Below are 288,358 nucleotides of genomic sequence, written 5' to 3' on the forward strand. Positions count from 1 at the left end.
ACATTGGCTTACTGGAACACCCTTATAATTCCCTAGTATATGGTACTGAGGTACCCAGGGTATTGGGGTTCCAGGAGATCCCTATGGGCTGCAGCATTTCTTTTGCCACCCATAGGGAGCTCTGACAATTCTTACACAGGCCTGCCACTGCAGCCTGAGTGAAATAACGTCCACGTTATTTCACAGCCATTTTACACTGCACTTAAGTAACTTATAAGTCACCTATATGTCTAACCTTTACCTGGTAAAGGTTAGGTGCAAAGTTACTTAGTGTGAGGGCACCCTGGCACTAGCCAAGGTGCCCCCACATTGTTCAGAGCCAATTCCCTGAACTTTGTGAGTGCGGGGACACCATTACACGCGTGCACTACATATAGGTCACTACCTATATAAAGCTTCACAATGGTAACTCCGAATATGACCATGTAACATGTCTATGATCATGGAATTGCCCCCTCTATGCCATCCTGGCATTGTTGGCACAATTCCATGATCCCAGTGGTCTGTAGCACAGACCCTGGTACTGCCAAACTGCCCTTCCTGGGGTTTCACTGCAGCTGCTGCTGCTGCCAACCCCTCAGACAGGCATCTGCCCTCCTGGGGTCCAGCCAGGCCTGGCCCAGGATGGCAGAACAAAGAACTTCCTCTGAGAGAGGGTGTGACACCCTCTCCATTTGGAAAATGGTGTGAAGGCAGGGGAGGAGTAGCCTCCCCCAGCCTCTGGAAATGCTTTGTTGGGCACAGATGTGCCCAATTCTGCATAAGCCAGTCTACACCGGTTCAGGGACCCCTTAGCCCCTGCTCTGGCGCGAAACTGGACAAAGGAAAGGGGAGTGACCACTCCCCTAACCTGCACCTCCCCTGGGAGGTGTCCAGAGCTCCTCCAGTGTGCTCCAGACCTCCGCCATCTTGGAAACAGAGGTGCTGCTGGCACACTGGACTGCTCTGAGTGGCCAGTGCCACCAGGTGACGTCAGAGACTCCTGCTGATAGGCTCCTTCAGGTGTTAGTAGCCTATCCTCTCTCCTAGGTAGCCAAACCCTCTTTTCTGGCTATTTAGGGTCTCTGTCTCTGGGGAAACGGCAGATAACGAATGCAAGAGCTCATCCGAGTTCCTCTGCATCTCTCTCTTCACCTTCTGATAAGGAATCGACTGCTGACCGCGCTGGAAGCCTGCAAACCTGCAATATAGTAGCAAAGACGACTACTGCAACTCTGTAACGCTGATCCTGCCACCTTCTCGACTGTTTTCCTGCTTGTGCATGCTGTGGGGGTAGCCTGCCTCCTCTCTGCACCAGAAGCTCCGAAGAAATCTCCCGTGGGTCGACGGAATCTTCCCCCTGCAACCGCAGGCACCAAAAAGCTGCATTACCGGTCCCTTGGGTCTCCTCTCAGCACGACGAGCGAGGTCCCTCGAATCCAGCGACTCTGTCCAAGTGACCCCCACAGTCCAGTGACTCTTCAGTCCAAGTTTGGTGGAGGTAAGTCCTTGCCTCATCTCGCTGGGCTGCATTGCTGGGAACCGCGACTTTGCAGCTACTCCGGCCCCTGTGCACTTCCGGCGGAAATCCTTTGTGCACAGCCAAGCCTGGGTCCACGGCACTCTAACCTGCATTGCACGACTTTCTAAGTTGGTCTCCGGCGACGTGGGACTCCTTTGTGCAACTTCGGCGAGCACCGTTTCACACATCCTCGTAGTGCCTGTTTCTGGCACTTCTCCGGGTGCTACCTGCTTCAGTGAGGGCTCTTTGTCTTGCTCGACGTCCCCTCTCTCTTCAGGTCCAATTTGCGACCTCCTGGTCCCTCCTGGGCCCCAGCAGTGTCCAAAAACGCCAAACGCACGATTTGCGACTAGCAAGGCTTGTTGGCGTCCTTTCGGCGGGAAAACACTTCTGCACGACTCTCCAAGGCGAGAGGGATCCGTCCACCAAAGAGGAAGTCTCTAGCCCTTTTCGTTCCTGCAGAAACTTCAGCTTCTTCTGTCCAGTAGAAGCTTCTTTGCACCCGCAGCTGGCATTTCCTGGGCATCTGCCCATCTCCGACTTGCTTGTGACTTTTGGACTTGGTCCCCTTGTTCCACAGGTACCCTAGATTGGAAATCCACAGTTGTTGCATTGCTGGTTTGTGTCTTTCCTGCATTATTCCTCTAACACGACTTCTTTGTCCTTAGGGGAACTTTAGTGCACTTTGCACTCACTTTTCTGGGTCTTGGGGAGGGTTATTTTTCTAACTCTCACTATTTTCTAATAGTCCCAGCGACCCTCTACAAGGTCACATAGGTTTGGGGTCCATTCGTGGTTCGCATTCCACTTTTGGAGTATATGGTTTGTGTTGCCCCTATCCCTATGTTTCCCCATTGCATCCTATTGTAACTATACATTGTTTGCACTGTTTTCTAAGACTATACTGCATATTTTTGCTATTGTGTATATATATCTTGTGTATATTTCCTATCCTCTCACTGAGGGTACACTCTAAGATACTTTGGCATATTGTCATAAAAATAAAGTACCTTTATTTTTAGTATAACTGTGTATTGTGTTTTCTTATGATATTGTGCATATGACACTAAGTGGTACTGTAGTAGCTTCACACGTCTCCTAGTTCAGCCTAAGCTGCTCTGCTAAGCTACCATTATCTATCAGCCTAAGCTGCTAGACACCCTATACACTAATAAGGGATAACTGGGCCTGGTGCAAGGTGCAAGTACCCCTTGGTACTCACTACAAGCCAGTCCAGCCTCCTACACCCCTCCAGAACGAGTGGGTAAGACGCCCACATGCCCAACACTCCCCAGGATCAAGAGCACAAGGCACAATGCCCCCTCCAGAAACAGTGGGTAAGACACCCCCATGCCCAACACTCCCCAGGATCAAGAGCACAGGGCACAATGCCCTCTCCAGAACCAGTGGGCAAGAAACCCACTCGACAGACTGTGGCCCATCACTCCAGAGGACCAAGAGCACAGGCATGTTGCCCCCTCCAGAACTAGTGGTCTTGTAACATCTCCAAGCTGAGGTGCCCCGCCATTCCCCGTCCCCCTGAGGTGCCTGCCTATTTACCAACTGATGCCCCTGCAGTGTTCTCTCCGTGTTGAAGCAGGTGACATGTGTGGCCTTGGACTTTGGCCTGTGGCCATGTGGACTACGCAAATAGTGGACTGGGCTGTGTCCCTTTTTCTGTACATATGTATATATCTATTGTCTTGACTAACATATTTTTCATGCTGTGTTGATCTCATTACATTCACTTTTTGGAAATAGTTTTGTCATTGCATTATTCATCCGAGTAAAAGGGTAAAATTATTTTTGTAATGCAGCTGATTGTGTGTATGGTGTTGAGGGGGGTATTGTGCGTGTGTGTGTCACTTTTGTTTTCCTCCCTCCCTCCCTTGTGTGCTAGGCGGCTGTTCTCACCGTTGTCGTCTTCGCTGGCGTTGGTGTTCGTGGTGGAGCAGAATGTAGAAGATCATGGGGAAGACATCCAGTTCAGGCTCCATGGCGGCATGGTTGTTCCCTGTGGTGAGTCCTTTCTCTTCTGAGCTCAGTTTCTGCCAGGCTTTTGATGTCATTGGGACCGCCCAGGAAAAGGTGGCAATTTCCTGGGTCATAATATGGTGGGCAGAACATTGACTTCCGCCTGGCTGTAGGCAGCTACCGCCATGGTGACTGTTGTTTCCGCCTTGTCGGTCGGTGTGGTACATTGGCTGTCTTTCGGAAATCTTTCCGCTATGGTTATAATTTGGTGGTAGTTACCACTGGCCTGTTGGCAGTATGATCACCACTTTAACACCAACCGCCAAGTCGTAATGAGGGCCTATATCTTTTCTGTGGGGTCTCCACATGCAGAGATTCTCCCCTTTCTTTTTTAGGTTTTGTTGTTTTTATCCCAGCATTTCGTAGTACCCTCAGGAACTTGCTTTCTAGAATCTTTATTAGATTTACCTTGGAACTGTGGTTTGTTGGTCTGGGCCCCAGACTATCTTGTCTAATACTAGAGTAGGTCTCCGCAATAATCTTTGGCAGCTCACGTTCTTGATCCTGTGGAGGAACATCCCGGAGCCGCATGCACACTGCTAGTGTGACCGCTTCCCCTTTAAGGTTACTTAATATAATTGAGGATACTGTGGCAAAGTTGCCCATTAGTTGCATCCCCAAGTCCAGGGCATCCCCGTATTCATCTTGAATTTGTTTCAACACTTCCGGTAAATTGGCAAGTGTCGGCGTACCATGTGCGGTAGTATAGAGTGTGGCAAATACCGTGCCCCATGTATTACAGTTATCTATAGTGGGAACCATCCCAAATGGCAAGCACATAGCTAATATCCTGTGTTTATCCTGAGGTCCCGTATGGGGAAATACTGCTTCCAGGGCATTTATTTTTTGAGCTAACCAAAACTTAACTTCTTCTTGTTTGGTGGGTACTTTACCCATGATCGAATGTACAGTCGCAGGATTAATACCTGGCGTTACTGCATGTGGTTGCGCTGTTGCAGCACGTGCTGGGTTTGTGTTTAATGTTTGCATTACAAACTGTACTAATTGTCTGTATATTTCCATCAGATCAGCATATAAGTGGCGGACTTCAGCTACCGTTAGGTTCGCTGCAGCAGGGTGAGGTGTATAAGTGGCCAATAAAGGCCAGGTAGGACCATCATTACTTAGAGGACCTAACCTAACGTGTAAAATTGTGTGGGTTAGTGCGCCAATTATTATGTTCTTGATAAGACAGAGGTATTTCTAGATATGCATATGCTCTTTATTGTGCAGGTATGTTTGCTGGTGTATAGTGATGAAATGTATCGGTGTTCCCATCAACTGATGGAAATATGACCCAAGGGTAAAAAGGTTCTGTTCTATATGCTGGGTGAGCTTCAACAACAAATGTGACTGGACCCTCCAGGGCTGATAGGCCATGTGCCAGTAAATGTTCAGTAAGGGGTAGTCGCATATTGACTGCAATTGCTACCTGTTGTGGATTCACCGTAATGAATGGTAAATTTTGTTTAGAGATAAGCACACCAAATGGGGATTATGCTTTTAATGGTTCAAGCTTGAACAACCTACAGCATTAGTTAGGTCCTCCCTGCTTAGCTGAGGAGGAAGTCCTCAATACCACATATCTCTCTGTATATAGTACTGAGGTATCTTTGTCTGTAGTGAGACAGAGATACTCAGGAGGACCCGAAAATTAGAACCTGACCAAACTTTGGCGGCGCCATGTCGCATAGGCTCTCATTATTCTAATGATACTATTGGATTTGAGCGGCAGAATCACCTGAGGTGTGGGAGACTGAGTCTAACTAATTCCAGGTGACACCTGTGGGCCTAATCCGGGTTTTGCTCCAGCTAACTAGCAGTGCCTCATCTCCACCCAAGAGCAGGGATGATTGGGCAGCCGAGTGCATGACACAATTGACTCCTCAGGAAAATCGTGGTCACTCAGATCGCATCCGTTTCTCTCAGTTACATTAGTCTCACATGTACAAGGACAAGCAGAGGTAGTATATGTTTCAATAAGGTTTTAATGAAGCAACTGCATCTTGGATAATAAAGCATGCACTGCAATAACCAGGACGATAAAGCATGACAGGATTAAAATTGTGACATGGAGAGTAATGCATAAAAATAACGCTACCATGTTGTCACTGGAGTCAATAGATTCATTCCTACCTAGGCTATATTAGAGCACAGCGTGTTAAGCTCTAGTTCTGCCCTTCAGGCCTGAAATCTACATAAGCAGCTGTAGTGAAGCGTTAAGAAATCAGATTACAGTTGTGGTCATCTGGCTGGAATCTCCCTCTAACGTGTAAGGGAAAGGAAAGTGTTTTTATACTAAAACAGCTGATGTTCTAAGAAAATGTCCCTATGTAAGGATGTGTATGTTTCTATGAATACCAGAGACAAAGAGTTACCATATTTACCGGCAACCTATCTTACTGCTGCCTTGAGAGAAGCACAGAGTGAACGAAATGCCTTGTTTAAGAATGCAGTGCTAGCCTAGGCAAAGAACAGCTAGATAGAGAGAAATAAAAGAAGACAGCAAATGTGATTATTGTTAAAAAAATAAGTGAAGCTGAATAAAATATATCTAGGGTAAAGGCAGGCCTAGTGTGCTAAAATAACGTGCATGGAGCTATAACTGAAATGGCTACACAACAGGGGCAGGGCCCAACTTCTGTTTCTCACCGCAGTTGTGGCCTGTATTTTTAGGGCTCCGCCACCAACTCCACTGTTGACATAGCAGGTGTCGCCCCAACTGTGCCGCCAGGGCGCAGTCCCCTCCAGCCATCAGGATCCTTTTTTATTGCCCCTGCTCTGGATCCCCTTCCTCTCTCTCTGGTAGCAGCTCTATCTAATTCGCACCGCTCAGGAGGCTCCACCAGTCTCTGTCAGGGGAATCCCCCAATTGATATTGCTTCGTCTCAGGATTGCACCACTGGCCTCAGGGCATTCGCCAGCCGAGCAGGCTCCTCCGTCTCCTCCACTGCTGTGTGGATTTATGTACACTACTCTGTAATTTTGTGGTCACTTAGTAGCAGTTATTTCACATACCTGGGATCCAATTTGGGTGGTATGAAGTCGTCTCCTCACGCACGCCAGCCGGGTTCAGCCTCGTGTGTTATGTTATTTTGCTGGCGATCCGGAGATGAAGCACGCCTTTCATGCAGGCCGCACTGCTGAGCAGCACCAATCGCTCTGTCTTAGCCGCCGGTTTCCAGGCTTCATCCTCGGCTCGGGGTCACTTATTGCCACTCACATATCAGGTGATTAGCCACAGGGTGGCCCGGTGTCTCAAGGCGGCCGGACACAATTCGCTTTATTCTGCCAGCAGTGCAGGCCCTTCCGTCTCCTCTACCCTATTGCGGGTTGGCGTATACCGCAGTGCAATTTTTTGGTCCCTCATGCATCTAAGTAGTTATTTAGCCAAACCAGGAACCAATTTTGGGTGGCATAAAGTTCCCTTGGGGCACGATTATATTGGATTTAGTGTCCAGGCTGCGAGAGCCTTGCGAGTGTGCGGCCATCTTTCTCGCCGGCTCTTTAGCGCCCCCCTGATTTCTGTTTTTTGATGATAAAACCTAGTTTCTGGAGGAGAACAATTGTCATGTTCAAGTTGTATTTAAGATGTTGAGAGGATTGGTCCATCAGATGAATGTGGTCTAAATAGATGATCATCCGAACCACCCCTTGAACGGAGGATCTCCACCACTGGCTTTAGGAGCTTGGTAAAGCACCATGGCACTGAGGATGGACTGAGGGGAGAGCTCAAAATGTATACATCTGATCCTTCCATAAAAACTGGAGAAATCTCCGGTGAGGAAGGAAGATAGGAATGGTGCAGTAAGCATCTTTGAGATCCAAGCTCACCATCCAATCTCCTGTCAGAAGAATGTCTCTCAAGAGATGTAAACCTTCCATTTTAAAGTGGCGATAGACTAACCACTTGTTGAATTCTTTTAAGTTTATCTCCAGTCTGAAGCCTTTGTCCTTCTTTTGCACAAGAAAAGAATCGCTTAAAAACCCATGCAGGTGAAGTACCGACCTGTAAATGGTTCCTTTCTGTAATAGATCTTGCACCTCTGAATTGATGGGGATTAATTCGTCATTGGAGAGAATTTGAGGTCTTGGATGAATTTTTTGGATTGGGGATCCATGAAATTTGATGTGAAAACCCTGAACAGTTGAAAGATCCAAGGATCCACTGTAATTTTCCCCCAGTTGTGAGCAAATTTCTGAATTCTCCCTCCCAGTTTTTGAGGGGAAAAAGGGTATTGCTTAATGGAAATTCCTCCAGGTGCGTTAGATCCTGCTGTGGTAGCACAGTTGCTTCTTCCTTTTCCTGAACCTCTGCTGGGGTAGAAAATTCCCTGTCTTCCATCATTCCAACCATTGTTCATCTTAAAGTGGGCTCTAGATGGACCTTGTTGGGAGAAACGGCTGGAGGTGTGGCACCTGCAAAAACCTTTCCAGGGAAGATTCTCTTAAAAGAAGACTGGCGGAAAATGTTGCCACAAACCTCCCTAATTTTTTAAACAAAGGGTTCTCCAAATAGGTTACCCTATGCAACCTGTCCTGCATCAGAAGATGCCAATTCACCCAGTTTAAGGTCAATTTTTTTGAGGAGGGATCTCCTTAGTTCATTTGCCAGTCCACAATTTATCTTACCTAGTAAGCAGGTAGCTCTTTCTTTCCAACTGGTAATAATCTCAACAGATAAAGGAGTGCCTGTTTGTTTGGATTGCTCCGCCAAAGGAATTATCCGGGTAGGAGAGACAACAACATCAAGTAACTTATCTTGGCAACTCCTACAGGAACAATCTATCCCTTTTTGGGGGTCCCTCATATATTTATTTAAAAAAGAATATAACATTGGATCTATCTCAGGTGTGACTGCAACTTTCTCTTGTAAAGATGGCCTGGAGCACTTTGCTCTGTCCCTCACCTCTTTTTCTAAAGGTTGTCATAATTTGCTGGAAACATAATCTGCTACTTTTTGATCAGGAATCCACTCAGAAGAACGTGGGTGATATATAGTGGATGGATTAAACATGTCCTATTGGATTATGTCTCTTCAGGGGAGCCTGAAGAAGTGGAGCCAGGATGCCATGGTCTCTTAGGATCCTTATTGTCATCAGAGGAAACATCTCCATCTGAATCACCCTCTCACCTAAAGGGAGCCCTATACTCGATGTCAGAATTTAGAGCGACAGCATTGTTATTTTCTCTGGGATGGACATCCTCCATGCATGGTGTGTGTTTAAGCATGCGTGCACTCTTGCACAAGGTTTCTGTTAACTTATGGAAGACCTCCAGGTGCCCTGTGTTATGCTTATAGGCCTCCTTTCCCCCTTTACTAGAAGTGCTAGGGCCTGGTTCAGAAAAATTAGGTTGAGGAAAAAACCCAGGAATGTTTTTGGCAAGTTTATCCACCAGGTCCTTAAGGGGGGGCTAATGACTTGGAAATTGCCAGAGAGAGTGCCTGATCTACACTTGGCTGTAATTTTGGGGGGTGGGGGGAGGGCATTCTTCCTCCGCATCCTGAAAGGTTGAATACCCATGATCAGTAGAGTGATCCATGGCTAAGAGGGTGGTAGCTCCATTAAACAAGCATTTGCAATGCAATGGGTCTTGTGTTTGCTCGAGTTAGAGCTATTAGCGTTGTAAATCCCTAACTGGACTTTTCATGTCACATAAATTGAAAATGGAAAGTAAAACAGTTGACATAAGCAAGTCAATTCAAAGCGCCACGGCCGCCATGAGCGTGAGTGTGAAGGAGAGACACAAAAGGAAAAAGAAGTTTGCAATCAGTCAAATATATTGGCAGACGTGCAACTATCCATGTAACAGGGCTGGTCCTCAAGGCGGTAACAAAACCGCCCCAAGGTGGGACAAACGTAAAGCATTTACCAATGTCATACAAGGAATTTTGAAAGGCAAGCCTAAGAACGAGTGAAAGTGATGGGCGTGAGGTGGCGTTGTTAAAAGCCCACATAAATACCAACAAGTCAGAAAAGCAGCGCTTGCACTGTACTATGCTTGACTTAAAAATACGCCCAAGACCTAATAAGGGCAGCCCCCTCGCAGATGCTCACAACCAAGTACAAATATATTTGTACTTAAAAATAATATTTTGGCCACTAGATGGTGCTAACAGTAAAGAAAAAATATACGTAGCGCGGAAAAAGCAGAAATATCTACTGCCTAGCGCTGTAAATGAGAGGGTCGGCAGGGAAAAACTGTGAAGGAAAACCCCAAAGGGAAATCCTCACAGTAATTCCCCAAAGCGCGCGAGTGAAGCAAGCAAAGTGCAGTAGTCCTGCTGAACAAGCTGCGATGCGCCTGACAGGACTGTGTCGGCACGTGCGAGTGCTTCCTCAGGACCTGCAGTGAATAGTAGAAATACGTGCTCAGGCAGCAAAAGCCTACTGCGTGATAGAAAAAAAACAACAATACAAGTCCAAGGAAGCAAATTCTTATTATAATCAGTGCTTTAAATGGGCCGGGACTGTCCGGTACAGAGTACAGCACTTTTTTATTTTGAGAGGGAGAGTCCCTGCACTTCTTGGGGAAAACGTAATACTTTTAAGTAGAGAGCAAAGGCACTTCTCAGAAACAAGCAGGTACTCTGGTGCAGAGTACCTGCACTTTTATTTTTCCATTTTAAACACAGATAATAACAGTTGTATTATTTCAATAAAGTTAATAAATTACAGGAGGAGAAGTTATTAAAGGAATGACAACTGACAAGCAGTGAAGAAAGAGGAACAGGAAGGGATGTCACATTACTTTTTTACAAGAGACTGTGTTATGACTGGACTATGGTTTATATGGACACATTCATCCCTAGGCTTCATGGGACTTGTAGTTTTCAGGTTATGTATTTTTTATTTAACTACTTTGAAAATGCTGTTTTATTAAAGTGAAGAAAGAAATGTGTCCATTACTTACCGGTAATGGCATTACTCCTAGTCCTACTCCCTCGCCTTTCTTTGAAGCCGAAAGAGGCTCCTTGTCTCCCCTAGACCCCTCCCTTTCCCTTTAAAAAGTCCCCCTGCCCCCCACACCTCCTGTATAGAAACAATCCCAAAACAGCAACTCAGGTGTCTCGTACCAGGAGTGGGGAGGGAACGGAAAGGAAGGCGAGGAAGTAGGACTAGGAGTAGTGCCATTACCGGTAAGTAATGAACACAATATCTCCCGTCCCTCCCTCGCCTTCCTTTAAAAACCAATGAAATGTAGCAAGAGAAAAACAGGAGCCGGTCACTGAATTGCAACATAAAACAAATGTAATCACACCAAAAAGGAACACCCCTATTACATCATAGAGGACAATACACGGTGACCCAACACCGACTCCAAACACCCCAATTCCGCAATTATGTAATGACAAACAAAGGTGGATGGAGAAGCCCAAGTAGCCGCCCTACAAATTTCCACAACAGATGCACCCTGCAACTCAGCCACCGTTGCAGCCATACACCGAGTAGAATGCCCCTAAATGCCTCGAGAAGGCACAGCCCCCTTCAAAGAATAGGCCAACAAAACCATAGAGAAGACCCAGAGACTCATAGAAGCAGTGGACGGTTTCTCCCTCTTCCAGGCCAGCCCAAAATTAATAAACAATGAATCACCCTTCCGGAAAGGAGCAATCACCTTCAGGTACTCCAACAAGGCCCGATGCACATCCAAGAAATGCAACTGGACTTCCTCATCTGAGGTAGGTTCAGGACAAAAAGCAGGGAGTATAACCTCCTGACGAGCATGGAAAACCAAATTCACCTTCGGAACAAAAGAGGGAACAGGCACAAGAACAACCCGATCCAGAAAAACCTTGCAAAAAGGAAAAGTGACGGCCAATGCCCCCAACTTCCCCAAAAGCCAGGCCAAAGTGATAGCAACCAGAAAAAAGTCTTCAACGTCTTCAGCGACAGATGACGCAAATCACAGGTCTCCAGAGGTTCAAAAGGAGGGCCCGAGAAGACCTCCAACACCAACGAAAGATTCCAGGCAGGAAAGGAACGCACCAGACGAGGAAACAAGTTCAGAAAGCCATGAAAAAATGTAGGCGTCAAATGTCCTTCATCAGACAGATTACGCCAAGGACCCCTAAAAGCCTGAATAGCCGCACACTGCACCCGCAGAGCAGCAACAGACAAGCCCAAGTGGGCCCCATCTTGCAAAAACTGCCTCACCACAAACAGAGAGGCCACCGTAGGATCCACCTGGTGACGCAAACACCAAGCAGAGAATACCTTCCACTGACGATCATAGGAAAGCAACATGGAACGACGTCTGGAGGCAACTTAAGTCGTAGTCAAAGGATCAGGAACTCCCAAGCCCGTCAACCCCCACCGTTCAACTTCCAAGCCGTCAAGTGCAACCTCCTGAAGGATCCCTGGGAGAGTTAAGGAAACATTAGAGGAGAGGGATGGAGAGGAAGAGTCCACTCCCTACCGGAGGCCATCAACCAAAGCAACGGAAACCAATTCGCCAGCGGCCAATGAGGAGCGATCAAGATAACCCTTGCCCCCAGCAGACGCACCCTCACCAGAAAGGCACGGATCAACTGAAAGGGGGGCAATGCATAAAGAGGACCCCATGGCCAAGGACACGACATCCCATCCACTGCCGAAGCCTGAGGGCACCGAAACCGGGAGAAGAAGCGCATCACCTTCGCATTCTCTGGGGAGGCAGACAAATCCAGCACAGGATGACCCCACAACCGTACCAGACGACGGAACAGAGACAACCGAAGGGAAAAAACCTGGGAGGAAGGAATGAGCCTGCTCTACTGATCTGCCCGAACATTGACCACCCCTTGAATGTACGTGGCTTGAAGAGACAGAATCCAGCCCTGAGCCCAAAATGTCTTTAGCAATCCGAAACAGAGACCGAGACGTGGTCCCACCCTGCCTGTTGATGTAAGACTTGGTGACCAAGTTGTCTGTCTGGCAAAGCACAGCTTTGTCCCAAAGGAGCACCTGAAAATGCTCCAGAGCAAGAAGAACCGCCTTCACTTCCCTCCTATACAAGGACCTGACCGACTCCTGAAGAGACCAAAACTCCTGAAGCTGCTCCGACCCCAGCCACACGCCCCATCCGGAGAGAGTGGCATCAGTCGTCACCACAACAGGCACCCCCAACCGAAGATGAGCAGGCACCAGCCACCAACCCTTAGAATTAACCCTGACACAGGAATCCTCGCCTGAAGATCACACGGAGCCGGAGACGAACAGGAGAGAAACCAGTTGACCAGGTAAAGATTAAACCGTGCCCAAAGCACCACAAAAATCACTGAAGCCAAGTGACCCTGCAGACGCAACCACAGAAGAACCCTGGGAGCCCTCTGTGACAAGATCGCAATCACCTATGCACGGAGGCCCAGCAGCCGCCTCTCTGACACAGTCATCAACCCCTGCAGATTCAGAAACCAGGCCCCGATGAACACCAGGTCCTGGGAAGGAACCAAATCTGACTTCCCCCAATTTACCAAAAACCTGTGACCCTGTAGGACCATCAAAACTCGACACATGGGGGGCGTGGCCGAGGCGTCAAGATGGCGGACGCACTTCTGTAGTGCTCCGGACCCCTCCATCATCCGCCTCTAACGGACACACCATCCAGCCCCATCGGATGACCCTCTTGGCCCTGTGGCCTCTTTGAAATACTGTCACCGCTCCCCCTGTGGGGGCGAGGTGTTTTTCGGGCCGATTTTGTGGGCCACGGGACCCGGGCCGGGGAGACCCCAAAATGGCGGAGGGCTGCTGAGGCCGTGTTCCTGGGCCTTCGGGGGAGAGACGAGCGGCGGTGACTACTCGCCGCGGATCGCGGCGGGGCCTGGAATTGGGGCCGGGGGCCCGCATCATCTGGGGCGACCCCTGTGGCTTGGGGGCGCGAGACCTCCCCCCCCCCTTCTACAGCCGGACCGGAGTTGAACCGGTGCTCCTCGGGGGCCTTCTCCCCCGCCTGGATGGGCACCGCGGACGCGCCACCCGATGCGCCCTGGGACCCGGTCAGGCGTGCAGCCCCTCCGGGGGTCTCCCCGGGGTAGCCCTCGCAACCTGGAGGAACATCGTGGGGACCGGAGCCCTCCTTCTCCCGCCCCCCCCTCCTGTGGGACGTGACATCGAGGGGGGGCACCCGTCGAGGGACAAACGGTGAGTCTCGGCCCCTGCCTGCCGCCCGGACCTGTGCCGAGGCCAGAGACTGTCACCCAGAGACCATTGAGCTCCCCCTTCCCGCTTTTGAGAAATGACATCGGTGGGAAAGGCCCGTTGAGGGGCAAACCGAGGGTCCCCCGCTGGCCCGACCGGCAGTACACGAGGCCGGAACAACGGGAGGCAGTGACACATAAAATGGGCACAGAGAGGAAGATCGGGGCCCGGCCTACTGCCTGGAACTACTTTGGGCCTGGTGGCTGCTGAAGGGGGACAGCTGAGACCGCCTCCTTCACTTTCTCTTTGGCACACCGCTAGAACCTGGGTCCGACATCCCGGGAACGCTCGGGACCAGGGCCGGGGCCAGAGACAACGGGTGGGCAAAAGCCGGAGCCCCCTTAGAGAGACAGCCTTAGAGCCTGCTAAAATTCACTGAGGAGCCCCATAAAAACACACCGCACTCCCAGATATTGAAACCTCAAACCGGGGCCACGCCGGACTCATCATGGGCAAAGACAGACCAGCGTGACAAACGACGGCCCAGACCCGCATGGACCAGTTCACCACGGATGCCGCCGGGCCCCGGTCGGAGGACCGGACCCCGGGTGGAGGCAACGAACATCAGGTGGCATCCGGGGACTTGGCAACAATACTCCAGGCAATCCAGGCTTCCCAAGCAGCCGTTGAATCTAAAATTGGGGAAGTTAGAGTGGACGTGGCCCTGGACAGACAAGACCTCTGCAATGCCACAGCTCGCATCACAGAGGCCGAATCTAGGATCTCCACGGTAGAAGACGATGTAGCAGCCCTCAAAGCCCAGGTTTCCGCGCTGACAGCTCGTTCCTCAGAGTTGCATAGGAGAGCCGAAGACGCTGAGAATAGGTCAAGACGAAACAACCTTCGCCTGGTGGGCCTTCCTGAAAACACAGCAGAAACATCTCTTGTCCAATACCTAGAGGACTGGCTCCACTCCTGGATCCCCACCGACCGTCTTACACCATGGTTCGCTGTTGAACGAGCCCACAGGGCCCTACAGGTTAAACCCCAGCCGGGTGCCTCACCCAGGTCAGTGATACTACGCCTCTTTAACTTCAAAGACAGGGATGTGATTTTACAAGAGGCACGTACAAAAGGAGACCTCACCTGCAACGGGGCTAAGGTCCTTCTGTTCCCGGACTACACGCAAGAAGTTCAACAACAACGCCGCTCATTCACGGAGGTGAAACAAAAATTGAAAGCCATGGATATCCAATATCGACTCCTGTTCCCAGCGCGACTCCGTGTGGTCTATCACAACCAAACCCAGTTCTTTGACCGTCCAACTGCTGTCTGGACTTGGCTGACAGAGGAGATCCCCCTGGGCCTCTCCAGTGCAGGCATGCGCCCCTCCGGAGATCCGGGGCCAGACCGGCCCAGGGGACGGCGGCTGGACCGACGCCGCCGCACAAGATCTCGGCGACGTGGGGCACCAACTGCACCCCTGCAGAATCACCACCAGGATCCCACCGGACAGAACAGCGAGATTCACACTCTGACCACAGCCCTGGGGGCTCCGGAAACAGCCCCGTTTCTGCGGGCGAGAGACAGGCCCGGTCTGGACCCCTGGAGGACTCAGACTTGTCGCACAGCCCGGTGCTGTGAAGCCGCTAGTGCCGAGAGACACTTGGAAGGGAGTCCCTAACGGACTAACAGGGCACAGAAGTGAAGACAATCTTATTATTAAGTATCACAATTTTAGAATTAATCCGAAAGTGGAGGGGTCCACCATCACTACAGTTACCGCTACCTCATCAGTTTAAAGTACACCTCACCAGTTCTAGATGAGAGGTGGTTATATGGGCGACAGATGCTTCTGGGGGGGAAGTATGGGGTGGGAAGGGAGTTGGGGGGCAAGGGAGTTCAGGCCGAGTTATACAGCCCACCGGTGCCACGTTTAGGTCACCAACACGTTTAATTTTTAGGTCCAGCAGACAGAGCAAAAATCATAAGGACTCAACTGAACATGGGATAACACACACTCCACAAAGCCAGAGAATAGGCGAGGGCTTTCCCACATTTCGGGGTCCACTGGAGATAGGCCCAAGTGAATATGATGATCACCCTTTAAACACTCACCCCCCATGAGCCAAACACAGGTTATCTCATGGAACGTCAACGGGCTCCTAGATAAAATAAAACGCACCGCCGTACTCACGTACGTACACAGACACAGGCCAGACGTGCTTCTGTTACAAGAAACTCATCTTCAGGGAGACAATTGTCCCTTCCTGGCTCGTAGGGGTTTTGACAGAATTTATCATGCTGGGTTCACCCGTGGCTCTAGGGGAGTGGCTATACGTCTTCATAGATCCTTCCCCATTACAAATATTCAAACACGAAGAGATCAACATGGGCGATTTATAGCTATGACAGGGAAAATTGAAGGGAACACGATCAATATGGTCAGTACTTATGTCCCCCCCACTTTGGTTCGGAAAACTTTAGATGATCTCACCCAGCTGCTTCTAAATCTACCACCGGGGCTCACAATGATAGGAGGCGACTTTAACTCCACCCCAGACCCAAAATGGACGTGACAGGCCCAATCTCCGCGCATAGACACACAATGGCAACGGGGCTCATGGGGTGGCTCTTGGCGACGGGGCTCTGTGACGCCTGGCGAATATGGCACCCAAGACGGCGTCAATTCACCCACACGTCAGCCGCTCATGGTTCACAATCCAGGATAGACCTGGTCCTTCTTCCGGGCACTGACTACGCAGCTCTCTCCCACATTGAACTGTTGCCGAGGGGAATCTCTGACCACGCCCCACTCCGATTCAGTATAGGTCACACCCAATCCCAGATTCGTCCAATGTGGCGATTAAATGCATGGTACCTCCAAGACCAAGGTTATGTGGAACAGTTGCGTGAGGAGATAAAAGAATATTTTGAGCTGAACGAAGGGTCGGTGTCATCCACAGGTACTTTGTGGGCGGCGGGTAAGGCGGTGCTAAGAGGAAGGGCCAAACACCTGATACGGATCCAAGAATGTACTCGAACCCAACACATTGAAAAGTTGGAACTAAGAGTCGTAGCCCTGGAAAGTAAGAATGATGTAAGCCCGACAGATAAAATGACAAGACAAATAAGCCTGCTCCGAGAGGAAATAAGAGACCAATCCTTAGAATCGGTTAAATACATATGGAGAGCTAGTACTGCAAAAATCTACGGCTGGGGAGACAAGACCGGTAAAATGCTACATTGGCTGGTATCCCACCACCAGGCCTCCAGGATAGTCCCCGAGGTTCGGGATGGCGAGGGAAACACTGTCGTTCAACATGCAGAAATCGCAAATGCCTTTGCCACATATTACCAAACTCTTTATCAAGCGTCGGGACGGGTCAATATGAATGTAGCCAGACAGTTACTAGACGAAACCCCCCTCCCGCGGTTGTCAGCGATAGAAGCAAAGGCCTTAGATGAACCTGTCGACACAGAAGAAATCCAGATGGCCATTTCGGCCCTGGGCGCGGGGAGAACACCTGGACCCGACTGACTCCCTGCAGAATACTACAAGGTCTTTAGAGAGGAGTTAATACCACACCTGTTGAACCTCTTCACGGAGGTAGATAACAGTGGTGTCTTCCCCAGAGAACTAGATACAGCTACCATTCTGGTGCTACCTAAGTCTCAACCCCCCTCAATACTCTGTGCCGATTACAGGCCAATTTCACTAATCAATACAGAGATAAAGATTTTTGCAACCATCCTTGCCATCCGACTTAAAAATATCCTTCCTCTACTTATAAACCCAGATCAATGCAGCTTTATGGCCACTCGCAGCACTCGGCATTGCATCCGCCGGTTGCACATAGCATTAGCTGAACGCGGCCGTTTGACTCGAGACCTCGCCCTTTTACTCATTGACTTTGAAAAAGCCTTTGATTCTGTTGATTGGGGTTTTCTCCGGCTGGTACTCCGACGCGCGGGCCTGGGCCCTAGATTCTGCTGCTTGGTTCAGGCACTATACACCAACCCCACTGCCCGGGTACAGGTCAACGGTTCTCTGTCGTCAACAATAGAGATTCACAGGGGCACACAACAGGGTTGTCCTCTATCCCCCCTTTTATTCACCTTAGCCATTGAGCCTCTGGCGCACGTGGTGAGATCCGACCCAATATATAGCGGCTGGAGATGGAAGCACTCCCAAGAAGACAGAATAGCGCTCTATGCGGACGATATCTTGCTATACATGGAGGAACCTAGTGTAACAGGCCCGAGATGCCTCAGACTACTGGAACGCTATGAAGTAGCTTCAGGTCTGAAAATGAACCCGGCTAAATCCATACTAATTCCGTTGGCACACTCACAGGATTGTTTCGACTGGCAGGAACATATACCATTGCGTCGACTAAGCTTTAAATATCTGGGCATCTGGGTATCACTGCTGCCAGAACTGACCTGGGCCAAAAATTTGACCCCCCTACTGTCACGCATAAAAACGGATCTCCAGAAATGGCAAACTCTACCACTAAACATAATGGGCCGAGTAGCTTTATACAAGATGATGATTTTGCCGAGGCTCCTCTACACCTTCCAAAACTTCCCCCTACCCATCCCCCGCTCATGGTTCAAGGCCCTTGAAAGAGCTACAGGGTTGTTCTTCTGGAGGGGTTCCAGACACCGCGTAGGGGCCCATCACTGCCAAAGAGGGATCTACGATGGAGGCCTGGGTGTCTCAGACCCCTACCTTTACTACTTAGCCTCCCAATTAATAGTGATACACGACTGGTTTAATGGGGGATGGGGAGATCCAGCCTACCGAGTAGAATTGGAGACCCTAGGGTTTCCCCGCCTTCTAGACATCATGTACGGGAACCCCCTGACCCGAGAGATGGGAGAAATTACCAAAGTGATTTTCCAGGCATGGCAAGCTGCCCTGAGATACACCCACTGGAATACCACTGTTACACACCAAACACCACTGTGGAGAGGGAAATGGCTAAGCGCAACTGCAGCTCTAGAGGGATTCCGGGAATGGGACCTGGTGGGCATCTCACTGGTTGGTGACGTGTGGGCAGGGGACTCCATGAAATCTTTTCAAGACTTAAGGAGGGATTTTCAACTAGCCCCAACACAATTCTTCCGATATCTCCAACTCAGGCATGCTTTAAAAACCCACATACCGACAGCAGGTTCTCTACCAGAATCTAACCCGCTAGAAACCAAACTACTCATGGGAAACCTGGGAGGGAAAGGGGTTTCCCAAATGTATAAAATGCTAGTTAACAATGCCCCTGGAGGCGTGAACCTCATTAGATCCAGATGGGAGGCATGGGTGGGAGCCCTAGAAGACACAGAATGGAGGGAAGCACTGATGGCACTCAGGCCCTTAGTAGTGTCGGCCAAACTCTGCACAGTGCAATTCTATTACTTGCACAGTGCGTACTTATCTCCTGCTAGACTATACCGCGCAGGTCTACGACCCTCGGCCCAATGCCCAAGATGCTTGCTCGAACCTGCAGATTTTTTTCACATGGTCTGGTCATGTCAAGTGATTCAGTCCTATTGGGAATCAGTGTTTCGAGTGCTGGAGAAAGTCTTAAATGGTGAAATACAAAGAACTGCCAAACTAGTCCTACTGGGCGTGTTGGAGGGCATGAGAGGAACACGGGCTCACCGAGCACTGGTAGCCACAGCCCTGTTAATAGCTAAAAGGGACATAGCAGCAACATGGATCTCCCCCGAGGGCCCAAAACTCCATAAATGGAAGAAAGGGGTAGACTTGGTAGTGTGCGGCCCAAGAAAAGGTGGTCTACGATTCTAGAGGGTGTCCCCGGAAATTTGAAAAGATATGGGGAAGATCGGTAGACTTGCTATTATAATAGAAGATGGGAACCTGGCCAAGACGGTAGCACTGGAAACAAGGCAATGGTCAAATCCCACAGTTCAAAACTCTGACTTCCCATATGGTATTTATCTGTTTGAAAATCACTAATGTCCTTAACCTCGTTTACAATGTTATATGGAACTGTAATTGTGCTCTGCTTGACCTATCACCGTTTTTGTTCCTTGTTGCTGGTTTATTATTTTCTCAAAAACAAACAATAAAACTTGTTTATCAACAAAAAAAAACTCGACACATGAACCCCCAACTATTCCCTGCTGGGACCCTGAATCAAAACATTGTCCAAATACAGATGGACAAACACCCCCTTGGAATGGAGAAGAGCCACCAAGGAAGCTAGCACCTTGGTGAAAATCCTGGGCGAGGACTTGAGGCCAAATGGAAGAACACAGAACTGAAAATGTTCCTGACCTATTGCAAAGCGGAGGAACCTCAGAGAGAACAGGGCGACAGGGACATGCAGGTAAGCATCCTGCAGATCCAGAGACCCCAGGAAATCCCCTGGACTGATCAGAGGAAAAATCACCTGAATGGACAACATCTGGAAATGCACAGTCTTGATCCAGGAATTCACCCACCGTAGATTCAGGACCGGACGAACCGCCCCCGACACCTTCTGAACAAGGAACAAGAGGGAATAAGCACCCCGTTCCCGTTCCCCTACAGGAACCCGGGAGATGGCCACTTTCAACAGTAAGTCTCGGACACCCTCCAGCAAAGCCACACTCCTGATACCTGCCGCAGGCAAGGGCGTTAGACGAACCCCCGTATCTGGAGGAACCAGGTCAAAGTCGATGGTGAAGCCATTCTCTACAATGTCCAGCACCCAGCGATCGGTGACATCCCCCTGCCAAACGGTAAGAAAGTGTCTCAGTTGACTTCCAACCGACCAAACTCCAGTCCCAAAGTGATTGTCAGGAACCCTTCTTGAGGCCACCCTGAACAGAAGGACCAGGGTTCTTAGGAGAAAACCGGGGGCTCAAAACAGCGTTTCCTGGAAGAAAAAGACTTGGAATCAAATTTGGGAGATCGAGAATGCTTCTGCCAACCTTTACCAGACGAGGAACCACCCTTATACGGCAAGCTTCCGCTCCTTAAAAGCTTTGGAAATCATGGAAGGCAATTGATCCCCAAATGGTGTCTGACCTTCAAAAGGAATCCGCAGGAGAGCAGCTTTCTCCCCCGGATCAGCTTTCCACAGCCGCAACCGGAGAGACCCTGTGCCCCCTTCAAGGCCCCAGATGCCAGAGCAGAAGTGCGGACCACATCAGAAGACATGTCAGCCAGTAACCTGGCCTGCTGCTCCATAACCGCCAGCAGTTCTGAACATTCAGAGCCCTCTTGCACAGCCACCGCAAGTTTCTCAAAGTCCTGAACCAAAGATTGTGCAGAATACGCAGAGAAAATCGCAGCTCTGAGAGCCAAATTTTAGCAGCAAAGGCCCTCTTCAGATCCGAATCCACTTTCCTGTCAGTGGCATCAGCAGGAACACAGTCCTCCGGATTGACCGCAGTTTTGCCAATCAAAATAGCCATAATGGAATCCAGCTTAATGGAAGAAGGCAACACCTCCTCCTCCTCCAGCAAGTACAACTTCCGAAGTAAACGAAGAACCTGGGCCTTGTCCACCTCCTTCCACTCACGGAAAACCAAATCCTTAACCGGACCCTGGAAAGGCATGGCAAATTGAGAAGGAGTAACATACTGCGGAAACAAGTGGGAGTCATCCCAAGGCGGGCGAAAAACAGGAAACCTCAAATTGTCATGAACATGAGCCAGAATATCCCACATCTCCTCCCTGGAGACATACTTCCCACCAGAAGATGCAGAAGGAGCGTCATCATCCGTTTAAGGGGACCCCTCCGCCTCCACTGAGGGCTGAGACGCAGAAGGACGTCCAGGGCAGGGTGCCCCAGCCTGAAGAGCCTTGGACACAGCCACCTCAATCATGTCCTGAACCTCCTCCCTCGACATAAGAGGGGCAGAAATCCCCAGCGTAACCTGGCGTCCACCACGCAGCTGAATGGGAACCGCAAAAGCCTCCCCCTCTGAGGAGGCAGAAGAAACAATCCTGCGTCTTTTTCCACGTCCCTGCACCTACATGACCAAATAACAAGAGGGCTCAACTGGCAAACTTGCCCAGCAACACGAGGCGAAGATCCGGAAGTGCAGACCCAGCCACCAGAGAGCTAACCGACTCCGTCAGCCGACCCGGAAGCAGCCTTCAACAAGGCGGCCCAGCACACCCCCAGGAAGACGCTCAGGCTGGGATCCCACCGCAAGGAGCACTGCACCTTCCGTGAGTCAACACGATGCTCCTCCAGGCCCTGTCGTGGAGAAAGAGAAGGTAAGTCTAGTGGGCTAGACAAAAAAGAACAGGTGGTGTTGGGGGGGAGCTTTTTAAAGGGGAAGTGAGGGGTCTAGGGGCAAGGAGCCTCATTGGTCTTTAAAGGAAGGCGAGGGAGGGATGGGAGGTAATGCATAATCCTCGCCTTCGGACCTAACACAGAATTATGTAAGGACATACACGAGGTGAGACAAATGGTTGTGTTGTAAAGACGTTTATTCCAACAATAAATCCCACCACAGAATAGGGAGATGGTATGGTAACCTCCACAGCTAATCTTCGGACACAATGATGCATACAGTAATAAACATAAAAGAAATATACCCACATCAACTTAAATAACTATACCATACTACAGTCATACAGTTTTACCATTAAAATGTTGCAAATTAACGCATAATTTTAAGAATGCAATTTCTTTACTGAGACTTTATGACGCAAATGTGTACATCCTAGGGTCCAGGCCCACGTTGTAAAATGAAACAAGAGATGCCAAAAGAAAAGGCGAATTACGACTACTCAGCGTGTGTACCCTTGACAACAAGAAACCCACGCGCAGACAGGGGCGTACTATTATAAACTTGGCGTCTGCGCAGTTTCAGTCATTATATCGCCGCATTGATCAATGACTAGAGGACGCTTGTACTAGCGGCATTCAGGCATACGTAACCGGGTCGGCCATTTCTACATTGTGAACGTTATGATGTATTTTAAAAGATAGCTGAAAATTAATCGTCATAACATTAGAGAACTAAAAACTGCAACTTTTTTTCTGCAAAGTTAAATGTGTAACCTATTTCTTGGATTTGAAAGTGTATACAATAATTTTCCTGTTCGTGCTCTTTTGTCAACAGTGCCTTTTGTCCACACATTTGTAGAAATTGCAAGTTTGCAGTATTGTAGTAAAAACCTTAAACGCGCCTAGAAGCATATGTAGTTTTTTTTTTTTACAAGTTTTAATATAGCAGTGAGGCACCTACGCCATATTGACATGGTGACACAGTTAACAAGCAAACGGGCAGTCCCAGTGTGGACGCCTAGTGGCGGGCCCGCTGGACTGTCTACGAATGTTCTCAAAGGATTGTTGCTCTAGATTTTTTTTACGATGCTGAGAAGACTGTGATTGGTTGGACAGAAGATTAACACTTTTAGCGACCAAAGGGAGAGACTCTAGCAGTCGTTGCTTGGATCCGCCTTGCTGCTTTCGCACGTAGTGTGGAGTTTAAGGGACACAGAACAGAGGTAAGCGGACAACGGTGGTGTTATTATGATCTCTACTAACACCCTCTAGTGGCTGGAGAGCACCGGCAAACCCAGTTTCCGTGAGAACCAGGGGGAGGGCAGTCGTGGGGGAGAGAGCGCTAAAGGAATGAGATTTGAACACTCTCTGACGGGCGACCTACCCCTTTTGTGTTTAGACATTGTGGATTGGAGGTCCTGAGGTAGATGAGATTGCTACGCAACTATAGTCCTAATGTGCTATGCACGGAACCGCAACTGTTTTATTGTCTCTCGGTGCTTGCTTTTTGTATTTGAACCACTATCGCCTTATGTAGAAAAGTCATTGTGGATCCCCCGGGCGCCTTCCCATGCATACAGTTTCGGGAACGGTGCTTCCCGTTTGTTAGGCCCTAGAAAAAACTGCCCAGCCCCCCCAGTCTTTGGTTTGCTGTACCTGATTTCTTTGTGACATTTCCTGAATCCTATCCGCGACACTTTCTGATGGCGGTTTGAATCGGGAATCTCGCCCGAATGCACCTTGAACTGGGGCTCATCACGAGGAGGGCTGCCCACTATCTCTTACATGGGAGATCTTCTACGGTCGTGTAGTGCTTGTGGATTCCCCACTCCTGCTTGTGAAAACACTACTGGGCTGGATGTTGACCTCCCAGCAGCCTCTTCTTTGTGGCATTTACTGTTGCCCGATTTAAAAAAAAAAAAAAAATCTGAACACCAGAGAGAGGTGGGAGTAGCCTAGTAGGATGCAAAACAAAGGGCACCGAACGTTTGACGTGTATGAACGGAGGAGGCAATAAACACCACATAATGGTATACATAATACGAATTTGCTATTTCTTTTTGTTTTGACTCGAATGTAACTCTAGCTAGTAGAGGAAGGGGTTAGGTCGGTGTTATTAAAGGGTCCAAATACCGTGACCGAACACACTAGTACAAAGCCGTCATAAGTTATCAAAATAACGTCCACACGTTTCTGCTGTCAGCTTCCAGAGCTTGGCCAGTGTGTTTTGTGAGAGTCTCGCTGGTGTCTGCGGATACATGTAACCATATCATTATGTGGAGCACCTGTTAATCGGTTGCTTGATAGAAGAGTACCGAGGAAGAATGCTGGATGAAGGTAGAGCGATTAGAGAGCGAAGTCATAGCAACGGGAAATGCTGCTTTTCCATCCCTTTGGGAGTGAGGCGCGCGTAACGCGGTTCCGAAAGTGGAACTGGAACTCACACTCCCGTGGCACCCTGCAGGTAATGTAGAGTAAAGAATACGTACCTCACGATGTTCAGCTGAGGCTGCAAAACCTTAACATACAAGTGAAAAAAATTCGCTGCACGAGGCACGCCCGCAGATTCATAAGACTAAAAGACTGCATGCATTATACTGTACAGCCCCAAGTGCACACTCCATGATATACAACACACAAGATCCAAAATGCACAGCAACAGAACTACGACGTGCATTACAAAGCAAGCGTCACCGTTTGTATAGAACGTCAGGTACTGTATGAGCAGGTTACATGAACCGAATATTACTGTGCCTTTTTAGGTCTGGGCTGCGCTCTCGAATTGAGACATGCTGTATCTACATCGTGGGCTTCAGCCCGCCCATAGACTTGCCTTTGGCTGGCTCCATCGTCGCGCTCTCATTGTTTCTAACCATTTGTGCATGGCATGCGTTTGGCAAGCCTCTTCCTCTGTTTACTCCTTCCAAAGCAGGGCAATCCACTATCCCTCATTTTATTACCATTAAAGGGATTTTTTTCTTGGTTTACAAGCCCTGCTCAGGAGAGCTGGTGTTTTCACTTGCCCATAATGCTGTTTTTATTTTTCCTTGGTTTACAAGCCCTTGCACTCTCCCTTCCAGGAAGGCTATATGTAACCGCTTTGTTTGTTCCTCTCTAGGCAATGTTATGAACATCTCCCTGCAGCCCAAGCGTCCCAAATCTGCTGGTAGTTCAGTTTACTGCAAAGCAGGTGCAGCAGCCCTGTCAACGACTGCTGGGCAAGTCATACAGTGCTGCCCATGCTCTTTATGCAGCGTTTTGCTCTCCGGTACTTGTGTGCTGGTCTTCCCTTCGATGTTGTTGACTAAGCTCGTTACTCTTACAACAGACTGTTGATTCTACTGTTACTCTTTGTTGGGGAGGCTGGTGAAGTGGGAACAAATAATGTGCAATGCTGCCTCTAACCACAACTAACTGCTGACCATGCTTGTATGAACAATCCTTGGATTCTGCCTATGTGCGTGGTTGCTCTTGTTGCATGTGCACTGCCCGGTGTCCTGATTCCCTCACTTTTTGAGGCAGCCGTTGGCAAGGTAAAAATCTGGGGAGAAATGCCTGGTGCCCTCCCTACTCTGGACACAGGAGCAGAATCCAGGGGCTCTTGCATGCTCCGAGTCAAAATCCTGACTCTTGCTGCTCTGTTCCTTCTGTGCTCTACTCTCAGCACTGCAGCAGCGAAGGACATGGCTGCTGGTTTCTCACACCCTCACCTGCCTGTTCACCACCCCATTGCCAAAAGCAATAGGCCATCCATTGCTGAGACCTATTGAGTTTGCCAATGCTTGTTTAATTTGAACTTTCTGTACATTCTTTTGAAATGTGAAAAACGCCTGGTTTTGCCAGTATTTGTTTTAATAGCAAGCACATTCCCAGTCTTGCCGTTTTGTATTTCTAGGAGAGTTTCATATCAAATTGCGTGTTATGTTTTCACAAGACTTACTTCTTCTTATAATAGTAAACTATGATTTTCCAGGATACTAACACATGCCATGTATCTATCCTATTAGTGTTTTTTTTTTTCTTCATTTAATGAGATTCATAATGCGTGGCTTCCTGAAAATATCTTGCACCCACGTTCAGCATAATAGATGGATGCAGTCCGACTATCCATGCTGAAACTTCCACAGCACTTGGCAGATGCTGGGCCTTGTGGTACCTTACAGTGCAGGTGGCAGTTGTCAACGATGAGGAAAAAAATGTAATTCTGTCGTTGTTTTTCAGAATGAAGTAGTATTTCTCTACATTGCCATCAGGTTCATGTATTCATTTCCACTCTTGCATAAACCTAAGATTTATTTCAGCTAAATTAGCAGTTTGCCTTGTTACCTAGGTTAAGGTATGTCTTTTAAATATATTGGTGGTTGTCTGGCTGAACCTTTCTTTTTTTATTTTTTTAAATTAATTTATTTATTATCATTTGTTTTTTAAAAAAGTGGATGGAAGTCTGCCACATCCTCGCTCTCCTGCGAGTGACTGCAGTGAAAAACATCACCTTCTTGTGAAGGTATTAATCTGAAGCCATACTATGAGTATAACGTAGTTTACTCTCCATTAACATAGCAAACATAGGAATGGAAATCTTAAATTCAAATATACAACATACAATATATTTCAATTTAGATATTTATTATAGCTAATTAAACATTCAGTTCGCATATAATATAAACAACATAGAATCAACCAAAAAAATATAATACAACCCCCTAACCTAAATGAAACATACATATATGAAAACATAAAAAACATACCAGTAAATACGCAAAAATAAACAAATAACACAGAACCAACAAAATCACAAAATAGTATACATACAAATTTACAACCGCCTCATACATGAGAGGATATTTAAACAGCACAATAAAGTTACTGCTTTGATGCTACAATTATGCGTTGTAGTTTGGATTGTATAAAATTCAACATAATAACAGCAAATTCTAGGTTATAATTTCCTGATTCAAATTCTCGTGTTACAGGCCTGATGGTAGCCAATCCTGGTCAGGGCTTCAAATTTGCCAATTTCAAACACTTCATGCCAATGTTCAAGACATGCCAATTTACAAGCCGACTCGCGTTTCGGTGAGTGAAGAAAAATATAAATACACCTTCATCAGGACTTTATGATTCAGTATAATTGGCATACGTACATCTTGTAATCTGCCATCAAAGAAACATCAAAATTATTCATTACAATTCTTTGCATAGGGGGAAGGCTCGAATCATGTCAGATTTGCAGCCAGACCAACTCAAGTGACTTAATTAAGAAAAAACACCGATAAAGTGCCCAAGATCAAAATCTATAAAACCAATGCTTAATAAAGGTAAATAAATCTAAAGATCCAAGGAAAGCACCATTAGTGTCCAGCAAAATGCTAGATAAAGTGCAGAAATAGAATCACCTATAGCATAAAAGTGTTGGATTACCACCGAGAGAATCTAGTCAAGAATAGTAAAAGACTAGTTTGTTTATATTAAAATAAGATAAAATACCTTAGATATGAAAGAACTTAGATATCCCTTACAGGCTGGATTAAACACTCTCCAACTTCAAATTTGTAGTCCAAAATGAAGGACTAACACATGGATATAGCTAAATGAAGCTATACTTTCTCACTCTAAAAGCAAACATAATGAAATCCAGGGGCTCTTGCATGCTCCGAGTCAAAATCCTGACTCTTGCCGCTCTGTTCCTTCTGTGCTCTACTCTCAGCACTGCAGCAGCGAAGGACATGGCTGCTGGTTTCTCACACCCTCACCTGCCCGTTCACCACCCCATTGCCAAAAGCAATAGGCCATCCATTGCTGAGACCTATTGAGTTTGCCAATGCAAGTTTGGAATGCGGAGTGGTCCTGGGTGGTCCTGAGGCTGGTGGGGAGGTTGTTCCAGGTCTTGGCTGCCAGGAAGGAGAAGGACCTCCCACCCGCCGTGGAGCGGCGGATGCGAGGGACGGCAGCGAGCGCGAGGCCAGAGGAACGGAGGAGACGGGTGGGGGCGTAGAAGCTGAGGCGACGGTTGAGGTATTCCGGTCCCTTGTTGTGGAGGGCTTTGTGTTCGTGGGTGAGAAGTCGGAAGGTGATCCTTTTGGCGACTGGGAGCCAATGCAGGTGTCTCAGGTGTGCGGAGATGTGGCTGTTGCTGGGTACGTCGAGGATGAGGCGGGCCGAGGCGTTTTGAATACGTTGCAGGCGTTTTTGGAGTTTAGCGGTGGTCCCAGCATAGAGGGTATTGCCGTAGTCCAGGCGGCTCGTGACGAGGGCGTGGGTCACGGTTTTTCTAGTGTTGGCGGGGATCCAGCTGAAGATCTTGCGGAGGGTGAGGAAGCAGGCGGAGGACACGGCGTTGACTTGCTTGGTCATGGTGAGAAGAGGGTCCAAGATGAAGCCGAGGTTGCGGGTGTGGTCTGAGGCGGTCGGTGCGGTGCCAAGGGCCGTGGGCCACCAGGAGTCGTCCCAAGCGGACGGGCTGTTGCCGAGGATGAGGACTTCCGTTTATTCAGAGTTCAGCTTTAGGCGGCTGAGCCTCATCCAATCTGCGACGTCCTTCATGCCCTCTTGTAGGTTGGTCTTGGCGCTAGCGGGGTCCTTAGTGAGGGAGAGTATAAGTTGGGTGTCGTCGGCGTAGGAGGTGATGATGATGTCGTGCTTGCATACGATGTCGGCGAGGGGGCTCATGTAGACATTGAAGAGTGTCGGGCTGAGCGATGAGCCTTGAGGTACGCCGCAGATGATCTCGGTGGGGTCTGAGCGAAACTGTGGGAGGTAAACTCTTTGAGAGCGGTTTGAGAGGAAGGAGGCAATCCAGTCCAGGGCCTGGCCTTGGATCCCGGTGGAGCGGAGGCAGGTTACTAGGGTGCGGTGACAGACGGTGTCGAAGGCAGCCGAGAGGTCGAGGACGATGAGGGCGACTGTTTCACCGTTGTCCATCAGGGTTCTGATGTCGTCTGTGACTGAGATGAGGGCGGTTTCAGTGCTGTGGTTGGTTCGGAATCCAGTTTGTGAAGGGTCGATTAGGTTGTTGTCTTCCAGGAAGGTGGTAAGCTGTTTGTTGACGGTCTTCTCTATTACCTTGGCAGGGAAGGGGAGGAGTGAGATGGGGCAGAAGTTTTTCAGGTCGCTAGGGTCAGCCGTAGGTTTCTTTAGTAGGGCGTTGACTTCGGCGTGTTTCCAGCTTTCGGGGAAGGTAGCAGAAGAAAATGAAGAGTTGATGATGGCCTGGAGGTGCGGGGCGATGATGTTGTCGGCTTTATTGAAGATGAAGTGAGGGCAGGGGTCCGATGGGGCGCCGGAGTGGATAGAGTTCATGGTGGTTTTGGTTTCTTCAGTGTCGATGTGGGTCCAGGCGTTGAGGGTGATGGCCGGGGGTGTGGGTTCGGTGATGCTTGGTAGGGTCTGGTGTCCGAAGCTGTCGTGGAGGTCGCTGATCTTGCGATGGAAGAAGGTGGCGAGGGGGTTGCACAAGTCTTGTGAGGGTGTGATGGCGTTGGGGTTGGAGAACTCTTTGACGATGCTGAAAAGTTCTCTGCTGTTGTGGCTGTTTTTGTCCAGTCTGTCGGTGAAAAAATTCCTTTTGGCTGCGCGGATCAGGTGGTGGTGTTCGCGGGTTGCGTTTTTGAGGGCGGTCATGTTGTCGGCGGTGTGGTCCTTGCGCCAGGCCTTCTCGAGGGCGGGCCATGTTTTCTTCGATTCTTTGAGGGTGTCAGAGAACCAGAGAGGTTTTTTGGTGATGGCCTGTTGATGCGTGCGTCTGAGGGGAGCAAGGTTGTCTGCGCAGTTGGAGATCCAGTTCGAGAGGCTGAGGGCTGCGTCGTTGGGGTCGGTGGTGAGGGTAGGTTGGTTGACGGCGAGTGCGGAGAAGAGTTGCTCTTCGGGGATTTTGTTCCACTGTCGACGAGGGATGGGTTGAGTGCGGAGGTGGCGGGTCTCGCGTGGGAATGTGAAATGGACACAGTTGTGGTCGGTCCAGTGAAGAGCGGAGGTGTGGGTGAAGGAGACGTGTTTGCTGGCGGAGAAGATAGGGTCAAGCGTGTGTCCGGCGATGTGGGTGGCGGTGTTCACCAGTTGCTTGAGGCCGAGGTTGTCGAGCAGGGCGGTGGTGTTGGGGTCGTTGTTTTGTTCCAGATGGAAGTTGAGGTCGCCTAGGAGGATGTAGTCCGGCGAGGCGAGGGCGTGCGGGGAGACGAAGTCGGCGATGGAGTCGCTGAAAGGGGCGCACGGTCCGGGGGGACGGTAGACGAGGGATCCTCTGAGGGTGGTCCTGGGGTCGGTGCGAATCTGAAAATGCAGATGTTCAGCGGCGAGAGGGGTGTCATCGGTGGAGGTGGTGATGCTGATGGAGTCTTTGAAGACGATGGCGATACCTCCTCCTACTTGGTTGGTGCGGTCTTTTCTGGAAATCTTGTAGCCTTCGGGGATGGCGGTGGCGATGTCTGGGGCCGAAGAGGCGTTCATCCAGGTCTCCGTGATGAAGGCGACGTCCGGTGCTGTGGAGTCCAGGAGGTCCCAGAGTTCAACGGCGTGTTTGTGGACAGATCGAGCGTTGACCAGGATGCACTTGAGGTGGTTGATGGCGCGTGGGTTGGTGGTCGTGGTAGTTGCGTGGTTGAAGATGCGTTTGCAGGAGTTGCAGGCGAAGGGTCCATGGGTGCGTTTGGGGTGAGCTGGGAAGCAGGTGTTGGAGCGCCCTGGGTTGAGGGCGTGGAGGGTGGTGGGGTCGTAGCGGAGCAGCGGGGTTTGGGAGAGCTGGGGACCAAGGGTCGTGGCGCTGGGCGCGGGCCAGGCGCGGACGGGTGCAGACGGGCTTGCCTCTGGCGCGCCTCCTGCGTGCCCGCTGCGCGGTTGCGCAGCGGCCGCCATAAGAGGGAGGAGGGGGGGAGGGGTCAGCTAGGGGCGAATGGGAGCTGGGGGGCGGGGGCGTGCAGGAGGTCGCGGCGGGAAAGCGGGAGGGGGGGACAGGTAGAGTGAGAAGAGCTGGAGGAGGGGGGTTTAAGGGTGGAGGGGGGTGAGTGTTAGGAAGTTTAGGAGATTAGGGAGAGAGATAGGAGTAGGGTTGGGAAGATAGGGGAGGGAGGGTTGTAGAGGTGGGTGAGAGGTAGAGTGAGAGGATAGGAAGATAGGTAACAGAGGGGGTGGCGGGAGGGGGGAGAGGTAGAGAAATAGGTGGAGAGATAGAGAAATAGGTAGATAGGAGGAGGTGGTGAGTGAGGGAGATAGATAGTGAGATTGAGAGTTTGGTAGATTGGTAGATAGGAAGAGTGAGGGAGGCAGATAGCGAACGGGGTAGATAGGGGTGATAGAGAGGGGGAGGCGAGTGAGGGAGAGAGGTGAGACAGGAGCAGGAGGGCAGGCGCGGGAAGAACAGAAGCCGGAGGACGAAGAAAACAGAAGAACAGAAGAAACAGAAGACAGAAGATGAAAGACAGAAGACAGAGGACGAGGAAGCAGAAGACCGAAGATCACAGCAGAAGATACAGAGGACGAAGAACAGAAGGCAGAAGACCACAGAAGAAGATGAAGAAGAAGAGAGGCGACAGGAGAGGCTGAGAAGCACACAGATGAAGAGAGAAGACGGGGAAACGAAGAGTACAGAAGAAGATTACAGAAGAGGAGCGAGGAGGAAGAAACAGAGAGGAAGAAAAGAAGCAGGAGAGAGAGTGAGTAGCGCGGGGCAGGGCGAGGGGCTGGGAGGTGGGGGGTACTTACTGCGAGGTAGCTGGGCGGTCTCAGGAACCTGGAGGAGCTGCAGCGGCAGGGGGAGCGACCTACCCTTGTGTCAAGGGTCGCTACCGCTGTCGTGCAGCGGCCGCCATAAGAGGGAGGAGGGGGGGGAAGGGGTCAGCTGGGGGCGAATGAGAGCTGGGGGGCGGGGGCATGCAGGAGGTCGCGGCGGAAAAGCAGGAGGAAGGGGGGGGACAGGTAGAGTGAGAAGAGCTGGGGGAGGGGGGTTTAAGGGTGGAGGGGGTTGAGTGTTAGGAAGCTTAGGAGATTAGGGAGAGAGATAGGAGTAGGTTTGGGAAGATGGGGATGGGGGGTTGTAGAGGTGGGTGAGGGTGAGAGGTAGAGTGAGAGGATAGGAAGATAGGTAACAGAGGGGGTGGCGGGAGGGGGGAGAGGTAGAGAAATAGGTGGAGAGATAGAGAAATAGGTAGATAGGAGGAGGTGGTGAGTGAGGGAGATAGATAGTGAGATTGAGAGTTTGGTAGATTGGTAGATAGGAAGAGTGAGGGAGGCAGATAGCGAACGGGGTAGATAGGGGTGATAAAGAGGGGGAGGTGAGACAGGAGCAGGAGGGCAGGTGCGGGAAGAACAGAAGACGGAGGACGAAGAAAACAGAAGACAGAAGAAACAGAAGACAGAAGATGAAGACAGAAGACAGAGGACGAGGAAGCAGAAGACTGAAGATCACAGCAGAAGATACAGAGGACGAAGAACAGAAGGCAGAAGACCACAGAAGAAGAAGAGAGGCGACAGGAGAGGCTGAGAAGCACACAGATGAAGAGAGAAGACGGGGGAAAAAAAGAGTACAGAAGAAGATTACAGAAGAGGAGCGAGGAGGAAGAAACAGAGAGGAAGAAAAGAAGCAGGAGCAGGAGAGAGGGTGAGTAGCGCGGGGCAGGGCAAGGGGCTGGGAGGTGGGGGGTACTTACTGCGAGGTAGCTGGGCGGTATCAGGAAACTAGAGGAGCTGCAGCGGCAGGGGGAGCGACCTACCCCTAATAATGACTTTCAATCATATAGACCCGCTAAAAAGTTGTCAGGAATGCTGGTGTAACAAAAGGAAGTAAGTGAGACCGCTTTTCTCTTTTCTGCCTTATAATGTACATCCTTAGCAGTTCTACTCTGAGAAACATTTTGTATTCGTCTGCACATTGTGAGCCACGGGGGATTTGGTGTGGTGTTTTATTGTGTAGGTTATTTGCAGCTTAATTCTGCCTTGCTCTGGCCCGTGCATGATTATCCGCAGTGAGATAAAAAGGCGTTGGTGGCACAAGGTGTAATCAGATTACAAACTGCACACCTTAAATTCCTAAGTGCTTATCACGGAATTGTTTACAAGATATGATACCATGAATCAGAACAAAGGGCGAGGTATAGATACAAGAAATAGTTCAGCAGTGGAGGTGATGGGTACACAAAGATGCATGATGTCATTCTGTCTGTGTGCTGTAGTTAGTGTTTACTGAGCATCTTTTGTGTGCGTGTGTTTTTTTTTTTTTAAATTAGACTCTATAGTAGTCTTTTATATTATGTACGCGAGTGTCTACTTTAAGCTGCACTTGGCTATTCCACTTTCATTTCTTCGGTATTCTTATTTTTCAGTTGGGAGACTTAAATCATACTTCTTCGGACCCAATTACATGTTGGATGGTGTGGAATTCTGCTCTGCCCAATCACAAATAGGTGTATTTTAGCACTCAGTTTTCCTGGGTGGGGGAAACCCCGCTGGTAAAATTGATTTATTCTTTGTCTACAACAATAGCTATGCTTTGTCCCGCCCGATATCGTTCTATGACAAACATGAGCATACAGTGCTCTGACACTTGAATTCAAAACAGCTCGCTCAGAGCTCAAGAACACAACAAATGATTGAGCATCAAAAAATGTTGAAAATTTATATTTTAGAATACGCCTTTGGTTGCTGATTGCATAGTGGTATATAACAATCAAGTAATGTCATATAGAAGATACACCTCAGAGCCTGTCAAGGACTCTGACCAACCATGACCAAGAGCAAATTGTTGTGTCTCCTTCCTTCATCAACTACCTCCTCACATTACCACAATATAGGGTTTGATTTTTGAATCGCCATACAGCTGGCCTCAACAGACCTCAACCTCGCATTCCTGAGCTATCACAAATGGCAAAGATCCTACTTTGTGCTTGCTGCCTCATAAATAGTTGCTGAAAACTCGATAGATTTACATGGACTCTAACAAAGTGCTGTTAAGTGGCTGCATGTTTTCATGCTTGGACCTAAGACCTATGTCAAACAAGATGCATCATATTGCATTTGGACCTCTTTCTCTCATTCTAAGTTGATCCTGTTGCAGCACATTCAATCATATCTTAATAATAACTGAGTAGCAAACTACTACTTTTACTAAAAAATAGAAACAGATTTTAAAAGGGAAAGTGTGTGCAAGTGACGAGTATCATTTTACATATTGATTATATCACGAGTTCCAAGGTACATCAGAATCTTTGCAATCTATACTTGTATATTTTTATGTTTTGTTTTGACAGTGCACCCGTCAAACAGATCTGTTGCTAACAATAAATGAAAAGTGTGTTCTGCAGGGGTGTAGAATTCCTATATCCCGATGCCCAGGTTTTCAAGTGTATTTTGTCTTTGGTACTGGAAGGCCAACCCCCTGGAGCACAAACCCCTTGGTTGCCAATTTACAGTACCACATTAAAGAGCAGGGAAAGACATTGTCTTCATTTGATATGTGTCCATATGTTAATGCTATTTGAAATTGTATTTAAGGTTCAATAATGCAAAGTCTTTATTATTAGGGCGAGTGTTGTAAATAAATGTTGTAAGCTCGGACTGCACTACTGACCGTGGTTCCAATAAATAAAATGTGGTCATGTTTGTGAAGTTTAAAATATGTGGCTGCCTATAATGCTCCCAGAATGCTTTCTGATTAAATGCACATTATTGCAGAAGCTTGAATGCAAGATTGATGATATTTTGCTTTCAAAATAAAATGTTCACCAAAAATGCAACTTGGGGGGGAAATGTTTTGCTAATAAATTACTGTGAAATTTAGGTACCATTTCTTTGAAGCATCATTTAGTAAAATGTGTTTATGCATGCAAAAATATTGAAAATGGAAATTTAGTATAGCCAGTTAAAACAAGACAATGGGAAACATGAATGTAAACAAGCATTGGCAAAGCCAATAGGCTCAACATTGGTGGTCAGCCTTTTGGTTTTGTCAATGCGTGTCTGTTTTTACATGGCTTTTGTAAAACTTTATTATTGTTGGAGCTGCTGGACACTCACCATTGTAACAAATATTAGCAAAAAGAAAACCTATTTTTGGTCACTATAAGGACACATTGCCACAGTAGTTCCTGGCACTGAACAAAACTACTTGTGTGCTGGTATGCTCCTTGTGAAAGTGCAGATTGCGATCATCGTAATGTAATATAACATGAATTTATAGAGCATTGAACTTGTCTTGTGTGAGTATATTCAGGCACTGAGTAGGAGCTGGTTCTACAAGTAGAATCAGTCACAGTGAAGGCAGCTGATAGAGAGAGAGAGAGAATTTTAATAAAGCAAAAGGTCTTGGTTAATACCTGACCTAATTAGGGGGCCAATTCTTAAAGAAAGTCACAAATAGTGCCCATGGTATATGTGTTTGCATTAGTGCAGATTTGTGTATTGCATGAATTCACAAGAATTTACAGAAGTAGACCAGGAAATCGTAGTCCTAGAAAATATTTGTGAACTGTATCCTAACACAAGCAAATATGCAGGTGTGGATTTGCTCATGCGAAAACCTATTGAGCGTTTACAAGTTCTCTTTCCCTTTAACCCTTTTTCCCCCAACCTTGGAAAATGTTTTATTCTGAACCTTGCCAGGAGTAAATTTCCAACCTTTCTCAGTATGGGAAATGATTAGAGAAGTGAAAACCCTTAAATCATGCAAGTTAATAGGTTTGAATAGACTTAAAAATGGCATTCCAACCTTGGAAATATTGGTTACCATTACCTCCTGCCCCATTATGTAGAGCTGCAGAAAGAAAACTAAATAAAGAAATTGCTAGTATTTAAGCCCTAATATAGTACGAGCCCTGGCAAAATCAGAGGCTGAGAATGTTGCCATAAGTTGTCGCCACACTACGTGGCACCAAAGGGACAAGTAGGTTTATTTTTTTTCAGGACAAGTAGTTTTATGAAGCAACCTGTCTCGTAGACAAGTAGATATTTTGTTAAATTCCACACCCCTGTGTTCTGGGCCTACTCTTTTTTTTTTTAACCATTAGCTTTTCTTAACCAGCTTCTTTCAGCTATTGACTTGAGACTTTGGTCAGTCACATCTTGACTCAAAACAGTAGAGTATTCACCTCTTAATGCAGTTGGGTGTATCCTTCCACCTCTACTCCAGTGCTTGCACCAAACTGGTACGAGATATTAGTTTACGACTACCGCTCTCTCTCGCTGCTCCTGCTGGCTACCCCATTTGTCTCCCTCTGACGTGCTAACGCTGCATGTCTTAGTACATAAAACCCAGACCTGTTGGCTTTGCCAGTACCTATTTTCATTCATCTCTGTTTTCTAAGCGGGCTTACGTCAAAGTGAATATCGTTTTGTTCTGAGAACACCACTGTGGTAGCATTTAAGGTATTGGTGAAAAAACCTCTAAAGATGACTAGAATAAGATGTTAGTTTTCCCAGTTGTCGCAACATAAACATTAGATGTGCAGGGAATATACATACATTAAGCATATTCGAAGCCATAGAGCCAAATACTGTGGTAGCGATTACAATACATCCACTCCTGGTAGTCACAACTCTCAGATAACATCCACATCCTTACCCCTCATCCCTGGATCCAACATTAGAATCTGGGTCATTATTTCCATTGAATCTGTCCTACAATAACCCCAAGCCATTATGTCTTTGGGAGCCCTGTCATCCATATGAGATAAACGCAAATGATGCTCCTCCCCACTTGAGCCCTGGTCCCCATCCATCCTGTCGCCATTTAGTCAGGAGAAGCATGAGCTGGGTCAGCCTATACAGGATCTTCCTCCCTCTGGGTCATATTATCATGCCCAACAAATAGGCCCGGGTGTAAGGGGAATGGTAAGCCCGCTCGCTACTTCAATCCTGGGAACAACTGCACTCCAGAATCTCTGCACAGCGTCGCACTCCCAGGAAAGATACAAAACGGTAGCCCCTAAAGGCCGCAGCGCACACACTACGCCGCCTTTGCGGGCCAGTTCTATTGAACTGAAAGGGAGTGACTTAAATGCGGTGTAAATAATTAAAAGGGAGTAGCTTAAACCTATTACAGGTCACCGTCCTTACCAATTCACAGGCAGAGTGAAATCTGTTTCTGCTATAGGTTGTCCCATGTCTGTCTCCCAAGCTTGCCTGGCCTTATAATGAGGCTTGTACCTTATAAAACAATGTAATTAGGTGTCTGCCTTCCTCACCCCACCTCAGCAGTCTCCCATCACCTGGGAGGGCAGAGGTGCAGCTGGGAAAGTACTCCAGACCTCCTGCATCATGTGTTCTAGTGCAGCATAATGTAGGAAGTAACCAGGAGATAAATACCTCATTTGGATATAAATCCCCAGCCACCTGACAGCTACCTGCCTGCCATTGAGCTATAGACATGTCAAACTCTGTTGCACGGAACAGCACCGGATCCCATGAACCCAGCTCCCTATCAAATGGAGCCCTGCCATTAATCACCCTCCGAACTACAGTCTCCCATAGCTCAGCAGTGTGCCTAACCAGATATGGGACAATCCCCTCTGCCTGGCTCCCTCACATTAATTAGGGTACTCTTCAAGGTATTGTCCACCAGCATCTCCCGGAAAAGTCACTTTTCCCAATTGTCGGGTACCATGATCCAATGTGCAGCATGCTGCAAGTGAACAGCAAAATTATACTACTGGATATCCAGAAGAGCTAAGCCACCATCCTCCATATCTCCTGAGAATGGAGAGAGCCACCCCATTCCTCTGCCCAGCCCAAATCAGTGATATCAGTAAGCTATTAAGCTGATGAACAAATTGTGGGCGGAGTGGGAATAAAGAGTTCTGTTCTAAATAAAGGCAGTGCCAAAGAAAAACATTTTAGCAATCGCCTCTCTGCCAATCACTGACAAGGGTAGCTTATTCCAGAAGGCAATCAAAGTAGCCAGGCCCACCGGCACCCTCCTTGTATTATGAAGTAGATGAGAGGCCTCTTTATGGGTGACCCTAGTGTTAAATATTGAAAAAACTCAATTTCCCAATGTATCCTCATGTCTGGGAGCTGCCCAGGCAGAGTCCCCACCAAGGGCCCCAGAGGAAACAACTTTGTTTTCTGGACATTGACCTTCAGGCCTGATACCTTGCTGAAGTCAGCTTGCAGCCTCATCAGGTTGGGAACTGCTTCCCTAGGAGAGTGAAAATAAATGAGTGCATCATCAACTTAAAGCGAAATAATGAAATTGGAACCGCCGATCCATATGCCCCAGGGCTCTAAATCTATAAGCAACAATATTGCCAGATGCTCAGTTGCCAGGGCAAAGAGGAGCGGCGACAGGGGCAGCCTTGTCGCAGCCCCCTCCCCATCTCTCGGGCCTCAGAGAGGGCCCCCCAACTTTTATATGCACTATGGGATCAGTGTGGAGCAGTTGCACCCAGCCCTGAAATATGGGGCCTGATCCCATCTCCTGTAACACAGTCATGAGGTAGTGCCATTCCACAGAATCAAAGGCTTTTTCCAAATCTGGGGAAACAAGGGTCAGATCCCGGTTATCCCCTGCCATTTCATGCAAAACATGGGTGAGTCAGCACAAGTTAAATGTGGTACTACAGACCGGCATAAACCTGCACTGATCCTCATACACCGTCATGCACCACACCCCTCAACCTCTTAGCCAGCATTTTACACAGAATTTCATCTTCTAAGTTTAGCATAGTAAGCTGCCTATATGAAGAGGGGTCCACCGGATCCTCACGGGTTTCAACATGAGGCATAAAATACCCTCACGCATAGTAGGGGGAAGAATTCATGCTCTTTGATATTCAAATAATACCACCTATAACTTTTCCTTGAGCTCAGTGGAGAAGGTCTGGAAAAACTCAATGGAACGTTGTCCCCCGCCCGGTGCCCTGGATTTATTAAGTTAGCCTAAGGCCACCCCCAACTCCTTCAAAGTAAATGGCTTACCCAGGTCCCACTCCCAGTCCGGTGTTAGGCAAGCCAACTCCACCCCACCCCACCAAGAAAGTCCTCCACCATACCTGGATGTTGCACCGTACCAGCGCGATACACAACGCTGAAATGCATCTCAGGGGTGCGTAGGATGTCCCACTTATTAGTCACTAGATGTTCATCCAATGTACAAAGATGCAGAATGGGAGGAGGTTCTCGCTCGTGCTGCAGTATCCAAGCCAAAAGCTTGCTAGACTTATCCCCTTCCATACGCAAATCTTGGTGGTAGACCTTAACCCCTTACCTGCTGTGCCTTTTCCCACACAGTGCGTAGTCCTTTTTTGGCAATTTGGGGTAGTTTGCACTTGGGCCCCCATAACATTTTGTCCACATAAGCTATCTAAGCCAAATTTGCGTCCTTTTTTCCAGAATCCTGGTGATTCTAACAGTATCCAGAGTTTGTGGGTTCCTCCAGAGGAGAACAAGAAATTAGCCAAAATCAAGTTAAAACTTGGGTTTTGGGGGGAAAAATTACTGCAGAAGAAAGCATCTGGTGTTTTCCTTGCAAATGGGATGAACAAAGGGTTTGCGGTGCTAAAATAATCCTCTTCCCTGCTTTCACGAACAGGCAGACTTGAGTCAGAAATCCAGAGTTTTCAACACAGTTTTGGCATTTTACCGGGACATGCCCCATTTTTACTAATTTTTATTTGTGCTTCCAGCCTCCTTCCAGTTAGTAACACAAATGGGTTTGAAACCAGTGGCGGATTCCGGACAGCTAAACATTTCTGAAAAGTAGATACAATTCTGAATTCAGCAAGGAGTCATTTTTGTAGATCCTTCAAAGTTTTCCTATAGAAAGTGACAGTTGAAATTAAAATATTGAAATTGAGTTGGAAAAGACAGCCATTTCTGTCTAAGTTTTCTTCTGTAACTTTTTCCAACTGTGGCATATTTTTTAAAGCAATATACAGTTCCGTCTTCTGGATCCTTCTGGTTGCGGGGATATATGGGCATCAAGAACCCATGGTACCCAGAGCTATTAAATGAGCTGCACTTTGCAGTTGGTTTTCATTCTATACCGGGTATACAGCAATTCATTTGGTAAAATATAAAGAGTATAAAATAGGTACCAAGAAAACCTATGTATTTCTGAAATGGGCACAAGCTATGGAGTTTAGAAGCAGTGGTTATTTGCATATCTCTGAATTCAGGGGTACCGATACCAGCATGTGAATTACAGGGCATTTCTCAAAATTACTTCTTTCTTACAGACTGCTTTACATTCGGAAGGCACAAATGTAGAGAAAGGCAATCAGCAATAACACTTGTTCTTCTGTTCTGTGTTCCACCAAGTCTCCTGATAAAAATGGTACCTCACTTGTGTGGGTAGGCGTATTGCCCGCGATGGGAAATGCCCCAAAACACAATGCGGACACATCACATTTTTTCAATGAAAACAGATGCGTTTTCTGCAAAGGGCCTAGCTGTGGACTTTGGCCTCTAGCTCAGCCGTCACCTAGAGAAACCTAGCAAACCTATACAATTTTGAAAACTAGACATCTAGGGGAATCCAGAATGGGATAACTTGTGAGGCTCTCTCCAGGTTCTGTCACCCCGAATCTTTTGCAAACCTCAATTTGGCTAAAATAACACATTTTCCTCACATTTCAGCGATGCAAAGTTCCAGAATCTGAGGAGAGCCACAAACATCATTCCACACAGCATTCCCCTAAGTCTCCTGATTAAAAATGATTCCTCACTTGTGTGAGTAGGCCTAGTTCCCACGACAAGAAATGCCCCAAAACGTATTGTGGCGATAATGATAACTAAGGTGAGTGTACTAATTAGTCCTGGTATTGGAAACCATTTAGGGAAACCTATCAAACCCAGACATTTCTGAAAAGTAGATATCAAGGGGGGTCCAGAGAGGTATCGCTTGTGAGGATTCCCCAAAGCCCCCCCCCCCCCAGCATGCCCTGCAAAGGTAAAAACTGAATATAAACACTATTTTTCTTTGCATTTCTATGACCTAAACTACAGGAATATGCAGGGATTCACAAACTGCTTACCACTCGGTGTTCCCCCAACTTATCCCGATAGAAACGCAACCCCACTGGTGTGCCTGGGCTTAGTGCCTGTGACAGGAATGAATCACACAAAGGTGAATGGTAGTCCTTACATGAGGGCTACTGTTGACCCTGGGGTGATCAATTCCCGACGCAGGCACTAGGCACTAGGCACAGGCACACAAGTGGGTAGCATTTTTATCAGGACAAGTTGGGAAACACTAGGTGATAGGAATTCTGTGGATCCCTGCATATTTCTGTAGTTTGCGTGACAGAAATTCGAGGAAAAATAGAGGTTTTTATTCACTGTTTCACATTTGCAGGGTATTCTGGGTGAGAAAACGTTGTGGAATCTGCACAAGCCACACCTCAGTGTACTCCCCTGGTTGTCTAGTTTTTAGAAATGTCTGGCTTTGGTAGGTTTCCCTATACGGCTGCCGAGCCCAGGACCAAAAATGCAGGTGCCCGCCTTACAAAACCAGGTTGTTTTGTGATAGATAATTTTGATGTCTCCATATGTCTCATATGATTTGAGCACTTCCCTGTTGCGGCCCTGTGCGAAGTTGGGGGTTACCCAAACTGTGCGAGTCGTCCAGTAGGACCGCAAGGTGGGTTTCTGCACTAACCCCGTTTTGAGCGCACGGCCCAAAAATATCTTCAGCTCTGCCAGTGAAGTGAGAGTCCACTTGCATGTCCTAGAATGGGCCCCCAGAGTGCCGTCATGCTCCCTCAGAAATTGTTCTGCACACAGATTTGTTTGCTGCACAATTTTCTGAATTCATTCAACATCCAAAAAGAGATGGACGTAGTCGACTGGCAGAAAGGTGGCCAAATCAACTTTACATCCAGCGTCACCAGTAAAATCTGGAATTTGGGGCTGAACTAAATTTGGGGGCTGCCAAGAGAGCACTCTGTCTGTGCTTGCCGCCGCATGCACCTGCTCTTTGGGTTGGGTTAACCCGCTGTTTCCTGCTGCACAGACTGTGCTTGCGAAGGGACAGCATGACTGTCCTCATCATCTGGAAAAGTTGTTGTCAGATGGGACTCTTCCGACTGAAAAATCACTTGCAGAGTCTTCTCGATTGTCCTCTCCCTCAGATACTGTAACAGTATCTGCTGTCTCAGTGTCTGATCCTGCCTCAGAGCTCTCCTCCATAACCAGAGTAAGGGCTTGAGCAGCAGTCATCCAACAAGACGCCATCTCTGCTACTCGCTAAACTCTCCCTCTAAAACACTAGTCTACGTAGAAGGTCACAAAAAATTGTGTGTGTGTTTGTGAGAGAGATGTGTGCAACAGTAAGTGTCACTCACCTTACTTTTGCTTCTTCCCTCAATCAGCAGGTTCTCTGAAGAAACTGGAAAAAAAAAAATAAGACACATTATTACTTCACTTTACCGCATACGCATCGTCACAGCCTCTAGCACTGGTGGCGCCCAGTCCGACAATCATTTTTGGTGCTCCCACTTCCACAACCTCCTCCTCAGCTTCCCTCACTACTACCCAGCAGAAGTGCCCTTCATCGCTCCATAGCCCCCTCGCATATACATTTAATTTGTTTTAAAGCGCAGGAAACAACTGGCTTTACTAATCCACTCAGCTATTCAATTAATATGCAGATCTGTTATTTGCAGCAGGTATATGAACCTTTTGTGCTACTTTATAGCATCAAAACTGCCACTAGACAAAAGTCTGACCTTTGTTTAGCAGGAACATAATCACAAGAGTTATCTTGATATTTTTATTGCTGCCTGATAGCTTTGATCGAAACGCGTTGATTGAAGTGTGTGTGTTGCTCTGAAGACATGTGCTGCATGACAACCGGTGGCGAATATATGTGTGTGTGTAAAACCCATAGATATATAGGGAGAGAGTATCTCTTTCCTTAAGTATATGTAAAGATATCACTATGTGTGTGTAGTTTCCCTGGGGGGGGGGGCAGTCGCAGCCCCCAGGGAACCACACTTGCATTGACAAGTGATCTTGCTATATACACACATGTATATAAAATATATACACATATGTATATAAAGCTCTCTCGCCTCTCTCCTCTCTCTCTCTCTCTCTCTCTCCTCTCTCTCATATATATTCTCACGAGTGCCGATGCACCCCCGCCCAGTAAATCCCTAGTATCTAGTGTTTGCAGAGGGAACAAACCGTGATGTCAGCGCGCCAGAGACGGGTGGGTAGGGGGGCGCTCAGGAGGTTTTCCGTGTCTCCCGAGTGGTTTCAAATTAAAGAAAAAAATATTCTGGTGCAAAGCACTGGAAGGTTTTTAAAACCCCTCCATGGTGTTGGCTGGTGGTCGTGACCCGCAGCAGGGAGGGTGGGCCATTGGCCGACGCACGCAGCAGTGGGGGTTAAGAGTGCACCTTATCAAGGAGTCCCACAGGTCTCAAATGGCTCGCTGAGTTCACATTGCCTCTGTGTGTTTTGTGACATTCAACTTTGGACATCTGAAGCGTCGCTAAACGGTGCTACTGCACCTTGAGATATGCCTCTAATTGCCGTCAAACACCACAGGTGGTCCCAACACATGCACCCCTCATACCTGCCATGTGGACTTCCCACTCAGTAGCCCCAGCATCCATAGTTCCCCAATTCACAGTTAAGTATTCTGAGAGCTTAGTCGCCAACAAGGACCTGCAGACTTTCAGTGAGTACCTCAGGGGGCATACGCCTTGTCCGAGCAATGTGAGGATCACCACCCCAGTGCAAGCAAAGCAAAACCAGTGCATGATCAGAGAGAGATCTCCCCAACTGAGTTACCGTCTGCTACCATGTAGGATCTGTCCTCGCCACCAGAAAACTTTCCAACCTACTGTAGGTATTAGGAATGGCAAGTAAACCCAAGGACCTCTGAATGCAAAACATGCCAGCCACCCAAGAAACCCACGTTCTGCATGACTGAGACAACGGAGTGGGTCATCAGCGGTTTTGAATCCTGTCGAGCGGATTCGGTTCTCTCTCCCCATCCATAGGACAGTTAAAGTCTCCTGCCATGATAACTGTGGACCCCAGACTACCCTCAAGTCCTGAACTACCTCATAAAAAATTCTGTCATCAACATTGGGGCATACATATTTAAAATAGTAACATCCTTCCCATCCAGTGTGCTCTAGAGCAGGAGAGAGGGTCCCCTCCACATCTGTCGCACTGTATTTGTGATGAAATCCAAATAGGGAGAGAGATTTCTCTAAGAAATTATATATACGTTTTATATACATATGTGTATATGTTTTATATACGAGTGTGTGTATAGCAAGATAACTTGTCAATGCATGTGTGGTTTCCCTGGGGGCTGCGATTGCCCCCCCCCCCCCAGGGAAACCACACACACATAGTGATCTCTTTACATATACATAAGGAAAGAGACATACACACTCTCTCCCTATATATATATATATATCTATGAGGTTTACACACACACATATATTCGCCACCGGTTGCAATCCAAATAGCCACCCCCCTGGCATATGATGAGTATGTTGCTAAGAAGAACTTGTCCCTCCATTTCTTCTCCAATTTCTGGGACCCAATGACCATAAGATGGGTGTCCTAAAAGCAGGAATTCTGCACCTTATTGCATCTGAGGTACGAGTGCACCCTGTACCGATTGGCATAGCCCTTCAATCCCCTGACATTCCAGGTGAGAGTTTTTGTTCAGTCAGTCATTAGTTTTAATGCCCCCCCCCCCCCCCCACACATTTTTCTGTCATGTCCAGAGAAGTCCCACCCAGGGGTAATGGGCAATCGAAGGCGCCCTGTAACAGAGACCGATTAAAGTAACTCTTCAGCTGCATTGCATGCGTAGCCAAACCCCCATGTAACATACAGGATAAACAAGACAAACCACCCCCAAAACCCCTCACCCTGTAGCCCTTTAATCCCTGACTTTCCATGTGAGAGTTTTCGTGCAGTCAGCCATCAGTTTTAATATCCCTCTCCCTGCTGTCATGCACATAGAAGTCCCACCCAGGGGCAATGGGCAATCCAAAGTGCCCTGTAACGGAGACCGACTAAAGTAGCACTTCAGTCTCATCGCATGTGCCATACCCCTATCTAACCTAGAGGATGAACAAAGCAAACCACCCCTCACCCCGAACAAGCAGTGTAACGGCAAAGACACACTTCTTATCCATTAGTGTCACTGCTGCCAGGATCCGCAGCCTACACCCACCACCCTCAACTGTCCTACCACTAATCGTGGACAGACTCCATACCACCCCACACATTTTACATTTTAGAGCCAACAACACCCTTACGAGCAACCCCCTGCATTGGTGAGAACCATCATGTGAGCTTGACTCTGTCCGCATCACAGCAGGATTCTTGCTACCACCCCCTCCTGGAAGGAAAAAGCCAAAAGAATAAAAGAGGGGAGGGGGATTAAAAAAAGCAAAGCAAAAACAGGAGTGCAAATCAAGAAACAGTAGAGGTCCCCCATCCTATAGAAAGATCTTCTAATGCTGCATCCGCCTCTGGGGCTGGGGTGACCCCCTCCAGACCTGTTGCGGCCCTCAAGGGGCCCAGAGCCATGGTGCCATCATACTGTAAAATAATGTGTGGGATCTCGTTTTCCTCCTGACTTCAAGACCCAACAGTCCACCTAGGTCGGACTGCATGATCCTCTTTCTGCATGGGTTCCAGATCCCAAATAGCCCACTTTGTCCCTAGGGACCTTATCCCACATCTCCAAGTATCTTTCGGTGATTCAAAGAAATGGGACTTGAATCCTTGAGATCACTCACAGCCTGACAGGGTAAAGCAGCATATAGCGAAGACAGATGAATCGCAGCTTTTCTGGTGATTTTTAAAACGGGCAGCATCAGTTTCTCATGCTGCGCGCAGGATAAGTCTATGTCCTTGTAATTAATTAAGTATATGTGCTGTGATCATCCGCGGTGGTGTCCCTGGCAGAGGGCGGGGCACCAGTTCCACCCTCAGATTGGAAAAGCAGGCAGTCGGTCCTCGACCCATGGGCTTGTGGCTGAGGGCCAATAAGTGGGCTGTTTTTTTGGTCTACTAAACAGTGTAACCTGCTTTGGCCACCTCTGACGCCACCAAGTGCACAACGTAAAAGGCTGTTAAATACATATACTGAGCCTGTCCCCATGCAAGTGAAGTCAGTCCAGCCAGCTAATTGTCCAAGGCAGAATGACAATGGGCTGCTCTAGCTGCCACAGCATGCCCCCTGACTCCCTTCAGGTGTGACAGAGCTGCTGATGGGAAGCAGTTACCACTTGCTTTACAGAGCACAAGAGCAGCAGGGAGGACTGGAGAGTTGGGTGGGGGGGTGTTGGTGAGAGGCAGAGAGGTAACTCTTCAGTTTACTTTTGTCCCTCTCCCCTCCAGGAAACAGGGCGGGATAAATAAGTCTCTTCTGTTCTTCTTTGCCTGCCCATGTCAGTTCCTGCAGTCAACAGGGAGTGGTTGTGGGCTTTGCAGACTTTAAGACTGTGAAACCACGTTTGAGTCCCAGCATCAGCTCAGCATCCTGTGATCCTGAGCAAATCACTTACTCCACCTGAGCTTAAAAAGAAATGAATCTGACCTTCTGTAATGTTATCTGGTGCTCGTGTGAATCATTCAAACACGCGTGTCAAGTTTGAGCTATATAAAACTACATGTATATGAGGAAAGTGCCACTGTATATATATTTTTGTGTTTACGCACAAGCATCATTCTGTTTTTTGGAACACACATGATGCTAGCAGCAAGTAAAACAAAAATAATGATGCGCCTTTCGCCAGTCTCTGAGCGCTGGTGGGCCTCTCGAGTACTGTAAAAATGCTGTGCATATCTAAAAAGCCCTAGGTCAGTGTAAAATGCCTAAGGATGAAGAGGGCTCTCAGAGGATTGTAGGGTGAAAAATATTCCAAGAGCACCTGAGAGAATGATGTGGAGTAATTTTGTTTCCAGTCTTGACATATATTTCTGGCTGTATAAGCTTTAAAGTACTTTTATTACCGCAAATGTTTACCAACATTAGCTCCATGATCCTAATGAAACAGTGTTTTGCGAAAGGTTGCGATCTGCAAATGTGAGCCACTTCTTTTTGGCTGCCTGGGCCTAATTGTGGCCCCAATCCCACCCTGACAGGTGCCCGTGCGCTTTTCAGTCACTAAGAAGGAGGATAGTCTGACAGGCCGCAGTGTGCCCTGGATCTAATGTTCCACTAAGGTCTCTCCCCCAAGCTCCTTCTACTCCGCTCACACATGCCACACCTTAGTATATTTCATTGCCCTATACACCACTATCTCTAAGCACATGCAGTGATCCATCCCCCTTCTCCACTCTGCCAAGGAAGGGGGATTTGTGGCTTTCCATTCCCTTGCTATGTCACCTTTGGCAAGGGCCAGTTCCAGAAAGATCAGCATTAGTTTGTGACAGTTGCCACCCAGTGTACTGTTTATATGTAGGAGGGTAAGATTGGGGATTGGGACAGTTCAACCCAGGCAGCAAGTCACCCAGTGCCAGAAAGAATCCAAGGCAGGGCAGCCCCTCATAGTATGTAGTAGTGACCCCTCTGCGTCATCACATCGGAGGGAAACTGGGGGGGCAATAACCCCGTTTTCCTCAGGTGGGCCACGGAAGGTATTTTCGGTGGAGTCACTTGGATCAGCAGGAGCCTGGCCGCTGTCCTAGGTTCCCCACCTTAGCCTCACCCCAATCCTCATCATCTCCCAAATCTGTCTGCCACACCCTTCAGAGGGCTGTGAATGTGTCTGGTTGGCCAGAGCTGAGTCTGGTATATCTTAGCGACCTCATGGTCTTCCAGGTCTCCTGAGATAAGCTTACCTTCTTAGGGATTACATTCAGGGAGGTCATCCAGGGGCGTTATAAATGATCAATGCAGGGTGGAACAGTAAGTGGCGATGGTACCTACTGTGGTGAAACTTGTATTCAGTTTGCAAAATCTGAAAGGACTTGAGGGTGGTCCCTCTCAGTACATCACCCATGGTAGAAATCCCTATCAGGTCCCATCTCTGAAATCTCTCCAGTCTGGGGACACGCAACAACAAACAGCACTGCCAGAGCGCCGTCATCTCTGTTAGCCTCCCTCACCATCCTATCTGTTGGAGGGGGCATTTCTATAGGTTGAAAACCACCCTGGTCACCAGAGAAAGGCCACCGAGGCTGCCACCATCGTATAAATTTGAGACCAGGGGGGTGTCCGTTTTTTATTTCTGATGGTGCAGATAGCTATAGTAAATGACCCATTTGAAATTGAGATTCATCAGAACATCATAGCTCTATTAGGTTTTCCCCGGAGATCTGGTGACATCATAGGAAGAAAGGAGGAGTTACTGGGGAATTTGGACCTGGAATTACTAATTCAGCTGATAATTCTATATTTCTAAGGGGACAGTCAGTGTTGCATTTGTAATCCCCAGTAGCTCTGCCCCTCAAAGTTACTGATACCCACCCCTCAGAGTTACTGATACACGGGGTTATGAGAGTTGACAGGGCCATTACAAGTCCACACTCAATGATGGCCTTAGTAATTCTCCCCAGGCAGCCAAAAGTTCTCGAACCCCTGGCAGTTGTGTTTACACTCTCTTGTTTTTGTGAGAAACTGGTTGCGTGCCGTTCTGCCAGGTGGAAGAATCCATTATACTGCTGTAATTGTGTGGACATTTGTATTGAGGTCATGTACTAAAGTGTTAAGCTGCTTCACAGGTTTAATCCATGCTATAATAAAGTATGCTTAACTTGTGTAACTTGAAACCAAAAGATTGATTCAGTACTTTAGATGTTATTTAGCCCCCTGTAAACAAAATCACAAGTTTGCACCAAACATGGCCTAATGGCTTTTCAGGAATTTATATATTTTCTATTGATGCAGACAATTATACATTAGAATCAAATGGTTAAAGTGTCAAAGATATCACTTAATTTTCGACAGTTGTGTAACCCAACTGTTACATTTATGTCCTTTTTTAAGTTGTGTCGTTATATAAGCTGGTAGTGGTTTGAAAAGGACTACTGTGATGTCAGCAGCCAGTGCTTTAGTGAATTTCGGTAATGTGTGTTTATGCCAGCGTTATTTATATATATATATATATATATATATATATATATATATATATATACTAGTAACACAGGAAACTGTTAGTTACAAATATCAGGCAGTGTAACAGGACATCAGACCTACTTTTTGAGTATCACTGCTTCTGGGAAAGCAAACTCCAAATTTTTGGAAACCTGTTCGAAAGCCCAGAGTCTTTATTTCAAGACCCTCTATCACCATGAAGACCCATTCATACTATTATAGCTCTACAACAACTCTCCCCAGCATAAAATAACAATGAGTTCAGAAGTCGTTTAGTTGCTGGATATGTAAGGTTTCCAGATGAACCTTTCATCAGGTGCACCTTTTCCCATTCCTGGAATTTCTTGTCCAACCTTATGCATTCTTGGAGAAAGTCTTGGTTCATTTTAACAAACATATTTAATTAACAACCGAAAATAATGAATTATGAAGGGAAAGCCTTATGGACTTGGGACCTGGCTTTTAATATTGTTTCAATTCTAATTTCAACAGCTTTCCCAAAATTGCATCATGGCAAGGAAACTTAATTTCTGCCTCAAATTATAAATACATGTAATGTAAGCTTAAACTAATTGTACCAACGTTGTCTTGGTACTGGTTCCCTCGAGTCTGTAGACGAGTAGGGTGTGGTGACTGGGAAATGGGATGCTTGGATTTTACAATTAGCTGTGTATTAAGGGATGAGGGAAAGGGTAATTAGGATGAAGCCTACAATTAGGAGTGAATATTATGTAAACTAACAATGTGCTCATTTATAATTAGTACATCTACCAGTATTGACAGAGTTCTGTAATAGACACAACTTTAACATATTAGTTATCTTTGAGCTACCCTATCCTATGAATCTGGATAGTTTCAGCTGAGGCCCGATTACAAAATATATCTGCACAGTCCTTGAGAGGAGCCATACAGCTGGATTCTGCATGCACCTGCCATGCCACAAATTCGACCCCGTTCCCATCCACCACACACACACACGCACACACACACCACACACCGGTCATTTAATATTAACATTGCAGTGGCCAGTTTAAACGCTACACAAGTATATAAAACAACCCTCATTGAATATAGTTTTTGATTAAGAAAAAATCTGTACCACACTGCACACTCTGCATGTTCACCCCCATATTTCGTAGGGATAAAACAAGGGCCACTTTTTTTTTTATCAGTTCATGAACTAGTACTTGTTACACGTCTCATGGTGTCTGAGATAGGAATGTACCCTGCATGGTAAACAGGCATTTTGTACTCCTGCACTAAGTGCCTGCCTGCATATGAAATTGTCATCCGGACTTTTCCTTTGGTCTTAGCATCATGCTTGTAGGAAGGTACCCTCTTTTTGGCATGGTTACCCCCATTTCTTGCCTGCTGTCCGTGTGCTTTGACTGGTTTCACTGGGATCCTGCTAACTAGGACCCTAGTGATTGTGCTCTCTCGTTCTCTATAAATTTGATTGCTTATGACTTTACACACCCCACAATTGGCATACTGGTGCCCCCATATAAGTCCCTAGTATATGGTACTTAAGTACCCAGGGCATTGGGGCACCAGGGGTTCCCCATGGGCTGCATCATGTATTGTGCCACCCATGGGAGCCCATGCAGAATGTGTCTGCAGGCCTGCCATTGCAGCTTGCATGAAAAGGTGCATGCACCCTTCCACTACAGGTCGCTACTCCAGGTCACTGTAATTGACCCCTATGGTAGACTCTTCTAGCCCGGAGGACAGGTGCAGGTACCTGTGTGTGGGGGCACCCCTGCATGACCAGAGGTGCATCTACGAACTCCAGCTCCATTACACTGGACTTCGTAAGTGCGGGGAAGCCATTGTACCCATGTATTGGACACTGTTCCTGTGTCCATCTACATAATGGTAACTCCGAACCTGGGCATGTTTGGTATCAAACATGTCAGAATCATACCCCAATACTATTGCCAGTATTGATTGTATGATTCAATTTACTGTGGGGGCTCGTTAGAGGACCCTCAGCACTGCTCCCATCGGTCTTTTGGGGTTTTTCAGGCAGCCCGCGCTGCTGCCACCCCTCAGACAGGTTTCTGCTCTCCTGCTGCTTGACCAGCTCAGGCAGAGGAAGGCAGAACAAAGGATTTCCTGTGGGAGAGGGAGATAACACTCTCTTCCTTGGAAATATATGTTACATGGCTTGGGAGGGGTAGACTCCCCAAGCCACCGGTATACTTTGAAGGGCACATTTGGTGCCCTCCTTGCATAAAGAGGTTTGCACCAGTCCAGGGACCCCCGGTCTCATCTTTGGCGCGAAACTGGCAATTGAAAGAGGAGTGCCCACTCCCCCGTCCATCACCACCCCGGGGGTGGTGCCCAGAGCTCCTCTAGGTGGCCACTTGATTCTGCCATCTTGAATCCAAGGTGGGCAGAGGCCCCTGGGAGCATCTGAGTGGCAAGTGGCATCTGAGTGGCAAGTGACGTCACAACCCCTCCTGATAGGTGGTCACTCTGGTAGGTGACCATTCCCCCTTCCTTGGCTACTTAGGGTCTCCCTCTTGGGTGGGTCCGCCGATTCGATGTGCAAGATTCCAGCAGGGCTCCTCTGCATAGTTTACTTCATCTTCTGGCCACTGGGACTGCAACTGGACCTTCCAGGAACCAACAATCTGCAACTTCAGCGATGACTCTGCTCTGCAGCATTGTTTCTCTGGCTCCTTCGAGCAACTGCAACATTTCCCTGGCTGTGCATCCCCTGAGGGTGACGAGTCTTCAGCCTGCACAAGAAGTAAGAAGGAAGAATCTTCAGAGTGAAGGAGTCACTCCCCTGCATCCGCAGGCACCAACTACAACGATGACCAGCTGTGTGGATCTTCTCTCCTCCTGAGCTGCGAGGATCCTGCATCACAGGCGGTGGTCTGGAGTGGTTCCCTTGGTCCTTTCCATCAGATGTCCAACTTGGGAGACGGTAAGCCCTTGCCTGTCCTTGCAGGACAGTACCCCTGTACCCTGTGACTCTTGCAGCTACAGAGGCTTGTTTGTTCATCCTCCAAGGGATCGTCGGGCTCCATGTATCCCCAGTCCCTAGCACTCTTTCCTGCAAAGCACAGTCTCCTGTCTGCTGCTTAGGCAACGTGGGACTCCTCTTCAGGTGTGCTGAGTGGGCCTCACTGCAACTCCTGTGCCTGCTGCCAGTGAGTTGCTTGTTGGGGATGCCTCCTCTTCTTGTGACTCTCCGAGCTGTTGAGGGTCACCCTGACTCCCCTCCTTGGTTTGAGTCCCCTGGACCTTGCTAGACCTCTTCAGCTTTGCAAACCTTCTTCTCCAACTCTTGCATTTGCCAAGGCTTGTTGGTGGTTTTCCGGCACCATTAACCGACTGCATCACGACCGCAGGCGTGGAGCATCACTTGTATCACTTCTGTAACTTCTCTTCTGCTCCTGTGCTGCACTGCTGACTTTCTTCGTACACCGTCGACCTGGTCCTGCATCCACAGAAGGATGGGTAGTAGCTCCTGCCACAACCGGACACTCCATCGTGAACTGGACTTGGTCCTCTTCCTTTGCAGGTCCTCTTCTGTCAGGATCCACCTTTGAGTTCTTCCAGTCTTGTTTGGGTCTTGCAAAATCTTTTTCCATAAGTCCTCCTGTTGGGTTTTGGGGAAAGCCAGACACTTACCTCTGCTCCCCTGGTCGCTGGGGGTCATTCTGGTACACCCCTTTTTGGGTTCCTAGTTCCTCCAGCTCCCTTCTTCTGATTCCACTTACTTGGGAGAAGGACTGCCTTTGACATTCAATTTTTTTTAGTTTTTTTTTAGGGTCGAGCACACAAGTGCTTCGTCCCTGTTGTAATCTCTCTTTGGGCTTTTAACCATGCCCATATCACGCCTGTCACTTTCATTGGTTCGTGGGCTTGCCTTTTAAAATCCGCTTGATTTCATTAGTGAAAGGCACGCATATGCCATGCCTTTTCCGGTGTTCAGCCCTCCTCGAGTGCACCGGCCAACTACTGAAAACAGAAGAGGCTCCATGTTTTCAGCATGGTTTCTGGGCTACTTTATCTTATTATTTTCCAAGCAGCGCAATTGCACTGGGTTTTACATAGCGTGATCACGCTTATTTTTTTTTGTTTTTAATTTCAGCGCGATTGCGCTGCGTTTTACATAGCGCGGTCCTGCTTTTTTTGTCTTTTAATTTGTGTGGCAAGAAAAGTCCGATTAGGCGTTTACAGTGCTAATAGCTCTAACTCAAGCAAACGCGAGACCCTTTGCATTGCAAATGCTTGTTAGTATATGGTTTGGCCCTCCCCTAGGGCCCCCTCTGTTTGCTATTGCTTTTACCAATGTCAGTTGCTTTGTATGCTATTTACTGATTGATAATGTGTATATAATAGTGTGTTTGCTTACCTCCAGTTGGGGTATTGCCTATACAGTATTTTTTGTTACTTTAATAAAATATCTTTATTTTTGAAGCACTGTGTGGTTCTTTCATGTGTGTAAGTGCTGTGTGACTATAGTGGTATTGCATAATCTCTGCATGTCTCCTACATAAGCCTTGGCTGCTCATCCACAGCTACCTCTAGAGAGCCCTGGCTTCCTAGACATTGTCTTCACTTCACTAATAGGGGATACCTGGTGTAAGGTGATAACACCGTAGGTGCTCACCACACACCAGGCCAGCTTCCTACAATGCTGATCTAGCATGTGTGGTAATGTAAGGTCCAGAAATCTGTTCTGTGACCTCCAGAAGTGGGCACATCAAGTGTACCCTTTCAGTGGGCGTACAATTACTGTCCATGCCTGGTTTTGAATCACATAATGTGGTGCTGGCAGTGTTCCGTGTTTTGTAACTCTTTATTGCGACCAAACCTTTTTCTCGTGTAAATTCTCACTATTATGTGAGTGTTGAGAGTCTTGCTCAGACACACTGTGCGCATATTGAGCATATGTGTGTGCAGTGAATGTGTAGCACATGTAACATGTATTGGGATAGGACTCTGTGTGTGGTATGAGTCTTAAGTACTGAAGCCAGGGGGATCCATTTTGGATGCCTCTGTTTTAGCACTGCTCAAGCTGGTGGATGAGACAGCTTAGTAAGACTGTGGAAGTGTATTGCCTGCATTCCTATGGCTGGAAAAACTGAAGTAAAAGAGTATGGCGATGTAGCTTCCTTTAATGAAGGCCTTTGTTAGCAAAAACCGTTGATTATTTATTCTTCAGAACTGCCATTTTGTTGATGGTAGGGCTCAGGAATGGGACTGCAGTCTTTGTTGAACAGGCTGAGGAAGTGTCTAGGCAAGATCTGCCCTTTTGTCTGTCTCCGATAGCTGATTCAGGTACACAGATCTCACACTTGTAGCCACGTTTGGATACTCCTGCTTGGAACCAGGTACCTTTCCCCACCCCCACTGCATCCTGCTGTTAAATCCATCACTTTGTACAAAGACTTTGACAAAAAGCCATAACCTTAAATTTGAAAGAAAACCAGCTCTGATGCTTTAGACAATGGATCCCCATCCCCTGTCTGGAAAATGTGTATGTAAGTGGGCTCCAAACCACTTCCTTCCAGATCCACGTTCTTCTTGACCAAAGAAGGGAGTATTCTACAAAATATTGGAAGAGCTGCTGTATGGCCATAGCTTGTATTTGCCTGACAGACAGTCTCCTAGAGGTGAGGGGACATCACTTGAGGTCAGCACTTCGTGTAGAAAGATTTGAGGGTCTGTCTAAAGTGTCTACCAGCCTGGTTGCCTGCTGAGAAAGGGAAGGAATGTACCTGGCTCTGCAGTAGGGGAACTATGCTGGAGTAGTAGCCCAGTGTGTTCCTGGTGTGGGGACACCCCGAGCAAACTGACAACCCCAAAGTGAAGCCAGGAGTGTTTTGTGAGGTGGTGACCCGGTCTCTGAGGGATTACTTTGTTAACTGTGTGAAGGCTTTTGCAAAAACAAGCATCACTGTGTGAACTGGGAATCCACTTTGACTGGTGCTTCTGACACTGGGTAGAGGAGCTGCCAAGTAGAAAAAACCTGGACTGGCAGCTTCCAAACTCACACCAACATGGATGAATCAGCCTAGAGGACGCAACTGCAGTTTATGAGCACCTTCACTGCGCCTGTCTGAGGAGGCGACCCTGCTGAATACTATTGCTGATACAGGGCCTACCATGCTGACTTCATCCACAATCCCTATTCCAATGTGAGGCTGTTACCATTGCTCCTGAGGAAGTGAAGCCCCTGCTGTAATGCCAGGTATCCTAACTGCACCCACCACTCTGCTAGAAACAGCAAAGTCAATCAGCAGTTAAAAACGGGGCTAGGTTGTTGCTACCAGAGCTAGAAACTAGAAAGAGCAGATGATTCTGCTGAAAGTACTTGAGACATTTTTCCAAGTAAACCTTAAGGGTAAAAAGATGTTGAACTGAGTTACGGATATGACCAAGGGCGTATTTGATATAATCTGCACCTATGCCTAATCAATACCTATGCCTGCAGCATACAGAGGACTGTAGTCACAATGTATCTCCTATGGTGTGCAGAGAATATACTGGAAAGTGGGTGTAGCACTTTACTGAAGGTCGTAACTGAGATAACCCTGTAATTGCTTTCCTACAGAACCGTGTAAAATGTAGTTGTTGCTGTGAGATTGAAATACTTGCTTTTAAATTAAAGGTATGAACTAGACTAGAAAATGTATGAGTTTTGGGTATAGGAGTTGGTTGACTGAGTTCTGCGCTCTTGTCCTCTGCACCAACTCCATGAGAAGCCCTGAAAGAGTTGTACTTGGCCTAGTTTGCAGAGCCTAGTAGGTTGGACACCAGAGGCAAGCGACCTCGACCATCATGATTGGGGCCCATCCCAGTAACGCCTGTCTGCCTTGTTCTCTCTCTTCCTGGCCCCCCAACCTCTCCGTGGGTGAAGTCTGACGACATCTGTGCTACATGGAGTGAGGTAAAGAGAAGTTAAGATGCCAGAGGGCTCAAAGCCTAAGAGGATGCATAATTGAGGAGAAAAATAGATACTTGAAAGTGCATAACCCTTTTCTTTAATGCACATTTAGTTAAGGCTGAACAAAGCACGCAATCTGATAGAGACTTCTAGCTGCAGCTTCCTTACCTTAGAATTCCCTGGCGTCAGCTTCGAATCCTGAGTTTTTTCTGAGCAGTACCCTGCGCGCGTGCCGTCGGGTGTTGTCGTTCGGATCCGTGTGCGTCGACCAGCTCTGCGTGCGTCGTCAGCGTCATTGGAGCAGTCTATGACGTCACGTTGTCTATATAGACGGCGTCTCAGCGCGCGTACGTCAGTTCTTTTCCTTCCGCACCGGTTAAGCGCAGTTTTGGAAAGAGCTACCCTGCTTCGACGGTTTGTTGATGCTTTTTTGACTGTTTGAAGTCATTTCTTCAAGAAAGACAGGGTTCAAGCCATGTGGTGCGTGTCATCGCACCATGTTGGTGACGGATCCGCGCCGAGTTTGTCTTTGGTGCCTGGAGAAGGACCACGATTCCACCTCGTGCTCCGACTGTCGGGCCATGGCGCCGAAGGCCTTTTGGGAGAGATCCCTTAAGCTTCTTGCGGCCCGACATTCGTCTTCGGTCGGCGCGACTCCGCGGAGGTCGCGGCACCGCTCCCGGAGCCCCAAGTCCTCTTCCTCGCATTCGAGGTCATTTGAAGGTAAGAGGCACAAGAAGAAGAAGTCAAGCGGACTTAGTCATCGCCATGCCCGTCGGCCGACGAGGCGTCTAGGGAACGCCAACGTTCCGAGCACGGTTCTGCGGAGCCGTCGCCAGGGTCGACTCCGCATCTTCCCCACTTTCCGGGGACCGGATCGACCCCCGCTCAAATAAAAGAATTTTACGAGGCCATGCGTCTTGTTTTTGAGTGGGCTGCACCCTCGGGTGGGTCTTTGGGCCCTGTGGGGTCAGCAGGGGCCCCTTCGGATTCGACGCCGGCGGCTTCGGCCTCTGCGCCATTGGGGACCTCAGGATCCGATACCGGATCCGGACCGGCGCCGGTCTCTCACAGTTGGCTTCCTTTGGCACCGGGTCCGACATTGACGATTCTGCCACCGGCGCACACCGGTGGCAGCCCCATCCTTATTCCGGATGATCCGGAGCCGGAGTGATGTCGTACGACGTCGACTTCGACGGAGCCAATCATTGTCTGAGCATTATTTAGAACAGCCAGACGCAGGAGAGGAATGGGAGGGGTCTGAGGACCCTTTAGAATCTGGATTGCAACAGGACTGGTATGAGGATCTAAGGGAGACCAGTGGACTGGACATGTCTCCAGACACTGGTATGCTCTCTTCTCCTAATGTGGCTACGGAGGAGGGTGCTTCTTTCGCTATGGTGGTGCGTAGGCCAGCTGAGGTCTTGGACCTAGATTTGCCTACGGTGCCAGTCAGGACGAATATCCTGACAGAAGTGCTTCAGCCGGGGGTGTCAACATCGGAGCCGTTGTTGCCCTTCAATGAGGCTCTTACAGACGTCCTTCTGGGTACGTGGTCCAAACCCAGCACAGGGGCTCCTGTGAATAGGACGGTCGGCCGCCGCCATAGACCCACTCCCAGCGACCCTAGTTTCGTGACACAACACCCCACTCCTGAGAGCTTGGTTGTCCAAGCCTCTACTTCCCGTGGTGCCTTCCCTTCCTCTCCCCCAGATAGGGAATTCAAGAGGCTGGATCAGCTTGGGAAGAAGATGTTTTCTTCCTCCAGCCTGGCATTGAGGTCCGTAAACACCTCTTGTCTATTGGGCCGTTATTCCCATACTTTATGGGATACGGTGGCACAGGTGCTGCCCCAGGTCCCGGAGGGCGTACGGGACACTCACCCAGGCTGTCAAGGATGGGAGAGATACAGCCAAGTTTACGATCCGGTGTGGTTTGGACACGACCGACTCGCAGGGCAGAGCGATTTCATCGTCAGTGGCTCTACGTCGCCACGCCTGGCTACGTTCTACTGGTTTTTTAGGGGATGTCCAGTCCAGCTTGATGGACATGCCCTTTGATGGCTCTCGCCTTTTTGGCGAAAAGCAGACTCTGTGCTTGAGAGCTTCAAGGATTCTCGAGCCACGGCCAGATCCTTGGGCCTTTGCTGTCGTGCTGGCGCTGAGTCTGTCTTTCGCCCCTTTCGAGGCTTCGGAAGGGGTGTGGTACCACGCCAGCCACAGTTCAGCCACCGTCCTCAGGCTTCACAGCATCCCAGAATAGGACGTGGTCGTGGTACCATCAGACCCAGAGGGTCTGGCCAGAGGTCGGCCGCCACACAGCCCCCCTCCACTGCATCCAAGCCCTCCTAGTGTGGTTCTGTGGGATCATGTCAGTCCAGTTGGAGGGAGGATTCGTTTTCATCTCCCTCACTGGCTTTCCATCACCACGGACAGGTGGGTCCTGCAGATCATACGGAAGGGCTACTCCCTTCCCTTCCAGTCTTTCCCTCCTTCTATCCCTCCGACAAAGGAATGGCTGATAGAGGACCATCTAGCTTTGCTCCGCGAGGACCATCTAGCTTTGCTCCGCGAGGAAGTTACAGCTCTCTTGGCCAAGGGAGCCATAGAAAGAGTCCCGATATCAGAAGTAGGCAGTGGTTGTTATTCACGCTACTTTCTGATTCCCAAAAAGAACAAAGGCCTTCGCCCCATCTTGGATTTAAGGGACGTCAGTCTGTTCCCCAAGAAGGAGAAATTCAAGATGCTCACTCTTGCTCAGGTTTTGTCTGCCCTAGACCAAGGAGACTGGATGGTAGCGTTGGATTTGCAGGATGCATATTTCCATATTCCTATCCTGCCAGCCCACAGGTGTTACCTGCGGTTCAAGGTGGGCCACAAGCACTTTCAGTTTGCCGTGCTTCCTTTCGGTCTCACCAGTGCCCCTCTGGTGTTCACAAAGGTGATGGCGGTGGTGACAGCTCATTTGCGCAGGTCAGGGATTTCAGTCTTCCCCTACCTAGAGGATTGGCTGTTGAAGGCTCCTACGCCCCAGGCTCTCGTCACCAACCTCCAGACGACGGCGGACCTCTTGCATTCGCTGGGGTTCACTATAAATGTGCCGAAGTCCCATCTGACTCCCTCTCAGAAGCTCACTTTCATCGGAGCTGTTCTGGACACAGTGCAGTATCGGGTGTATCCTCCCGATCAGCGGGTCCAGGATATTCAGGTTATGATTCCGATGTTTCGGCCTCTATCCTGGATCTCGGAGAGACAGACTCTCTGAGGCTGCTGGGACTCATGGCTTCCTGCATCCTGTTGGTCAAGCATGCCAGATGGCACATGAGGGCTCTGCAGTGGGACCTGAAGTTCCAATGGGCACAGCATCAGGGAAATCTTACAGATGTGGTTCAGATCTCGGAGGGGACTGCAAAAGATCTGCAGTGGTGGTTAGTGAACTGCGAGTGGGTCAAGGGCAGACCCCTCTCCCTTCCCCAACCAGATCTAATGGTAGTGACAGATGCGTCACTTCTGGGATGGGGCGGCCATCAGGGGGAGGTGGAGATCAGAGGTCACTGGTCTCCGGCTGAATCCGGGCTCCACATCAACTTGTTGGAGCTTCGTGCGATCCAGCTAGCATTAAAAGCATTTCTTACTGTTGTGAAAGGGAAGGTGGTGCAGGTGTTCACGGACAACACTACCGCAATGTGGTACTGCAACAAGCAGGGCGGTGTGGGGTTGTGGACCCTTTGTCAAGAGGCTTTACGTCTCTGGAGATGGCTGGAACAGCAGGGCATGACCCTGGTGGCTGAACACCTGGCAGGTTCTCTGAACGCCAGAGTAGACGAACTCAGACAAAAATGCTTAGAGGATCACAAATGGTGTCTCCATCCGGAGGTGGCGCAAGGACTCTTTCAGCAGTGGGGAGAGCCTTGGTTACATCTGTTCGCCTCCGCAGAGAACGCGCAATGTCAGCAGTTTTGCGCGTTGGAGTTTCCAAGGGGGCTATCGCTAGGCAACGCTTTTCGTCGCGAGTGGAGTTCAGGCCTCCTGTACGCCTTTCCGCCTATACCACTTCTGCCCAGAGTTCTCAAGAAAATCAAGAACGACCGGGCCCAAGTAATCCTAGTGGCTCCGGATTGGGCACGGAAAGTTTGGTATCCAGAGCTTCTCAAAATGAGCATCGGTCCTCCAATGAGGCTGCCTCTTCGGGAGGATCTTCTGTCGCAGCAGCAGGGGAAGGTTCTCCACCCGAACCTGTCAACTCTGCGCCTTCATGCGTGGAGATTAAGCGGCGACAGTTGATGGTTTATGACCTCCCTCCCGAGGTCTGTGATGTCATTCTGGCAGCCAGGCGTCCCTCTACTAATTCGATCTACACCTGCCTTTGGAAACGTTTTGTTTCATATTGTTCAGAGAGGTCTATTGATCCTCTTTCTTATTCTCTGTCTAACATCCTTTTGTTTATTTTGTCTCTTGCCCAGCAGGGTTCCTCCATGGGGACTCTCAAGGGCTATCTTGCAGCCTTATCAGCTTTTCTTCAGTTGCCTGATCAACCATCACTGTTTAAATCACCTATAGTACAGAGGTTTTTGAAAGGGCTTGTACATCTATTCCCACCTGTGCCTTTCGTTATGCCCCAGCGGGATCTTAATTTGGTTCTTACCTTCCTTATGTGTGCTCCCTTCGAGCCCTTGCATAATTGTCCTCTTCGACTGCTCACTATTAAGACAGCCTTTTTGGTGGCAATTACATCTGCCAGAAGAGTTAGTGAGCTACAGGCTTTGTCATCAAAACCGCCGTATCTCACAATCTTTCCTGAAAAAGTGGTTCTCAGAACTCGTGCCTCTTTCCTCCCCAAGGTGGTGACCCCTTTCCATCTGGGTCAAAATATCACCCTGCCCACCTTCTTTGCACCACCGCATCCCTCTAAGGAAGAGGAGCGTCTCCATCGGCTGGACCCAAAAAGAGCGTTATTGTTCTACCCTGACCGCACTAAAGAGTTCCGGGTGGATGACCAACTCTTTGTGGGGTACGTTGATGCAAAGAAGGGTCGGGCAGTGCAGAAACTATACAATTCACGCTGGGTCGTTCTCTGTATAAAAATATGCTAAGCTTTGGCGAAGAAGCAGCCTCCCGGGGGCTTGAGAGCTCATTCTACTAGGGGGAAAGCTGCTACCACTGCGTTTAGCACGTGGTGTACTGGTGGAGGCCATCTGCCAGACTGCAACGTGGGCTTCTTTGCACATGTTTGCAAAACACTACTGCCTGGATAGCCAGGTGAGAAGAGAGGGGCATTTTGCCTGTTCTGTCTTGCAGGACTTCCTAGTATTAAAAAAATACAATAAAAAAATAAAATCTCCTTCAGACCCACCGCCATGGGTTATAGCTTGGGTATCTATTCTATGGTAAGGAAGCTGCAGCTAGAAGAAGTCTCTATCAGATGAACAAGTTACTTACCTTTGGTAACAAGGTATCTGGTAGAGACTCTATCTAGCTGCAGATTACTTACACCCACCCAAGCCTCCCCGCTCTGTGGACATTTTTCTCATGTAGATATGTGTATATATATATATATATATATATATATATATATATATATATATATATATATATATATGTATTTATGTGTACATATGTATATTTTTGATCTTGGCATTTTTTTTGCCTTTCTTAAAGACATGAAAAATGTTTTACTTCAAACAGTCAAAGAGGTAAAATACATAATGGTTGGTTCTTCCATGACTGTGCTTCTGGCGTGGGAAGTTGTGGAAAAGAACTGATGTACGCGCGCCGAGACGGCGTCTATATAGACAACCGTGACGTCATAGACGGCTCCAACGACACTGACAACACACGCGGATCCGAATGACGCCGCCCGACGGCGCGCGCGCAGGGTACTGCTCAGAAAAAACTCCGGATTCGAAGCTGACGCCAGGGAATTCTAAGGTAAGGAATCTGCAGCTAGATAGTCTCTACCAGATACCTCGTTACCGAAGGTAAGTAACTTGTTCTTCTATTTAACAAATCGCATGACACGTCTTCCTGAAGCCATGCATTGTGAACTGCAAGCCATTCAATTTTGAACAGAGCTTGCAGATTGGTAGCAGATGCAGTCTTGTACTCTCCATTCCAGAAATGTTATTCTTTCTTCGAACAGAGTATGCTGTGTTTTGTTTTTTTCTTCCTTGAGGGATGCTCCTAGAGGCTGTGTAAGCACCTTGTTTGATGCAAAATAAGGAAAGGTTGCTGGGCAAGGCTAAAGCAACGTTTGTAAGGGTTTGAGAACCATAGCTCCGCAGTTCTTGATTATTAATGGATTAATGGATATTTTTGCAGCCGCATTTGTGCCAATAGAAGAAGTGTATTGTGTGTGTTTTTTTTTTTAACAGTTTTTGTTATTGCGTGGGTTGTACTTCTTCCAGGGTAACAGAGGATATAAGGTGGAAGTGGGTGCAGTTCATTTCCTGAAGAAATCACATAAGCATTAGCAGTCTCATTTCTGCAACCCGTAGATCAGACCAAGGGTGAGCTCAGATTGCAGTAGTGTAGGAGGCTGGCCTGGTTTGTAGTGGGTACCTTGGGCACTTATACCTTACACCAGGTCGATTCATCCCTTATTAGTGAAATGTAGTAGTGTTCTAGCAGCTTAGGCTATTAGAGGTAGCTATAGCAGAGCAGCTTAGGCTGAACTAGGAGACATGCAATACCACTTATAGTTACACAGTACGTATACACAAGTAAGGACAATACTCAGTGTTACCAAAAATAAAGGCAGTTTATTTGGTCGACACAGGGCCAAAAATATCTTAGAGGCAATACTCCTTCTGGAGGTACGGATTATACACAAGATATACACTCGACACCAAAATAAGGTAAGTAATTAGACATAGGATAGTGCAAACAATAGCAAATGCTATAGAATGCAGTGGGAGAAAATAGGTCTAGGGGCAACACAAACCATATACTAAGAAAGTGGAGTGCAGAATCGCTGGGAGAGTAAGAATACAGTAAAGGTAAGTAAATTACCCCACCCAAGAGCCCAGGTAAGCAGGAGAAAAGTACTGCAAGATTCCTTAGGACACACTACAAGTCGTGATTAGAGTTATTGCAAGAACCAAGCAAGACTGCAAACAACAAATGGTGGATTCCTGGACCTGAAGGCCTGCAAAGGAAGGAGACCAAGTCCAGAAGTCGAAAGAAGTTCCAGGAAGGACAGGAGCCCCTACCAAACTTAATGAGGGTGAAAATGAAGAGTCCCCGGTTGTACGAAGACTGCAGAAATGCACTCAAGGAAGATGTCAGCGGGTTTCTGCACGATGCACTGAATGTCCCTCAAAGAGAAGTTGGATGCAGGCGAGTTTTGGTGCTGGAATACTCCAACAAGCCCTGCTTCCAGCAAATTTGCGTTTTGTGTCAAGTTGGCGCTATCTGGACCCAGGAGGGACCTGAGGGCCTCAACTCTGTGTGAGGAGTAAGAGGGGACTCTTAAGCACTTCAGAGAGCCCTAAGAACACCAGATAGCACCCACGGGAGTCCCAGGACACGGGGACAAAGGAACATGAGGTTGGTGCAGCACTACAAAGGAAGGTCCCACGCTGCCGGAGAACATCTCAGCGAGTTGAGCGTCACAGCATAGAGTGCTGGGACCTGGGCCAGGCTGTGCACAAAGGAATTTTGCTAAGAGTGCACAGAGGCCACAGGAGGTGAAGAAGATGCGGTGCACAGGGGTACTGTTGTTCTCGGGGAAGGCAAGGTCTTACCTCCTCCAAATTGGGACAGCAGGACCGCAGGTCCAATGTCGATGGGGTCCACCCTCTGTGTTCAAGGAGCACACTCGTCACCAGGAGAGGAGTCCAAGAGAACCGGTTGTTGACTTAAAAGGTGCCTGCGTGAGCAGGGAAGTGACTGTCACTTCACAGGAGATTTCTTCGGTCCTCCTGGTGCAGGGTGAAGACAGGGAGTCCCCAGAGTGTGCACACCGTGGAAACTTTTGCAGTTGCTGTCTGGAGCTGAAGTTGCAAAGGAAAAGTAGCCCTTCTGGATACTTTGTTGCTGTTACAACGGTTTCTGGAGCAGTCTGCGGTTGATCCGAGGTCAGAGGATGACTTAGTAGTTGTAGAGGATTCCTGCTGGAAACTTGCAAGTAGAATCTGAAGAGAACCCACAGGAGAGACCCTAAATAACCCTGAGAGGGGGATTGGCTACCTTATCAGGTAAGGACCTATCAGGAGGGGTCTCTGACATCACCTGCTGGCACTGGCCACTCAGAGGCTGCCTCCAGAGTACCCCCACACCTTGCAAAGCAAGGTGGCTGAAGTCAGGGGCACACTGGAGGAGCTCTGGGCACCACCTCTAGGGTGGTGATGGACAGGGGAGCGATCACTCCCTTTTTCTTTGTCCAGTTTAGCGCCAGACCAGGGACTGGGGTCCCAGAATCTGGTTAAACTGGCTTATGCAAGGAGGGCACCATCTGTGCCCTTCAAAGCATTTCCAGAGGCTGGGGAAGGCTACACATATTTCCAAAGGGCGAGGGTGTAACACCCTCCTCCCAAAGGCAATGCTATTCTGCCTTCCTGGAACTGAGCTGCTCAGACCCCAGGAGGGCAGAACCCCGTTTGTGAGGTGGCAGCAGCTGTAGCTGCATTGCAAGCCTCAGAGAGCTGGTTTGGCAGTACTGAGGGCCCACGATGGAGCCCCTAGGATGCAAGGAGTTGCTCCCTAATACCAGATTTGGAGTGGGGGGACAATTCCATGATCCTAGACACCTTACATGACCATATTCGGAGGTACCATTGTGAAGCTACATATAGGTTTTGACCTATATGTAGTGCACGCGTGTAATGGCGTCCCCGCACTCACAAAGTCCTGGGAATTGGCCCTGAACTATGTGGGGGCACCTTTGCTAGTGCAAGGGTGCCCTCATACATAGTAACTTTGCACCTAACCTTCAGCAAGTGAAGGTTAGACATATAGGTGACTTATAAGTTACTTAAGTGCAGTGAAAATGGCTGTGAAATAGTCTGAGCTCCTTATGGGTGGCAAAAGAAATGCTGCAGCCCATAAGGATCCCCTGGAAACCCAATGTTCTGGTATCTAGGTACCATATACCAGGGACTTATAAGGGTGGGTCCAGTGTGCCAATTTAAATTGGTAAATTAAGTCATTAGCCTATAGTGACAAATTTAAAAGTAGAGAGAGCATAAGCACTGAGGTTCTGATTAGCAGAGCCTCAGTGACACAGTCAGACACTATCCACAACACACACATTAGGCCATAAAATATGAGCACTGGGGTCCTGACCAGCAGGATCCCAGTGAGACAGGCAAAAACATACTGACATACAGGTAAAAATGGGGGTAACATGCCAAGAAAGATGGCTCTTTCCTACAAGTAGTCAAACCATATGATAATGAATGTGTTTGTAATGTAAAGCCCATGTGAGATTGTGGCTTAAAAATTTGTGCTTACATTTGTGATAGTGCAGATGTAGTGCTTAATTTGTAGAACAATAAGTACCAGATCCAGAGTTTTGCTCGGAGGTCCTCAGCCAATCGAAGGTCGGGGTACAGGATACCAAGTCTTTATTCCACCTCATGCCTCTCTTAATCCACCACTTGACACTCCCTGCCTCTTTATTTCACTCTTGCAGGTGCCTTTTCATTCCCACTTACTCTGTTACCATTTCAGTCTTTCTCTGTCCCTTCCTTCCCTCTCCCCTTGCTTTCCCCCTTTTATGGTTTTTCGCTCTCTTGCTTGGCTCAAAGTCTGCTGAGGAAAAATACATGCCATCCCCCTTAAAATCAGTTCATGCGTGCCTCTTCCGCAACCACTGGCTCAAATCAGGCACTGTGTAGCTGTCTAATTAAAATAAATGATGTCCTGGACAAGTAAATACAGCCGTGCATATTTAGTTTCAGCCTTAATTATGCTTTGCAAAAACAAATTTGCTTTTTCTGTCTTACGTGCGAGTAAAAACATTAGACAAGGTAATTGGGTCTCATCTGCACAGTTTTAGCTGTCTGACAGCAGCTTTTTTGTCTCCACAGCGCACAACACAAATATACTTATTCAAACATATATAGAGAAAGTCCTTTTCTGCCATTGGCTACTGTACTTCAGCCAGCTTTAGGCATTGGCTTACAGGGCTGTCCATCAGCATTGGTATCAGCCTGCAGAATTTTGCAGATGTGATCTTCTGAAAAGTAATGCCTTTCTTATGCAAAGTCCCGATTCTCCACCTGCACTCCTGTTAGACCTGGCATCCTTAGGGTGGTCTTACCCCTGACGTTTTGTCTTTACCTCCTGTTTTTTTGCTGTATCTTTTAGTTGGCCTTAGGACCCTGAGCACTTTACCACTGCTAATCAGTGCCAAAGTGCATGTGCTTCTACCGTAAAACATGGTAACATTGGTGTATCCATGATTTGGCATATTTAAGTTACCTTTAAGTCCCTTGTAGAATGGTATACCACATGCCCATGGCATGTAAATTAAATGCTTCTAGTGGGCCTGAAGCACTGATTGTGCCACCCTCTTAAGTAACTCTCTGTACTTGCCTCGGGCATGTCACTGCACAGCCTGTGTGTCCAGTCTCACTACCACTTCTACTTGGCAATTAAAACCCCTTGCGGAGCCCAGCACTCCCCTTTTCTTACATATAAGCCACCCCTAAGGTAGGCCCCCAGTAGCCCATAGGGCAGGGTTCCATGAAATGCATACCTTTATGTTTTTCATGTCCTAGCGATGAAAAACGTCTAAAGTCATTTTTCATTACTGTGAGGCCTGCCCCTCTCATAGGCCAGCATTGGGAATTCCTTATAAAATCTTTAAGTTGTAATTCCTGATCTGAGAGGTGTAGCTGTGTGATGTTTAGTACCATTGGAATGGTAATAATAACCCTTCTTTACTGGTAAAGTCATATTTATTGTTACTATTTTAGAGATGCCACTTTTAGAAAGTGGGGATTTCTCTGCTGTCTCTGCACTGTGTGCCTACAGCCTACCCCCCTCACACTTCTGGTTTGGGCTAGACGACAGCTACAATTCAAACACCCACAACACAAGATACTCCGCTACATCTGCATTTATCTGCATATTGATGGGTCATCCTAGGGAGGAGGTTGAGAAGGGCTCACACCTGCATTTCAAAAGGTTGTGGCTAGAGTACACACAGAGGGGCATATTACCTCCCACTGGCAGTCTGGAGCTGAGGCTGACCTGAAGGAGGTACCTGTATACTTCACAAGAACTCATTTGTAGTCACCCTTACATCAAAGGCACTTGTACTGGGCCTCTTCGTCCACTCAAGACAGTACATTCCTGAACCAGGAAACTCTGCAGGAGTAAAGGCTGTTGCTTTAGAAGTACTACCACTTTGTTTTGTCTTCCTCTTCCGAGGAACTGCTGCCCTGCTTTATGAGCCAACCTGCTGACCTCTGCCCTGCACAAGGAACCCTCAATCTAACTCCAGAGTGACTCCAGGGACTTGACAACTAACGCCTGCCCATGTCTGAGGTCTTGGAACTGCTGCCGACCTCAGCACCAAGAGACATGCCTCTCTTGCAGCGCCTTAGACTGAGCTCTGTGTGAGCACAATAGAAGATATGCCTGAAGTTGCAGCCCATACCCTGGTTCAGCTGTGGCGGTGCTTGGGGACTTCATGCATCTGCTTAACAGAGCGTTGGGACAGCCGCACACTTCAGCAGATGGGCCGTGCCAGTCTGAGCTCTCAATCCAAGGCTCAGTGTGACGTTTGCTTCACCAGCCCCTCCTGCCGCTGTGTAGTATGGCTGCCCACCCCTTACTGCATACCCCGTGGGAGCAGCCACTGACGTTCCAGTGGCTGGAAATACCATTCTATTGGCAGTCAATTGTCCTGCTCATGGCTGTGGAAGGTAGGCGCACCTGTGCATTCCCAGCTGCTCATCGCATGCTCCCTCTCCAGCGAGGAGCATTACTGTATTCTGTCTTAGGTGCCCGCCCTGCAAGGCCCGACAGAACACCAGCCATGGCCTTGCTTGCATAACCACTAGCCTCTGTGCATCTGCTGACTTTACCGTAAAGGCCCTGATACTAGCCCCGGACACTCGAGGACTCTGGGTCACTTGTTTTGGTACCTCTACTTGGTAACCCTTGCATAGACTACTCAGTCTCGTATTCCTGGCACATACATGATACTGGTCCATTCAAATCTATCCCACAGTATAATTCCTAAATCTAAATTATTTATTGAATTCTTGTTGTTTTGCTCTTACGATTACTACATAAAGAATCACCATATTGTCTTTAATCTTGTGTGGAGTCTTTTTGGTGGTGTCCTTCTGTGTTGTTGTGAGTGTGTTGCAGAAATACTTTACACATTGCCTCTTAAGTTAAGCCTGACTGCTCTGTGCCAAGCTACCAGTGTGCACACAGGTTAGTTTAGGGTGTGTATCTGACTTACCCTGACTAGCGGGCTGGGTTCTTCCTGGCTTAGGTGTGTACCCAAGCCAGCCAGAAACCCCATTTCTTACAACTCCCCATTAGACCGCTTGGCTGTTGCTATCACAATCTAGCTTAACACCTCGCCTGCTTGTCTGGTGCTCTACAACCCGTCCCTGTCCCGCTCTAGCACTTCTCTCTTACCACTGTATGCGTTGCAGTGCAGGAGGGCCAATGTTTAATCTGATTGTAAACCACTGATGTACTCCATTTTTTGTCTTTAGTTTGAGTTTCAGTGGTGTGTTGTGAAAAGAGGAGAAATTTCTTAATGTGTGTCCTCTTTTGCCTCCATGTGTGAGGTGGGGTGGTGTGAGCGAGGTTGTGTGATGTCATGTCAGTGCATGGATCGCTCCTTTTCTGCTTGTTTCACTGTTGAATGTTGCCTGAACAGTTAACACCTGGAGACTTATGAAGATACACATGTTTCACCTGGAGCATCTATGTGTAATCTGATTGATTAAAAAGTCAGGTCAGCCAGTAGGACAGCTTCTACATGGCTTTTCTGTCCCATTAGATGATTTGCGTTAGGGCTACATTAAACTGCAGTCAACTAATTGTTGAGTTTTGTACCCGACTGCTACATTTCTTCATTTTACGGAGTCTGTTGCAATCACTCATCTGATGCATCAGTACAGTATGCCTTACACTCCATAGCTTAAGCAGCAAAACATGCTTCTAGGCAGTTTAAATTAGGGTTTATATGTTAAACTTAGTCAGTACATTCTGGAATGCATATCATGGTCAACAATGCCAAACAGCCTGTCAGAAAGATTGGGAAAACTGGTTAGTTTCTTGGCAAAGTAATGGAGCACACCTTTCACATAGCAGAACTTCACAAGAAAAAGCACGACTTGTCTTTGTGCAACATACACTATTATTTAATCTTTCAGAGGGTATTAAAGGCAAATTTTTATTTTGCAAAAATAAATGTGATGGTTAGTTGTTGATGAGAGCATTCAACCGTTAAGCTGACTACTTTGGTTGCACAACTTTCAGTTGTCTGACTCTAAATGCTTCTGCTGCACTGAAGCATCATTCTCTCTCATAAACGCTGACTTGTGGGCTTCTTTGCAGCGGCTGGTGACATATTCCAAATTGGATTTATTGACAGCAAGCACTCTAGCTGCACCTTAGTAGATCCTTATATAAGGTGTAACCACTGTAAGATCCTGGTATTCAAAACATTGTTGTGTGAACCTGCTTTTCACACAAGAAAGAGGCTAACAATCATAGAAAGCAAAACAAGGTTCCCCAAATGTCTACAAAGCTCTTGGAGAATTCTAGATTTTCAGATATTGGATTTAAGTTTATCAGGCACCCATCTTTCTAAATGACCAAGGTTCCTGCAGCGCAGAGCCTTTAATTTATCAACAAGTGCAAAGCAGATCTTTGCTTGCTGCCAGCTCCCCAGCGTTTCCAAATTTAGAGCAAATTCTAGGGCTGCAAAAGTGAGTGCTGACCCCACCAAGACCCAGAAATAAACATGAAACAAATTACAAAATCTGACTATTGAATGGAGTTCAGGGGTAGAGTGGGATGCAAAATTATTAATCGTGACTCTTTTATTTACACTGGTGTGCACTGTATGAGAGGTGGCTTACACTGCGGCTGAATGTTACCACACCTGTTCTGTTAATAAGATATCTTTTCTCCACAGTGGCATGCAGTCTTGTGGAGGTGGTGGAAGTAACAACTTTGTCAGCCCTCAAGAGGTGCCCATTTCCAACAGGACACACAAGATGTCCTCCAGCATCTTTGCCTCACCAGAAGAACGTCAGAATGTGCCCAAGAGATCAAACCCACCAGGTATGAACCTCTTACAGAATGTGGGAGATCTTTGGATTCCTGGTTCGCAGGAGCAGCATGTGCTTGATTTAAAGTCAATAAAAATAACTATGTACAATATCTAAATAATTGCCTTTACATTGTTCTGGATTTAGTTCTTGCCTGTGCTCCTCCATAGTTAATTGCTTACCATGCTATGCAAGGAGGGTGAGCAGAATGCAGTAGTGATCTATTCAATTCCATACATGGGATGCAGTAGGAACTGTTTTCAGATGTATTGGTAGACTTATAAGACAGCCATGAATATAACTGTGGTTTTAGAGAACCACCATTGTGATCGAACACCTCTCCCTGCTGGACACTGCCAGTCTCATGCTTTTAGTCAATGAATGTTTGCTTCCTTGTCTCTTCTCCATTCCTACCCATCATAAGTTTTTTTTCTTTGTGCAACTAGTCCCTGAAACTTTGTTTTTTATTCCTCTGTAAGGGAATCTTGGTCGTAAGGTTAATTAGGGTAAGGCATGAAATGGAATTTAATATGATACTAAGGGCCACCTCCCTATGTGTTATTAATTTTTAATTTCCAACCTACTCCAACTGTACAGTGACATTATGCACAGTACTGCAGGTGGGAAGTTGTCCATCAGTGGGCAGAACGTACTACGGAGGCTGACTACCCTCTGAAACAGCTATAAGATTAATTTAGACTTTATTGATGTCAACAAAAAAGGTGACGTACATTGTTTGTGGTGTAAAGCCTTTTCTTTTGGTCCTTGTGTTGCCGGAGGATATTGGCCAAGTATTCTGTATGGGTACTGTCTTTTACCATTGATTGACCACAGTACTTTAGTACTGAATTTGGTTAACCAAGTTAATCCCTTTTATCACCGTCTCTCACTGTAGCAAGGTTGAGTAGTCAACGGTTACTCAAGAAATAGAGGGGGTTAGAACCTTGGGCTCAGTATGACACAGAAGGTAACACTCTGTAATGTGAATGTCCTGCTTGTGTTTTCCTTCAGAACAATATTTTAGCATGTAAGTAAATAGTCCAGTTAAAAATAAAATGAACATAAAAGAAGTGCTAGAACCCTTTAGAACTGTGATACAACTCCAAATGTTAATATAGCATCTTAGCACGATGCTGCAGATTTCTGATAACATTATGGCCAGTGTTATTCTATGGGCCTTGGTTCACATCAATTCTTTGGAAGCTCCTTGATCTCTAATTCTTAGCAGGGGCTGCCTCTCTCAAAATGTCTCAAAGGCTTAAAGGGGGTGCAGATTAGTGGAGAGTAGATGCACCTATGGTCATCTGCCAACCTTGGCTACCATTCCAGTAAAAGGTGTCAATCCCCAAACATGCAACATCTGAACACCTGGGAACCCATACATTAAAAGTCCCTGGTGCTCCTGGTTGTCATGTCCTTGTAAGCTGATGTCTAGTTAATAGTTTCCAGTAAGGGACACCGTCTAATGTTTTAAGTCAGTAGAGTTCAGATATTAAGGACCCAGCTCGAAATACTCATTTTTGTAGGTATCAAATGGAATAGTGAGCCATTACACGATTGGTTTGTCTTAGGGTGCCTTCTCTGATTTTTCTGGTAGCAGAGGTGGTAGTTAAAAATGTATGGACATCACTTAGCCAAGCCAGTCGAACTAGGTCTGGATCTTGGTCTTTTCAGATATGTATAAGCTGCAACTGTAGCCAATTATATTTTTGGAAGCATGAGGGCTAGGGAGATGGTGCATGTGATTCTGGAACAGGCAACCTTTAGCCACTGGAACAGTACCCTACTCTAGATATGGGAAGGCAAATTATCGTCTGGTCTTTCTGTGGGGAATACTGTCACAGGCACAAGTGTGGAAAATGTAGGCTCAACATTCAGCATGACTGGAGATGATGCAGCAGCTCAGTGACCCAGATGATGCTCTGTTTTTTTCCTCCTGTCCTGCTGGTGTACTGCTGGGTTCCCATGGCTCCCGGGTACGCTCAGTGTGTGTTGGACATTCTTCTTATGGATCTTCTAGTCAGCTGGGCCTTTTACAGGTCTTCCTTTAGATCAGATGGACCCCTTGTGGCAGGTACAATCTGTGGCCTGGTGCTGGCATGCAAGTTATCCCTCTTTCCACAGATCAATTCAGAGCCTGAAGAGAGGACAGGCAATCCATCAGAGATTGTATCTCTGATTCAGTTTTGTCTTTTCTATTCTGGAGTGCATGCCTTCTCTGTGTACAGATAATGGAAACCCAGCACTGATTGGTAGGGTGAGCAAGTAATTTATTAGTGGTTAATAAAAATAAAAGTAGCAATCTTTAAAATTTTCATCTGATGAAACCATAACATTTAATTTCATTCATAGACATTTAGTAAACTAATACAACTATAAGACAGATGGAGCACAGTCCAAATTAAAGTTCAACCCCCAATTGTTTCTTTGTAACCGTGTTAATGAATTCAACTGTTTTGCATAATACTTGTGGAATGTTGCTATTGAAACAAATTGACTACCTCTGTACATAGTATACCATTTTATATGAACAAGTGACATAGCCAAAATTTCCTCTTTTGCTTAAGTGCTTTATAACAGAAAATATGCATGCATGATGGATTCACTCATGTAAGTACAGTCTGCATGCCCTTGATTTATTTTCAAAGGATTTCCAGCCGATTCAAACCTCACTCAGAGGAGATGGCAATAATCTCAAACAGATTGTTTTAGGCATGATGTTACTTTTGACAGCAACACACAAATATTCTTATGTTCTTCCCGATGCATATTCTACTGAGCCATGTTTAAGTGGTCAAATACCCTCTTCTTGATAGGCACTTGGCTGCCATACCCTGCCTTCAAACCTGAAAATGGTAGGTTACTGACCCATACGTTCACTCACCTGAGCATTGTTGCTGCTATTAAGCAGCATATTGGCCCATGGATTCGGACTGTTCTTTTCAGTTCAGAGAACTCATTACCATAAAACTGATTTCAATGTGTTGATCAACTCTTCTTATCTGATGGCAAGTCTTCAAGAAGGCATATTTGAGATCTCAGTTGCGCGTTTTGTGGAGAAGCATTCAGTCCCTATTGCTGGTCAGACTCTCAGATGTCTGAGCCCACAGTCCTCAGTAAAACTAGTTCTAGATGATTTGTGTCTACATCTACTCACTCACTGTAGATGAGACTACTGCCAAGACTCACTGTCTTGGCAGATGTCCATGGCACTGGAAATGGGAGAAGGGCTTTGAGTTACACTCACAACAGGATAATTCTCTGTACAAAGAGAATATACTGAAAACCTCTCCACCTCCTCTGCCCTCAAGGTACACAGTTTTCAGGGAGGGGAGCAATAAGAACGTACATGCATTCTGGGATGTCCAAGGTGGATCTTACCAGCTTGACACAAAGGAGACCACTCTAAGGTTCTAAATGCATCTCACCATTCACAAGCCCACCTGTAGAAAACACACACACACACACACACACTCCAGTGAACGTGCATGATTGTCAGGGTCACTAGATAAAAAATGCAGTCCTGTAAAAAGTTAACAGCAGTCTGTATAGCTTTGCAAAGTCATACAGAGAACTGTAAGTCTAATGGAGAAATATAATGAGGCGTAGGATTCCACAGGTCATTAAATGATTTAATCAGGCGTTTGATCTGTTCCACCTACTTGAACCTTCTTTTTATAAAGGGGTGGTGTGCATTTTCTGTATAGTTTTCCAGGTTATGATACAGTAGATTTTTTTTTTTTTTTACCTCGAGACAGTTATGTTAGTCTCTGCTTGCCAATAGCACATGCAGCTAGCCTTTTGTTGTTAGCACTGCAAGTTTAAATTTCCAAAATGATTCAAAGTCAGGTTATGGATAAGCTAATGCTCTTGTCCTTCATCTGGGAAAACATTGTTAAGATGCATGAAGGCCATAGAAGGAAAGAAGTATGTTCTTCTGCAAGCCAGAATATTAGGTTGTTTTTTGGCTTTCTTTCCTTAACGTTTCATTGGTTTCCATTGTGCCACTTCATTCCGGAAATGAGTGGCAAAGCAACCTCATCTCCTCCCCGGGCCAACATAATTTTACAGTTGGGCAGATACTGAAGACAAGTGCGAGTGCTTAGAAAGTGCACCCTATGCTAACGTGTTTTCAGTTTCTTGTGAAGTCGTAGAATTGTCCCCCCTCCAGAGCACTCTCACAATTCTGTAGCGGGTCTTGATGATCTATACCGCCTCCCCACCTCAAGGGCATAATTAGAAATGAAAGAAAAGCCCAAGCAGTGGAGCTACTCATGAGTTTGTCTTCAGTCCGCTCTGCACTCCACGTGTGTTGACTTGAACTACTGTAACCCTGAACACCAATCTTTGTCTTGCTAATTGGTGTAATTTCTCTCACTGATGACTTGATCCTCTATTGAAATTGGTCTCTTTGTTAAGTTGGGGGAGGCCAGTGATACCAACATTAAAAGAGAATATCCAGCCTTCCTTTAGCTTTGGATTTTTCTCAGCAAGGCTTCTTGAGAAAACTTCATTTAACATGTAATGTGTATTTATATAATCAACATACCGATTTAGCATCTCAAACAATTGAACTCAAAGCCTTAGGCTTTGATGTCAAATGGGATAGGAAAGTGATAACATACAGTGGCTGATTTGCACAGTGGGAAACCAGGAAACGTATTCTTTCACAGTGCCCCTTTTTCCTTCACCATGCTAAATCACCTTGAAATAGATCAGTTCTGGGTGTGCACTGTACAAAAACCTCCCTTGCATATGGTTTGATTATAATGTTGTTCCATGTATAATAACACACTGGGCCACTGTAGGAAAGCACCCTTTTTGATATGGTCCCTCCACTTTTTGCTCACTGGCACCGAAGATTTTCAACTGAGGTGCACTAGGGTCCCTGCTAAACAGGTCTCCAGTGCCAGTGATCTTTTCTCTAAAAACAGGTAATGATGTGTACAATTGGCACCCTCCTCTACCTGTGTAAGGCCCTAGTAAGTGGTACCCCTGGTACCTAGGGCATGGGTAGAGAAGAGGGTTCCTGAGGGCTGCAGCACATATTGTGCCACCCTTTGGGACCCCTCTAAAAACGAGTTGCACACAGCTGCCATTGCATTCTGCGTGTCCTGGTGCAAGCCAGGCAAAAAAACAGATTGGCACACCCTTCCTGTGCTGTGTCTCAGCACTCCATCTAAATATATGTAGGTCACCACACAGAAGGCCTTGGAGCCCTAAGGCAGAGTGCATTATATTTGATGTGTGATCCTATCTACGTGAGCAGATATGGCCCTGTGATGCCCAGCCCCATTGCTGAGCATTGCAGGTGAACAAGGAAGCCATCCTATGGTATGTGCTGGACACTTCTCATCGAAAGTGACCATGTCACATAAAGGCTTCACTGAACCCTATGGTGTTTGGTATCAAAACCTCATCTTAATAAATTCATGGTGATGCCAGCCTCTGATTTGTTATGACGTGCACACAAAGGGCACCTTAAAGGTACCCCCTGAACTCCACTGCTCCCTGAGTGTGTTGGCTGACTGGTATCAACCAGCCTGCCATCACAGACAAGTTTGTAACCCACTTGAGGTGAGAGCCCCGGCTGTGAGAGTTCAGAAACAAAGCTTGCTCTGGAGAGGGGTGTTGTCACCTACTCCAGAAGGATGGCTAGCAGATCTGCATACCAAGGCCAGGGGCTTCGAAGGCTCTGCTGCCTTTTTTATGCCCATCCTGCCCCCTGCCCTGAGGCCCATTTGGCACCAGGACAGGCAGGAAAATTAGTCAGTGGGGGTGTAACAACTTTGGGTCTGCTAAACCCCTATTGTGGGCGGCCTGAAGTGGACACCCGAGGAAGGGTTCCACTGTCTTGTTTTTGGTTGGAAACTAGGTCTTCTGGGATAGGGCTATGCCCACTCTCTTATAGGGGGTGTAGGCACCCCAAGGGCAAGTAGCCTATTACTATTACTCCCCACGCCCCTAAACACCACTAAATGGAGTATTTAGGTGGCCCCCTAACACCAGAACAATAGATTTGCTGGACTAAAATATAAGGACCCGAAGAGCCTCAAAAAGCAAGAACTGAGCAGCAGCAACTGATTTCGCCCCAACACCACTGGCCTGCCTGCTGTCCTCGACAATTGCGCCAAAGACGACAACTCCTGCAGTTGTTCTGCCTCCAAAACTCTGGGAGGACTGCCAGCACTTCGAGAAATAAACATGATCTCCCGTGGAGTAGCGGAGCTGCTTCCCTGTAGGCATCAAAGAAGACTCACAAGGACTCCAGACTGCCAAAACCCAACACCGGGCAGTACCACTGCATCCAGGCCCTCTAGCCTTAGTTGAAGTGGGCTAGTGGTGCCAGGGTGGTCCCCAGCCCCTCTAGAACCGAAGCCCACCTTTGGGTTTGCCAACAGTGGACTTCCTGCAGCCTCTTTGTGCAACTCCTTTTACCCCAACTGCCTCTGATGACGAAAACCCAAAGCCCTGACCTGAGGAGAGGGGGGACCATAGGTGTCCCTATATCCCTGAGCATTGTTGGTTCAGCCAGACTGGCCACCCAGTCTCCCTATGTGCAGCCTGTTTTTCCCAGGACTGTTTTCCATTTAAACCAACGGGGCATCCTATGCCAAAAAGCACCTCTGCACCCAGATGCCCCTGTGCCTCCTGAGGTGAACTGTTGGTGCTGCCTTAGACCTTGCCACATACTTACCTTAACTTCAGAAATGTGGTCCTGTAAGTTGCAGCTGAATACCCACATGCCATATATGTTTTTCTCCATAGGATTGCATGACCACATTAGAGACATACGAAATATATTGGCTTTGTTCTTCAAAAGTGCATTAGTATTTATTCTTGTAACAGTATTCTGGTATTGAAACATAATATAAACAAACTTAACTATTTTTCTAACAATTTGTCTTGAGTGTGTGTCTCATTTATTGCCTCTGTGAGTTCAACAAGTGCTTAGCACTACCCTCTGATAAGCCTACCTACTTGCACACAGTATCACAAAAGAGAGCTTTTGGGATTGTCACTTTTAAACCGATAAGCCCATAGAAGTCGCCTGTACTATCTACAAAGTGTAACCCTACATTTGGTGCACACATAGATAGCCAGCTTCCTACAGCCATGTATAGGGGACACAAGACAACTGATATGCCTCTTGGTTAACTATTGGAATCGTCAGCCAGGCAATCGGTTTGTGGGCATGAATGTTTCCAAATTCATGTTTAGAAACTATCACTTCCACTAGTGCCCAGTTAATCAATCAATCATTCTAAAATACTAAAGTCAAAGACTCCTGTGTTGAAAAGGAATGCACTCTTGAATTTTGAAGAAACTTTATCATATTTTTGCTAGATGTTTGTTGCACAATGTCTTTGCCCAATATATTGATGATTTGGCTTGTGTTTTGCCTCTTAAAGTCCAGCCATACCATTGGCTTGGCTCTCCCTAATCATTTGCTGGCTCGTCCACCTCTAGGATGCTTGTGACGCTAAGGATGAACTCAATTAAAGTTATCCTCTTGTTTTAGGCAAACCTCTTAAATTTTTCTGCTGTACAAAATGACTCATTCTATTGTCCAAATCAATGGATATAAAGGGGACATCTTTATTTTCTCAGCATAAGAGTATTGCAGCAAAGTAATCTTTTTTTGGCATGGTTAACCCCACTTTTTACCTGCTGTGAGTGTGTTTTGACTGTGTTCGCTTGAATCCTACTAACCCAGGACCCCAGTGATTGTGCTCGCTCCCTCTAAATTTGGTTGCATAGGACTTAGCACACCCCACAATTGGCATACTGGTGCCCCCATATAAGTCCCTAGTATAGGCTACTTAGGTAGCCAGGCAATTGTGGCACCAGGGGTTACCCATGGGCTGTAGCATGTATTTTGCCACCCATGGAAGCCAATGCAAAATGTGTCTGCAGGCCTGCATGAAAAGGCACTTTTTCACTACAGGTTATTGCACCAGGTTACCATAAGTCACACCTGTGGTAGGCCCTCCTAGCCCAGAGGGCAGGGTGCAGGTACCTGTGTGTAAGGGCACCCTTGCATGAGCAGTGGAGCCCCTAGGAACTCCAGCTCCATTGCACTAGACTTCGTAAATGGGGATAAGCCATTTTACCCTTGTACTGGACACAGGTCACTGTGTCCAGCTACATAATGGTAACTCCAAACCTGGGCATGTTTGGTATCAAACATGTCGGAATCATACCCCAATACTGTTGCCAGTATTGGTTGTATGATCCCATGCACTCTGGGGGCTCCCTAGAGGACCCCCAGTATTGCTTCTACCAGTCTTTTTCCTTCAGGCAGCACCCCTCTAACAGGTTTCTGCTTGACCAGCTCAAGCAGGGGAAGGCAGAACAAAGGAGTTCCTGTGGGAGAGGGAGGCAGCACCCTCTCCCTTTGAAATAGGTGTTACAAGGCTTTGCAGGTCCCTGCTCTGGTGCGAAACTGGACAAAGGAAAGGGGAGTGACCACTCCACTGTCCATCACCACCCCAGGGGTGCTGCTCAGAGCTCCTCCAGGTGGTCACTTCATTCTGCCATCTTGAATCCAAGGTGGGAAGAGGCCCCTGGGAGCATCTGAGTCACCAGTTCAAGCTGTTGACGTCACAGCCCCCTCCTGATAGGTAGTCACCCTGCTAGGTGACCAGTCCCCCTTCCTGGGCTATTTATGGTATCCCTCTTGGGTGGGTCCTCAGATCTGACATGCAAAATTCCAGCAGGACTCCTATACATCGTTTACTTCATCGTCTGGCCACCGGGACTGCCACTGGACTCTCCAGGAACCGGCAATCTGCAACTCCAGCGACGACTCCGCTCTGCAACATGGTTCCTCCTGCTCCTTTCACGAACTGCAACATTTTCCTTGCTGTCCATCCTCTGAGGGTGACGAGTCTTCAGCCTGCACAAGAAGTAAATAGAAATCTCCCTTGGCGTGAAGGAGTCACTCCCCTGCATCCGCAGGCACCAACTGCAACGACGACCGGCTGCATGGCTCCTCTATCCTCCGGAACTGCGTGGATCCTGCATCACAGGTGGAGGTCTGGAGTGGTCCCCTTGGTCCTCTCTACCAGCTGTCCAGCTTTGGAGATGGTAAGCCCTAGCCTTTCCTTGCAGAACAGTACCCCTGTGCACAGTGACTCTTGCAGCTGCAGAGGCTTGTTTGTTCCTCCTACTAGGGATCTTCAGCTCCTTGTAGCCCTGGCCCCCAGCACTCCTTCCTCCAAAGCACAGTCTCCTGCCTGCTGCTCCAGCGATGTTGGACTCCTTTTCAGGTGTGCTGAGTGGGCCTCACTGCAACTCCTGTGCCTGCTGCCAGTGGGTTGCCTATGAGGGCTGCTTCCTCTTCTTGTGATGCTCCCAGCTGCTGAAAGTCACCCCGGACTCCCCTCCTTGGTTCAAGTCCCCTGGACCTTGCTGGTCCTCTTCAGCCTTGCAAAACCTTCTTCTCCAACGCTTGCATTTGCAAAGACTTGTTGGTGGTTTTCCAGCACCACTTATTGACTGCATCACGACCGCGGACGTGGGACATTACTTGCATCACTTCTGAAACTCCTTCTGTTCCTGTGCTGCACTGCTGACCTTCTTCATCCACCGTCGACCTGGTCCTGCATCCACAGAAGGGTGGGTAGTAGCTCCTGCCACAACCGGACACTCCAGGTTGAACTGGACTTGGTCCCCTTTCTTTGCAGGTCACGTCTGTCAGGGTCCACCTTTAGGTTCTTCCAGACTTTTCTGGGTCTTACACAATCCTTTTCCAAAGTCCTCCTGTTGGTTTTTAGGAAAAAACAGGTACTTACCTCTGCTCTCCTGGTCGCTGGGGGTCACTCTGGTACTCACCTCTTTGGGTTCCTAGTTCCTCCAGCTCCCCTCTAGTGATTTCATTTCCTTGGGAGGGTGACTGCCCTTCATATTCCACTTTTTTAGTATACAGTTTGGCCCTCCCCTAGGGCCCTCCCTGTTTGCTATTGCTTTTACCAATGCCTGTTGCTTTCTATGCCAATTAATGATTGCTAATGTGTATTTAATAGTGGGTTTACTTACCTCCAGTAGAGGTATTGCCTATACAGTATTTTAGTAGTTGTGTCCTCTCATGTGTGTAAGTGCTGTATGACTACAGTGGTATTGCATAAGCTTTGCATGTCTCCTAGATAAGTCTTGGCTGCTCATCCACAGCTACCTCTAGAGAGCCTGGCATCTATACACTGCCTACACTTTACTAATAGGGGATACCTGGACCTGGTATAAGGTGATAAAACCATAGATGCTCACCACACACCAGGCCAGCTTCCTATAAGGATGACCATTCTGGAAACTTAGCACCCAATACAAGTCCCCTTAGGGGTGTCATTAGGCGTCTTTTGAAATATTTGTTACACTAGGTTTGCAAGATGGTGGAGGAAATTGCAGGACACTGCTGCTAAATGTAGTGATATTCAATCAATCAATCAATAAAAAAAAATGATTTTATTTGGCATAAGCCTTAAAAGTATAAAAACAATAAAATATACAAATTCATTAAAAAATTCTATTACATACTACATTCACAAAGTTCTTGAATCATTCTCATTCTTGTTAACCAGCTCTACTTACATTGTTCATTACATTATCCCAACCTTACACCAATTTAATTTCCCAACTAATTCTGCCGAACACATCACGTCAGCCAAATGATCCCGTATACAATTCTTAACGAGGTTCAAGTTAAGTGCAACGTTCCAAGCAAATTATCCCACCTACAGTTCTGATTAGACTCAGGTCCTTATACTCTCATAAAGTGCAATTTCCAATATAAAGTGTTCTGCATTTTATTTCACGCCTCGTTATAACGTGGCAAAATTTTCTAAAGTACCATCAACCAATGTAATTTTAGAATAGTCAATTATGGTATTTAAAACTCTTCATTCCTCTTTATTTCCTACCTTGTACCGGACCCTATAAGTCCAGTTAAAACCCCTCTTCAGCCATTTAAAAATAGGCCCGGTGAACAGGTTACATTAAAAAATATCATGTCAATAAGTAACCTAAGCGCTTGGTCCTGGTTAGTAATATTATATTCCTTAAAAATTGGTTTTAAAAACTTCTTACGCACTTCTAAAAACCAGTGACAATCCAAAAGTAGGTGCTGCATGGTATATTTCTGCTGCAAGCCGCATGTACATAGGCCCTCGGTATCCTTAAGAAATGCTTTTACTTTGGGATCCCTATAGCCTGGGTTCAACCCAATTCGAAACTGTAGTACTGAGTCTCTTAATCTTGGGTTGGGTAGATCCTCTATCTAGGGAAAGTTTTCCGGATTTCTCCATCCTACTAGCATAGCCTGAGTTGCTATTTTACTCTCGAAGTACTTTAGATCTATTTCTCTTGCTCTTTCCTTCACCATTATTTGTAGATTGAGTTTAGGACTTTGTGCACCACACCACTGATTGCCGGGTAAGCCTAAGAGGATACAGATCTTTTCTAACCGTCCTCTCATTTGTAACGCCCAATGTAACTCAGTTATTGTTGTTTCTTTGTTGCACAATCTTGCGATCTTACAAATCCCTTCATCTCTTATACTGAGCCAGAACTTCAGTGCGTCTTGTAGTCCCTGGTAAGTCCACGCTGTCATTTGACATTCTGCTCTTATAGCTTGTAGCATACTTGAGGGGGGCAGTGAGAGCATACGCTTTACGCAAATGCTTTCTTCTGTCTCCCAATTTAGTTTCCCAGAAAATATTAAAACTTCCACCCCATATTGGAACTGGAGACGTACCATGGCATTAAAGGCAGAAATAACCAGCTGGAGGAAAGGACCCCCATATTTACTACTGAATTGTTTCAACCCCCAAACTGATGATAAAGCTTTATTTTTTTTAGGGCTTCAGTGTGAGCTTTCCATCTCAAATGTGAGTCAAACCACATGCCTAGATATTTATATTTGTTTACCTTCTCTATTTTTTCTCCTCCTAGAAGGTAAGTGAATGCACTTTTCTCTTTCCCTATAGACATTATTTTTGTTTTCTCCATATTTACTACCATTATTTTCCTTTGATGGTAGGAGTAAAACACCTCCAATTTCCTTTGTAGCCCTAACTCCATCATACCCATTAGCACTGGATCATCTGCATATAATAAGCAGGAAACATGCACACCATTCATTTTTGGGCTTAGGGGCCTTTAACCTCCCGCAACAACCCTGGCAGGTCTGACAGAAATAATGTGAATAATATTGGGGCCAACACGCAACCTTGGTGAAGACCATTCTTTATGCGGATCCTTTTTGAAAGAGAGCCACTCTTGTCTAAAATTACTTGGGCCCAATTTTGTAGATGCACACCCTGAAGGGGAAATAATAAATCCAAATCAATCCCTAACTGTTTTAGCATATCCCATAGTAATTTCCCATCTACCAAATCGAATGCAGCACGAAAATCAACAAAATAGGCTTTCTCGCATTTCAACTGATTTTTTTTTTTTGCTAATGCCCACCAACTAAAGCAATGGTCAATTGTCGGCTGCCCTTCTTTAAAACCACCTTGTTCTACTGGTATCAAATCATTATCGTCTGCCCATTCTTTGATTAACCCCAGCACTAGCTTCGTAAATACCTTTTCACCTACGTCTAATAGGCTTTTCAGCCAGTAGTTTTTTTGGTTGGGTTGGGTCCTCCTTTTTGTGAATCGGTCTTATCATGGCACCCTTACAACTCTCTGGAAAATGGCCGTAATCAAGGATTTTACAAAACGTAGCATGAAAGAATTTAGTCCACCAATCGATATTCTTTATTATATTATTGCTGGGAGTTTGTCTGGACCTGCCGCTTTAGTTAATTTCAATGCTGCAATAGCTTCTTTTATTTTTTGTGGGGCAAAAGCTAATCTCGTATTCTCACCAAGATTCCTAGGAACACCATAACCTTCCTCATCATCGGTACCTTTATAAATGGAAGACAAATATTTATACCAGTTCTCTTCTCCAACCAAACACTGCAAAGTTCCTACCTTTTTCCCCTCCCTTATCAGCTTCCAGAAGCCCCTAATATTCTGTGTTCTTATCACCTCAATCATTGTATCCCAGTTTTTATTAACATATTCTCGTTTCCTCTGTCTTATCAATGTTTTATAACATTGTTTTGTTTGCTGGAGCTTCTCTTTTGTATCAACGGAGGGTCTTATCTTATATTCCCTTTCTAATCTTCGCTTCTTTTGTTTTTTACGCCTACATTCCCAATTAAACCATATTTTGCTATTATTCATCGTATATGGTTCTCCCTTAATCTTTCCCTTTTGCTGTATTTTTAATTTGGTTTTTAAGCAGTTAACCATTAATGCAATGCCCCTATTATAGCCCTTGAATATTTCTTTTGGATCATCTTCCATACTAAGGTTTGGATAGTTTACTATCAGATTCTTAAGTGCTTCTAGACTACTCTCTGTAAGTAGAGTCGTTATCCTATGGGGATACTCAACTAGCGCTATCAATGCCTTTTCTCTTTCTTTTTGAGTTTTATCGGCTGATCGTATGGTTAAACGGAGTGGCCAATGATCATTGCCCTCTGTATGCTCAACTTCAAAGTCTAGTACTTCTCCAAAGGACCAGGTATTTACAAACACATAATCAATAGGGCATACCTGATTGCCTATTCGAAAAGGCTGTTTTGCCGGGCGATCCATCTTCATACGCCCATTTAGACAGAACATACCTAGAGATCCTATGGTTCTTACTAAGGACAAATCACGGGCAGAACATTCTGCATTGGGAAAGATGCTGTTACGGATTTGTGCAGCTACCAATAGATCCTTATACAAATTATCACTACTGTTAGGGTCAAGTTTATGATTAAAATCTCCCAGCATTAGTCAAATATCCTGCTTTGCCAATAAATAGTAGTTCCAGATCTTCCTCAAACAGACCCGTCTGGATATTATAGTCCTACATGTTCCCCGGTTGTATATAAACATTAATTATAAAAAGCTGTTTAGCACCTCCAATTACATTGTAGAGATCTACCTGACCTTCCAATAACCAGCGACATTTGGTTTTTATTTCTCTGATCTTGTCACTATTCTTGTTGAGGCTAGGGTTATTAGGCCCGCTGATATAGTGATATTCAGATAATGAATTTGAATCCAGCCAAAGCTGACTATGCTTCCTAGCTCATTAAATTGAGCAGCATAAATTAGGCAATAGTAACATCTAATGTTTACAATGTTTAGAAACTGTATGTTATGCTATATACAGTCAAGTTGTTAGGTGGTTTGGACTGTTAGGTTAAAATATAACTACCTGATAAGAATTTTAAGATGGGAGAAATGCTCCTGGATTTCCTCGGTATGGGCCCCCCACAGCTCGTAATGGATCTCAGTTTCTTATATTTAAAAGAAGAAACATCTGGAATAGAAAAGATAACGGATAAAGCACAGAAGAGGCGAGAGTTGTGTTCAGGATGTACTCCACCCCACTTGATGCATAACACATAAGGAGTGAAAGAGTGTTGGAAGATGAAAAAACTTGGTCAGACGGGGTCCAAATTGCAGTCCTTTTAACTAGCTTTTACTATCTTACTAAACGTATACTCCCACCGCAAAGGGAGTAAAAGTGTGGGAGAGGTGCCATCATTACAGTGGGCAAGGACCGAGACAAACAAAGTGATAGGAGGACAAAGGATAAAACCGAGTGTGAGAAGGAATATGGGCTGAAAGAGGGAATGACAGGCAGATGGTGTAAAAGGTGGGGACGGAGTGGTTGAGAAAAAGAAAGTAAGTGAAAGGGTGATAGACGAAGGAAGGCGGGTATAGAGGAGAATATAAATTATGTATAAGAAACTGGAAATTAGCTAAAGGAAAGAAGATTAGAGATGGCTCAAGTAGAGCAGAGAACTATGAGGCATTCTAAGTACACTAATTGATGTGTAGGTATTATGTTACACAATAAACAATGGACAGTCATTTTCTGTCATCGTAACTGACGTCCTGCTGATGGATATAAACGTTCTACACAGCTCTCATGAAAAACAAATCTGGCAAGGAAAACAAAAGTACAAGGAAACGCATCAGACTGCACTTTTCCTGGCCTGTTGTAATAAAAACCCAAAAGAGTTTTGTATCATTATCAGCCACCTGTTCAGGGGTCTGAAATTGCTAATGCAAACCAGAAAAACGTTAACCCTGAAGATTAAATCACACACATCAGTTAACTGTATAGTGACTCAGCAAAATGCCATAATTCACAATTTAGCTATAGCAGGAAAAACTCTTGAGTGCAGAAGCTCAGAGGAGACAAAAGTCTAAACCTTTTAAGATGCGCTAACGTTCACGACTGCGAGAATTGCTAAATTGATCAATAAAAGTAGAGCGGACGGAGCCCCTGGTCCCAATGATATTCCTGCATCAGTTTACAAACCGTACGCAGAGTTTTGGTCCACATCAGTGGAAAAGCTGTTTAGAACCTGTATAGACACCAAATCCATCCCGTCACCCTGGCCTTATTTGGTTCTACATCCCATCTATAAGAAGGGCCCAGTGGCGGCCCCCGACAGCTACTGCCCCATTGCCCTTTTGGTCGTTGAGGCCAAATATCTTGCCTCGATCTGTCTGGAAGATTTTTATGCATGGGCAAATTCGAGGAACATGATACCTACACTTCAGCCAAACTGGCTTTAGACCTTTCTAGGGTACCTCTGGTGACCTAGTGGCCATCATGATGCTTATTGCAAAGCAAATAAGGAAAAGCAAGCTTCTCTACTTCTCTCTCATAGACTACAGCAAGGCTTTTGACCATATAAATCGCCAGGTGCTTTGGTTCCAACTCTCAGCCTGGCAAATGCCAGCACGTCTTTGACGTGGCATTCAATTGTTGTACTCTGACACGTGGACCACAGTAAAACTTTGAAATAAGACTTCAATCTCAAGTAAAATAAAAATTGAACAAGGTGTCAAACAAGGGTTTGTACTAGCCTTAGCTCTCGTTAATTTGTACATGTGTGATCTGGTACCAGCACTGGACTCTGTTGTCAGCCATGCACCAAAACTGGTGACTCAGCTTATAACTTCATTCCTCTATGCAGACTATGTAGTCCTTTTAAGTCAAAGGGTACCAGGACTACAAAGATTGATTGACATACTATACGAATATAGTTTAAATGCAATAACCATAAACCTCAAAATCAAATTGTTGGAAGTTGGCTCTGTATGTACTATTTCAAAGTAAGAAATAGCATGCACAGAGTCTAAGGGTTCCCCTTAGAGGTGAGCTAGTGGCAAAAAGAGATAATTCTAATGCTCTATTTTATGGTAGTGTGGTCGAGCTTTAGGCTTATCAGAGGGTAGTGTTAAGCATTTGTTGTACACACACAAGCAATAAATGAGGAACACACACTCAAAGACAATTCCAGGTCAATAGGTTTTTATATGGAAAAATATATTTTCTTAGTTTATTTTAAGAACCACAGGTTCAAGATTTATATACAATTCTTTAAATGAAAGGTATTTCACTTAGGAACTTTAGGAACTTTGAATTAGCAAAATAGCATATACAGTTTTCACACAAATGGCAATAAGCTATTTTAAAACTGGACACAGTGCAATTTTCAACAGTTCCTGGGGGAGGTAAGTGTTTGTTAGTTTTGCAGGTAAGTAAACCACTTACAGGGTTCAAAGTTGGGTCCAAGGTAGCCCACCGTTGGGGGTTCAGGACAACCCCAAAGTTACCACACCAGCAGCTCAGGGCCAGTCAGGTGCAGTAGTCAAAGTGGTGCCCAAAACACATAGGCTTCAGGGGTCTCTTCAGCAAAGCAGGCAGGCAGGGGGTGGGCTCCTCGGGGTAACCACCACCTGGGCAAAGGAGACGGCCACCTGGGGGTCGCTTCTGCACTGGAGGTCAGATCCTTCAGGTCCTGGGGGCTGCGGGTGAAGTGTCTTTACCAGGCGTCGGGTTCTTTGAAGCAGGCAGTCGCAGTCAAGGGGAGCCTCTGGATTCCCTCTGCAGGCATTGCTGTGGGGCTCAGGGGGGGGTCAACTCTGGCTACTCACGGGCTTGCAGTCGCCGGGGAGTCCTCCCTGTAGGGTTGTTTCTCCACAAGTCGAGTCGGGGGCATCGGGTGCAGAGTGCAAAGTCTCACGCTTCCGGCCGGAAACATGTGTTCTTTCAAAGTTGCTTCTTTGTTGCAAAGATGCTTCTTCCTTGGAGCAGAGCCGCTGTCCTCTGGAGTTCTTGGTCCTTTTAGATGCAGGGTAGTCCTCTGAGGCTTCAGAGGTTGCTGGACCCTGTGGAACGCGTCGCAGTGGCAGTTCTTTTGAAGTGGGGAGACAGGCCGGTAGAGCTCGGGCCAAAGCAGTTGGTGTCTCCGTCTTCTCTGCAGGTTTTTCAGCTCAGCAGTCCTTCTTCGTCTTAGGTTGCAGGAATCTAGTTACCTAGGTTCTGGGAGCCCCTAAATACTCGATTTAGGGGAGTGTTTAGGTCTGGGGGGTTAGTAGCCAATGGCTATTAGCCCTGAGGGTGGCTACACCCTCTTTGTGCCTCCTCCCTGAGGGGAGGGGGGCTCATCCCTAATCCTATTGGGGGAATCCTCCATCTGCAAGATGGAGTATTTCTAAAAGTCAGAGTCACCTCAGCTCAGGACACCTTAGGGGCTGTCCTGACTGGCCAGTGACTCCTTCTTGTTTTTCTCATTATCTCCTCTGGCCTTGCCGCCAAAAGTGGGGCCGTGGCCGGAGGGGCGGGCAACACCACTAGCTGGAGTGCCCTGGGGTGCTGTAACAAAGGGGGTGAGCCTTTGAGGCTCACCGCCAGGTGTTATAGTTCCTGCAGGGGGAGGTGAGAAGCACCTCCACCCAGTACAGGCTTTGTTACTAGCCACAGAGTGACAAAGGCACTCTCCCCATGTGGCCAGCGACATGTCTGGTGTGTGGCAGGCTGCTAAAACTAGTCAGCCCACACTGGTAGTCGGGTATGGTTTCAGGGGACATCTCTAAGATGCCCTCTGGGGTGTATTTCACAATAAAATGTACACTGGCATCAGTGTGCATTTATTGTGCTGAGAAGTTTGATACCAAACTTCCCAGTTTTCAGTGTAGCCATTATGGTGCTGTGGAGTGCGTGTATGACAGACTCCCAGACCATATACTCTTATGGCTACCCTGCACTTACAATGTCTAAGGTTTTGCTTAGACACTGTAGGGGCATAGTACTCATGCACCTATGCCCTCACCTATGGTATAGTGCACCCTGCCTTAGGGCTGTAAGGCCTGCTAGAGGGGTGACTTATCTATACCTATAGGCAGTGTGAGGTTGGCATGGCACCCTGAGGGGAGTGCCATGTCGACTTAGTCATTTTATCCCCACCAGCACACACAAGCTGGCAAGCAATGTGTCTGTGCTGAGTGAGGGGTCTCCATAAGACCTGCTGCAGCCCTTAGAGACCTTCCCTGGCACCAGGGCCCTTGGTACCAGGGGTACCAGTTACAAGGCACTTACCTGGATGCCAGGGTGTGCCAATTGTGGAAACAAAGGTTCAGGTTAGGGAAAGAAGACTGGTGCTGGGGCCTGGTTAGCAGGCCTCAGCACACTTTCAAATCATAACTTGGCATCAGCAAAGGCAAAAAGTCAGGGGGTAACCATGCCAATGAGGCATTTCCTTACACAAATATTGTAATATTTGGAAGAAAAAGGAAAAACCTAGGCGCCTGGTTTCTAAACAACCACTCTTTGGACAAATCAAACAAATCTAAATATCTTGAGTGCTGGCTGAACGATAAAGGAGGGCACCTAACACACCTCAATTTGTTGAAGCCAAAAACTGCATCTTTGCAATTTGCTTTCCAAACCATGTTTAAGATAACAAAATGGTCCGTTCTGGAACCTATGTTGAGGATAAATAGTGCCCAACTTATTCAGCCTGCTACTAAGTGCCGTTTATGCAGCTCAACCCAGGAAACTCTGTCACATCTTCTTTGTATGTGTCCTTTCTTAATCCATGATCGTAAACGGTTTCTTCAACGTCCCCTGATTAATCAAAGGACATGGCCAAATCAGACCGCCATTAAATTTCTCCTGAATGAAGCCCATCCACAAGCAATAGCCAGCTACAGGAATCACCCTCCCAGACATCTAGCTCTCCTCAGTGTGGACATTATCTTCAGAACACAGTACTATGTGTGAACAAAGTGGTCAGGCTGCCAATGGAAGGCAGTCATTTTCCTCTTGACTGTATTTAAAATCGTAATCGGATGACTCTTTGAAATGTGACAACCTTACCTTATCTTGCCAGCATCAGGGCCATAATGACCAGTAACTTTTTACTGTAAGACACCTAGGGCCTGATTACAACTTTAGCGGAGGGGGTTAATCCGTCCCAAATGTGACGGATATCCCGCCCATCGTATTACGAGTTCCATAGGATATAATGGACTCTCAATACGGCGGGCGGGATATCAGTCACATTTGGCACGCATTAACCCCCTCTGCCAAAGTTGTAATCAGGCCCCTAGTTTTCACCTCATGAGTATGCTAGACTTAGGGGGTTATTCTAACTTTGGAGGAGGTGTTAATCCGTCCCAAAAGTGACGGAAAAGTGACGGATTTACCACCAGCCGTATTACGAGTCCATTATATCCTATGGAACTCGTAATACGGCTGGTGGTATATCCGTCACTTTACCGTCACTTTTGGGACGGATTAACACTCCTCCAAAGTTAGAATAACCCCCTTAGTGTTAGAACTCAGTGGTCCTGTGCTTGTTTGCTCAAATCATTAACTCTCATAGCTCGGTAGTGCTAGGTCACTTGCACTTTATATCGCTATGCTCTTTGAGGCTATTTTGCTTTTAGCATTTGGCAAAATGTAATTTTTTTTTTTTCATTACCAGCCTGGCACTAGAATCAATAATCTGCTATAAGTTTTAGAGTATAGCATCTTACATACTATTGCAAATCTGGGTCCCACTTGTATCAGGCTTTTGTTTATTATGGAAATGAATATAATGAAATGTTTTATTCAGTCTCCGAATCCTTGGGCCAAAACGATTGAACTAGCAAATATATTATTCTGGCTTTCGTTTCACAAAATGTTTGACCATTGTGTAGGAAAATACCCTCTTTCTTGCCATGGTTACCCCCATTTTCTGCCTGTTGTCAGTATGTTTGACTGTGTCTACTGGGTTCCTGCTAACTAGTATCCCAGTAGTTTTGCTCTCTCCTCTAACTTGTACCTTTTTCTTCCCACAATTGGCATACTGGTCCTCCCCATGCAAGTCCCTAGTAAATGGTACCTAGGGAAGTGGGGTTCCAGGGGATCCCAATGGGCTGCAGCAGTTATTCTGCCACTCATAGGGAGTCCATGCAAAGGGTTCTGCAGGCCTGCCATTGTAGCCTGCGTGAAACGGGTGCATGCACCTGTTTTCACTACAGGTCACTACACACGTCAGTATAAGTCACCCCTATGGTAAGCCCTCTCAGCCCAGAGGGCAGGGTGCAGGTACCTTTGTGTGAGGGCACCCCTGCACTAGCAGAGGTGCCCCACAAACTCCAGATCAATTTTCCTGGATTTGTGAGTGTGGGGACGCCACTTTATGCGTGTACTGGACATAGGCCCCTTCCTATGTCCAGCTACATAATGGTAACTCCGAACCTGGGCATGTTTGGTATCAAACATGTCTGAATCATACCCCAATACCGTTGCAAGTATTGGAAGTATGATTCTATACACTCTGGGGGCTCTTTAGAGAGCACCCAGCATTGCTACCACCAGCCTTGCAGGGTTTTCCAGGCAGCCCAGCTGCTGCCACCCCTCAGACAGGTTTCTGCCCTCCTGTTGTTTGATCTGATCAAGCCCAGGAAGGCAGAACAAAGCATTTCCTTTGAGAGAGGGAGGTAACCCCATCTCCCTTTGAAAATGGGTTTGAGTCCCTTGGAAGGAGTAGCCTTCCCAAGCCACTGGTTTGCTTTGAAGGGCACATTTAGGGGGTCATTCCGACCCTGGCGGTCATGGACCGCCAGGGCCGGGGACGGAGGAAGCACTGCCAACAGGCTGGCGGTGCTTCTGGGGCAATTCTGACCGCGGCTTTAAAAAGGGGAACCGGCGGTTTCCCGCCGGTTTTCCCCTGCCCCAGGGAATCCTCCACGGCGGCTCTGCAAGCAGCGCCGCCATGGGGATTCCGACCCCCTTCCCGCCAGCGCCAGGAAGAGGCTGGCGGGAACGGGTGTCGTGGGGCCCCTGGGGGCCCCTGCAGTGCCCATGCCACTGGCATGGGCACTGCAGGGGCCCCCTAACAGGGCCCCATTCAGATTTTCAGTGTCTGCAAAGCAGACACTGAAAATCGCGACGGGTGCCACTGCACCCGTCGCACACCAGCAACTCCGCCGGCTCCATTCGGAGCCGGCTTCATCGTTGCTGGGGCTTTCCCGCTGGGCGGGCGGGCGGCCTTTTGGCGGTCGCCCGCCCGCCCGCCCAGCGGGAAAGTCAGAATGACTCTGTGCATAAACCAATCCACACTGGTTCAGGGACCCCAGTCCCTTCTCTGGCATGAAACTGGACCATGCCCCAGGGGTGGTCCCCAGAGTTCCTCCAGAGGGTCCCTGGGTTCTGTCATCTTGTTTCCAAGTTTGGCAGGGAACTCTGGGAGCATCTGAGTGGCCAGGCAGGTGACGTCGGAGCCCTCTCTTGATAGGTGCTTACCTGGTTAGGTGACCAATTCCCCTTTCAAGGCTATTTAGGGTCTCTCTCTTGGGTAGGTGCTCAGATTTGGCTTGCAAGAGTCCAGCAGGACTCCTCTGCAACCTCTACTTTGACTTCTGGCCTCCGGAACTGCAAGTGGATCCTCCAGGACCCGCTAAGCTGCTTCCAAGAAGGACTCTTCAGCAACACTGTTTCCAGGGCTCCTACTAGCTTTGCAATATTTTCCTTGCCGTGCATCTTCAGAAGACTGGAACTCTTCAGCCTGTACAAGAAGAAGGAGAAATCTCACTTGGAGGGAAGCAGTCACTTCCCTGCAACCTCAGGTACCTACAACAAGCGACGACCGGCTGCGTGGATCCCATCTCCTGCTGAGCTACGTGGATCTTGCATCACGGTAGTGGTCCAACTTTGGTTGAGGTAAGCCTTTGCCTTCCTACACAGGACAGTACCCCTGTGCACAGCATCTCTTGCAGCTGCAAAGGCTTGCTTGCATCTCCTCCAAGGAATGCTCAAGCGACGTGTAGCTCCAGCCCCCAGCACTCTATCCTGCAAACACAGCCTCATTCGTGGTTCTCTTCAGCATGGGATCCTCTTTTGTAGGGCTGCGTGGGCTTCTTCTGCGACTCCTGTGTTCCCGTCCTATGGTACTCCTTTGGGTGCTGCCTCTGCTCCTGTGGACTCTCTGCAACGCTGAGGGTCCCCTCTGACTCGTCCTCCTGGGCCTTGCTGGTCCCCAACAGCACCTCTTTTCCATTAACCGCAAGTTTGCCTTTGCTAAGGCTTGTTGGTGAAATTCCTGCACCGACACCTGTCTGCAATTTTCCGTACAGCGTGGGGCTTCATCTGCATCCATTGGGAACTCTTCTACAGCTCCAGGGCTGCAGTGCTGACCTGTTCTTCATCACCGTCGGCCAACTCCTGCCTCCACAGCTGGGTGGGTAATAGCTGCTACTCACCCTGGACTCCACTGGGACTCTTGGACTTGGTCCCCTCTCTCCGCAGGTCTTCTTTCTTCAGAAATCTACCACTGGTTTTCTTGCAGGCTTGTCTGGGTTTCTACTTTTTCTTATTTTCCTCCTTTTGGGTGGTTTGGGGAAAATCTAGTGTTTCACTCCTGCACACCTGGTTGCTGGGGGGTATTGCGTTACTTAACTCTGTGATTTTCTAGTACTTCCAGCACCCCTCTACACACTTTAATTACCTAGGTAGGGGTACCTTGTTCGCATCCCATTTTTTTATTATATGGTTGGTGCTTCCCCTAGGGCCACTATTGGTTATTGCTATTTGCACTGTTTTCTAACCTTTTCTATGCCTACTTCTGATCACTAGTGTATATATTTAGTGTATTACATACCTCCTAAGGGTGGCTTACCTGTCTGGTATTTTGTGGTAATTTGTTCCAAAAATAAATTACCGTTATTTTTGTACAACTGAGTGTTTTCTTTCGTGTGTGTAAGTGCTGTGTGACTACAGTCGTATTGCATGAGCTTTGCATGTCTCCTAGATAAGCCTTGGCTTCTCATCCACAGCTACATCTAGAGAGCCTGGTATCTAGACACTTGCTACACTTCACTAAGAGGGGATACCTGGAACTGGTATAAGGTGTAAGCACCATAGGTATCAACAACCCACTAGGCCAGCTTCCTACACATGTTAATAGTCACTTGTATTTTAAATTGATATGCATTTTGAGCCTAACCTTTTACCTGTTTTTTTAACTATGAAATGACTAGGAGCGTACAAAGAGACACTGTTTAGCACATTTTAATGTCTCATATCTGCATCTTTTTAAATTATTTTCTTGGTACTTTAAATGATCTTGATTGTCTAAATAAAGTATTTCACATCATTCAAATCTGTAAATGACATGCACATTAATAGATGGTCAGGCGCTGTCATCTGAGTCATTGATTGGTTTTCATGTTGTGACACAATAATTACTGGTCTTGCCTTCTGTGCACAATTACTGAGCAGGAGGCTTTCCGTGCACGGTAAGTGTGGACAGTTTTCTATGTAAAGTAAGTGATGTGTTGTCATTCAGTGGTCCAATATTGGATGGGCAAGTGTTTTTTTGAAGGGATTAGTAGGCACATCCTTGAGCAGAAAAATAAGAACACTCATATTTTTTCATTTGCTTTGAAAAATTATTAACAGTGAATATCTACCCTACAAAGACAGTATTTGCTGGTGTCTCTGTAGTGTAAACCTAGCTTAGTGCTCTATAGTCAGGACCACTAGATATGTGGCAGGAGAGGACCAGATATGCGGCACGGTTAACTAAATTCTCTTCCAGGGGATCCCCATCAGTAATCATACGCACTGAATATTCCCGCCCATGTGTGGGGATCCCGGAGCATTATTATATATATATGTATATATGTATATGTATATATGTATGTATATATATATATATATATATGTTCGATGGCATATGTAGCTGCGGATACACATGCTGTGCACATCCCGCCATCTGGTGTTGGGCTCGGAGTGTTACAAGTTGTTTTTCTTCGAAGAAGTCTTTGTGAGTCACGAGACCGAGGGACTCCTCCCATTTCGACTCCATTGCGCATGGGCGTCGACTCCATCTTAGATTGTTTTTTTTCCGCCATCGGGTTCGGACGTGTTCCTTTTCGCTCCGTGTTTCGGGTCGGAAAGTTAGTTAGAATCTCGGGAAAATCGTCGGTATTGTTTGCGTTCGGCATCGGGTTAGTTACAACAGATTGACACCTTCGGGGTTTTTTCGATCCCCGTCGGGGCCTGGTCGGCCCGGCCACGTGTCTCTTCAAGGCTGATGGAACGGACCCCATTCCGCTTCTGTCCAAAATGCCATAACAAGTATCCATATACAGATCAACATCTGGTCTGTAACTTGTGTTTGTCACCAGAACACAAGGAGGATACTTGTGAGGCCTGTCGAGCGTTTCGGTCCAGGAAGACACTCAGGGACCCAAGAGCAAGAAGACTGCAAATGGCGTCGGCGCCGACAGGGCGAGGGCGTTTCGAGGAGGAGGAAGAAACATTCTCCACCCAGGATTCGGACTCTGAGGAGATCGATCTCGAGGAAACGCCGAAAACCGTGAGTAAGACGTCGAAACTAAGAACTCACGAGAAGACCGCTAAAGCCCAGGGGACGCCACCGCCAACAGGCCATGGCTTAACCCGAAAAATAGGTGACCGTTCATCTGCACCGAAAAAGGGCGAGCTGGTGCCGAAGTCATCCGACTCCGGTCGAGATACCGAAACACAGCAATCTCGAGCCCGAGATAGTGGCTCAGAGAAGATTCGGCACCGAGACAGCGGCACCGAAACGGGTCGGCACCGAGAGAGCACGACGCCGAAAGTAAAGAAGGTTTCGTCGGAGCCGAAAAAAGCAGCCGAAAAGGTTTCGGTACCGAAACAGCCAGCCTCGGAACCGAAAACAAGTTCCTACACTGAGGAACAAGGACTGTCCACACAAATGAAGACACATAGATTTGGACAGGAATTAGAGACAATAGAGCCAGATCACACACAAAGACGGCTCTTTATTCAAAAAGATACAGGGAAGATCAGCACTCTTCCTCCAGTCAAAATGAAACGCAAGCTTACCTTCCAAGACAAGGACAAACAGCCACACGCAAAGGTGGCTAAACAAGTAACACCGCCACCATCCCCACATCACTCTCCGCAACCATCACCGGTAGCCACTCCACCAATGATGCAATCCCCACCTCATACAGGTATGAGTCAAGATGACCCTGACGCATGGGACCTTTATGACGCACCAGTGTCAGATAATAGTCCAGAATGCTATCCAGCTAGACCATCGCCACTAGAGGGTAGTACAGGCTACGCACAGGTGGTGTCAAGAGCAGCGGCATTTCATAATGTCAGCCTTCGTTCAGAGCCCATTGAAGACGACTTTCTTTTTAATACACTGTCGTCCACACACAGCCAATATCAGAGTCTTCCTATGCTACCCGGAATGCTAAAACACTCCAAACAAGTGTTTGAGGAGCCTGTTAAAGGGAGAGCCATTACTCCAAGAGTAGATAAAAAATATAAACCGCCACCAACAGACCCACTGTACATTACACAACAGCTAACACCAGACTCTGTTGTAGTGGGAGCAGCGCGCAAAAGAGCCAACTCTCATACTTCAGGAGATGCACCACCTCCAGATAAAGAAAGTCGAAAATTCGATGCTGCAGGCAAAAGGGTGGCGGCACAAGCAGCAAACCAGTGGCGTATTGCAAATTCGCAAGCTTTGTTAGCCAGATATGATAGGGCCCATTGGGATGAGATGCAACACTTTATTGAACATTTACCCAAGGAGTTCCAAAAAAGAGCGCAGCAAGTAGTAGAAGAAGGACAGAGTATCTCCAATAATCAGATACGGTCAGCAATGGATGCTGCAGACACAGCTGCTAGAACTGTCAACACAGCAGTAACAATAAGGAGACATGCATGGCTGCGTACATTAGGATTTAAACCAGAGATACAGCAAGCTGTGCTGAATATGCCATTCAACGGACAGCAGTTGTTTGGGCCGGAGGTGGACACTGCGATCGAAAAACTTAAGAAAGACACTGACACGGCCAAAGCCATGGGCGCACTCTACTCCCCACAGAGCAGAGGCACATTTCGAAAGACACAATTTTGAGGGGGGTTTCGAGGGCAAACCACAGAAGCCACAACCTCACAAACAAAGCCCACTTACCAGAGCCAGTATCAGCGGGGAGGTTTTCGGGGACAATATAGAGGGGGACAATTTCAAAGGAATAGAGGAAAGTTCCAAAGTCCCAAAACTCCTCCAAACAAGCAGTGACTTCAAGGTCACAAATCCCCAACACATAACACACGTGGGGGGGAGACTAACCAAGTTTTACAAACATTGGGAGGAAATAACAACAGACACTTGGGTCTTAGCAATTATCCAGCATGGTTATTGCATAGAATTTCTCACATTCCCTCCAAACGTCTCACCGAAAACACACAATATGTCAAAACAACATATAGATCTTCTAGGACTAGAAGTTCAGGTATTGCTACAGAAAGAAGCAATAGAATTAGTACCAAAACAACAAATAAACACAGGAGTTTACTCCCTGTACTTTCTTATACCCAAAAAAGACAAGACTCTGAGACCTATACTAGATCTCAGAACATTAAATACCTACATCAAATCAGATCACTTTCAAATGGTTACATTACAAGACGTAATCCCACTGCTCAAACAACAAGACTACATGACAACACTAGACCTAAAGGATGCATATTTCCATATACCAATACATCCTTCACACAGAAAGTACCTAAGGTTTGTATTCCAAGGGATACATTACCAATTCAAAGTGTTGCCATTCGGAATAACAACTGCACCAAGAGTTTTTACAAAATGCCTGGCAGTAGTAGCTGCACATATAAGAACGCAGCAAATACATGTGTTCCTGTACCTAGACGATTGGTTTATCAAAACCAACACGCTAAGACGGTGTTCACAACACACAAGATATGTCATACAAATCCTCCACAAACTAGGTTTCTCGATCAACTATACAAAGTCACACCTTCTGCCGTGTCAAACACAGCAATACTTAGGAGCGACAATCAACACAGCAAAAGGGATTGCCACTCCAAGTCCACAAAGAGTTCACACATTTCACAATGTGATACAGACCATGTATCCAAAACAAAAGATACAAGTCAAACTAGTGATGAAACTACTAGGCATGATGTCTTCATGCATAGCCATTGTCCCAAACGCAAGGTTGCACATGCAGCCCTTACAACAGTGCCTAGCATCACAATGGTCACAAGCACAGGGTCAGCTTCAAGATCTGGTGTTGATAGACCGCCAAACATACATCTCGCTTCAATGGTGGAACAGTATCAATTTAAACCAAGGGCGGCCTTTCCAAGACCCAGTGCCACAATACGTAATAACAACAGATGCTTCCATGATAGGGTGGGGAGCACACCTCAATCAACACAACATCCAAGGACAATGGGACATACAGCAAAGACAGTTTCACATAAATCACTTAGAACTGTTAGCGGTATTTCTAGCGCTCAAAGCATTTCAACCCATAATAAGCCACAAACACATTCTTGTCAAAACAGACAACATGACAACAATGTATTACCTAAACAAACAGGGAGGGACACACTCGACACAGTTGTGTCTCCTAACACAGAAAATATGGCATTGGGCGATTCACAACCACATTCGCCTAATAGCACAATTTATTCCAGAAATTCAGAACCAGTTAGCAGACAATCTCTCTCGGGATCACCAAAAGATCCATGAATGGGAGATTCACCCCCAAATACTAAACACTTACTTCCGAATTTGGGGAACACCACAAATAGATCTATTTGCAACAAAGGAAAACTCAAAATGCCAAAACTTCGCATCCAGGTACCCACAAGATCAGTCTCAGGGCAATGCGTTATGGATCAGCTGGTCAGGGATATTTGCTTACGCTTTTCCCCCTCTCCCACTCCTTCCATATCTAGTAAACAAATTGAGTCAAAACAAACTCAAACTCATACTAATAGCACCGACATGGGCAAGACAACCTTGGTACACAACACTACTAGACCTCTCAGTAGTACCTCATGTCAAACTACCAAACAGACCAAATCTGTTAACACAACACAAACAACAGATCAGACATCCAAATCCAGCATCGCTGAATCTAGCAATTTGGCTCCTGAAATCCTAGAATTCGGACACTTAGACCTCACACAAGAATGTATGGAGGTCATAAGACAAGCTAGGAAACCTACCACTAGACACTGCTATGCAAATAAGTTGAAAAGATTTGTTTATTACTGCCATAATAATTAAATTCAACCCTTACACGCATCTGCCAAAGATATAGTAGGATACTTACTACAATTGCAGAAGTCAAAGCTAGCTTTCTCTTCAATAAAGATACATCTTACCGCAATTTCAGCTTACCTGCAAATTACGCACTCAACTTCATTATTTAGGATACCAGTCATAAAAGCATTTATAGAAGGCCTAAAGAGAATTATACCACCAAGAACACCACCAATTCCCTCATGGAACCTCAACATTGTCTTAACACGACTCATGGGTCCACCTTTTGAGCCCATGCACTCTTGTGAAATGCAATACTTAACATGGAAAGTTGCATTTTTTATTGCCATCACATCTCTAAGAAGAGTAAGTGAAATTCAAGCATTTACCATACAAGAACCATTTATTCAAATACACAGGCATAAAATAGTTCTACGGACAAATCCAATTTTTTTACCAAAAGTGATCTCACCGTTCCACTTGAATCAAACGGTAGAATTACCAGTGTTCTTCCCACAGCCAGATTCTGTAGCTGAAAGAGCACTGCATACATTAGACATCAAAAGAGCGCTAATGTACTACATTGACAGAACAAAACTAATTCGAAAAACAAAACAACTATTTATTGCATTCCAAAAACCTCATACAGGGAATCCAATTTCTAAACAAGGCATTGCTAGATGGATAGTTACGTGTATTCAAACCTGCTATCTTAAAGCAAAGAGAGAGCTGCCTATTAAACCAGGGGCACACTCAACCAGAAAGAAAGGTGCTACCATGGCCTTTCTAGGAAATATTCCAATGAACGAAATATGTAAGGCAGCAACATGGTCTACGCCTCATACATTTACCAAACACTACTGTGTAGATGTGTTAACTGCACAACAGGCCACAGTAGGTCAAGCTGTACTACGAACATTATTTCAAACAACTTCAACTCCTACAGGCTGAACCACCGCTTTTGGGGAGATAACTGCTTAATGTCACTTACCCAGTGTACATCTGTTCGTGGCATTAGTCACTGCAGATTCACATGCGCCCACCCGCCTCCCCGGGAGCCTGTAGCCGTTTAGAAGTTGATCTTGAACATTTGTAAATTTGTAAATATATTACTTTAAACTTCATTATGTACATACGTATTCACTCCATGGCATGGGCACTATTACTAGCATACACAACTCCTACATTACCCTCTGCGGGGAAAACAATCTAAGATGGAGTCGACGCCCATGCGCAATGGAGTCGAAATGGGAGGAGTCCCTCGGTCTCGTGACTCGAAAAGACTTCTTCGAAGAAAAACAACTTGTAACACTCCGAGCCCAACACCAGATGGCGGGATGCGCACAGCATGTGAATCTGCAGCGACTAATGCCACGAACAGATGTACACTGGGTAAGTGTATATATATATATATATGTTCGATGGCATGTGTAGCTGCAGATACACATGCTGTGCACTGTTCCTGCCATCTAGTGTTGGGCTCGGAGTGTCACAAGTTGTTTTTCTTCGAAGAAGTCTTTTCGAGTCACAGGACCAAGTGACTCCTCCCTTTCGGCTTCATTGCGCATGGGCATCGACTCCATCTTAGATTGTTTTCTTTCAGTTATCGGGTTCGGACGTGTTCCTCTTCGCTCCAAGATTACAATCGGGAAAGTATAAAAATCCTCGAAAAAAGCGTCAGTATTGTTTGCGATCGGGAACAACACATCGACACCGATGAGACAACCGTTTCGGTGGCCCTTCGGGGCTTCCGCGCCCAGCTGCGGCCTAGTCGGCCCAACCACAGACGTCGTCGAAGCCTCATGGACCAGACCCCCTTCCGTTTCTGTCCGAAGTGCCACGCAAAGTATCCATATACAGACCAGCATCGGGTCTGTAATCTGTGCCTGTCACCGGAGCACAGAGAAGATACTTGCGAGGCCTGCAAGCCCTTTTGGTCAAAAAAGACTTTGAGGGACCGGAGGGCGAAGTGAGTGCAGATGGCGCCGAAATCTTCAGAACACCTCGACGTCGAAGAGGAGGAGATGGCTAACTCCATCCAGGAATCCGACTTGGACGACTCCGGAGACCGACCGCCTACAGCAGGCCCGACCCAACCCCAGTCAACCGAAAAAACATAAGGCCTCGCAGACGCCACTGCCTGAAGGCCATGGCTCGACCCACAAAAAATAAAGCGGTGACCAAGCAACACCTTCGGCACTGAAAAAGGCCAAAATTGTGCCGAAGATTTCTGACTCGAGTCGAGAGACCGGTGTCGAAAAATCTCGACCTCGCCTTGTCGAATCCACTAAGCCTCGAAAGAGCCTTTCGCAGTCGAGGCCATCCATCACTATGGGCATTTCGGTGCCGACGAAACTGGCTTCGGAGCCGAAAAAGACCTCTTACACAGAGGAACATGGGCTCTCCAAACAACTAAAGGAGAGGCACAGATTTGAAGAGGAGCTTCACGTTGAAGAGTTTGACCAAACGCAGACACACATACAGATCCATAAGGATACTGGAAAGATCCAAACTGCCCGCCTCTCAAATTCAAGAGAAAGTTGGCTTTTCAACCACAAACAGAGACTGAGACTGATCAGCCAAGGGCTAAAGTGGCTAGGAAGAAATCACCAACTCGGCATTTTTTGCCAGAACTTTCTCCCCTGCATTTGCCACAAAGGACAGGGTCACCAATTGGCACGCCCACTGCACAGTCAACCACACATACTGTGCAAAAGCAAGATGATGTAGACCCCTGGGACCTCTACGATCCCCCTGTCTCGGACAATAGCCCTGAGTGCTGCCCCTCAAAACCATCTCCACCGGAGGATAGCACCTCGTACACCCAGGTCTTGGCCAGGGCTGCTGCATTTCATAATGTTAGTTTGCATTCTGAGCCATTGGAGAATGACTTCGTCTTCAATATCCTGGCCTCCACGCATGCATCATACCAGAGCTTGCCTATGCTACCAGGCATGCTTAAGCATGCACAGCAAGTGTTTCAAGAGCCGGTAAAGGGAAGAGCCATCACACGGCGGGTGGAAAAAAAGTACAAACCACCCCGTCGGACTCAGTGTTCATTACGCAACAGCTCCTACCGGACTCTGTAGTGGTTGGTGCCGTAAGGAAACAAGCAAACTCACAATCATCGGGAGATGCACCACCTCCGGATAAAGAGAGTCACAAATTTGACGCAGCGGGAAATAGAGTGGTGTCGCAAGCTGCCAACCAATGGCGTATCGCAAATTCAGAAGCCCTCCTAGCCCATTAAGACCGAGCTCACTGGGATGAAATGAGTGACATCATCCAGCATCTACCTAAAGAGTATCAAAAAGGGGCTCAACAAGTGGTAGAAGAAGGGCAAGCAATTTTGAACAATCAAATTCGTTCGCCATTGGATTCCGCTGACACTGCCGCAAGAACTGTGAACACAGCAGTCACAATTAGGAGACATGCTTGGTTAGGATCCTCAGGATTCAAACCTGAGATACAGCAGGCAGTATTGAATATGCCATTTAACCAGCAACAACTGTTTGGGCCACAAGTGGACACAGCCATCGAAAAGATGAAGAAAGACACTGACACGGCCAAAGCCATGGGCACGCTCTACTCGTCCCAGTATAGAGGGACATTTAGGAAACCGCAATTTAGGGGAGGTTTCAGACAGCACCCTTCAGAGGCATCCACCTCTCAAGCAAAACCGACCTACCAATCCCAATATCAGAGAGGGGGGTTTCGCGGATCCTTCGGGGGACAATTCCCAAGATCAAGGGGAAAGTTTCAGCCCACCAAGCAGGCCCCTAACAGCAAACAGTGACTTGACTGTCACCCTTCCCCAGCACACCTCACCAGTAGGGGGAAGACTAACATTTTACCACAAACATTGGTCAGACATGACCACGGACACATCAATTATCCAACATGGTTACTGCATAGAATTCACACATTTCCCTCCAGATATTCCCCCAAGAGCGCACAAACTGTTGGCACAACATCTAGACATGTTACAAATAGAGGTACAAGCACTATTAACAAAACAAGCCATAGAACTAGTACCTCACCAGCAAAAAAGGAACAGGGGTTTATTCCCTATATTTCCTTAATCCCAAAAAAGACAAAACGCTAAGACCAATTTTAGATCTCAGGACATTAAACCTTTTCATCAAATCAGAACACTTCCACATGGTCACGCTACAAGATGTAGTCCCCTTACTAAAACACGGAGAATACATGGCAACACTGGATCTCTAAGATGCGTATTTCCATATACCCATCCATCCATCTCACAGAAAATACCTCAGATTTGTCATACAGGGCAAACATTACTAATTCAAGGTACTGCCCTTCGGGATAATAACAGCACCCAGACTATTTACAAAATGCCTCGCTGTAGTAACAGCTCATATAAGGAGTCATTACATGCACATATTCCCATATTTTGACGATTGGCTAATAAAAGCCAACACTCAACACCGGTGTCAAAATCACATGCAGTATGTAATAGATACCCTACACAGACTAGGCTTCTCTATAAATTACCACAAATCTAACTTACAACCATCCCAACTACAACAATACTTGGGAGCAACACTCAACACACAAAGAGCAATTGCCACTCCAAGCCCTCAGAGAGTTCAATCATTTCAAACTATGGTGTCAAACATACAACCAAATCACCATTACACAGTCAGATTTGTCATGAAACTCCTAGGCATGATGGCATCATGCATCGCTATTGTCCCAAACGTGCGGCTACACATGCGGCCCTTACAGCAGTGCCAAGCAAAACAATGGACGCAGGCACAGGGTCAACTTAAGGATCTAGTGTTGATAGACTGCCAAACACACTATTCTCTTCAATGGTGGAACCCTGTAAATTTAAACAAAGGGCGGCCATTTCAAGACCCTACGCCATTCTCACAACAGATGCTTCGATGATTGGTTGGGGAGCACACCTCAACAATCACAATATACAAGGACAATGGGACAATCAACAAAGACAACCACACATAAATCACTTAGAACTGCTAGCGGTCTCCCTAGCACTATAAGCTTTTCAACCCCTTCTAGTTCACAAACATATTCTTGTCAAAACAGACAATATGACAACAATGTACTACCTAAACAAACAGGGGGACACACACTTGTCACAACTATGCCTCCTAGCACAAAAAAATTGGCATTGGGCAATTCACAACAACATTCGCCTGATAGCGCAATATATACCAGGCATTCACAATCGGTTAGCCGACAATCTCAGTCGAGATCACCAGCAAACTCACGAGTGGGAAATACATCCCCAGATTCTACGAGAATACTTTCACCACTGGGGAACACCAGACATAGATCTATTTGAAACAAAACAAAACGCAAAATGCCAAAACTTTGCATCCAAGTACCCACACCCTCAGTCCAATGGCAATGCTCTATGGATCAATTGGTCAGGGTTATTTGCTTACGCTTTTCCCCCTCTCCCTCTCATTCCTTTCCTAGTCAACAAACTGAGTCAAACCATACTCAAACTAATACGCCTAGCACCAACGTGGGCTCGCCAACCGTGGTACACCACACTGTTGGACCTCTCAGTAGTACCTCACATCAAACTCCCATACAGACCAGATCTGTTAACACAAATAACAGATCAGACACCCCAAACCAGCATCGCTCAACCTAGCAATCTGGCTCCTGAAGTCTTAGAATTTGGCTATCTAAACCTTTCAAATGAGTGTATGGAAGTCATTAAACAGGCAAGAAAACCGACCACAAGGCATTGTTATGCTAATAAATGTAAAAGGTTTGTTTTCTACTGCCAAGCAAACCAAATCACACCGTTAGATGCCTCCATACAAAACATTGTGAGTTATTTACTACACCTACAAAAAGCAAATCTCGCTTTTTCTTCCATCAAAATTCATATCACCGCAATCTCTGCTTACCTGCAGATTAAACATACAAAGTCACTTTTTGGAATACCAGTTATTAAAGCCTTTATGGAAGGACTAAAAAGGATCATACCTCCAAGAACCCCACCGATGCCCTTGTGGAATCTTAATATTGTACTTACACGACTCATGGGGCCACCTTTTGAACCCATGCACTCTTGCCAAATCCAATTCTTAACTTGGAAGGTAGCATTTCTAACAGCCATCACTTCACTATGAAGAGTTAGTGAAATACAAGCGTTCACTATCGAAGAACCCTTTATACAAGTACACAAACAAAGTGGTTCTCCGCACAAATCCAAAATTTCTGCCAAAAGTCATTTCACCGTTTCATTTAAACCAAACTGTGGAGCTCCCAGTCTTCTTCCCACAGCCAGACTCAGTAGCAGAAAGAGCACTGCGTACATAAGACATAAAGAGAGCACTAATGTATTATATAGACAGAACAAAACCATTTGTAAAACTAAGCAATTGTTTGTTGCTTTCCCAAAACCCCATGCTGGTAACCCTATATCCAAACAGGGCACAGCCAGATGGATAGGAAAATGCATACAAACCTGTTACCTCAAAGCTAAAAGAGAGCTACTCATTACACCAAAGGCACACTCCACAAGAAAGAAATGAGCAGCAATGGCCTTTCTAGGTAACATACCAATGACAGAAATTTGTAAGGCAGCCACTTGGTCTACACCTCATACGTTTACTAAACACTACTGTGTAGATGTGTTAGCAATGCAACAAGCAACAGTAGGACAGGCTGTACTAAGAACATTATTTCAAACGGCTTTGGGGAGGATTACTGCTTTGTAGTCTATGCACAGCATGTGTATCTGCAGCTACACATGCCATTGAACGGAAAATGTCACTTACCCAGTGTACATCTGTTCGTGGCATGTTCCACTGCAGATTCACATGCGCCCTCCCACCTCCCCGGGATCCTGTAGCCGTTTAAGGTACAATTATAAATTGTATGTATATATGTAAATAAACATTCCTTTAGCACCAAACTATGTATATACATATCAATTCCATTGCATGGACATCTTTAGTATTCTCATTCTACCACTCCTACCTCACCCTATGCGGGAAAATAATCTAAAATGGAGTCGATGCCCATGCGCGATGGAGCCGAAAGGGAGGAGTCACTTGGTCCCGTGACTCGAAGAGACTTCTTCGAAGAAAAACAACTTGTAACACTCCGAACCCAACACTAGATGGCAGTAACAGTGCACAGCATGTGAATCTGCAGCGGAATATGCCACGAGCAGATGTACACTGGGTAAGTGACATTTTCGATATATATATCTAAGAATGCATAGTTAAATTACACTTCCCTTTAATAAACTCCTCTGAAACTCAAGCATGTTCAGGGACATCCAAAGGCATTATTTGCCAATAGGCTGCATTAAAAGCAATAACAAGGGAATACTGGCACTGTGCCCTTAAGACCTCCAAGACCTCTTGTATCGCATCATGCCGCAGAGGTGACTGTTAGGTGACAGGTCTATCCTTTTTTCTGGCTCCTTCAGTGAGGATCCCTGAGCATTAGCTATTCAGTTTTCATGACTTTTTTTGTCAGAAAAATGTCTTCAAATTCAAGGATTGTTTCTTCACTCAAGAGTGTAAACTACCCTGTGTACTTTTAACTCCTTTTTTTTTTTCCGACTAAAAATATTTTCTTTTCAGTCATAAAATGCCATCTTTGTTCATCAACTGCCATTCTTGTGGCAGGAGAATGGCACTATGTGACGCATTGTCTGCTTGCCTTCTTCACACTGTCCTGAGACATGCTATCATTGCAAAAAAAAAAAAAATAAATAAATAAATTCTCGAAGAGGACCCTAAAGGTCAGGGAAAACAGCAGACTACATGTCATGCAAGAGAGTGAAAAGGTAAGACCTTCAAATGGCCTGGTGGGGGAGAGGGTCCTTAAAGGAGGCCTCCTCTCATCAACACAGAGGAGAGCAGAAAAAACACATCAAAAATGTTGAGTAGAAGGTTAGGAACAGGGGAGATAACTGTATGCTCCCCTTTGGCGTCAGTGTCGTTGTCAAGGGGCCTGTTACCACCTCCATCAATGTCAGAGAGGCCAACAGCGGAATGATCGTCGTTAAGACAGTCACTGAAGACACAGTCAACTAAGAAACCGTCAACGTTGAGACACCATTCGTCGGAGTCAAATCACTCGCCGTCGAGGCACACAGCATCACAAGGAAGGTTGATGTTGCAAACAGGCTGCCCCACACTTGACGTTGAGTCACTCATCGCTGCTACCCTTAACCACCATTACGACGTCATAGCCTCTACCGATGTTGAGACGACCATTGTTGTCAAGAGAGAGATGACCTCACACAGAGACTCGCTCAACATCGCGGTCAAGGATATTGACGTCAAGGAGCCGATCCTTCTCTCCAGAAGTCACAATTGTACCTACAATGAGTACTCATTCACTAATGACACCCAGACTTCAGGAAACTCTCCATAACCAGAGTGAGATTCACCAGAGTCTGATTACTCCCAGATTTCATCTCCATCTAGAGACAGTGTACATACACTCTCACCTCAACGTACTCCACCTTGTACGTTTTCTTCTGTTTCATCTGAAAGAGGCCTCCGGTACAAAAAATAATGCCATGAAGATCTAGAAGTCCACAGATTAGGTGATCACCCACCAGGTCTCCTCGAACGCAGAGAACAAGGTCTAGGTCTTCACATAGGACAACACCAACCAGATCTAGACGTTCTCACCGGTCCACATCTCACAGAAGACATGGGACCCCTGTAGGAAACTGGCACTTGTTGCAGTTGAAGCAGACACACACTTTTTGCCTGATATTGATGCTGAATTGACAGAGTGTGCTGGGATCCTGCTAACCAGGCCCCAGCACCAGTGTTCTTTCCCTCAAAATGTACCATTCTTTCCACAATTGGCACACCTATGGCACACAGATAAGTCCCTTGTAAAAGGGACCAGTGGAACCAAGGGCCCTGTGACTAGGGAGGGCTCCTAAGGGACCCATCACCTAACACATGCATACTGCCATTGCAGATTGTGTGTGTTGGTGGGGAGAAAAAGAAAAGCTAACATGGCATCCCCCTCAGGGTTCTATGCCCACAAAACACTGCCAGTGGCATAGGTAAGTCACCCCTCTAGCAGGCCTTCCAGCCCTAAGGCATGGTGCTCTATACCTCAGGTGAGGGCATAGCTGCAGGAGCAATATGCCCCTACAGTGTCTAAGTCCATTCTTAGACATTGTAAGTTCAGTGTCGCCATATTAAGTATATGGTCTGGGAGTTTATCATTACAGACTCCACAGTTCCATAATGGTTTCACTGAATACTGGGAAGTTTGGCATCAAACATCTCAGCACAATAAACCCACACTGATGTCAGTGTTGGATGTATTCTAAAAAGCACACAGAGGGCATTCTAGAGATGTCCCCTGGATTTTACCCAATCCTCTAGTGCAGGACTGACTGGTCTGTGCCAGCCTGCCACTAGCAGCCAAGTTTCTGACCCCATGGGATGAGGACCCTTGTGCTCTCTGAGGCCAGAAACAAAGCCTGCTCTGGGTGGAAGTGCTTCACACCTCCCCCGCAGGAACTGTATCACCTGGTGGTGAGCGTCAAAAGCTCAGGCCTCGTGTTACAGTGCCCCAGGGCACTCCAGATAGTGGTGACACCCGCCCCCTGGACAAAGCCCCACTTTTGGTGGCCAGTTTGGCAGTAAACTTAGGAAAAACAAGGAGGCGTGACCACTTCACCTGGGACCACCCCTAAGGTGTCCACAGCTGAAGTGACCTCCCCCCCCCCCCCCCCGCAAAATCCTCCATCTTGGTTTGGAGGACAGGGCCCAATAGGGTTAGGAATGTGCCCCGCTCCCCAAAGGGAGTGGGCACAGGAAGGGTGTAGCCACCCTCAGGCACAGTAGCCATTGGCTACTGCCTTGTGACCCCTGTTATGCCCCTAAATCTTGTATTTAAGGGCTTCCCCGAACCCAACTTACCAGATTCCTGGTGACCTAACAAGAAGTAAAAGAAGGACTGCTAAACTGAAACTCTAGCAGAGAAGAAAGATGATAACTGACTTGGCCCCAGACCTACCGGCCTGTCTTCTGCTTCAAAGAACTTGCAAAAGAACTGCGACGCATCCAGCGGGACTAGCGACCTCTGCCAAGCTCCAGAGGCCTGTCCTGCACCCAAAAGGACCAAGAACTCCTGTGGACAGCGGTCCTGTCGAAGACGAAACCAACAACTAAGGACTCCCATCTCACTCCGAATGTGTGAGCCCTAACCACTCTGCACCTGACTCCCATGGTCCCATGTCCAGGTGATCCAACCAGCTAGAGAGGATCCCCAGGCGATTCTGAGCAAGTGCCCACCATGGGTTGACCTTTCCACTCCTCCTTGACGAAGCCTGAGCGGGAATCCAGAGGACCCACTTCACCCGCAGCCCCCAGGCCTTATAGAAACCGACAACTGGTGCAGCCACCTTCAGCAGGTGGCCCTCCTCCCTGTCCAACCAGTGGTGTGCCCGAGACACCCCCCTGGACCTCGCCTGCATCCTCTATGTGACCCCCTGGGTCCCCTCATAGACCAGCATTGGAAACCCTACGTCCTGTTTGCACCCTGCACCCGGCCGCCCCTGTGCCGCTAAGGGTGTGTGTTTGGTGACTACTTGTGGCCCCTCCAGTGCTCCTCTAACCCCGCCCTGGTCTGCCCTCCGAGTCGCGGGTACTTATCTGCAGGCAGACCTGATTTAGAGTAGCCCCTGTCTCCATAGGAGCCCACGTTAAATTTGCTCATTTTTTACCTCTGCACCAAGCCGGCCCCATGTTGCTGATGGGTGGGTGTTTGGGGTTTACTTGAACCCCAACCGGTGTCTTCCTAAAACCCAGAGGCTGAAACTGTAAGTGTATGTACCTGTAAAAGGATCTAACATTTTTCCCCCAGGAACTGTTTCTGAAAATTTCAAACAAAGTACTGTTGATACATGTGTGAAATACAAATCTTTTGAAGTACTTACCTGCAACTTGAATCTTGTGGTTCGAAAAATAACTTAAGAAAATATATTTTTGCTATATAAAAACCATTGGTCTGGAGTTGTCATTGAGTGTGTGCTGCTTCTATTGTCTGTGTGTGTACAACAAATGGTTTGCACTACCCTCTGATAACCCTAACTGCTTGACCACATTACCACAAAAGAGAGCATTAGTATTATCTACTTTATCCTCCGTTAAGCCTCTTAACCCCTGGAGTATGCGCACACTATATCTCATTTTGATATACTATATACAGAGCCAGCTTCCTACAACCCCTTCCTGGGCCACAACATCTCGTTCATCAATAAGAGACTACTCGCCAACATTATCTGACTCACATCCGGCGAGGGTCTCCTCGGTGAGTCATCTCATTACTTCAAATGACTTTCTGATTAGAAGAGCAACGAAGTTGAACATTGATATTGCTTCTCCTCCTACTTTGTCATCTGTCATCTTTGAAACCCTCCACCATAGAACGGCCTCTTCTTCATCTTGTGCTGGATCTTTTGGACCCTGCCATGCAAACCTTCCTAACACCTGCATCTGTACGAGCTGTTCCATCAAGCATTCTTAAAAAATACAAAGCCCCTGACCAGAATCCTCTTTTCTTGAACTGATCCTCCTATGGATTCTGTGAACGTTGCAGCAGCATGAAAAACTCATGCAGTGGAATCCTTATTGACCATATGTCCAGACAAGTACAGTAAACATACTTATTCATTAGGCAAAAAGATGTGTAACACCTCTGCATCCTGTATGAAATTTGCCAGCACTTCTGCTTTATGTGTGACAAAGCTTTTTGGGACTCTCTGTCTAGATTTGCTGAAAAACTAGCAAAAGCGGACAGACTAGACTTTCAAGAGATTCTTGAGGAGGGCGGTCTGGTCGGAAACTAGATCATCAGTGCTGCTGCTGATAACTTCATACCTTGCAGCTCATGGATATGCCCATGGAATTTGCACAAGACACTTATGTCTCCGACTCATGGATCTTAAGCCTGATGCCCAACAAACAATACTAAATCTTGCCTTTTCAGGCTCATCTCTATTTGGAACACATGCAGATGATGAGATGGCGAAAATAAAAACAGAATTAGATATGCTGAAAGTGGTGAGAATTGAAAAGCGTAAGGAGTTCCGGTGCAAATTCAAACCCTATGATAGCAGGGTTTGCCAGGAGAGGGTTCAAACCCCTCATTGGTTACAACATTCACAGCACCAAACCAGATCACACTACCATCCTCAAAGACAAGCAAGAAGAAAAAAAGGAACCCTTTGTTAATCAGTTTCCTCTGCTAAAGCACAAACAAGGCAATGAGCTTTTGCTTCCCTGTTTCAGTCTCCCGCTCCGGTGGGGAGAAGTATTATGAAACATCTAGACTAGTGACGAAAAATAACAAACGACAAATGGGTCTTGAACACTGTCCAAAACAACAAATCTCTCAAGCTCAAGTCCCTTCCTCCTGCTGTCCCTCTGAAAATAATATCCTTTCATCTACAGAACCTGTTGCAAAATAAAGTAAACATGCTGCTCCAGAAAGAAGCTATAGAGGAGGTTCCACTTTCTTAACAGGGAATAGGGATATACTCATGCTACCTTCTGGTTCAGAAAAGAGGCCTGACTCGAGCGTACAGACCAGTTTTAGACGTAAGACTTCTAAATAAGTATATCCGCAAAGAGAAATTCAGGATGCTTGCCCTACACCAAATCTACCCACAGCTCCATCAGGGGGACTGGATTTGCTCCATCGATCTTCAGGATGCATACTTCTACATGCCAATAACCAGGAGCCATTGGAAGTTTCTCTGCTTTTGGGCTCAAATCAGCACCTTGCACGTTCCCTAAGTGCATTGTAGTAGTAGCTGCATACTTGCGGAGGCAGAAGATATTTGTCTTCCCATACCTGGCGACTAGTTAATCAAGAGCTCCTCACCAACGCTTAGACAACAGCACTACCAGACCTGCTTCGAGATCCTGGGATTACACATACATTTCAAAAAGGCCACAAATGTACTAACTCAGAAGCTGCACTACTTAGGAAATTTGGATACACACCACACAAGAGTGTATCCTTTAGAGGAGAGGTTAGCCTCAATCAACATGTAATGTTTCAACGTCCTCCAGACTCCTTGTCCATCAGCTAGAAAAGTAGCGTCATTACTGGGGTTGATGGCCTCCTGCATCTTCATTGTCCCCAAAACCAGGCAACTTGTGAGACCACGACAACAAACTCTGGGTGATCAGTGATCAATAGAAGACAATCACTAAAATGGTGAATACAAAGTCAACATCTTTTAGTAGAGGTACCTTTTCATCAGGATCTAGCTACACAAAGTATTGTCACGGATGCGTTCCTCCCAGGGCTGGGGAGCCCACATGGGCTTCCTACAGGTTCAAGGCTTGTGGTCGGACAAAGAGAAGCTATGTCATATAAACATGCTGGAGCGCAGAGCAGTCCACTTCTCCCTGAAGTATTTTTATCCATCCATAAAGACAGATGCTCGCCTCATACAGAACGACAACACAAGCACATTGCATTATTTGAACGAACAGGGAGGAACTCGCTCCCGTATCACTGAAAGCACAAGCCATCTGGAAGTGGCTACTGGCCAAAGGTCTAACAATCTCTGCTATTCATCTACCAGGAGAGTCAAACACCCAAGCAGATTCCTTAAGTCGCAACTTCACAGAAGTTCACGACTAGATCCTGAATGAAGAACTTGTTCAAGACATTTTTCAGGAATGGGGTCAGCCTCAAATCGACTTCTTTGCAGATGAAAGCAACAAAAAATGTCCAGACTTCGCATCCAGGTTTTACCCACCAGGAACAAAGGGGAATGCTCTTTTGATAGACTGATCTAGGACATTTCGTTACACTTTTCCCCCAGTTCCTTTAATACCAGCAGTCATAAACAAACTGTACAGAGCCAAAACCAGAAAGATCCTGACAGCCTCAGAATGGCCCTGCCAGTGTGGTACCCGAATCTCCTACATCTGTCGGAAAGACCACACAAGAGACTGCCATGTAGATCGGATCGCCTTTACAAGCTTGGAAGGAAGATTTTCTATTCCAATCTTCCCTTGCTGAACTTGACAGCATGGTTCCTGAATTCCTGCAATTTGGACATTTAGGTCTCTCTCAGGAATGCATGCATGTTCTCAAGAAGTCAAAAAGACCTGTGACTAGATATTCTTACTCCTTTAAATGGAAAAGGTTTTACATGTGGTGTATTCAGAATAATTATCATCTAATTCTGGGTCAGGAGGATGTCATTCCACCCTACCTCCTCCATCTAGCAAAATCAGGTTTACAGTTTTCTTTTGTTAAGATACACCTTGCAGCAATTACTGCTTACAGAAAGTCACCTTCTCAAACATCATTCTCCTAAATGTTTCCAAGAAGGTTTAAAGAAGGTGTTCCCTTTTGTTCGTTCCTCTTCTCCTCCTTGGGAATTGGATGTGGCACTATCAAAACTCATGGATCCACCTTTTAAACCTATACATTAGGCTTCCCAACAGCACCTTACATGGAAGACTGCTTTTCTTGTCTCTATTACTTTGGCACGCAGAGTTAGCGAAATTCAGTCTTTGTACCAAAGAGTCTTACTGTTCCATGACAACAGGGTAGTGATGAGAATTCACCTCAGTTTCCTTCTCAACGGGGTATCTGATTTCCACATTAACCAGACAATCTTGCTTCCTATGTTCTTTCCTAACCCGACCACACCAGTGGAAACAGAGTTACATCCTTTAGATCTAAAAAAGAGTACTACAGTTTTATCTGGACAAGACTAAAGACATTAGGTGGTCTGATCACCTGTTTGTGAACGATGGCCCTCCTCTAAACAAATCATTTCCAGATGGATAGATTCTTGTATTCTGAACGCTTATCAGTTAGCCGACAAACAATTGCCTGCGAAACCCAAAGCGCACTTTACAAGGGGTAAAGTAGCAACAGCAGCCTTACTAAAGAATGTTCCCATCTCTGAAATTTGCAAAGCTGCTATCTGGAGACTGGTGCATACTTTCACAAGGCAATACTGTCTAGATTCAGACACTAAGACAAATACCCAAGTAGGACAGGCCTCATTAAAAAATCTGTTTCGTTGATAGAAGTACATATTGCTGTTTATTATTGATTTGTCTGCATGAATGTGGTATGGACTTGCTATTCTATTCAGTGCTTATGTTTATGATGAGGATCCCCTGCAAGAAAAGGATAAGTTACTTACCTGTAATCCTAGTTCTTTTCCAGGGTAATCCTGATCAAAGTCATTTGCAGCCTGGCCTCCTCCCTGGACGAATCTTGCATGCAGCAGTTCATACAGACCTTAACTCTGTTCTTCATATCACCGTAAAAAAGTACTGACCTAACTGTCAGCTAACACTCACCTCTAAGGCATTATGGGATACAAGAGGTCCTGGAGGTCTTAAAGGCACAGTGCCAGTATTTCCTTGTTATTGCTTTTAATGCATGTGTGTGTGTATAATATATGTAATATATTTAGTATATGCTCCAGGGTCCCTGTGCTTATGACTTTGAGGATTCCCCTGGAAGAGATCTAGGATTACAGGTAAGTAATTTATCCTTATGCAGCAAGAAAACGCAGTGGCATAATGTGGCACATTTGCTGACGGTATTCCTTCATTATTTTGTCATTTGTACTAACAGTAACAATGTTGGGACAAATATTTCAACTCATTAGCAACAGGTTAACAACTAAATACAGTAAAAGGAACTAAAAGATGCCCAGTCAGACATTGTGAAGGGCCTTCACTGCACAGGAATAAGTGTCAACGTTTTTAGTACCTTTTTTTTGTCCATTTGAGATCTAAATAGTTTTTTGTTATTCTACATAATATGCAGCAGGTGAATTATAGGGGAAATCCATAATTATGTGTAAAATGCTAAAACTGCACACCAGGAGACCTATTTCTCTTTATATAAAAATGTCACTTAGTATCACCTCTATTAATTCCAAACCGTAGTATGCATACCAGGGCCCCCTGAATCTTATCAAGCTTCTTCGGACAACCTTGAGCCCTATATGTAATCTTTCCACTGCTATATAAAGGTCCCTTCCCCACCTCCAATCCTCTATTGCTGGTGTTTCAGCAGCTCCCCATCTGCGAGCAATGTTCCTCTTGGCCACCACCAAACCCAGATTACAGAAGAGGAGTTGTTTTCTTGGGATGTCAATATCCATGGAAATACCCAATAGCACATATTTGGTGTATGCAGGTAGGGATATATCAAGGATGCACCCTAATTCAGTTAATATTTTCGCCCAGTATTAATGAATAGTCGGACAGTCCCATAGGATATGCAAGAATTTTCCTAGCAGTATTTTGCATCCTGGACAGTTCGGTGATGCAGCTCTCCCAAACCTGTGGAGCCTAACCCGGTCATAGTATACTCTATGAAGTACCTTATATTGGATAAGCCTCAGTCTTATCTTTATGGCTACTTCTCTGGAGTTCATAAGGGCCGCTTCCCATTCAGTGTCTCCAAGTTCCTTTCCCCATGCCTCTCTTAGCTTCTGGAGATTGTCTGGGGTATTATTATTATTAGTTTTATATGTGTATGATATCGCTTTTCCCATTATTTCTTCTCTGAGCAACCTATTTTGGAGTGGGGCATATCCAGGAATGTCTGCCGCAACAATCCTCCCTGCTCGCCAGGCAAGCCTCCGTTGTAAATATTTATAATGTTGCGCAGGCGATAGGCAATACTCTTGTTGAAGAGAGGCAAAGGGGATCAGTGCCCCATATTCTAATAGGTCTTCCACCTTGGTTATTCCTATGAGATCCCATGATCAAAACCATCTCAGCTTCCCAATTTCCCTGTAGGCTCTGTCCTAGCCACAGATGGGTCTGTCGTATAATCTTCCCCGCCCACCCCAGATGTTTACTAGTCTTGAGCCAGACCTCAAGTACTACGAGCGTCGCTGGTAGCAACTTTCTCCATCCTCAGCCACCATATAGGTAGTGCAAGTATGGGCGTGTCTGAAACTGGCGTCGTTCCAACAGGTAGGTGGGGGGGGGTCCATGGGCATATTCCCCCGCTTGTTAATGACCGTCAAATGAGCCGCCCAATAGTATGCCCTAATGTCTCGGAGGGCCAGACCTCCGTTGTATTGGTTTCTCTCTAGGGTCTGCAGAGCTATCCTAGGATGTCCTCCCCCATATTAATTTACGTATTGTACCATTAATCTTATTGAAGTAGTCTGCGGGTATGGGATAATAACTGTTCTGCAGGGTGTAGAGGAATTTGGGTAGTGCTATCATTTTGAACATTGTTGCACATCCCATTATAGTCAGTTGTAAGTTTGCCCATCTGTATCTGCCCGACATTCTTCTAATACATGATAGAGATTTCACTTTAAATCCCTTTCTCTATCTAGGGTAACCTACATGCCTAAATATCTGAACCCATCCTGTGTTACAACCATGTGACGAGGCAAAACTTCCAGTCCCCTATCTTCACCAATCGGATATAGACGCGACTTGTCCCAATTTATATTGTATCCTGAGTGGGCCCCATATTCATCAAACACTTGTAATATTGTCGTAATAGTCTCCTCTGGTTGTGTAACATAGAGGAGGACATCACCCACATAGAGAGAGAGAGAGCCTCTCATCCACCCTCAGAGTGCTCCCCATACTGAAGCCTCTAATCGCTGGGTGGTTCCCAATCCGACATGCCAGAGGTTTCCCAATCATGGCAAATAAATAGGGGGAGAGGGAGCCTTGCTTGGTACTCGGCTCTGTTGGAAAAATAGCCGACTAAACATCATTCACCCTGACAGTCGCTGTGGATCCCTTGTATAGGAGCCTAACCATTCCCTCTTTTTATGGGAAAACCCTTAATTTCCCAATACCAGTTCTAAAAATGGCCAGTGGACCGCTTCAAATGCCTTTTCAGCATCTAATGCAAGGAGGACATGGGGGTCCCCTCTATTACTCGCTGTTTCAATCCAGTTGTAGAGGCGACATAAATTAAATCTGGTCGACCTCCATGCCATGAAACCAGCTTGATCACTATGAATTAGAGGGCTGATAACTTTTTTCACTCTCATAGCCAATATCGATGCCAATATTTTAGTTTATATATTTAAGAGCGATATTGGACAGCACAAGCCACAATTCGTGGGAGGCTTCACTGATTTGTGTATGACCACTATGGTAGCTCTTCGAAGATCAGGAGGGAGGCTCCCTTCCTTCCTAGCTTCCTCATATAAGTTCAACAGGTGTGGAGCCAAGACTGAAGAATTACTTTTTAAAAACTCTGCTGTTATACCATTAGTGCCAGGAACTTTTCCTGTCCATAATACGGCTATGGTCGATTGAGCCTCTAATAAAGTAAAATCCTCCTCTAATTCCCCTCTGTCATCTGGTTGAAGGCTTGGCATAGGAATGTCAGCTAAATAAGATTCACTTTGCATGTTATCAGCTAATGGGCGCGCTCCATACTGGGCATTGTAATATCTAGCAAATTCCTGCTCTGTTGCTGAGTCCATGGTGTGAAGTGTACCCCCCTAGCCTACAATTGTGTGGATCCACCTGAACTTCGCCTCTCTTCTTCCCAGCCAGGCTAATATCTTACCCACCTTATCCCCTGCATCATATACTCTTCGCTGTGTAGCGAGGATTTGGGCTCGCACTTCCTTGTCAGCAAGAGCGTGATATTCTTCTTGCAAGAGTGCTATACTGCATAACGTCTGCGAATCTGGAACCGGATCCACATCCTTTTCCAGGGACAGTAGTTTTGCCTATATATTCTCCATGTCTTGCTTTTCTTTTTCACGTATATGTGCGATAATGTTCTGTGCCCTGTCTCAAAATACAGTTTTAAACGCTTCCCATAAGACTATGGCTGAATTAACCGAAATCAAATTTTCCTTGAAGTACAGTTTGGTTTCAATCCTCAGTTCCTTCCTTTCTCTGGAGTATTTCAATTCCCTTGCATTAAGCCTCCATCCTGCCCCTACCCTCCGACCTCTACATCCCAAATTGATCAGCAGAGGGGAGTGTCCTGATATATAGGTGGTCGAATCCACCATCTCTATCTCTCCTGCTGGGGCGAAGACATAGTCCAGTCGAGAGAACACTCTAGGACTACCAGAATAGTAGGAGTATCCTCGCCATTCGCCATTGTGCCTTCACCAAATATCAGTTAGCCCCATTGTGTCTGCAAATCTTGCTAAGTGTGTTTCTCGTTTATCCTGTAGGACCTCTCCTGACCTATCTAAAGTGGGATTAATAACGTCAATAAAATCCCCACGACTATATGCAAAGGAGAGTCAGTAACTAGCAGGATTTCAGACACTTTTTGCAGGGTGACTCTCTGTAAGAGCGGAGGGGTGGATGGCATACACACTGATGAGCGTCATATCCCTCCTCCCCCACATGTCCCTTACTGCCACATATTTCCCGTCTGGATCCACCCATTTCTTTTGTATCTGGAAAGGGGGGTTCTTCTGTATTAAAATTGCTATCCCTTGGGAACCCGAAGGAAAGTTGGCCTGTGCCAGGGTAAAATAGGCCTCTCTATTGAGCAGCGTACCGTGGAAGCCCAGTAGGTGCATCTCCTGTAATAGGCCCATATCTGGCTTTGTTCTCTTTCTTTTTTTTTTTTTTTTTTTAATTTTATATATATATTTTTTTAATATATACATATATTGTCCAAAAAGTAATTTACCGCACTCCAAAGTTCCTTTAGGCAGATTTATTGATAAGAATAGCAAACAGTGGAACTTTGGAGTGCGGTAAATTACTTTTTGGACACAAAATACCGTATTTATCGGCGTATAACACGCACTTTTTCTCCCTGAAAATAGGGGGCAAATGATGTGTGCGTGTTATACGCCGATATAATGTTAAGGGCCCATAGTACATACCACATAGCGGCGCAAATAGATGTCATCGGCGCACATTGTAGTCCCCAGCAGCCTTCCTCTGCTACACTGTAATGTGTCACATAATGTAAGCAAGTGGAATTCTTCTTGAATGGCGCAGCATTACAGACCTCCAGTGCAGCCTTCCTCCTTCCTGCTACAGGGGATACGTCACACCAGTAAATCTCGCGGCTGTCGGAGCGTAACCACGGCAACGGCTCTGCATTGCTCGCGAGAGTTACTCGGCGAGAGTTTCACTGAGGTACAGGCATTTAGGGAATGGCATTTACGGTAAGGAATTTCAAGAATGTGACAAGTACGATATTGCACACAAAGATTAGATACTGCCTGACAGAGCAAGGGGGAGCAAGAAACTACTACATACTACTACATACACTAGCTGACCCCCCTCCCTGCAGTGTGCATTGATTTTAAAGGGCACCAGAGTATTAAAAGAAGTCTGCCGGGGGGGGGAGCAAAGAAACACTGCTGATGGCTAGTGTCTGTCTCCCTACCAGGCAGTGTTTCTTTGCTCCCCCCTGGCAGACTTCTTTTGATAATCCGGTTCAATTTAAAATCAGTGCACACTGCTGCCTTTGGGGGGGCCGTCAGCTAGTGTGTGTCTCTTAGCTCCCATCCCCTGACAGGCCCCCCTCCCTGCAAAGGCATCAGTGTGCATGGACCTTAAGTGCCGGTTCACACTTGTGCGATGCGGGAACGCTGCGAATATGCAGCTTGTTCCTGCATCGCATCCGCACCTCTGGCAGTTCACACTGCCATATGCGATACGCAGGGGATGTTACCGTAATTAAAAGTTAACGACACCCCCAGTTGAGATCGCATATCGCAGTGCGATCTGCAAGTTCGCACAGAATCGGATCGCACTAGTGTAAACCACTATGCAATCCGATTCTGCTGCGGATAAAAAAAAGGGTCATGTGCGTGTTTAGTGCGGATGCGGTGCAAATTCAGCCATACAAACTGTATGGCTGAAATTTGCACCGCACATGAGATCGCATGTGCGGTAATTTTAGGAGCAGTGCGCTCCGAATTACATGCGATCTCTGTACTCTCACTAATGTGAACCGGCACTTAAGGGGACCAGAATGGCAAAAGAAATCTGCCCGAAGGGGGGGAGTAAAGAAACACTACCTGACAGGGGGATGGGAGCTAAGAGACACACAGGACCCCATCCCTGCCTTTTTACCCCACTCCCCCTTTTAGGCGATTGGCGTGTTTGCATTGAGCCCGCCAGGAAGCCGACACTGCACCCTATCAATCATAGGTAGCGTGTGTATGTGAAGCTGACGTTTGGGAAATGCCTCACTACCTATGATTGGCTTCCTGGGGGGCTCAATCTGAATACGTCCGAGCCCATCCTTAATTTTACCATACCATACAAACACATGCTAACAAAGCCATCCTACAATACACACTACACATAGCCATCCTACAACACACAGATATAACAAGAGTACCGGTAAATTTACACACCCCTGATACTACCTTACTCTTTTTTAATTTAAACTTAGGTAAAAAGTATACCACTGCAGTGTGACTCATCCTGACATACCGACGCTGAACTCTGCACTATCATACGTGCATTCATTACTTACGGTATTTCCCTACTACGGTATCCCTAATGGAATCAAAGCAAAAGCGTGCAGCATATACAGCTGATTTCAAGTTCAAGGTTGTGGAATATGCCAAGCAACATGGAAATAGGGCTGCAGAAAGGCATTTTGGAGAGCCACCAACAGAATGCACAATACAAGAGTGGCGAAAAATGGAAGAAAAACTCAAGACATTATCAAAAACAAAATGCAATTTTCGCAGCGGTATTGCTAAATGGCAAAAATTAGAAGAACGGGTGAAGGAATTTATACTTAATCATAGAAAAGCAGGCATTGCATTATCAACAAAAATGATCATCATTCAAGCAGTGAAAATCAGCGAAGAGTTGCAAATACAAGATTTCAAAAGGACAGCATCATGGTGCCAAAGATTTATGAAGAGGCATGAGCTTCGGATGCGAACAAGAACCAGGATTGCCCAGCGTATGCCAGAAGATTATGAAGAGAAGATAATACATTTTCATAAATTTATTATCAAACAAAGGAAGAGACAAAATTTTGAAATTGGTCAAATCGGCAACATGGACGAAGTACCACTCACTTTTGATGTTCCTTCAAATAAAACTATTGAAGCAAAAGGTGCCAAGACAGTAACAATTAAAACTTCAGGGCATGAAAAAAATTGTTATACTGTGGTCCTTGCTGTCACTGCAGACGGAAACAAGCTGCCACCATTGGTCATTTTTAAAAGGAAAACTTTTCCTAAGGAGAAGATTCCAAGTGGCATATAGGTGCATGTTCATCCCAAAGGTTGGATGGACGAAGAAGGCATGGGGCTTTGGATCAGAAATGTGTGGGAGAAGCGCCCAGGTGCTTTGTTAAAGAAGCCATCCTTGTTAGTACTGGACTCATTCAGATCTCATCTTACAGAACCAACAAAGAAAGAATTTCAAATGTGCAAAACAGAAGTAGCAGTCATTCCAGGAGGACTTACATCACAATTGCAGCCATTGGATGTTTCCATTAACAAGCCCTTCAAAGCCTTCATGCGTGAAGAATGGAATTAATACATGTGTGATGAAAGCCAACATGAAAGTACAAGTTCTGGGAGAATGAAAAGACCTGGCATTTCAAAAGTGTGTCAGTGGATAAAGACTTCGTGGGACTCAGTTAAAGAAGATATTATTATCAAATCTTTTAAGAAATGTGGCATAAGCAATGCTTTGGATGGTGAAGAAGACGAGCTGATTTATGAAGACAGTAGCAGTGAAAGCAGCAGTGTTCAGTTCGAAGATATTGAAGATAGCAGTGAAGATGAAGAGTTTCTTGGTTTCCCAGATAGCAGCGATTTCTGAGTAAACTTTTGTAAAAACATATAATATCCAAGTTTCTTTGTTAAAACAGTTGCTTTTACTGTCATTTTACGTTATTTACCTTATAAGTGTTAATAATATTAATAAAAAAAAGTTCTGAGCTACCCTTATTTTGCTTCAAAGTTCTTTATTTTAAATGTAAGTTTTTTTTCCCTGAAATTTCCTTCTTAAAATGAGGTGCGTGTTATACGCCGGTGCGTGTTATACGCCGATAGATACGGTATCTTTCGGGGGGGGGTCTCCTTTTGTTAGCGGCACCGGCAGCTGAGTGAGCCTTTAAGAAAATGACTGACTATTTGGATAAAATATATAAATATATATGTTTGGTGGCATGTGTAGCTGCAGATACACATGCTGTGCCTTATCCTGCCATCTAGTGTTGGGCTCGGAGTGTTACAAGTTGTTTTTCTTCGAAGAAGTCTTTTCGAGTCACAAGACCGAGGGACTCCACCCTTTCGGCTCCATTGCGCATGGGCGTTGACTCCATCTTAGATTGTTTTCTTTCCGCCATCGGGTTCGGACGTGTTCCTCTTCGCTCCGTATTTCGAATTGGGAAAGTTAGCTAAATATAAAAAATTAGACGGTATTGTTCTCGCTCGGTACCGGTTTAGTGTTATCGGATCGGCACCGATCGCAGAAGCGCTCCGGCGGCCCTTCGGGCTTCCGTTCTTCAGCGGGGCCTGGTCGGCCCAACCGCATCCATCGTCGAAGACTAATGGACCGGACCCCCTTCCGCTTCTGTCCGAAGTGCCACTCGAAGTATCCTTATACAGACCAACACCTGGTCTGTAATCTGTGTTTATCACCAGAACACAGGGAGGATACTTGTGAGGCCTGTCGAGCGTTTCGATCAAAAAAGACCCTACGTGATCGACGAGCGAGAAGACTGCAAATGGCGTCGACAACGAGAGAACAACTCGACGCAAAGGAGGAGGAAACAATTTCCATCCAAGGGACGGACTCTGACGATTCCGAAAGTGAGCGACCCATGACGATACAGAAAACAGTGAGTAAAACTGCCCTGTCAAAAACTCTCACAAAGATCGTTAAGGCCAAGGGGACGCCACCGCCAGCAGGCCATGGCTCAACCCATCGTAAAGAAGGTGACCAAACATCGGCACCGAAAAAGTCCAAAGATTTGCCGAAGACTTCCGACTCCGGTCGAGATTCCGGCACCGAACGATCTCGACACCGAGAGTTCGACTCACTCAAGGTGAGGAAAATAACGTCAGAACCGAAAAAGACTTTATCGTAAACATCGGTACCGAAAAAAGCGGCTTTGGGGCCAAAAAGAAGCTCTTACACAGAAGAGCAAGGACTTTCCAGCCAAATGCATGAAAAACACAGATTTGAGCAGGAAATAAGTATGGTTGAACCAGACCATACGCAAAGGAGGTTGCATATCCAGAAAGAGACTGGAAAAATACAAACTCTTCCTCCAATTAAAACAAAAAGAAAACTGGCATTTCAAGAGTCGGAAATGCAGCCGAAGGCGAAGGTGGCCAGAGAAAAAAAAAAACACCACCAAGGTTTTCTCCACAACCTTCCCCACTACACTCACCACAGCTGTCTCCGGAGGGGACACCTCCAATGCAGTCACCTACGCATACAGGGATGACACAGGATGATCCTGATGCACGGGACTTGTATGATGCACCAGTATCAGATAACAGTCCGGATTGTTACCCAACAAGGATGTCACCTCCAGAGGACAGTACTGCATATACGCAGGTACTATCAAGGGCAGCTACGTTCCACAATGTAGCAATGCACTCTGAGCCACTAGAGGATGATTTCCTGTTCAACACCTTGGCATCCACCCACACTTCCTACCAGAGTCTGCCAATGCTCCCGGGCATGCTCAAACATGCAAAACAGGTATTCCAGGAGCCAGTTAAAGGAAGGGCTATCACACCTAGGGTGGAGAAGAAGTACAAGCCTCCCCCAACGGATCCTGTGTTTATAACACAGCAACTTACACCAGACAGGTTGTAGGAGCAGCAAGAAAGAGGGCAAACTCTCAATCGTCAGGAGATGCACCACCGCCTGACAAAGAGAGTAGGAAGTTTGACGCAGCGGGCAAACGAGTGGCAGCACAGGCAGCCAATCGATGGCGGATCGCAAACTCACAAGCCCTACTTGCTCGCTATGACAGGGCACACTGGGACGAGATGCAACACATTATACAACACTTGCCCAAAGAACACCAGAAACGTGCCCAGCAGGTTGTGGAAGAAGGACAAGCAATATCCAACAACCAAATAAGGTCCGCATTAGACTCGGCAGACACGGCAGCACGAACGGTCAACACTGCGGTAACCATTCGCAGGCATGCATGGTTAAGAAGCTCTGGATTCAAGCCTGAAATCCAACAAGCAGTGTTGAACATGCCTTTTAACCAAGAACAATTGTTTGGGCCGGAAGTGGACACAGCAATTGAAAAATTAAAGAAGGACACGGACACGGCCAAAGCCATGGGCGCACTCTACTCCCCACAGGGCAGAGGCACATTTAGAAAGCCACAATTTAGAGGGGGGTTTCGAATGCAAACACCAGAGTCTTCCACCTCGCAAACAAGACCCACCTATCAGGGACAATACCAGAGGGGAGGGTTTTGTGGCTCATATAGAGGTGGACAATTCCCAAGAGGAAGGGGAAAGTTCCAGACACCTAAAACAAGCCAAACCAAACAGTGACTCCAATGTTACAAAACCCCAACACTTAACACCAGTGGGGGGGAGACTTACCGCATACTATCAGAACTGGACACACATTACCACAGACGCATGGGTCCTAGCCATTATCCAACATGGTTATTGCATAGAATTTACAAATGTCCCGCCAGATGTGCCCCCAAGGGCACACAATATGTCCAAACAACACTTAGACCTATTACAAATAGAGGTACAAGCACTATTACAAAAACAAGCAATAGAGTTAGTGCTCAACCATCAGAAAGGAACAGGCGTCCACTCACTATATTTCCTAATTCCAAAGAAGGACAAAATGTTAAGACCTAACTTAGACCTCAGAACACTGAATCTCTTCATCGAGTCAGACCACTTCCACATGGTAACACTTCAAGACGTGGTTCCCTTACTAAAAAAGGAGGACTACATGTCAACATTAGATCTCAAGGATGCGTACTTTCACATACCCATCCATCCTTCTCACAGAAAATACTTAAGGTTTGTGATACACGGCGTACACTATCAATTCAAAGTGTTACAGTTCGGGATAACAACAGCCCCAAGGGTATTCACAAAATGCCTTGCAATAGTAGCTGCACACATAAGGAGACAGCACATGCACGTATTCCCATACTTAGACGACTGGCTAATAAAAACCAACACTCAACAACAGTGTCTTCTTCCCACGCAATACGTTATAGAAACTCTACACAAACTAGGGTTCTCTATAAATTACCAGAAATCACATCATCAGCCATCCCAAATACACCAATACTTGGGAGCAACACTCAACACACAAAAAGCGATTGCCACTCCAAGTCCACAAAGGGTCCAAGCGTTCCAAAATGTAACATCAAGCATACAGTCAAACCAACACTACCCAGTAAGGTTTGTAATGAAACTTCTAGGCATGATGTCTTCATGCATAGCCATTGTCCCAAATGCAAGATTACACATGCGGCCCTTACAACAGTGCCTAGAAAAACAATGGACACAAGCACAGGGTCAACTTCAAGATCTAGTGTTGATAGACCGCCAGACACACTTCTCGCTTCAATGGTGGAATCCTATAAATTTAAGCCAAGGGCGGCCATTCCAGGACCCAGTGCCTCAAGATGTAATCACAACAGATGCGTCCATGATGGGGTGGGGAGCACACCTCAACAAGCACAGCATACAGGGTCAATGGGACAATCAACAAAAACAACTTCACATAAATCATTTGGAACTGTTGGCAGTGTTTCTAGCATTAAAAGCATTTCAACCACTAATAGCACACAAACACATTCTTGTCAAAACCGACAACATGACAACAATGTATTATCTCAACAAACAAGGAGGTACACACTCGTCACAACTGTGTCTCTTAGCACATAAAATGTGGCATTGGGCAATTCACAATCACATTCACCTAATAGCACAATACATCCCAGGCATTCAGAACCAGTTAGCAGACAATCTCAGTCGAGATCACCAGCAAACACACGAATGGGAAATTCATCCCCAGATCCTACATTATCACTTCCTATGCTGGGGAACACCAAAAATAGACCTATTCGCAACAAAAGAAAACGCAAAATGCCAAAACTTTGCGTTCAGGTACCCACACCCTCAATCCAAGGGCAATGCGTTATGGATCAGTTGGTCAGGGATATTTGCTTACGCTTTTCCCCCTCTCCCACTCATTCCTTATCTGGTAAACAAACTAAGTCAAAACAAACTCAAACTAATAGTCATAGCACCAACCTGGGCTCGCCAACCGTGGTACACAACACTGCTGGATTTATCAGTAGTACCTCACATCAAATTACAAAACAGGCCAGATCTGTTAACACAACACGAACAACAGATCAGACACCTGAATCCAGCATCGCTCAATCTAGCAATCTGGCTCCTGAAGTCTTAGAATTTGGACACTTAGACCTTACACAAGAATGTATGGAGGTCATTAAACAAGGTAGAAAACCTACTACAAGACATTGTTACGCAAAGAAATGGAAAAGATTTGTTTTCTACTGCCACACTAATCAGATTCAACCACTACATGCTTCCACAAAGGACATTGTAAGCTACTTATTACACTTACAAAAGTCTAAGCTAGCATTCTCTTCCATTAAAATACATCTCACAGCAATATCTGCCTATCTGCAGATTACACATACAACATAGCTTTTTAGAATCCCAGTCATCAAAGCATTTATGGAGGGACTAAAAAGAATTATACCCCCAAGGACACCACCAGTACCTTCGTGGAACCTTAATATTGTATTAACACGACTCATGGGACCACCATTCCAACCCATGCACTCTTGTGAGATGCAATACTTAGCTATTAGAAAGGCTACTTTCCAAGTTATCACATCACTTAGAAGAGTAAGTGAGAGACAAGCATTTACTATACAAGAACCCTTTATACAAATACATAAACATACAGTGGTTCTCCATACAAATCCCAAATTCCTACCAAAGGTCATATCGCCATTCCACCTAAACCAAACAGTGGAACTCCCAGTCTTCTTTCCACAACCAGACTCAGTAGCTGAAAGAGCCTTACATACATTAGACATAAAGAGAGCACTAATGTATTACATTGACAGAACAAAACAAATTTGTATAACAAAACAATTGTTCGTAACCTTCCAAAAACCTCATGCAGGCAATCCTATATCCAAACAAGGCATTGCCAGATGGATAGATAAATGTATTCAAACTTGCTATATTAAAGCAAAAGGAGATCTACCTATTACACCAAGAGCACATTCCACTAGGAAAAAATGCGCCACAATGGCTTTTCTGGGGAATATACCTATGACCGAAATTTGTAAGGCAGCCACCTGGTCTACGCCTCATACATTCACTAAGCATTACTGTGTAGATGTGTTAGCAACACAACAAGCCACAGTAGGACAGGCCGCATTAAGAACATTATTTCAGACAACTTCAACTCCTACAGGCTAAGCCACCGCATTTTGAGGAGATTACTGCTGATTAGTCTATGCACAGCATGTGTATCTGCAGCTACACATGCCACCGAACGGAAAATGTCACTTTCCCAGTGTACATTTGTTCGTGGCATGAGACGCTGCAGATTCACATGCGCCCTCCCACCTCCCCGGGAGGCTGTAGCCGTTATTAGTTGAAGGAAAACTGTAAATTTGTAAATAAATATTATTTTAATACACATTATGTACATACATACCTACTCCATTGCATGGGCACATCTAGTATATTCACAACTCCTACCTCACCCTCTGCGGGGAAAACAATCTAAGATGGAGTTGACGCCCATGCGCAATGGAGCCGAAAGGGAGGAGTCCCTCGGTCTCGTGACTCGAAAAGACTTCTTCGAAGAAAAACAACTTGTAACACTCTGAGCCCAACACTAGATGGCAGGATAATGCACAGCATGTGAATCTGCAGCATCTCATGCCACGAACAGATGTACACTGGTTAAGTGACATTTTCCATATGCATATAAAACACATTTCATTATCTCAATATCGCATTCAGGTACAGATTCATAGGTAAATAGGTCCATTTGATATATGGGTCGAATAGAGTGATTATGTTCAATTAGGGCCCAGCCATGCATCCCAGATCTTGTGATATTTGCCCTCACACCCCTTTGCTTGGTAGACGGGTTGCTCCATTTGGGCGCGCCAGTCCATCCCCCTCCTCCATTGCTGTAACTGACAGGGGTGGGGCGGGGGGTCTTGGGCGCCCAGTGCCCAACATTGTCTTTTTTTGCAATAAGTAAGGCCGTACCCACAAGTCTTTGAGTTGCTCAGGAGCTCCCAATGCCTTCCATCACCACCAGGGCCATTTTGGGGGAGGGCTCCAGGGTGAGTTTCAACAATGTGGAGAGTTCATTTAGGATGCGTGTCCAGTATCACTGAATCTTGGGGCAGGACCATGCTATATGGAAGAAGTCTGCTGGTGAGTAAGTACATCTGTTGCATTGAGGGTTCAATCTGATCCCGGCACGGAAGAATCGGGCTGGGGTCAGGTAGGCAGAGTGAGGTAGTACATTTGCACCATACGCAGTCTGGCTGAGATTGCGAGGACACGCGGTGCCATCAGTGCGTCCCGCCAGTCCTCATCGTCTAGTGGCCCACCCAAGTTTCCCAGCGGGTTCGTAGGGGCTGGAGGGGTGGTGAAGCACTCAGTACACGGGAGCGATACATCGGTGAGATCCCTCCAGCCCCCCACCCACCCCCAATCAATACCATTGCCTCCAAAGGGCTGAATTGAGGTATGTGGGTGTCATTGCTAACATGGGCCTGCAATGCATGTCTCAGTTGTAAAAACTTGTGGAATTGTGTCTGGGTCAATGTGTATGTTTCTTAGAGTTGTTGAAAAGACATCGTGTGTGCCCTCCCTGACGTCCCCCACCACCGTGATGCCTATGGCGTCCATCGCGTAAAGCCCTCTAGATTGGCAACCTCTCGTAATCATGTTCCCTGCCATAGACGGGTATGCTGGGCGATCCGACCCCACCACCCTGTCTGTCTTTGAGCCGCCCGCCAACCATACAGGACCTGGCTGGTGACTTCTGGTATGGCCTTGGGAATGTTACTTCCATAGAGCAGGTCCATAAGATGTGAGAACCCCATTGTGGACAATTCTAAACGGTAGGTTGGATCATCCCATTCCCCTGTGAGCCATTCATTGATGGTGAGAACCTGCGCTGCCAAATAATAGAAGTATAGAATAGACATGGCTAGACCGCCATTGTATACAACACTCTGGCAAGTGCCCCAGGATAGGCGCCGTCAGCCATTGCGCCATATAAAGGAGCGAGCAATAGCGTCCATCTCCTGAAACCAATGACGAGGGAGCCGGAGGGGAAAGTTTTGGAGGACAAATAGGAGGCGGGGCAGGACAAGCATTTTATAGAGTGCTATGGGGCCATGATGTTTAGCTGTTTTCCCAGTTCTGTTTTCACTTTGTGGGCAAGAGGGGTAAGGTTGAGGCCCCAGGTCATAGACTGGTCAAGTGCCACCTTCATGCCAAGGTATGTAAAGCTTAACCACTGGATTGGAATGTTTGTTTGCCAGTCAACCAGAGCGAAACTTCGAGAGCTGGACCAATAGAGATTTATTGGAATTCATCTTAAGGCCAGATGCCTCTCCAAAAATGCGCAGCAATTGATGACACCTAGGTCCACTCATCTCCGGCCGTGACAGGTGAAGCAGGACATCGGCGTAGAGCGTGATGCGTTCCTCCTCCCGCCCATCGCCAGCCTTCTCAGCAAATCATTTGTGTGAATGGTTCTTTTGCTAGGGCGAAGAGAGAGAGCAGGGGACAGCCCTATCTAGTGTCTCTCCTGACTGGGAAGACCTCTGAAAGCATCCCATTTACTAGGACACGGGCCGTTGGTGTTTGGTAAGGTAACTGAACCATGTGTCGGAATGGGTGCCTCAGGCCCTCTTTCCGAAGGACAAGGTCCAGGTAGCCCCAGTCACCACACTTTTTCAAAGTCGATTAGAAGGAAGGCCAGTGGGGAAGAGAGCGTGTGTCTATGTGCCAACGCAACATGTACCCTTCACAGGCAATGTCTAGTGCTGCGGGCTGGCATAAAACCGCATTGGTCTAGATGGATCAAGTGGCGTAGAACCGTCCTTAGACGAGTAGCCAGTATAGTGGCGTAAATTTTAAGTTCACTGTTAATTAGCAATATCGGACAGTAGTCTGCTCAGGACACAGAGGGAGTCTGGACTTAGGCAGTACCACTATCGTGGCCTGGTCCAAGTCATGAGGGAAGGTGCCTTTCTCCAGGGCCTCTGTGTAGAGACTGTGGAGGTGGGTTAATAGTATGTCCTGGAATTTAGAATAATATTCTGCTGTGTACCCATCTGGGCTGGGGGTTTTCCCTGGTCTCAGTTTTGTGATGGCTTCCCCATTTTCCTCTATGGTTATGGGGTCGTCAAGAATTCTACTAACTGGGGCTGAGAGGGTCTGCATGTCTGTCATCTGCTGTTCAATGGTGGGTCTGAGTGCCGCAGTATATAGGGCGGCATAATATCTAGCAAATATCTCGGCTATGTCCCGGGGCGCAGTGTGGGTTGTCACAGAATCGTCTGTTATCTCAGGGATCACCTGTCCTTTCATTGGTCTGGTTGCCAGCCAGTAAAGGAGCTTGCTGTTCTTGTCCCCCCAGCCATAGACTCTGGCCTGGGATGCCTACCAAATTTGCTTTGACTCCTCCAGGAAGTGGGTTCTGATTTCCTGTGTTACTATCTCTAGGGCTCACCAGTGCTTCTTCTCCTCCTGTTCTCATCACCTCATGCTCCAATTGGAGTGCCCAGGCCTCAAGAGACATACCATGGGCCTGTTTCTCCTGCTCATGCCGCCATATAAGACTTTTCTCATGGCCACGAAGTGTGATATGCGATTAGACCAATCCCTTATTGTCACTGAAATAGTGTTTGATATCCTTGCAAAGGTCCGTAGAGTGGGCCTCATCCAGCAAAAAACATGCATTTATATGCTACATAGGCCTCCGACTCTGATCAGAGTGGCCAGTGGTCAGGGAGATAGGATCATGGTCGGAGAGGCCGCGGGTGCGTATCTGGATTTGGGTGACACAGGAAAGGTCATTGGCAGGCGCAAGAATCATGCCTATAAGGGCTTGAGTTTGATGTGCCGCTGAAGTGTGGGTGTATTGCCGGCGGTGGGGGTGCCACATCCGCCATGTGTCACAGAGGCCTGTGCTCATCATCCATTTGGTGAGAGATAGAGAGCGTTTGCGGTGTGCATCTGACAGGTGGCCTGTAAAGTCAAGGCTCGGGTCTAAGACTGCGCTCATGTCGCCACCCATGATTGTAAACCCCTTGGGCATCTGGGCCAGTAGGGTGGTGAGAGCGAGAAAAAACCCATTGAGCCCCGTGCGGGAGGGGGCATATATACTGAGTGGGTTGATGTTAAGCCTGTCTACCTGGCCCGTCGGAGCCAAGAACCTCCCCTGAAGGTCCACCCATGTCTGCTGTATCACAAAGGGGTATTCACGGTGCAGAAGTATCGCTACCCTCCCCCCTGGCTCTCCATGTATACCCCGAGTGGTAGATCCGGTCAAAGCCGTAGCTGGCCAAGAACGGGCATGTGGACCCCAATAGGTGGGTTTCCTGGGATAGTAAGAGAGGGGCTGAGGCGCTACGCATAGTGCAGCACCGCCGTCCTTTTAATTTTGTTGAGGGGTCCGTTAACGTTCCAGGAGACTACAGTGGTGGGTGCCATACAGTGCCATGAAAAGGAGTATTCCCCAACTCAACTTGTGCGGCTGAGGGTACAAGACATTTGTCTGGTGGGCTGTTATGAACGGTGGACCCTGTATATGCTTAGTATCTGAGCGAATTAGGTATATCTTCCAATGTGAAATGTCCAGGTGTAAAAGGTAGAGAACAAGCAACAATATAGTAACTCAGTCGTGCATTGAGGAACTACTTCCCCTTTCAACTTGAAGAGGCATCTGTCGCCCCAGAAAGGCCCCAACAAAACCAAAGGAAAGATAAGGTAAACCCCTGGTGGTGTGGTGTGGTGGACTCTTCCAGTGAGTCGGATCTCATATGCATTTTTACTGGTGGACCCATGCCTAGCCCGCCATCGCCTTGCTGACCAGTCAAATGAGTGGAGTTTGACTCAGTCGTTCTCTTTCTTCCGGAGTCGTCTGCCCCCGAGTTGCCGATCCATGGGAGGCCTCCTTCCGCCACATGGGCGATGGTGAAGGGCCCCAAAAGATTGTGAGGCCCGTCTGGATCAGCGTCTTCTGTGGCAGGTTTTTGCACTGGTGCAGCTCGTGTGTACGACTTAGGAGGCAGGACACCTTAGCCTTGAGATTGCGGGCCTCGTCCTTGACCCCCATGTTTCTGTCTTGGTGAGTCTTGCCGAGACCTTTTTTGAGATCCTGTTGCAGCAGTGCCATATCTACTCTCACCTCTCCATTTTAGTTCTCGACCACTGCCTGGGAGGACTGTATGGCTCATAGGATCTTGTTGGTGTCCCCCCCCCCCCCTCTTTTCTCCTGGGCCAGGGCAGGGGCCCCCATGGCGTCACTTCCACGGGCTTCAGCTGGAGTTGTGAATTTATCTGTGTGAGTTTGGGAGGAGGATGCTTTCACCTGTTGGTCCTTTCCCCATGGTGCCAAGGGCCAATGTGGGACAAGTGTGATTAGATCAGTGGTGCACCAGTAGGGCTCTGTCTTCTCTCACCAGACCTCCATGGATCTTGAATCTGCAAGGTCTGGTCTCTAGAGGCCAGGCGTCCAGCAGGACCGGAGAAACAGGCCACAGGCAGTTGAGGGGCAACGGGCAAGCTGGAAAAGCACTAAGCAGTTCTTTTCTGTTTTGCAGGTCCAGATCCTGGGATGTCTTGTTGGGCTCAGGGCCTGTGTCCCCCCAATGGCGCAGGCACAGTTGCGTGCTGCGAGTCCGCACCGCAGCCCAGGTCCCTTCAGCCGAATGACCCCGTCTGCCGCGGGCCCTGCTCACAGCAGCAACACCCCGCCCCCCGAGCTGATTCAGGAGGCCACCACTCCCCTATTTCTGATGGATACAACTACCTGTGGATTCCTCACCTGATGAATACTCCCATGGCGCCAGCATTTGACGGAAATCTTCTTACTAGTCTCTGCACGTCGACGAGGACGTCACTCTAGCCCACGCGACGCCGTCTGACGTCATACAGGCAATAAGAAGTCCTCGCCGACGTGCCGATGACAGTTCCCTTTTTTCCGTGCATTCGAAACGGTTATCTTCGAGGGAGTTACTGTTACCTTCGTGGTTACAGTGTATTGTCTGCTGCGTAGTCTTCTCTGCGGTAACAATGTCTCAGAGGAAGTCGGGTTTCAAGCCCTGTCGAGAGTGTGGGGGCAAGATGTCAGTTACAGATCCTCACTCCGACTGTCTATGGTGTTTGAGCTCCGACCACGACGTCTCGACTTGCGATTCATGTCAACACATGAATCCGAAGGCCCTCAAAGAGCGCGAGGCCAAGTTATTCATGGCAAAGTCAAAGAAGAAGGAGAAACATCATAAGAAGTCTTCTTCGCCAAGGTCTCACCGGCGTCATCGAGACTCCCGGCGCCGTAGAGACTCACGACGTCACTCCAGCAAGGAGTCTCGTTCGAGGTCACCTTCGGCTCGGCGTCGGAGGACTTGGGAGGTCAGCCCCACGGTCACGCCGCATCCATCGACGCCGTTGCCCTCTCCGGCGTCACCGACTTCACCTGGTCAGGCGTCAGTGATTGAGGTGGTGCAGCCTCTTGTGTTTTCTCCGGCGTCGCAGACGTCGAGGCCGGCGTCGATCCAGGCACCCCAGTATCCGGCTTTTCCCACTCCTGGAGCCGATAGTACCGCGTTTCTTAATGCGATGTATACCATCTTTCAGCAGATGGCTCCAGGAGCTGCTCCGGCTGGTCCTTCGGGGCCCTTGGCCTTTTCGTTGGGTGATCCTGCGCCTCTTCGGCCGGCACCCTTTATGCCCTTTCTCCCTTTTGGGAATGTGGGCTCGGCGCCGGTGCCGGCGTCGGTGGCCGCTCCGGTGGCTTCGGATGTTTCGGCCCCGGAGGTTGCCCCTCCGTCGAAGTCAGGATTTTGCCCTGTGACTCCGGTTGGTCCATCGGCTCCAAGACCTCGTCCTCCGGCTCCTGCCTCGGCGCCGAAGCTGCCTATGGCGCCGGACGCGGCGTCAGATGCTTCTGGAGATCGGCGCCGTTCTTCGACGTCGGCGGAGGCCATGTCGACTCCGCGTATCGAGGAGAGACTTCATTCGAGGAGGCGTGCTCTCCGTCTTTTAGAAGAGCAAGAGTACCAGCGAGTCCTAGAGGAGGGAGAGATTGAGGACTCTGGAGACGGACTGCATGGTCTGGATACAGCCAGTGGGCTGGACACTTCCCCTGAGTGGGACCTTTCATCTCCAGGGGAATATACGGAGGAGGCTGCTTCCTTTCATGCTGTGGTGAGGAAGGCAGCGAGCTTTTTGGACCTGCCTTTGCCGGTGGCAGAGGCAAAGCAGAATTTGCTGACAGAGGTATTGCATCCGGCCTCTGCTGCAGCTGAGCCTCTCTTGCCATTTAATGAGGCTTTGCTGGATCCGGTGTTGGAGGTGTGGAAGAAGCCGGTGTCTTCCTCGGCCGTTCATAGGGCTGTGGCCAGGAGGTATCGAGCTGCACCATCTGACCCTGGCTTTCTCTCTAGACACCCTACGCCGGAGAGCTTGGTGGTGCAAGCCTCCTGTTCCTCAAAGTCAGCGCCTGGTTCCTTCCCGACGGTGCCTGGAGACAGAGACTCCAAGAAACTGGATGCGCAGTCCAAGAAAATATTTTCGTCATGCAGTTTGGCGTTGAAGGCCACCAACGCCACGTGCATTCTGGGGAGGTACATCCATGCGCTGATGGATGATATTTCGTCTTCATTCACGGAGCTTCCCCAGGGTCTTTTGGATGTGGTCTCGGACGCCCAGGCTGCCGCGACCCAGATTATCCAGTCTGGGCTGGACACGACCGACTCGGTGGCCAGGGCGATGGGCACGGCTGTGGTGGCAAGAAGACAGGCCTGGCTCCGAAACTCAGGGTTCTCTGCGGATGTGCAGTCGACCCTGCTGGACCTCCCGTTTGATGGGGACAGACTGTTTGGAGCCAAGGCAGATTCAGCCTTGGAACGATTTAAGGAGAGCAGAGCCACAGCCAAATCGTTAGGACTGCAAGCTCCTTCTTCCTCTGCCTCTTCTAGAATTTTCAGGAGGTTTCGGGGATTTGGGCGTGGCTCTTATTCCTCTTCCTTTCGGGGGAGGTTCCAGCAACCCGCCTCTTCCCTCCCCTATAGGTCATTTAGAGGGAGGGGGAGGGGTGGGGTCCGTACCAGAGGAGCCTCTCAACAGCACTCTGCCTCTTCCTCGTCCTCTGGAGGGGTGCAGCAGGGGAAGCAGCCTTAGGCTTCCACCGTTTCCCACTCACTCCTCTCCTGTAGGGGGAAGATTACAGCGTTTTCTCCACAAGTGGAAGTCTATCACAACGGACACTTGGGTTCTCGGCATTGTGGGAAAAGGCTACGCCCTTCCCTTTCGGGAGTTCCCGCCCCTCATCCCGCCCCGCCCATCTTATTGTTCAGAAGAACACCTCCTGTTGCTAGAACAGGAGGTTCAAGTCCTCCTTTCAAAGGGCGCGGTAGAGTTGGTCCCAGAGCAGGAAAAGGGTCGAGGTTGTTACTCAAGATACTTCCTGATTCCCAAAAAGGATGGTCAGTTGAGACCAATCCTGGATCTGAGGATCTTGAATTGGTTCCTCAAACAGGAAAAGTTCAAGATGCTGACCCTAGCACAGGTGCTTTTGGCGTTGAACAAGGAAGATTGGATGGTGTCTGTCGACTTGCAGGATGCTTACTTTCATATCCCGATACTCAAGTCGCACAGGAAGTATCTCCGGTTTGTGGTAGGGTCGCAGCACTATCAGTTTGCGGTCCTCCCGTTTGGTCTTACTTCAGCACCTCGAGTCTTCACAAAGGTGATGTCAGTGGTTGCGGCGGAGCTCAGAAGGAAGGGGATAGCAGTATTCCCTTACTTGGACGACTGGTTGATCAAAGCCAAGTCCCCGGAGCTTGTGTCGCATCATCTGCAGTCAACAACCCAGTTGTTGTTCGACCTGGGCTTTTCGGTGAACGTGCCCAAATCTCACCTGGAGCCCTCTCAGCGCCTCCTGTTCATAGGGGCAGTACTGGATACAACATTGAGTCGAGCCTTTCCTCCGCCTCAGCGGATTCAAGATATTCAGGAATTGGTTCCAATGTTTCGAAATGGAGCGGTAGTTCCAGTCCTCAAGGTCCTTCGTCTGCTCGGTCTGTTCGCCTCCTGCATTCTGTTGGTCACGCATGCTCGCTGGCACATGAGGGCTCTTCAGTGGTGCCTCCGAAGGCAGTGGCCTCAACACAAGGGAGATTTAGAAGGTACTGTCAAGATCTCCAGAGATGCTGCTGTGGAATTGAAGTGGTGGATTGCGGGCAACAATCTTTCACAGGGGAAGCCGTTCGCGCAGTCGCCACCAGTGGCCACGGTAATAACGGATGCCTCCACCCTAGGATGGGGAGCTCATCTGGGGGATCTGGAGATCAAAGGGCTTTGGTCTCCAGAGGAACAGGTGTTTCATATCAATCTGTTGGAGTTACGGGCTGTACGTTTGGCTCTCAAGGCCTTCCTCCCATCCCTTCGTGGTCAGTCGGTACAGGTCCTGACGGACAATACTACCACGATGTGGTACATAAACAAACAGGGAGGAGTAGGGTCGTACCTTCTCTGCAGAGAAGCTCTTCGGCTATGGTCCTGGGCAAAGGACCATCAGATTTGCTTGGTGGCAAATCATCTGGCCGGGGTCTTGAATGTACGTGCGGACAGTCTCAGTCGCCAATTCTCGGCAGACCACGAGTGGCGTCTCCATCCAGATCAAGTCTGTTTAATCTTCCAGATGTGGGGGTTTCCTCGGATAGATCTGTTTGCCACTCGGGAGAACGCGCATTGCCCGTTATTCTGCAGCCTCCAGTATCCGATGCAGGGAGCGTTGGGGGACGCGTTTCAGATAACCTGGTGCGACCAGTTGCTTTACGCGTTTCCCCCCATACCCTTGATTCCTCGAGTGTTGAGGAAAATTCGCCAAGACCGGGCCCAAGTCATCTTAATAGCTCCGGATTGGCCAAGGAGGGTATGGTACTCCGACCTTCTCCAACTCTCACTGTGCCCTCCGCTCCGTCTCCCTCTCAGGGCAGACCTCCTCTCGCAGTCGCAGGGGCAGGTTTTACACCCCAACCTCCAGAGTCTGCACCTACATGCTTGGAGATTGAACGGGGCAACCTGAGTTCCTTCTCTCTCCCGCCTGATGTAGTGGATGTTATCTTAGCGGCCAGGCGACACTCCACTAAATCTATCTACGCTAATAGGTGGTCTAAATTTGTTATGTGGTGTGGAGAGAGACAGATTGATCCCTTACATGCTCATCTGTCACATGTTTTGTCTTTTGCACTGTCTCTAGCGCAGAAAGGTTGTGCAGTAGCTACCATTAAGGGTTATTTGTCGGCCTTGTCAGCCTTCATATGTCTTCCAGACCAACCATCGTTATTTAAATCCCCTATTGTTCTCAGATTCTTGAAAGGTCTTCTGAATCAATATCCTCCAAAACCATTCGTTATGCCTCAATGGGATTTGTCCTTGGTCCTGACTTTCCTTATGGGGTCCCCTTTTGAGCCTATGCATTCTTGCCCCTTAAGGTATTTGGTTATTAAAACAGTATTCCTGGTAGCTATAACATCTGCAAGGAGAGTGAGTGAGTTGCAGGCCTTATCGGTTAAACCCCCTTATATAACGTTTTATGGGGATAAGGTGGTGTTGAGGACCAAGGCTGCTTTCCTTCCGAAGGTTGTTTCACCCTTCCATTTGGCTCAGACAATCACTTTGTCCACGTTTTATCCTCCGCCTCATCCTTCAAAGGAGGAAGAAAGACTACATCGCCTGGACCCAAAAAGGGCGTTGAGCTTCTATATCGACAGAATGAAGGATATCAGGCTGGAGGATCAGCTGTTTGTCGGATACGTGGGCAAGAGGAGAGGAAAGGCAGTCCACAAGAGAACACTCTCCAGGTGGGTTGTTCTTTGCATTAAAATCTGTTACTCTTTGGCAAAGAAGGATCCGCCTGAGGGCATTAGAGCTCACTCCACCAGAGCTAAGTCGGCCTCTTCGGCCTTGGCCAGGAGTGTTCCTGTGGTCGACATCTGCAAGGCCGCAACTTGGTCGTCCCTTCACACTTTTGTGAAACATTACTGTTTGGACTCTGAGGTCAGAAGGGACGGTCATTTTGCACGGTCAGTGCTGCAGGATTTCTTGGTTTGACCATTTAGGCACCCACCGCCGGGCGTGGTACTGCTTTGGGACTCTATTCATCAGGTGAGGAATCCACAGGTAGTTGTATCCATCAGAAGAACGAGTTACTTACCTTCGGTAACGACTTTTCTGGTGGATACATTAGCTACCTGTGGATTCCTCACGGTCCCACCCGCCTCCCCGTTGCCTTTTTGGTCTCTCCAAGCAATCCTTGAGTGTGCTCCTTTTGGTCTTCAAAGTTGCAATACATTTTGCATGTATGATATTTGTATATATGTGTATATTTATATATAAATCTATATATATATTGGGTATATACATGATTCGTATGTATAAATATATTTATTTGTTTAAAAAAAAAAAAAAAAAAAGGTTATATTAAATCTACAGCTATTTTATTGCAATGTTGTGTGATTTACAATATTAAGAGATGTTGCTTTGCTCTTTCATTGCATTGGGTTATTATTATTCTCATGCACGTAAAAAATGTTGGTACTGTCATCGGCACGTCGGCGAGGACTTCTTATTGCCTGTATGACGTCAGACGGCGTCGCGTGGGCTAGAGTGACGTCCTCGTCGACGTGCAGAGACTAGTAAGAAGATTTCCGTCAAATGCTGGCGCCATGGGAGTATTCATCAGGTGAGGAATCCACAGGTAGCTAATGTATCCACCAGAAAAGTCGTTACCGAAGGTAAGTAACTCGTTCATCACTGCCAGACCCACAGGTTACAAGTCTAAGAGGGAGGGGGGCAAGGCAGCCTTCCCCGCAGGTCAGCATCCGCAAGAGGCCCCCCCGGCCAGGTCCAACCTGCCACGATCGGTGCACCATTCCGCCGCAGACATGCGCATGGGCTGATGTGTCCTCCGAGCCTCTGCTGCCGGCCAGTGCTTTGCCGCTCTCCCCACGGGTAACATGCAGCACACCAATCCAGGTGAGGGGGCTGGGCCGTCACCAGGGTCCTCCCACCTCGGGTCCCCCAGCATCCAGCCACCAAGCGCAGATCCCCATGGCAGCGCCAGCCAGGCCTAGCAGGCACCCGCCATCTTGGGCGCCTGTCCAGGTCCTTCCGGTAGTCTGGCCATTCTGTTCGGTGGAGGGCCCACAGCGGCTCTCTGCTCGATCTGGGCTCCCCCGCAGCTAGATGGGGGCTTGGTGTCTGTCCGGTGGGTCCCCATCTGGCGTGGATGGTGGCAGATGACGAGGGATCCGGAGCAATCTGAGTGCGACTGCCATCTTGATGCCCTAAGCCATGCCCCCCTGGCTTTGTTCTCTTAATGTAGTTGAGCACCAACCCTCTTTTGATTTTATTACCCAGGCCATTTACATTCCAGGACAAGACGGTGGTCCCGTCCTGCACAAGGCCATCTCCTCTTGCCATCCCCTCCGGAACCACTTTGCACTCCACCTGTGCGAGTGTCTAGCTGAGTGTACCAGTGCAAGTAGTTTCTATACTCCTGTCATGCAAACATTAACAGCAGCCAGTAAAACAGTTATATCAACTAAGAACACATTTCACCCTCCCCATCTCTTCCCACCCCTGCACGTTTCCCTTGCCCGTCTCATAAGGCAAATATGTGACAAGGTCAGTCGATGAGGCTTGAAGACCCCCCTCTCTCCCCTCACCCCCACCCACCTCAACATCCCTTCTAAAACTTTTCAATGGTTTATCCAATAAACGGTGAACAAAGGCAAGAAACACAACACAAACAATTGGGAATGGTAGAGGCTGGGGCCCAGGTCCCTCCTGTTTTACTGCCCTGGTACCCTGTAATTCCCTCCGAGGAGAGAAAGGAGCAGTGAAAGACTCCCAATGCAATAGGGCGAACCCATAATTCCACGTGCTCCCAACTCAGGGGGCCCGGAGATTGCGGCAGAAACATCTGACTCCCCTCCTCCTGCTCCCCCCTCCCCCCCCCATCCACATCCCACTCAGCTCTTCATCCTAGGAGACTTAGTAGTTGTGCCTTGACCAGCCTTGCCAGAGGTCATAGCTAGTGAGTCATATCCAGTCAATGACCATTTCTCACATCAGCGTTTCATCTCCCAGGTCCGAGCCCGTCCGGGGAATGAGTACTCAGATGTCAGTCTTGACCGGCACTCTTGCTTCTTCCCTGTCCTGACATTGTTGATCCAGACTCAGGGTACCATTGGGCCACCCTATCACCGTCTCAGTGGAGCTCGCTGTAGGAGGCTGGCCTGGTTTGTAGTGGGTACCTTGGGTACTTACACCTTATACCAGGTCCAGTTATCCCTTATTAGTGAAATGTAGTAGTGTTATAGCAGCTTAGGCTGATAGAGGTAGCTATAGCAGAGCAGCTTAGGCTGAACTAGGAGACATGCAAAGCTCCTGCAATACCACTTATAGTTACACAGTACTTCTACACATGTAAAGACAATACTCAGTGTTACCAAAAATAAATTTATTTGGGTGACACAGTACCAAAAATATCTTACAGACAATACTCCTTCTATAGGTAAGTATTATACACAATATATACACTAGACACCAAAAGTAGACAAGTAAATAGTCCTAGAACAATGCAAACAATAGGAAATGCTATAGAATGCAATGGGAGAAAATAGGTCTGGGGCAACACAAACTAAGAAAGTGGAATGCGAATCACAAATTCCCCACCCCCAGCCAAGTGTAGTGTGTGCAGAATCGCTGGGAGAGTAAGAATACAGTAAAGGTAAGTAAATTACCCCACCCCAGAGCCCAGAAAAGCAGGAGTAAAGTACTGCAAGTTTCCTTAGGACACACTACACCTCGTGATTGGAATTTTGCAGCAGCCAACCAAGTCTGCAAAGAACAACTGCTGGATTCCTGGACCTGAAGACTGCAAAGGAAGGGGACCAAGTCTAGAAGTCGAAAGAAGTTCCAGGAAGAACAGGAGCCCCTGCCAACCCAGAAGAGGGTTCAAAAGAAGAGTCCACGGTTAGTCGAAGACTGCAGGAATGCACCCTAGGAAGATGCCAGCGGGTTCCTGTGTGATGCAAAAGATGTCTCATGGCGTGAAGATCATTGCAGATAAGATTTCGTGTTGGAAGTCGCCAACAAGCCTTGGCTACAACAAAAGTGCATTTTGCATCAAAATGGCGCTGTATGGACCCAGGAGGTACCTGGGAGCCTCAACTCTGTGTGAGGAGGAAGAGGGGGCTCTGAGCAATTTAGAGAGGAGCCCTCAGGATGCCATCCAGCACCCCCAGGAGTCTCAGGAACCGGGGACAAAGGAGGTGCAAAACACGGTAAATGTAGCACAACAAAAGAAGGTTCCACGCCACCGAAGAACAACTCAGCGAGTTGAGCGTCGCAGGATGGAGTGCTGGGGACCTGGGCCAGGCTGTGCCCGAAGGAATTTTGCAAAGAGTGCACAGAGGCCCCAGGAGGTGAAGAAGACGCAGTACACAGGGGTACCATCGCTCTCAGGAAAGGCAAGGTCTTACCTCCTCCAAATTGCGTCAGCAGGACCTCAGGACAGTCTATGTAGATGATGTCCACCCTCTGTGTCCTTAGGAGCACGCTTGTCGCTGTGAGATGAGTCCCAAGGTACCGGTCGTCATCTTAGAAGGTGCCTGCTTGGAGCAGGGAAGTGACTCCGTCACTCCACGGGAGATTTCTTCGGTCCTTCTGGTGCAGGATGAAGAGAAGAAGTCCCCAGAGTGTGCACACCGTGGAAACTGTTGCAGTTGCTGACTTTTTTAGCTGAGGTTGCTGAAGAAAAGTGTCTCTTGTCGACACTTTGTTGCAGTTACAGCGTTTCTTGGAGCAGGCTGCAGTTGATCTGAGGTCAGAAGAGTCTGAAGTTGTGGCAGAGGATATCTGAAGGAAACTTGCAAGCAGAATCTGAAGAGAACCCACAGGAGAGACCCTAACTAGCCCTAAGAGGGGGATTGGCGACCTTGTCAGCTAAGGACCTGACTGGAGGGGTCTCTGACGTCACCTGCTGGCACTGGCCACTCAGAGGCCTCCACAGTGCCCCCACACTTTGCAAAGCAAGATGGCTGAAGTCTGGGACACACAGGAGGAGCTCTGGGCACTACCCCTGGGGTGGTGATGAACGGGGGAGTGGTCACTCCCCTTTCCTTTGTCCAGTTTTGCACCAGAGCAGGGGAGAAGGGGTCCCTGAACCGGTGTATACTGGTTTATGCAAGCAGGGCACCATCTGTGCCCTTCAAAGCATTTCCAGAGGCTGGGGGAGGCTACCCCTCCCAGCCTGTAACACCTATTTCCAAAGGGGGAGGGTGTAACACCCTGCTCTCAGTGGAAATGCTTTGTTCTGCCTTCCTGGGACTGGGCTACCCAGACCCAGGAGGGCAGAACCCTGTCTGTGAGGTGGTAGCAGCTGTAGCTGCAGTGCAAGCCTCAGAGAGCTGGTTTGGCAGTACTGGGGACAATGGTGGAGCCCCCAGGATGCATGGAATTGGCTCCCCAATACCAGATTTGGAATGATCTTAGACATGTTACATGGCCATCTTCTGAGTTACCATTGTGAAGCTACATATAGGTATTGACCTAAATGTAGTGCACGCGTGCAATGATGTCCCCACACACAAAGTCCAGGGAAATGGCCCTGAACTATGTGGGGCACCTTTGCTAGTGCAAGGGTGCCATCACACTTAGTAACTTTTCATCTAACCTTCAGCAAGTGAAGGTTAGACATATAGGTGAATTATAAGTTGCATATATGCAATGAAAATGGCTGTGAAATAACATGTGTGTTATTTCACGCAGGCTGCAATGGCAGGCCTGTGCAACAGTTTGTCTGAGCTCCTTATGGGTGGAAAAAGAAATGCTGCATCCCATATGGATCTCCTGGAACCCCAATGCCCTGGGTACCTAGGTACCATATACTAGGGACTTATAAGGGGGGTCCAGCATGCTAATTGAAATTGGTAAATTAAGTCACTGGCCTACAGAGACCAATTTAAAAGCAGAGGAAGCATAAGCACTGAGGTTGTGGTTAGCAGAGCCTCAGCGACACATTAAGGCACTACACAGGCATACACATTAGGCAATAAATTATGAGCACCGGTGTCCTGTGAGACAGGCCATAGCATACTGACATACAGGTAAAAATGGGGGTAACATGCCAAGGAAAGATGGTACTTTACTACACTCGCCCTCTTGCGTCTCCCTCCGTGCCTCTTCATTGTGGCTGTCCTGGCCTTCCCTGGCGTGTCATGATGGGTGCTTTTCCTTGGTGTTAATGAGACCTTCCCATTTTCTCCTAGCTCCAGCAAGTCCCATTTGTTTTCCGGTGTTTGAAGAAAAATTTGACCGCCCAGCATTTATTACTTTTAATTTTGCCGGATACAGCAGCATATATGTAAGCCCCTTTGCCTCCAGTTTCTGTTTCACCCCACCAAATGACTGTATCTGGAGTTGCACTGCTCTGGTGTAATCCGGGAAGATTTTGATGTTATGATTCTCCTAAGACAGATCAAATTTTTCACGCATTTCTCTCAGTATGCTATTCTGATCTCTGTAATTGAGGATTTGGCGATAATTGTCCTTGAATGGGCCATGGGTGGCGGATGTAGCGCCAGTGCCCTACGCGCCTGCTCCACAACAAACATCAGCGACAATGGTGCCTCAGTAATGAAAGAAAGCAGTGGAATCCCCCCCCCCCCAGACTTTAGAGGGGGGGGGAATCACATTGCGATCCTCCAGCAGCAGCGCAGCTCCGTCACCAGGCCACGAGATCCTTCGCAGTGGGGGGCCAGCTCCCTCACCACCAGTCCGGGTTCCCCCTAACTGAGACAAAGCAGCAATCCAGTTACTTTTACAGCAAGTCCCAGCTCCCCAGCAGGGGACAGTGACGGCGATGGCCTCGCCATGAGCGGGACCAACCTCCACTCCGCTGCCCTATCAGGCCGATGATATCCTAGACCACCAGACCCGGGGCGGCCCCCTCCTGTGTCGTCCCTCTCTTGTGTCTCCAGTCAGCCTCAGGATGCTGTCTTCCTCCTCAGGCACCGGGACAGGCCGCCTCCCCTGCGCAGTGCCAGCCATCCTGTTTCATCGCCCGGGGGATGGACCCGATTTCAAGTTGCCCGAGGCTTCCGACAGCCTCTTCCAGGGGCTGTTACTTATGCCCCTGTGCTCCGATACCCTCGGAGCGGGGGCCAGGAGTTTTCAAGCGCACCAGGTAGGCAGGATCATGAAGGATGCTGATGCTGGGTTGGGAGCTCACTCTCAGAGCTTTCCGATCGGCCATCTTGTTAGCCACACACCCCTCCAGCACAGTAATTTTAAGGGCCATTAAGCATCTGGAGCAGCTTATATAATTGTTTTTATTCTCCTGCACGTTATTATGGACAAACCTTGTTGTGCTGGCATCAGTTTTCAGGTGAGCATATTACCTATGTCACAAAAATATTTTGCTTTGCTGACAGTAAGTTTGAGGTGTACGATGCTTGTGCCATTCATGGAAAATGAATTGTATTCTTTGGGTCTGATCTTTCATCCATTGTGTCGGAAGCTGGCCTGGTGTGTGGTGAGCACCTATGGTGTTATTACCTCATACCAGGTCCAGGTATCCTCTTATTAGTGAAGTGTGGGCAGTGACGAAAATCCAGGCTCTCTAGTGGTAGCTGTGGGCTTATGTAGGAGACATGCAAAGCTCATGCATTACCACTTGTAGTCACACAGCATTCACACACATGAAAGAACCACACAGTGTTACAAAAATAAAGGTACTTTATTTTAGTGACACAAATACTAAAATACTATATAGGCAATACTCTACTAGGAGGTGAGGCAACACACTATTATGTACACCTTAGTTGTTGGGAATGAGCATAGAAAGCAATAGAAAACAATGCAATAGCAATAGACAATAGTGACCCTCGGAGGAGCTCAAACTATATACTAAAAAAAATGGAATGCGACTGATGGACACCCACCACCCCCCCCACACCCAGGTAAGTGGAACGCGGGGACAAAGAAAATGCAAAGTGCTGTCGTCGCAGCACTACACAGGAAGGTGCCACGCCACCAGAGAACAACTCAGCGAGTTGTGAGTCGCAGGATGGAGTGCTGGGGACCTGGGCTACACTGTGCAAAAAGGATTCTTGCAAAAAGTCCAAGGAGCTGGAGAAGATGTGGATCACAGGGGTACTGTCGCAGCACGGGGAGGCACGCTCTTACCTCCACCAAATTTGGACAGCTGGACCTTTGGACAGTCTGGGCCACTTCGGTCCCCCACCTGTATTCCAGGGAGCACGCTCATCGTCGGGAGAGGAATCCCAGAGTACCGGTCGTCGTTGCAGAGAGGTGCCTACTGAAGCAGGGAAGTGACTCCGTCACTCCACTGGAGATTCCTTTCGTTCTTCTGGTGCAGGATGAAGACTGGCAGTCCTTGTTGCAAAGGCTGTCTGGAGCTGAAGTTGCAGGTCACAGGAGACGTCCTGGATACTTTGTTGCAGTTACAGCGTTCCTGGAGCAGTCTTCGGTTGATCTGACAGTCAAAAGCTGAAGCAGAGGATTCTGGAGGAGTCTTGCAAGCTGAATCTGAGGAAACACCCAGCTGAAGGACCCTAAATAGTCCTGAGAGGAGGACTGGCCTGCTACCAAGGTATGTACCTATCAGGAGGGGTCTCTAACGTCACTTGCTGGCACTGGCCACTCAGAGGTCTCCAGAGTGTCCCCACACCTTGGAATCCAAGATGGCTAACGCCAAGGGCACACTGGAGGAGCTCTGGGCATCACCCCTGGGGTGGTAATGGACAGGGAGTGGTCACTCCCCTTTCCTTTGTCCAGTTTCGCTCCACAGCAAGGGCAGGGGTTCCCTGAACCGGTGCAGACTGGCTTATGCAAGGAAGGCACCAAATGTGCCCTTCAAAGCATACCAGTGGCTTGGGGAGGCTACCCCTCCCAAGCCATGTAACACCTATGTCCAAAGGGGGAGGGTGTTGCCTCCCTCTCCCAAAGGAAATCCTTTGTTCTGCCTTCCTGGGATTGAGCTGCTCAGTTACAGGACGGCAGAAACCCATCTGTAGGATTGCAGCAGCGCAGGCTGCCACGGAAAACCCTGCAAACTGGTAGGAGCAAAGCTGGGGGTCCTCTAAGGAGCCCCCAGAGTGCATGGAATCATACAATCAGTACTGGCAACAGTATTGGGGTATGATTCCGAGATGTTTGATACCAAACATGCTCAAGTTTGGAATTACCATTATGTAGCTGGACAAATGGTCCAGTACATGGATTAAATAGCTTCCCTGCACTCATGATGTCTAGATAAATGTAACTGGAGTTCATGGGAACACATCTGCTCATGCAGGGTGCCCTCACCCACAGGTACTTAAACCCTGCCCTCTGAGCTAGGTGGGCCCGCCAAAGGGATGACTTACAGTGACGTGGTGCAGTGACCTGTAGTGAAAAGAGTGCATGCTCCCTTTCATGCAGGCTGCAATGCCAGGAATTTAGACACACTTTGCATGTTCTCCCATGGGTGGCACAATACATGCTGCAGCCCATGGGGAACCCCTGGTGCCCCAATGCCGTGGGTATGTAGGTACCATATACTAGGGACTTATATGGGGTCAACAGCATGCCAATTGTGGGGTGTAAAAAGTTAGGGACAACCAAATCTAGAGGGACTGAGCACAGTTACTGGGGTCCTGGTTAGCAGGTTCCCAGTAAATACAGTCAAAACACACCAACATCAGGCAAAAAGTGGGGGTAACCATTCCAAAAAAGAGGGTACTTTCCTACACATTGACTTCTTTTGCTCAAAACGTCCAACCTTTGGCTTGGACCAGTTCACAATCGGCTTTTAATCTCAGTTTTTCTGTTGGATCTTTGCTTCTGTCCTGCCATTTTCCATTGTGAAAGAAAACAGGCACTTGGGATAGCGCATAGCAGCCTAACACATGTTTAATGCAAAATTAACCAGCAAACATCAGATATAATTGGAGATAATTTTCCAAATCAGTAGCCCAGGGCCTCAACCACTGGTCAGTTAGACCAGTGAAACTCTAAAATTCATACATCTTGGTGCTTCATGTATACACTTTTTTTGTATACAAGTGAAAGGAGTAGGACGGGCAATGCATTGTAATATAGTGTTCTTTAAAAAGGGTGTTTCATCTTTTTCCTGAAATAGAGATGTGTTGGGGTGGTCCTGATGGATATGGGGATGTTATTTCAGACCCTCGGTGCATAGATGGAAAAGGCTTGCTGCATTATGTTTTTTGTTTTACACTGTGGTTGTGCCAAAAACCATCAGAGATGGCGAGCTTGTCTGTAAGAAAAGCAGGGGTGCTGGTCGTAATCGCTTCATTAATGATCTAGCTGGTTCTGGAGGGAGCAGGTCAGCAAAGGGAGCCAATGGAGCTTCATCACAATGGTGGCGATGTGATCATTTTTCCTCAGGTCCTGGGTCAGATGTGCTGTCGCTTGTAAATTGTCCTTAAGGAGTGCCATTGTGGAGTTGAGGACACTATGTAGCAGGGCATTACCACCGTCATGATGTGATGATGTGAGTATGAGCGATGAAAAATAGTTCTGACGTCCCTTTCTGGAAGAAACTGAAGAACCCGTTTCTCTTTCTCCAGAAGAGAGCTGGTAATAGGCCGTCTCTTTCTTTGGCAGTGTGTTTGAGGGTGAGTTTGGTGCCCTGTGTGAGTTTAGGTGACTTGTCAGTTGGTGAACATTTGGGTTTGAAGCAGTCTTGGTTCCGGTCCTTGAGCCAGTTGATTAATAAACAATATTATTAGCACATATTTAGATCCATATGTAAATTTAACTTCTGACAGTGTATAAGCAACCATTAAGGTATTTATATGTGAATGTATAGGGGTACTTTTTTTGTTTTTTTTTTTGTTTTACATAAGAAATCGTTCGGCAAGTGGTCCACTAGCACAGAATAGCGAGCACTGACAAAAACGTCTAAGAAAGGGGTATTACAGATAATTGTTTGTGTTTTGTTTGTTCGTTTTTCAGATGCTTTTGTTCTTTAGTACAATAGACTCCACGTTTGTCCACCATGTGTACACGCGATCCGCACTCCAGGCAAACATCAACCTATTGGCTTTGATAATGCTTGCTTTCTACTGCACATGATATGCTTCTGATTTTACTTGCTTGTATTTTCCATGCGAAGTAATCTTGCCTTGGGAAAGTGGGGCAGGGCACAGTTAACTGTTTGTCTACCTGCACATTTAAACAACCACCTATTCCTTTGGGTTATACTAAGGGAAATTATGCTGTGATTTTGAACTGGTAAGAATTTGACTAAAATCATTAGTCCGCATTTGAAACCCGGATTGCAGATGAGATCATGTTTACCCAACAGGTTAAAATGAAGACATTGAGTGTAATAATAAATAGTGTTTTTCGTCTCTAAACAATATTATGCTGCCTGTAGTGTATTATTCAGCTGAAGAGTTTTACTGCAAGATGTTGGGGGTAATGCTTTTACTACTTTCTGAAGTGTGTGTGGTGCGACTGGCTTTTTCAGTACGTCTTTCTATGCTGAAGGTTTTTGGCCTGTTATCTTGAAGATGCACTTGTGCTGTAAGGCATTCTGTCTGAATGAGAAATGTAGCTTACATTATAAACACACTAACAAGCTACCCTTTACCACTTTGAGCTTCTGCAATTAGTCTTTTTAGCCTGTTATTGCATTATAGACTTATATGTCCGAGTCTAGTTCTTATTAACCTTTACAGTAGTGCACACTCTTACCAGTCCAACTATAAGTTTACTATAGGAACATTTCCTGTTTCTACTCTGATTAATGTGCCTCCATAATCATTGTGGGTCCAGCAACCCCTCATGTGTTTCCTCTCAAGGGTTACACTGGCTCTGTGTCACACTCTGTTTATTCACGGTCCCTGCACCAGCGGGGACAGTTTTTATGGTAAAATAATCATTGCCCTCTGGAGCGCTGGCTGCAACACCCACTTGACTGTATGCATACCTACACTCTATTCCTTACTCTCTGTTCTAGTGCCTCACACAGTAATGTAGTAACATCTCTTCTTCCACTCCATTCCTGCAGGGACACCGTAACTCACCTGGGAAGGTGGTGAAGCTCCTCGAAATGTCCTGCACCTTACCTAGGGTAGTAGTTTAGTAAGTGGTGAAGGAACAACTAATCTTAAATGCAGGTTTAGGGATGTTCCCCTTAGGTTTTTCTCTGGACTGTCTAAATATGGGACTTTTCATATGCTCACAAGCTGGAAAGGGCAAGGTGTCTGCTGATTACAGTGAATAGGAAACACCTCTGTAATCCAAGACAGCCCCTCTATGATGTGCAAGTCAGCCCTGGTCTTCATAGCCCTTAGATATGATTCAGTGTCTGTCACTCACTTAACTGCCCACCAAGGAACTGAAGATCTGACAATTTGTCCTTATCCTCTGCACCTCCCTGGGAGCCCTGGCGAACCTCTACCTGTGGCTCGATGAGACTTAATACCTGACCATCTGCTGACCAGCTTTTCCCCCATTCTTTTGTCCTCATCAGTCTTTGGGCTCCTGGCTAACAGGGTTGATCTCTCCCACAGGCAAGGTGCTAAGTAGCAGTCTTTTCTGTTTGGATATCATCGCTGAGCCAACTAACTTCAATTCTTAAAATGACCCCCTAGTACACTACTATGCCTGCACAGTCAGTCACAACAGATCTACCCCCATTCACCTATCAACCCATTACCTCAACGTCTCTGAAAGCATCTTTCCAGGAGCAGATATGTTATTAGCTTCCTCCCAGCCCTTCCCACTAAGCAGTGCACCTTCTGCAGTCCTCAAACTTCCTTATGGACACTCTTTTTATACTTATAGTTAAATTAGACCTGCACTGAGGCAAAGCAGCATTGCTGTTTGCTCATAATGTTTTTTTTAAAACTCACTGCCATTTTTCCACTCATGCCATTTGTTTCTTAGTGGTATTGGTTTGATCTGAGTTTGTGCTTACTGCTGTAGATGATGAAATTTTCTCTTAATTTTAGGTGGAAAGGAGAGTGGGATATTCAGTGAGCCAGTGGCTTCTCCTGTTCGCCACCTTACAAACCCTCCTGGTGGAAAAAGCAGCAATATCTTTGGAGATGCCATAAACCAGGCACCTGCCATGCAGCATCCGAATAAGCCTAAGGTATCCATCATGATCCACACATATAATCTCAGCATGAAAGTGAGCAGCATGCAAGGGTGACTGAGGATTTTGTGGAAAATGAAGGTGTTCTATTGACTTGTCATCTTTAACATATTTGCTGTGTCTTCCAACCTGTTAAAAACTCCGAGCATGATTTAGTGTTTGGCAGACAGTGTACTCCATCACAAATGTGACATAATGCCTTGCACACTGAACTCTCAGCCCTCCCACTTCATTTAGAAATGGGTGGAACTTAAGTATTCCATTGAGACAGCCTCCATAGGCTCTGTCAAGTGAATACTTCCTCTAGCAGCCCAACGAAGTAGGGGAGTAGGGGCCATCAGAGGAAGGACATTACTTCACCTGCTGTACCTGGGATGGGCATTGTTTTTTTTTTCTCTTTGTCCTGGAGATAAGGGATAGGAAAAAAAATATAATGACCCACCCCCACCCTGAGAGTTTCATTAGTGTTTTATTCCTCAAGGCATGTGTGGCTGTAGATACATCTGCTTAGCATAATCCTGCTTTCTAGTGTTGGGCTTGGATGTGTGCAACTTGTTTTTCTTCAAAGAAAGTCTCTCGAGTCACGAAGTGGTGGCTCCTCTTGCTGGTAATGCACACGGTCATCAACTCCATTGTTAGATTGTTTTCTTCTGCCGTTGGGTTCAGACTTGTGCTCTTCTGCTCTGGTTTGACACTGTTGTGCTACAATTATCTTGGTATATACCTACTTTCCGTGTGTATTGTTCTCGATCGCAGTCCTCTGTCTCCTGTTTGGTTCAACAGTGCCAACTTTGTTAGGGCAACTCCCATTGACGTTGACCCTTTTGTGGACCTTCGCCCTTCAGAGCGCTGCTTCCATCCTTGGGCGTCCCCTCGCATCATGTCCACTCAGTGATGAATCAAACGCTTTTACGTTTTTCTCCTCCATGTCATGCTAAATATCCTCGCACCGACCGTCACCAGGTGTGTAATCTGTGCACAAACAGGCCAGCTGTGAGTCTGCTGCTCCTTCAGGGCCAAGAAGCTCTATGTGGCCGTCTGCCTTGACTTCTCAGGATGTCTCGAAGAAGTGCAGGTGAAACATTGGACAAGTTTGTCTCAGAGGACATCCAAGAAGAACTACAGGCACCGGCGCCTGTTGTGGACGAAGGTACAGTCTTCCACAACGATAGCTCTGGCTCCGAAAAAAAGATGCAAGATCTGCCTCCAGCTCAACCAGCCCGTGAGTACTATGTCCCCACCAATTCGACATCCAGACCACCACAAAGGGTCGATAGCCCATCCCTGAGAGACCTAAAACTGTTGACGGATCACCACTGCCTTTGAGCCATGGTTGTCACTATCCATCTTCTTCGGAAATGCCCAGCTTTGAGCTGAAAAGAACATCGAAGCTGCATGTTCGGAGCCGACCACTCTTGTTTCGGACCCAAGTCTAGCTTTGGAGTTAAACTCTTCAGCATCAAACTACCCCCTGGTGTCAGCACTGCAACCAGCTGCTTTCAAGCCGATACCGTTGGCCCCCAAACCATTGGCGTGGGTGCTGAAAACATCTGCACCCAGCATAGCAAACCATGGATCGGGTTGTGTGGTACCCATGCTTCAGAGACTACAAGAGGAAATTGACTAGACAGAAGCACATCATGATCCATCCTGATACCTCCCCCATTCTGGCGCCCAACCCTCAAGAGAGCACTTTCTTTTGAAGAAGCTTTGGATGTACCAACTCCGCCCAAGCTCGGGAAGAAAATAGAAAAGGCCACAAGTCCTGTGCACATCAGCCCAACAACTACACCACCTGCTCCACGTGCTTCAGTGGCTACCCCTGCACCATATTCCCTGAATGAGTCATTACATTCTTGTGTAGTGGGTGGAGATGGTGGGGGCACTTTTGATATCCCACCACAAGATGACCTATGGGACACGTAAGATACTGATGCACCAACTAATACAGACCCTGTACCATGTCAAACACTCTCCCACAGATGACACTACCACTTACCATGACTTAATCGGTATAGCTGCCACCTTCCTTTAGATGCAACTATATACAGAGCCCCTAGAGGACGACTTCTTATTTGAAACACTCTCCTCCACATAGCGCTCCAAACAATACATGTCTATGCTTAAAGGCATGTTCTGCCGCACCGCTTACATATTTTATTGACCTGGTACGATATAGGGGCATAATGCCTAGAATGGATAAAAAGTATAAAGCACCACCTAATGACCCCATATATTAAAGCTCAACTTCCACCATATTCTTTGGTAGTGGCAACAGCATATGAAAGAGCAAATTCACAGACATCTGATAAAACACCTCCACCAGATAAGGAGAGTGAAAAGATTGACGTAGCTGGAAAGAGAGTGGCCGCTCGATTTGCCAGTCACTGGCATATAGCAAACTCTACCTCCTTCTCTCCAGATATGATAGAGCTCACTGAGATGAGTTGGAGGAAATACTGGAATAACTCCAAGATGAACATAAAAAAAAAAAAAGCTAATCAAATTGCCTCTGAGAGCAAGTTATTATCTAACACCCCTATTCGTTGTGCCCTTGGTGCTTCTGATACTGCAGCTAGAGGGATACATTCTGCATATTATTACGCAGGTGTGCCTAGCTCTAGAAAGTACAACAGAATCTCCTGGCACACTCATTTGATGGGGAACATCTATTTGGTCCTCAGATACCCTCCCTGAGAAAATAAAAAAAGATTATGAAACCGCCACAGCCATAGGAGCACTGCAGACACACTCTCAAAGTGGATCCTGTCACCGTTCATCTTATCATGGAGGCTCCAAGACCACCTCCCCTGAGACCTTCCTCTTGTACCAGCAGCCACAGACCCAAATCACCTTGCCTAGAGGTTACTACTGAGGCTCATATAGGGGTACCAGCTCCAAAGGCAGAGGTAAGGGATGATTTACTGAACCATCCGCCACAACTACAAAACCTTGACTTACCACTCATTCCTACTGATCACATAACACCTGTCTGGGGCCGACTACAAGGGTTCTTTGCCTCCTGCTGGTATATCATCTCCAACTAGTGGATATTAGATATTATCCAATATGGTTAATGTCAGGAGCTCACTTCTACACCTCCTAACATTCCACCTTGCAGACACAAACTTTCCCCACAACATCAACAGTTGCTCAGGGAAGAAGTACAGACACTCATCAATAAATGAGCTATAGAACCCGTTCCACTCCACCTACAGGGCACAGGAGTCTATTTACTGTACTAACCTTCTTCCAAAAAAGGCAGGTCCCTAAGACCAATCTTTGATCTCAGACCCCTAAACAAGTACATTCTCTCAGTGCACTTTCACATGGTCATTCTTCACGTTGTCATCCCGTTATTACAACAATGCAACTTCATGGCTGCACTCAGCCTCAAGGACACCTACTTTCATATGCCTGTTCACCCAGCACATCACCGGTATCTGAGGTTTGTAATAAATGGTCAACGTTTCCAGTTCTAAGTGCTCCCCTTCGGGGTCACTACCGCACCCATAGTCTTTACCAAATGTTTTGCCGTAGCAGCTGCTCACCTGCACAGACAAAGCATACATGTCTTTCCCTACCAAGACGACTGCCTCATCAAAAGCGCAACTCGTCAAAAGTGTTTCCAACCCACTCGAGTCACCATAAAATATATAAGCCTTCAAGCTTGCCATTGTCTACAATGGTGGAACACCAACAACCTGTTAAAAGGAAAGCCTTCCTAGAGTCCGTTCTGCAGAGGACTATAACAACTTACCCCTCCCTTATGGGGTGGGAACACAATCTCAAGATCGAACTATCCAGGGCCACTGGAAACCCATTCAACGATGGCTCTGAATAAATCATCTGAAGTTACTAGCTGTCCACCTTGCGCTAAAAGCCTTCCTTCCTCACCTGATTGGCATGGTATTCCTCATCAAGACAGATAACATGACAGCCATGTATTATCTCCAAAAGCAAGAGAGCACCAAGTCCCCAGAGCTTTCCCATTTAGGCCAGAATATTTCGAGGTTGGCTCTATGATACAACAGTCACATTTTGGCAGAGTACCTACTGGGTATGGTCAACAACTTTGCAGAACTCCTCAGTAGGAGGTGCCAGCAAGACCATGAGTGGGAACTCCACCCGCAAGTCCTCCTCCAATATTTCCACCGTTTGGGAAAACCGCAAATAGACCTCTTCGCCACAGCAGAAAGACCCCAAACATCTTGTCCAGGTTTCCCCACCCACAGTCTGAGGGCAGTGTGCTATGGATGAGTTGGTCAGTGATATTTACTTACACTTTTCTGCCTCTCCCACTTCTTCTGTTTCTGGTCTGAAAATTTTGGTAGACCTCTCTCACCCTCATCCTGGTGGCTCCTACATGGGCACGACAAGCGTGGTTCATTTACAAGACTTCTAGCTGCACATTTCTTACCTCTGAATTCTTCCCAGGTATCAGACTGGATCCAGCAGATTTTTCTGAGCAGTACCCATGCACACCAATAGGTGGTGTTGATCTGCTTCACGTCCGTTGTCTTCATCAACCGCTCCAGATATGACGTTGCAAATCCTATATATGTGCCACCCAGGTGTACTGACGCCAGTTCTTTTATTTTTGCACCAGCAAAGCCCTGGTCTGAAGAGAGTTACCCCTCAGTCAATTTTTGACTGACTTCTTTTGACTGACTTCTTTTGACTTTTTGTCAAGTCTTTTCAAGTTTTACTTGTGGTGCTTCGAGGATATCTTCTAGAAAGACAGGATTCAAGCCCTGTGGGTCCTGTCATCGTGCAATGTCTGTGACCCGGACCTTGTGTCTCTTTGGTGTCTGGAGTGCAACCACAACCGGAAGTCGTCCTCCAAGTGCCGGGGCTATACATCCGAAGGCTTTGAGGGAGCAGTGCCTGAAGCTGATGGTGGCCGGCGTTTAACTCTGCAAGTCGAGATATTGGTCGAGAGGAAGGTACCCAGTGTAGGAAAGTGGCCCTTTTGGCATGGGTACCCCCCGTGCACACCACACACACACACACTTTTTGCCTGATATCTGATGCTAGCTTGACTGAGTGTATGCTGGGATCCTGCTCCCAGGATCCAGCACCTGTGTTCTTTCCCCAAACTGTACAATTGCTTTCACAATTGGCACACCTTTGGCACACAGCTAAGTCCCTTGTAAAATGGTACCCAGTGGTACCAAGGGCCCTGTGGACATAAAGGGGCCCCAAGGACTGCAGCATGTATTATGTCACTTTAAGAGACCCCTCACCAACCACATGCACACTGCCATTGCAGATTGGGTGTGTTGGTGGGAAGAAAAAGGTAAAGTCGCTATGCCATCCCTCCCAGGGTGCTATGCCTCTAAACCACTGCCTGTGGCATGGGTAAGTCACCCCTTTAGCAGGCCTTACAGCCATACGCAGGGTGCACTACACCACAGGTGAGGGCATAGCTGCATGAGCAATATGCCCCTACAGTATCTAAGTCAATTTTTAGACCCTGTAAGTGCAGTGTAGCCATATTGAGTGCATGGGTTGGGAGTTTGCCATCACAAGCTCCATGATGGCTTCACTGGAGGCTGGGAAATTTGATATCAAACTTTCAGCTCAGTAAACTCACAATGATGCAAGTGTTGGGTTTATTGTAAAATGCACACTAGGGACATAGAGATGCCCCTTGAAATTCACCCAACTCTCTAGTGTGTGGCTGAAAGCTCTCTGCCAACCTGCCACTACCAGACAAGTTTCTGTCCCCTTGGGATGAGAGCCTTTGTGCTCTCAGGAGTCAGGCACAAAGCCTGCTCCGGATAGAGTTGTTTCCTACCTCCAGGAACCGCAACACCCAAGCCCTACTTTTGACGGCAGGTCCAGCGGAAAATTAGGAAACACCAGGAGTGTCCACACCAGCTGGGACCACACCTACGGTGCCCAGAGCTGAGGTGAACCTCTCCTGGCAGAATCCTCCATTTTGTTTTGGAGGGTGATAGCCAGTAGGGTTAAGTATATGCCCCCCCTCCCCAAAGGGAGTGGGCACAGAGAGGGCGGAGCCACCCTCTGTGTCAGTAGCCATTGGCTACGCCCACTGACCCCTGTAACACTCCCAACTCTAGTATTTAGGGGCACCCCTGAACCTTGCTCTTCAGATTCTTGGCGACCTAAAGAAGAATTAGGACTGAAGAGCTGCACCAGCAGTGAAGACTTCAGACAACAACTGCCTTGGCCCCAGCCCTATTAGCCTGTCTGCAGCTTCAAGACTCCTGGCATAAAAAGACTACTTGTCCTGCAGGACCAGCAACCTCTACAAACCCCCAGAGGACTGCCTCCCTTCCCTAAAGACAATGGCCCTGTCCACAAAGAATCCTCCAACCAGGACTCCAGAACCCTCCGGATCAGCGAGCCCTGCCCACTCTGCACCTGACGCCTATGGCCCTAGTCCAGGTGGCCCACCTGACTAGAGAGAGTCCCAGGAGATTCTGACCTGGAGTCCATCCTGGGTTGACCCCTATCCTGGCTGTGATGCCTGCAGCTTTAATCCAGAGGACCTCTCTGACCGCGACCAGATCCAGTGAAGAAACCAACACCTAACGGTACCCCTGCACCCAAAGCCCTGTGGCCTTGGGGAACCCAGCCAATGGTCCATTGATGTCTAGAAGAGCCTCAACTTACCTGTCCAGCTGTTGGTCTTCTTCAGCTGACCACCTGGGCCAAGCCTGTAGCCTCATTGTGAACCTGGAGTTTTCCATTGAAAAGCATTGGGCACCCGATGCTGTGTTTGCAACTTGCACCCGGCCGCTCCTGTGCCACTGAGGGTGTGTGTTTGGTGCTTACCCATGCCCTCCTCCCCAGTGGCCCACCCCATCGTTGCTGATCTAAGCCCCCCAGGGACAGCGGTTACTTACCTGCGAACCGTTCACTACTGAGTGCCCACAGTCTCCAGATGTTTCAATTGGGCACCTGACACAGACTTTGACCTCTGCATCCGGCCCGCCTTAAGTTGCTGGTGGTGCATCCTCGGTGTCCTCCTAAACTTTGACCTGTGGACACCTTAACCCCCTAAAGACCGGGACCGCAAGTCTAGTACTTACCTGTAAGCTGTGTGTGTACTCTTTTCCCCCCCGTGCACCCCTCAGGATTGAATTGCCTTCAATGAAAAGTGCACTAAGTGTCAACTTTTGATATTGAAAAGTATTGCTCACCTGAAAACTGTTTTATATGTGAATTTCAAACAAAGTGCATTTGATACTTGAAAGTGATACATTCTTGAAACTGTACTTACCTGCAACAAAGATCCTTTTGGTTCTAGAAATAAATATTTTTTGCTACATAAACATTGGCTTGGAGTTAGTCATTGAGTGGGTGCCTCATTTCTTGGCTGTGTGTGTACAACAATGCTTAGGACTAGCCTCTGATAAGCCTACCTGCTCGACCACACAACCACAGAGAGCATTACTATTATCTACTTTCGCCTCTGCAAAGCCTCTGGGCATTCCCTGGACTCTGTGCACACTATACCTTACTTTGGTGTACTAGCTACAGAGCCAGCTTCCTACACAGGGATCAGTCGAGGAGTCCAAAGTAGTCGTCGTCATTGTTGTCCCACTCAAAGTCCTTGGGACAATCTGAAGTCAAGCCATAAGAAAAAATCCAAGAAGTCAAACTGCTCTTCCGCTTGTCCTCGTCGCGGCTGACTAGATGAGGGAGAGTTGGTGCTCTAGGCCTTGTTCTGCAGAACCTATACCTGGGCTGACTCCGCAGTTCCCTGAGTTTCCAGGAGCCAGAAAGACCCCTGCCCAACTCCGAGAGTTTTATGAGACCATGCGCCTCGTTTTTTGGCAGACAGATCACACTGGAGTGCCTTTGGGCCCGGGGTGAGTTGGAAGGTGCCGCTCCGGGTTCCACACCGATGTCTGCGGTGCAGAGGGGATCCCAGGGATCCAGTCCTGGATTCTGACCAACACCAGTCATGCCACCTCGGCTTTCCCTGACACCGATCCTGGCGCTGACGCTTCCAGGTCCGTCAAGCCCACAGACAATGCCATCCCCATTGTAAATGCTGACTCCCACAGGAGGTTTGCCTCATCATTTGGATCCTGAGCCCTTTTCCTATGGGCTAGGCTTTGGTGATGAATTGGAGGGGGCCACTGGACCCCTTAGAATACCAGCCCCATGAAGACATGCACTGGCATGAAGACATGTGTGAGGCCAATAGACTGGCATGCTTTCTCCCCCTACCAAGTCTGTTATGGAGGAGGGAGCTTCTTATGCTGTGGTGGTGGTGAGAGCAGTCAAGATTCTGGACTTTCTACTGCCATTTGTGGCCGTCAAGAGTAACCTCTTAACAGAGGTGTTGCAGCCGGGAGCTTCATCCTCAGAACCCCTGCTCCTGTTCATTGATGCCTTCACAATGTCCTACTGGCTACCTGGTCCAAACCCAGCATAGGGGCTCCTGTGAAAAGAATGATTGCCTGCCATCATCACCCACACCTGGGGACCCAAGATTCTTGGTGCAATACCCCACCTCTGAGAGCTTGGTGGTCCAAGCATCTACCTCCCATGGAACGTCCCCTACTGCTCCCAGGACAGGGAATCCAAAAGGTTGGACTCACTTGGGAAGATGTTTTCTTCTGCCAGCCTTGCATTATGGTCCGTAAACACTGTATACCTTTTGGGCCATTGTTCCTTCACTCTGTGGGATCCGGTTGCGCAAGTGCTGTCACAGGTCCCTAAGGAGGCCCGAGCCGATGGGAGAGATAAAACAAAGTTCACAACTTTTTGCAGACTTGACACAACCAACTCGCTAGATAAAAAGGCTTCTTAGACAGTGGTCCTAAGGCGCCACACCTGGCTGAGGAAGTCTAGCCTCTTGTGGAATGTCCAGGCTTCTTTGATGGCACCCATCTCAAGGCAGACTTGGCGCTATGGCCATGTCCTTGGGCCTAGCGGCTGCCTCAGCATCTTCTGCTAAGTCCATTCACTCTAGCTCAGAAGAGGGATCCTTAGATAGGGGGTTCAGCTTGCTGAAACTTGAGAAGGCCAAACTCAACTTCAAAAAGCAGCAGCTAGCTCTTGAGAGAGAGGCCTTAGAGATTGACAGAGAAATGAAGAATTCCAGAAGGTCCCTCCGAGGTAGTGGGCAGCTATCCTGTGGCTCTCCTTTGCAGAGACAAACTTTTTTTGTTAAACTGTTTTTATTAACAATTATCGTTTAAAAATACAGTGATACAAGCAATTCGAATCAGAAATAGGCTTGAGCAATATAAGAGGTGCTTCGGCCCCCCCCCCGCCCCAATGGTAATCATATCAATGTTCAACAGCGGGTGGAGCTCCATTCCAAACAGAACTCAAACATTCCCACCCAGAGTAAGCGCCAAAGCGCAGACATCTGTGATATCACATACTGAAAAAGAGAAGAAGAAAGAAAAAAAAAAAAAAACACAATGCAAACAACCAAACTATGTGTCCCATATCCTACAGCTCATTGTATAAAGTCTGAGGCTAGAACAGTAAAAGGCAAGGGGCTCATTTGCCCCTGAGGTGCCACACACCCAATCCCTCCCCAGTGTCTCTCCCCGTGAACGGATTCTTACATGTGGAAAAGGTGCAGAGCCTTAAAACGCAGGCTACAGGCTGTGAGCGGTATGCCCCTGGAAAGGAACCTCACCAGAGGGTCCAAAATATAGTCAAAGCTCCTCCTAGAATTGTCCAGTTTATCAGATAAGCGCTCCATGGGGAGCCCGCGCCACAGTCTAGCGAACCACAATGCTATTGGGGGTGGTTCTGTTTTCTTCCAATATGACGCTAGTACCGTCTTCGCTGCACCCAGTGCCAGCCAAAGAATAGAGCAGTCGCCCTGTGTTTGGAGTGCAGTTCCGGAGCACGCAGGCCCAATAAAATATGTGCTGGTGAGGCCGGGATGGGGTAGCCAGAAATCTTTTAGATGTGACAGAATTTCGTTCCAATATGGGCGTATAATGGGACAGTCCCACCAGATATGCCTAAAATCTCCCAACATCCCACATCCCTGCCAACACCTATCAGACACATGGGGATAGAGTTTTTTAAGTTTCTCCGGGTAGAGATACCAATTGTAGAGGATTTTATAATGTGCTTCTCTAGTGCCCATGGAGCGGTTGTATTTGACTATGTCCTGAAACAGGCGGAGCCAGAGACCCTCCTCCACTAGGGACTCCAGAATCTGCTCCCAGAAGGACAAATGGCGGGGGGTGTAAGCACGCTGTGCTGATGTCAACATCCTATATAGTGTGGAAATACTACCCCGCGCTACCCCCCTCCACCCGCTGCACAAATCCCTTGATGGGAAGAAGATCGCTGGTGGCCGCCGCCCGCATATGGGGCTGAGTGACCCCGTGGAGTAGTTGATTATAATGAAAGTGCTCATAAATGGGTAAATGGAAGTCTCTATAGCAGTTTTCGAATGTACGTACATGTTCCCCATGGAAAAGATCAGCGATCGTCAACAACCTCCCTACCTCCAAATATCAAAAGGACCCGGAGTAGCTCCCGGGGGAACAGCTGTGTTATAGTGGATTGGGGTATGGGGTGAGGGAAAGGTTGTGAGCCTGTAGGCGCTTGTCACCGAGTCCCATACCTTGAGGGTAGTAGCCGTGGGGGTGCTGAGATAAGTGTTCTTGGGGCGGTCTTCTTTGGATTTCCACAGCACGTCCCATAGTGTCCGTCCTGTCACTGCCCTATCCATGTGCAGCCACAACTTGTCTGATTCTCAAAGGGACCACTCAGCGATAAGGCAGAGCTGTGCTGCTCTATAATATGTGAGGGGTCCGGGAGGGTCAAACCTCCCTTGTCCCTGGGGCACAGAAGCAGTTTATTGGAGTACTGAGCTCTTGTGTTTTGCCAAATGAACCGAGTGAACAACCTACGTAGCTCGGTATAAAAATCTGTAGAAATGTCAATGGACAGGCTTTGGAACAGAAATAAAAACCGTGAGAGAACCGTCAACTTGATGGTGTTGATACGACCTAACCATGAGTGCCAGAGTGTTGACCATCTCTTAAAATCTGCTTGTAGCGTTCTAAGGAGGGGTGGAAAATTTGCTTTGAATAGGTCAGCCACCCTGGGGGTGAGCCGTACTCCCAGGTATAGAATTTCTTTCTTGGCCGATACAAATGGGGAAGTGGCGGCTAGCAAACTCATCTCAGCGGAAGGAACTGTTAAGTTAAGGATATAGAATTTCCCCCTATTCACTTTGAAGCCTGCTACCTGCTCAAAGAGACCCAACTCCTCCTGGATTGCCCGAAGGGTTGTACTTGGTTGAGTAACAAAAAGCAAGATGTCGTCAGCAAACAGTGAGATCTTATGTTGATCACAACCAAATTGAATGCCTTGAAAGTTTGGATCGGCCTGTATCCGGGCTGCCAGAGGTTCCACACTAAGTGCAAAGAGCAGCGGGGAAAGGGGGCCCCCCTGTCTGGTTCCCCTGGAGAGGTCAAAGAAATCCAAACTCACCCCATTGACGCATATTCGTGACCTGGGACCTGAGTAGTTGCTCATTACCATCGCTATGAACTGATGGCCATACCCAAATCTCTGCATGGTTGCTACCAAAAAGGACTATTCCACCCGGTCGAAAGCTTTTTGAGCATCCAGTGCCAACAGCATAGCCGAGACCTGCTTCTTGGTCACCTTTTCCATCAGGTGGATGACCCTTCTAAGGTTATCATGTGTTTGCTGACCCTTGATGAAGCCTGATTGGTCGGGATGAACCAGATACAGCAATACCCCTTCAAGTCTCCAGGCTAGTATTTTGGTATAAAATTTTGCATCGAGATTAAGCAGGGTGATGGGCCCATAGGAGGCACAGAGCTGGGGGTCCTTTCCCTCCTTGGGAATAAGTGTGATCAGGGCTTCCCCCATAGTGGGGGAAAGCGTGTGCTTGGTTCTTATGAAATTGAACAGATCAACCAGGTGAGGAATTAGCTCAGCCCCAAAAGTTTTGTAAAAATGTGCAGTCAATCCATTGGGACCTTGCGCTTTGTGTAGTGGAAGGGAGACAATAGCATCCCGCACTTCGTCTGTGGTGAATGGGAAACTCATTAGTGTCACGAGAAACCTGCGGGAGCTGAATGTGGCGCAAATAGCTCTCCTAGGCGGTAGCACTCGGATTATCTTGCGCTTTCTCTGCATCCGAATAGTGCTCCCCTGATTCGTCCCGCACTTGTGCTGTATAGACCTTAGTTTGCTTGAAACGCAATTGCCTGGCCAGGAGAGTGCTTGTTTTGTTCTCTGGAGTCTTAACCTTGCCACTTCTGCTCTGTTTGTGTAAATAGATTGCAATTTGCCTTTAATGAAAGTTACTTTCCTCTGAGTCTGCCAGGTAGGGGAAAGTTTATGGGCCTGTTCAGCCTCCTTCAATGCACTCTCCAGACCTAGTCTTTCTTCGGCTTTCAACCGATAAATTGAGGACGCTAAAGAGATGCATGTGCCCCTGAGGACAGCTTTAAACGCTTCCCAGGAGGTGGGGAGAGGCGTTTACCCTTGTTTATTACTCTGAAAAAGTCCCTGATAGCTCTCCGCAACTCACCTTGAGTTGTTGGGTCACGGGTTAAAATGTTTGGAAAGTACCAACGTCCACTCCGTGACCTCGGGAGGGACCATTCCAAACCCACTTCAACTGGTGCGTGGTCAGTTATGATAATCGGGTGGATAGTTGCCGATAGGAGAGATTGTCGAAGTGGTTGGCTTAAAAATACATAGTCAGTCCTGAAGTAGGATGCATGAGAGTGGGAGAAGAATGTATAGTCTTTTACCGTGGCGTGAAACGCGTGCCAAGAATCAAGAAGCCCCAATCTCTGAAGTACCGTCTTAACACATCCCTAGAGACCGCTTGCAAGTGCCTTTGTGAAATCCCAAATCAAGTTAGTCTCCCAGAAGCACTATCTCCCTCTCCGCAAAACCCCCCAACACGTCAAGGAAGTGCAATAGAAACTGTGTTTGGCCACTGTGTAGGCACATAGAGTGTGGCTATCGTACAAGCCTGCCCCCCAGTGAGCCCTTGACCAACAAGAATCTACCCTCCTTATCTAGTTTCGACCCCGATAGTTGGAAGTGCATGGATTTGGAACAGCAGGGCCACCCCACATTGCTTTGTTGCTGTTTAGGCAGTATATATCTGCAGATAGTATTTGTGCTGTAGTCTGTGACCTTCGCCCTTCTTGAGATGTGTTTCCTGCAATGCCACAATATAATATTTTTGGTCGTCAAAGAATTTCCGTAGCTGTGACCGCTTGTTAGGGGAATTAAGCCCCTTAACATTCCATGTTAGAAAATGTAGCTTCATGTCTGTGTGGCTAAGAAGGCCTCGCCTGTGGGTACATCTGACCTAAGGTGTCACCTGGGGTCCCCAGCGCTCCCCCTCCGTCCCAAGACCCCCGGCTTCTCCTGCCCCAGGTGTCCGGTGTGGGGACCTCCTTTGCCACTTATTGGAGAGATGGTAGGAAAACACACCGGAAGCGTTCACGCCGCTAGCCCCCTTACGGCCTTCCAAAGTCTCCAGGCTCTCCCCCGAAGGGGCTTCCTCCACCCCCCCAGCCCCCCTCCCCCGTGGGCCTGAAGGCTCCCAAGCATCCTCCATCCGAAATCCTTTCCTCCTCCCCTAGGTGAACCATCAGCTGATGTGGGTCAGGTGCATAAGTCTACATCTTGGGGGCTTTCCTCCCCTTCCTCGGCTGCCTCAGTGATCCCCAGCAATGGACGCAGAGGGGTCCTCTCGGCGCTGCGACTCCCCCAGCACGGCGAGTCCCATGTCTGCACTCTTCTCCTGCAGCCCCAGTGCGGCCGCCCCCTCCCCATACTACATGAAGTGGTAGGGTTTGTGGTTAAGTTCAAAAGCAATGCCAAAGAGGAATTGTCCATCTGTACCTAACATTTTTCGCTTTCAACTCATCTGTGATCGGACGGAATTGCTGCCGTCGGAGTAATGTGGCTGGAACCGTGTCCTGGAAATGTTTGCACTGAGTTTTCGCACTTTGAAGGATGCGCTCCTTGACCTTGAATGAGCTCAATTTCACCAGGATGTCACGAGGTCTCATACTCAGTGGCGGAGCGACTCCCACCCTATGCACCCTTTCAATCTGTACTTCTGGGTGGTCCTCGCCCAACAGGGTGGAGAAGAGACCCACCACAAACACCTCCAGATCTGCTCCCTCATTGCCCTCCTCCAGCCCCCGCACTCTAATGTTGTCTCTTTGGGAGCGGTTTTCCAAGTCCTCGCATTTGAGTATCGAAAGTTGGAGTTGCGACTTGAGCTTTGAGACCTCTTGTAGTGAATCCTAGTTTGTTTTAATGGGATAATAGGAGTTAGCCTAGCCTCTGGCTTGCAGACTCGTGCCTCCGTCACCTAGTGACTTTTAACGTACTTAGGGCCATATGTACGAAAGCTTTTTCCCATAGACACAGAATGGGTAAAATCCTTTCGTACATCTGGCCCTTAGTTTGCTCTGTCTTAGCCCATTTAATTATTTAATTCATCTAAGATGGTTGCCTTGTTTATCTTTAGGCCACTTGTTATGCTTTGCATTATCAGTGCCACCGCGCTAAGGCGTCAAGATCAAGCAATAAAGATAAACAAACAGTAGGTGTTCACACTTATGGATTTTCCCTCTCTATAATTCCGAGGGATTGTTTATAATAATTGCCGTCCCAAGCATGTCTGTTATCTATTGTTTGGGAACACACCTACGTCAGTTGTCCTGGTAGATCTCTATAAATACATCGCACTTTAGACAGATAATCAGAGGGATTCCGACCAGAGGGCATCGCCACCATCGCTGAAACCGATGCTGCACGTAGTCTTGATGCTGACCCAGTCTTCGTGTCCCTGTGGAGTCTGAGATAGAGACCTCATTCCAAGGTAACGAGGGTTGGGGGCTCCTCTTATGGACATGGCATTGGCAGATTAGGTTTACCAAACCCAGCTCTCCTTTAGGTAGGAGTTTAGGTCTATCACATTAGGGTATTAGGGCATATTACACCTCGTATGTCTTTTACATGCATTGCAAGATGGTGGGGGTCTTTGTAATAATGACTCTCGTCTTCACAATTCTGTTTCTTGCATTATTCATTATCCTAATCATTGCAGCCCATGCAACTTATCGCAAATTGCAGTTATGTTAAATAAAAACTATTGTAACTTTACTGCATCTGTGTCATTGCCTGTGTTTGTATGAGACATAATATATCTGTGAGAAAAGGGTAATCTCCGTTTAACCACGACACTCCCTGAGATGTCGTATTCTTGAGTCCATGCGTAAAGGCTGCCACAAATCACCTTTTACTATTGTGTTTCTGGTGAGGTGCTGCTAGGGAGCCGGTAAGGATGGGACAACAGTTGCGATTTGTTGTAGGATAGGCATAGTCGCCTACAGACAAAATTACTGTCATTCTTTAACCAGCAGTCTTGCCCAGAGCAAGAGTCCAAACTACGACATGGCGCCACCAACGATGGTGTTTAGGCACTAATTTACGGATACCCCGACTATCATTGTCTCACAGACAACAGGTACCCTAAGTACCAATATACGGAGACGTCCGTGGTCTTTGTGAAATTCCTCCTCTGCTGAAAAGGTAACTCCTGATTAAGTTGTAGGTTGTTCGAGCTCAAACTCATAAAAGGACTTTAGTCCCCATTTTGGTGTTCAATTTTTCTAAACAAAGATGGCTGCTGCCGTAGACATTCCTGAAAATGCTACACAAGCTCTAATGCTACATTTATTAACGCATGGCCTTACAGATGAGGGTGGGGATGTTACTCTAATTATAGAGGCTAATGAAGCATACCAAACAAACATTTTATTGTTGGGTCACCTTTCCAGAGGTGGACCAGAGAACACATACTTTCCACACACATGAAATTGCAAATGTACCTCCACGGTACCGAGCATACCAGTATCATGAAATATCGCTCACATACTAAGAGCACCAGAACTGGTTTGAAGGCGCCCTACCACATGTACTACAAAGAGTGAGGCTAGGTCCCTTAAGTAATGACGGACCAACGTGGCCTATGTTTGCCACATACACGCCTCACCCAGACATACAAAATATGACGATAGCAGATCTGCAAGATTTGTATAATGAATTAGTGACATTATATAGACAATTAGTTCAATTTGTAATGCGAACATTGAACACCACACCAGCGCATCCAGCACCACCAGCACCTGGTGGTTATCAATTGGCTACTGGGATTAATCCACAAACAGTGCATACTATCATGGGTAAAGTACCCACAGAACGGGAAAAAATACCGTTCTGGATTGCCCAGAAAACTAATCAGCTGGAAACTGTGTTACCCCATACGGGACCACAGGAAAAACATAGACTGCTCACTATGAGCTTGCCCTTTGGGATGGTTCCCTCAATGGATGACTGCACCACATGGGGTACAGTCTTCGCTGCCATTTATACTACCACACATGGTACCCAGACACTTGCCAATTTACCGGAGGTGTTAAAACAAATACAAAATGAGAACGGGGCTGTACCAGCCTTGGATTTGGGGATGAAATTAATGCGTAATTTTGACGCAGTTTCCTCAATAATACTCAGTAATATTAAAGGGGAAGCGGTAGCACTGGCAATACGCCAGCGTCTCAGGGAAACTTCACACCAGGAACAAGAGAGACAGCTACCGAAAATTATTTCCGATACCTATACTAGTATAGGGTGGGATAGTTTGGGAGCCAAGCCAAAGAAATTGGAGTTACAAGGTACCACCCATAAGGAGGGTACAAAGCAGGCACAGGAGGGCCCTAAGAAGCGCTGGGACAAACATAAAGATTTCAAAGATAGAAGAAATAAGAGAGCTGATTCTCCACACCCGGAGAACTCCGAAAAGAGATACAATCAAAGAAATAGGGAGAACATTAAAACTCCAGACAGTTATACTGATTCACGTCCCTCTCGTTCCTTTCAGGATGCACCGGATAGACGTAGGGAGAGAGGGGGCCGTCCAGACCGTCCTGAATACGTGAAACAAAAGAAAGACTCACCGCAGTCTACCATTAAAAAAGAAGAAAAGACTCCTCAGCAAAAGCCACAGTTTAAAAAGAAAAAGGTGGCAGCACTGACTGCTAAAAATGCCAGTATACTTGAGAACAGTGTTGAGGAACAAGACGTGGGCGGTGACTCTGTTAGACAGCGCAGCAGAGGTCACGATATGTCGCCAGAGTCTGAAAGATCATCTGAATGTGACAGCAACTAGCGATTTTATCGCAGTTGAAACTGTGGACGGCCGCATACTCCCACCCGATAGGGTTTTTTAATTAAAAATTCAGATAGAGGGAGCCGTGGAGCGCACCATTAGTGTGATATTTTTAGATGAACTTACTAGTGATATCCTATAGGCCGAAAGAGACTGGCCACCTGAACACATCCGTAAGCTCCCACATGGGGAAGATGTCATTTTGCCTTCTTTCTTTGATCTTGTTCCTGAAGCAGAAAAAGAAGCCTATGCTGCTGAATGGGCTTTAGCGCAGGCACCTGCGTTATATCGCAATCATGTAGGTTGGGACAAGGAGTCTCCTTGTCATGTTATTCCCGTTAGGTCTACACCCCAACCACAGCCACAATATCTTGTCAAACATGAAGCGAAATCTCCGATGACGGAGATCCTCACCCAACTTGAGTATCAGGGAGTAATTGAGCCCTGTACATGTGCAATGAATAACCCGTTATTCCTTGTTGCAAAGGCGGACCATTCATACAGAATAGTCATTGATTATAGACATTTAAATACTCATACATGTACATACGCTATACAAAATTCACATAGCACAGCACTAATAAACAATATAGTACATAAAAAATATAAAACAACATTAGACATATCTGATGGCTTTTTCTGCCAGAATTTAGCACACGAAAGTCAGAACCTGAGTGCATCCTCATTTGGCTCTTAGAAACGCTTTTGTCGTTTACCTCAAGGCTATAAAAACAGCCCGGGGCTATTTTCCGCCCGTGTAACATCAATATTGCATGATATTGATTCCGAGGCGTTTTTATATGTGGATGACATATATCTCACAGACGACGACCTCGACATTCATCTTGTAAGGGTCGATCGGATCATTTTGGAATTTGCAGACCTCGGTTATAAATTCAACTTTAAGAAAAGTAAGATCGCCTTTCTCAGTGTATTGTTCCTGGGATATGAGCTATCAAACGCGGGTAAGAGCCTGGCCCCACACTTTCTAGAGAAATGTGCTCAACTGCATCCTCCTAAAACGCTTAAGAAACTGCAGTCATTACTAGGGTTCTTTAATTTTGGCAGAACATACATTACAGATTATGCACAATGTATCAAGCCACTTTGACTTGGTTCAGCCCAATTTTTCTAGCAGACACTGGACAATTGAACACACATGCATCCTTAGGGAAATGCAACAGGACATGCTAGAAGCTAAACACTTACACACACGTGATAATAAAACAAATTTGGTCATCAGAATAATTGCTGGTGCCATTGGATTTACTTATGTCACCCTCGACGAGGGTGACACAGTACCCATAGCATATAAGTCACATTTATACTCTAATGCAGAACAGCGTTTTGCACCTACAAAAAAGATGCTGACGGCAGTTCAGATGGCCGTCATAAAAGAGAGGCCACTTGCCCAGTGGAAACTTATTATTGTTGTCTCCCCGGTGCCGGCCTTAGAGGCTGTCACCAAGGCAAGCGTTCTAAACGTTAAAGCATTACATCCACGTTGGATTCAATGGGCAACGTCTCTGACCGCCACTGATGTCGATTACATTTTTGATCCAAAACTTCAGACACAAGAGTTTCTCCAGTATGTACCCCGCTCCTCTAAATATCTTGCCACTAGACAGGTACCATACTGTCATATTACTGATGGTTCAGCACAACCGGCTGTAGGTACTAAACATCAATACTCAGCAGCTTGCGCAGCTGTGAGCGGAGTGATGGAAGATTGAGTCTTCCACCCTCACAATACCTACACGCAGACCCTAGGGGACTGCACAGCCCAGTTGGCTGAACTTAAAGCTCTTATACTAGTGCTCGAACATACTGAGCCAGGATGCCTGACTTTAATAGTCTGTGACTCATACTACTGCGTTCAGTCATACAATGATTATCTCAATCATTGGAAGCTGAACGGGTTTAGAGATTCTAAAGGGAACAACATTAAACACAAAATATTGTGGGGGAGGGTGGCTGATCTTAAGGATAAGCTACAGTGTGTCCATGTAGTACATACATTGGGCCACCAACGTGTAGGAGTACACGTTACCAGCAATACATTGGCTGATGAAGGGGCCAAAGCAGCAGTAGCTACGGCTTCTGTGGCTGCAGTGACTCGTTCACAAACGAGAGTGGATAATGAAATACTGACTCCCGTGAAAGCTTCGGCTGCAGGCAAGCCCCTTCCAAAGGGATACCCTACAAACTATTCTTACCATATCAGTGCACAGAATGTTGCCTATGCAACAATTCCTGGGGCTGGAGATCGAGTGATCCCCAACGAAGACCAGAGATTAGATCTAGTAAAAGCAGCGCATGAGGGTGTCGCTTCTGCACATGCTGGTATATCGGCCACGAGAACACTCTTACAGAAACGCTTCTGGTGGCCTGGTCAGTGCAGACAGACAAAGAAATATGTCCTTTGCTGTGACATTTGCCAGCAGATAAAGGGCTCTAATATCAAACGTCCACCGCAGACATCCCTCTTAGTGTCCAACAGGCCACTGCAGTGTGTGCACCTAGACCATTGTGGTCCCTTACAATCTGATGGTGCATACAAATATATAGTCGCTGTAGACTCTTGTTCTCGATTCCTGTGGGTATGGCCACATCAGTCGGCTGACGCTCGAACTGTTATAAAAGACTTGCTGATCTTTATCGGTACATATGCGGTTGATTCATTCCATTCGGACCAGGGCCCTGCATTTGCCTCTAAGACATTCAGGGACACCATGGGGACGATGGGTGTTGAACTCCATTACTCCTCACCATACCATCCCAAGGGAAATTCGGTCGTTGAGAGGTGGAATCGTGATCTAAAGCAGTCCTTAACAGCTTGAGTATTAGGTTCAGGCCGTAGTTGGTTACATCACCTATATGGGGTCCAGAGAGCACTGAATAATCTGCCAAGACGGTCCTTGGGGGGGGGACACTCCTTGTGAGGTTCTCTTTGGGATACCTATGTATGTCCCAGATCTTGATGCCTCTGGTATGGTGGCAGCAGAAACACCATTTGACATAAATGAACGTCTCACTGTCTTGCAGGAGCTTCAGCAATTTCGTGACGATAATTCATCTACCAGTGCTGCCACCTTAGGAATAAGGGATTTAGCGAAAACTTCGACTGGCTGGATTACTAAAGTTGGGGATCTGGTTCATGAGAAGATCGCAGTGAAGAAGGAATTCGGCCCATCATACAGAGCACCTGTACCGGTCTTTGGAATTCAAGGTACCAGGACTGTCATCTTACCACCACTGTCTGGCTCTCGAACGAACAGATTTATCTCCATTGATGACATCAAACTACACCATGTGGCCGATCCTTCACAGTAGACCAAGAGGTCCCTTGTGTGGTTCCCGATCCCCTCTCACTACCCAACAGGGCATACATCTACATAGTAGGATGAACAACACTAGTACGGACTATGCAATAATGTCCAATGCTGTTCCAGACACCTCCTTGACCATGAGGAGGGCGGAAAATGAACTTTTGCTAGTTCCAGTTACGACTTCGATGACCACTCCTGTCCAAGATTTGGCTGTTTTTTACACAAACACCTCACAGACTAATGACACTGTCTACCAGGAGCCTCCACGTGAAGTGGACCAAAGTACAGATAATGCACGGGCTCCGGTGTTTTCAGAGACTGCCTCTGGCTATTTCATTGACATTGATGACTTTTCTTCAGACTCATCCACTACTGTGATTGACAATATTTCAACAAGAAGTAAGCTGTATCAGTGGCTTAAAAAGAACTATTTGATATACCCGTGGAACTATTTATGGTTCTGTCTGACATTTTCAGCATTATTTTTATGGATTGGTTTTGTGACTGTTTTCTTTCTGCTCATAAATGGTCACTATATTCCTGATCGCTCCTCTGTTGAGCCTGATGATGAAGTTTTAACTCCATATCATTCCTCACATAAGGTCCGAAGAGACTTGTCCCCTGTAAATGTTACAGCAATACCAATTTCTGATGGGATTGTGTGGGACAAAGTTCCCTTTGATATGTACCTACAGAGATTATTCAAATACCATATGTGTTCAAAATTTCTATGACAGATGTAATTACACCTGATGTTGTCTCTGATGATTGGGATGTCCAAACAGTTGATTCCATGCTAACTGAAATGAAGGACTATTCCGCATTTGAAAGTGATGATGTATATGAATATACAATGAATTATGGTGAAATGTTCTGCTATAACAATTGGGGACATTTACTACCTACACCATGCCACTACATACAGGCCAGTATTAAACTACACACAGTGGGAACACTGTTCTACACCACCGGTGGGGAGCCCAAAATACTATACTGATAAATTTACATATTTTTCTGGGCATGACACAAAAAAGCAGAGTTGTATTATTTCAAAATACCTCCAGCACAAATTAGAAAAATTTTGCTAACTGACACAAAAATGATTTATTCAGATCCCTTTGTTTTCCGGCTCGCAGTTGAAGGTTACGAATACTGGAAGAGCACTATTGACTTGATGTGTGTGGGGAACACAAGATTGGCAGATACAGGGTAGGGAGGCTTTATTTCGAGCATGCCTGATCCCTGTGCAAATGATTTTCTTAAATGATACTATTCAGTGGACATCCTGTCTAGGGTTAGCAAAAAATAAAGACATGAAAACGCCCAGTATCCCCACTCCGGCAAGGTTTAAAGATTGGCAATACTTCCTTAATGTCACAGAGGAAAGGCTAGATGCAATGGTTAAGGCTGGTCCCTATAATTCTTCACTTTCCAGTCCAAGCGGGTGGTTAATATGGCCCACTGACACGGAGTGTCAAGCGCGTTTTTTGAATTCTTCAGGGTTTTTTTCAATTAACAGGCCAGACCCTCACTTTATATTGGGTCAACATACAGGTATAATTACGACATACAGTGTGGGTTAACTGTGCCAACAATGGGTGCAGACCAACACGTTAGCCGCAGTTAAGAAACACCTGAACACTCTTTCTGAAGATGTAGACTTGCAGGATTTTCTGCTGGGTCCTAGAAAACAGCACTCGAAAAGGTTCCTTTATGCTATGTACAATGAAATTTGGAAACTTTCACAGATTGAGGCTGCTGCACTTTTAAGGCAATTGGATAAGGAAAATTTAGAGAAGGCTTTAGCGGTTGTCGACAACGGCATGAATTCTCTGTTCAACTGAATTTATTCACTATCAAATATAGTGTCATCTGCTATTGAGATCACTCAGACAGACTTGTCCCGGTTATATCACGGACAGACACAGCTACGTTCCATCATGCAACTGGGTTGGACTTTACAGACACTGAAAAATGGCCGTATTCCATGGAAGTACATTAACGGGAGTGAATTCTTCACTGCTTTTAATTGTTCAAGAGAACAACAGACAGTGGCTAAAAGGGAGGCTAGTTTCACCATGCTTCGCGTAGAGAAACTAGATAAGTTGCCCTTCATGGTAGCAGAGGGTCCTTCAACTATCTGGCTCTTACATGGCATAATTAATTTACCCATTTCGACCTTTCGTTTCTCAAGCTGCCTGAAACATCTTGCATTGGAAAGGTACGAGCAACTAGGAGATGGCTACATTAAGGAAGAGTGGGAGTTGCCCTTTGATTATAAATGTCTGAACGGCGAAACAGAGGTCTTTCTTAGCAGAAGCGAATGTGAGACTGCTGTTAGTCATTCAATGATATGCAAGCAGGTGTCCCTTCATGGTCTTTGCAATGCGGGGGTCGCAACTTAGCCTGTTTTCTGAAGGGTACTCCCGTCCCTTTGATTCGCCCAGTATTTCATCTTCTTTCCAGTGGAAGTTATGTGGTACTGATCAAAGTTGTTGCGGCATGCGACCAGTAATTGCCTACGCAATCTTGGTCTCGAAGGTCATTACATGTTGTGGACATGTTTTATTCCCCCCCACACAAGAGATAAAAGTATCTGACATGTGGCCTCACATGGTTACTATTAATGTGAACTATGACAAGCTGAGCAGGCTAAAGGCGCTATTGTTTCAAAAACAGGTCGCCTTGACATCCGCAAAGGAGACGTATGCTCTCTAGATTGCGAGATCATCAACTGAGATACAATCCCTATTAAATACCAACTTCTCCAAGCACTTTGGAGAACTGGTATCCAGAATATTCAATGCTTTGAGCACTACTGGGATTGTCTATTTCTTTAAGGCTGTCGGGTCTGGTTTTGTGTCCATCTTCCAGACTGTCTTTGGAGTCATCCCGTCGGCCATCCATTCGCTCTTTTCGAATGTGTTTGGTGGCTTTCCAATTATTTTGGCTTTGATTGGCGGACTACTACTGCTATTTCTTCTGATTCGCAGTGGTTGTTTCTTTCCAGCTACGCAGAGCAATGGAGCCGCTCCCACCAACTCCACTGTGCCGTGAACGCATGGTTCGGATCTTCGGTGCACCCTTGCTGGTGGTACTGGAGCATGACTGGTCATTGTCATTTCAGCCCCTCTCTGGTGCGTACAACCAGTTTTCTGCTGCATATGGTGTCTCTTTGAAAATCTGCCTGTGGTCTGTGTTCCTGTCGCACCGACATCTCCTGTGGACCACAAATTGCTGATGTCTCCGATGAGGGTTCATACAGGGTCATACCCCTTGAGACTGAGGTTGCTCCGCGAGGCTACCTATGAGCCTTCCGTTTTGAGATCTACCGTGGATGACGGCACTGCAACGGGTGACTTTACACCAGAAAGTACTGCTCACTACTGCTCTGTGGATCAGTTTGGCCACCCAGCACTCAGCTTAACATCAGATGATGTGGACTCATTTTTGAGGTCCTTGGTTGGTGACTTCGATGACACTCTTTGAGATCACGCGTACAGCAAATAATTTGATGAATTGGCTTGCCATTCCCGATTAAAATTATGCATTTAAATTAACTTGCTTTGGCACGCTGTGCTTGCCATGATTGACATTAACATCTCTGTATATATTTTAGCAGAACTGTTTTTATTCCTTTTTTAACATATTTTAAAGAGTTTTTAGCTAGTTTTTATGCTTTTAGCTTTTAGTTCAGAGCGTTTTTAGCATGTGGGTTCCTGTAACTTCGTCATACCAGTTACGGCAATGGGGAGGGTGTAGTGAATCCTAGTTTGTTTTAATGGGATAACAGGAGTTAGCTTAGCCTCTGGCTTAGACTAGTGCCCCTGTCACCTAGTGACTATTAACCTACTTAGCTGGCTCTGTCATAGCCCATTTAATTGTTTAATTCATCTAAGATGGCTGCCTTGTTTATAGTTAGGCCACTTGTTATGCTTTGCATTATCAGTGCCACCGCGCTAAGGCTTCAAGATCAAGCAATAAAGACAAACAAACAGTAGGTGCTCACACTTAGGGATTTTCCCTCTCTATACTTTTGAGGGATTGTTTATAATAATTGCCGTCCCAAGCATGTCTGTTATCTATTGTTTGGGAACACACCTACGTCAGGGGTCCTGGTAGATCTGTATAAATACATCGCACTTTAGACAGATTATCAGAGGGATTCCGACCAGAGGGCATCGCCACCATCGCTGATGCCGATGCTGAACGTCGTCTTGACGCTAACCCAGTCTTCTTGTTCCTGTGGAGTCTGAGATAGAGACCTCGTTCCAAGGTAACGAGGGTTGGGGGCTCCTCTCATGGACATGGCATTGGCAGATTAGGTTTAGCAAACCCAGCTCTCCTTTAGGTAGGAGGTTAGGCCTATCACATTAGGGTATTAGGGCATATTACACCTCGTATGTCTTTTACATGCATTGCAAGATGGTGGGGGTCTTTGTAATAATGACTCTCGTCTTCACATTATTCATTATCCTAATCATTGCAGCCCATGCAACTTATCGCAAATTGCAGTTTTGTTAAATAAAAATCATTGAAACTTTACTGCATCTTTGTCACTGCCTGTGTTTGTATGAGACATGATATATCTGTGAGAAAGGGGTAATCTCCGTTTAACCACGACACTCCCTGAGATGTTGTATTCTCGAGTCCATGCGTAAAGGCTGCCACAAATCACCTTTTACTATTGTGTTTCTGGTGAGGTGCTGCTAGTGAGCCGGTAAGGTTGGGACAACAGTTGCGATTTGTTGTAGGATAGGCATAGTCGCCTTCAGACAAAAGTACTGTCATCCTTTAACCAGCAGTCTTGCCCAGAGCAAGAGTCCAAACTACGACACTCTTTCTCCAGGGGACTTACTTGTTGTTTTATCTCTTGGACCTGTGTTTTGAGATCTAACGTACGGGTCCCCACGCAATCCACGTCTGCCTGAAGAGAGGTCATGCGACTATTGACGTCTGTTTGGAACGCATCCAGCGCGATCTTAAAGTCAGCCGTGAGATCCTCTTGCAATTCTGCCTCCTTAAAGGTGCAGAGGGACGACAGAATGTCCTCCTTAGTTAGTGCCATGTCACCTGACAGCGGCGACGCGAGCACCCCGGATCTGGCAGGCGTGAAATAATTAGAGACCCTATTAGATTGTAGCTTCCGTCGAGGCATAGGTGCCCCCCAGATCCCTCTCTCACTTGTGCTCCTCTTGCCACGATAGGTATCACTTCTTCTGCTGGCCCCATGCTGCTCCTTACCGGGACATGACTCCCCGCACTGAAAACGGCCGATAAAAAATATGCCGGGGAAGAGAAGTGTCTTTTCTTGCTATTCCTCCGTTATGGGCCTCCCCGGGGATGCTCCGCTTGGGCTGACAACTGGTGCCATTTTAGGGTCAGACAACAGTGTCAGGCATGTGTAGGAGGCTGGCCTGGCTTATAGTGGGTACCAGTGGTACTTACACCTTGTGCTGGGTCCAGTTATCCCTTATTAGTAGATTAGTAGTGTTCTAGCAGCTTAGGCTGATAGAGGTAGCTATAGCAGAGCAGCTTAGGATGAACTAGGAGACCTGCAAAGCTCCTACTATACCACTTATATCATATAGGTACTATATCATAAGAAAGACAATACTCAGCGTTACTAAAAATAAAGGTACTTAATTTTAGTGACAATGTGCCAAAAATATCTCAGAGGATTTAGTCCCTTAGGAGGTAAGTAAAATACACAAAATATACACACAAGCCAAAATCAGGTCAGTAAAACAGTCAGAAAGTAGTGCAAACATTGTAGAATACAATAGGATGCGTTAGGCCTAGGGGCAACACAAACCATATATTAAGAAAGTGGAATGCGAACCACGAATGGACCCCTAGGCTAGTTTAGTGTGTAGAGGGTCACTGGGAGTGTAAGAAAACACTAAGGGTGTCCAAGATACCCCACCCCAAGACCCTGGAAAGTAGGAGTAAAGTACTAATATTTCCCCAGAAAAACACTAAAGTTGTGATAGAGGGTTTTGCAAAGACCACAACAGACTGCAAAGCACTGAATATGGATTCCTGAACGAGAGGACCTGCAAAGGAAGGGGACCAGGTCCAAGAGTCATGAAAGTGTCCAGGGGAGGCAGGAGCCCACTAAACCCCAGATGAAGGTGCAAAATGGCTGCCTCTGGATGGAAGAAGCTGAAGATTCTGCAACAGCGAAAGGTGCTAGGAACTTCTCCTTTGTGCAGATGTCGTCCCACGGCGTTCTGGAGGATGCAGAGTTGTTTCCTTGGCAAAATACCGCAAACAAGCCTTTCTAGCTGCAAGAGTCGCAGTTAGAGAAAAGGGGTGCTGCCTGGGCCCAGGAAGGACCAGGATATCGCCACTTGGGAGAGAAGACAGAGGGGGCCCTCAGCAACGTAGAGAGCCCACACACAAGCAGGAAGCACCCGCAGAAGTCCTTGAACACGGGTTCAAGAAGTCTGAACACAGCGGTCGTCTCAACACTGTAAAAGGAGGTCCCACGACACTGGAGATCAACTCAGGGAGCTGAGCATCACAGGGCAGAGTGCTGGGGACCTAGGCTTGGCTGTGCATGCAGGATTTCTTGGAAATGTGCGCAGAAGCCCTTGTAGCTGCAGTTCACGCGTTGCACAGGATTACTTTCTGGAGAGGGGAGGCAAGGACTTACCTCCTCCAAATTTGGACAGTTGTACCACTGGACAGTCTGGGTCACTTGGGTCCACCACCTGTGTTCCAGGGGCCACGCTCGTCAGGATGAGAGGGGTCCCAGAGTTACCCGTGATGCTGAAGTTTGGTGTCTGCTGAAGCAGGGGGAAGATTCCGTCGACCCACAGAAGATTTCTTCGTGGCTTCCAGTGCAGGATGAAGGCACGGAGCCCCCAAAGCATGCACCACCAGGAATCAGTTGAGAAAGCTGGCAGGATTAGGCGCTACAATGTCGCTGGTAGTCTTCTTGCTACTTTGCAGTTTTGCAGGCGTCCTGGAGCAGTCAGCGGTCGATCCTTGGCAGAAGTCGAAAAGAGAGGTGCAGAGGAACTCTGGTGAATTCTTGCAAGTCGTTATCTGAGGAAAAGCCCACAGGAGAGACCCTAAATAGCCCTCAGAGTCGGCTTGGCCACTTAGTCAGGTAGGCACGTATCAGGAGGGGTTTCTGACGTCACCTGCTGGCACTGGGCGCTCCGAGGCCTCCAGAGTGCCCTCACACCTGGATCCGAGATGGCAGAGGTCTGGGACACACTGGAGGAGCTCTGGCCACCACCCCTGGGTTGGTGATGGACAAGGGAGTGGTCACTCCCCTTTCCTTTGTCCAGTTTCGCACCAGAGCAGGGACTGGGGGTTCCCTAAACTGGTGTAGACTGGCTTATGCAAGGAAGGCACCATCTGTGCCCTTCAAAGCATTTCCAGAGGTTGGGGGGGGGCTACCTCTCCTGAGCCTTTAACACCTATTTTCAGAGGGAGAGGGTATAACACCCTCTCTCAGAGAAAATTATTTGTTCTGCCTTCCTGGGACTGGGCTGCCCAGACCCCAGGAGGGCAGAACCCTGTCTGTGGGGTGGCAGCAGCGGTAGCTGCAGAGGAAACCCCATAGATCTGGTTTGGCAGTACCCGGGGTCCATAGTGGAGCCCCGGGGATGCATGGAATTGGCTCCCCAGATTGGAATGGTGGAACAATTCCATGATCATAGACATGTTATATGGCCATATTCGGAGTTACCATTGTGAAGCTACATATAGCTATTGACCTATAGGTAGTGCACACGTGTAACGGTGTCCCTGCACTCACAAAGTCCGGGGAAATGGCCCTGAACTATGTGGGGGCACCTTTGCTAGTGCAAGGGTGCCCTCACACTTAGTAACTTTGCACCTAACCTTCAGCAAGTGGAGGTTAGACATATAGGTGACTTATAAGTTACTTTAGTGCAGCGAAAATGGCTGTGAAATAACGTGTGCGTTATTTCACTCAGGCTGCAGTGGAAGTCCTGTGTAAAGGTTTGCCTGAGCTCCCTATGGGTGGCAAAAGAAATGCTGCAGCCCATAGGAATCTCCTGGAACCCCAATACCCTGGGTACCTAGGTACCATGTACTAGGGAATTATAGGGGTGTTCCAGTGTGCCAATTGAAATAGGTAAAAGTGGTCACTAGCCTATAGTGACAAATTTAAAGGCAGAGAGAGCATAAGCACTGAGCTTCTTGTTAGCAGAGCCTCAGTGACACAGTTAGTCACTACACAGGTATACACATTCAGGCCACAAATTATGAGCACTGGGGTCCTGGCTAGCAGGATCCCAGTGAGACAGGCAAAACACACTGACAAATAGGGTTTTCACTATGAGCACTGGGGCCCTGGCTAGCAGGATCCCAGTTACACAGTAAAAACACACTGACATATACTCACAAACCTGCCAAAAGTGGGGGTAACAATGCTAGAAAGAGGCTATCTTCTCACAGTGTACCCCAGGACCGGGCATCCAGGGGCCTGCTACCCCCCAACCCTCCCCTCTATTGGGCCGGGGGGGGGTCGCCAACCAATGTTCTCCACTCCGCGGGTCACTGTCTTCGCCGGGACCGCCCTGCCACTCGCGTCGTCTCTCCAGGTACGACTGCGCTCAGTCCTTATTGCGTGGACCCCGGGTGCTCCCGGAGGGACCCTACCGCCCCCTCGCCAGTCCTCCATGGGCACCGCTGCGCGCCCCTCGCCTTACCCGGGCCACCCCGAAACGGGGGCCTCAAGGCTCCCTACCTGCGCTCCACCTCTCCGTTGTCAGGCGCTGCCCACGCCGGCGTAAACAGTCGCCGGGCTCCTCCGCCTCACCTCACTGCACCCCCAGGACTCCCACCGGAGTAATGTGTCTGCTGTGTGGTCGTGGAGCCTCCAGGCTTCACGACCGGTGGGCCATGTTGATTGGCCCCACCGCAGAGACAAACTTTTGGCAGTCAGAGAAGAGGACGCATTCAACTACCTAGTCTTGAAAGAGGCTCTGATAGATGAGTTTGAGCTCACAACTGAGGAGTATAGGATTAAGTTCAGGGAAACTCAGAAGGAGTCCTCTCATGAATGTGTACATTTTGTTGACAGTACAATTAAGGCACCTGAAAGTTGGTTGCATGGTAGTAATGTGCATGACTTTGAAGGGCTGTACAGTCTTATCATGAGAGAGCACATTCTTAACAATTGTATGTCTGACAAACTGCACTAGTACCTAGTGGACTCTGATTTGACCTCTACCCAAGAATTGGGAAAGAAGGCAGACAAGTGGGTTCGCACCAGCATGGGTAAGAAATCCCATGGTGGGGTGACTGAAAAAGAGTGCTTCTAAATCTCAGGAGAAGATGGGGACAAATCTAAAGATAAGAAGAAAGATTCTTCTACTGGTCCACAAAATTCTTCTGAGGTTGGGTCCTCATCCTCATCCTCTTCCAACAAGAAACCTTGGTACATTCTGTGTAAGGAAAAAGGCTACAGGACAGTTGATAGGAGCGGTCACAAAATAAACAGTACTACTACTAATTCACCTAGTGCCCCAAGCAATAGCACTAGTATTGGTACTTCAACCAAGGGTGTAGCTGGGTTCACCTTGGGTACTGCAGTGGTCTCTGGCCTGGCCAGAGAAACCACTGAGGCTGTCCTAATATCAGGGCAGCATTGACATTGCCACTCTGGCTGCCTGACTTCCTAATATGGGAAAATACAGGCAGTACCCCCTCATAACTAGTATTGAGGCAGAAGTTTACTGGGACACAGGAGCAAGTGTCACCATGGTGACTGAAAAACTGGTGTCTCCTGCTCAAATCTTACTTGATCATAATTACCAAGTCATCAGTGCTGATAACATCACAAAGTGCAACCCCATGACAGTTGTTAACTTTAGCTGGAGCGGGCTACTGGTCCTAAAAAAGTGGTGTTATAGGCCCATGCATCAATGCTGGACATCCCTGCAAATGTCTTTGTGACGGCTAGAGCACAGGCCAGGAAACAGGGAGAAACAGGAACACTGGAGCCTGACATTATGAACCAGCCAGCTCCCAAGAAGAAAGGGTAGGAAGGGTAAGAAATTACCCTCTGCCCAAAATTCATGTGGGGATCAGTCTCCTCAGGGAGATATCTTTCCTCTTGTGAGGAACCTACACCAGAGGAGCTTGGGCATGATATGTCAGACATCTTGGGTGCAGGTGGACCCTCCAGGGAATAATTGAGTTTGAAGCAGAAGTTCTGCCCCTCTCTTGAAGGCCTCAGGCAGCAAGGTGCTGCAGAAGAGGAATGGTCAGCGGGTCCCACAGGCTTTACTGGGAAAATGGGCTCCTTTATTCTGAGGCTGGGGACCCCGAACCTGATGCCGCCAGGAAGTTGATCATACCCCATAAGTTTAGGGAGATCTTATTGACCATAGATCATGACATTGCCTAAGATGTCCTGCAAGGGGAATGTAAGACCTTGGACAGACTAGTTCCACATTTTCATTGGCCCCAAGTGTCTGAAGACACCAAAGAGTTTTCTCTCCTGTGTCTTCTGCCAAGCCAGTGGCAGGTTGAGTGGCACTACAAAGGCCCACTTAATCCCACTACCTGTGATTAGGGCTCCCTTTGAGAGGGTAGGGATTGGCATTGTTGGTCCCCTTGACCCGCCTACAGCATCTGGGAACAGATTTATTCTGATGGTGGTGGACCATGCCACCAGGTACCCAGAGGCCATTCCCCTTAGGACCACTACAGCTGCTTCAGTATCTAAGGCCCTCCTGGCAATCTTTTCCAGAGTGGGCTTCCCTAAGGAGGTTGTATCTGACAGAGGTGAAAACTTCATGCCTGAATACCTCCAAGGAATGTGGAATGAATGTGGTGTAACCTGCAAATTCACCACTCATCATCCACAAGGAAATGGGTTAGTTGAAAAGTTCTACAAAACCCTTAAAGGTATGATCATGGGACTCTCAGAAATACTCAGAAGGCGATGGGATATTCTTTTACCTTGCCTTTTTTGCCTACATTGAGATTCTACAAAAGGGAGTGGGCTACAGCCCATTTGAACTTTTTGTTTGCACATCCAGTTAGGGGTCTTCCTAGTCTTGTGAAGGAGGGATGGGAGCAACCTCTCAAACCTTCCAAACAGGATATAGTTGACTCTCGCATGGCAGTGTATACGAAGAAGGCTTCCAAAAACCTTGAGAGAGCCAGGAGCTTCTGAAGCAATGGCATGATCAATAGGTTGTGCTGACTGTTTACCAGCCAGGACAGAAAGTGTGGGTCTTGGAGCCTGTGGCCCAAAGAGCACTCCAGGACAATTGGAGCGACCCCCACACAATTGTGGAGGAAAAAGTAAGGTCACCTATTTGGTTTAAATGGGCACTCCAAGAAGCCCCCACATGGTGCTTTATGTGAACAACCTTAAGCCTTACTATGACAGGGCTGACATGAGCTTGGCCTTGGCCCCTGATGAAGGGCAGGAAGCAGAGAGTGACCTTCTCCCTGACCTTCTCTCCCACAACCCTGTTGATGGTTCGGTGGAAGGGGTGGTCCTTGCTGATTGCCTCTCTGAATAGCAACAAGCTGACTGCAGAGACGTTCTCAGGCAGTTCTCAGAACTCTTTTCCCTGACACCCAGTCAGACAATCTGGTGTGCACGTGATGTGGACACAGGTGATAGCCTACCTGTAAAGAGTAAAATCTACAGGCAGCCTGACCATGTCACAGATTGCATCAGGGCAGATGTCCAAAAGATACCGGAATTAGGAGTTATTGAGCCCTCAGACAGTTGGGCTAGTCCAGTAGTACTTGTGCCAAAACCTCATTCCAGGGTGATAAGAGTAAGATGAAGTTTTGTGTAGACTACAGAGGCCTCAATGCAGTCACTAAGACGGGTGCCCATCCTATCCCCAGGGCAGATGATCGGACATACTTTGGCTGCAACCAAGTACCTCAGCACTTTTAATTTAACTGCAGGGTATTGGCGCATCAGATTAACTGAGGCTTCTAAGCCTAAAACAGCATTTTCCACTGCTGGTGGGCATTATCACTTTACATTGATACCCTTTGGTTTGGAAAATGCAACTGCTACATACCAGAGGCTAGTGAATCATGTTCTGGCAGGCCTGGAATACTTCAGTACAGCATATCTTAACAATATTGCTGTCTTTTGTTCCACCTGGCAGGATCATCTGGTTTACCTCAGGATGTACTTGAGGCCTTGAAAAAGACAGGCCTCACTATCAAGGCTACAAAATGCCAGATAGAGCAGAGCAAAGTGGTTTACTTGGGCCACCGGGTAGGTTGAGGCCAAGTTTAGCCTCCAAAGAGCAAAAACCAAACCATCATGGCTTGGGTTGCTCCCACTACCCAGACTTTAGTCAGAGCCTTTTTAGGCCTGACTAGGTATTAAAGGAGATTTATAGAAGGTTATGGCTCCGTTGTGACCCCCCTTTATCTCACTTCCAAAAAGATTCCTAAAAATATACAATGGACAGTTGGCCGTCTGGAAGCCTTTGATGCCCTGAAAAAGTCCATGTGCTCAGCTCCAATTCTTAAAAGCCCAGACTATTTAAAACAATTCATTGTCCAGACTGATGTGTCAGAAATAGGAATAAGAGCAGTACTCTCACTGCCTAATAAAGAGAGCCAGAATCAACCTGTAGCTCTTTTCATCAGAAAGTTGACCCCCAGAGAAAAGTGTTGGTCAGCTATTGAGGGGGGAGGCCCTTGCTGCGGCCTGGGCCTTGAAGAAGCTGAGGTCGTATCTGTTTGGCACTCACTTCATTGTTCAAACCGACCACAAGCCCATCCTTTGGGTTCAACAGATAAAAGGTGAAAACCCAAAACTGTTAAGGTGGTCCATTTCCCTTTCAGGGGATGGACTTTTCAGTGGAACATAGACTTGGGAGTAACCATGCTAATGCAGATGGACTTGCCAGATATTTCCACTTAGAAAATGAAGAATCACCTGGTAGAGCTAGTCTTATCTTCTTTTGTTTGAGAGGGGGTTATGTAGGAAAGAAACATCTTTCTGACATAGTTACCCCTACTTTTTGCCTGGTGTCAGCATGTTTAGACTATAGTGCACTATGATCCTGCTACCCAGGACCACAGTGCCTGTGCTGTGTCCTCTAAATTTAGTTGGTGGTAAACTTTTACACCCCACAATTGGCATACTGGTGCACTCATGTAAGTCTGTAGTATATGGTACTTAGGCACCCAGGGCATTGGTACACATGGTCTCCCATGGGCTGCAGAATGTGATGTGCCACCAAAGGGAGCCCATGCAAACTGTGTCTGGAGGCCTGCCATTGCAGCCTGCATGAAGAACAAGTAACTTACCTCCGTTAATGCTTTTTCTGGTGGATACAAGTAGCTACCTGTGGATTCCTCACCTTACGAATTTGCCCAATGCGCCAGCATTTGACTGAAACTTTCTTCCCAGCTCTTGACGTCAGCGAGGATGTCACAATTGCACTGCTCTGCACGTGACTCCGTCTGACGTCATTGTCTCAATAAGAAGTCTTCGCCGGCATGCTGACATCAGTTTCACCCTTTTTTACGTGCCTTCGAGGCGAACAGGTGAAAACCGACTTCCCAAGTACACTATATATACCAACCCAAATACAAATATAAACCACTATATTTGTTTATATATATATATAACCCACCCAAAACGTATATAAATATATAATAAAAGAAGTCTTGGTATGACCAGACAGGCAACGGGGAGGCAGGTGGGACTGTGAGGAAACCACAGGTAGCTACTGTATCAACCAGAAAAAGCGTTACCGAAGGTAAGTAACTTGTTCTTCTGATGGATAGAACTACCTGTGGATTCTTCACCTTATGAATAGAATCCCAAAAAAGTCTTGCACTCGGAGGTGGGTGCCTGACCAGTCACACTAAGAAATCATGCAAAACAGAACGTGCAAAATGGCCGTCTCTCCTAACTTCAGAATCCAAGCAATAATGCTTCACGAAAGTGTGGAGGGACCCCCAAGTTGCTGCCTTACAAATATCCACAACTGGCACACCTCTAGCCATGGCCGAGTGGCAGACTTAGCCCTGGTGGAATGGGCCCTAATAACCTCAGGAGGAATCTTCTTTGCCAGTGAATAACAAAGCTTTATGCAGCGAATGACCCGCCTGGAAAGGGTTCTCTTGTGGACGGCTTTGCCCTTTATCTTGCCCACATATCCAACGAAGAGTTGATCATCAATACAAAAGTCTTTTGTCCTTTCAATGTAAAAACTCAAAGCCCTTCTTGGATCTAGGCGATGAAGTCTTTCCTCCTCCTTTGAAGGATGAGGAGGAGGGTAAAAGGAAGGCAGCATTATAGATTGCCCCATATAAAAGGTAGTAACAACCTTGGGAAGGAAAGCTGCCCTAGTTTTCAGCACCACCTTGTCAGCATGAAAGGAGGTAAAAGGAGGTTTCCCACTAAGAGCCTGGAGCTCACTCCCACGCCTAGCAGACGTGATGGCTGTAAGAAAAAACGTTTTTAAAACCAAAAATCTCAACGGGCAAGAATGCATAGGCTCAACGGTGACCCCGTTAAAAAAGTAAGAACCAAATTTAAATCCCACTGAGGCATGAGAAACGGAGTGGGAGGAAAATTGTTAGTCAGTTCTCTTAAACACAACTGCACAACCCTTCTGTGCCAAGGAAAGGCCAAAAAGCAAAACATCAGACAAATGGACCTTTAAGGGATCAATTTGCCTCTCTCCACACTAATGAACAAATTTTGCTCATCTGTTGGCATAGACAAATTTGGTGGAGTGTCACCTGGCCGATAAGATAACATCCACCACTTCTGGAGGGAGAGAAAAATAACTCAGATTGCCCCATTCAGTCTCCAGGTATGTAGGTGCAGGCTTTGGAGGTGGGGGTGTAGAACCTGCCCCTGCGACAGAGAGGAGTTCTGCAATGTAAGGGAGACGGAGTGGAGGGCACAATGAGAGTTGAAGAAGGTGTGAGTACCACAACCTTCTTGGCCAATCCCAAGCTATTAAAATAACTTGGGCCCGATCTTGACAAATCTTCCTCAGAACCTGAGGAATCAAGGGTATGGGAGGAAACGCGTAAATTAACTGGTTGCACCAAGACATCTGAAACTCATCCCCTCAATGCTTCTTGCACTGGATACTAGAGGCTGCAGAACTACAGGCAGTGCGCGTTCTCCAGATTGGCAAATGAGTCTATCTGTGGAAAACCCCACATCCGGAAGATGTGAAGAACCAGGTCTGGATGGAGATGCCACTCGTGATTGACTGTGAAATGCCAACTGAGACTGTCCGCATGTATGTTGAGAACCCTGGCCAGATGGTTTGTTACTATGCAAATCCGATGGTCCTGTGCCCAGGACCAGAGCCGCAGAGCCTCTCTGCAGAGAAGGTACGACCCCACTCCTCCCTCCTTGTTGATGTACCACATTGCAGTAGTGTTGTCCGTCAAGTCTTGAACTGACAGACCGCGAAGGGACGGGAGGAAGGCCTTGAGAGCCAGATGTATCGCCCGTAACTCTAACAGATTGATGTGAAACATCTGTTCGACTAGAGACCAACGACCTTTGATCTCTAGGTCCCCCAGATGAGCTCCCCACCCTAGAGTGGAAGCATCCTTTATAACCGTGGCCACCGGAGGCGGTAGACAAAACGGCCTTCCGTGGGACAGGTTGCTGTCCACAGCCCACCATCGTAGATCTGTTGCAGCATCTCTGGAGATAGTTATCGTCCTTTCGAGATCCCCTTTGTGTTGAAACCACTGCTTGAGGAGGCACCATTGGAGAGCCCTCATGTGCCAACGTGCATGAGTGACCAACAGAATGCAAGAAGTGAACAGACCGAGCAGACGTAGGACCTTGAGGACTGGAACAACCGCTCCATTTTGAAACATTGGAATCAACGCCTGAATGTCCTGAATCTGCTGATACGGAGGATAGGCCTGATTCAATGTGGTATCCAGTACTGCCCCTATGAACAGGAGGTGCTGAGAGGGCTCCAGGTGAGATTTGGGCACGTTTACCATAAAGCCCAGGTTGAACCACAACCTCGTTATCACTTGCAAGTGATGCAGCACAAGCTCTGAGGACTTGGCTTTTTTCAGCCAATCGTCCAGGTAAGGGAATATAGATATTCCCTTCTTTCTGAGGTCCGCTGCAACCACTGCCATAACCTTCGTTAAGACCCAAGGTGCGGAAGTAAGACTAAAAGGAAGGACTGCAAACTGGTAGTGTTGCGACCCTACCACGAACCAGAGATACTTCCTGTGCGACTTCAGAATGGGGATATGAAAATAAGCATCCTGCAAGTCGACAGACACCATCTAGTCTTCCTTGTTCAACGCCAGAAGCACCTGTGCTAGAGTCAGCATTTTGAATTTCTCCTGTTTGAGGAACCAATTCAAAATCCTCAGATCCAGGATAGGCCTCAGTCGACCATCCTTTTTTGGAATCGGGAAATACCTCGAATAGCATCCCTGACCCCTTTCCTGCTCTGGAACCAACTCCAATACACCCTTGAACAAAAGGACTTGCACCTCCTGCTGAAGCAACAGGGGATGATCTTCTGAACAAAACAAATGACTGGGCGGGATGGGAGGGGGAAACTCCTGAAAAGGAAGGGCATAACCTTTCCCCACAATATTTAGTACCCAAGAGTCCGATGTGACTAACTCAGGATGAGGCAGTATGCTGCTGGGCGGCTCCTTGTGTCCTAACCCTCCCTGCCCTCTAAAAGATCTATAGAGAGGGTTGGCACCATGAAACGGAAGATCCAACAAAGTTGTTTGAACGTCCGTGGAAAAGCCAGAAGACCTAAGCCACCATGCCTCCTGGTTGCCACCGAAGTGCCCATTTGCCCTGGCCGCTGAATCCACTGTATCCAGACCTGAATGGAGAATCTGTTTGGCCGCCGCTTAAGTGTCAAGAAGGAGCTCATCAAACTGCACCTGCACCTGCACATCCTGAGGCAAGCTCAGCACCACAGCTCTTGCCGTGCCCATCAGGGCATGAACATACCTCCCCAGCACACAGGTATCATTGACCGATTTCAGGGCCATACTACATGAGGAGAAACTTTTCTTGGCTGCTTGCTCCATTCTCTTGGGCTCCCTGTCCGATGGAGTAGCAGGAAATGAGCCAGGTGCAGAACAAGAAGCTTGAACCACCAAGCTCTCAGGAGTCGGATGTTGAGATTAAAATTGAGGATCCCCAGGAGCAACCCTGTACCTCCTAGCCCAGTCCTGGAAACCACTGGAGGCGTGACCGGTTTTCTCCAAATGTCTAAAATAGGCCCAGTAATAGCATCATTAAAAGGGAGTAGGGTCTCCGCAGAAGTAGAGGAAGGATGCAACACCTCCGTCAAGATGTTTGTCTTCACTTCCGAAGCTGGTAACGGAAGTTCCAAAAATTCAGCAGCCTTCCTTATGACAATGTGATAGGATGCTGCCTCCTCTGTAAATTCACCCGGGGATGAAATATCCCACTCGGGAGGTATCCAGTCCACTTTCAGAGTCCAGCCCCTGAAACTCCCCCCATAGGCTCAGGGATCTCTCCTTCCTCTAACAACTGTTGCTGGTATTCCTGCTCCTCCAAGAGCCTCAAGGCTCTCCTTGATCTCAATCTGGCCTCCAATCTTGGTGTCGACAAAGAGTTAGCAAGGCAAATGGACATAGTGGAGATACAGTGCCGTCCAGACTGGGACCCATCCAGCGCCGGTATTGACTCCATCGCCACCATCATATGAGGCAACAACATCATCGGCACCAAACCAGCACTCTCAGCCGGATAGAAGGGCAGAAACTGAGCCGGCTTGTACGGCGCTTGCGAACCGAAAGAGAACGCTAATGGACCTGTGGGACCAGTCTGTGCACCAGCAGGATCCATGGCCTTGTTGAAAACGCTAAACATAGCATTAAGGAAAGCTGCCGGATCTGCTCCCGGAGTCGGGAAGGCAGGAAATGTCTGCTCATCTTGAGGTGCTTGGGTCGGATCCGAAACTTGCGCCACCGGCTCCTAAGCCAACACGGTTGAAAAGTGAGTCGGATGACTCGCCGGGCACTCAACAACCTCAATCAGTGATGGCACCAGAAAAGCCTGTGGACTCTGAGGCTGGGGAGTAATAGTTGGACTGACCTTCCACACAGTACGACGTCGTCTCGGAGGGGACCAAGACCGATCTCTGGAAGAACTGCGTCAAGAATCATGCTGGCGCCGCTTCTTATGAGATCTTGACGACTTGTGAGAAGAAGAGTCCCTCGCCTTAGATCTTCAATGACCCTTGTGTCCCCTCTTAGCTTTTGCCAAGAGCTTAGCCTCTCTTTCTTTTAAGGCCTTCGGGTTCATCCTCTGGCAAGACACGCACCCCTCCACATCGTTGTCAGAACTTAGACACCACAAGCAGTCTTCATGAGGGTCTGTGACTGACATACTACCCCCGCACTGACGACGACTTAAACCCTGATTTCTTTGGCGAAGACATTGTAACAAGTACAAGAAGACACCTTTGAAACAGTAGCTTTTCGAGAGCCAGGAAAAAAACTTTCGCTTCGAAGGCGTGGAAATTGCCACGATGACATCAGACAGCGTTGCGTGCGGAGCTGTGCAATTGTGACGTCCTAGTCCACGTTAAGAGCTGGGAAGAAAGTTCCTGTTGAATGCTGGTGCATTGGGAGGATTCATAAGGTGAGGAATCCACAGGTAGTTGTATCCATCAGATATGGTGCATGCACCCTTTCACCAACAATATAAGGCTTACCTCATATCGTGGTCACTGCACTTAAGCACTGTAAGTCAATGGCAGGGTGCATGTTCTTAAGTGTGAGGGTACTCCTGCCATGAGCGGGCTACCCCTTCAAACCCCAGACTCCATCTCTGGGCTTACTAAGTGGGGAAACCATCTTAAGGTATCTAGTGTACACTGGTCAACACAAGTGGTCCAGATATATAATGGCTTCTCCAAACCTAGGCAAGTTTGGTATCAAACATGTTGGAATCATGCAACTACACAGATCCATTGCTAGTTGCATGATCCTCTGTACTCTGGGGGTTCCTTAGAGGACCCCCCCCGTTCTGCCTGTGCCTCTGCCGGACCACTCTGATCCCAGACAATGTTCTGCCCTCCTGCTGATGAACTAAGCTCAAGCAGAGGAAGGCAGAACAGAGGATTTCCTGCAAGGGAGAGGTGTGACCACCTCTCCCTTTGAAAACGGCATCTCCGGGTTGAGGTGGGTATTCTTAGAGCGCCACCAGGTGCCTTTGAAGGGCATGTTTGGAGCTAGATGTATCAAAGCCTTTTGCATTCGCAAACAGTGCAAATCGCAAAATTCCATCATTTGCGAATACAAAAATGCCTTTCAGAATGTATGAAAGGCATTTGCAGTGCAATTTCAAGGAATAGCGATTCCATCACATTGTGACTCCATTTAGGAAATCGAAAATTGCAATTCCCTAATTAGGTAATCGCAAATAGGGAATACCTATTTGTGATTACCAGTGCACATGTATCATGCATTTGCTAAATGTGAATTTGGCATTTAGGAAATGCAATTACCACAAATTGAAGTTTGGAGGTAAGCATGTGCAATTTTTAAAAGTGCATTAAAAATGACATGTAGCGCACATATGCCCCTATGGCATGTTTGCGCCTTACATGTCTACAAATATTTTTTTGGGGTGCATCAAAGGGGGGGCCTTAGGCCCCAAGCACCCTGTGATTTGCAATACCTAATTTGCAAATTTCTAACAGGAATTCACCAATTTGGAAATGTAAAAGCATTCGCACCTATGAGCCTAATTGTGATTCACTAATAACTATTGCGATTTTGAAGAAATCGCTATTACCAAATCGCAATTTTCATACATCCCATTTTGAATTTCTCAAATAGTGATTTCTTAAAATTTGCTATTTAAGAAATGCAAACCGGGAGCTTGATACATGTAGCGCTTGGTGCCCTACTTGGATACTCCAGTTAGCACCAATTCAGGAACTCCCGATTCCCGCTCTGGCAGGAAACCACGCAAAGGACAGGGGAGTGACCACCCCCCTGTCCAGCTCCTCCCCTAGGGTGGTGCACAGAGCTCTGCTGGGTGGCAGGTTGATTCTGCCATCATGAAAATAAGATGAGCAGAGGCCCCTGGGAGCATCTGACTGATTAGGCCAGGTAGATGGTGTCCCTGACCCCCTCTGAAAGTTGAGTCACTTCAGATAGTGACCAACCCCCTTTTAGGGTTACTTATGGGCTCCCCCGAGGGTGGATCCTCAGATTCGTCCAGCAAGATTCTTTAAGGAACTCTCTGCAAGACATCTTCTGCTCCTGGTCTCCTGAACCACTGCTGGCCTGCTTTTGAAACTGAAACAAGACTGTATCCAGTTGGGAGGGCTCCTACTGCAACATTGTTTCTCCAGCTCATGCAAGATTTCTGCAACATCCGTGGCTGTGCATCCTCCGAGGTCACAAAGACTTTGCCTGCACCCAAGAAACAAGAAGGAATGTCCCTTGGAGTGAAGGAGTACCTCCCCTGCATCTGCAGGCCCCTCAAGACAACGACGACCGGCTGGTGGATCCTGCTGTCCCACAGACAACATAAAGGCCCTGCTCACAGGTGGTGTTTCTGTGGTCCTCTCCGGGTCCAACTTGTCTTCTGGCCAACTTGGGAGATGATGGACCCTTGCTGCAGCCACTGGAACGGAACCCCTATGCACCGTGACAGTTACTCTTGCAAAGGCTTGTTGGCTCTTCCTCCAAGATGATCTCGAACCCAGTACTCTGAAACTCCAGATTCAGGTCCCCTTCTGCAGCTCCTGCGACGTGGAACTCCTGTTTGTTGTGCTGCTGAGGTCTCCGTGTGGCTCCCTGTCCCTGTTGCCACTGGGTCACTCGTTGGGCTCCTCGATCTATGGCTGGCTTTACTTCCAGCTTAAGGCCTGCCCTGACTTCCCACCAAGGGTCGAGTCACTAAGACCTTGCTGGTCCTCCTAAGTCTGAAAATTTCCTTGCAACAGTGATTGGCTTTTGCCAAGGCTTGTTGGTGGTCCTACAGGCCACTGACCCATTTGCAATCCGGGTACCAACGTGGGACAGCTCCAAGGATCTCCTACATCCCCCTGGACTCCGAAACTGGACTTCTTCTTTCACTGTCCTGCAGGAACTTCACCTCCAAGAGGGTGGGCATTGCCTACCTGCACCACCTGGATCTCTCATAGTGGTCTTGACACTGTCCCCTTCTTTTTCAGATTCCTCTTGTCCAGAATCCACCTTTGGGTTTCATCGACCTGGTCCACGGGTCGCGACGGCAGCTGGATAACCAGTGCTTCAATTGACTACAAGGGTTTCTGACACAACTTCACCCCTATGCACCTGGGCTACCTGGTGCAGGTACTCCGGTCTTCTGGGTATCCACAGGTTGGAGCACTCTCCAACCTTCTTTGTACCAAATTGTTTCCTCGGGGTCCAATGGGAAGGGTCTTGAATCCATAAAAATCCAACCCCATTGGTCTTGTGTTAGCCTATGGGACACCCGTCTCAATAACAACTCTGCACCCGGGTGCCTTTTGAATTTCTAGTACTTACCGCTGGTAATTTCCTACTTCCCCAATCCCTGGGATCCTAACACACTTACCTTGGTTGGGGGATCTTCATTCTTATACCACTTTCTTTGTATGTGGTATGGCCCTCCCTTAGGGCCTTATGTATTTTTATGCTTTTCCTGATTATTACTAAGTCTGTATTTTTGTGTGTTGATATCGCCAGATGGAGATAAACCAATGTTAAAATAATTTTTATGCTGTAATAAAGAAAACTTTATTTTTGCAACAGCTAGTGTTGTTCTTTTGTGTGATTGGTTACTGACCGACTAATTTGGTATTGTAAGTGCTTTACAATCCTCCTCGATACGCTTTCGCCGCTCACCACAGCTACCGCTAAATAGCTTTTGCTACCTGGGCACCTAAACACTATCACTAAGGGTTTCCTGGACTCAGCATAGGGTGCCACACCATAGGTGTATACCATAAACTGAGCCAGCCTACTTCAGGGTATATGGGAGCAAAGAAGGATTGGGCAGTACAGAAGCGGATCGTTTCAAACTGGATCATTCTTTGTATTAAGATCTGCTGTGCGCTGGCTAAGATGCAGCCTCCAGGGGGCTTGTGGGCCCAGTAAACCAGAGGAAAAGCTGCGACTACAGCGTTAGCACGTGGAGTCCAAGTCCTGGACATCTGCCAGGCAGCAACGTGGGTGTCACTGCAGACGTTTGCGAAACATTGCTGCCTGTGCAGTCCGGTTTGCAGGGACAGGCATTTTTCCCATTCTGTCCTGCAGGACGTCCTAGTCTGAAAACATTGTCCGCAGCCCACTATCAGGAGGATATGGCTTGGGTATCTAATCAAGGGTAAGGAATCTGCAGCCAGAAGTCTCTATCAGATGAACAAGTTACTTACCTTCGGTAACTCATTATCTCCTAGAGACTATCTAGCTGCAGATTCCTTACACCCACCCATGCCTGTCCACTCTGCGGACTTCTTTATTATGGTTTGGGTGATCGTTTTTTTAGGGGCCTAGTTTAGATACACATATTCTCCAGTTCTTCTCATGCCTCTGTGCTTCTGTCGTGGCAAGTTGTGATTAAAGTAACTGACACCTGCACACTTGGATGATGCCTATACAGGTGACCGCAACGTCACTTCTGCCGCCAACAACGCCACATGGAGCTGAATGGAGCTACCTGAGAGCACATGCAAGCGGTATTGCTCAATAAAAGATTCCTTATCCAATCTAACGCCTGGGAAAATCAAAGGTAAGGAATCTGCAGCTAGGGTCTCTATCAGATAATGCGTTACCAAAGGTAAGTAACTTATTCATCACTGCACGTGTGTGCTCATCCAGGCTCATCTCTTGGTGCTAATATTTTAAAAAATATTCCTCCAATGAGCTTGTCTTGCCAAGTTTGTAAATGTCTTCCCTGTATGAGTGCCCCTCTTTCCTTGTGAGGGTTTATTGTCATATGTGTTTGTCAATTCTGCCACAGCGTGTCTGTGTATCTCCCTGTAGATAGGAATCTATATAGTTGACGAGCAATTATAATATGTAAATAAAACAGATACAGGACAGTGCATGTCTGCATATACTGTTCCCACCTTTATTAGCACGTGGACTGTTATGACAAATAGCAGAATAAATAGCGAGATTCTACTATGAAATAATAGTCTGTCTTGGAGGTGTTTTTGATGATAAAAGGAACTTCACATTTTTAGATGAAACAATATTAAAGTGGATCATCTTGATGCCCCCTCCCACCCTAATCCTGCTAACCCTTATGATTCTGACCATCTTAACATCCTATGTCTTGCTTGGTATCCTGCTGCTCTCTTCCCACTGTTGATGTTAGGCTGCCCATCCACTCCCAATCAGTGATATATTTTGATATTATTGGGTGATGTGTAATATTTTGGGGTAATTTGTAATACTAAATAAACCAAGCCATAGAAAGTTTACACACAGAGATAAGATGTACACGTTATTTGAAAGAAGCACTGAACACATCATTCAGTGAAACAGCGACAAGGAATGCAAACAAAGAGTGCACAGTTTTAACCAAGGAACGTTGCACATACCACCCTGTCATTGAAATAGTCCCATGGGAAAAAGACTACGAAAGGAACCACCATACACACCAATTAAAGAAACAATGAAAATGTTTGCACTATATAATGTTTAAAAAAAAAAAACACTTTTAGATATTTCGCTTAAATTGTTCATTTTGTTGCCATGACTGTGTCCTTTTTGTTTGTCAATGTTTGTTTTTCCTTTATGGGTATTTTGGATTTGGGGGTGCTATGTACTAAACAGCTCACTGACACACCCTAGCAGCATATGCAGTGTTACCACACGTCTGGCTGCATACGTTTGTTTCTGTTTCACACCATTTCTTTGCATAGAATTAATGAGGTCAATGAGCAATTACAATGTTTAAATAAAATGTATACAGGAGATTGCATAGTTAGATTTAATGTTCCTGCCTTTCTTAACATAGGAACGGCTATCCATACCACACAGTTCCACTCCACTCAGTCCCACTCCATACAATTTTACACCACACAATTCCACTCCACGTCACAGAATTCTACTCCACATCACACAGTTCCACTCCTTTCCGCACAATTTCGCTCCATTCAGTTCCATTCCATGCCACACAATTCCACTCCACACAGTTCCACTTGCTTTACAAAGTACTACTGCACTCCACAAAGTACCATTGCACTCCGCATAGTTCCTCTCTGTCACAATTCCACTCTGCACCACACAATCCCATGCCACGCAATTCCACTCCATCCCTCACAATCGAACCCACACAGTTCCACTCCACGCAATTCTACTCCATGCCTCACAATTACACTTTACACAGTGCTACTCCACTACACAATGCCACTCCAGTCCAACAAAGCCAATAGATCTCACATAGGCGTGACCCATTGGCTTTACCAATGCTTGTTGCCTTTTGCAGCCCGACAGCTGCACTATCTGGCAGGCTTGACCTAATTGCTCCAAAGTTCATAGCCCACTTAGAATAACTGGAAGCCTCCATCTACAGTAAGAAGAGTAACAAGATGAACAATGCCGTAGTCAATTCTGATATTTATACCTGTGATCATAAGATTATTTTTTTAGGATTCTCTTCAATAGGTGATCAGCTATTACCAGCCTAGTCAATGCTGCTGGTATAGTGGCATATGCATCAACTCCATGGTGCAGGTTTCATTCACTAGCTAATGACCTATTGAAACGCCCCTCTACAACACAGAATGTTCTACTTTTAAAAGCTGATAATCTTGAGTGGGATGGCTGTTGTTGGTGAGCGTACTATAGATTTCTGAGTCATGGCATACAAGACCTTTAAGAAGATGTTTTGAGCATGTTTCTGCACTCTGTAAACTTGAAAGTGATGACTGTTGAAGCCAAAAAGCCTTGGTTGTGAAGTTGGGGTGGTGTTGGTGTACGTGTGAATATGGGTCTGTGTGTTTTGTGTTCACATGTATGTTATATAATGCTAGGTGAAGCTGTTGTACTGCTTTCATACAACCAAAGTGTTTTGGCCATCTTCCTGCTGTCTTCAATTAAGTCTAAATCTTTATTTTTTTTATTTGCAATATCTGCTCAACAGGCAGCATCCAAATGTGTATGGCAAACGCAGGGTGATTAGGTCGAGCATAGCAGCGCGCATGCGCTGCTTTTCCGGTGTGTTGGTATGTATCTGGACTTTTTACAACGCCCATCACTATAACTCGTTCGTGGGCTTGCCCTTCAAAAATCCTTTGACATTGGTAAATGGTTTACGTTTGTCCCTCCTTTGTTGCCACCTTGGCTATCGCCCTTGTTACATGGCCAATTTCACTTTTGGATAAGTTTGACTGCGAGGAACTTCTTTTTTGATTTTCAAGTTATGTGGCAAAAAAAGTCCGGTTAGGAATTTACAAGGTTAATAGCTCTAACTCGAGCAAATTCGAGACCCATTGCAAATGCTTGTTGATAATTGCAGCCAACTAACAATCTTCAGGAATTCCAGACGTGGGTGCAGCACAAAACGTATTGCTCTTATATAATGAAATCTGGGTTAAGCGTGTAAAAGTTATGCACCTGGACCATAAATACTCATACAATTATACTATATGTATCACAGGATTGCTAGTTAACGCTTAAAGATGTGTAAAGTTAGAATAAAGGGCGGAAATGAGAGCTAGGTCAGGGATGTACTTAAGCAGAACTCCCATTATTGGTAAATGTTTGAGGTCGACCTATTTGGAGCACATTAACGTAGATGCATTGGAAGAGGTTACTGCTTGAGGCATGTTTATGGTGAGTTACAGCAGTCTCTTTGAAGAACAGTGCAATGGTATAATCTGCATCTTTAGCTGAAGTAACTTCTGGCCTGAAAGAGGAATGTGGGTAGTTCCCCGATACTGCTTATTTTGGGCTTTAATTATGCCACTGACTAAAAGGCCCAAGTACATTAGCAACTGCTAGTTATTAAACTGTGTATTTTTTTTTTAAGGGATTGAGCATTTTGTAAACCAGTGTCAACCCTTTGGAAATGTCACTACATTAGATTATTGCACATACTTCATTTCTACAATATCTATATATCTTTAAAAGACAACACTTTTGAGTTGTTTTTTTTCCATTTCTTAATTTCCTGGACAACGAGGGCATTTTTTATGTAGTTTTTGCAAGGCGTTACCACAAGTCAGTGCTTGAAAGCATTCACAGAAATGGGTAGAGGAAGGAAAGAAAAGCACAGTAGGATACTCAAACTAATTAATGAAAAGGGTCTCCGGAACATTTTCTTCACTTCAAAGATTAAAAAGCTGCAAATTCTTCAACAGTGTAGAGACTTTCATCTTAATCATTTGCCTCTGTGCTGTCTGAGACCAGTTGTGCTGTGGGGCATACAAATGTAGCGGATGGATAGTGTGAAAGGAACCGTTTGAATGCAGTATTAATTCTGCCATCGCGCAGTTAATTTCTTTTGTTTTAACACGAACTCTGAAATCTCGGATTATGAATCGGAAATTGGACAACACTCCTTATTAACTGTGTTGATAATAAAATGTGGCTTCTAGCATAGCAGTGTGAGGCACCTTTTAAGTGAACCACTTTGTCTGCCTAAAAACAGACAAAGAGAGAATCTTGCAAGTCTGTCTTTACTAGATCCTGGAAATAACGCTTAAGGAATATGAATATTATCACAGTTTGTCTTAATGTTTCTTTTTCTTACTAGAGGGTTTAGATTCAGGTCTCTTACGAAAGGCCTCCAAAAACCTACTTTTGGTAGAAGTTAGAGGTTAACAATTGTAAACAGGCTTCCAATCTAAACAGGCTTCCGGTCTAAAATGGAAGGATAGAGAGGCACGCAGTCCGTATCTAGGGAGAGGAAAACTCTGTCTTTCTTTAGAAGTTCATAAATATATCTTCCAACTAGTCAACTGTAGCTTAGAAATGGTGCAAGAGGATACACACTGCAGCTCATCTCTCCTTCAGAAATTAATTCCCACAAACTGAAAGAGGGGTGGTGTCTCCAAGAACTGGGGAGGCATGATTTTACTAGTTCCAGCATCTGAAATGGAGTGCAAAAGATACGACCTGGGATAGACACGTTAAATAAATAACTGTGGGAATGGTTTCATTGGTGTTATGGCAGCATTCCTCCCTTCAGAAGTAGAAGTGCAGTGTGTTTTAGAGCTAAACACACCTACTTTTATATTGCAGTTAGACCAGTAACCATATGTAGCAAGCCTTTGCAATGCGATAGTGAAAGGAAGAAGACACTGGGTTGGTGAGCTTTTACCTTTATTCCTTCCTCTACTGTGTCCCGATAGTAACTGCTGTTTCTTTCCACCCCCGCCCCCGCCCCCCCCCCCCCTTAAGGTTCCACATTCCACGCAGTGAACTGGAACCACACTGTCCCACCATTCTACCCATAACATCCCATCACACCCCCCCTTCTTCACAATAATAGAATGGAAACGATTAACAGCAACAATTACACAAATCAACATATATGCATAAATACAAGTACAGCCGAAAATGGAAAGTACATCCTGAGTACTATACATGTAAGTGGCCCAAATTAATTAATACATGCTGTAGTTTTTGAATTTGATAGGACATGACTTTACTCTCACCAACACTCTCCTGTCCTTACCACCATCCTTGTAACCTTATCTCGTTTGTACACCCATCCTTCTGCCGATATAATCTATTTTAGATTACAGTACGGTGGAAAGAAAGGTTTTGTTCCACGTTTTCCCATTTTCTAACACTGCTATGTGATCTAGAACCTTGCTCACCTTTGCGGGAGAAGAAAATCTAGACAACCCCTTTCGCCCAAAACCTGGTCTCTTAATTCTCACCCAATCCCCTTGCTGAACAGCAAACCTCTGTGATACTTCTCCTTGGTTCTGTATTTCTCCTGCACCGCAGATCTCACATCCACCACACTTCCCATCTTATCCATATCAACATTCTTTCTAGCCATCTATTCCTTATTTAACTTTGAACAAGCTACTCTACCACTGAGCACTGTGAAAGGGGATATCCCTGTGCTAACAAGGGTAGTGGTCCTTATTCCCCACAATAAGTCTTCAGCAGCTTCTTTGCACGTAGCCCATTGACAAGTGCCAACTGCAAATTGTCTTTTATGACACGGTTCAACCTCTCCACCAACCCGTTGCTACGAGGATGATAAAGGGATGTTAGAATGTGCTTATGCCTAAGCTAGCTAAGAAATCTGCCATCTCTCTTGAAACTAGTTGTGTCCCATTATCATTTACGATCTATTCAGGGAAACCTTCCCTTAGGAACACTTCTTTAAAAAATTGAATGACAGAATCAGTGTTAATATGGTCCACAAATCTCACTTCAGGCCAATTGGTCACATAGTCTGCCATTACCAGGGCATACTTTTGTGTACTTTCAATTACCCCAAACGGTCCTGAGATGTATCACTCAACACACACATGCAACAGTCCCTCACATAGTGTTCAATTGCTTGGTCTACTCCAGGTCACCAGAAATCCTCTCTCCCTCTACGCCTCATAGCACGAATCCAAAGATGCCCCTCATGTGCTTGAAGTAGCCCTGCTCCCTCCCTTTGTGGTAAATAGATTCACCAATGGCTTATGGTCTATTCTTAAAATAAATAATTTTCCTCACAGATTTTTTTTTAAATGTTATACACCCCACCACATGGCTAAAGCTTCTTCTTCAATTGTAGAATATGTAGATTCAGCCCCCCTAAAGGTTCTCAACGCAAATGCAATAGTTTCTTCCTTTGCATCGTTCCTCATTTGCATAAGAACAGCACCAAGACGTATATTAATTGCATCAGTTTAAATTATATATGTCATTAATATCAAAAGCCTTGAGGAGATGCACATCTGCAGTACTCTTTTTGATTGACTCAAATCTTTTGTTACATTGCTTGTCCCACATAAACTTGACGTTTCTCTTCAAAAGATTACGTAAACATGCTGTTATGTATGAGAAATTGTGCACACATTTCGCATAGTATTCTACTAAGCTGAGAAAAGGCCGTAGTTGGTCTTTGTCCGTAGGTGTTGGTACGTGTCTAATAGCATTGAAAATTTTCATTTTGGGTTCAACAACCTTTTCTGATACGTGATATCCCAAATAATCTACGCCTTCCTGCATCAACTAGCATTTGTCTTTTCTTAAAGTCATCCCACTCGACTTGATAACTTACAACACATCCCTCACTCTTTCATCGTGCATTTCGACAGTTCCTCCAAATATCAAGATATTATCTTGAAAATACATAAACCCTTTTTTATCAAACAACTTGTTCGTCAATCGCTAAAATACCGCAGATACCGATGCCAGTCCAAACACCATACAGACATACCTATATGCTCCTTCAAGAGTAAAAAATGACATGTAGTGTTTAGAATCCCTACTCAACTCTACCAGATGGTATGCAAAAGATATGTCAAGTGAAGTCAAAAATTTCACTCCTTGCAAAGTTGCCAACATTTCATTAATGTTTGGTAGTGGTTGACGATCAACCCAAATATTGGCATTTAAATCTCTCAAATCCACACAAAGTCTTAAGGATTTGTCTGCCTTACGTGCCAAAACTATGGGAGCCAACCATTGTGACCCCTCAATAGGCACAATTATGCCTAAAGAACACAATTTTTCTAATTCCAGATTTAGCTCTACACGTAATCCTAATGGTACTTTGCGCACCTTGTGTGCTACAGCCCTGGCATCTTGTTTTAATATTATGCGATGTTGAAACCTTTTGAGCTTCCCTAATTCCTCTGCAAATACTTCTGGGTAATCAATGGTCCAGTCCTTAATTAACCCCATATCAATCTGGTAGATACTGCTTCTTTTTGACAGCACTATCAAGATGATTTGGGTCCAGGACAATTTTGAAATCCCCTTGTTCATCCCACCCCAACAAATTACCTCCATCCTTAACAACATACACAGTTCCTACTGCACATTTCCCATTGATTTTCAAATTAGCTTCAAATTTACCGACCACCTTTACACGCTTTCCACCATGAACAAAAGCTTTTATGCAGGATTCATGCATTACCATATTCTCAATGTCCTTAAAATCTGTCACATTAATTAATGTGAATGGAGAACCTGAATATGCTAGAAACTTCACATTCTTATTGTTCACTGAAACCATGCAAGATGGAGGTCCTCTCTTCTGTGTCACCATCATGGATGATATCTCTACAGTTCTGTTGTCTTCCTGAATATCAGACGGGAGCATGAGGACAACAGTCTCTTCATCCGAATCCACATAGGTCTTATCAGTCATCCTAACTGTTTGTGCCGTACTCTTGCTAGTGCTTGCCCTGCATTCTTCTGCTAAACTACCACTTTTTCTGCACTTGAAACATAATTGATTTACTGCTATCCAGGCTTTTGAGTTGCCCACATAAGATTTACTTCCACACCTGTAGCATAACACCTAATTTTCCTTGCTTTTGTTCCTGAACAATAAAAACTTTTCATCGCCATATCTGTTTACTTTATACCCTTTCACTGTTGTTTTTGCACTTTGTTTCACTTTTAATTGTTTTATCTCCGCAGACTTGACACTTTTGTTCATCTCCCTGATGCAAAGTTGTGAATGTTCAATACTCCTAGCCAACTTCAAAGCAGTTTTCAAATCTGGGTCTTCTGTGGCTAATAGTTTTTCTTGTACCTTTTTGTTATTTGTCCTCTCAATTAGTTGATCATGTATAATCTTATCTCTGAACTCTCTATAATTGCAAGTGTATGGAGTGCTGCCACAAAATCATCTTGACTCCCCCTGAATCTGGGTGCGCTGAAGAAATGTATGCCTTTCAAGAACTATGTTTCTTCTAGGGTTGAATCTTCTGTCCAGTGTGCTAATTATAGAAGGATATTCATCTATCATACATGTTGATTCCGTCCCATCATAACCTACCGTCAAAATACTCACTGTTTCCATGGGCAATGTTTTTAATACATTCCTGCCTTCTGCACCTAAATTGTATATTAAAAGCACTTTTTTCTTTTTAGAAGTAAATGTGTCACCGTCTATGGCCTCTAGGTATGCCTCAAATGTCTCTTTCCACATCTGCCAGTCCACCGGAGGTGTTCGTGACACCTGTAAAAATGGTGCAGGTGCAAGTATCCTTTCCATCTTAAGTCTTGCTTCTTCACCTTTAAAACTTGACAGCTACTCAGGTAATTTTAATGCTCCTTTAATGGAGTTTTAACTCCCATTTTGGCTTAGCACCTGGTTGGTGCTAAAATCTCAACTCATCTACTGTTCATACTACAAATCACTTGCTTGTATATACAGTGCAGGAAACAAATCTTCATGCTTCACTCATATACCATAGGACACGTAAAAAGCTGCTACATGATGCATCTAGTACATCTTCAGGACTGACTCAAAACACCAAAAAAAACACACTCGAAATTGACACATCAACCAATACCCTCTTTCAGCCATTCACAAAAGGTATAGATATTTGCTACACTAATAGCAAAGTGCTTTGGGGCAACTAAGGGGCAGAAACACATTACAGTGGTGCTGTAATTCAGTACAATCTATCAGTTTGTCTCAGTCGTCTTTTTTATGGGTTTTAGGTTAAAGGGGGCTTTTAATTCAGAAGATAAATGGTAAGGGATATGCATTTTGTGAATGCAGAAGGTCCCACAAGACGTCAAATGTTCAGCTAATTTATAGTCATCTGGTCTGTCATCCCTTTTCTCCCCAGATGAACAAAAAAGTTATTTACTAAAGTCACATTACAACACCACTGTCCGATCGAAGTACCACCAATTGCTTTTGCTTAACATGAATGAAAGGCCATACAGTTCCTTACAGTGCTGAACTGTTCGTCAGATTTAGTAGGCAGGCCAAGTACCATGAGCACCTGAGCGCATACTGTGTGTATTAAAAAAAAAAAAGTGACAGTTTGTCCATCTGTGAACATGGGCGAGCCCAAAGGTGAATGATAGTTGGATTGACATGCAAGCACCTTGGAGTGGGTTTCTTTACTCTAGACCCCCAAACAAACAGTTCTTTAGAAACACGGAAAACTATTTTGGCTGTGAATTGCGTTTGAGCTTGGCATGCTGCAAAGCAACCAAACACCAGCAGGAGTATGGAATTGCATCTACTTCCATCACAGCCACTACGCCAATTACTTCATTTCCATCCTCAGGGTTAGTAACCGGACTGGCATTCCAGGGATGATCACATTACCAGATACAGTTATCATCGAGAGCCTTCCACTTTTGTCCTAGATGAGCACAAATAAGATTAGCCAGCTGACATAGTAAAGAAAACAAATAAACCGAAAAAAAGCATTGAAAGTGAGGGGGTCAGGCAGTGGAAAGGTTTTCCAGCTGTTGCGTCTGACTGGAGTCAGATACTCTTCTTCTACACAGTCCCACATAGGCAGAACTGCTTCCATTCACTTAACTGTCGGCTCCGTGCTCTCCAGGTCCCTTCTGACGGCTTGGTTAAATTGTGCACTAGTGTAGGAAAGTAGTCTCTTTCTAGCTTGGTTACCCCCACTTTTAGCCTGGTTGTCAGTGTGTTTGACTGTGTCTAGTGGGATCCTGCTAACCAGGACCCCAGTAGTTATGCTTTCTCCCGTAAATGTAATTGTTGGTAACTGTCATCACTGTGTTTCACCCACAATTTACACACTGGTGCCACATGATAAGTCACTAGTATATGGTACCTCGGTACTCAGGGCATTGGGGTTCCAGGGGATCCCTATGGCTGCAGCATATATTTTGCCACCCATAGGGAGCCCAAGCAAAGGGCTCTGCAGGACTGCCATTGCAACCTGCGTGAAAAGGTGCAAGCACCCGTTCACTGCCACTTTTCACTACACCAGGTCACTTACCAGTTACACCTATGGCAGGCCTTCCAGCCCAGAGGTCAGGGTGCCAAGTACCTGTGTGTGAGAGTACCCCTGCACTAGCAGAGGGGACCCCCACAAACTCCAGGCCCATTTTCCCAGACTTTGTCAGTACGGGGACGCCATTTTACGTGTGTACTGGACATAGGTCACAACCTATGTCCAGCTACATAATGGTAACTCTGGAAATAGGTATGTTTGGTATCAAACATGTTGGAATCATACCCCAAGGCTTTTGCAAGCATTGGTTGTATGATTCTATGCACTCTGGGAGCTCTTTAGAGGACCCCCAGTATTGCCATTACAGCCTTCTGAGGGTTTCCTGGCAGCCAAGGCTGCTGCCACCTCCCAGACAGGTTTCTGCCCTCCTGTTGCTTGAAAAGCTCGAGCCCAGTAAGGCATAACAAAGGATTTCCTTTGGGAGAGGGGCATTACACCCTCTCCCTTTGGGAATAGGTGTTCCAGGGTAGCCTCTCCAAGCCACTGGAAATGCTTTGAAGGGCACATTTGGTGCCCTCCTTGCATAAGCCAGTCCACACCGGTTCAGGGACCCCCAGTCTCTGCTCTGGCCAAAATTGGACAAAGGAAATGGGAGTGACCACTCCCCTGCTCCTTCACCACCCCAGTGGTGGTGCTCAGAGCTCCTCCATAGGGTCCCTGGGTTTTGCCATCTTGGATTCAAGGTTGGCAGGGAACTCTGGGAGCATCTGAGTGGCCAGTGCCAGCAGGTGACGTCAGAGCCCCCTCCTGATAGGTGGTCACTCAGCTAGGTAACCAGTCCCCCTTTCAGGGCTATTTAGGGTCTCTCCTTTGGGTGGTTCCTTGAATTCGAATTACAAATCTCCAGTAGGAATCCTCTACACCCTCCACTTTGACTTCTGACCGAAGAAACTGCATCTGGACTCTTCAGGACACTATAAGCTCCAACAAAGAAGTAACTGCCTTCTGAAACACTGTATCCACGGCTCCTTCCAGCAACTGCAACATTTCCCCAGTCATGCATCCTCTGAGGACAGCCCGTCTATAGCCTGCATCAGAAGGAAGAAGGAATCTCCCTTCGGGTGAAGGAGTCACTCCCCTGTTTATGCAGGCACCAACTGCGACGACGACTAGCTACGTGGATCCCCTCTCCTGCTGAGCTGCATTGATACTGTATCACAGGTGGTGGACTGAAGTGGTCCCTATGGTCCTTTCTACCAACTGTCCAACTTTGGTGGAGGTAAGCCCTTGCCACCCCATGCATGACAGTACCCCCGTCCACTGCGGCCTTTGCAGCTGCCAAGGTTTGTTGGCATCCTTTCCTCAAGATCTTCAGGCATCCTGAAGCTGCAGTCCTTCCTGTGATGCACAGCTCACTGAGTGGTTCTCCGGCGGCATTTGAGCCTTTCTCATAGGGCTGCGTGGGCCTCTTCTACGACTCTCCAGTCCCCGTCCCGTGGGACTCCTGTGGGCACTGCCTGCGCTTCTGTGGGCTCTCTGTGTTGCTGAGGGCACCCTCTGACTCCCCCTCCTGGATAGAGACCACCTGGTTCTTCCTGGTCCCTGACAGCTCCACTTTTGCAAGTTTTGCCTGTGCCAAGGCTTGTTGGCGGAACCCGAAGACGCAAACCCGATTTCATCTTCTTGGGTGCAGTGCTGACTCTTCTTCTTCACCTGTAGTTCACTTCTTGAACCTTCAGCCTGGTGGGTAGGGCCTCTTGCCCTTCCTGGACTCTGCTGTGTTTCTTGGACATGGTCCCCTTCTTCCACAGGTGGTCTTGTCCAGGAATCCACTGTTAGTGTCTTGCAGTCCATTCAGGGTTTTGCTGTATTCTTCTTTACTTCTCTGTGTGTGTTCTGGGAAATTTAATGTGATTTACTCCTGTTTTCCTGATCGCTGGTACTTACCTTTGGGCTTTCTTAGTACTCCCAGCTCCCGTCTACACAGTACACTTGCCTAGGTGGGGTACTGACTTTCGCATTCCACTTTTAGTATATGGTTTGTGCTCCCCTAGGCCCATTTCTAACTATTGTGATTTTCACTAATTGCAGTGTTTTATAACTGTTTTTATGCCTATTTCTGCAAACTAGTGTGTATATATCATTTGGTATATTACTTACCTCCTAAGAGAGTATAGTCTGTATGGTATTTTTGGTATTTGTGTCACCAAATAAAGTACCTTTATTTTTGTAACACTGAGTGTTTTGTTTCATGTGTGTAAGTACTAAGTGCGACTACAGTGGTATTGCATGAGCTTTGCTTGTTTCCTAGATAAGCCTTGACTGCTCATTCACAGCTATCTCTAGAGAGCCTGGCTTCTAGATACTGACTACACTACACTAATAAGGGATACTTGGTCCTGGTATAAGATGTAAGTACCAAAGGTACCCACCACACACCAGGCCAGCCTCCGACAACTAGCGGGGGAATCGTTTCTGGCATTGCAAAGTACACGTACTGTGTGTGCGTCTCCTTGTACAGTATAGCATGACGGAATATACTGGCACACGCTGCGCAAACAACGATAAAGATGAAATACACTCTTCCTAAGAGTTTACATTAGACGGTCCCCTCACCACACTGCATGTAACAATTTTCAAACAAACGGATGACAAAGTCCTGAAGAAACAAGTTCATGCTCTATGAAACTTGAAAACGTTGTGGCCACCACTGAGCGCGAAGGAGATCCAAAAACAATGTGACGTACCTGGTAGTCATGCAAAGCGCTCCAGTACCAGTGATTGAGTTTGCGCTTCCTGAAACTTCTAAGTGCCATGGCCACCATGAGCATGAGCACAAAGGAGAGAGACAAAGGGAAAAAGGAGTTTCCCTGTAGTAGAACATATTGACAATCGTGTAATTATCCATAAAACTGGGTCGGTCCACAAGGTGGTAACAAACCAGCCACAAGGTGGGACAAACGTAAAGCATTTACCCACAACATCAAGGGATTTTTGAAAGGCAGGCCCAGGAACGAATAAAAGTGATGGGTGTGAGGTGGGCGTGGTTGGGGTGTGGTATGCATCAGGTTTCATCAGATCCTTTTTTTGTCAGTTAGGTGAAAAGTCTTTAAACCTGTTTGCTCTCAGCTCCTGAAGCAAGATGTTTTGAAGTCTGGCCCCCTCCATAACTTTATTGCAAGATTTGGAGGAGTGGGTGAAACAGTGCAGTATGCAGGGGGCAGGACTTATGAGATAATTTCAGGGATACTTTTTCTGTAGCTCATAGTTTATATTAAATGTGAGACTTCTAAAATGGCAAACATATCAAGCAAAACCAGTAATTGACCCAAAAATACTGCTTCCCATGATGGGGGTATTGTGAGCCCCTTGCACCTGCTGCACCAATGATAACTGAGGACCTGAGTAGCAAACTTTCACTTTCACCTCTTACACCCTTTTCCCACCTTGTCTGATCATCACTGACCCGACCAGATGTGTTCTCCCTTTTTTTCTGCAAGAGTGAGCTCATCCCTAATGCTAGATATGAAAATAAGCCCCCATGCTCCTTTTTTATAGTGAGACAATCCTATTTGTGATGCAGCTTGTCCCTCTGTCACCTGGGCTCTGGTGCCGCTGCACTTGCTTGGCTAATAATAGCTACTGCCTTGCAAAGTGGGCTGTGCCTCTGCCGTTTAAGAACAGGGAACCCATCTTGCCAGATCCCCCCTCCCTGCCATCTCTGGAGGCTAAACTAAGGTGTCTCTTCTGCTTCAATAGTTCCCTCCCTTGAGCCACATTTTGGAGGCCGAAAGCAACACTGTAATAGCAAGTGTGCACTGGACCCTTAATGCAAGCAAAGAATAGTAAAACAGTCATGATTGGGGTTTAGTTGGCTCCTCATACCACGGAGTTGCAGTGCCACTGTACCTGAAGCACCAACAATAAGTTCTGCTCCTTTGAGTTTAAATTTAAAAAGGCAGCCAGGGTGACCTGCTATCTAAGTCTAGCTAGGACAATGGGTCCACACTCTGCTTTTTTGTAGTAAGACAGCCATAATTGGGGTACAGTGGTCACTTTCACCCTTTGCCTCAGTACTTTGTGCACTAATGATAGTGATTGCCCTTTAAAAAGAAAAGCCCCCTATGTATCCCCCCTTCCTAGGCGGCATTTCTTATGAAGTTATATCTGTTGATTTGTAAACACACACAAAAAAGCAAGCATTTGCAATGCAATAGGTCTTGCACTTACTTGAGTTGGAGCTATTAATTGGCCAACCCTGCCGCATATTTTGGTCCTTTCTGCCACATAATTCAAGTGGCCCTGCATATAACTAAAAGGCTAGTAGGCCTACTGGAATAGTTTTTAAATAAGACCCTTAAAACACAAACCACCCCCATGTGCAAAACATATTTATTTGGCAGTTGGTACAGGCAACATTGCTGTGAGGCAATGAATACATAATTGTACTCAAACAATGTGTGTGTACTGGATCACTGTCCCTTTACTGCAGTCTGGGGAGTCGAACAAAATGCCCATGATTTTTCAAACGCTTGAGGAGAGACACCTTGCATGATATTAATGATCCTAAGTCAGCCTTGAATTAAAATATTAGTTATAACATTTTGACCATTATACAGCATAACCAACTGCAAGCTCTCCTCAAGGTTAGTTTTATAAATATATGCACACACAACTCAAGTTTCACAGACTCACACATATCTAGTCAGTTTTCTGCTTTGTATTCACAGTTTGTGTCACGTTATAAGAATAAAACCACAAGTCCCAGAATGCAAAGTTGAAACAAACTGAATGAGCGAATCATTCATCGAAGTAGGGAGCTGGACAACTCTACGAATACTAATCCAAGGGCTGGTTTCCAGCTTGTATTACATTATAAAAATAAAACTGCAAGTTTCGGAATTAATATGTGTGCTACAAAGGATGTGTACTAAGCAGATCAAAATGCATATCATGTAAAAATGTCAAAATAACTCTGGCGATTAATGTTCTTTTTGGAGAGAGAACATACTGTGGTCTAATGGACGTTTGGACTCATTATAAGGTAGAGCAGAGGGTTATGGTTCTTTCTGGAGAGAGAACGTACTTCTGTCTGGTGGAAGCTTGGAGTCATCTTAAGGTAGCGCTAGACGCATTAAATATTCGTCCCACGAGTTCACCAAAGTGTCTCAGAAAGTTTGTAGTTAAAAGGGACTGAATCTCTGCTGATGACCTCGCAACCTGAAGCGCTTAGGTCTCGCGTGCAGATGTAAGTGCCACATGTTTTTGAAGGAATAAAGCCTTTAGTCTTCTCTACTTGTCAAAATTCACATCAGAAGTAGCAATATGAGGCCAAATGTCTGCTACTCCTTGAAACTGTGCGGGGGGAAAAAGGACCCAGCAGCACGTAACAATTTGGGAAACTGAAATAACGTAAACTATTCTGGCTCGCATCCCACAACAGCTCTCACTGTTAAGGAGCACATAGCTGCCATTGGAGAGCACCTGGAACGCAGGTCTAATCAGAGGGACTGGGACTCCCTTCAGATAACAAGCTATATGTACTGCGGAGGCATTACACGCCCCGTGCAAGGACAGCTGTTTGCAAACCATCGAATGGCTCACAGAAGTCTTGCATTCACTACCGCTGAGAAAGACCTCTTTCATGCCATTCAAACATTTGTACAATTAAGGAAGCTCCTACACTTCGTGTATGTAACTATCTCCCACCCTTTCATATCTGCCCACTGGAATGTGTTTCAAACACGATGTAAATTGAAGTGTTGAAATGGGCAGATTTATAACCCCATGTATTAACCATTCAGCAGATGGCATTTCAGCTACAGTAAAAGGAAACTTTTCTAACTTTTTAATATTCAACATGACATATGTTGCTTCTTTCTTAGCCATTATTTGTTGTTGTCGCATTTAATTAAATGTGAAAAAAATCTCCATTTCGCTCACGTGTTGCCAGGGAACTCGACCTGCATTCAATGTTTGTAGTGTCCAACCTAACTGCATAATGGATCTTACCTGACTTTGTCCATATTGCAAAAATGGTACATCACTCTTTACTATATCTATTTCAGATAATACAATGTTATTTAAGGTGTATATCTGGTCAGACAGGGTGTTAATCCCATTATCTACAATGGCTAATGCTTTTTTTGAAGTTTTCCTGATCTATTTGCCTTAACCAGGCAGCCGCTTCTTGTGTATATTTCATTATATGCAGCATAAGAAGCGTTTTCTGCATTGTCTTCTCAGGCCTAATAGGAAATCCTGTAAACCTGTGTTATTGGACAGGAGACTTAGATGTTCTTTGACAGCATCTAGCGAGGAGACCTTCATCCATTGCTGGCATAGTTTCCCAACACTAGGACACATAGCGAGGGTCTGGCCTATTCATTCTGAAACCCCAGAAGAGTTAACAAAACACGTATGGCACCCACTGGTGTCTACAGGCCACAATAACCACTCGCCAGGACACGAAAATGATGCTTTAGATGTACCATTCTGGACCCATTAATTGAGCTGATATTTGGATGCATTTATATACTTCTGCCATTTATAAAATTTAGCAGGGGTGGGAATGCTTGTTCGTTGTACTATTCCATTAAAAAATATCATTTGAACAGGAATCATACATGCTCTAAACAAAGCTTCTCTTCCTCTTATTTGCCAATGTTTTGTTCCCCAAACACTTTTTAAGTCAATTGACTTCAGCCAGTACTCATAGCCTTCTATAGCCAATCGGGAAACAAATGAATCAGCGTAGATCAGTTTTATATCTGTCAATAAAACATGTTGACTTTCTATTTCTGGCAACTTAAAATAATATGACTCAGCATTCTTAACAATGTGCCCAGAAAAATATGCACATTTCTCAGTATACGTTTTAGATCTGCCTACTGGTGGAGTCCGGCTGTGTTCCCATTGTGTATATTTAAAAATAGTCTTCGGGGTTCTTGCTTTGTGAATGAAATAATGTCCATAGTAATTATACCAGAACATATCTCCATAATTTCCTTTAAACTGGTACACATCTTCATTTTCTAATACTGGATAATAGATCAGACATCATAGCATCAACAGTTTTCACATCCCAATCATCAGAAACCACTCCGGGTGTGATTACATCAGTCATTGAAAGTTTGAATACACATGGTTTTTGAATGACCTCAGTAGGCCCATATATATCAAATAATAATACTTTATCCCAAACAATCCCATCGGGAATCGGTATTGCTGTAATGTTCACTAAGGACAAGTCTCTGTGAATTTTGTGCGAGGGAAAAATGTGGTTTTAAGACCTCATCCACCAGTTCAACTGTAGAGCATTCAGGAAGAAAATGACCATGCATCAGAAGAAAGAAAACAATGACAAACCCAACCCAAAGGAGAAAAGAAAGTACTGTCAATAGGAGCCATAGATAAATCCATGGACGAATAGAATAGTTAATTTTAAGCCAATGTATTAGCTTACGTGCTCTCGACAGTTCTGTTGCAGTAGAGGCAGATAGGTCTGAAGAAAAGTAGTCAGCATCGACGAAATAACCATCATCTGTACAAACAAATGCTGGAGGTGTATTTTGAAGAGGAGAAGCTGCTAAAGATTCCCTCGCTGGTTTATAGTAGATTACTACATCCATTTGTGTAGAATTTGTAGAACATTGCTCTGTATTAGCAGAAATCAATGTAGAAGTAGTTTTCAGTGGAACCATTGGAAGCTCATTTTCCACCCTCTCCAAGCTCGGAGAGGTATCAACGTTGCTGTTGAAGACTTGCAGGGGAACATCCTGATCTGTTGTAGGAGGGATTTGGGCACTACTCAGGAGTCCTCCAGTTCTGCTGTGCAGGATCAGCCACATGGTGTAGCTTGACATTGTCAATGGAGACAAAGCTATTTTCTTTAGAGCCAGGCAGCCGTGGTAGTACCACAGCTCTGGTACCATGTATTCCCAGGACTGGAACCGGTGGAAGGACCAAATTCCTTTTTTCTTAGCAATCTTTTCAGGCACTAGATCCCCAAGTTTTGGAATCCAGCCAGTAGATGTTACTGGTACATTCCTGATTCCAGAGGAGGCAGCATTGGCAGATACATTGTCATCACAGAACGGTTGTATGTCCTGCAAGAAGACAGTGACATGTTCATTTATGTCAAAGGGTGTATCCGCCGCCTACATGCCAGGACCATCAAGATCTGAAACATGCATTTGAGTTCCAAAATGGCATTCGTATGATGTACGCCCCCCCCAGGGACCTTCTGGGCAGATTAAGTGCTCTCTGGACTCCATATAGGTTTGTGAGCCAACTACGACCTGTGCCTCATACTCTAGTTGTTAAAGATTGCTTTAAATCTTGGTTTTGTCGCTCCACGACACGATTTCCCTTGGATGAAATGGAGACGAAGCCATGGGGTCCCTGTGAGCCCTTGAGGCAAAAGCAGGGCCCCAGGTCGAATGGAAAGCCGCAACAGCATATGTACCAATAAAGACTCGCAAATCTTTAATAAAAGTTTGAGCGTCAGCCGAGCGTTGTGGCCAAACCCACAGAAATCTGGAGCACACGTCGACAGCGACTAGGATGTATTTGTATGCATTGTCTGGTGTCAGGGGACCACAATGGTCCAAGTACACACTTTGTAATAGTTTGTTGGAAATTAGGAGAGGTATCGGCGGTGGAACGCAGGTCTTAGTTCTTGATTGGGAATTATTCGAACTCACACACTTGTGCATCAAACAAGCCTGCTATCCGGTACGAATATTTAGCAGGATAAGCTTTAGGAAAAGGAGTGCCGTCAACCGAAGCTGCCACGGTTGCCAGTGTTTCATCATCCACTTTTAGCTTAGAACGAGTTACTGCAGCAACAGAAGCCATAGCTACTGCTGATTTAGCTGTTTCATCAGCCAGAGTATTGCCTTCAACGTGTATTTGAACACGCTGATGTCCTAGTGTATGCACAACATGGACGGTGGGTAGTGTTTCCTTCAGATCTGCTGCCTTCCCCCACAGAAGCCTGTGTTTAATGGTGTTGCCTTTTGAATCTGAACCCATTTTGGCGCCAATAACGCTGATATTCATTGAATGAATGGACACAATAATACGAATCACACAGACAATGTCATCTGCGCATGATTTGTATGTTCCAGTGCCATCACCAGAGCCTTGAGCTCTGCAAGTTGTGCAGTGCAAGTCTGTGTGTAAATATTTTGTGGCTGGAACTTGCCTTCCTTCATGTATCCACTTGCGACTGAGCAAGCAGCAGAGTATTGATATTTTGTTCCTATGGCTGGTTGGGCTGTTCCATCAGTGTACAACATTTTATGATATTGTTCGATAGGCAATGTATTTGCTGGAACTGGATACTCAAGTTCATACTGTAAGAATTCTTGGGTCTTTAATTTGGAGTCAAAAACATAATCGACATCAGTGGCTATCAGCGACGTTGCCCATTGAAACCAACGTGGATGTAATGTTTTAGTGTTTGGAACGCTTGCTTTGGTAACAGCCTCAGGGGCTGGAATCGGGGATACTATAATGTGCTTCCCCTGGACAAGAGGTCTCTCTTTAAGGATCGCCATCTGAACAGCAGTGAGGATTTTCTCAGTGGGAGCATTCACATATCACAATGCCTCAGGGTCAATGTTGTGTAAAATAGATGTTACACGAGCTGAGAGAAATCCTGGGCTGCTGTTGTACCCCTGTGGGAGTCAGCAGAATGTTTCTGAGAGCCAAGGGTGCTATAACTTGTTAGGTCCCTACTTTCAGGTGCTATGTTTTGTCAGAAAAACCCATTTGAAAGATCCAGGGTCGTCTTGTATTTTCTGCGCACTATGTTGTTCATAAGTGCTCTGCTGTGTGCATTTTGTATAGCAAATGTTTTTGTGTGACTATTTAAATGTCTGGAGTCGAAGACTATTCCATATGAATGGTTGGGTTTAGCGACTGGCAATAATGGATTATTCATAGATGAGTCTGAGGGTTCAGTGACACCCTGGTACTCCAATTGATTGAGGATTTCCATCATGGGTGCTTTAGCATCATATTTTGTAGGGTTTTGTGGCTGCGATTGGGGTTGGGATTTTATTGGTATTACGTGGTAGGGGGAATCTTTGTCGCATCCTACGTGGTTGCGATAGAACGCAGGTGCCTGTGCCAATGCCCAATCAATGGCATTCATTTCAACAAGCTTTCTGAGAACAACGGGCGAGAAGGATTTTTCAATCACATCCTCACCATAAGGGAGATTGTGGATGAATTCTGGTGGCCAATCTTTTTCAGCCAGCAAAATATCACAAATAGACATGACGCGGTCCCAAAAGATAGCATCAATTATGCGTTCCATGTTTAACTGAATAGTTAGTCTATACACCCTATCGGGTGTGGAGACACTCATGCCCGCAGTCTCAGCTTTTAAGAAGTCATCAGTTGCTTTCACTTCCAGATGCTCTTGAAGATCCTGGCAAATGATTGTAACCTGCTACACTGTCGAGCAGTGCCAGTGCCTACTTCTTGTTCAGTAAAGCCCTCTTCTTGAGTGGCATGTCGAATTGTAACTGCTGCCACTTTTTTCTTTTTAAATTGGAGGTTTTTGTTGGAAGTTTCTCTTCTTTTTTTAACTGAAACTTCAGACAAGCGTTGAGTCCTTTTTTTGTTTTCACGTACTCTGTTCACTGCTCTGACCACCCACCTCTCACTGCGTTTTTCCGGAGAGTCCTGAAAGGAACAAGGTTGTCGTGTTTCAGTATATTGATATCTATCAGGTGTTTTTATATTATCCCTATTTCTAAGGTTATATCTATTTTGTGGGGTCTCTGCATGCGGAGATTCTCCCCTTTCTTTTTTAGGTGTTGTTTTTTATCCCAGCATTTTTTAGAACCTTCAGGTGCTTGCTTGTAAGTATCTTATTAGATCTGCCTTGAACTTGTGGTTTAATCGGTCTGGCCCCCAGACTATCTCGACCAATACTTGAATAGGTCTCTGCAATAATCTTTGGTAGCTCCCGTTCTTGATCCTCTGGAGGAACGTCATGGAGCCACATGCACACTGCGAGTGCAACTGCTTCCCCTTTGAGATTACTTAATTTAATTGAAGATACTGTGGCAAAACTTCCCATTAATTGCATCCCTAAATCCAGGTCCGGGGTACCCGTTATTTATCTTTAATTTGTTTTAACACCTACGGAAGATTGGCAAGTGATGGTGTACCGTGTACGGTAGTATTGAACGTGGCAAACACTGTGCCCCATGTATTGCAGTTATCAATTGTGGAACCATCCCAAATGGCAAGCACACAGTGAGAATTCCATGTTTTATCCTGAGGTCATGTAAGAGGAAAAACTGCTTCCAGTGCATTTATTTTTTGAGCTAACCAAAATGGAATTTCCTCCCGCTTGGTTGGTACCTTACCCATGATCGAATATACAGTCGCAGATTAATGCCTGGCGTAACTGCATGTTGTTGCACTGGGGCAGCACGTGCTGGGTTGGTATTTAATGTTTGCATGATAAACTGTACTAATACTCTGTATAGTATCGTGAGCTCTATATATAGGCGGGGAACCTCTGCTACAGCTAAGGTTGCTGCTTCAGGGTGTGATGTATATGTGCCCAATAAAGGCCAGGTTGGGCCGTCATTGCTCAGAGGAGCTAACCTAATATGTAATATTGTATGTGGTAGGGCGCCATCAAGCCAGTTGTTATGGTCTTGATAAGATAAAGGTATTTCTAAATATGCATAAGCTCTGTCCTGTGCAGGTATGTTTGCAGGTTTCTAGTGATGAAATGTATTTGTGTTCCCATCTACTGCTGGAAAGGTGACCCAAGAATAGAATATTTCTGTTCTATAGGCTGAATGAGCCTCAACAACAAACTTATCTGGACCCCCTGGGCTGTTAGGCCATTCGCCAATAAATGTGTATTAAGGGGTGGTCGCATATTTACTGCAATTGCTACACGTTGTGGGTTTGCCATTTTAATGGTAGTTGTTTGTTCAGAGATAAGGACACCAAGTGGGGATTGGTCCTTTTAAGGTTCAAGCTTGAACAACCTACAGCTCAAAATAGGTCTTACCTATCTAGCCAAGGAGGAAATCGTCAATACCACAGACGTCTGCGTATATAGTATCTAGAGGCCAGATGTAGCAAAGGGTTTTTCCCATTCTGTGTCAATGGGAAAATGTGTTCGTACATATGGCCCTTGGTGTCTTTAGCCTTAAATGAGACAAAGATATTTAGGAGGATCTCATTATGGTAATGAGGCTACTGGATTTGGGAGACAGGATCACATGGATTGTGGCTACTAAGTAGAATTCCAAACCACATGACGCCTGTTGGCCTAATCCGGGTTCTCCAGCTAACTAGCAGCACCTCATCTCGAGCCGAGAGGATTGTGGCAACCGGGCGCATGACAAGATGACTCCTCAGGGGAGTCGTAGCCGAGAGGATCCCATCCGTTTCTCTCAGTTACTAAAAGTCTCATGCAGGCAAAGAAGACAGAGGCAGAATATAGTTCAATAAGAACTGATTGAAGTAACTACATCTTAGATAAAGATGCATGTATTGCAATAACTAGGATGATAAAACACAATAAAAGCAAACAGGTGACTAACAGAGTAAAACAAGAATAATCATTCCATACTGTCACTAGGAGAGATGCATATATTTCTCCTACCTAAACTATGTCTGAGCACAGAATAATAAGCCCTAATCTGCCTTCGGGTTTTCTCCTTGGGGGTACACCATCCCTCATACCTGGAGGAAGAAGCCTGTAGTCTAGAGAGACACCGTCCCCATTTGGATCAGGGGTCTGGCCGTCTAGGTAGGTAGCTGCAGCATAGCAATCAGTATACAGTCGTGGTCATCTGGCTGGAATCTCCCTCTAAAGTTTCTGGAACAAAGGGGTGTTTTTATAATAAAACAGTTGACATTCTAAGAAATGGTCCCATGTATGAGTGTGTGTTTTCTGTGAATGTCGGAGACACCATATCATGTTTGTCAGCAACCCTATCTCTGACTGTAGCCTTGGAGAAAGCACAGACTGAAATAAATGCCCTACTGAGAACGTAATGCTTTCCTAGACGAAAGTGAGATAAATAAAACAGCACCACAAATATCTCTGTTGCTGGAAAAATAAAGCAGTGTTGAATAAAATAAAACAGGGTTAAAGTGCTCAGCGGCAGGCCTAATTAGCTTAGAACAATGTGTCTTAAAAATTACTAAAATAGCTATACACAGACACAGCAATCACCAAATGATATCCCACTAAAAAGAAAAGACAATTAAACATGACAACACAAATATCATTGTGCACAAATTGAAGGACAATTTCACACACAATCCTGCATTTAGTACACCACTTACAAAAATGTCATTTTGCATGGCAACAATACTCATTTGAGGTAAATAGTTTTTTCTTACCTAAAACATGCAACTATGGAAACTGTAGGTTAGCCACTGCGAAAACCGCAAGGATTCGCAGCAAAGGGAGCAAAAGCTTTGAAGTAGAACACAAAGGAGAAATAAACTGTTATGATCACAAATGCAAATATTTGCCAGTTGACAATCACCCAGCCACCAAACATTTTGAAATTTCCTTTAGTGTCTAGTGGTTTCTGCCTCCCTTGGGGGCAGATGGGCCTAAAAAAAAAACTAGGCCGATCTGCCCCCAAGTTGGGGGGGGGGGGGCACAAAATGGCCAAACATTATGTGCCCCCTTTGGGAGGGGGCGACCCTTGCTCAAGGGGCTGCCCCCACACAATAAAAACATTAACAAAAACTATCCCTGGCTCCTTAGTGGATTCTGCTCCCCTTGGGGACATATGGGCCTAAATAAAATAGGATGGGGCAGAAATGGCCAACAGTTGTGTGCCCCCTTTTGGGGGTGACCCTTGCCCAAGGGGCCCTCCCACACACACAAAAAACTAAAAACATCTCTGGCACCTGAGTGACTTCTGCCCCTCCTTGTGGGCAGATGGGCCAAAAAATAATAGGGATTCCCCTTCCATCCCTGCCCAGGGGAGGGAGGTTAGGAGGCCCCCGTGGGCCAGGTCCAGGACATAACGGTTACATCCTCTGCACCCAGGTGGTGCAGTTGAGGACGTAACCGTTACGTCCTTGGCACCCAAGGGGTTAACAGCAGACAATGTCCTTCCCTTGACCCTAATGTGGTAATGCAAACTAGCAGGCGAAGAGCTGGTGCTACAGGGGGTTGGGCCTACTTGTCCTAAGGACAAACTAAACATGAAAACCTGTTGTCCTTGACCTCAAACAATGTGCCCTGGGAGTCAGGTTATAGAAATTCCACAACCCTGGTTATGATAAGCTTGTTCCTTACCTTATTTAATCACAATAAGTCCTAACATCCGGACTACTCTTGCAAACAAAAGATTGAGGGTTTTGCAAACGCGTAAGTAGAAAACTACCCTCAGATTTCTAGATGTAATGGTATTGTCAGCTCTTTCTTTTATTAATTTAAAGACCTTAGTTCTCAGAGAATATGAAGTCTTATTGTTGAAGGGTTGTTTTGAAGTCTCTAGTGCTGTTGCTGATCAGTTAATCTGGAGTTAAGTAATAATTTGAGTCTCTATAGTCTTTTCAGTTGATCAGCATATGTATAATATAAACCACCAGTTGTGGATAGCATTCTCCAAAATCTACTGAACTCCTGCCACACAGTGAATTCCTCATGTGGATTATTGTATTACCGAAAAGACGTTGCAGCTAGTGAGTGTGGAGGATACTTGAATTTATCAAGCAACTTTGATCAAAAGGAAATGCAAGGGCGTGTAACCCTATTGCAGTAAAAATATTGATTTGAGCATGCACTTGCCTGCTTTGCTTTAATTTCGAAATAGACACTAGCATAAGAAACAACATTTCATTTTGTTTTGCTTACTCATTCCGTTCTTATGTCGCAGGATAACATAACCTTGTATGGGAGACGAGAAGAAGCCCAAAAGCCTGTGCCAGGTGAGCTTCTGCACTTGACGGTTTATTTTGAGTGAATGTTTAATCCTTGTGTGTTAAAACAGTGTTGTCCATTTGTTCCTCTTTGTGAGCAGCTTCAGAAAATTCCAAGGAGCAGGTGGCTATTAAAGAGAAGAAAGACCTGGGAAAAGAGGAGCACGCCAAGGAGACTGGGCCCTCTGTTACCGACCATGAGCCCAGATTAGGACCGCGACCACGCTCACATAACAAAGTCCTCAACCCACCTGGAGGGAAATCCAGCATCACCTTTTATTAACACCTGAATTTCAGCAGAACACTCTGCATGGAACAGCCCGTTGAATCTCAGCTTCGGTTCATGGAGGGAGGGTGGAAGGGTGTTTGAGCAGCACTTTAAAGGAGCTTTTGGACTTCATTACTGGAGAAGCATATTTCCTTTGACAGTACTTCTGAGCGGCCCAGCTCTGCTACTGGTGTTTAGATATAGCATGTTCTTTTGTGTATATCGGGAGTTTAATGGTTCCAAGCGTAGCACAATCACCCTACTTGCGAAGAAGGTTGGCGGTTGAACAGGCAGCAGTGCAAGTTTTATTCAGAAAGCACAGTGGAGACCACCTGGGAAACACTGATGCTGCATAATATGGTATTTAAATTTACAGTGTTCCCTATACCCATCATTTCTAACCCTCGTTTTCTAAAAGCCACCTCCTACTTTTCACTGGTAAGGACAGTTCCTTTCCCAGTTTGGTTGATTTGTGAACAAATTTTGCAAAGTAGCATTTCTGTATATTCTACTAACTGGGAATAGGGTCACTGGCACGCAGCAGGAATATTCCCGATGTGACGTGTCCTTGCCATTGACAAGCAGCAGGAATATTCCCTATGTGACATGTGCTTACTCTGTATTTTCCAAGGTGACACAGTAGGATATTCCTCTGTCTTCCCCTCTCCATCCGCTACAATGTACTATATAAAAGAACGCCCATGCATGAGGCAACAACACCAACCTTTTTTTTAGGACCGATTTTGAGCCGTTGATATCCTTTTTTATGGTTATTTCAGTGTTGGCATTAAAACCTGACTGAAGGAGCTTTTTAAGACCAAGCACAATGCGATTGTCCCACTCATTTTGGTTTATATGTATTTTCACTGCTTGTAATTTAAATTCTGCAGTGACATGTTTACAATTTTATGCGGTGAACGACAGTGTCTGGATGCTGTTTGGCGGCACCTTACCCCTTCTGTTTTCAGTAAGTCTTGAAAGAGGCCTGTGAAAGCGATATCCAGATGTGGAAGCATGAACTTAGCCTGTGCAGTAAACTTTCCCCCTGACATCTTGACTAAGGCATGGAAACTCCAGGTGTGGGGTTGAGGACAGTGATCTCAGGTCATTGAATATATTTACTGAAGCCACATTGAATAAAAAGTTTTTTTTCTTAACGCTTCAGTTGTGAGTTTAGCTATAGCATTGCTCTTCAGAAGTGTTCTGTGCCATATCTAACATAAATAATCTGGCTTCTACTACATTTTGCAAGTATCCTATTGACCCTAAAAATCATTATGCGGAGTCCACAGTTGTTGTTTTTTTGGGGGATGGTAGAAGTGGCGCTACCTTTATACTGGCCAGGTATTCAGCCGTGTTTGCTGGTCACCTAGTCTGGTAGTGGAAGTTATAGATTAAGGGCTTTAGATCTCATCATGTAGCATTTATTGCCTTTTTAGGGGTATGTGCGTTGTGACATGAACTGAAAACCTTAAATGCCAATGAATGCCAAGTCAATGCCTTAGTGTGCGTGTACCCCCATATGCGTTCTTCACTCTTACCCACTGCTTGGGCCAGTCCCTTGGAAAAGAGCGAAATCACACACTCTGGTTCCGTTCAGAGTGCATTTGTGTGCAGGAGGCTTGTAATGAATTGTACTGTTGTTTTGGAACAAGAGCTTACAGGGAGAGGATTGCCCTCCAAAGGCTATGGTGAGAGCCCAGTACAGATACGCGAAGGAGGTGGGTAGAAAACATACTAGAAACCATTTCCTGATTTGCATATGAGACTCTGTATACAATTTGCCACCAGGATTTTTTTCTCTGCTCACTTTTGCCAAACTGTTGAGGCTCGGACTTCCTGCTTCTCACATTCTGTGCCTGGAAATGTTTGACCACTGTATCTGTGCAGTAGTCATGACGTGGATGTTTTTATACCAAAGACTGGGCTTGCTTATCATTTGGTAAATAAATACACTGTCATTCTTTCCTTACCCGTGGGCCTCTTTATCAGGGATGTATGATGGAACAACGCATGCACTTACCACGCATACCTTTACAACGTGGTAAGTACAATGCATGGTCATTACCATGCATGCACTTACCACAAAATGTTTTTACCACGCATATGCTTTTACCAGGCAAGTCTTTACCACGAAAAGTTCGTAGTAAAGGCATAGTTCGTAAAGGCATATGCATGGTAAAAAGTAAAGGTAAGTATTATATATACACACACACACACCTTTCCACCCAAAAGCTTACAAATTACCTTACCACCCCAAAACCATACCCACCCTGAAAACTAAAAATGTCCTTACCACCCCAAATCCCATACCCAACCTAAAAATGCCCCTACCACCAAAAAAGCCATGCCCACCTTAAAATCTGAAAATGCCCCTACCACCCAAAAAGCCATGCCCACTTTAAAACCTAAAAATGCCCCTACCACCCAAAAAGCCATGCCCACCTTAAAACCTAAAAATGACCCTACCACCCAAAAAGCCATGCTCACCTTAAAACCTAAAAATGACCCTACCACCCAAAAAGTCATGCCCACCTTAAAACCTAAAAATGACCTTACCACCCCAAAACCCATAGCCACCCTAAAACCCATACCCAACCTAAAAATGCCCTTACCACCCAAAAAGTCATACCCACCCTAAAACCTAAAAATGCCCCTACTACCCCGAAATCCCATACCCATCCTAAAACTTAAAAATGCCTTTTCCAATAACCGTTACCCACCCTAAACACCATATATATATATATATATATATATACTCAGTCCACTTAATACTTACCTGTACTTAACTTTAAAACCTTTACCCACGCATACACCTTTACCATTCATGCCTTTACAACGAAATTCGTTGTAAAGGCATGGGTGGTAAAGGTATATTCGTGGTGAAGGCATGCGTGGTAAAGCCATGCATGGTAAATGCATATGCGTGGCAAATGCATCTTGTTGCATTTGCTGAGTTGTAAGTGATGTTTCCCCTTTTTTAGTTGCGACTATTAACAATTTTTTTTTTTTTAGGGAGATCTTTTTAATGCTTTTTTACATTTTACTCAAAATTAACATTTTAAGTTTACTGTGTTGCTGCCACTGTCTCAGTTGGCCTTTTCTTCCGTGCCTGTGGCTCTAGTAGTCCTTTGCAGTCAAGCCTTAAACAGAGAATTGGTTTATTTTTGTAAGTCACATTTGTATCTTTTCATATCATGTAGCGTTGAATGGAGTCATCATTACAACACCCCAGCCTGAATCAAGTGCCACTACTGCAGTTAAGAATTGCTTCTCCTGTGAAATAAATGATGCATTTCAAAAATTGTATAAAAAGGACTGCTCACCATGTACCTCTGAATCAATAAACTTCGATTTTTGTAACAGTATTCTCATTTTTATTTTGAAGGTCATTCTTTAGGTTTCTGAGAGACGTTTCTGAAGAGCGTTTTTTAGAGGTGTTGAAAATATGTATGCCTGTGGTGTTCATTGTTCTGCAGCATTTGTATGACAAAAGTTTGATTCCATTTGTGTTTAAAATGCAGCCCCAAAGGCTAGGAGGGCAGAGCTGAATTGTGAACTTGGGTGAGTGCTTCGATTTACTTTTGGTGTTTGGGCTTACCGGAGACGACATCAGTTTTACTACATTGTGCAAACAAAACCAAATGATTGAATTAGACAAATGGAGGGACTTGTCTGGATAAAATGTTGTGGCCCAGATCAAAGGAGTTCAAGCAGATGTAAATGGAATGCTTACAAGTTATGGTCTTTGGCCTCCTCAATTGCATATAAGTATAAACAAATCTATACATTCACCATCTCCTTGCTCTTCCATGTCTTTCTCTACATTTTTCTCTGTCACTCTCTATTCCCCTATGTGGAAAAAGGCTGGGAGCTATACAAATAATACACTTGTAATTAATTGCCTATTGTTGCTAATAGTATCTAAAAGTAGTGGTAATTGTTGAAGCTTTAAAGATTGAGTAACTTTCAGTAAACCTTGCTAGGAATAGAAAACCAACTGCTAGCATATAAAGTTCATTCACCGTCACCTTCCTTTGCTGAAAAATGGCATTTGATCAGTATTTGAAACTGCTTTCATCAAATAATCCAGCCACAGTATCCACCTTTTAATAACTCAATGCTTTCCCAAGTTGTAGTGATCTAGTTAAAATGTACACAATGTGAGGGCAAAAATAAAGTAAGTTGGATACTCACTGTGCCTTAATACAATTGGATGAGACATTTAAGTATCTATGATGTTGTTTAGCAAAGTACAGGTTGTGTACACGTTCATTTGTGACCCCATAAAAATGTATTGGGTCATAGTGTAAAGCTTGTTCAAAGATTTAGTTGTTCTGTGCCTCAGCCACAGTGGATGTACCTCTGTAAAACTTGGTACACTCTTGTTTCTGCTCCTCCTTGCATATAGAGAAAACCCGTTCTAGGGATTAAAGAGATGCTCTCAATGCAATGGAGACTCAGGAAAAGCCCGATTGGTTGAAATCATTGGGGCAGAAAATTGTTGAATTTATCACTGCCTTTTTAGTTGGACCATTCACATAAAAAGGCCACAGGACCACATACCAGATGTGCATGAATAAACATTTGGCCACAGGGCTTCCAGGGGTTGTGTCAAGAGAATAGCTTTTTTCTGGTGGACTTCATGTGGGCATGAAGGGTCTTGGGTGGCGACCTAGAGAAAAAGAGCAGTGGTCCAAGAAATAAAACCCATTATTGATTAAAGTGCTTCATTTGCATCTCTGTTGGGGGATTGTTCAGTTTAGGCCAGAGTCACGTCTCAAGATACGTAGCCTCTTTGTATTCTTATCTTCCTTTAGGTTCTGACAGCCTTTTTCTTGTGTGCGTTCTTATTGGTTATCCATGTTTTGTAACACCCCAGGCTTAAAAAGGTGCTGTCTTACAGAAGATGATAATGTTACTGACCTGTGCTGGTAGCAGAATCTGATTATTTTAAAGCCACTATCTGCTGGGCTTCTTCAGTGGGGAGAGACTGAGGATAATCAGAGGTTATGACAGATTGTTATTGTTAGACCTGACAGCCTTAGGGTGGTTATCCCCCAACATTTTGCCTGCCTCCCTCCACTTTTCTAGCACTGTTTTTGTTGGTTTTAGACTCCGTGCACTTTACCACTGCTAACCAGTACTAAAGTGCATATGCTCTCTCCCTACAAACATGGGAACATTGGTTCATACCCAATTGGCATATTTGATTTGCTTGTAAGTCCCTAGTAAAGTGCACTACATGTGCCCTGGGCCTGCAAGTTAAATGCTACTAATGGGCCTGGAGCACTGGTTGTGCCTCCCACATGAGGAACCTATGTGTCAGGCCTGCCATTGCAAAGCCTGTGTGCAGTTTCACTGCCACTTCGACTTGGCATTTAAAAGTACTTGCCAAGCCTTAAAGTCACCTTTTTCTACATATGTAACCCCTAAGGTAGGCCCTAGGTAACCATTAGGGCAGTGTGCTATGTAGACAAAAGGCAGGACATGTACCTGTGTGTTTTATTTGTCCTGGTAGTGGAAAACTCCTAAATTTGTTTTCCACTACTGTGAGGCCTGCTTCTTTCGTAGGCTAGCATTAGGGATACCCTCATATCCTGTTTGAGTGGTAGATTCTGATCAACAAGGGGTAACCAGGTCATATTTAGTATGGCCAGACTGGTAATAGAAAACCCTGCTTATTGGTGAGGTTGCATTTTATATTACTGTTTTAGAAATGCCACTCTTAGAAAGTGAACATTTCTCTGCACTTAAAATCCATCTGTGCCTTACACCATGTCTCCAGTCCAGTCTGGGCTGGGCTGGGTTGGGTGACAGCTCCCTTGTGCATTTTACCTAGCCAACCACAAACACAGGACACTCAGACACACTTGCACTCATCTGCATACTGAATGGGTTTCCTGGGTGGGAAGGGTGGAGGGACTGACACTTCCATTTTAAAGGCTAGTGGCATGCCTTCACACAATGGACTGCCAAACCCCCTACTGGGACCCTGGCAGACAGACCTGTACTGAAAGGGGAACTTGTGCACTTCAAAACCACTCTTTGAAGTCTTCCCCACTTCAAAGGCATTTTTGGGTATATAAATTGGGTCTCTGACCCCACCAACTCAGACATTTGTGGAACTGAACCTGTCAAGAGGAACTGCCTGGCTGCCCAAAGGACTCATCTGGACTGCTTTGCTGTGAAGGACTGCTGCCCTGCTGCCCTCTGACTTTGCTGAGAAGTGCTCTCCAAGGGCTTGGATTGAGCATGCCTTCGGTTTTCTGAAGTCTCAGGGCCATATAGACTTCATCACTTCAAGGAAACTCCTTGTGGGCCAAAGATCGACGCATAGCTTGCCGGAAACGGCATACAGCGTGCCCTGCAACGAGAAAATCGCCACACAGCCGAACCCGAACAATGCAACCTGACTTCCTGTGCAGAGATCAACGCAGCGCCTGCGTTGCGACCGGAAATTCAACTAAAGACCCTACCCAATTGATGCGCAGCAGAGCTGGAACGACGCAGCCTGACTTCCTGAGTGAAGAATCGACGCAGTGCCTGCTGTGCAAGAGAAAAACTTGATGCATCGCCTACCAGATCGACGCAACGCCTGTCACTTCTTCCCGCACTCCCAGGATTTTCCCCACACCGTCCCTGGACGGCCAAAGATCCCTGCATTGCAGTGAGGAACCAAGACTGTGCGCCGTAAATCAACGCAAAGCCCCTTGCAGCGAGGAAAGAAACCATGCATTGTCTGTGTCACATCAGAAAATCCGATGCATACCTAGTTTGGGAAACAGTACCTTGTGATTCTTATGCAAGGTGGAACAAAAGCATGAGAATGTACCTACATAATCATGTTAACACCACTTTGCCTTTCTCTTGGCACCACATACAAGTGAATACATGAACTAGAACCAAACTGTCAGAATGTATGGTACATATAGCACACATTACTGCTTAGTAATAAATGGCTATCAACTGACTAGTGATGGAAAGCAAATAAAGACTTGTAGGACCTTTGGCCACAGTGAGATAATGCACAATGTAGGGGGCTCCTAATACATGTAAACATTTGATGTGATCTTTCAAGGGATAACCATGCACAGCTATCATCTTGTGATTCTGTACTTGGGAAAGCTGAAGACGATCCTACGGATGAATAGGTTTGAGCTGCATCATGGAATCCTTGGACAGGACTGTTAAATTGTAACACAGTGAATGCCATGAAAGAGGAAATCGGTCTACTGTAGCTGGTGAGTGGTCAAGAGGTTTGTGGTATTCCTGTAATATGTAGCATAATACATACTTTTAATGGAAAAGTGGCTGAAAATTCTCTAAGAATGAATACTAGGGCGTACAATGGTGGTTAAGCACTCCATAAACTAAGGTTAAATGTCCAGGTTTGCCACAGAGATCGGTCTTAGATAATTTGCAGGTAGGAATGGTGATGGGAGAGTTGACAGACCTGAAGGGTGAGATACTACTCTGAGTACGGTGTCCAAGAAAAGGATATCATGCAAGGAAAAATGTATACCCAACCTAAGTGGTATTTGTATGCTAAGAAAAAGCAAGAATGATGGGTGGGGCAGTGGGAAATCATAACAACTCGAAATACAGATGCTTCTATTGTAAATCTGTTTGGCATTATTGTGAAGCTTCAACTACCTGAATAGAAATAAAGTGCTGTACTGCGAACGAGACCTACAATACAATTCAGGATTGTTTAGAGTGAAGTTTGATCTACTGGAGGCATAGCTTTTGATTGTGTAGGTGAATGGTATCCTTCAAAAAGATGTCTTCAATTGCTTTCTAAATTGCAAGAAGGTTGTAGTAGTTGTTGATGTGGATGTAGTTTCAGATCCTTGGTGCTTAAATGCAAAAAGGTATTTTCCTTTTAAATGTAAGTTTGCAATCAATATATCTGCCTACGTTGGTTATTTTCTGGTGGCCTTTTAGGTTATGCAAAAGACTTGGGCTTGGAGGGGCAGCGTATTAAGTTCCTTCAGTATTGGGGGGTAGTATGTTTAAACTTTTATGAGTCGTACAGCTGGCTATAGGATGTTTTATATTAGGTCCAATGTTGTCAGGGAAGCAGCTTTGCAAAACTTTGCCACCATTCAAATTAGAATGGTCTGTTGCTCTACAATCTGCTTCGGGTCGTGTTTAAATTGTTTGAGACGAGAGCTGATGTCACGCTGCCTTGGATATTTCGATGATGTTTTTTTTTTTAAATAGAGGTCTCTGTCGAAGGTGAATAGAAACGATTTTGCAAAGGCTTTCAGCTGAGCAATAAAACAGTCTGGATTCATGTAGAATAACCAAGCTTGAATCTGTGCTCTTGGCAGTCATGAGGAATTCTACTTTTGTCAGGGTGAGCTTCAGGTATATTATTAACATCCAATTTCAGATTGAATTGAGGCAATTTTTGAGTTGTTGAATGTCATGACACTGTTTGTCTGGTAGAATGGTTAATGGTCTGCTTATTGATGTATGTTTATTCTGCTGGTCGTCGATGTTTCATGTTGAAGCTGAAGATGGTGGGAGAGAGGATGGCTCCCTGGAGTAGTCCGCAGTAGATGGGGAGATTCTGGGGTTGTGAGTTGTTTGGCATTCAACCAGGTTGAGAAAAGAAGACCTGGATGTCCTTCACCTTTGTTCACACATTTCTTGAGAAAATATGAGGCGGAATCAAAAGAAGAAACGTAGACGGGGGTATACCAAAATCTTTGGTCTGCTGTCACTGTAGTGTTGATAGGTTAATGACGTGTGTTTGGTGGATCAGACTTGAAAAGCACCTAAAAATAAGCAAAAAGACACCTCAACCATAGGGGAGGCCCAGTAATACAGAATGTTGTTATAATAGTTATTGCCTTCTGTTTGTGTGTTCTGAGGCTTTTACTCGTTTTTTGTTATGAATAGAACCATGCAGTTCTGTCCTTTGTACCATCGTTGGAGCCTGTGGGTGGACCAGCACAGTGAGCACTATTTATGATTCCGAATAGACCACCACATTATTGAGTAGGAGCACTGTTTTGTTTTCATACCTGAAACTCTGAAAATTTTGAAGATGTGCCAGTAACACTTTGTTGTAGAGATTTGATTCCAGAAATCTCCATGGTTCCAGAACCATGGTTCAGGGACTTTGATTTTGGCTCTCATGACTACGGCTGTAATATTGAATGTAAGTTACACAGGGAGAACAATTCTGACATTGTGATCATGAACAATAAGAGGAGACTGAAATTATGGCTCCACTAACTTCTGCCCTAAGTAATTTTGATGGCATCAAACAGCCTAAACCTACAGTACCACAGAGTGACAAGGTTTTAGGGTTGCAAGCTTCAGTCCCAAGATACCTGAACCTAGGTTTACTTCTAAATCCAGGTTTGTCAGAACAACAAGACCTAACTACAATGTCTAGCAGAAGAGGCATCTTCTGGGTTGAACACTCCAAAAGTTCTAGAAGGATACAAGAGCCTGGCCATATATTGGCTCTTAAAAAGGTGATGTTATCGGGAGATTGGGGGGTTTGTTTGTCATCGAAGAGTGCCTAAAGGTCTTCTTTGACAATGTTCAAACTGCAACTAACTGACTTTGAAAAGTCATTAAACACTTTGGGATCAAAACGTTAACTTTGCTGCAAACCTATTTTGACATTGCCCTCTATTTCTAGTGCATCTAAGTAGCTAAGACAAAAGAAGACAGAAAAAAAGGTTGACTGAGATGGTTGAACTTCATTCCTCATATATCACCTTATCATACGTAGGAGGAGGAAGTTGAGGAACCACAAGATAGCCCAGACACTGAAGATCCATAGGGTAGGCTAGCATGGAGAGGAGGAAGAAGCAGAATGGATATGGTAGAGCATTACGGCTGAATGGTTCTGATTTGTTCATCTACACTTCATTACATTTCAACCTACCACTTTCTGTTAATAAGAGGAGCATACAGCCATTGTTATAATGGTAGAGAAATAGGAGAGGTTGTGTTTACTTTCTAGAGACCTTTGGCCTTTTTGAATTAAGAGCAAGCCTGTTACAAAAAATAAATAAGTAAAAAATACATACCTCTCTACATATTTAGAGGAGGTTTGGGCCTACCTTTTTCATTCACTGATTTTTGAAAGTCATTTGTATTTTTCATTGGTCCATTAGAACATGCACCATAGGGCAGTGAGTCAACCCACTTCAGCCATTGGCTGTCTTGTGCAGTGAGTAATAGCATTTTACTTGATCACATGTGTGCATCTACCTAAAAAGAAGTGTAATTCAGTATCTAAGCTGGTGGGCCAATACTTCTTTCAGCGTGTTTTTTTCTTTTCATGCTAGATGCTTTTTGTGGTCATTAGTTAACAGTAATTCAATACCAACAGCACCTTTTCGCACCAATAGGAATTATATTTTCTTCTGCTCTACACTAAGTCTATAAAGGCTATCTATACCTGTTCGACGTACACCTGCCTGCAAGGAAGAACCCATACTGTTCTATGAAAATTATATGCAGTAGTTATTTTTTCATGTCCAGATTTTTACTGTAAGCGTGTAGTCGCTATATTTAGCCAGCAGCGAGTTTTCGCTAAGCCCCCCGCACCCCCTCTGCCCCCAGTGCATCCGTCAATCTTCTGTTTACTACTTGCATTGCAAGGTGTAATTACACTACCACTACCACCGTACATTCACTTCGTTATGTCAACAGCCTGCCCCAAAACAGCCTGCCCCAAAATGGACAAAGTCTTGCAAGATAACTACAAAAAGCCCCAATCTTAGACATTGCAGGCTAGAGTAATGGCATCCGTCTTGGAGTCAGGTCATCTAAAAGGGCTGCGAGTTGAGGTTACCTTTTCTGAAGCATATATTTTTTTCCATAAAATGTTTTAAGTCCTGCTTTTCATTGAGGTTCACACCTTAAATTTTTCGACCCCCCTTTCACTTGCCTTGACTTTCTGCACCTTTCCAAACATCATACTTTCCAGACATCATTAAAATGGGAAGATAAACTCTTGGGGCACGAATGGTGTGGGAGAAAGGCACCTGTGTACAGTGTGCTGTGCGTCTGTGTATATAATACACTAATACATTTTTACGCTCCTGTACCTTGATTATTTTAACAAACATAAAACATTTCCATATCAGCATCCCTATTTGAATGGTCCTTACGTTTTCAAACGAACGTAAATATATGACAGTGTAAGCTATTTTGACGCCGCGTTTTCGACACGGTTATTCAGTTTATTCTTCATCTGCATCCTCATGTTAGATTAGAAATGTAGAACTGTAAAGTACTGGATCAGGAGAAGAATGTTTCATGAAACTTCTCATCCAGATAATGCTGCGATTTATTTTGTGTTTGCCAGTAACTGGCAGATCCAGAGAATCTGTGTCTCTGCGTTGCTGATCATGACTTTTGTAAAACTAATCACAATAAAGAGTGCAAAGCATTAGGCGTTGTTTTCTTTTATTCAGTAGTTGCTCTAAGTGAAGTGACAGCGTCCCTTATTTGGAAAAGCCAGAGTGACTAAAAACTAAAGAATTATACTGCGTTCTACATTCTTAGTGGCACATGGCAAGGATTTTCACAGCCTCTTGCGTCTCCCTTAACCCTAGGTAATATGCCTCCAAAATTGACAGGATATTGATAAAGTTAAGATACATGATTAGAAGAACAAAATCAAATTCTGTGCATTAACATCGAGAAGGCTGGCGTTGTGACAAGTCATACTATACTCATCCACCTGGAATAAAGCCAGGATGTAATAGACCACTTAGGTCTCAGTACACTGGTCAATCTCTCCATACCACTACAGCTGAATTAGCTAGATTTATTGAAAGTGTTGCTAAATTAATAGAGCTGAATTAGCACTATTTCAGTTAACAGCAAACTCAATTATATTCAGATGTTAATTTTACCCAAACATTTCATCCGTAGTTCCATGCACACAAATATGAGGTCTTTTCCAACCAATCATCAAACTGTTTCGGAGTGCGCAACCTGCATCAAATAACTTTTTTTTTTTTTTTTTTACTTGTTTCTTTATTGACGTTTCAAGTAGTATTACAGTGTACATCGCATTACAAAAGTCTTTAACAGCTGTGGACAACAAGCTGTCGCGCATGCCCGTACAACAGTTTGAACAAGAATCAGGACAGAAATTAGCCCACAGTAACTGTCCAGTCGTGGGCAAAGAGACACTGTATATAGCTTTGACGTAGAAACACAAGCGTATTGTGTTCAACAACCTAAACATGAACAGATTACAAAAACACCGTATGGAACATATACCCACCAAATAAAATTCTTAATCATGTCAACTGGATTTGAGAGAAACAAAGTCAGTTGTAGTTGAAAACAACCTTTATTTCTAGCACAACTACACCAAAAGAGTTCCTCATGAAATATTATTTGATTGCCTATGTATTAGAAAAAAAGTTTATTAATGTTTTACTGATTTTACTACAAAAATACAGAAGAGAAGTTGTACAAATATTTAGTACAGTACTATTGACTTATTGTATTCTAGTTTTCTTAGAACTAGCATTCTCTACCCTCCCCTTTCCCCACCCAACACCATAACATATTATCCAGAACATCACATTTGTCTTTCATGTAAAATGCACTACCTACTTAAGTTGTCCATTAATAGACCGCCTCTTTGCCTTGACTTTCCATTTTAGATTTCTCTTTGAACCTTTGATTCCGGTTCCCAGTGCAGGCTTACTGCCATTCAAGTTTTGAGACATACCCGTTCTGGCTAGGTTCTTTGGAAGTGTTTTATTAGTTGAGTCCAAATGGAACTAAATCTTATCATCTCTTAGATCATATGTAATAATTTCCATCGCCATTAACGATCACAATCTTCTGGAGCATTGTACGATATCGGGTGGTGTCATTTTCTTTCCGTTCAATGTAATTTCTTGTTTAGCTGTTAGTAGGATTTGCAAATTGAATGCCCAGTATTTTTGCAGACGTTCTTCCCAATTTGTCAGTCTGCTACCCAGGATTACTACCATAGGATCATTTGGTATAGGCAGTCCTGTGCGTCTTTTAATGAGGCTTAATACTTCTTTCTAATAAACTCCATTATTGGACACATCTGCCAGATATGGATCATTGTTCTTTCCATGTTGCTTGCACCCCATCATTTCACTTCTATGTGTGAGCATAGTTGTTTACGTTTCTTCGGAGTCATGCAGTAATTATACATGATTGTATACCATATTTCCCCTCCCATTATACTATGGGTTGTTGTCGGGTGTCTCTCCATAGTCTTTTCCATTCCCCCTTCATTATGTCTTTCCCTGACATCTGGGCCCATTTGTGCATAAATGGCAACCCCTGTTTTTTTGCCTATAGATTTAAAGCTTGCATTTTTGTTAGTAATTAGACCTTTGGTGGACTCCTAACTTGTGAACAATATTTTGAAGGCATTAGTTTTTTTGGCTTTACACGTTTGCTCCCTGGAGACATTGTCCAATGTCTGAGTTGGAAGTATTATTTTTCTTCGTCTCTTATCCCAAATTCTACTTTACATTTTCTGAATAGTTTTATATTTTCGTTGTAAAAAAGATCTTTCAGCAAACTGAAATCCCCTTACTGCCTGTGAATAAACTGTGTACCATCCACTGCAGGAGTGAAGTTCAGTTTATAGTGTATTGGTTCAAATGTTGTAATCCCTTCAGATGTTGAGTGTGTCCCCTATTTCCATGAATGGTAGTGTGATATCACTTTACTTATACAACCTCGGGTATATGATATTGGAAAGCGATAGAATATCGGCAGGTGGACTGCCGAACAGTGTCCTTTCCGTCTGGGGCCGGTACTTTTCCATATCCTGAAGAGACCATTTGGATGCTGTTTGCAGTTGGGCTGCCATATGGTATTTCTCTATATCACAGAGGCCTGGAGAGCAGCATCCTTCTACTACTCTAAAATAATACCCGTGATAGCCTAGGTTTACGGTTTTGCCGGATACGTTTGTCACGAGTTGTTTTTAATAGTAGCTTGGTTTTTTTGGTATAGTTATTAGTAGGGCTTGGGGTTAAAAATATAGCAATCCGAGGAATATGTTCCTTTTAAGCACATCCATGAAATAAACAAGGGGCCCATCTTTTTAAGTCATTCTTGATTACTCTTTCTACGAGTCCAATAGTTAGCCCTACAGAGACCTTGTATTATTGGAATTATATGTTCTGGCACTCTTTTTTGGACCATTTAAAAGGTGAGAGTGCTTTTAAATTACTTCTGGTGTTTGGCCTAATTTTAATCCCATGACCTAGTGAGTTACAGAGGTTCATTCACCTTTAACGCCAGAAATATCAGTGAAATGTTGCAGGGCTGCTATCGCTACTGGTATTGTCGTAGTTTGATTGAAAGTGCAATGAGGAGTAGTGAAATGGGGCACCCTTGTCATGTGCCATGGGAGAAGTGGGGCCTCTGAATTGTGTCTTAGTTTATCACTATAATTGCTATAAGGAACGCATAACTCGCAGCTATGTTTTTGTTATATTTTTGGACCAAACCTGGACCATCATAATTTGCTGCCCCAAAAAAATAAAAAGCTTCTTAATGTTTTTTATTTCTATGTTGATCGCCAAAATAACTGTCAGGATGGATCTTCTATTAGATTTTTCAGTGGGTAGCAGACCCTAAATACGATATTAAAGGTTTGACCCCAGATTGATCTGGGTCCACCAAGAAGGGCTTGTAGGTTTCCAATCAGTTGCTTGGATTTTTGTGTATATTTTGAGGCTCGTGTTTAACAGAAAGATAGGGTTTATATGATGAGCTTAGTTACTTTGGTCTGTCTGGTTTACGCACGGGACCAATGTTGTGTTTTTCCCCATAGTTTCACTGACCTTGCCCGTTTCCTGAAAAGTGTTGTACAGTTTTAAGGGAGAGGAGCAACTATTGAGTGATATATATTTAATAAAAATGGTTTCATTTAACCATCTATTCCAGGACATGTTTTTTGAGAGGAAGTAATTTCATAACCCCTAACTCCTGGTTCCTCCTTTGCCTGTTTGACTGTGGTGGCAATCATATGGAACTTGGAAACACCAAATTGGGGTTTCAGGTTTGTCGGTCACAGGATTACCTCTTCTCTTTAGAAAGCATTTCCAACAGTAACACCCCGCCATGATTGATTAGTTTGGTAAAGGGTGAGTCCCACCACCTATCCCCATGAAAAGGATCTCACACGAGGTTGACCAAATCTAGTTTTCCAAACATTCGACTTCCCCAGGGTTGTTATTTGCTATTGTTGGACTACTGTATTTCCTGCACAATAAAGATTGAAGACCTTTACTGATTACACAACTAAGTAGACTGATTTTTTCTGATCTTGAAATAATTATTCAGTAAACCCTTCACAGTCATAGAGCTTCACTGACCACCTATAGCTCCAAGAATAAAACGTAGACTTTCATGTTAGTTTTCAAATACCACACATGCATCCGACCAGTCTACTTTTAGAAGCTGGCAAAGCATTACATACTGAGTCCAATCCTGAGATTAAGCAGTGCAAATCGGATCATGCAAACAAAAGGCAATAGAAAAACTTAAGGGCAAAAATAATTTGGGGCCATGGGCACATAACTGAACTCTGCGCTGGGATCAGAGGACTCAACCAAAACTGACAGCCTTCAGAAGAAATTTAAAGATGAGGTATTTTGTAGAGGCCATCCCCTCCAATCCCATCAACACAGAGATACGCCTTGCTACAAGTGATAGTGCCCCACCTAAAAAAAATATATAAGTGGAGACATCTCTGAAGGTGCCTCGTCAAGGTCATTCAACAACTCTTGATGCACTAGGAAGAGAATAATAAGTTGTCTCTTCAAACATATTAGCACTACAAAGTGGCTCGTTACCACAAACCTGCAATTGCAAAACCAATTTATATATCAATTTTTGCTCTCTAGTTGTAACACCCTTCAATGAATCAAAAGGAGGAATGTTACCACTGGCGCGGATTGAACAGTTTACAAAGGCCTGATCAGCATGGTGTCGCCTTGTTCTCATCCCCTCACTCAGCAGTTAGTAGCTCGGGGGAAAGCACTGCCACCTGCCCCCGAGATCCTAGGGCAGCCAGCCAGACTCACTGTGGCGAAGCACAGTTCATGAGTTGAGCCACTCATGCCTCCAGGGTCTCTGTTGATGCGCCTTTCAGTTGCAGCACCACCCTGCTTAGTGCTGCATGGTGCATTCCCCCTTCTGTGTAGTCTCTTCAAGTCTCCCCCACATTCCACCGATTCAGCACTGCTCTGGCCTCAGAGCATGAACGGCTCCATGTGCTGCAGGGCCCGCCCAGCAGACTGCATACTGGTTTATACCGTACACATGCTGGATGACATGAACCAGACAGCATGGCTTATTAAATGGCACTCTGCAGTAGATTGTATGCTGCACTAGAAAACCTAGACAGCACACCCCTGGACGGTGCACTACACTAAAGAGCTCACTGTGTACTGCACAGCACACTGCATTAAACTCCGACTACACTTTGTAGTACAGAGAAGGAGTAGCCGTAGTGGACAGGCAGTTTTCCTCCTAGTCAGTGAAGACCAAGACCTTTTTGTCCAGTTAAACACTGGATCTCTGAGGGCATACGAGGGCCAGCTGATCTGGTGTCTGAACACCAAACAATTGTTTCTGAGGACTGGATGACTTAGAAAGTCTGACAGTTTATCAGGAAATGAGCTTCGATATCTGGCTGAGGTTCTAAGTCGCCTCCCTATGGTCAGGTCTCTCTTTCATTGTCCTTCTGGTGGTTTGAAGAGGAGGAGTGAGGCTTTCCATTTAATGAGCAGGGGCTTCCTTGGTAATATGGTTGTGGGCCGGTCCGAAGAGCGGACCAGTTTGGGGCTTGCGAATAACACCTTCTGAGGGTGGGACCAGCAAGCCACGAGAGGCTACAAGCCGATGAAAATTAAACACCGGCATTGGGCGGCGGTATTTGAAACCGCCAATAAAATATAAGGACAGTGAAGCCTTTGAGTTCAACAGGGGAGTGCAGGACGACACCCCCAACAAGAACGACCTTGTAATATCGACCGACACCACGAGAGCGGGCGTCGTAGCCGCAGGTCTGAGCTAGGCTTGGGGCTGGAAGCCAAAATCAGAGACATCCAGAAGCACAATAGCCTAAAAGACCTGCTTAAACAGTGTTCTTGGGATGCCTTATGGCAAGGGCATATATCCTAAATGAAGTCCTGCTCAGTGTCTTTGGGATGCCTTACAGCAGGGACATGGGAAACAGGAAGGGACCAGCAAAGGGTCAGTAGTGTGCAGACACAGCACTTGCAGCCCGGCACCACCGAGGGGCCGCCCACAGACATTGGTAGCAAGGTGGAAGCCTAGCCGCCAAACGCTGGGTACCTGACAAATGTGGCTGTTGTCGAGGAGGCTGTGCATAAACACTGGCTACAAAAACTATTGATAAACAAACCCAAAAGGACTATCAGCAAGGTCGAGAAACAAATAGTTCATACATGGGATGTATTTATGACCATCGGTTGTGATGTTTTGTTTGGTACTATGTAACATATAATGCAATAAACCTGCGGTTTTTAATACTCCAGCAAAGTCTACCCTCTTGTTTGTTGAGGAAGGGGGAATGGTGTAGGTTATGGAGTGCATGGACAACAGAACGTCCGGGAGAGGGTTGTCGGTCTCTCGCGCGTCTGAGTGGTTTGCCTCCCCCAGACATCTTGCTGCGCTTCGGAGTGAGGGGTTTCAGCAAGAGAAGTACAGATGTCACAGAGAGGATGTCGTATAGATGTGCACAGAAGTTGTCCATATGTGATGCACCAGTATTTCTGCTTTGAAAGCTAAGATTAATGCTCAAATTATGAAGTGTCCTTTGCCAGTGTGCACATACAAACTGTGTGTAGTACATTAAGTTGTACAGTACACCACACAGAGAGCAGGTTGCTTTGTTTTACCGCAGTTCTTGTGTGGTTGCGGATACAGTGTAGCATGGATGGTGCAGTTGGAGACCAGTAGTGTATATTGTGCAGTGTGATACACGGTAGTTATTGCGGTGTAGTCTGGCATACGTATAAAACTGTTAGCGGCATTCACAGGGTACCGTGATGGAGTACGCTGTTACAGGGCAGTGGCACATCATGCAGTTTTACTGTAGTGCAGAGCAGCAACGTAATGAGGTCGTGCTACTTGAACAGTGCTGCACGGTAGTGTATACGGAGGCCCACCGCAGTATATTTAAAAACCTTATTTGATGTTAACCTTGTAGACGTAATTATTAATGCACACAGGGAAGATATATGTAAGTCATATTTCTGCACTGGATCCTTTGGTGAATTAGTCTGCTCTCAATAGAAGTCGTTCTTTTTGTGACACAAGTGTGAAAAGTTATTCAGCAGCGCACTGAGAAAGACTCTGAAACTCACCATTTAGCTGCCTCCATTGTCTGCAGCCAAAAGAGATGAACAGGGTCAAAGTTGAACGGATGTCCTGGTTAGACCTCGCGGCAGTGGTACTGTTTTACGAGTGATGGTGGGCGGCCCTGCTGTCTGCAGGTAACTTTAAATTCAGTAGCATTATGCCACCGGTGAGCAGCACTGCCGCGGTAGAACTACATTTGAACAAAAAGTAGCACTTACCTCTAAAGCGTCATATAGCACCAAGTAGGGTAATTTCTGATATTTATCTGTACAGGGATTTTACCATGATTTAAATCGCAATGAAGTTTCACACATGAAGCATGGCATGTTACTCAAAATCAGCGGGAATGTCACACACACGTAACCTGAAACTTGCCAGCTATGCTCCAGCCATGAGGATCGAGTGACAAGAGGACCTTGCCGACTGAATTGCCTTGATTCAAACACTATCAGATCCTCGGGACACCAGACATCCGAAGTTGAAATAATCAGCTGGAATAGGCCTGGGGCAGGACGGTTGCGACTGGGAGATGGGGTACCATAGGAACACTGGCCCTATGCATGATTTTAGGGTACATTTTGGAGGGGATAGTGCGACCAGCACCGGTAAGTTTGTCACGAGAACATTTGGAGATTACGTGCTCTTTTGGAAAATGAGTAATAACGTTTTAAAAAGTGAAAACCATAGAACATATATTTGGTGAATAATGAACACAACAAACAGCCGGCTGAAGAGTGGCGCCTCACCCCCACTTCGCTTTATGACTGTGTAATTGACCGATAAACCAAAGCTGCTCACGAACATCTAGCGTGCCCACGCTGTAGCTGTCAGTTTCGCAGCGCTGTAGGGGCTAGGAAGGGAAGCTGATGCTGTTCCAGTCGGCGTTCAGAGCTTTGGAATGTACAGTAGCAAGCATGTACTTGTTATCACAGCCAGGACAGGACTGGGGCCGAAAGCAGCCTTGGAATGTCTTGTATTAACATATAGTCCAAGCTAACACAGTGAGCAGAACTGGCCTTTTGCCCGGAGTGCACCCTGGACGAAACCAAATTTGGAGCCTCCTCCCATTCGTCCTCTTTAACTGTCTGTGTGTTGAAAAAATGGGGGGGAAGGTACGGGACAACTAAAAGGAGAGAAATGGGATGAAAATCAATCAGAATGCAGACGTTGTCACTAGCAGCCTCCAGAAACTGTTTAAATGCTCTTTCCTTTGGAGCCACGTCAGCAGAATGCTGCCGGCAGCTTCTGCGCCCAGGGCGTGGCCGTCCTCGCACGTGCTAGAGGCCGCCCCAGCTAGTCCACCCGGGCCCCTTTTGAGAGAATGTACCCAACACTGCACTTTTTACTTTAGGGGCTTCCGCAGTGACAGTATCCTGTAGAACATTTCCTCTACAGAAGCCTAACTTTCTGCCTTTCTGTTTAATAACGCGCAGAGAACATACCCTGCTGCACACGTGGTAGGATGCTCTGCCCCCTAACATACAATAATGGCATCTCCAGGACTAATCATTTGCTAAAAACCGGAATGATGACACCACTTTTTCAAGTCAACAGCCCAGGAGGCAGACAGCAGTTTCATGTTGACAAAAAAGGACATGCTTGGTTTGCCCCCTTCCAGTCACAGAAACAATTCCGGACTTTGACACTACCAAGGAATGGTAATGCCAAGGTCTGGAACTACCGTGTACTTTTCACTGACCCTGCTTACAGACAGATCTAGTGTGGTGTTTTTACTGGCCCAGCTAGAAGGTTAATCTAGTGTTGCCCTTGGCATTACCATGTACTGCAGTGATATCTGACGGCCCAGGAGAGTTCATGCTAGATGAACAAGTTACTTACCTTCGGTAATGCATTGTCTGGTAGAGATTCTATCTAGATTCAGATTCCTTCCCTTAGAATTTCCTGTCTTAGCTTCGAATCTGGATTTTTTTTGATGAGCAGTACCCAGCGCACGCCATCAGGTTGCGTTCGGATCTGCGGACGTTGTTCAGCTCTGCATGGCGTCATTCGCGCAGTTGGGGCCATCTGTGATGTCACGGTCACTTAAAAAAGCACCACTCCGCGTCAGTTCTTTTACCCACAAACTTCCACGCCAGAAGCGCATTCATGTATAGAACCAACAGTTTGTCTGTGCAAAACTAGGGCACCAAAAGGCATAAACCCTAACCCAACTATACATATCTGCAGAGCGGGGAGGCATGGGTGGGTGTAAGGAACCAGCAGCTAGATAAGAGTCTCTACCAGACAATGCGTTACCGAAGGTAAGTAACTTGTTCATCTGATAGACTTCTAGATGCAGATTCCTTACCTTAGAATAGATACCCAAGCCATAACCTCCTGGAGGTGGGCTGTGGATACCTCTGCTTATACTAAAAAGTCCTGTGGGACTGAACAGGCAAAGTGTCTGTCTCTCTGTACCTGAATGTCCAGGTAGTAATGTTTTGCAAATGTGTGCAAGGATGCCCATGTTGCTGCCTGACAGATCTCCAGGACTGAAACGCCCCAAGTTAGCGCAGTGGTAGCTTTTTGACCCTGGTAGAATGAGCCCTTAAGCCCTCAGGAGGCTGCTTCCTGGCCAGTGCGTAGCAGATCTTAATGAAGAGAAAGACCCACTGTGAAATGGTTAATTTCTGCACTGCCCGACCCTTCTTTGCTCCCACATACCCCACAAAGAGTTGGTAATCGACCCGGTCAAGGTATACCGACAATGCTCTTTTTGGGTCCAGCCGGTGGTCTCTCTTCTCTAGAGGGATGCAGTGGAGAAAAGAAGGTGGGCAGGGTGATATTCTGACCCAGATGAAATGGGGTCAACACCTTAGGGAGGAAAGAGGCACGAGTTCTGAGACCCACCTTGTCTGAAAACATGGTGCAATACGGTGGCTTGGATGGAAGAGCCTGCATCTCACTCACCCTCCTGGCAGATGCAATTGCCACGAAGAAGGCTGTCTTGATGGTCAGCAGCCAGAGGAGACAGTTGTGTAAGGGATCGAAGGGAGCACACATAAGAAATGTGAGGACCAGATTTAAGTCCCATTCGGGGCATAACAAAGAGCGTAGGGGGACACATATGTACAAGCCCTTTGAGGAATCTATGTACAATAGGAGATTTGAAAAGGGAAGACTGATCAGGCAGCCAAAGGTATGCAGATAATGCAGAAAGATAGCCCTTCAGAGTACCGCAGGCAGAACCCTGCTGGGTAAGGGATAGTATAATGAGAAGCATATCAGAAAGAGAAGCAGAAGAGGATCAATAGACCTTTCTGTACAATAATATACAAAGCGTTTCCAATGACAGGCATATACCATTTTAGTGGAGGGATGCTTGGCTGCCAAAATAACTTTACAGACTTCAGGAGGAAGGTCAAAAGCCATCGACTGCTGCCGCTCAATCTCCACGCATGAAGGTGCGCAGTTGACAGGTTCAGGTGGAGAACCCTCCTCTGCTGCTGCAACAGAAGATCCCCCCCCCCCCGAAGGGGCAACCTGATTGGAGGATCAGTGCTCATTTTCAGAAGCTCGGGATACCAGACTCTGCATACCCAATCCAGTGCCACTAGGATTACTTGGGCCCAGTCGTTATTGATCTTCTTGAGAACTCTGGGCAGAAGTGGTATGGGCTTAAAGGAGTACAGGAGGCCTGAACTCCACTTGTGACAAAAAACGTCGCAGAGCGATTGCTGCCTTGGAAACTCCAATGCATAATACTGTGGACATTGCGCATTCCCTGCAGAGGCGAACAGATCTAACCAAGGCTATTCCCACTGATGAAAGAGTCCTTGCGCCACCTCCGGGTGGAGATAACATTTGTGATTCGCTAGGCACCGACTGCTGAGTTTGTCTGCCCTGGCGTTCAGAGAACCTGCCAGGTGTTGAACCACCTGGGTTATGACCTGCTGTTCCAGCCATGTCCAGAGACGCAGAGCCTCTTGAGAAAGGGTGTGGTGGTGGTGTTGTAGGTGGACACTTGCACTATCTTCCCTTTTACAACAGGAAGAAATGCTTTCAATGCCAGTTGGATCGCCCGCAGCCCCAATAAGTTGATATGGAGTCCGGATTCCACCAGAGACCTCTGATCTTCACCTCTCCCAAATGGCCGCCCCATCCCAGAAGTGACACATCTGTCGCTACTGTAAGATCTGGCTGGGGAAGGGAGAGGAGTCTGCCTCTGACCCAATCGTAGTTCACGAACCACCACTGCAGGTCTTTTGCAATTACTTCCGGGATCTGAACCGTGTCGGTATGATTTCCTTGATGCTGCACCCATTGGAACTTCAGGTCCCACTTCAGAGCCCTCATATGCCATCTGGCATGCTTGACTAACAGAATGCAGGAGGCCATGAGTCCCAACAGCCTCACAGTCTGTCTCACCGAAATTCAGGATAGAGGCTGAAATATCGGTAACATAACCTCAATTCCCTCGACTCATTGGTCAGGATGGTAAGCCCGAAACAGCACTGTGTCCAGAACTGCTCAGATGAAAGGGAGCTTCTGAGAGGGAGTTAGGTCTGACTTCAGCACATTTATAGTGAACTCTAGAGAATGCAGGAGGTCCACTGTAGTCTGAAGGTGGGTGACAAGAGCCTGGGGCGTAGGAGCCTTCAACAGCCAGTCATCGAGGTAGGGGAAGACTGAAATCCCAAACCTGTGTAGATGAGCTGCTATCACCGCCATCACTTTGGTGAACACCCGAGGTGCACTGGTGAGACCGAAGGGGAGCACCGTGAACCGCAGGTAAGCGCCTGTGGGCAAGGAGGATGGGGATGTGAAAATATGCATCCTGCCTGTCCAACGCTACCATTCAGTCTCCTTGGTCTAGAGCAGACAAGACCTGAGGAAGAGCATCTTGGAATTTCTCCTTTTTGAGGAAGAGTTTGTCGTCCCTTAAATCCAAGATAGGGCGAAAACCCTTGTCCTTTTTTGGAATCAGAAAGTAGCAAGAATTACAACCACTGCCTATCCTGACATTGGTACCCTTTCTATGGCTCTCTTGGCCAAGAGAGCCGTAACTTCCTTGCTGAGAAAGATTAAAGGATCCTCCATCAGCCGTTCTTTTAATGGAGGCATAAAGGGAGGAAAAAACTGGAAGGAGAGGGAAAAGCCCTTCTGTATGATCTGCAAGATCTATTTGCCTGATGTTATAGACCGCCAGTGGGGGAGATAAAATTGAATCCTCCCTCCAACTGGAAGCATGTGGTTTTGCAGAACCTCCCTAGGAGGACTTGGGTGCTGTTGAGGAGGAGGGGCTTGGTGGTGGCTGACCTCTGGCTAGAACCTCTGGGTCTAAAGGTACCACGACCTCGTCCTCGCACTGGATGGGGAGATGATGGAGGAGGGTAGCGTGGTACCCCACCCCTTCCGAAGCCTCGTAAGGGGCGAAAGGCAGACTGCTGATGAGCTGGCACCGAGAGGCCCAAGGATCTGGCCGTAGCCCAAGAGTCTTTGAACCGCTGAAGCGCAGAGTCTGCCTTTTTTCCAAAAAGGTGTGAGCCATCGAAGGGCATGTCCATAAGGATTGTCTGGACTTCCCGGTAAAGCCAGAAGTACTAAGCCAGGCGTGGCGTCGAAGGGCCACTGTCGATGAAATTGCCCTGCCCAGCAAATCAGTCGTGTCCAAACCACATTGAATCATAAACTTGGCTGCGTCTCTCCCATCTTTGGCTTGAGTAAGAGTGTCCTGTACGCCCTCCGGGACCTGGGGCAGCACCTGTGCCACTGTATCCCACAAAATATGGGAAAAACGGCCCAATAGGCATGAGGTGTTTACGGACCTCAATGCCAGGCTGGAGGAAGAAAACATTTTCCTACCAAGCTGATCCAGCCTCTTGGATTCCCTATCCGGGGAGCGGAAGGGAGGGCACCATGTGAAGTAGAGGCCTGGACCACCAAGCTCTCCGGGGTGGTTGTTGGGTGAGGAAACTAGGGTCAGAAGGAGCTGGTCGATGGCGGCGGACAATTGTCCTATTTATAGGAGCCCTATGCTGGTTTGGACCACGTCCCCAGCAGGACATCTGTGAGGGCTTCATTGAAGGGCAACATCGGTTCCGATGTGGAAACCCCAGCCTGAAACACCTCTGTCAGGATGTTAGTCCTGACCGTAGGCAACTCCAGGTCCAATACCTCCCAGGTCCAATACCTCGGTTGCTCTTCGCACCACCATGGCATATGAAGCTCCCTCCTCTGTAGCCACGGAAGGAGGTGAGAGCATGACAGTATCTGGAGAAGTATCCAGTCCACTGGCTTCCCCTAGACCCTCACACCAGTCCACATGCTCCAATCCATATTTTAAAGGATCCTCAGAACCCTCCCATTCCTCCTCTGTGCTTGGCTGTTCGAAATAAGCCTCAGGCACTGATCTGGACCCTATCGGCCCGTACGACATTGTTGCGGCTCCGAATCATCCAGAATGAGGATGAGGCTCGCACCACAGATGGAGGCCGGTGGTGGGGGGAGCGTCGACGTCGGGACCAACGCCGAAGGTTGACTGTGTGCAACTCGCCTGGATCTGGATATCAGACCCAGGAGTCCCCAACGGCGCCAAAGCTGCTGGTGTGGAATCCTATGGGGCCCCTGCCGACCCCGAAGGGTCACCAGTGGGGATATATATGAGGCGCATTGCTTCGTAAAATTCTTTAAATTGAGTGTGGGTTGCTCTGGCTCCCGGATTGTGGGGGAGATGCGAAGTTGGCCCTGGCATTGGCTCAGTAGAACCATGCATGGAACATCGACGTTCCTGAGTCGCCTCGTCGGCCGAGGCAAAGCCGGAGTCCCCTTGGACATCTTCTTCCTCTTGTGCCTCTTCCCCGAGTGCTATGAGGACCTCGAGTGCAAAGAAGAGGACTTGGGGTTCCTGGAGTAGTCCTGCAACCTCCACCTTGAGCAGGACCGTGACCTCCTGGAAGTAGCACCAACCGATGTTGGCTGCCCAGCCGCCATGAACTTCAGAGACCGCTCTCTCAAAACTTCGAGTCGTGGTCTCTGTCGAAGCACCTGAGACATACCTGGTGGGGCTCCGTCACCAACATGGCGCGATGGCTCGCACCACACAGCTTCAACCACATCTTCCTCTGACATCTCACACAGACTTAGAAAAAACTAGACAAAAAGGCAGAGGATAATTCGATCCCGGACCTGCACTTAACCGGCGCGAAAGGAAAAGAAGTGACATACATGCGCGGGGTGGTGCCTTTATTGGCGATCGTTACATCACAGACGGCTTCAACGGCGCTGATGATGCCACATGGAGCCCAACGACGCCACCCGACGGTGCGCACAGGGTACTGCTCAGCAACAAATTCCGGATTTGAAGCTGACGCCTGGAAATTTTAAGGTAAGGAATCTGCAGCTAGAAGTCCCTATCAGATTAGCTTGTTAAGTGGGCCAGTAAAAGTCAGGATACCAGTTTTACATGCAGTTGTGTCACTCAGGGCAGGGATGCACACTCATATACCCAGCAGTAAACCTTGCCGCCCCTACAACTCGGCAGAGGCCAGTGTTCAGGTATCATCACAGTGCGGAAAGATGAGCTTACTTTCAGCTGCCTGAGGCTTGGTGTTTTGGGATACTTGGGCAGCCTCAATCCTTAAAGGTAGAGCACAGTGGTTTAGGGCTCTGAGACTGCAAGCACAGACTATCTTTTCACTTTGCTTTCATTCTGCATTTTATAGGTAATTGGATTTCCTGTTTTTGAATTCTGTTTATTGTTTTTTTAAACAAAAAGTACACACATTTGTCATTCTTCAGGAGACGACAGTGCAGTATATAGAACTGTTCAGGTTAGCAAACTGGATACATGAGCATTAATTAGGATTCCCTTTTATCTTTTAGATAGAAATGGAGCAATAGTAAACAAAATGCCTCACCTTCAACAGGCATAGCTCCTCCTTTAATTGTTAAATTTAGATTTAAAAACATATTTTCTCTTGTAAAATAAAAATGGTCTGGGATCCTGCATCGCCACTGATATGTTGTCAATATTCTTCTGTGGTGGAGCTATTCAAGATTAACAGGAAATATCCTACAGTGGAAAAATAGCATTACACATCAAAGTTCTAGGGCTCCAGATTGTACGATTAGCTCTCAATTCTATTGTGTTTCATCAAAAGAGAGGCAGGATGTTTACCCTACTATTTGAAGAAGCTTAATTTAATTTTCTGGCCTTGGGTGCTCCTGCAATATATTTCCTTACCCAATAAGCATCATCTTGCACCAACAACAGTTTGGTGGATTCCCTAAGCAGGAATAAAACAGTAAATCACAAATAGGACTTGTACAGCAAACAAGTAGCACCCGTTTTCCAGTGTTGATCTTTTTACCACTCCACAGAAAACACAATGGCCACTTTTTACCAGCAGTTAGATATATACGGAAAGGCACCAGGGAGTGTGTTCAATGTCCCTAGTATGGAACTTTACACTTTGCTTCTCATCCATCAGATTACCCTAGAAAATAAATAGGGAGCTGTCAGACCCATTCTCTAGGGCCTGTGAGACTCCAGGGCAAGTAGGCAATTGTTGTGACGAGTTTTGCATCTGTCCTTGGAAACACAGGAACCAGGTGCTACTGCAAGCACAGTGAATTCCCAAGTACCTCCTCTTTAATAAGGATCTGACTTCTAGAGAGTAGCAAATTCTGGCAATACAGTTGCAGGATGATGTGCAGTAGAATAACTAGCTAAAACAGCATATGTGTCTCTTGAAATTCATAAAATGTCCAACAGAGTTACTCTTTTGTGAAAAGAAAGGATTCACTTTAATATTAATTAAATATGCTGAGTAACATTAAGACGTTTTATGGCACCTGCATGAACACAGTATAGACTTTATAATTCTTATGTCTCAACAGATTGGTGTAGGGGCAGGCAGGGATATCGGGGTTAGAATAATAATAATCCTTGATCTAGTTCATGTTTATTTTTTAAAAGATTTGGATCTCCAAAAAGGCCCACACATCGTTTAACAAGTCAAATTAATTTCAATACAAGTTGAATTTTTTTTTAACAAATGTAATTTTTTGGAGCAAGTAATTTCATTTTCCAGATAGAATAACAATTGACGAGCTGCATTCATGGAACATGTATTATATTTTAAAAGCAAAAGCTTTAAAAATTGATGAAGAGGTAATTGCAGTGCCTAACAAATAAAAAATACAAGGTTAATATATTTTTTATCATTACTGCATAAATCACAAATTATTTCCTTAATTCGTAAGTTACGCCATCTGCCCTTTAGAGGTATTATATTCATTCCTAATAATAAGAAAAAGTGACAGAAACCTTGGCCAAGATTACACGTAACATTTTTTTTGTCTTTTCAAAGTGCATAAATCTATAAATGATCGTACTTTCCCTTCTTTTTTTAAACAAAAATCGACCTCCATCCTCTAAGTTTGCCTGAGAATTGCCTTATCATACATTTGAATGCAACATAAACAAACCAGCAAAAACATCCTGCTGTATCAAAAACAGTTTCAATGCATAATTTAACATTTCTATTGCACACACATTTTTCCTTCTTCAAATAAAAAAATTTATAAACACATTAAAATCTTTATTGAATTCTCAATGCAATTGAGTAGGCGATGACCCCATAGTCACACTGCAGCTAGAGCCTGCACAGAGTTACTAATTAGACCAAATTCTAATCTAATACCCTGAATAGCAGCAATAATATTCAGGTTACATAGCTTTCTCAAGATTTAACCTTCAATCTTATTAATAAAATCTCATTTATTTACATCAACTATTCCTGAAACACAAAGTAGAGTCAGAGGAACATTTAAGGAATGAAACAATAAAGAATTAATGAAATGCCCAAGACCTAAAACGGTATAAAACACCCTTAGCCCATTAATGTAGGATACCGCCTTGCTAGAGATGTGTTCAATATGTTCCTTCTCATTTCCATTGTCTGAAAATGTTTTCTTCAAATGAGGATACGTTTTCACAACTTCTAGATTTTCATTGCTCAGGCTCCATTTAAAAATCATTTTCTTCCCGAATCGATTGCCTTTGAAAATCTGGACTTTTTTTTATATATTCATTTTTAGAAAATGGATATCAGCAAATTGTTGCATACACATCAAATGATTAGGTAGGACTTTGGGGGGGTTGATCTAAAGCAACAATCTGCATATGATAAACAAGACAACATTCTGGCTCCCTATTCTCTGTGGATTGCAATTTAGTCGATCAAGGGCCTTGGCCAAGTCATGAAGATATGGTGGAAACAAAGAGGCTAACAGGCAATTCTGTTTAAGTCCACAATTGGTGGTAATTCTGAAGACCAGACCCTGAACTCCCACGAGAAGTACATAACACCAGGTTGAAGAGTGTAGGGCAATAATTAAACGTGAAAGGTTCTCAGGAATGCCTAGCCTAAATAGTTTCCTCAAGAGTGTCTGTCATCATGGTTAAACGCAATGGAAAACTCTATAAAAGCAGAATGTCCAGCTTTTCCATGGATTGTACCATATTTTTCCAGAATAAATGGTAGCATAGCAATATTATGTAGAGTACAACAGTTTTCCCTAAAGCCTTCCTTTTCCTTAGCCACACTGAGATGTTTCAGAATACTTTTAGCAAATAGCTTAGTGACCGAGTCTAATGAGTTAATCTGCCTATAGTTGCTAGGCAAAATACTGGGTCCCTTTTTATGCACAGGAATAATAGTACAACCAGTCCAGGATTATGCAATTGCATCATAATTGCGATAACAGTGATGGACAGAAATTTACCAAAGGCCTGCTTCCATCTTTATTACAGATACTGAGATCTCATCTGGGGCACTTGCGTCCAATGTGAAACTTTCATTTTTGTTGAAGGGAGGTCCATATGTAAAATTAGAGGCTATTGGAGGATACCTGGATGGACAAATATGTCGGTGACAGCAGAGTTGGGTGTATAAAGCCCCGTAACATATTTAACCCAATCCCCATTATTTATTGGAATTGGCACAGTTTTAATTTCATTGCCACAGCAGTCACTAATAATCCTCGAATATTACTTTGTGTCTTTTGAAATTGCAGCCTTTCTTAAACCAAACCACTTTCAACCACATTCAGGTTTTTTAAAGGTAGCTTCCAATCATTCAATAAATCAGTCAACTTGTAGAGCGCAACTTGTTACCCGTCAGGGTATCCAAGTGCTGAATCTTCTTCTCCTTTTAGGAGGTTGATTAGTTTTCCTCTTTCTACAGAAGAGAACAAACACCGTCTTCTAATTAACCTATTTATTTCCCATTTAGAGTATAATCAGTTTGGATAAATTTCCTCAGAGAACTGATCTTACATGACAGACTACATTTTCCCCAAAATAGCTTCATGTACAAATCATATTTTAAAAGAGTATTATGATACATTCCTTGCCTATCTGAGGTAACTATTAACATTTCTTACAGCTTAGCAAATTTGTTTGACTTCCAGTGAGTTTTTCCATTAACCTTAATAAAAGTCACTATATCTCCCTTTGAATACCATGGTTTTAATCATACTAATGGAAAACTAATACAGAATGAAATAATTTTATGATCACTGAAATAATTATTTATTACTTTCATGTCAGAAAGTAAACCGAAAGCAGAATATCATCCAAGCAAATTATAAGGGGTGAACTCCTGTTAGAAATGTGAGGCTGTGTTGCAGGAATATCATTATTGAATCTCCTTGTTAGAAATGGGTTTATTGGTTGACTAGGGTATGCACCTAACCCAGGCAGAACCCACCACTCTAGTCAGGGTGAGTAAATTAAACACCCAAGATAATCTGTGCTCTGTCCCCCCCCCCTCCTCCCCTGGTAGCTTGGCACAGAGCAGTCAGGCTTATCCCTGGAGGCAATGTGTAAAGTGTTTGCATGACACACACTAGTGACACAATAAATACACCACAACAGAGACTTCACACAGGATTATATAACAAAATATGTTGCTCACATTTTATATATGTTCGATGGCATGTGTAGCTGCAGATACACATGCTGTGCATTATCCTGCCATCTAGTGTTGGGCTCGGAGTGTTACAAGTTGTTTTTCTTCGAAGAAGTCTTTTCGAGTCACAAGACCGAGGGACTCCTCCCTTTCGGCTCCATTGCGCATGGGCGTCGACTCTATCTTAGATTGTTTTCTTTCCGCCATCGGGTTCGGACGTGTTCCTCTTCGCTCCGTATTTCGAATCGGGAAAGTTAGCTAAATATCGAAAATTCGACGGTATTGTTTGCGCTCGGTACTGGTTTAGTGTTATCGTATCGACACCGACAGTAGAATCGCTCGGCGGCCATTTGGGGCTTCCGCTCTTCAGCGGGGCCTGGTCGGCCCGACCGCGTCCATCGACGAAACTAATGGACCAGACCCCCTTCCGCTTCTGTCAGAAGTGCCACTCGAAGTATCTGTAATCTGTGTCTATCACCAGAACACAGGGAGGATACTTGTGAGGCCTGTTCAGGCATTTTGATTGAAAAAGACCCTGTGCGATCGAAGAGCCAGAAGACTACAAATGGCGTTGACACCAAGGGAACAACTCGACGTCAAAGAGGAGGAAAGAATTTCCATCCTGGGAACGGACTCAGATGATTCTGAAAGTGAGCGACCCGCGACGACGCAGAAAATAGTGAGTAAAACTGCCCCGTCTAAGACTCACACAAAGATCGTAAAGGCCAAGGGGATGCCACCGCCAGCAGGCCATGGCTTAACTCATCAAAAAGACGGTGACCAAACATCGGCACCGAAAAAGGCCAAAGAACTGCCGAAGACATCCGACTGGTCGAGATTCAGACTCCGAACGATCTCGGCACCAAGAGTTTGACTCACCCAAGGTGAGAAAAGTTACGTCGGAACCGAAAAAGATTTTCTCGGAAGCTTCGATACCGAAAAAAGCGGCTTCGGAGCCGAAAAGAAGCTCTTACACGGAAGAGCAAGGACTTTCTGGCCAAATGCAAAAACACAGATTTGAGCAGGAGATAGGTATGGAGGAACCAGACCATACCCAAAGGAGGTTGCATATCCAGAAAGAGACTGGGAAAATACAAACTCTTCCTCCAATTAAAACTAAAAGAAAGCTGGCATTTAATGAGTCAGAAATGCAGCCGAAGCAAAGGTGGCAAGAGATAAAACACCACCACCAAGGTTTTCGCCACAACCTTCTCCAGTGCATTCACCACAGCTGTCCCCTGTAACAACACCCCCAATGCAGTCACCGACCCATACAGGGATAACACAGGATGATCCGGATGCATGGGACTTATATGATGCTCCGGTATCAGACAACAGCCCAGATTGTTACCCAAGAAGGCCATCACCTCCAGAGGACAGTACTGCATATACGCAGGTACTATCAAGGGCAGCTACATTCCACAATGTAGCAATGCATTCAGAGCCAATAGAGGATGATTTCCTATTCAACACCTTGGCATCCACCCACACTTCCTACCAGAGTCTGCCAATGCTCCCAGGCATGCTCAAGCACGCAAAACAGGTCTTCCAGGAGCCAGTGAAAGGAAGGGCTATCACACCTAGGGTGGGGAAAAAATACAAACCACCCCCAACGGACCCTGTGTTTATAACACAGCAACTTACACCAGACTCAGTGTTTGTAGGAGCAGCAAGAAAGAGGGCAAACTCTCAATCGTCAGGAGACGCTCCACCGCCTGACAAGGAGAGTAGGAAGTTTGATGTAGCAGGCAAACGAGTGGCAGCACAGGCAGCCAATCAATGGCGGATCGCAAACTCGCAAGCTCTGTTGGCTCGCTACGACAGGGCACACTGGGACGAGATGCAACACATTATACAGCACTTGCCCAAAGAACACCAGAAACTTGCCCAACAGGTTGTTGAGGAAGGACAAGCAATATCCAACAACCAAATAAGATCCGCATTAGACTCGGCAGACACAGCAGCACGAACAGTCAACACTGCGGTAACCATTCGCAGGCATGCATGGTTACGAAGCTCAGGATTCAAGCCAGAAATCCAACAAGCTGTGTTAAACATGCCTTTTAACCAGGAACAATTGTTTGGGCCGAAGGTGGACACAGCAATTGAAAAATTAAAGAAGGACACAGACACGGCCAAAGCCATGGGTGCGCTCTACTCCCCACAAAGCAGTGGCACATTTAGAAAGCCACAATTTAGAGGGGGGTTTCGTATGCAAACACCAGAGCCTTCCACCTCGCAAACCAGACCCACCTATCAGGGACAATACCAGAGAGGAGGGTTTCGAGGCTCATATAGGGGTGGACAATTCCCAAGAGCAAGGGGAAAATTCCAAACCCCTAAAACAAGTCAAACCAAACAGTGACTTCAATTTCACAAAACCCCAACACTTAACACCAGTGGGGGGGCGACTTATTGCATACTACAAAAACTGGACTCAAATAACTACGGACGTATGGGTCCTAGCCATTATCCAACATGGTAATTGCATAGAATTCATAAATTTCCCGCCAGATGTGCCCCCAAGAGCATACAATATGTCCAAACAAAACTTACATCTGTTACAACTAGAAGTCCAAGCATTGTTACAAAAACAAGCAATAGAGTTAGTACCCAACCATCAAAAAGGAACAGGCGTCTACTCACTATGGGCCGTATTTATACTCCGTTTGCGCCGAATTTGCGTCGTTTTTTTCGACGCAAATTCGACGCTAAACTAACGCCAACTAACGCCATATTTATACTATGGCGTTAGAGGCGAATAGCGCCAAAGTTCCCGGAATGTGCATCATTTTTTAGCGTGAACCCCTTCCTTGCGTTAATGATATGCAAGGGAGGCGTTCCCGTCTAAAAAATGACTCCCAGGCCTTTACATGGTATTTATACTCCCGGGCAAAAGAGACGCCCGGGAGTGGGCGTGGCTAAAAACGGCGCATTTGCGCCGCTTTTTAACGCCTGGGTCAGGCATGGCGTTAAGGGACAAGTGGGCTCAAAATGAGCCCAGAGTGCCCTCCCCTGCCCCCAGGGACCCCCCCTGCCACCCTTGCCCACCCCAGGAGGACACCCAAGGCTGGAGGGACCCACCCCAGGGACATTCAGGTAAGTATTTATTTATTTTTTTTTAATAATTTTTTTTGGCATAGGGGGGCCTGATTTGTGCCCCCCTACATGCCACTATGCCCAATGACCATGCCCAGGGGACAGAAGTCCCCTGGGCATGGCCATTGGGCAAGGGGGCATGACTCCTATCTTTACAATGATAGGAGTCATGTTGATGGGGGATGGGCGTCGAAAATAAATGGCGCAAGTCGGGTTACGACGATTTTTTCGACGTAACCTGACTTGCCCCATTTTAAGACGCCCATGCGCCATTTTCCCCCTACGCCGGCGCTGCCTGGTGTACGTGTTTTTTCTCGCGCACACCAGGCAGCGCCGGTCTGCTTGCGCCGGCTAACGCCATTCAATAAATACGGCGCCCGCATGGCGCTTCAGAATGGCGTTAGCCGGCGCAAAACTTTTTGACGCTAAACTGCGTTAGCGCAGTTTAGCGTCAAAAAGTATAAATATGGGCCTATATTTCCTAATTCCAAAGAAAGACAAAACGTTAAGACCCATATTAGACTTCAGACCGCTGAATCTCTTCATCAAATCGGATCACTTCCACATGGTAACACTTCAAGACGTGGTTCCCTTACTCAAAAAAGAGGACTACATGTCAACGTTAGATCTCAAGGATGCATACTTTCACATACCCATACATCCTTCACACTGAAAATACTTAAGGTTTGTAATGCACGGCGTGCACTATTAATTCAAGGTGTTACCGTCCAGGATAACAACAGCCCCAAGGGTATTCACAAAATGCCTTGCAATAGTAGCCGCTCACATAAGGAGACAGCACATGCACTTATTCCCATCCTTAGACGACTGGTTAATAAAATCCAGCACTCAACAACAGTTTCTTCACACGCAATACGTTATAGAAACTCTACACAACCTAGGGTTTTCTATAAATTACCAAAATCACATCTGCAGCCATCCCAAATACAACAATACTTGGGAGCAACACTCAACACACAAAAAGCGATTGCCACACCAAGTCCACAAAGGGTACAAGTGTTCCAAAATATAACATTAAACATACAGCCAAACCAACACTACCAAGTAAGGTTTGTAATGAAACTTCTAGGCATGATGTCTTCATGCATAGCCATTGTCCCAAACGCAAGATTACACATACGGCCCTTAAAACAATGCCTAGCAAAACAATGGACACAAGCACAGGGTCAACTCCAAGATCTAGTGTTGGTAGACCGCCAGACACACTTCTCGCTTCAATGGTGGAACCCTATAAATTTAAACCAAGGGTGGCCATTCCAAGACCCAGTGCCTCAAGACGTGATCACAACAGACGCTTCCATGATAGGGTGGGGAGCACACCTCAACCATCACAGCATTCAGGGACCATGGGACAATCAACAAAAAAGACTGCACATAAATCATTTAGAACTGTGGGCAGTGTTTCTGGCATTAAAAGCATTTCAACCACTGATAGCCCACAAACACATTCTTGTCAAAACCGACAACATGACGACAATGTATTACATCAACAAACAAGGAGGGACACACTCGTCACAACTGTGTGTCTTAGCACAGAAAATTTGGCATTGGGCAATTCACAATCATATTCGCCTAATAGCATAATACATCCCAGGCATTCAGAACCAGTTAGCCGACAATCTCAGTCGAGATCACCAACAAACACACGAATGGGAAATTCATCCCCAGATCCTACAAGATTACTTTCTATACTGGGGAACACCAAAAATAGACCTATTCGCAACAAAAGAAAACGCAAAATGCCAAAACTTCGCGTCCAGGTACCCACACCCTCAGTCCAAGGGCAATGCTTTATGGATCAGTTGGTCAGGGATATTTGCTTACGCTTTTCCCCCTCTCCCACTCATTCCTTATCTGGTAAACAAAATAAGTCAAAACAAACTCAAACTAATACTTATAGCCCCAACCTGGGCTTGTCAACCGTGGTACACAACACTGCTGGATTTATCAGTAGTACCTCACATCAAATTACCAAACAGGCCAGACCTGTTAACACAACGCAAACAACAGATCAGACACCCGAATCCAGCATCGCTCAATCTAGCAATCTGGCTCCTGAAGTCTTAGAATTTGGACACTTAGGGGGTCATTCTGACCCCAGCCGGCGGCGGAAGCCGCCGGCCTGGCTGGAACCGCCAGAATACCGCTGCGCGGTCAAAAGACCGCCGTGGGTATTCTGGGTTTCCCGCTGGGCTGGCGGGTGACCGCCAGAAGGCCGCCCGCCAGCCCAGCGGGAAACACCCTTCCATGAGGATGCCGGCTCCGAATGGAGCCGGCGGAGTGGAAGGGGTGCGACGGGTGCAGTTGCACCCGTCGCGATTACCGCCAGGGTCAGAATGACCCCCTTAGACCTTACACAAGAATGTATGGAGGTCATTAAACAAGCTAGAAAACCTACTACAAGACATTGTTACGCAATCAAATGGAAAAGATTTGTTTATTACTGCCACAATAATCAAATTCAACCACTACATGCTTCCGCAAAGGACATTGTGAGCTACTTATTACACTTACAAAAGTCTAAGCTAGCATTCTCTTCAATTAAAATACATCTCACAGCAATATCTGCCTATCTGCAGATTACACATTCAACATCGCTTTTTAGAATCCCGGTCATCAAAGCATTTATGGAGGGATTAAAAAGAATCATACCCCAGAGAACACCACCAGTACCTTCGTGGAACCTTAATATTGTATTAACACGACTCATGGGACCACCATTTGAACCCATGCACTCCTGTGAAATGCAATACTTAACTTGGAAAGTAGCCTTTCTAATAGCCATCACATCTTTTAGAAGAGTAAGTGAAATTCAAGCATTTACTATACAAGAACCCTTTATACAAATACATAAACATAAAGTGGTTCTCCGTACAAATCCCAAATTCCTACCAAAGGTTATATCACCATTCCACCTAAACCAAAGAGTGGAACTCCCAGTCTTCTTTCCACAACCAGACTCAGTAGCCGAAAGAGCATTATATACATTAGACATAAAAAGAGCACTAATGTATTACATTGACAGAACAAAACAATTTCGTAAAACAAAACAATTGTTCGGAGCCTTCCAGAAACCTCATGCAGGTAATCCTATATCCAAATAAGGCATTGCCAGATGGATAGTTAATGTATTCAAACTTGCCATATTAAAGCAAAAAGAGATCTACCTATTACACCAAGAGCGCATTCCACTAGGAAAAAAGGCGCCACAATGGCGTTTCTGGGAAATATACCTATGACAGAAATTTGTAAGGCAGCCACCTGGTACATACATTCACAAAGCATTACTGTGTAGATGTGTTAACAACACAACAAGCCACAGTAGGACAGGCTGTACTAAGAACATTATTCCAAACAACTTCAACTCCTACAGGCTAAGCCACCGCTTTTTGGGGAGATTACTGCTTATTAGTCTATGCACAGCATGTGTATCTGCAGCTACACATGCCATCGAACGGAAAATGTCACTTATCCAGTGTACATCTGTTCGTGGCATGAGACGCTGCAGATTCACATGCGCCCTCCCATCTCCCCGGGAGCCTGTAGCCGTTATAAGTTGGGTGAATATTGTAAATTTGTAAATAAATATTATTTTAATACACATAATGTACATACTTACCTACTCCATTGCATGGGCACATTTAGGGGGTCATTCCAACCCTGGCGGTAAAAGCCGCTTACCGCTGTCAGAAGACCGCCAACATACCGCCGCGGCCGCGGTAAACCGCCACGGTCATTCTGACCCACAACAGGCAATCCGCCAAAATACAGAGATCCACAAAAGTCCGCCACACCAAAGGCCAGCGATAAACTGGCGATGACCAAACCTCCACCGTCACGCCAACAGAAATACGCCCACACTACCACGACACACGAATCCATGCGGCGGTCTTTCAACCGCGGTATTCTATTGGCGGTACACACCGCCGCGCTCAAAATACACGCACACTTACAAAACACAGCCACATTGGACAATTCGAAACACACACACCTGATACACATACACACACCACTCCCACACACCCAATTAAATATAAAACACACACCCACATCACCCACAAACCTCCACTCCTAGAGAATCGGGACCACTCACAGAGAAATAGAGAACCGAGCACCCAGACGCGCATATTACATACACCCAGCAATATTACCACGCACTTCACACAACACACCAATACACATCACCACACTTAGCACCACACAATCCACCCCACACATCACCCACACCACCCCATGGCACCGCAAAGACACCCCAGGTTTTCTGAGGATGAACTCAGGGTCATGGTGGAGGAAATTGTACGGGTAGAGCCACAGCTCTTCGGGACACAGGTGCAGCACACCACCATTGCCAGGAAGATGGAGCTATGGAGCAGAATAGTCGACAGGGTCAACGCTGTGGGACAGCACCCAAGAAATAGGGACGACATCAGGAAGCGGTGGAACGACCTACGGGGGAAGGTGCGTTCAATGGTATCCAGGCACAACATTGCGGTGCAGCGGACTGGCGGCGGACCCCCACCTCCTCCCCAGAATTTACAACATGGGAGGAGCAGGTCTTGGCGATCCTGAGGGCCTCGCAGGAGTATCTGGAGGAATGGACTCTGGTAAGTCTCTTCTTCACTACGTCATCCCCCCCACCCCACCAGCATGGCAACTCATACCCCCACCCTCACCCTCACCCCCATCACACTTACTCCTTGTAAATGTCTCACCATCACAACCCACCCATCCCAACCCCAAGCCCTGCATGCGACCACAAAGCATGGACACCCATCACCAAAGCATGCCCACTGCACATCCCCACCCCCCCCCCAAACCACTGTCACAAAAGCCCCCACACAGGAATGCCAGCACTGGGGTACACGGGCACCCACCCATTGCACGCTATGGCACACACAGATGCAATAACCATCCATTTATACCCCTGCAGGACCTGAATGCCACGTCACTGCGCAGGAGGGTCCACAAATGTCCACTCCACCCCCAGAAGAGGCCCACAGTGATGACAGCACCTCTGTCGACCTGGATCTAGATGACCAGCCCGGCCCATCGGGGACCTCGGGACAGTCGGTTCCCCTCAGACAGCCACATGCCACAGCAGACCTTCCCCCCTTTGGGAATACCAGCACTGCACCCACCCAGCGGGCCCATCCCTCTGTCCCCAGGACATGTCAATCAGCGGTGTGTCCACCACTACAGGGCACCCAGGTTAACCCACCACCCCAACAACAACAGGGACCTGGGGGCAGTGGTAGTGGGCACACGGTCCAGGGGACAGAGGCCCAGGGAAACGGGAACTGGGAGGGCTGCAGTGCGACAGGGGGGGGACAGGCCCAGGGAACCCACTCTCCACGAGGCCCTCTCCTCCATCATGGGAGCCTACCATCATTCCCAGGAGACGATGGCGACGGTCCTGGCCAGGTTTCAGGAGATCCAGCTCCTGCAGGTGGAACAGTATTTGGGGTTCAGGGAGGAACTACGAACCATCAGTTCCGCCCTGGGCACCATTGTAGGGGCTCTGAATCAGGTAGTCACAACATTGCGGGACACTGTGGCACCACAAAGGGCCCCTGACACTAGCATGGACCAAGAACTGCCTACCACCGCTGCCAGCGCTAGTGGACAGGAGGCCCCGCCACAGGACCAACAGGCCACCAGCACCCCACCCCCTGCAGAAGGAGAACCACCCCGCAAGCGGGCCCTGAGATCCAGGAAGAAGATAGAGTAAGATGCCAAGACCCCCGCCAGGAAAGGATACCTCCCTGATTGTCATCCCACTGTCCCACATTGTCACCCTGTCCATCCTTAAACTGCCCCTGCTCCACTTCCCACAGCCATTTGGACAATGCAACTGTGATACAAATATTCTGGACTCTGCCATGGACAATCCTCCACCATCACCCCTCACCGATTTGCAACCACCCACCAAAATAGAGCACTGTAATAAACACAGTTATTGCACAAAACAATCAGGAGTCTGGCTGTGATTTTGTACAAATGTATTAGACATTACAGTGCCAAAATGCTTATTTACATTGTGATGCCAACATACCACTGTCACACAGCTGTAGTCCATGGGGAAACAAAGCAGATATCACGCAGTGGGGCCCACATCTCTGAAATCGGAAGGGAAAGTCACAACTCAGTTACCATACACTGGGGGAAAAGGACAGACAGTAGAGAGGTAGTAGTGTTTAAGTATATGTAATATGCCGGTGTGTATTCTTACCTGTGTGTCATTGAAAATACTGCTGTATTACTGTGTTCCTGTTGTCTATGTCGTCTTCTTCGGCTTCCTCGTCTTCACTCTCCACAGGCTCCACAGCTGCTACAACACCACCATCTGGACCATCCTCCTGCAGAAAAGGCACCTGTCGTCGCAAAGCCAGGTTGTGAAGCATACAGCAGGCCACGATGATCTGGCACACCTTCTTTGGTGAGTAGAATAGGGATCCACCTGTCATATGGAGGCAGCGGAACCTGGCCTTCAGGAGGCCGAAGGTCCGCTCGATCACCCTCCTAGTTCGCCCATGGGCCTCATTGTACCGTTCCTCTGCCCTTGTCCTGAGATTCCTCACTGGGGTCAGTAGCCATGACAGGTTGGGGTAACCAGAGTCACCAATTAGCCACACACGGTGCCTCTGGAGTTGACCCATCACGTAAGGGATGCTGCTATTCCGCATGATGTACGTGTCATGCACTGAGCCAGGGAACTTGGCCTTAACATGGGAGTTGTACTGGTCTGCCAAACACACCATCTGTACATTCATCGAATGATAACTCTTCCTGTTTCTGTACACCTGTTCACTCCTCTGTGGGGGAACCAAAGCCACATGGGTCCCATCAATGGCACCTATGATGTTGGGGATATGTCCAAGGGCATAGAAATCACCCTTCACTGTAGGCAAATCCCCCACCTCAGGGAAAACGGATTAGCTGCGCATGTGTTTCAGCAGGGCAGACAACACTCTGGACAACACCTTGGAAAACATAGGCTGGGACATCCCTGATGATATGGCCACTGTTGTTTGAAATGACCCACTTGCAAAGAAATGGAGCACTGACAGCACCTGCACTTGAGGGGGGATCCCTGTGGGTTGGCGGATTGGTGACATCAGGTCTGGCTCCAGCTGGGCACACAGTTCATGAATAGTGGCTCGGTCAAGCCTGTATGTCAGTATGACATGTCTTTCCTCGACATTGTCGACAGGTCCACCAGCGGTCTGTACACAGGAAGGTTCCGCCATCTCCTCGCATGTCCCAGCGGACGGTGCCTATGAAGGACAACAGCGAGCACAGAGTCAATCAACCCACAGGTACGTAACCACAGCTTGCACATAACACGATTCTCAATCCATTGAATGGTTTGTATGAGTGTTGATGCAAGGCCTAGGTATGTGTGACGCAGTAGAAAGTAAGCCATGTGGGCCCCTGAAATGGCGGCTGCCTGACCTGTGAAGTGCGACAATGGGATGTGAGGTAACTGCGCTGCTGTGGCACACCGTGGCGGTAGGCGGTCGAAGACCGCGGCGCTAAGCAGCATTGGTTAGCATTGGACCCTATGGGTCTCAGGAGCCAAAGACGATGTGCGCCGGCGGTCGCGGTACAGGGCAGCCAGTTCGGTACGAAGCCAAAGCACGGGCAGCCCACCCCCGGAGAAACATCCCAAGATAGGCAGTGGCCGGCGCGAAAGGGTGAAAACACCAGGGACTAAAACCCCTACCATGGTGTGGAGACAGCTGGCACACCCCCCAAGGTGGGGAAGGGCCACAGGCGATCAGGGAAGGCTGGGAAGGGCAGCACGCCCGACAACACCGCCATCAGCCCAGCTGGCCAGGAGGGCCCCGCCAGCCCCATCCCAGGTGGGCAGGAGGCCACCAACAGGCCCGGCACTGCAGCCCAGGAGGGCCCCGCCAGCCACAGGACAGGTGGCAAATGACCTCCCCGCATGGACGGATCCGCTGAACTGGGCCCTTCATCTCAAGCACCGCTGCGCTGGGCCCTTCATCTCAGGAACCGCTGAACTGGGCCCTTCATCTCAAGCACCGCTGCGCTGGGCACCGCCGTCTCAAGCACCGCTGAACTGGGCCCTTCATCTCAAGCACCGCTGCGCTGGGCACCGCCGTCTCAAGCACCGCTGCGCTGGGCACCGCCGTCTCAAGCACCGCTGAACTGGGCCCTTCATCTCAAGCACCGCTGCGCTGGGCCCTTCATCTCAAGGGCCGCTGCGCTGGGCCCTTCATTTCAAGTACTGCTGAACTGGGCCCTTCATTTCAAGTACTGCTGAACTGGGCCCTTCATCTCAAGCACCGCTGCGCTGGGCCCTTCATCTCAAGTACCACTGGCCCATGAGCGGCAGGGGCTGGCCCGCATCTGTGTCAGACATGGCTGCACGAAGCACTCTGGGCACCAGGCCCCCTCCAGAACCAGTGGAGACTGTTATCCACTTGTGAGACTGTGGCTTTGCACTCCCCAGGCTGTAACAGTGGGAAGCCCACCCACTGTCTGGACTTGTGAGACTGTGGCTTTGCACTCCCCAGGATGTAACAGTGGGAAGCCCACCCACTGTCTGGACTTGTGAGACTGTGGCTTTGCACTCCCCAGGATGTAACAGTGGGAAGCCCACCCACTGTCTGGACTTGTGAGACTGTGGCTTTGCACTCCCCAGAATTGAACAGTGGGCATGGAGGCCCCTCGTGGATCTGGCGTTGTGCACTCATCTGGCTGAGGTGCCCCCCCTTCCCTTCCCCCTGAGATGCCTGTAGTTTTGCTATCTGATGCCCCTGCAGTGTTCTCTCCGTTGGAGTCAGGTATCCTGTGTGGGCTTTGCCCATGTGATTTGGGACCAGTGGTCCACGAACAATGCCTGCTACAATGCTCGGACTTGTACATTTATGTATATTAGAGTTTTTGATGTCTATATATATTTTTTGGGCAGTATTACAATATATTCCAATGTTTAGAATCATTTCCTTTTGTATTTGCATTCTTCCGTGGGGTTTGGGGGGTGTCACTCTGATGTGTTGCTATGCATTGATGTGTGAGTTATAGTGGGTGAGGGTGAGGGTGGGTGTGTCGCGTATGTGTGTACCCGTAATAATTTCCCCTCCCCCCTCCCCTGTGTCGTAGGTGCAGTACTCACCGTTGTCTTCTGCGCCGGCGTTCGTGCTCCTGGTAGAGGAGTAGGAACACTATCGCTGGGAGTATGTGGAGTTCGGGTTCCATGCTGTCCTGATTCCTCGTGGGCTGTATGGAGGTGAGCGCTTTCCCTTCGAAATGGCTGTTTCCGCCGTGTTTTTATCGGCGGGGCTACCGCCCCGGAAAAGGTGGCGTATTGGTAGGTTGTGGTACAGTGGGCGGTACATTGTCTCCCGCCTGTCTGTTGGCGGTGACCGCCGCGCTCTTTGTTTGTGCCGCCGTGGCAGGCGGTGTGTTGTTGTGGCAGTCGCTGTTGGCGTTTTCCGCCAGGGTCGGAATTCCATTTTTTTTCCCGCCAGCCTGTTTGCGGTTTGGCCGCAGCTTTAACACCGACCGCCAGGGTTGGAATGACCCCCTAAGTATATTCACAACTCCTACCTCACCCTCTGCGGGGAAAACAATCTAAGATGGAGTCGACACCCATGCGCAATGGAGCCGAAAGGGAGGAGTCCCTCGGTCTCGTGACTCGAAAAGACAACTTGTAACACTCCGAGCCCCACACTAGATGGCAGGATAATGCACAGCATGTGAATCTGCAGCGTCTCATGCCACGAACAGATGTACACTGGGTAAGTGACATTTTCCAAATATATACATATATATATATATACACACACATATATATATATATATATATATATATATATATATATATATATATATAGGCAAACAAACAACGTAAATCATAAGTACTGTGCTTACTATACCATTACTGACATAGAAGTCGTTATTCTGAACAATGCAATAATCATCCGTGATTTACAACATAACCCCAGTGGCTACTTAGGTCATATAGGTGATCATTACAACCCTGGCGGTCGGTGTTAAAGCGGCGGTAAGACTGCCAACAGGCCGGCGGTAAAAAAATTGCAATTACGACCGTGGCGGAATCCGCCAACAAACACAGCCACTTTAACACTCTGACCGCCACGGCGGTACAAACAAACAGCGCGGCGGTCACCGCCAACAGACAGGCGGGAGACAATGTACCGCCCACACTATTATGACAGGCCAATCCGCCACCTTTTCTGGGGCGGATTCACAGCGGATAAAAACACGTCGGAAACAGGAATTTCGAAAGGAAAACGCTCACCTCTACACAACCCACGAGGAACGAGGACACCATGGACCCGGAACTCCAAATTCTACCTGCGATACGCTTCCTGCTCCTCTACCAGGAGCACGAACGCCGGTGGCGAAGACCACAGTGAGTACTGCACCTACGACACAGGGGAGGGGGGAGGCAAAAAACAGGGACACGCCACACACACACCCCCACCCTCACCCACTACAACAGACACAAATGCATATCAATACATCACAGTTACACACCCCAAATCCCCCGGAAGAATGCAAAGACAATAGAAAATGAGTGTAACCATTGTAATATATTAAAAACAAGTAGGCAGAAATATATATATACACCATGTACAAAATATATACCAAGCATAGTAGTCCAGGTAGTGCACTAAGAAAGTCCGTGGAACACTGACACCACACGGTATGGGCGAGGCCTACACAAGATCCCCGACCATGACGGAGAGAACACTGCAGGGGCATCAGATACCAATAAAACAGGCACCTCAGGGGGAGGGAAAGGGGGGGCACCTCAGCCGCTTAAGTGCACGACGCCAAATCCACGAGGGGGCCACATGCCCACTGTTACATCCTGGGGAGTGCAAAGCCACAGTCTCACAAGTCTCTACAGTGGGTGGCTTGCCCACTGTTCCATCCTGGGGAGTGCAAAGCCACAGTCTCACAAGTCTATACAGTGGGTGGCTTGCCCACTGTTCCATCCTGGGAAGTGCAAAGCCACAGTCTCTCAAGTCACTACAGTGGGTGGCTTGTCCACTGTTCCATCCTGGGGAGAGCAAAGCCACAGTCTTTCAAGTGGATGACAGTCTCCACTGGTCCTGGAGGGGGCATGGTGCCCAGAGTGCTTCATCCTGTTAAGGACAGAGGTAGTGGATGACAGTCTCCACTGGTTCTGGAGGGGGCATGGTGCCCAGAGTGCATCATTCACCCCGTGAGGGACTCAGTTGCGTCAGTGCCCCTGCCGCTCATGGGCTAGCGGTGCTCGAGATGGCGGTGCCCTGTTTAGCGGTGCTTGAGATGGCGGTGCCCTGTTCAGCGGTGCTTGAGATGGCGGTCTCCATTGCAGGGTCTCAGCTGCTGGCGGTCCTTCATGGCCCGGCGGGCCTTCTGCTGGCGGTCCTTCATGGCCCAGCGGGCCTTTTGCTGGCGGTCCTTCATGGCCCAGCGGGCCTTTTGCAGGCGGTCCTTCATGGCCCAGTGGGGCTGGTGCTGGCGGTCCTTCATGGCCCAGCGGGGCTGGTGCTGGCGGTGGCCTCCTGGGCAGCTGGGCTGGCGGTGGCCTCCTGGGCAGCTGGGCTGATGCTGGCAGTGGCCTCCTGGGCCGCTGGGCTGATGGCGGTCTTCTCCGCCGTGCTGCCCTTCCCAGACTTGCCGGGTTTCTTGTGGCCCTTCCCCACCTTGGAAGGTGTCACAGCTGACTCCACACTCCCAACTGGACCCCTGGGAGCAGCTTTGGTGGCTGGAGTCTTCCCCCCTCTCCTGCCGGGCACTGGCCAACTTCTGATGCTTCACAGGTGGGGGACTGTCTGTGCTGTGGCTCCGTGCCACACTGGCTGCCCTGGTGGCCGGTGCACTCCAGATTCCGGTGACTACAGGCACCACTGGTCCCGGAGATGTTGTGGCTGAGGTGCTAGTTCGGGACCTATGAGACGGACGGGGTGGGGGAGGTGTGGGAAAGAGGTCGAGGTTCGACAGGAAAAGTTTTTGGGACACACTAGGACGGGCAGCTGGGGGGGGTTTGGGAGTGGAGGAAGAGGTGGTGGTTGTAGGAGCTGTACGTTTGGTGACTTTGGGTGCAGGTGCATGCGCTGGAGGCTGTCGTGAGGTGGATGGCTGTTGGGTGGGTGTGTGCCTGTTTTGTGTATCTTGGGAGGGGGCGTCACAGACACACTGGGGGAGGACACAGGGGACGTGTGAATGGTAGTGGGGGTGGTCACTGCACGTGAGCGGGGTGTGGTGGTGGGTGTGCTGGAGAGGGATGTAGTGGCTGTAGAGGTAGTGCATGCAGGTGTGAGTGTAGACGAGACTGGGAGGGAGGAGGGAGACGAGGAGGAGGGGGGACACAGTGGAGGCAGTGGATGTTGGTGTGTCTGCATGTGCGTGATGCTTGCGTGAGTGCCTGTGGGATGTGTGGTGCTTATGTTTGCCTGAGCTCCTCTTGGGTGTTGAGGTGTGTTCATGTTGGTCTGTAGGTGTGCTTGGGATAGGCTGAGCTACAGGGGATTGGGTCGGGGTGGAGGAAGTTGGAGGGGGAGGCTCGAGACGGGGACAATGGCTGCCATCAGTGCTGAGGCCAGAGTCTGAAAAGCTCGCTGAAGGGCCGCCTGACCAGAATGAATGCCCTCCAGGAATGCATTGGTTTGTTGCAACTGCATCTCTACACCCTGGATGGCATTCAAAATGGTAGACTGCCCAACAGTGAGGGACCTGAGGAGGTCAATGGCCTCACTGAGGGCAGCAGGGGTGACTGGGGCAGGGCTTGAGGTGCCTGGGGCGAAGGTAATGCCCACCCTCCTGGGTGAGCAGGCACGGGGCAAAGGCTGAGGGGCTGCTGGGAGGGCGGTGCTGGTGGGGGGGGGTGGCGGCTGTACCTGTAGATGCGGGGGGCACAGATGTTGCTGCCACCACAAGGGAGCTCCCATCAGAGGACGAGTCTGTGTCGCTGGTGTCAGCTACTGTCCCCACCGTGGAGCTCCCCTCGCCCTCCGTCCCACTGGTGAATTCAGACTCCGTAGTGTCTCCCTCCAGGGCCATGTGGGATGCAGCTCCCTCGTGCTCCGGTGCCACTGCTCCTCCGCCTGATGATGCTAATGCACACAAGAACAGGGAGACCACAAAAAGGGGGGGGGGGGACAGAAGAAAGACATGTTGAGTGCATGCATTACCGCTACCGTTGGCGGACACGACAGACACAGAAGCCCCCTGCACTACGCCGCGCTCTTGGGCTCCACTGTTTAATTTCTGGGAAATGGCCTACAAGGCTATGGACGACATCTGCACACATAGATGACACAGGCATGACTAGGTGTACTTGGCACTCTACAGAGGTGGGCTGGGGTGCCACATGGCCTGCCTTACGGAGGGGCCTTGCCTACAGAACTCGCCCTGGCCTAGGGAAACCCACAGTCCACCGCCCCCACCCAGACACCTCCACTGCGCGCAAAGTCAGCAGAATGAGAGTGTACTCACCCCCTTGTGGCTGCTGTGATGCCCTCAACTCCGGGTAGGCCAGCGCCAGGATCCTGAACATCAGGGGGGTCATGGTGCGACGGGCACCCCTCCCACGTTGGGACGCCATCCCCAGCTGAGCCTCCACAGTCGTCTTGCTCCAGTGTCGAATGTCCTCCCATCTTTTCCAGCAGTGGGTGCTCCGTCTGTGGTAGACCCCCAGGGTCCGGACGTCCTTGGCGATGGCACGCCAAATATCTTTCTTCTGGTGGGTGCTGACCTACATGAAATGTCCAGGGGAAAAAGAGAAGTGATTACCAACTGCACCGTCAAAGTGATTGGGCCCCATCCCTACCCTTGCCATGTGGCACATGCATTCACCGTCTTTCATGCATGCAGCACTTGCCCCCCTTCCTTCTTACATCCAGCCCTCTCCACACAGGCATAGCCCATACAACATGCTCCCTGTGTACTTACCTGTTTGTCTGGAGGACCGTAGAGTAGCGTGTACTGGGGGAGGACCCCATCCACGAGCTTCTCCAACTCCTCCGATGTGAAGGCAGGGGCCCTTTCCCCAGACACTCGAGCCATTGTCTCTTCCAGACCGAGATCACAGCAGCACTTGCAGTGTAGGTCCTCTCCTGTCGAAGATCAGGTATTGAGTGATTGAACAGATAAAAAATGATGGTCACTTCCGCGGCGGTGCGTACCGTCACCGCCAGCGTACATCGCCATTGGCTCCTGGGACCCATAGGGTCCAATGTTAACCAATGCAGCATTGCGCCGCGGTCTTTGACCGCCTACCGTGACGGTGTACAACGCCAGCGCAGTTACCTCACATCCCATTGTCCCACTTTACAGGTCAGGCAGCCGCCATTTCAGGGGCCCACATGGCTTCATTTCCAACTGCGTCACACATGCCTAGAGCTAGACTCAACACACATACAGGCCACCTTTTGTGTATGATTGGTGTTCTGTGTAAACTGTGGGTACGTACCTCTGAGTTGTTTGACTCTGTGCTCGCTGTTGTCCTTCATAGGCACCGTCCGCTGGTACATGTGAGGAGATGCACCATCCTCCGGTGTACCAACCGTTGGTGGACCTGTTGACAATGGAGGAGTGACATTTGATTATCACATACAGGCTTGACCGTGCCACAATCCAGGAACTGTGTACCCAGTTGGAGCCAGACCTGATGTCAGCAATCCGCCATCCCACATGAATCCCCCCTCAAGTGCAGGTGCTGTCAGTGCTCCATTTCCTTGCAAGTGGGTCATTTCAAACAACAATGGCCATAGCATCAGGGATGTCCCAGCCTATGTTTTTCAACGTATTGTCCAGAGTGTTGTCTGCCCTTCTGAAACACATGCGGAGCTACATCGTTTTCCCTCAGGTGGAGGATTTGCCTACAGTGAAAGGGGATTTCTATGGCCTGGGACACATCCCCAACATCATAGGTGCCATTGATGGGACACATGTGGCTTTGGTACCCCCCCACAGGAGATAACAGGTGTACAGAAACCGGAAGAGTTATCATTCTATGAATGTATAGATGGTATGTTTGGCAGACCAGTACATCTCCCATGTGAATGCCAAGTTCCCTGGCTCAGTGCATGACGCCTACATCCTGCAGAATAGCAGAATCCCTTATGTGATGGATCAACTCCAGAGGCACCGTGTGTAGCTATTTGGTGAGCACCTGAAAGCAAGTCAGTGGGAATGGTTGTCTGGGGATATCCCTCCAGGTTAGTGCGTGTCTAACAGTTGTCCCTCACCATTTGCAGGTGACTCTGGTTACCCCAACCTGTCATGGCTACTGACCCCAGTGGGGAATCCCAGGACAAGGGCAGAGGAACGCTACAATGAGGCCCATGGGCGAACTAGGAGAGTGATCGAGCAGACCTTCGGCCTCCTGAAGGCCAGGTTCAGGTGCCTCCATATGACAGATGGATCCCTATTCTACTCACCAAAGAAGGTGTGGCAGATCATCGTGGCCTGCTGTATGCTTCATAACTTGGCTTTGCGACGACAGGTGCCTTTTCTGCAGGAGGATGGTCCAGATGGCGGTGTTGTTGCAGCTGTGGAGCCCGTGGGCAGTGAAGACGAGGAAGCAGAGGAAGAAGACGTGCACAACAGGGACTCAGTGATCCAGCAATATTTCCAGTGAGACATAGGTAAGAGTACAGACCTGCTTACTACATGTACTTTAACAATACTACCTCTCTACTGTCTGTCGTTTTCACCCAGTGTATGGTCACTGAGTTGTCACTTTCACTTACGATTTCACAGATGTGGGTCCCACTGTGTGACATCTGCTTAGATTCCTCATGGACTAGAGCTGTGTGACATAGGTATGTTGACATTAAACTTGAAAGAGCATTTTGGCAATGTAATTGCTAATACACTATTTCGAAATCACAGACAGACTCCAGATTGTTTTGTACTTTAAGTGTGTTTATTTAAGTGCTCAATATTGGAGGGGGTAGTGAAATGGTGAGGGGTGATGGCGGAGGAATGTCCATGTCAGAGTCCAGTCTATTAGTCTCACAGGTGCATTGCCCAAATGGGCATAGGAAGTGGAGCTGGGGCAGTTTAAGGATGGACAGGGTGACAAAGTGGGACAGTAGAATGACAATCAGGGTGGTCTCATTTCTTGGCGGGGGTCTTGGCATCGTGCTCTGTCTTTGTCCTGGATCTCAGGGACCGTTTGCAGGGTGGTTGTCCCTCTGCAGGGGGTGGGGTGCTGGTGTGGTGGTCCTGTGGCAGTGCCTCCTGTCCACTAGCGCCAGCGGAGGTGGTGGGCAGTTCATCGTCCATGCTAGTGTCAGGGGCCCCTTGTAGTGCCACAGTGTCCCTGCTGGTGTTGAGTACTTCCTTCAGCACCCCTACGATGGTGCCCAGGGTGGAGCTGATGGATCTGAGTTCCTCCCTGAAGCCCATATACTGTTCCTTCTGCAGGCGCTGGGTCTCCTGCAACTTGGCCAGTACCGTTGCCATAGTCTCCTGGGAGTGGTGGTATACTCCCATGATGGAGGAGATGGCCTCGCGGAGAGTGGGTTCCCTTGGCCTGTCCGCCCCCTGTTGCACAGCAGCCCTCCCAGTTCCCCTGTGTTCCTGGGCCTCCGTCCCCTGGACCGTGTGCCCACTACCACGGCCCCCAGGTCCCTGTTGTTGTTGGGGTGGTGGCTTATCCTGGGTTCCTTGTAGTGGTGGACACACTGCTGATTGACGTGTCCAGGGGACGGAGGTATGGGCCCACTGGGTGGGTGCTGTGCTGGTGTTTCCAGAGGGCGGAAGCTCTGTAGTGGCCTGTGACTGTGTGATGGGAACGGACTGTCCCGAGGTCCCCGATGGGCCGGGCTGGTCATCTAGATCCAGTTGGACAGAGGTGCTGTCATCACTGTGGGCCTCTTCTGTTGGTGTTGTGGACATGTGTGGACCCTCCTGTCCGGTGACGTTGGGTAGGGGTCCTGCAGGGGTTGGTTATTACATCTGTGTGGGTCATGGTGTGCAATGGGTGGGTGACCGTGTACCCCAGTGTTTGCATTCCTGTGTGGGACCTTGTGTGAGGATGGTTTAGGGGGTTGTATGGGTATGTGCAGTGGGCATGCTTTAGTGATGGGTGTCCATGCTTTGTTGTTGCATGCAGGGCTTGGTGTTGGGATGGGTGGTTTGTGATGTTGGGACATATGTGAGGAGTAGGAGTGATGGGGGTGAGGGTGGGGGTATGGGATGGCATGCAGGTAGGGTGGGGAATGTAATAGTAAAGCTTTGACTTACCAGAGTCCATTCCTCCAGCTACTCCTGCGAGGCCCTCAGGATGCAGAATCGCCAAGACCTGCTCCTCCCATGTTGTTAGTTGTGGGAGAGGAGGTGGGGGTCCGCCGCCAGTGCTCTGAGCCGCCAGGTGGTGTCTTGAGACCACAGAATGCACCTTCCCCCATAGGTCGTTCCACCGCTTCCTGATGTCCTCCAGATTTCTTGGGTGCTGTCCCACTGCGTTGACCCTGTCCACTATTCTTCGCCATAGCTCCATCTTCCTTGCAATTGAGGTGTGCTGCACCTGTGCTCCTAATAGCTGTGGCTCTACGTGGACGATTTCCTCCACCATGACCCTGAGCTCCTCCGAGAACCTGGGGTGTCTTTGCAGTGCCATGGGGTGGTGTAGGTGATGTGTGGGGTGGAGTGTGTGGTGATATGTGGGGTGATATGTTGTGGTGTGTTGTGTGAGGTGCGTGGAAGTTCTGTGGGTGATGGTGTTGTGTGCCTGTGGATGCTGTTATTCTTCCTGGTGCTCTCTCTCTGGCCTTGTTTCGGAATTTTTTGTTGTAGGGGTATGTGGGTGATGTGGGTGTGTGTTTTATATTGTAATGGGTGTGTGGGAGTGGTGTGTGTATGTGTATCAGGTGTGTGTATTTCGAATTGTCCAATGTGGCTGTGTTTTGTAGGTGTGTGTGTATTTTGAACGTGGCGGTGTGTAACGCCAATGGAATACCGCGGTTGCAAGAGTGCCGCGTGGATTCGTGTGTCGTGATAGTATGGGAGTATTTCTGTTGGCGTGACGGTGGAGGATTTGTTTTCGCCAGTTTATCACTGACCTTTGGTGTGGCGGACTTGTGTGGGTGTCTGAATTTTGGCAGATTCCGACATGTGGGTCATAATAGCTGTGGCGGAATTCCGCGGCCGCGGCGGTGTGTTGGTGGTCTTCTGCACGGCGGTAAGCGGCTTTTACCACCAATGTTGTAATGAGGGCCATAATGTAGAAATAATCATAAACCACTAAGTGTCGCCCTGGGTATGCAGCCACCATAAGTACTTCTCAGGTAATGCAGCCGATAGAGGGGACAACACACAAGGATCACGATAAATAGCTCAGGTCCAGGAACACCTGGGCCTCTGTTAGTAATATTACGCTAATCCCTGGATGTGAGGAGTCCTTGCACCTCCTACTAGCTGTGGACGGTGGTTTCATGAAGAACCGTAGGCCGCAGGAGCACCAGTGCGCCTACTACAAGGTATACAGTACCTTTTGTAGGACCAGCACATGACTGGTTCTTACGTCTGAGTGTCCCCATGGTCGTAAGGAGAATGGGATACCCCCCCAGACAGCAATGGAGGTAGGGGACATTGGGACCTCCCTGGTCCAGTGGTGAAGATTATGGTAATTAGTTTCTGCTGCGGGGAGCATGGCGGGTTTTATTGGGGGGCCGCTTGGGTGAGGGATGAAGTTTTCACTGCGGGAAGCGCAACAAAGTCACCAAGACCTCATGGGCCTATGGCTGCAGGGTGAGAATGCATTTGTAATCACCACCCCTCAATGGCGAGGTGCGCAGCGTACTGTTGTGGGGACCAGTTGGATCCAAATAAGAGAATTATATATATATATATTTTTTTAATTCTCTCTCTCTTTCTCACTTCCCCCCCACTGTGGGCCGTAGTCAGTAATGGCTCTGCATTACGGGCACCGGGACAAGGAATATTGATGTGGGCTCAGCACCATCCTGGGTGCTGGTGCACTGAAGCAGGGATCCGCTGAGTCTGCGGTGACCTTCTCCCCTCCCAGGGGGTAGTCAGATACAGCACTGTTCAGCAATGCAATCCCTTGGGGTAGAGTCGACTCCTGGGTAGTCCCCTGGTTACTCCGTTATCTGAGGGTGTGCAGGCAAGGGGATTCCTTTTAAGACTGCACACCTTAGTGGCAGCCTCCAGCAACGTGCCAAGAGCTTGGGCACGCAGGCGGGGAACAACCCAAAAGTCAAGGCTCGTGTATGGGGACACAAGGCAAGTATCCACCACTCACTGGCCGAAATACAATGGGCAGCAAACCACAACATGCTGATGCCGATCGCACAGGGAGTACAGTCCACATGAAAAGGTGCTTGGGGGCAGTCCAACAACTAGGAGCATACTGGTTGGGCAGCAGCAGGGAACAGGCAGCAGGCCAGCTCATCTCCCATAAATGGCATGTTGCAGTCTCTCTTGGCTCAACACACCCCAGGCAGCAGACCAGCACAACAAAGCAGTTAGTAAGGATGATGGTTTCTCCTGGCAGTCCAGTATTGCCTGCTGAGAACAGAGTCAGGGAGCAGATGGCAGCAGTTCAACAACAGAAGAGCAGTTCAGATGAGTCCTTTTGTGCAGCGCAGCAGTCCTTCTGACAGAGGTTCAGTTCCAGTTCCAAAAGTGCTCTAAAATAATGGGGTCAGAGGCCCTGTATTTATACCCAAAATACCTTTGTTCAATGGGTGACTTCAAAGGAACTCTTTCAAGTGTAACAAAACCCCTTTCCACCCAGCACTGGCTACAGACATCACCAGGGGGTAAATCAGCCCATTGTAAGAGGGCAGGACACAGACTATTGACATGTAAGGTGTGAACGATCCTCTCTCTAGCTACAGCCCAGAATGACTGTCAGTATGCAGATGAATGCAGATGCCTCTTCTGTCACACCTAGCCCCTCCTGTGTTGTGGCTGTGTAGAAAGTAGGCACCAAGATTAGCTGTCACTCTGCCCTAGATGTTGATTGGAATCAGGCTACAAAGTACTAGAGTTCTAAGCACAGAGAAATTCCCGCTTTCTAAATGTGGCATTTCTAAAATAGTAATGTAAAGTCCAACCACACCAGTAAGCAGGATTTCTCACTACCGTTCCAAACATACTACACATACTCACGCTAGTCCTTCCAGAACAGAAATTACCAATTAACATTATATAAGGGAATTCCCAATGCTAACCTATGAGAGGAACAGTCCTCAGAGTAGTGAAAAACGATATAGGCTGTTTGGCACTACTAGAACATGTACAACATAAAAGTACATGTTATACCTTTTATATACACAGCACCCAGCCCATATGGCTTTCTATGGCCTACCCTAGGGGTGACTTGGTTGTAGTAAAAGGGGAGTTTAGCCCTTGGCAAGTAGTTTCAAATGCCAATCAATGTGGCAGTAAAAGGCGCAAGCAGGCCCTGCAGTGGCAGGTCTGAGACAATTTTGAAAGGCTACTTCTGTGGGTGGCACAATCAGCACTGCAGGCCCACTAGTAGCATTCAATTTACAGGCCCTGAGTATATGGCATACCACTTTACAAGGGACTTACAAGTAAATTAAATATGCCAAGCATGTGAAAGCCAGTTACACCAAGTTGTAGGTGAGAGAGCACATGCACGTTAGCACTGATTAGCAGTAAGTGTCCGGAGTCCTAAAAGCAACAAAAAGAGGGTCAGACAAATAGGAGAAAGGCAAGAGGTTTGGAGATAATCCTGCAGAAAGGGCCATTTCCAACACTACCCCTTCCAACCTAAAGCCAGGGTAGCCCAATTAATACCTTGATGGGTTTCCCTGCTTAGGGCAATAGAACGTGGACATTGGCCCGCAACTGCAGGGGCACATGCCAGTTCTATGCCTCTCTGGACCCACTTGGATCCCTCTGCCTATACTCTCAGAGCCCACTAAGCTGCCACCAATGTTAGACACTGAGTTTCTGGTTGGCTAGGGTATGCACCTATGCCAGCCAGAACCCGGCACTCTAGTCAGGGTTAATTACATATGCCAACCAGGTGTGAGCCAATTATGCCATTTTTTAAAGGAGAAAGCACGTACACTTTAACACTGATTAGCAGTGGTAAAGTGCCCAGAGCCCTAAAGCCAACAAAAGGAGGGTCAGAAAAATAGGAGGACAAATGCAAGATGTTTGTGGATAATCTTACAGAAAGGGCCATTTCCAACACTTCTATTTACAATCAAACATCCATGTTTCCTCAGAAGGTATAAAAGAACAAGTTACTTACCTTCGGTAACGCTTTTTCTGGTGGATACACCAGCTACCTGTGGATTCCTCACCTTATGAATTCGTCCTTGCGCCAGCATCCAACGGAAAGTCTTTTTCCTAGTTGTCCACGTCGACGAGGACGTCATAAAAACACGGCTCCACGTGACTCCGTCTGACGTCACCGTGCCAATAAGAGGTCCTCGTCGGCGTGCTGACGTCAGTTTCACCCCATTTTTTACGTGCCTTAGAGCCGAACAGGTGAGAACCGAGCCATAAAAAACATAAAGAAAAATACATATACACAAGAACACTTCCCATAATTGCATATATTCACATGAAATATAAATATCAGATTACACACATATATACATATATATACATAAATATATATAAACTTTTACAAGATATCTGTGCAATCAGGCAGGCAACGGGGAGGCGGGAGGGACCGTGAGGAATCCACCGGTAGCTAGTGTATCCACCAGAAAAAGCATTACCGAAGGTAAGTAACTTGTTCTTCTGATGGATACAACTACCTGTGGATTCCTCACCTTATGAATAAAGTCCCAAAGCCGGACCGCACTCGGTGGTGGGTGCCCGCCTGATTACACCAAGAAATCCTGCAATACCGAGCGTGCAAAATGTCCGTCCCTCCTCACCTCAGAATCCAAACAGTAATGTTTTGCGTAGGTATGGAGGGATTCCCAAGTTGCCGCCTTACAAATGTCCACTAATGGAACCCCTCTTGCTAGGGCCGAAGTGGCCGACTTAGCCCTAGTGGAATGGGCCCTGATACCCTCAGGGGAAACTTTCTTCGCCAGTGAGTAACAAACTTTTATACAAAGGATGACCCACCTGGAGATAGTTCGTTTCTGGACCGCTCTGCCCTTCCGCTGTCCAACATACCCCACGAACAGCTGATCATCCAGACGAAAGTCTTTTGTTCTCTCCAAGTAGAAACTAAGAGCCCTTTTAGGGTCCAATCGATGGAGTCTCTCTTCCTCTTTAGAGGGGTGTGGAGGAGGGTAGAAAGAGGGAAGGGTAATAGTCTGTCCCATATGAAAAGGAGTGACAACTTTTGCAGAAAAGCTGCCCTGGTTTTCAGCACCACTTTATCAGGGAAAAACATGGTAAAGGGGGGTTTAACGGAAAGGGCTTGAAGCTCCCCAACCCTTCTAGCAGAGGTAATTGCAATCAAGAAAACAGTCTTTAGGACTAAGGCCCTCATTCCTACTCTGACGGGCGGCGGTCGCCGCCCACCAGGCGGGAACCGCCATATGGCCGCTCTGCGGTCGAAAGACCGCTGGGGCCATTCCGACCTTCCCGCTGGGCCGGCGGGAAGGCGGCCTGCAACACTGAAGCCGGCTCCGAATGGAGCCGGCGGTGTTGCAGGTGTGCGACGGGTGCAGTTGCACCCATCGCGCTTTTCACTGTCTGCTAAGCAGACAGTGAAAAGCATGCTGGGGCCCTGTTAGGGGGCCCCTGCACTGCCCATGCCAGTGGCATGGGCAGTGCAGGGGCCCTAGGACACCCGTTCCCGCCATCCTCTTCCTGGCGGTGAAAACCGCCAGAAACAGGCTGGCAGGAAGGGGGTCGAAATCCTCATGGCAAGCAGCGCCGCCATGGAGGATTAGCCCAGCCGGGGGAAATCCGGCGGGAAAAACCGCCGGACCCGGTTTTCCGACCGCGGCTTTACCGCCGCGGTCGGAATGGGCTTTGAAGCACCACCAGCCTGTTGGCAGTGCTTCAGTCATCCGTGACCCTGGCGGTCTCTTAACGGGCATGAATGCATGGGCTCGAAAGGCTAACCCATCAGAAATGTCAAAACCAGATTTAAATCCCCCTGAGGCATGTGAAAGGGCATGGGAGGAAACATATTAACTAATCCTTTTATGAACCTATTTACAATCGGAGATTTGAATAAAGAAGGCTGGTCCGGAAGGCAAAGAAAAGCTGACAGAGCTGCTAAATAGCCTTTAACTGTAGCTACCGCACAGCCTTTCTTTGCTAAATCAAGTGCAAACAAAAGAACATCTAAAAGGTGGGCCTTTAAGGGATCTTTTTGATTCCCTCCGCACCAAACCACAAATGTTGCCCACCTACCGGCATAAATGGAATTAGTGGAGTGTCACCTGGACGATAGAATAACATCCACTACATCCGGTGGGAGAGAAAAGGAACTCGGGTTGCCCGGTTCAATCTCCAGGCATGAAGGTGCAGGCTCTAGAGGTGGAGGTATAGAACCTGCCCCTGCGACTGTGAGAGGAGGTCTGCCCTGAGTGGGAGACGGAGCGGAGGGCACTGAGAGAGTTGAAGAAGGTCTGTGTACCACACTCTTCTCGGCCAGTCCGGTGCCACCAAGATGACTTGGGCCTTGTCTTGACGAACCTTCCTCAGAACCCGAGGAATCAAGGGTATGGGGGGAAATGCGTAAAGCAACTGGCTGCTCCAGGACATCTGAAACGCATCCCTCAACGCTCCTTGAAACGGATACTGGAGGCGGCAGAACAATGGACAGTGCGCGTTCTCCCGAGTGGCGAATACATCCACCTGAGGCGAACCCCACATCCCGAAGATGTAGAGGACCAGGTCCGGATGGAGACGCCACTCGAGATCTATCACTGAGTAGTGACGACTGAGACCGTCCGCACGTACATTCAGAACTCCGGCCAAATGATTTGCTATTAAGCAAATCTGATGGTCCTGAACCCAGGACCAGAGTCGCAGAGCCTCTCTTTAGAGAAGGTACGACCCTACCCCTCCCTGCTTGTTTATGTACCACATCGCTGTAGTGTTGTCCGTCAGGACCTGAACTGACTGACCGTGAAGGGAAGGGAGGAAGGCCTTGAGCGCCAAACGTATTGCCCGCAACTCCAACAGATTGATGTGTAACATCTGTTCCACTGGAGACCAATAATCCTTGATCTCCAGGTCCCCCAAATGAGCTCCCCACCCTAGAGTGGAAGCATCCGATACCACTGTGGTCACTGGCGGTGGTAGCGAAAACGGTTTTCCTTGGGAAAGGTTGCCATCCACCGTCCACCAATGAAGATCCGCTGCAGTGTCCCTGGAGATCCTTATCGAATCCCCGAGATCTCCTTTGTGCTGGAACCACTGCCTGTGGAGGCACCACAGAAGAGCCCTCATATGCCAGCCTGCGTGAGTGACCAACAGAATGCAAGAAGCAAACAGACTTAGCAGGCGTAAGACTTTGAGGACTGGAACAGCCGCCCCATTCTGAAACATTGGAATCAGCGCCTGAATGTCCCGAACCCACTGAGGCGGGGGTAGGCCCGAAACAATTTTGTGTCCAGTACTGCCCCTATGAACAGGAGTCGTTGAGAGGGCCCCAGGTGAGATTTGGGTATGTTTACCGAAAAACCCAGATCGAACAACAACTGGGCTGTCATCCGCAGATGAGACAGCACAAGCTCTGGAGACTTGGCTTTGATTAACCAATCGTCCAGGTAGGGAAATACTGCTACTCCCTTCCTTCTGAGATGTGCTGCAACCACTGCCATCACCTTCGTAAAAACTCGAGGTGCTGAAGTAAGTCCAAACGGAAGGACCGCAAACTGGTAGTGTTGCGACCCCACCACAAACCGGAGATACTTCCTGTGTGACTTGAGTATCGGAATATGAAAGTACGCATCCTGCAAGTCGACAGACACCATCCAGTCTCCTTCGTTCAACGCCAATAGCACCTGTGCTAGGGTCAGCATTTTGAATTTCTCCTGTTTGAGGAACAAATTCAAAATCTTCAAGTCCAGGATTGGTCTTAGACGACCGTCCGCTTTGGGAATCAGGAAATATCTTGAATAACAACCCTGACCCCTTTCCTGCAACGGCACCAACTCTATTGCGCCCTTTGATAACATGGCCAGAACTTCCTGTTGTAACAACAGAAGATGGTCTTCTGAACAAAATGAAGGACTGGGGGAAAAGGTAGGAGGGGACTCCTGAAAGGGAAGAGCATATCCTTTTTCCACAATCTTTAACACCCAAGAGTCCGTTGTTATCGACTCCCACTTGCGGAGAAAAAGACTCAGCATTCCCCCTACAGGAGAGGTATGAACGATAAAGTGGGGAAACTAGGGCTGCTTCTGCTGTTGTCTACCAGAGGAAGAGGATGATGATGAAGGCTGCTGGACTGCCCCTCTAGCTCTACCCCTACCCCGCCCTCTAAAGGAACAATAGGGTGGATTGGCAGGTTGTTGGGCCAAGTACTGGGGACTCCGAAAGGCAGAACCACGTGCAAACCCCCTGAATCTGCGAAAAGGTCTATAAGAAGTAGCAGTGGTAGTCTGTAAGCCTAAAGACTTAGCTGTTGCCCGACTGTCTTTAAACGTCTCAAGGGCAGAATCTGCCTTTTCTCAAAACAACTTCTCACCATCGAATGGTAGATCCAACAAGGTGGTTTGAACGTCTGAGGAAAACCCAGAGGACCTCAATCAGGCGTGCCTCCTAGTAGCCACAGATGTCCCCATGGCCCTGGCTACCGAATCCGTCGTGTCCAGGCCAGACTGTATAATCTGTTGTGCAGCCGCCTGTGCATCCGAAAAAAAGAGACCCAAAAGACCTCTGTACCTCCTGCGGTAGATCTCTGACCATCTCCTTAGCAGAGTCCCTAAGGGCGTGGACATACCTGCCCAGCACACAGGTAGAATTTGCAGCCTTGAGCACCATGCTACATGATGAAAAGATCTTCTTAGAAGACTGCTCCATCCTCTTGGACTCCCTATCAGTTGGGACTACAGGGAATGTTCCAGGAGCAGACTTCGCGGAGCAAGACGCCTGGACTACCAAACTTTCAGGAGTCGGATGGTGTGACAGTAAACTCGGATCCCCGGGTGCGCCCCTATGCCTCCTCGCTATTGCCCTGTTCACTGCTGGAGTCGTAACCGGCTTCCTCCACAGGTCCAGAATGGGCTCAGTCAACACCTCGTTGAAGGGCAGTAAAGGATCGGCAGTGGACGTAAAGGGGTGCAACACCTCAGTCAGCAGGTTGGTTTTCACCTCCGCCACAGACAAGGGCAAGTCTAGAAAGTGCTGCTTTCCTGATCACTGTATGAAAGGATGCTGCCTCCTCCGTAAACTTACCCGGAGATGCAATGTCCCACTCCGGGGAAGTATCCAGGCCGCTTGCAGACCCCAAACCTTGGTACTCATCGAAAGGCCCAATCTCACCCTCTTCTAACTGCCTGTACTCTTCCTCCTCCAGGAGTCGAAATGCCTTTCTTCGAGACCTAAGACGAGTTTCCAAAGTCGGCGTCGATAACGAATCCACCGACGCCGAAGACTTCGAATCCCGGTAGGGCAGAGGAAGAGATGGATGACTCCTAGCATCACCCGGCGCTGGCATCGGCGCTGACACGGACTCCAATGACGTCTTCTGCGTAGTCGGCTGGCATGAAGGCGATGGGGCCGGCCGGGAAGGAGACATCATAGACGTCGAATGACGTGGCGATGGCATCGGCTGACACGATGATGGAGCCACAGACCCAGCTGGTGAAGATCTTCCACGAGGAGACAACCTCGGCGCCGATCAGACACCTTCAGCAGGGCAAAACGGCATAAACGGAGCCGCCTTATACGGCGCCGGAGAGCCCAAGTCAAACGCCAATGGCCCTGTGGGACCCACCGGTGCACCAGCAGGAGCCATGGACTGGAAAACGGCATACATTGCATTAAAAAATGCTGCCGGATCCGCTCCTGGAGCCGGGAAAGCAGGATATTGAAGAGTAGAGACTGTCCTTGAGCCTGCTGCACATCAGGCTCCTGTGACGCCGGTGAAAACTGAGGGCTATGATGAGTCACCTCATAGACCGACGGCGCCGGAGATATCTCCGGACTCCTGGGCTGAGGCGTCACAGTAGAGCTCATCTCCCATGTCTTTTGGCGTCGAGAAGACGGAGACTTCGACCTTGATCGGCTCCGCTCAGACCGGCGCCGAGAGTCATGACAGCGTCGTGAATCATGGTGACGCCGCTTCTTATGCTTCTTTGGTGAAGCATGGGAGGAATCTCTCTTATGGCCCTTCTTTTTGGCTTCCGCCATGAAAAGCTTAGCCTCTCGCTCTTTTAGAGCCTTAGGGTTCATACTCTGGCACGGCCTACACCCTTTGACGTCGTGCTCAGAGCTAAGGCACCAGATACAATCCAAATGTGGATCGGTCACTGACATGCGACCTCCACATTCCTTACAGGGCTTAAAACCGGACTTCTTTGGGGGAGACATTGTAACCACCAAAAACGCAACAGTGATCAACGAGCCAGGAAGAAAAACCGTTGGTGTCGAAGGCACGGAAAAAGGAAAACTGATGTCCGCACGCCGACAAGGACCTCTTATTGGCACGGTGACGTCTGACGGAGTCACGTGGAGCCATGCCATTATGACGTCCTCGTCGACGTGGACAGCTAGGAAGAAGACTTTCCGTTGAATGCTTGCGCAAGGACGAATTCATAAGGTGAGGAATCCACAGGTAGTTTATTTCCATCAGAAGGATAAGTATGAACCCCTTTCAGAGTGCCATGGGACAAGCAGGAGCTACTGGGCCCAACTGTAAAGACTGAGGCCTTTTACTCCTGATGTGTCGGGGCCCAGCCCAGTCAAGCAGTTCAAGTCTTCTTGAGGGGGAGGGCAAGACACGGGTGTGGGTGAGCACAGGCTCACAGTTCAAAGTATGCTCAGTAGCAGCAATAAAGGACTGTCGAGCCAAATATTGTCTTTTATGACAAAAATAGGATTTACTTAGAAACTCAAAGTGAAATACAGCATACACAAACATGCACAGAGCCCCCTGAGGTCAGAGCTCTAGTGTTTAATAGGTGGACCCCTGAGTTCCACTTCCTTCTCACTAGCAGTAGTTATTATTTCTCATTCACTATAGGTGACATTCAGGTTAGGCCCCACTAGCAGTCCCACTCTTAGAAAAGTCAAAAGTGTTCCAGCGCTGAAGTGCTATCTGGCAGAAAGTCCCCTGGGACCTTCCAGCCCGTCAATTAAGCTTACTTGCACCAGCAGGGATTGTCTGGAGTCTCTGAGAACATCCCACTCGCAATTGCGGAGGCAGCAGCAGTTGCCTTCAATAAATATCCCTTGCATCGCTACAGGGAGGCGATTAGCTGTCCTCTGCATTTCTCTAATGACATTGCAAGTTTGATCCTTCCTACAGGTAGGTGGGGGGTGGGTCACTCTGGTTCCAATTCTTCATCGAGGCTTGGGGACCACATGGGTCACAATGACAGCCCAGCCTCACGGATTTGGCGTGAATGGTGCAATGATCCTTCTCCTTTCTGGTGGCCCTAACAGGCATAGGGGGTCACCCACACAGACTGTGGCCTAATTGACACAGCATTAATCTTCATGACCCACTTGGCATAAAGAGTCTCTAGCTTTCCTCTGCACATGGTTACAGCCCGATCAGCACAGCAGTAATATTCACAGCGCCCTACCTGGCATTCGGGGTTGCCAACTTTGCTCTGCACTCAGGCTATGGCCCAGACAGCACAGGACTAATCTTCAGTCACCCAACTTGGCTGATGGCGTCACTGACTTTACTCCGCACATAGGCTAAGGCATGATCGGCTAAGCAGGGAGTCTGCCCATGGCTAAATTCACAGCTGGCTCCTCTGGCATATGGGCTCAGCGACTTGAACCTGTGCACAGATGAGGACCCCTTCAGTACAGCAGCCATCTCTTCACACCTCATGACAGAGAACCACTCAACAGAATCCCCCACTAGACCTCTCTTCCTTCAAGTGCTCTCCTCTTCTTTACAGGGCACACTGTTCTTGGCAAACAGGCAGGCACTGGTTCTCCAGGGGCAGGTGGTCTTGGATGTCCCTGGGTGATGTCCCCTCACCCAGCTGGGGACACCAAATGTGATTTAGGGTCTGAGTCTTTGAAGACTGTGTTTAGGGTCTACTTTCTTTTCAAAGTGCCCTTTCCTCTGCCCTGCCCCTCCAGAAAGTAGTTTGTCACAGCAGTAGCAACTCCAAATCTGATTGCACCACAGCACAGGCAATGGGACTGACTAGAGGTTAATTCATATCTGGATGTCAGCCACAGTGATATGTGGATCAAAAGGTTACCCCAATCTCTGGGCCGTACGCTGTATGATTCTGATATCAGCCCCATCTTCTTCCTGAAATGTGCCCAGGCCCCTTTCTGATGAACTCTCTCTGAATCAGAGTCCCCTTTGAAGTATATTGAGGAGCCTGGCTTTTTTTCTTACTTCAGTGTGTGCCCAACCCAGCTCCCAGGAAAGCAGAAATCCATAAACCTATCTGGGGGGATTCCTCTACCTCCTCATGCTGCTCCAATCAGCCCTGGATCCCCCTAAATGAAACCCAGAATCTTCCATGTGTTGTATCATTCCAGGCATTCATAAACCTAGCACGTGCATACAACACATTCGCACTGCACAGTGCTACATACTATCATGATGTAGGCCAAGGGAGAGCTAAGCAAACAGCAGCACAGCATTACATGAGTCTGTGAGTCTCACTCCAGTGACACAAGTAAAAAGGCCTGTTCATTTCTACTACTAATCATCACATGACATGTTGCCACTAGTGCACTCATGCTACCTAACTCCTGACGAAAGCAGTAGCCTTTTACCACTAGGAGGGCCGTGCTTTGGGCGCCCCTCCTTGTCCAACAAGCCCACAATCCGCAAGATAGTTCTATATTTTATGGCGTGCACACATGATCTCTGTTTTTCCATGACAGCAAAAATCAGCACCAGGAATCCAGGCATCATTGCAGATGGTGTACTCTGGGCAGGAATACACGTTCATCACCCTTATTCTGTTGGATCTGTCAGCTGTTGATGTGGTTTCCCCTGTCTTTTTGGCTTCTGACCTCCTGTTCTTGATCTTGTGCTCAGTTTCGTTTTTGCTGGCTTTAAGACTCTGGGCACTTTACCTCTGCTGACCAGTGCTAAAGTGCAAGTGCTCTTTGTCCAAATGGTATTGGTGATTGGTTTATTTATGATTGGCATATTTGATTTACTAGTAAGTGCCTAGTAATGTGCACTATGTGTGCCCAGGGCATGTCAATCAAATGCTACTACTGGGCCTGCAGCACTGATTGTGGCACCCACCTGAATAGCCCTGTAAAATGTCTCAGCCAGACCTGCCACTGTAGTGTCTGTGTGTGCAGTTGTAACTGTTTGTTCGACCTGGCAAATGCACCCACTTGCCAAGCTCAAACCTTCCTTTTTACTACATGTAAGTCACCCCTAAGGTAGGGCCAAGGCAGCCTCATGGGCAGGGTGCAGTGTATTTAAAAGGTAACACATGTACACATGTCCTGATAGTCAAATACTGCAAAATTAGTTTTTCACTTTTGCAAGGCCCATCTCTCCCATTGGTTAACATGGGGATTGCCTTGAGATATCTTTAGATGTAATTCCCCATGGGGAGCAGATAGAGATATGGAGTTTAGGGTCTCTAAACTCAGAATTTAAAAATACATTTTTTGGTGAAGTTGGTTTTTAAATTGTAAGTTTGAAAATGCCACTTTTAGAAACTGGCCACTTTCTTGCTTAACCATTTTGTGCCTCTGCCTGGTGGTAGAATACACGTCTGTGTCAGGATGACAGTTGGGCTGTCTGTGAATTCTCTCTAGGTAGTCACACGAAAGGAGCTGAGTTGTGCCCTGCATATCCTGATGGGTCTTCCTGGGCTAGGGTGGTGTAAGGAGCTGACACTTGCACACCTGAATAGGGTTGTGCTTGTCCTTACGCAAAAAAGTTTCCTTCCCTCTGGAGTGTGTCTGGGGCCATAGCAGGAAAAGCAGGGTTGTGTGCACTACAGATACTTCCCTTTGAAGCTTGCCTACTTCTAAGGCAGAAATGAGTATAAGTATTGGATCTCTGAGACCACAACTTTAGAATCATTCTGGACTGAGGACATTCTGTCAGGAAGAAGAGCTAGATGCTGCAGGAGGGACTGACACTCAGCCTGTTGCTTTGCTGTGTTGGCCTGCTGCTTGCTGCTTCTGTCCTATAAGTGAAAGTACTGGAATTTGCTTTCTACATCCTGCTTCCAAAGGTTCTCCAAAGGTTTGGACTGAGCTTGCCTCCCGTTAGAAGTCTCAGGGACATCAAAGACTTCATCTGCCAGCACCTGGGCTCTTTTGCTGAGAGTCCTGGCTCGCCAAGTGGTGCCAAATCCAGCCCATGGGCCCTTGAGAGCCATTTCTGGTGTAATCAAGAAGAAGCAAGCACATCGACTCCTGAGCGAATTCGGCACTGGCCCCTCTGTCCGACTCCACGCTAATGCCTGCACCAGAGCTGTGGTTCCCAGTGAGTGCAACAACCGCGACCGATGCCGCAGGCCCCATGCCGCTGCAGCACCTCCAAAGTACTGAGACTCTGTGAGTCCTGTGTGCCGTTACACCGACATCCGTAACACCCGACTCCGACGCAGCACCTGTGGCCCCGTGGTGTGATCACGACACCACGATGTCACCGCCTCCCGTCTTGACCTACTGGATTTATCGACCCAGCTGGATCATAAGGAACCAACGCCGCATGAACTCCCCTGCAACCGTAAGGAACTGACGCCTCACCTCCCCTGCCTAGCACCTCACCTCCTCGGTAGCAGTAAGGAACCAAGGCTGACTGGCTCCAGCGACACCTCACCTCCCTTACTCCATGCAACATCTTTGTTTCTTCGTTTTCCAAGGAGATATATATATATTGTAGGAAGTTGGCTCTGTATGCACTATTTGAACGTAAGGAATAGTATGCACAGAGTCCAAGGGTTCCCCTTAGAGGTAAGATAGTGGCAAAAAGAGATAATTCTAATGCTCTATTTTGTGGTAGTGTGGTCGAGCAGTAGGCTTATCAGAGGGTAGTGTTAAGCATCTGCTGTACACACACAGGCAATAAATGAGGAACACACACTCAGAGACAATTCCAGGCCAATAGGTTTTTGTATAGAAAAATATATTTTCTTAGTTTATTTTAAGAACCACAGGTTCAAGATTTACGAGTAATACTTTAAATGAAAGGTACTTCACTTAGAAACTTTAGGAACTTTGAATTACCAAAATAGCATATACAGATTTCACATAAATGACATATAGCTATTTTAAAACTAGACACAGTGCAATTTTCAACAGTTCCTGGGGGAGGTAAGTGTTTGTTAGTTTTTGCAGGTAAGTAAACCACCTACGGGGTTCATAGTTGAGTCCAAGGTAGCCCACCATTGGGGGTTCAGGGCAACCCCAAAGTTACCACACCAGCAGCTCAGGGCCGGTCAGGTGCAGAGGTCAAAGTGGTGCCCAAAACGCATAGGCTTCAATGGAGAAGGGGGTGCCCTGGTTCCAGTCTGTCAGCAGGTAAGTACCCGCGTCTTCGGAGGGCAGACCAGGGGGGTTTTGTAGGGCACCGGGGGGGACACAAGTCCACACAGAAAGTATACCCTCAGCGGCACGGGGGCGGCCGGGTGCAGTGTGCAAACAAGCATCGGGTTCGCAATAGAAATCAATGGGAGACCAAGGGGTCTCATCAGCGATGCAGGCAGGCAAGGGGGGGGCTCCTCGGGCTAGCCACCACCTGGGCAAGGGAGAGGGTCACCTGGGGGTCGCTCCTGCACTGGAGGTCAGATCCTTCAGGTCCTGGGGGCTGCGGATGCAGCGCCTTTACCAGGTGTCGGGTCTTTGAAGCAGGCAGTCGCGGTCAGGGGGAGCCTCGGGATTCCCTCTGCAGGCGTCGCTGTGGGCGCTCAGGGGGGTCAACTCTGACTACTCACGGTCTTGCAGTCGCCGGGGAGTCCTCCCTGTGGTGTTTGTTTTCCACAAGTCGAGCCGGGGGCGTTGGGTGCAGAGTGCAAAGTCTCACGCTTCCGGCAGGAAACGTGTGTTGTTTCAAAGTTGCTTCTTTGTTGCAAAGTTGCAGTCTTTGTGGAACAGAGCCGCTGTCCTCGGGAGTTCTTGGTCCTTCTAGATGCAGGGCAGCCCTCTGAGGCTTCAGAGGTCGCTGGTCCCTGTGGAACGCGTCGCTGGTGCAGTGTCTTTAGAAGTGGGGAGACAGGCCGGTAGAGCTGGGGCCAAAGCAGTTGGTGTCTCCGTCTTCTCTGCAGGTTTTCAGTTCAGCAGTCCTCTTCTTCTTAGGTTGCAGGAATCTGAGTTCCTAGGTTCTGGGGAGCCCCTAAATACAGAATTTAGGGGTGTGTTTGGGTCTGGGGGGTTAGTAGCCAATGGCTACTAGCCCTGAGGGTGGCTACACCCTCTTTGTGCCTCCTCCCTGAGGGGAGGGGGGCACATTCCTATCCCTATTGGGTGAATCCTCCATCTGCAAGATGGAGGATTTCTAAAAGTCAGTCACCTCAGCTCAGGACACCTTAGGGGCTGTCCTGACTGGCCAGTGACTCCTCCTTGTTTTTCTCATTATCTCCTCCGGCCTTGCCGCCAAAAGTGGGGCCGTGGCCGGAGAGGGCGGGCAACTCCACTAGCTGGAGCGCCCTGGGGTGCTGTAATAAAGGGGGCGAGCCTTTGAGGCTCACCGCCAGGTGTTACAGTTCCTGCAGGGGGAGGTGATAAGCATCTCCACCCAGTACAGGCTTTGTTACTAGCCACAGAGTGACAAAGGCACTCTCCCCATGTGGCCAGCAACATGTCTGGAGTGTGGCAGGCTGCTAAAACCAGTCACCCTACACGGGTAGTCGGTTAAGGTTTCAGGGGGCACCTCTAAAGTGCCCTCTGGGGTGTATGTTACCATAAAATGTACACTGGCATCAGTGTGCATTTATTGTGCTGAGACGTTTGGTACCAAACTTCACAGTTTTCAGTGTAGCCATTATGGTGCTGTGGAGTTCGTGCATGACAGACTCCCAGACCATATACTCTTATGGCTACCCTGCACTTACAATGTCTAAGGTTTGGCTTAGACACTGTAGGGGCATAGTGCTCATGAACATATGCCCTCACCTGTGGTATAGTGCACCCTGCCTTAGGGCTGTAAGGCCTGCTAGAGGGGTGACTTACCCATGTCACAGGCAGTGTGAGGATGGCATGGCACTCTGAGGGGAGTGCCATGTCAACTTAGTCATTTTCTCCCCACCAGCACACACAAGCTGTGAGGCAGTGTGCATGTGCTGAGTGAGGGGTCCCCACGGAGGCATAAGACATGCTGCAGCCCTTAGAGACCTTCCCTGGCATCAGGGCGCTTGGTATCAGGGGTACCAGTTACAAGGGACTTACCCGGATCCCAGGGTGTACCAATTGTGGAAACAAAAGTACAGGTTAGGGAAAGAACACTGGTGCTGGGGCCTGATTAGCAGGCCTCAGCACACTTTCAAATCATAACTTGCCATCAGCAAAGACAAAAAGTCAGGGGGTAACCATGCCAAGGAGGCATTTCCTTACATATATATATATATATATCCCATTTCTAACACATTCCAATAGGATAAATCCAGTTTTGTCAGTTTTTAGGGTCGAGCCTGCGTTGCATGAGCTCGCGCATGCGTATCGCAGCGAGACGCTTTTGTATTTAGAAAAGGGCTCGAAGCCCTGTCAACTTCATGTCAGTATTTTTTATTGGTTCGTGGGCTTCCCTAATAAAATCTGCTTGCTTTCATTAGTCGAAGGCAAACATACGTCATGCCTTTTCCGGTGGCTAGCCCTCCTCGAGCGCAGCGACCAAGTACAGAAAACATGCGAGGCTCGCTGTTTTCCATCGAGCTTCGTGGACTTCTTTTTCTCTCATTTACGAGCGCGATCTCGCTTGGCAGCAGTCGAGCGCTTTACATAGTTAATTTCACTTTTTCGGGTTGTGTACATAAATGCCCTTTTGCCCGATAGGTGAAAAGTCGGGTTAGGAGTTTACAACGCGATCAGCTCTAACATGAGCAAACGCGAGACCCGTTGCATTGTAAATGCTTGTTTTATTAGTTGGCAAAATCGCTGAAGGAATTTTTAAGGCCTCTTCCCTATCAATATCTGAAAAAACTCTTAACACATGATTAGAATTTTATTTTTAAATCACCCACCAGGACCACGTGTTGGCAGTTCTTTGGCTCAACAATCTTAAATATTAATACAAATAATGATTTTAATCAGAGTAGAATATGATGGGTCTGGGGGAACATGCAAATTCATCAAAAGCAACAGTTCATCTGGCTACTGCCCATTCTTTCTGGTAAGCTTTATGCACTGTACTAAATTTGATGAACGAACACAATATCTAGAAGTCCATGTATGATTCATGTTCAATAAAATGGCGCTTCTCCAACTTGCATGCCCCGTCCTAAAGGGTTTAACCGGGCATTTAAAACACAGTAATTATGAAACTGAAAGTCAGAAGTTAACCATGTTTCCTGGATGCCTATGATAGTCAGCGTTTAGGCTATTTAATGAATCCAATTCTTAAAAATCTTAAGAACAGTCAGCCTTATTCCAGGTAATAATGTTTAAACCATTGTTAAGTACATTAGGAAACCAGTTCCCCAGAGGTAATGAAGTATACCTGCTTGCCAGTTTCAGTGTGTAAGGTAATCGCTGACATCATTGGGCAACATCTTGGCTTTTTGTTTTGATTCAATATAAACACCTTTCGTCTCACCTCTCCTACTGATACCACTGTACTGTTTGCCTTTTCCATATTAATATATTTGCAAAAATCTAGGGCCCGGACATTATTCATCAGCATTAGGGCATTGTGCTCAAAAACCTCTTTTTCCTTTACCCGGAAACTAGGATGTAACATCAATACCTTAACTGAGGAAGTAATCACAATTTTGCACAATCAAATTCGCTGATACCTTTTTTTCAAACACCTTTATTTATACGTTCAAGTGAACCAGCATTGCAGCAGTAAACCTTCGTCACGTCAAGCAGCGAATCAAAAAAGAGAATCATATCACTATATGCAACAACAGCTGTCCTCACAGGGGCAGTACATCGGTAGATAGCTCTCTCAATGAATTGTCTCTATTAGCCAGAAACCTATCTCTTAGAACCCTAAATGTTTGCACATCATCCTCTACTTTCTCATCTCTCCTTCTTGGTTTCATGTGACTCTCTTCTGTTAGGACCATTCCTCAAAGTCCCTGCACCAGCTCTCAGTCTCCAGGGTCGCTGACCCATCCATGTTAT

At 46.9% G+C, this 288,358-nt stretch overlaps 1 protein-coding gene across 1 annotated transcript; it reads left to right on the plus strand.

Moving 5' to 3' along the window:
• Positions 1 to 23,029: 23,029 nt before the first annotated feature.
• On the plus strand, positions 23,030 to 221,956 carry JPT2 (Jupiter microtubule associated homolog 2). The gene is made up of 5 exons (XM_069210636.1): positions 23,030 to 23,137; positions 69,947 to 70,095; positions 149,848 to 149,990; positions 218,278 to 218,329; positions 218,422 to 221,956. The coding sequence occupies exons 2-5, from the start codon at positions 69,951 to 69,953 to the stop codon at positions 218,601 to 218,603; spliced, it is 522 nt and encodes a 173-aa protein (XP_069066737.1). The 5' UTR covers positions 23,030 to 23,137; positions 69,947 to 69,950; the 3' UTR covers positions 218,604 to 221,956.
• Positions 221,957 to 288,358: the final 66,402 nt, after the last annotated feature.

This window comes from Pleurodeles waltl, chromosome 10 (genome assembly GCF_031143425.1).
Source record: "Pleurodeles waltl isolate 20211129_DDA chromosome 10, aPleWal1.hap1.20221129, whole genome shotgun sequence".
NCBI classification, from domain to species: Eukaryota; Metazoa; Chordata; class Amphibia; order Caudata; family Salamandridae; genus Pleurodeles; species Pleurodeles waltl.

Coding starts and splice junctions, on each gene's coding strand:
- JPT2 (XM_069210636.1), top strand. CDS start 69,951: ATGCAGTCTTGTGGAGGTGGTGGAAGTAACAACTTTGTCAGCCCTCAA. Junction 70,096..149,847: donor CAAGAGATCAAACCCACCAG/GTATGAACCTCT, acceptor TCTTAATTTTAG/GTGGAAAGGAGAGTGGGATA. Junction 218,330..218,421: donor AGCCCAAAAGCCTGTGCCAG/GTGAGCTTCTGC, acceptor CTTTGTGAGCAG/CTTCAGAAAATTCCAAGGAG.